The sequence below is a fragment of the Solenopsis invicta genome, chromosome 7 (assembly GCF_016802725.1).
Source record: "Solenopsis invicta isolate M01_SB chromosome 7, UNIL_Sinv_3.0, whole genome shotgun sequence".
Classification (NCBI taxonomy): Eukaryota; Metazoa; Arthropoda; class Insecta; order Hymenoptera; family Formicidae; genus Solenopsis; species Solenopsis invicta.
This window is the reverse complement of record NC_052670.1, coordinates 16,718,559-17,006,916: the sequence shown is the minus strand read 5'-3', so window position 1 is coordinate 17,006,916 and position 288,358 is coordinate 16,718,559. Positions and strand designations below refer to the sequence as shown.

At 31.7% G+C, this 288,358-nt stretch overlaps 7 protein-coding genes and 1 long non-coding RNA gene across 32 annotated transcripts in view; 3 read left to right on the top strand and 5 right to left on the bottom strand.

Moving 5' to 3' along the window:
* Nucleotides 1-82,590: 82,590 nt before the first annotated feature.
* Nucleotides 82,591-178,224, bottom strand: LOC105199686 (S phase cyclin A-associated protein in the endoplasmic reticulum). 3 transcript variants are annotated; one of them, XM_026138389.2, is made up of 15 exons: nt 178,069-178,224; nt 172,138-172,369; nt 170,470-171,782; nt 166,643-167,385; nt 161,806-162,286; nt 161,480-161,662; nt 161,144-161,395; nt 159,044-159,484; nt 157,695-157,804; nt 157,508-157,631; nt 142,040-142,203; nt 102,648-103,071; nt 99,581-99,772; nt 88,885-89,058; nt 82,591-86,573 (listed from the first exon to the last, which is right to left on the bottom strand). In XM_026138389.2, the coding sequence occupies exons 2-15, from the start codon at nt 172,346-172,348 to the stop codon at nt 86,499-86,501; spliced, it is 4,887 nt and encodes a 1,628-aa protein (XP_025994174.1). In that variant the 5' UTR covers nt 172,349-172,369; nt 178,069-178,224; the 3' UTR covers nt 82,591-86,498. The 3 variants fall into 3 exon arrangements, with proteins under 3 accessions (XP_025994174.1, XP_039307625.1, XP_039307626.1); XM_039451691.1 differs by lacking the exon at nt 178,069-178,224 and adding an exon at nt 175,469-176,374; XM_039451692.1 differs by lacking the exons at nt 82,591-86,573; nt 88,885-89,058; nt 99,581-99,772; nt 102,648-103,071; nt 178,069-178,224 and adding exons at nt 140,610-141,161; nt 175,469-176,362.
* On the bottom strand, nt 168,034-170,463 carry LOC120358224. The gene is made up of 2 exons (XR_005575191.1): nt 169,722-170,463; nt 168,034-169,175 (listed from the first exon to the last, which is right to left on the bottom strand). It is a non-coding gene; the product is annotated as an uncharacterized LOC120358224 (long non-coding RNA).
* Nucleotides 178,225-178,340: 116 nt separating the features above from the next.
* Nucleotides 178,341-185,346, top strand: LOC105199675. 3 transcript variants are annotated; one of them, XM_011166866.3, is made up of 8 exons: nt 178,341-178,612; nt 179,105-179,212; nt 179,308-179,373; nt 180,575-180,690; nt 180,857-181,132; nt 181,242-181,449; nt 183,962-184,182; nt 184,258-185,346. In XM_011166866.3, the coding sequence occupies exons 1-8, from the start codon at nt 178,571-178,573 to the stop codon at nt 185,237-185,239; spliced, it is 2,019 nt and encodes a 672-aa protein (XP_011165168.1). In that variant the 5' UTR covers nt 178,341-178,570; the 3' UTR covers nt 185,240-185,346. The 3 variants fall into 3 exon arrangements, with proteins under 3 accessions (XP_011165168.1, XP_039307627.1, XP_039307629.1); XM_039451693.1 differs by having other exon boundaries at nt 178,566-178,693; XM_039451695.1 differs by having other exon boundaries at nt 178,602-178,716.
* Nucleotides 185,347-188,992: 3,646 nt separating this feature from the next.
* Nucleotides 188,993-192,288, top strand: LOC113003229. Of its 7 annotated transcripts, XR_005575190.1 has the most exons (3): nt 188,993-191,914; nt 191,993-192,036; nt 192,119-192,288. XR_005575190.1 is itself a non-coding variant. In XM_026131815.2 (2 exons), the coding sequence occupies exons 1-2, from the start codon at nt 189,281-189,283 to the stop codon at nt 191,381-191,383; spliced, it is 1,794 nt and encodes a 597-aa protein (XP_025987600.1). In that variant the 5' UTR covers nt 188,993-189,280; the 3' UTR covers nt 191,384-192,288. The 7 variants fall into 7 exon arrangements, 3 of the variants coding, with proteins under 3 accessions (XP_025987600.1, XP_025987598.1, XP_039307623.1); XR_005575187.1 differs by having other exon boundaries at nt 188,993-191,659; nt 191,745-192,288; XR_005575189.1 differs by having other exon boundaries at nt 191,993-192,288.
* Nucleotides 192,289-201,584: 9,296 nt separating this feature from the next.
* Nucleotides 201,585-239,911, top strand: LOC105199687 (dynein heavy chain, cytoplasmic). Of its 8 annotated transcripts, none has more exons than XM_039451670.1 (22): nt 201,585-201,828; nt 207,488-209,100; nt 210,723-210,858; nt 210,927-211,300; nt 211,547-211,582; nt 212,860-212,931; nt 213,070-216,420; nt 216,771-217,165; nt 218,312-218,622; nt 218,706-218,794; nt 219,988-220,017; nt 220,124-221,270; nt 221,919-222,414; nt 223,912-224,527; nt 225,922-226,716; nt 228,109-228,310; nt 230,988-231,186; nt 233,112-233,229; nt 233,980-234,351; nt 235,083-237,845; nt 237,943-238,140; nt 238,909-239,911. In XM_039451670.1, the coding sequence occupies exons 1-22, from the start codon at nt 201,585-201,587 to the stop codon at nt 239,341-239,343; spliced, it is 13,992 nt and encodes a 4,663-aa protein (XP_039307604.1). In that variant the 3' UTR covers nt 239,344-239,911. The 8 variants fall into 8 exon arrangements, with proteins under 8 accessions (XP_039307604.1, XP_039307605.1, XP_039307606.1 ...); XM_039451671.1 differs by lacking the exon at nt 230,988-231,186 and adding an exon at nt 228,849-229,044; XM_039451672.1 differs by lacking the exon at nt 219,988-220,017.
* A 1,493-nt stretch (nt 239,912-241,404) lies between these two features.
* LOC105199679 (E3 ubiquitin-protein ligase XIAP) lies at nt 241,405-262,296 on the bottom strand. 4 transcript variants are annotated; one of them, XR_003269127.2, is made up of 6 exons: nt 261,793-262,296; nt 255,353-256,214; nt 254,665-255,036; nt 243,494-243,697; nt 242,846-243,049; nt 241,405-241,706 (listed from the first exon to the last, which is right to left on the bottom strand). XR_003269127.2 is itself a non-coding variant. In XM_026138397.2 (3 exons), the coding sequence occupies exons 2-3, from the start codon at nt 256,148-256,150 to the stop codon at nt 254,695-254,697; spliced, it is 1,140 nt and encodes a 379-aa protein (XP_025994182.1). In that variant the 5' UTR covers nt 256,151-256,214; nt 261,793-262,295; the 3' UTR covers nt 254,354-254,694. The 4 variants fall into 4 exon arrangements, 2 of the variants coding, with proteins under 2 accessions (XP_039307622.1, XP_025994182.1); XR_003269126.2 differs by having other exon boundaries at nt 254,679-255,036; XM_026138397.2 differs by lacking the exons at nt 241,405-241,706; nt 242,846-243,049; nt 243,494-243,697 and having other exon boundaries at nt 254,354-255,036; nt 261,793-262,295.
* A 13,545-nt stretch (nt 262,297-275,841) lies between these two features.
* Nucleotides 275,842-280,424, bottom strand: LOC105199678 (baculoviral IAP repeat-containing protein 1). The gene is made up of 2 exons (XM_011166874.3): nt 279,995-280,424; nt 275,842-278,142 (listed from the first exon to the last, which is right to left on the bottom strand). Exons 1-2 carry the CDS (start codon nt 280,011-280,013, stop codon nt 277,187-277,189), a joined length of 975 nt encoding a protein of 324 aa, XP_011165176.1. The 5' UTR covers nt 280,014-280,424; the 3' UTR covers nt 275,842-277,186.
* A 3,043-nt stretch (nt 280,425-283,467) lies between these two features.
* LOC105199677 (putative inhibitor of apoptosis) overlaps nt 283,468-288,358 on the bottom strand; it is a 19,447-nt gene continuing 14,556 nt past the window's right edge. For 2 of the 5 annotated variants that reach the window (XM_026138398.2, XM_011166872.3), the window contains exon 10: nt 286,076-286,958. Coding sequence is in view for 4 of the 5 variants with exons in the window: in XM_011166872.3 (XP_011165174.1) it covers nt 286,887-286,958 (72 nt within the window). In the remaining variant the exon portion in view is untranslated. Of the gene's footprint in view, nt 284,393-286,075; nt 286,959-288,358 lie in introns of those variants that run through there. The other 3 variants (XM_039451680.1, XM_039451679.1, XM_039451681.1) reach the window with 3 other exon arrangements.

The window sequence follows — 288,358 nt, the reverse complement described above, 5'->3', positions numbered from 1 at the left end:
TGCAGACTGCCCACGAGTACGAGACGATGCGCCGAACACGTTATGACATGTATTTTTCAACATTTACCGTGCCTTTGAAGTAAATCCTAAGATTTACCAAGTGAATGGTGGTAAAAGTTCGAAATGAACGATGATCACAGAACTGTTCGGACTTTTACCATTAAGAGTTGGTAAATCTTAGATTGTACTGGAAAATCTTAGGATTTACCGTAGTTCGGGCTTTTACAGTTACATACACACACACACACACACACACACACACACGTACGCACGCACGCACACGCACGCACGCACATACGCATATGCACGAAAGCATAAATTTTATAATTTTTTTATTTTATAATTATTTTTGATTGATCAACAAGTTCAACAATTTATTTATTTATTCTGCATAAAATATGCAAAGAAATTCGTGCAGTAATGTTTATCACACACATATAAACAAATACTTTTATGAAAACAATTTAATTATTTCTTATGCTTTTCATAAATACAATACCAAAATATGATCATATTAAAATACTTATTTACACGATGCGTAGAACTAACGGATATGGTTTCAGAATTTTTAATACATGACAATTCAATTCTTCCTAATGCGCAGCAAACGGTGCGGAAAAATGACGAGAGAATTTGCGCCTTCTGACTCGCCATCGTGAAACGGAAAACGTTTCTTGACGATATCGAGTGTCAAAAGATCGTTCGTCTTAGCGACCGGTAAAGCGCAGCGCGCTTCGAAATTACGAGATTTTACAATGGGTGACGCGGCGCGGGACGGATTGGAGGGACGTTTCGTGAAGTGGGAGCGTAAAGGAAGGCTTCTTAAGCGGCTCAGCGCGTAGGAGCGTATAGATGCGGGAAGCCGACAAAGCTATCAGCGCCGAATGCATCCTGGAGCAGATGCTTCTCTTTCTCTGTCTCCCTTCCCCCCTCGTCACCCCCTCCCATCTCACCCGTAACTTTCTCGCTCGAAGCTCTCGAAGGCATGCACAAGGCATGCCGATGGTCCGCAATAATTCACGCGAACTTCAAAATGCTTACGAGCCGCCGCCGCCGCGCCGCCACGGACGAGGATTCGTCGTTCTACTCCTCTTAGCCCTCTATTTCGGGGTGTTCGGTGCGACTTCCTGAAGCGAGATAGTAATTTGACACGAAACTCACACAACACTCGAGAATTTCTCCCCCCCCCCTCTCTCTTTCTCTCTCTCTCTCTCCTGTCCCCTCTCTGTCTTTCTTGTTTTCACTGTTCCTCTTTGAATCATCCTATTATTGTTATTAACAATCATGGAATTGTTACATAAAATAGAATTTATTTATTTATATGATATGAAAGAACTTGGTTTACAATATGAAACTTAATCACGCACATCCATTTATTTTTTTTTTAACTTAGTGCACAGAAAAAAAATTAATATCAACAATTTTCATTGTTTCATATATTTGCAAGAATATAAAATTTTGGAAGAATTTATAATCTTAAACAGACTTAATTTGTTCATGCGGTAAAGATTTTTCTTTTCATGTAAGCAAATTGTTTCTAGATTAAGATTATAAATTCTTCAAAGAAGATATTATATTCGTGCTTATATTTGAAACAACGAATTGTTGATTTGATAGTAAATTTTTTTCTGTGTGGCGTTTACTAAAATTTAGTGACTCTTATAACACTTATTACCGCTTATATAATTTCTTATTTTTAAGTTTACCTAACATAATCTATTAACGACTAGGTCAATAATTTATAAGTATACATATATTACCGGATTATTACATTATCAGAGTATTACAAAGTTCTTCCTATAACATTGTCTTTAAATATATATTTTTTTTTTCTTTCTCTTTTTTAATTCCCTTCTTTAATATATAACTTTTTTTTCAATATTTTTTTTATTACATTGCTTTTCACTGCGTTTAAATTCTCATCTTAAAGGCAATTCTAAATTTTCTCTTTATCTCTCCTTATTTCCCAAACCAATCTCTTATTCTAAGTTTCTTTGCATAATCATCTCATGGGATTGTTATTAAGTCGATAACAATTAATGAAATGGTTAATTTTTATAAGTTGAAAGAAAATAAAAAAGTTTTTGAAAAGTAAAAAAAATATCAAAAATTTAAAAAATAATTTTTTTTCGTGAAGCTTCTGATTTTATAGGTGTAATAAAAAATTCTATAAAAATGTGTGCGCTGTGACGAATATATTATGTCTTTCCATTTTCATGATAAATATATTATGTCTCTCCATCCTTGTGTGCTATAGATATAGAGATCGGTATAAATATAGATAAGTGTTGAAAGTTTTACTGAAATACCTTTTACACATAGTTCTACAAGTGAAGAATCAAGGTCGTACATTTTCCTCAGTATTCCATTTCGCCCGGAGAAGAGTCAATCATCAGTTTGAGATACACGGCTTAATCACAAAACCGTTCGACATTGCGACACTTAAATCTGCGTAGCAGGAGTAAAGAATTTAAGGGTGAAAAACAGTGGAAGAAAAGGAGGAGAACGACGTTGCGGAGAGGGCGCAAAACCTATGGACGGATTAAGGTTTTCTTTCGCACCGAAAGACGCCTCGGGATACCGATTGACCTCCATATTCACGACCACCCGTCGTATCGGGAGTCGTTCTGAGCCGCTTAAGTAGGTAGGATTTAGTTCCGTGAAGCGACAACGAAACGTGGCTGCCAATCCCCTGCGCGTTAAGGCGCCACTTCGCTATTCTTTTTCTTGATACCTTACAGACCAAGTCTGGAATCCCAGACGAGTCCTACAGAAGCGCGTTCCATACTGTCGAGATAAAATAGTAACTCTGACAACAGTTATCAATCCGGCGACCGTCCGTTGAAGCAGGAAGATACCAATGTTTTGAACAAACATAAGCAAGTGGCACAAAAATTAGCGAACAAATTAAAATTAATTCTCATCAAATTAAATATCTGCTTTGTATTCGCATAAAAGAAAATATTTAAATAGAAATATCCATTTTTTATGATTTTCATTCGAAACAACACCCAGAGAAAAATTGTGTTTAAATTGATGAAATCGTTTATTTAATTTGGTTTTTTAAATTGAAGTAAAAATATCTTGAAAAAAAAAAAAAAATTTATTTGATTTCAAGAAACGACATTATTAGCCTCTTTTAAAGTAAATAAATTATTTGTTCAAATCATTTATTTAATTTAAACAAATAATTTTTTAATTCAAAGAAAGCACTGACAGAAATGTAAGAAATAATTTAGTTATTCTGATTTTAAAAATATGCTTCTTTCATTTAAAAAAAGATTTGTGATGCACAACAAACTATTTCTTTAATTCTAATAAAAGGAACAACCAACGAATTTCTTCAATTCAAAGAAGCTTTTTTTTAATCGTGTAGCAAAATTTCTTCGATTCAAACAAATACTTTTTAAATTGAAGAAACTTTTCTCTAGGTGTAATGGCCCAGCATGCGTACAATATGCGTATGATTATCTTTTAAACGATTCCTTTTAATTATATTCCAAGTTGAGAATATTAATTCATAAAAGTAACGCGTTACCATTATTTTTTATAAAAAGTAACGTGTTACCATTCCCATTGCTCAGAAAGTAACGATTCGTCTTTTTTTTGTAACTTTTTTATGGTACTGAAAAATGGAATTTTAAATTTTAAAATTACATGATTTAATAATTAAATTAAATTTAACAAAATAAAACATACAACTCTTTAAAGTAGCCTCTATATAGCTCTTTTTTATATTAAACTTATTCCTCTATTTTTTAAATATAGTTTTATATTTTAGTATTCTTATTTTTATAAAAATTTAAATTTTTAGAAATATAAGTACACATGTATATCAAATTGTATATACAAAAACTTTTGTTGTTTTTAAATAGTAATAACGTTATTAAAAGTGCACTTCAATATCTATTTATTGCCAGCACTAAAAGCCTAGTTTATGTTACATATATTACAAATTTTTTAAGCTAATACTAATAATAACTGTCAGAATACAACTTAAAATATAAATATTTTTCAATATTCAAAATATATTGTAAAAAAGAAAAATAAATAAAACTTATTGCAATTGCATTTATTGCACTTAATCTTTATTACCATATGCGTTTGCGCACCGAAAAAATGCACGAATGGATATAAAAATAATAACGAACTGAAGTAATGATAACAGCGTTACAAATAAAACGTTACTTCTCAACCGTGATTATATTTATTGCGTATACAATAGCTTTGATCTTACATTCTCCTCAATTGTCTTAGATGAGTATTTTCTCTACATATAATAAAAATAAACGATTAAGGATTCTTTGAAATAAAAGATCGGGTAATACACAACCGTTTATAATAGATTTTGTAATGAGTACGCAGATTTTATGAGAACATGCAAAATGATGTATGTTGTGAAATTGATGAACTCCTTGTCGTAAAACAGTTTTATCCAGAGGACCAATTTTAATGACACAAAAGAGAAGTTATTCTTCTGAAAAAAAAGGGAATGGGTATTGGAAACTATCGACTGCATTGGCCGTTCTCTGACGACTTCGGTGTTTGAAATTTCGAAAACCAAATCTGCACAAACAAAAATCATACGTTTCCAACAAACATTGATAAAATCGTACTAATGAGGGTAACTCCTGAAATGTGTACGATGTCAGGTAATATCATAAATTCCGAGACACTTTCAATAACAGCTTCTCCGCAATATTTTATAGTCTGAACTTATCGTGTTTCAGAATTACAGTAAAATATATTAATATTGTGCGAAATTATGTACGCTTGTAAGAATGTTATTAAACAGCAATTATTAACATCCATTTTTCGTAAAAGTCTTACAAATTTTAGCCTTTAAGTTGATAGATGATCTAGTACCTTATATTGTAGTTAAGTTTACATTAGTTATATTCTTATGAGGTAGAAGAATGTAAAATTAATGATTCTTGTTTTTTGAAACATCCAACGCATTAATTCTAAAAGGAAAGAGGTAAAACGATTTCAGTTGCGTCCAATTTTATACATAAAAAAATAATAAAAATAAGAAAGACATAAATAGTGCTGTAATTGTCCTAAATAGTTCATTATTGGAAAATTATTGTGAATAGTAGCTAATAATATTTAAAGTAAGATTGTAAGAAGGATAAGACTTTCTTCGAGAAAAGGCTGATTCATAGACTGCTCCTGACGCTGCTGTACAATAGTAAACGTTAAGTGCGTCTCGTATCGTTGCTTCTGGCGCCAGACTTTATAACACGTTCCTCGTACACGCTTAACGACCAGGTAGTTCGGTGATCCTACTGTCACCCTCAGGGAAAAACATTTTCGAGCGTACATATTTCACGTTGTGAGTCATCCGCTAGAAATCCCCGTGTTGCTAAAAAAGGAACGAAAGGTTCTTGCCATCTTTTCATTATTCTTTAAAAACATATCGACAAGTAGATGAACCGAAAAACAATTTAGTAGTGAGAGAAAAAGAGAGAGAGAGAGACAGAAACGTATGTAGTCATTTATTAAACAAAATTCGTACACCTGTGAATCAATCAATCAATATGTGTATGTCGACGATGAACGATGAGCTTGGTTCTAGCGCGACTGAATTTTATTTAAGACGGTTTGAATTGTACGAACACCAGCCTGTGACATATACGTGTACATTAAAAGTTGCTTGTGTTTGAGTTTTGAAATATCCATAACATGAAATCGATCAAACACGAATTATCCTAAATCTGGATAATGGGTCTGATCGATTTTTAGTTATACAGAAATTTTTCAAACTCTCAAAGAATTTTCCATTCATTATCCACTTTCAAAAAATTCTTCTTCTGATAGAGTGAGGGAAACCTTTGTGCAGTAGGGCGACTAAAACCATCAATTTCCCTATAAGTACCAAGTTCATCTTTGTGTCAGGATTGTAAGCAAAGTTATTTTGTGAAAAGTGGAAATGTTGTAAAAATCATTGTCAGTGTTCAATTTTCAGTGTAAATTAATGTCTAAATGTCTGTTTGTATTTAAAAATTATTTAAAAAGAGAAAATTAAAAAGAATGATGTGAGAACAGAGGCGTTATGAGAATAGAAGCGAATCATATTATATTGAGCAAATAATTTTTATATTTTTTCTTTACTTTTGGCACGTATTGGAAGACATTTTTTGTAACAAAATATTTTAAAAATACTTATTTTTTACAATAATCGATTTTTTCTATTTGCTCCTTATTGAAAATCATTTTCATATGCCTAAATAATTATACAGAATTTGAAATTCTTGTATTTTTTCTCAAAACTTTATATCTGAAATACAAAATTCTAGTCATTGTTTTTATATACAATTCTTATAAAAAATTAGATTTCTTATGTAAAATCCAGTCGCGCTAGAACTACAGCTCATCGTTCATCATCAACATACGCAGATTGATTGATTCACAGATGTGCGAATTTTGTTTATTATAATAAATGATTACATACGTTTCTCTCTCTCTTTCTTTCTCTCTTTCTCTTACTACTGAATTGTTTTTCAGTTCATCTGCTTGTCGATTTTAAATCAAATAACTTTCATCTGCAATTTGATTAATCTTCGGTAATTAAATTATATTGCGTTCTTTCTTTTCTTTTTTTTAATTGAATTAAAGACATTTTTTTTAGAAACTTGAAAATCAGTTCATAAATTTTTAGAAATTTTTTGAATCCATTTAATTAAGTAAAAATTAGTCAAATTCGAGATATTCAGGTTGTAAGGGTAAAGAGCCGTTTTTCACATTCTGTTGTAAAGGTTAAATTTGTCACGTAGGTAAGCGTCCTGTCTCATCACGTCCATCATTGTCGGGAAAAACTATAATAGTCAGTCGGTCTTACTACCTCTTTTTTCGAAAATTCGAATGCACCATTGTCGTCGTCGATCGCGATCTCTCGATGGCGAGTGTATTATTTTCGCGTTACGAAATCAACCGCTCTTTAGCGAATGCACGTCGATTTCCGTGAGCGCGCGTATATATCGGCGCCGAAAATACGTGCTGCGCGTATCGCGCAGCCACGTGCACGCGTGTGCGTGCATACATGTCGGCGTGATACACGCACGCGTGCAGGCTCTGGTATAGAACGGATGCTATACTACCGGCGCGGTATGGCCGCACTCTGCACTTCGACGGGCCGTTATCTCGGCACCATCTAGCTTGGCTAAAAGCTTCTCCCCATCAACCTCCCTCCTTCTGTTCCCTTACTACGGGCCTTCTTCTAGCCGACGCCGCGACGCGGAGCGGCGCGCCGTGCGGTGTGTTGTACCCCCGCGTGTTCCAATTTTTCAACAAACTACTACGCTTGTGCCGTTTAACATCTGTGATAAACTGTATCTTGATTTTCTTTTGCATACGGTTAATAATAAGTGGAATAACACAACGCGGCGAGTTCAACTGTAAACGATACAATACGATCAAAATGTTATTTTCGTACTCTTTAAATCTTTTAAAGTAAAACGCCACTTTTAAATTTATGCAATCTAGTGGTTTGCCATTTTAATAAGAGTCAAAAAGCATTTTATAGAAGTCCTATTTACAAAAAAAACCTTTTTTAACGCACATATAAAAAAGTTATAAATTTTTTAGTACAACAAACTCGTACAAAAAAAAATGGAAAAAAAATGTTTCGTATCATATCATTTTTAAATCATATTTCTTGGATGTGTATTAAAATTTTTTAGTTTTTTAAAAGCCTAAAAACCCTTTGAAAAACAATCAGTCACCAATGACCCGGATGGATTAGGAAAAAAGACAAGAGCCACGGAAGATTAAGTTTCTCGGAATACTCAAATTTGTGACGTGATGGAGAAATTTGAAAATCAAATTCTTATTCGGCGTCCAAAAAACTATAAGAAATAACCCCGTGCCGATGTTATTTTCTTGTTAACAGCTGTATAATAGTATGCACGCTCACAAGGAATATACAGTGGCGTGCAAAAGTTTACGACCAGTGACATTTTGTACTCTAATTTATTGAAAAACAGCCTGATAAAATTTTCATAATTATCATTGTTTTACTATATTATTTCGTTACCTATAGCTTATACTTGTACCTGATAATTATAAAAATTTTATTAGGCTGTTTTTTAATAAATTAGAGTACAAAATGTCATTGGCCGGAAACTTTTGCACGCCACTGTATATTTAATTACTCATTATTCCGTTTCGAACACGAGTTTCTCATTCAAAAAAATGGTTTTAAAAGTTTTAACTTAATCGACTCTTGCACCATTGCTGCAAATGTTATCTAAATCGATGAAAAACAGAGCGTAACCTCGTCTTGTCAGTCATGCATGAGTGAATTTTGATTCTTATTGTAGAGCGAGACATCACTCAAATATAACAAATACGTTCAATTTTTATTGTACAAGATATAAAAAGTATCTTTTTTTATTATGCCTCTCATTAATTATAATTATATGAATAAACCCTAGAGGAAAATTAAGTTTTTTAATGCTGAATTGAATCGAATTTTGTTTGATTTTTTCAGTTATTTTAAAATTTTGCTCAAATTATATAAAATCAAATCATTAAAATATAACTTTAAATTAACAACATAATTATCAGAGTTGAGTAGCAATTAGTACAAAAATTAAAAATTAATTAATAAAATTAAAAAATTAATAACTTTTAATTTAGTTAATTTTTAAGGACTTTATTTTTAACTTTAACTATAGTTACATTTAAAATACATAAACTTAATTAACTTTATTTTAATTTGAAAAGTTATTTACGAAAAGAAAAAAATTTATAAAAAATACATTTATGCATAAACACCAATATTTTTTATTATTTCATATAAACTTAATTTACAAATAAAATATTAAATTGATTTAATAATCCATATTATAATTGTTTTGAATAACGCGAATATTAAACGAAGAGTCTTATAGGTCAAAGCTAGATCTTGATGCTAATATTTATTGTGTAATTTTATATACATTTTCAAGTTCACGAAACTGCGTGCCGAATAACTTTTCGGTCTTAAAACAGTTTTAAATTGAACGAGAAATAGTAATATCACGATATTAAATTGAAAATCAATTTATAATAATAATCTAAACAAGAAGGCCTTCTTCGGTCGTAGCTGGATCTTAGTGCTTTTATGTATTCGTGTGATTTTATATACTTTCTCAGACTCAACCAAACTGCGCGCCGTTACTTTCGGTCATATAACACAGTTATAATCGAATAAGAGTTAGTAATATCATTATTATTAAATTAAAATTAATAATAACTGATGAAAAAAAACATATAAATGTGAGAATTCTTTCACCTTTGAAAAACTGTAAAGAATTTATTGCATAAAGAATACCTTAGTCAGGATTCGAACATGGCATCTCTTGTTTTGAATAATCTAATTTTAAAAACTTGCGATTTCTAATTTATTATGAATAACATGCTTTTCAAAATTTACGTTTAATTTAATTTAATTTTAACGCAATTTTAACTAAATTCAATCTTAACGCAACTTTTAACAAGTTAGTTCATGTAACTTTTAACGTAACTAAATTAATTTTATAAGCCATTAACTTTAACTTAATTTAGTTAAAAGAAAGTATTAATTTACAGAACTCTGATAATTATTGTAATAATTATTGCATAGGATTTTAATATGAGTAATAAAAAAGATTTTTATGTAAGAAAAACAATATTGTTTATGTAATATAGTTATTTTAAATATGATTTTATAAAGTTGTTACAATATGTATTAACAATTGTAATTCTTATTCGAACATTTTAGATTCAAAAAATTAGTTCGATTTCGAATCATAAAGATTAAAATCCGAACCGAATACTTCGTACATCTAATAAATCCTTTAGAGACAAGTGTTTTATATTCGTAATGTTTACTTTCTTCATGTAAATATAAAAATGTATTAGTAAATTCAAATTTAGATGTAGTTTAGACTTATGTAATTTAAAAACTATGAAAATCAAAGTATATGCAGCATTGCTCATTGAAATATAATACTTCTTTTGTTATCGAAGTCACTCTCGCTCATATTATAGATAGCTACAATATCACAAATTATTCTATACAGAAATAATAAAATTCCTATAATATTTAACGTCTCGGATGTCACAAAACATCATAACTTTACTATATAACTCTCAAGTAATCTGATAGAAACTGTGCAAATACAGCGATTGAATTTTTAAATGAGATAATATAATTTAGGAAATAATTTCCTAAATTGCACCACTTATAGACTTATCGAAATTCCTTATTTTGAAAAATTATAATGTTGCAAAAAGTTGTGAAAAGTTACATAAGTAAGGGAAAATATTATAAAGAAAAAGTGATATCATCGGCCATGATACTATGAGCACGCGTTATCTCCGTTATTAGATGACAAATTGGTAATTATTTCTAAAATCATTTGTTTATTAACCAACTGTTATGTAGTTGCGCTAATATACCAATACACAATAGCTAACAATTATGCATTTTTACTTTTGAGCATTTTGAAACTTTTTCAAGGTACTTTTTCAAGGTTTAATTAATTAACATTTAATTAGACATACTTTCTCATTGTTTTCAAACTTGAGCATATCACATGGAAAAATAGGAGTCGGGTTGTCCCGTAAGAGGGTGATTCTCTATCTTGTGATAATATAATAGTTCCACGTATTTCGAAAGTGCCTTCGATTCGTTCGCAAAAGTTAAATAATAAAAAAATATTTGATGTATATATATATATATATATATATACTCAAATATATACTCAAATGTTTTCTTTATTATTTAACTTTTTATTCGATTATACATATTTAGTTAACATAGAGTTATACAAAGTTCAATAGCACAGCACTTTGCTAATGTAGGCACAAAAGCATGCTGGTAATATGGGCACTAGAGAGATTTTTATATTGAAATATTTCGATAAATTGTTTATCACTCTACAACGCTACATTCGGAAACATTAGAGATATCAGGTTATACTTGTTAAACAAGGATATTATAATGTTTGTAATATTTCTGAACGTAAAAAGATTCTAAATCATAGAAAATCAAATATATATAATTTTGTAACAAAATACTGAATTTTTTTTAATAAATCTAATTTTTTAATTTATTTTTGTGATGGTTCATATTATCGTCTCTATTCCTCTTTCCTATTATGCAATGTCGTCACATTTTGATAAATCACGTCCTAAGTAGTAAATATTTCATAAATCACTGCTTGAGTCTAAAATTTATTAAAGATTTTGGTGAATATAATCATTGAGTATCAATATAAAAGATTGATTAAAGTATTGATTAAAATATTGATTAAAGTTATTAAATAAAATGTAAATGGATATATCACCTCTTCTACTTATTATGACGTGAAGATTTCAAAAATGTTCTTCATAATTTCGGAGTTATAAATTTCTATGTGAAAAGTAGTGCGACTTCAGCAATTTTCCTTTACAGAGCGAAGAACAACCAAAGCATTTATTGCGTATAGAACTCGGATATCAGGACAAAATACATACGCAAATAACATACGCATACAAATAATAGTGAACGAATAAATATTACCCAAAGTAAGTTTATTGAAAGCCTAAAAGTCTCAATTATTGATTTTGCGCACGAATCGAAGGCACTTTCGAAATACGTGGAACTATTACATTATCACGAGATAGAGAATCACCCTCACGGGATAACCCAACTTCTATTTTTCCATGTACAGAGTGTCCCAATATACCTTTTGCAGTTTAACTATTTCAATCACACTGATCTCTCATATCATCTTGTAAAAAAATTCGGTTTCAAGAATTTATGCACTCGTAAAAATTTTATTTCAAGTAAGTATTCATGCGCTCTTCCTTAATAAATAAATGAATCTTAACGATTATTTCTTCATTCAAATTAAAACAACGTTAAATTGACATTAATAAAAAAAAGAAGCAAGACTACTGTGTTGACTTCTTGATTTAATTCATGGAAAATATCGAACGCTGATAACGAGTGTCGTTTTTAAAGCGTGACTCTAATTTCAGATTGAACGTCCTTATCTATAAGGACAAAGAGTGAATTAAACTATCGGCTTTGCTCCCCCTGCTCTCCTCACATCTTGGCATTAAATCGTCAACTAGATAGTTAATTTTTAACTATCTTCGTTGATCAAGCATCAGAACAAAAATTCCATCGGGGAGGTGATGGTGCTTCCGCTCGAGATTTAATCGCCGACCAATGGGGAGCTCCACCTCGCGTTGGCTTTCCTCGAAGTCATATTTTGAAAAGGCGAAGGAAGAGAAACCTTCGTTTTCGACCCCTCGTAGCTCGGGGATGATCGAGTGCCTCTCGCCCGTTTGCCAGAAATCGCCTCCATGTTGGCGCGGCGAAGGAAATACCCTCGATGATACTCCCGACGCAACAGTGACGCGGTGTAGCGAGAGCTGCGAGAGACTGGGATGTCCTGTATATATACGCGGATGAATGTGTCTGTGCGAGTGCGTGCGTGTCTCTATTGACGCAAAGAGGTGGGGGGCCGGCGCGAGGGAGAGGAAAGGGGCTCGGCCGCCGCGGTCGCCGTACGCGTCTACGCGTCTACGCGCATTTACGCGGACGGTAAAAGCGATGTTCCCGCGGACGCGCCTTGCGCGGGCGCGCCATATCGATCTGCCGTTTCCAGGGCCGCTTAAACCCACGACTCACGCCCGAGTATAATAATTCATGGGTTCAATGGCGAGCCTCGCGAAACGGAATTCCGATGGGAGCCACGTTATGGCCTCGCGTCTTCTGGCCGTTTAGATCGCCGCCGGTAACGATATTAATCATCGCGCGATAATAAAATCGCGCGACACAACGCGACACAGTAGCATCCGCGAGAGCTTTCCTCAATATGAGACTCCGATTTTTTTCTATCCAGGACAAGTTTACATTACGATACGATAATGTCTTTCGGCTTTAATTGAAACATGATGATGAATGTGTCGAAATTAACAGTAAAGATCGGACACTAACGTTTAATGCGAATATAGAATATAGAATATTTTTCTACTCAAGACCAAGTTACCAATCTGAGACTTCAGTCACAAATAGAACAGATCATATAGCATAAGACGAATAGCATTTTTAGTAATAAAATAATTATTTTGCATAAATAATGTTTTATTTATGCAAAATATAGATGTTATTAGACTTGCGATAAATTCGATTTATGACCGAAATCTTGGAATGTAACCGAGAACAGGACTAGTCATTTTCTTAACCAGTAGTTTTATAGATGCTGAATACGAATCCGGTTTCTGAATTGCTTCATCATAATTTTGAAAAATTTATAGTTATAATGTTGTAAAAAGGACTAGTTTTGCATATTTTGTCATATAATTACTATTTGTAACGTGCTTGAGAAATTTTATTGCAGTCCCAATTAAGTATGTTAAGACTTTCAGCTCTTAAAATTTTTTGTGTCATCAATGATTAAAAAGATATTTACGATTAAATATAAGGTGTGTCAAAAGTCTCTATATATGATTTTTTTGTTAAAATTCAAACATAATTTAATATCCATCGGCTATATTAATTCCATCATTTTAATTTCGTTAATTTTAGCATTAAATTAATAAGTATCATATAACATATTTAATTTTGATTGCAATAGAATTCCAATATGCCACATGTAGTTACTATGGCAATGTAACGTGAAAATAGCTTTTTTTGCAAATTTAATTGCAAATTTCTCAAAATATGACGTGATGGAATAATTTTGAAACCGGATTCATATTCAACATCCAAAAAATTGTAGGAAATAACTAGGGATGGGAAGTAACTCTCGTTACTTGTAACGAAGTTACAGTTAGATTTACTTTTTTTGTAACTGTAACTTAACTTCGTCACTTTCTTCCATCTGGAACTATAACTTTACTTAGTTACATTATTTGTGTAACTAGTAACTAATTTGATATAGTTACTTTTATAGTTACTTTACATATATTTCAAACTTACTTGTCAATTTAGGTTGCATTTGCAAATATCCGAGTGGCGTCATGTATCATTTTATCTTTATTTAACAATCGGTAAACAAGAAGGATAAAATGATATATATGAAAATACTCAGCTGATGTTTCCAAACGCAGCTTTAATGTGATTGGTTTGATCTAAAAGTAAGAACGATCATAATTATACTACTTAATCGCTTGTTGTTAGTGACCAAGTCAAGTATTTAAATTATCAATGCTTTAAAATATTACAAGAAAAAATAGAAAAGTAACTGGAAATTAACTTTTCGTTACTTTTTGACTAACTGTAACGTCTGTAATTATAACAAGTTATTTTTTGAAGTAAGTAACTTGTAATGGTAACTAATTATTTTTTGGAAGAAAGAAATTGTAATTAGTTATTTTTACAAAGTAACTTTTCCAACTCTGGAAATGACTAATCTCATTCTGGTGTTAAAAAAAATCATTTTTCATTAAACTGTGTTATTGATACATTATCAAAGTACACGTTATCGTATACATCACGAATATGATAGATGATTGCAACGAAATAAAAAAAACAAATTTACGCGTAATGATGGTTTTTATATAAATCTCATCATGTTGGTGTTTATATGTATAAATAATGTTGAATCCATATTGTTTATCACATTTATATTTCTATAGAATGATCGAATTACATATTGAAGATTGAGAACTGTGAATTAATGATTAAAATTCAACTAACCAGAGAAAGGATTAAATTAAAATTATCTGATTGTTTGAATTCTAATCTTTAAGGCACAATTTTCAATGTCCAATGCATATATTCTAAGAAATGAGAGTGTTTATATAATTCTCATCATGTTGATGTTTACATAAGGTATTAAATCTATATACAGAGTGTCCGGAAAATAAGCCGTTTTATAATCATAATTTATTTTACAGTTTTTTAATAGTTCATTTCAAATTATTTTGACGATAAATTACGATTTTTAAATCAAATAAATCACGTACCTATATTTATATAGCTTTTTCTTCTTGTTGGGTCCCGAATCACTTTCCAAAGTGATACGGTCAATTTTCCGGACACCCTGTATATATTATTTCATATCCATATTTTTTAAAGTGTAGTACGATACGAACTTAAGTTCCGTATTTTTTAAGGAAAAATTAAATATTGGTGAAATACTAACCCAATACTAACTTTTATTACCTACACTCTACTAAATGTCAATACTGGTGGAATACTAGGATGATAGCAATAAGTCAAACTTGAAATACAGTATTATTATTATTACAGTATAGGATTACAATGCATTGTAACTATACTAAAAATTGATAATCATTCTTTCTATTACAACGGTACAAATTATCAATACTAATTCTCAATGTTGTAACAGTAATAATATTATATTAAAAATTGATACCGATTCTCTATATTGCAGAAATAGTAAATAGTAATATTAATTCCTAATACTACAACCCCGGCAAACATTATAACGTATTAATGTTGTCAAAAGTATATATTCTTATGACCACTGACGTCAAGTAATTCAATATCTTTTTTACTTGATTATTATATCGTCTTAATTACGTTCGATTATTATATCTCAAATATACCACATGTAGTGATATATAATATAAATTATATCACTATATACTTGTTATGTATAATTAGGTATCAAAGAGATAAGAGAATCTAACTATATTTTATCAATATATATGTTTAATTATATCCAAACGAGTAACGAAAAAGCTATTCCGCATATGTGAAAGCTGTAACTACGTTATGTACACATTTATAAAATATATTTAAAAAATATATATTTTCGTCTTTTTGATAACTTTCTTAAATTCATCAATAAATATATCTATGAATATATATCATACTTCCATTACAAGTTCATGAATCGTCACGTCAGTTTTCGTATGATCTTAAAATGAAGTTGGTCGAACAATTTTGATGGTAATCTTGAGTTGATTGGATGACCATTAGATATGAGTATGGCATAAAAACAGATGACAACATAAATTCCTTTTTTTCGAATACTTCAATTTATTATTCATTTTCATTTTATACATAATTTGTCGTGTGTATTGTAGAATGTGATACTCATCAATAAAATTCATTTTACTTGTAACGTATATATTTGTTGGAAAATAACGTTTTCGGGAGAATTTAATCCTTTCGCGACATGGCAGTATTGGTCATCACTATGCTATCGAAATATTCGCTGCAAGTACACTAGTGCCGTACAAATCCACGCACTTTCTAGCATGTGACGATTTCGTTTGTGACACTACTGCAACAATAACTTAATGTCGTTACAGAATAACTTCTAATATAACTTTTCAATAATTAGATGCTGTTTCGCGTGCAATTTATAGTAGCCAATTCCATATATCGGTAAAACAGTGAGCGGTCTTTCGTATACAGTGTATAAGTTTGCAAAAGACCACTATGGCCTTTTGTAGTGAGAGAGTTAAATGACGTCATCAATTTGTGTATTTTGACGTTATTTTTACATTCTATTTGTATTATGTTTTGATCATTAATGACGTAACTAATGACGAGACATTTACAACGTCCATGTTTGCTGGAATATTAATAATATTGTACTAAAAATCAATATTAATTCTTAATATTGAAACGGTTTTCTCTCTCTCACTCTCTCTCTCTCTCTCTCTCTCTCTCTCTCTCTCTCTCTCTCTCTCTTTCTTCTAGGGGTAGAGATCCTAGAAATCGCTCTAACATAAGTGGGAAAGTATCGAGCCTTATGCGATTGAATTAATTATAATGCATTGCGTAGTATTCTTCTTAAAGGGAGAAAGTTTAGACACGCGTACCTCTGTCAGTAGTGTATTGATTCGTGCTGTGTGAAACAATTTCAGTATAGATATGAACGGTTTTTAGGACGCACTGATGTTACACTGTATTCCGCTATACAAGAGGTGTTTGTTGGAACATTATTGGAGCTCTAGATTTAATTTCAGATACACTAATGGCTAAACAATAATCTTCTTTTTCTATACAATTTATAATTAAATTACGTTTACATTATAAATGAACATAATTATGACACGTTATATATAAAATATTTTGGAAAGTTGACGATGATGACTGATTTTACACTCGTACTTAGTTTCTTTCGCAGTGTTAAACATTGATGTAACATTGTGTCACAGTTGGAATACTTTGTGTTAAACCCAGTGTTATACTGTGTCATTTTTGTATACCTTGTTAGAAAACAGTCATGGTATCGACAATCTAGGGTAGATCGAGACGAATCGGATCATTATAAGCTTTTGAAACAGTTATCATTACTTTTTATTTTATACGATCTGTTTTACCATGTTAGTTACTTTGCGTGCTCCCTCTGCTGGAGAAACAATAGACAACACTTCTGTATTGCGCATGATTTGGGACTGGTTTCACAACCTCTGGTTAACTTATAATCATTAACTTAATCATTTTTCTTTGCAATTAACCAATTGCATTTGTCGTTAAGTAAAATTAACCAGAAATAACCAATCACGGTTGACACTTAACCGGTCAATTAAGTTAACTGGAAGAAACTGGCCCTTAGTGTCAGTCATGACACAAACGCAGAGGTCGTAAGTATGCGAAGAAATTTTATCTTACATATAAAATCGCGATCCCAATTTTGTGAGTTTGTAGCGAAAATGCTTAACAAGTTCTTTGAAAGAGTTTATTCATATATTTTTATTTCTTTTAGATTTTATTTCTTTTAAACTGGAGATCCGCTTTGCCCTTAATGCTGGAGTAAAACGAACAATTTTCTTTTGATTTGTTCGTTGTGCAATAAGAAATACCATGTTTATGTATTATTTTATTATATAAAACTGAAGTCACAAATGTAAAGATTAAGGTCCGATTTTTCATTAATTAGTTAACTTATGGTTGAACTTAACTTGAAGTTTTAGCCAATAAACTTCACCTTTGGCATCATCATGGATAAAACCCATTGGGTAAAATATCAAATAAAATTTAACCATCCGTTAATCAAATAATAAAAAACTGAGCCTAAGAATTTATAGTAAAAATTACTAATAAAATTAGTTTTCAAAAGAAAATTAGTTTTTATTATTTTTTACTTATGAAGAAAAATCGATCCGATTCATCTCTATCTACCGGCAATATACTGGATCATGGCTTCTATACGTACTTGTCAATACTGATCCACATATTGGACTAGTAACATGACACAGCATGAACTAGTAGCATAACATTATTTTAATGTTGATCTAGTACAGGGCCAGTACTGGCATATTTTTTAGTATAAAACGATACCTTACTATCGATGCAATACCCATTTTTTAATCTAAAATCAATAAGCTTACCAAGATTCGATATACTGTATTTTAATATATTCTATTTCTACTTGGGTATGCATGCACCAAAATGTTTCAAATATTCTATTTATATTTTAATTCTATACATTCGTTAGTACGTTTCTAAGACTTTCTTTAAATAATGTTACTCTCTCGTGTGTGCACGCGGCGACGTGGTGTCGATCTTTGACCTACGTTACTTTATTCTCAAAAAGCCTGGATCCTGTCTGGCGAGAGTTATACCTGCATTCTGCAGAAATAAAAACCCGATGCGTTTGGTTCGATCGATCAATGCGTAGTTTCTATTATTCACAATAAACAGGATCGCGCGCATTTCCAATTTATCTGATCTATCTATCGGATCTATCGATATGTATTTGTGGGGTTTCTTGATTGACTGCAAAATCTTTATTCGGTAAAAAGATGTAGAAGTTTTACTACACATTAACTGTTGTTCGGAATTAGCGAGCTAAATGAGAATTACGCATGACAATAATAATGAACGGATAACCGGATTACCGATCCATGTACGGTTTTATAGTTGGATTTGCGTGGAGCCAACGTTGACTACCAAATCCCGATTGTCAGCTCAGTGCCGGCTGTAATGCGTCAGCATTAATAGCCAAACGATAAGATCGACCCAACATTGCCAGTGTTGAGTCGACATTGGTCACCGACATCGGTCCAATCTTGCATGCCAGTCGAATCGATACGACTAGTAAGAAAGATTGTATTCACATTTCCAACATATAAATTTAAAAAAATTTTTTTTCTAATTGAAGTTTCACAAAGTATTAATATATGATGATTTTACCTGGAAGTATAACTATTTAAATCACACAATAAATATCAGCACTGAAATCTAGCTACAACCGAGAAGATGTTTCGTTTATATTGTGTTTTCACATATTGATTGAAATTCTTTATTTAATATGATTTATAACCATTCAAATTTATTTGGAAAACACACCCTGGTGAGATTTAAACCTGGATCTTTAGATTATGAGTCTTTTATCTTACGTGTTACATTTTTTTAATTGACAGCAGTATCATATACTCATATATTATCTATATATATTATGACCAACGCGCGCAAATATATAATTTTTATGAATATTATTTAATAATATTGTTATAGTCGACGAAATGAGTACACAGTTCATTCATGCAAAGACACTCGTTTACACGACGCGAAAGAAAAAAACACTCAGTACACGATTAATATCGTGTTTTTACGTGTAGTTAAGACATTCGCAACCATGTAAGCTAAGATTGCAAATATTCGATACCGTTCTTTTATGATTTAATGTATATTAAAAAGTCGAGTATTTATTTATAAAAAATATCAATAAAGGTTTTTATAAAAATTAAACAATTGTATATAATGTAATGTACACTAAAATAACAATGCCCGAAAAATGGGCATAACAATATAAAAGTAAACAATTTGCATCATAAATCGTAAAATAATATCGTAAAATAATATCGGATAAGAGTCGGTTAATCTTGATTGGGCCATGATTGAAATAATAATCGATTGTCGACATATCCCAACATTGGTTCGTACGAGTCGTCATCGAGCAAAAGTCGACTAATGTTGTCTGGGCTGACGTCGCGCCATGATTAGAATAACAGTCGGTTTATTATTGCAATGTCGGTGAGAGTCAGCATCGGACAAGAGTTGTCTTTACCTAGGAAGAACGTTTTAACATATTCGCGACTAATGCTCCGAGAAAAAAGAATTAGATCTGACAAGATATGATCACATCAAATCTGGTCAGATCTGAACAAATATAATTATCGAGTGCATCCAGTTTATAATAAATTCTTATTCGAGTTGAGAATTATTTATGCAAATCTCTACATAACTTCAAAAAGTTTTTTTAGTATAACGTATTAAATAATAGTCAAATTAAAAAGTTTTTTACTTTTATTTAACATCTGTACGTCATCTGTAAGCTTGCAATATACGAAATAGCTTATTATATTTCTGTAATCATCATTTGTATTTTAGGAATAAGGAGACTGAATTAATAAATAAAAATACTTTCATACTAAATAATTCTTTTTATTTGTAAAAAGAAACTTCTTTTTTACAAATGGTACCTTTGTTATAATGTATTTTTATATTTAATTGAATATCTTTAACATTGTAATGTATAAATAAATTCATTTTTATACAAGGTGTTCAGTACTTCAGCTGACAATGCTCGTTCAGGTAATAACGTCACCTGGCAGAGCGGACTGAACTAAATGTAAGTCGAAAAAAAACATACCCGTTTGCAATTTTTTCAATAGTTAACGAGTTATTAATTACAAAATATCATCGAATTAACCTGGTTTACTGCCGAATGTAAACGCACAGCGAGATCGGAGAATCTAATCGCTGGACTCCAGCGGTTATCGTTGCTAAGCACGTGAGGAATCGTTTATAAGCGGCATTGGTTAAGAAACCTAGAGCACACCTCTAAACATCTTTCCGTATACTTAACAACGACAACCGCGATCATATTTCATGTATGCTCGACTCCATTCTATCTGCACATGGACGTCATTGTAAAGTTATGAATTTTTGCAACAATGCATTTTGTCGACTCTGCCTCAAATTCAGACACATATAAAGAAATGAAAAACGTTTTAAGACATAATTATAATCGTATTCCTAAATGTTAAAAGAATATACCAGATTTTTTCAGATTTTTTTGAAGATCAAAAACACAATCGTCCACAGTGATCCAATTGATTTCTCTAAGCAATAAAAAATATATTGTTGAAGGATTATATTAATTAGTTATTAACTTAAATTTTTACTTTATTACTTTTTTTTCACTACTTATTGATATAAAAATTCTAAAATTTCATATTTTTATAGTAATACTATATATTAAAATATTAAATTAATGATTTGTAATTCAGATTTTGTTTAACATTAATAAATTTTTTTAGTTCCTTATTTTCTTATTTCAATTTTATACACAAAATATATTAAAAAAGAAATTAATTTTTACTTTCAATTCTTAATTACATTGTTATTTTAGTGTACATTACATTATATACAATTGTTTAATTTTTATAAAAATCTTTATTGATTTTTTATAAATAAATACTCGGCTCTTTTCTTTTAATATACATTCAATCATAAAAGAACGGCATCAAATATTTGCAATCTTAGTTTACATAGTTGCCAATGTTTTAACTACACGTAAAAACACGATATTAATCGTGTATTGACTGTAAGGTTGCTCCAACCTTAGCAAGTATAGCTGTTTTATGGATGTTATAATTGTAATCTAACCGTAATATAACTGTATTACCAGGTAACAATTATCTAGTTTACATCGAACATTTTGATACGCGTACTAAGTACTATATCAGTACCAAATTGCTTAATATCCTGGTTTCTACCGGGCATATTGAGCGATATGGTGTAGGACTAAGTACTTGTATCAAAATGATTGGTGTAAATTAGGTAGAGAGAATGCTATCGAAAGTATAATAGAATCCGTTTTTATGTAGCACTTAGCAGTAAACATGTGACAGAAACAGAGCAACTCTACACGTTTTGCAGTACAATGTAAATTGGCAATAGAAATCGAACAGAATCTGTTGCCAAACTGCCATGAGATAAGCTTAGATTATATCAACGGACTCTGCCGGAAGAACACGAATTTAATGCAGACACGTTTGCTACTGATCTACTAAAATACTACAGACATTTTGCTGACTAGAATAAATAATATGTACAAGAAGGATCGTAATATAATACACTTTATTTCATATAAAAATTTTTTGAAAGTTGATTGTAATACTGCCACATTCTCTTCTATTGCTGCAATGCAACTGCAAACTCTCAGTGTTGTGTCATGCAATTATGTTCCAAAAATGTTTTAATCTTACTACTATTTGTTTTACAGATCACATTATCCAGAAAACATCATGTTATAGTTATATAAATGTTAGTTGTAATTTTCCCCACTCAATAGTGTAGTTTTATATAACAAGTGTGTTACGTAACAGTTATAATTTCCTACTTAACAATGTAACTATTATATAACACACTTGTTATATAACAATTACCTTATTGAGTGGAAAATTATAACTAATATTTATATAACTTAGTGTTTGCTGAGTAGAGAGAGATAGCAATAATCCTATGAAGTAACCATGTACCCTGGTAGAAATCTAATCGATCTGATTCAAAATTTAGTAATTAGCTATATCTAAATTAGATTTCCTAACTAGTCACCGATTAGTTACTACATATGTAATCAGTTTCTGTAATTGTCTAGTCACTATTTAGAAAAATGATAGTAGAGAAAGCGCTGTATTTTCAAAAATACATAATCTAGCTACTAAACCTCGATTTTTTTCTCGAGCTTCAGATTGAGATTATTTCATTTTGTAAAAAATCTGTTTAGTGACTGAAAAACTATAACATACATAATGCGAACTACAAATTTTTAGTACTAATAATGTATATCGAAATAATCTCTGCGTACTAAATAAATAACAAAATACAGTAAATGGATAATAAATTATAAATTATAAACAATTCAAATTAGATAGCTATTAGGAAAAGTGAGCGTTACACTATTAAACAGTAGCTATATGTAGGACACAATATTTCTATCTCTCATGGCTAGACAAACATGAGATTTACTTTCTATCAGGTATCAGATTATTCTAATTAAATGTTATTTAAAGACTAAATGTTGCGTAAGAACTACGGTTGTGAGAATTGTATAGATGACATATCTTCACAGCATATCTTGTATTTAATGTAACATCAATGTGACTTGAATTCACATACATTTCTTTTCCAAACATAGAAAATATTGTTGTAAAAACGGAAGCGTCTCGTTTGACCATGTTGCAATTAACTACAGTCACTTACAATAACTTTTCTCTTGGAACACAGTCAATCGAAATATTTGATAAATTAGCGACGTAGACAATCGGATGGCACACTTATAAAAATCCTAGCAACTTTTTTCGTGTGTGACATACATTGGCATTCTGATTGCCAACTGGAATATTTGTGCAAATAAAAACAAAAAACCGGAAGCTTTCATGAACGTAAACATTCTACAGTTACGTTTCGTAACATTCCAACACGGAAAGAACAATTTCATTTAATTTGTAGCATCTAAAAATTTAGCTAGATATAGATCAGAAAATAATTTTATATTGAACTATCAAAATAATTATGTAAGACGTTCAAGCATAATGTTTCTATAAAAATTTTGACATTCTAGGAACCAACTTAAACGTCCAATATAAATTTTTTTAATAATTCAACAGAATTATTTTAAGATCTGTATTTCAGCAAAATTGTTCTTTCCATGAAAGATTCTATTGATTAGATTTTTATTATTTTCTGGAGATAGACTCCGCTAAATTAGAATTCATAGCGCACTTAATGGCTGCACCGATGAGACAACCCGTTTGTATTTTTAAGATAAACGTATAGATGCGAATGTCAGTCGAAAGCTGCCACGGGACGTTCCGTTGGGAATTGACAATGAGTTACGAACAATAATACCGTCGACACACGCATCGATGTTTCATTTAACAAACTAACCTCGTCATTACGAACGAAACAAAAGGTAAGAACGAAGGCGCGAGAGGTGTGCGTATCGAAGGGCGTGATATAGCTATCCCGCGCGTTTGTTTCTCTTTTCGAAGTGAAACAAAACCGTAAGCAAAACGACAAAAGAAAGAGAGGCGAACCTAAACGTTTTACAACCTTGTCAGCCTTTTCATCGTGGTAGCGTTCGCACTATGCGCGCGCATGTCTTCCTAAGACAAAAAACGACAGATTCTTAGTGAAATTTGCTCACAACTAGGGATAGACTAGAAAGAGAAGAGAGCAAAACTTGAAAAATCTTCGCGGTAGTTGCGCTAGATAAAGTTCACCTCATAAAGGACTTTCCAAACCTTTAATTCATTAAAAGATCTGTACGCGCTTTTCTGTTCTAGATCCAGTAACTCAAATTAAAATGTTTTAAATACAATTGATGGAGGAAAATAGGGTAATATGACATCCATGTTTATTTTATTGAATAACTTTGTTAATACTCAATAAATTTATATTAAATCTTGAACGATTATATTCGTCACAGTGTTGTTTAACAGATGTTAGACTCAAAGTAATGAAATATTTATTACTAGGACGTGATTTATAAAAATGTCTTCGCATAATCAATGGAAGAGAAAAAGTGATGGTAATATGGTTAGCCCAAAAATAAATTTTAAAAATTGATTTAATTTAAAAAACAGTATTTTGATAGTACAATTATTTAAAATTTTTCTGCGTTTAAAAATTTTAAAGATATCATTAGAGATATCATTTTATCTTTAACATAAAATTTTTACATTAAATAACAAGGATAAAATGATATCTCTAATGTTTCTGAAGGCAGCCCTCTAGAGTGACAATTGATTTATCAAAGAAATATTTTGATATAAAAATTTCACTTATAAAGCTATATATTAACAAGATCTCATGTTATTGTTTAATTTTGCATAACTCAAAATGTGTACAGCGGAAAAAAGTTAAATAATAATAAAACTAGAGTGTATGTACCTCTCGTGTGATAATATACTCAAGTTTAAGAATAATGAAGAAGTATGTGTAATTAAAAAGGTTTAGAAGTGCTCAAAAGTAAAAATTCTTTATAACAATTGTGTATAGGCATGTTAGCGCCATTAAAAAACGGCGGACTACTGAACGAATATTTCTATAAGCAATTAGAATTCATCATCTAATAACAGAAATAATAAGGGTAGGTCTAATGTCCACCATAGCCGTAATATCTCTTCTCCTCTATGAAAGTACTATTAAATATAAAGATCTGTTTTGATCAAAAAATGGTACTTCTCTTTATTTCTTGTATTATTTACATATTGATCTAATATTCAAATTATTATTATGTATGAACAAAGATAAAAGATTTAAAAGATGTACCAAGATGTAATATTATACCCAGCAAACACAGAAAATAATAGTTATATAACTTGTGTGTGTTACGTTATATAACGAATTTTTACATTCTAGCAATAGTATAGTTATGTAAAATTGAATTCTTGATATTACAACATCATAACTTATAACAGTCATATAACTGCCATTTATTAGATTTGTATAACAAACATTTTATTTTAATAATATAACTGTTATAAAACTGAATTATTAATATGACTTCTGTATAACAAATATGATACAACTGTTATGTAACTGTTATTTTTCTTATGAGTGGGAAATTACAACTAATATGGACATTACATGTAACGCGCATGTTATATTGCGTGTTACTTCCGATTTTATTCTATTAACATTTCTGTTATGCAACTGTGTTTGCTGGGTAAAGACATTTTTTCACGGTTTCTTTTCTGAACCTTTTGAATACCTTTCAATCGTTTCATGGATTTCATGGATGTTGTTATAACAATGTTGTTTTATCATTTTATATTGACGGAACGCAAGAAATATGGAAACATTTCAACCATAGGAAGAGGGTTGAACTGATTATTTCTCCGTAACTGGTTGAAAAACAATAATTAGCCCCTCTAGGCATTAGGTGTATCCGTTACACGAGCCGAGATATATTAATCCCTTCTTGGCTATAAAACAACCGGAGGGCAATAACGCATAAACTCCTTTTGCGTTTCGAATTGCGCGACATTAATACATGGATAGAGATTCCATTATTTTAGTTGCATTAAAAAATATCTACAGACGTGATTCTCAAAAAGATAAGGGGCGTTACAGATAAGTATCCTTAAAGAGAGAAGGGGGAAATACTAAGTGCAGATCAAAAACTTGTGTACGCAACGTAACGTACGACGGATGTATAAATCGTACAAAACGATTTTAACTACTGGAAACAAAAATGTTCACATTTGGATGTGTACTCGTAACATTATCGATTGAAATTTGGATTGGAAAAAAGATCAGTGCAAAACGCGGGTCATACAACAGATTGATAAACACTCTTTTCGAATAAATATAAATTATTGGAGACTAATAATCGTCGAGAACGTCCAACGTTCGGAGATACACACGAATGTAATATTACTGAAAGACGACTACTTCCCATATTGAGAAGAGCACAAGGACTGGTGTACGTTATACGTGTGCACAGTTATAATCGATCGTTTTTGCGCTCGATATACTCCGGGCCCGAATGTGGAAAGAGGTGGGGCACCCGCTGTACAAAACGCCGCGGGGGTTAATATGTGTTTGGGCGCGTGATCCCGTATGTAATGGATCCGTGATGCGAGCCGGCGATTATTTTCTGCCGCCGCGTGCCATTATCGGTCGAACGGGCTGTTGCCCGGTGACAAATTTACCAGCGATTCGAAAGCTTTTAGTGGTAAAAGTTTGGCGCCGATCGCGCTTATATCGTTATACCTGCATTATGCAGAGGGTAATTTTTAGCGACCGCGAATCCCGCGCCGACATATGACGCGCAACGAATCGCAGCGGAATTAACGTGCCAAATCAAAGACGAAATATCGCCGTGTTGATGATAAATTATCTTTATGCGTTAATGTTAGAGCATCTGAAATCGTTCTAAAGAAAGCGTGTAAATTCAACTCAACCTGAGTAGGCTAAACAAAATTTCATTTATTGCCTCAAATATAAAATAATTTAAGAGTTTTCTATAAAAACCAAATACGTCTATTTAAAAAAAAATATTTGAGTTATAGCGCCAAATTATCTTCTATCAAAAGCAACAATTTTATCCCGGCAAAGATCAAACAAAAAATGGGAAATATGTGTGTGCGCGCGCACACGCGTGTGAACGTAGGTAATAAATGGAGTAAAGTCATCAATACCACGATATACTTTGTTTTTAGATTAGAATTCTTAAAAAAAAAACTAAAAATAAAACCTCGTAAACATAAATACAAACTAACACATATCTTTTACCAGATGACATAGTAGTTTTTTATATTTGAATTTTGCAATAATTAAGTTTATCGTAAGATAAACAAAAATGAGCATCTGACAAAATAATCTCCAAAATCTCAATACTAATTAGTGTACTATTCAATACTACTCAATACTAATAGTGAGAAGTCGCTATCTTTCTAGATTCTTACAGTTCATGATTAACGTAACGACCAATAAGCTCTAGTCGTTTCATTAAACTGCAAGTATGTAGAAAGTGGTGACTTCTCAGTTTAGAAAATTTCCCCATGAACAGAATCAAAGTCCTTGGGTGTACATCGAAATGTAATCTCTGCATATTGAATAAATCATAAGACACAATAAAAGGTAATAAATTATAAATTATAAATAATTCAGATAGCTACTAGGAGAAGTGAGCGTTACATTACTAGACAGTAGCTATATAAAACACAATTTTCTGTTTCATGACTAGGCAAACCTGAGATTCAATTTTTAGTAGGGATGTAGCGCAATCGTATACAAAGATTAAGTTAGGTCACTAATTTAATGTTGTACATAGATCTCATAACACTGTCTTTTATTCTATCTCATATAATTTTTACTATTTTATAATCCGTCTATATTATAATCTATTTGATTATATGTTTAAAACTGCATTACAAGAAAAATAAGAGAGAGAAAAATATAGAGGAGGAGGTAGTACTATGAGCACTCATTTACATTTTATTCGATAACTTTGTGAACTCTTATTCATGATTTTTGTTTCTCACTCCTCATCATGGGATCGTGTTTTATGCTTCTATTAAAAGATTACACCGTAATAACATAGTTTTCAACCGCAATTTTACTTACAATTAGTATCAACATTTTATTATACGATTAAAAAGCGAAATAGCAATAACAATTAGTGAAACTATGTAATTTTGGCAAATATATGAACTAGGTCACGGCAAATCTGGGATAATTTTCAAAAAATCGTAATTATCTTAAAAATGATCATAAATAACTCATTCAAAAAAGAAATTAGAATTAAAGGATCATATTTTTATAAAAAAAAGTTTCATTGATTTGGATACATAATTTATATGTATTAAAATATTAGCGCCACTAAAAAATGACAGATTACTAAACAAATAATTCCATAAGCAATTGTTAGAATTCGTTACTTAATAACGAAGATTATAAAGATAGCCGTAATGTCCACAGTAGTCATAATATCGTCTTCTCCTCCAAATTAATATAATGAACGATTTGAACAAGAGAAGTTTTTTGTTTCCTGAAAATTTAACTTTTTGGACTTGTTTCGTTTTTGTAGGTACTCTTCAATTTTATAAATATTGCACAGAGATGTTACTAAAATTAATAGAAGAAAATAGGATTGGTGAATTCGATGTATTATTTATATCAAAACAACTGAAAATAAAACAAGTAATAAGTAAAACATATAAAGACAGAAATAACTTATCTCGGCTAAGTATGAGTTTATTCTGGCTCGATATGTGCGAAAATTTCGAATTTTCTTTAATAATTTTCGTAATATTCATCATTGATCCAAACGAGAAGCAATTTATTCAGGGTATTGCGATTATTCGAAATCGTATCGCACAACAGCGACAGGATTAAGTATAATCTAACGATGATCATAACGAGGGAGGGCGGCATTGCGCGCGTTCCCAGGAAACAAAGAAAAACGCGCCAAGTTTCCTAAACGTGGCTTCCATCTTGAACAGACCGAAGACCAACAGGGACCCTTCTCACAATATTGACTTTTGACCGTAAGTATTTATCCTTTTTTTCTTCTTTCTTTTTTTTATAGTTACATATTTACATTTATCTGTGGCTGCCCTTTTGTCGGCCGGTCAGAGGAAGGTAGTCCCTTGAAGCCACAGAACTGGACGATATATAGACATAACTACTCTTCCTATATAGGTACGGTCTCCCTCAATCCAGCTGCATCCTGCATCCGTCGAGCGAACCAGAGCAACTGCCCAGTCAATATAATTTGTAACTGCTATATAATTTGAAAATAATACTATATAATACTTTAATAATACTGTATAATACAAATATTTTATACTGTTTTTAGCCAATTATTTGTATTACTCTGTACTATTTCCTTTCGTATAATATAAATGTGCAATACTATATATTATTTACATAACCTCGATAGGATATTTATAAATTATATGATATCTTGCATAAAAGTTACAATCCATAATTATGATGAAATATTTACGAAAATAAACGTAAAAGCATTGACCTTTTACAAAATATTGACTATTTATCCAAATTCGAAATAATATTTTGACTAAATTATAAGGACATAGTAAATGATTTTAGTGATATATTTACAAATTTAAATTTAGAAATAAAATGTTCAATAATTGAAAAAAATATTTTAGTTACATTATGTGTAAAACATTCAGAAACATAATTAATTTATATATGTACATGCTTACAAAAATGCATAATTATTTCTAAATTATAATGTAGAAATATTTTGCAATTTAAAATATTACATATTTATCATAATAATATTTAAAAATTTTAAGTTAAAACATCAAATAGTTTTTGAAATAATTGTAAAATATTCGCAATTTTTAATTTAAATTTATCTAATTTTTGACAAATGTTATTCAGAAATTTTATTTCAATAAAACTACAGCGCTACAGCATATCATCTTACCACAGTCATTGTGAAATTTTCATCAATTTATAATGCTATTATTATGCAAGTATGTGTGTTTATTAATTTCTAATGTTTCAATATATAGAATTTAATTATTGGAATTACATAAATGTTATACGAAGAAGTAATTAGTTATATATAAATACAACATATTAAGAGACGCGATCGCGCCAAAGTGCCGCGCAGCGACCAGCCTCTTTTACGCGAATCGGCGATTTTTTATTGCTACTTTTCAAAAAAGCCGAAATTGTAATATAACTGTAACATTGTAGAAACTTTCATACTATAATATATAAAGCGTGATACTGAAATTTATAGCTATTAATAATAAACATACAACTGTATTGACTGATTAGATTTTACCATGCATGGCGAAATAACGGAATCTCCATCTCGCAGCTTCAAACGCTGACTACTACGGCGATCATTCTGTCTAATATTTCGCCACAACTAAGCATTTTGATAGAAAAATTTATGAAATTCTATGATAAAACTTATATAAAGTTTATGATCTGCAATTATATGAGTATATTTGAAAAAAAAATAAATGTAGAAATATTAATTTTATAAAATATTAATAATGGTTTGTACAATTAATGTAGCCATGTTGTTCTAAAAATAAAAAAAAGCTACGTGCTTTAAGTAGATATTCATCTGAAAAAGTAAAAAAGTTTTACTAAAATGAGGAATTAGAATTATAGAAACACGAACAATCTTTTATAACGTTTTTCTAATTGACAGACAAGTACATATCTACGAACATTCCACTTTAGAATCTTATCACTTCTGTCAAATTATGTTATGTGTTTCATTGTATCTATATTTATAACTGTGTAAGCTGTGTGTTTCAGTTAAGGTACATAGCTCAGATTAGTTTTGAAAACGTGAAACCATTCGATAGATGAAACTTAATTGGTATGGTAATAGTTTATTTGATCCCCTTAGGGTTACAAATCTTTCTTATACATAATCCTTATTCTAAACTTTCATGCTACTCTTAACCTATATTAATCTATCTTACTCTATATCTTGTAACCTATCGTTCTCCCTACGCACACACACGGGGATCTTCGTTTTCGTCACAAGATTCCCTATTTCTCTTCAATTCCATGCTATTTATTTTTTATTCTATTTTCATTTACATTTTTGTTTTTATTTTCCCTTATTTCCCCCTCCTTAGGCAGTACTCTCACTCTCTCCCTTTCACTGCCCTCACTCATCCCACCCTTTTATTCTCTTCATCTCCCCCTCATTCTCTCCCTCTTTTTCTCTCCTTCGCTTTTTCTCTTTTTCATCTGTTCTTCCTCTTCCTCTCTCTCCATTCACTCCTCTTCGTTCTCCCCACTCTCCCCCCCCCTCCCGTTCTCTCCCTCCGCTATCCTCAACTCAGATGAATTTTAAATATCAATTTGATTGTATTGTCACATTTTTATTGCGATTCAAGAATTTGAATAAAGCTTGTTTTAAGATATAATTATATCCTAAATCCTCTTTTCCACGATAATTAAATTCTGAAAAATTTTACGTATTAATAATCCTCATTGTATCAGTATTAAGTTTTAAGTAACGAAAAACTGTACATTATTCAAGTGTGATCAATAGATAACGTGAGAAAAACGTGAGAAAAATATTTCTTGTAAAAAAATTTTTCAAATTAATTACAAACAATTATTAAGAGTATAATATACATATGTGCTACAATACATTACTTTTTTTAAAAAACGTAAAATTTTTTTTCTATCAAGTATATAAATAAGTTCGATGCCTTTACTTTTGACGACTTGTAACTTTGGTCTAAATTTAAATTTTTTTATATCCTATGTTTTAAGAAGTACTTACTATAATAACTGACGGCTCTGTCGACATATTGTTGAAAACCAATAAACACGATGTCATCCATAAAAGAACATTTGAGGTACTGGATTTTTCTCGCAATTTATGAAAAAATATTGAAGCCACAAAAATATTGTAATTTGTTTTACTGTAGATAAGGGTGATGCCGACTCATAAAACATGCGAAATACGTAAAACCGAGCAAACACAAAGTTACAGTTATATAAATGTTAGTTGTAATTTTTCATTCAACAATGTAACTGTTATACAAGTGTGTTATGTAACAGTTACATTATTGAGTAGGGAATTATACCTAATATTTATATAACTATAACTTTATGTTTACTGGGAAATATCACAGATTTTAAAGTAGAGATTTTATTTTGCAGCACGACAACATTTGACCACATGCCGCAAAGAAGATGAAAGATGTCATCTATCCTTTAGGTTAGGAAAAATTCTTCTTCATGCGGATTTTTCTTTGGACCTAGCATCGTTGAATTACCATCTATTCCGGTCGCCCCAACATCACCTGATTGATATATATTTTAAGAAGTGGAAGAGGTCCGAAGAAGTCTTAAATCTTTATCAATTCAAAACTGCAACAAGAGTATTTATTTTAACGAGAGTATTTGTCAGCTGCTCGATAAATGGAACAAAGTCAGAAAATAATAAACTTTATTTCAATCATTAATCCTCATCTTTTTGATTTTTTGTAAACAAGCTTTGACTTTTATGAAAAAAGCCATTAAATTAATTTCTACAGCTAATATGTTAACATTGATTTCTGCCATGTCACTGCCATATATCATTGATATTTCATTACTTTAATTCTGACAAAGTTAAGCGCATAATATTTCATGTTTTTTCAGATTTTAGATGAATAAATTCTTTGTATGAATATTGAAAAATTCAAGCATATCATCAATAGAGACCGAGAAAATAGGAAAATAATATATTTTTGCTATCTTTGCTAATTGAGATCAAAATAATTTTATATATATTGGGGTGCATACGTCATACCCAAAGGGTTCATACGTTAACACTTTTTTTGAGTTAGATTAATCCTAATTGTTATCGCGAATTATAATTAATATATAAAATTTCCAACTTACGATGTAAAAAAAGAGAGAAATAGAGAAAAGAAAAGAAAAAGAGGGAAGGAGGGAGAAGGGGAGAGATCGTTATTTATTGAGCGCTCTAAAATCACTCTCGCTCTAGAGAAAGAGAGAAATTGCGAGAAAGGAATATGTGTAGTGATGGAGACTAGTCCTTTGAGATCTGTCTGAGTGGTGTCGTGCCTGACTCGAGTATCCGGACCGCCTGCCACGTCATTGCCCCATCGTGGAATCATTTCTCTAGAAAGTGACCGATCTTCTGATTCGCTACAGAATCCCCGAGATCGACGTCTCGTTTAAAATCGGAAGACTGTGCTGGTTTCGGATATGACCATGGTCCGTATGATTATCTTCATAAATCTGTTTTTTGGTAATTCAGCAATGCTTGAGTTATGATATTCAGGATCGATTTTTTCGGTACTCTTTTCTTACAATTCCTTACTTTGATCGCGAGATCTCAGTTTTCCTCGTTCGATTCCTTCCAAATCATATACGTACGCAAACACGCACGCACGCACGCACGCACGCACGCACGCACGCACGCACACACACACACACGCACGCACACACACACACACACACACACACACACACACAACTTCGGATGAACTTCCAAATATTCTCTCACTTTTTTTAATTTTTTTTTTCCTACCACCACTATCTCGTCTCTTTGAAGATCATTATACATTAAAGGTAAAAACCGTTATACCTTTAATGATTTAATCACCAGGAAAAAATTTTTTTTTATATATATAATTAAGGGAAAGTGAGCTATAAATCAAACCGTATTACAAATAGCACCTTTTTAATTTAAACGAATACGATTAAACAGATTTGAGTGCCATTTATAATGTAAAGTCCTTATAAGACATCGAACATGTAACAGCAGTTTAACAGTTCTTATAACATTCATAGAATATGTATTTTTAGCCATCAAGCGAAAACTTAAAAGAAAAGAAAATCTGTATAAATCATGATTTAAAAAATACTAAAATTTTGAAAGATAATTGACTTAAAATAATTAACGAGTGTAGAATTCAAGAATATCAATCATTTTGTGATCACTTTCGCGGCTTATTGTAAAATTTGTTCTAAAATATTCAAAAGGACTCGTATCCGAATTGGACTTGTACATCGGAATTGCAACCTTATCATAAAACTGGTGATTGGCCGACTAAATCTAGTCCTAAAAATATTAAATTAGTAAAATATTATGAGTCATATCAAACTCGGAATAATTTTATTGATTTCAAGTGTAATTATATAATAACAATATTATAATATGACCGGAAAACGTCTAATTATATAAATTATCACTAATTTGTTCCTTTTTTTAAAAATTTTTATTTTTTTACTGTCAAATTGCTTGTTTTCACTCAATACTAAAAAAAAGTACATTAAAATCTTTTAAAATTCTATTTAAAAGTCGATAAAAATGGAAATGTCCAATTTGGACCAGGGGGTGGTCCAATTTGGAACTACTAAATCGGATTAGAAAAAACGTTTTTACATTTTATAGTTCAACACAGATAAGAGATACGTAAAAATCAAGATTTAAGCATTGGTTTCAAATAAAAAAATGGGAATTAAATTATCTTTCTAACGGCATCTTTGTTTTTACGATCGCACTTTATTTTACGCCTTATAGAAAGCAAAAACTGCAAATAGGTCCCACTCTTACCCCACTCTTCGTAAGATATAATTATATATATAATATTCGATGAAATATATATAATATATATTGTACATTACAAAAAAATATTATATAAAATAATATATAATTTATATATAATTATTTATAATTATAAATTGTATAGAATTATATAATTATATATAATTCTGTACAATTTTACATAATTATATGTAATCATACATAATTTTGTATAATAATTTGTATAATGTACATATGTACAACATATATTTTATATTTTATTGAAAATCATATATATATATATATTTTATATATATATATATATATATATATATATATATATATATATATATATATACACATATATATGTATGTATATGAAAAATTTTTTACAGAGCAACATTTTATATCTCTAAGCAGGTTTACGTAAGTAATCATTTCACTTTTTAGCTAACAATAAATACAGTTCTAATTACAATCTTTAATTAAAATATAACTATTAAACCGTCGTTACAAGATATAGAATTTTATTCTAAGTATTTAATGATATAAAATAAAATTCCATTAACTACAGATACATTTGAATTTACTTATTCCTCAATTTCACCTTCGTTTGGAAAGAGGCTTCTTGCTCGACGTTTGCCGTTTGCGTCATATCCCTCTCGTAAACGAACGCTTCCGTCGCACGTCGTGCGAGAGTCAATACGCGCGTGTTTCGCCTGAGGTAGATCGATTGACTTACCATCGTCGAACCGAGGAGAACAGAATCAGCGATTAAGGGAGCGTGTTAGGACAGAGCGGCGAGCTTAAGATGAGTGCGTAACACGCGATCGCATAATCGTCGCATGCCTATCGAACGAACCCTGAATACACATATGCATACGATTCATGGTGATTTTCCGTTAATTACGAGTGGCACGTGTCCGATGAATAAAAAAAATGATCCGACCGCGATAAGTCACCGGGACGAGCGATTATCACTTCATCATTAGTGCGACGGTAACGCGATGTGCGTAAATATTCCATTATTTTTTATCTTTTTTTATTCTCGGTTTATTGCAATCGAAGAACCGTGGTTGCCACGGATTTGAAAAAAAAAAGAGAAAGAGAGAGCTGTTACCATTACTCAATTAAATACTAAACAATAACGATAAACTGCGTTAAATTTATAAGAATAATTTTTTATTTGATGTGAGAAATTGTTTTTTTACGATCGACTGCTGCCAACCAAAGGTTAGTAAAAACGAAGGGAATATAGGCGTTTCACCGAGACGAATCGGTTATTATCAAAGATCTCCGCAACCACAATTCTTATCAACTTTTGGCTACAGACTTCCCATTAACTAAGCTTGGTTTAAAATTTATAATTATCATTTTTGTATAAATAAATAAAAATCTTTTTTGTCAATTTTTTTTGTTTTGCCGTTCATACATTAAAATTTGTACAGGGTGATTTTAGCTTGTACACTCTCGTAACGCAGCGCTATTATAAACGATCTGCTACACGAATCGGATGGACGTGAGGACGATTAACACAGTAACGATTGCAATACGAATCTAAACTTTGCAAACGATTAAATATTGCATTGCAGATAAAATTTAGAGCAACAGCTTTCAAGTCATCTGTTTGTAAAACCTCGCTACCGGGATCGGATTTGTTTGCTAACATAAAAGGGACCAAAGGATTATCTGTGCAAACAGAATACCCGTTACGTTTTATCTCTTTCCTCCTCTCCCTCCCTCCCTCCCTCCCTCCCTCCCTCCCTCCCTTCCTCTCTTCCTCCTCTCGCTTGCTCTCTTCTCTCTCTCTCTCTCTGTCTCTCTCGCTCGCCATTTATCTATCTATCATTTGTACGTGTAACTTTTGTCTCTTCTGTATTTTAGTTTGACATTTAATTTCTTTATTCTTTTTCGACTTTTTCAATTAAGTTTTTTTTATTTTTTTTTATCTTTATTTTTTTATTATTTTTTCGTTTAATTATTTTGAAATATAATAATTGCGTTACAAACTGTATGCATAATGTCTTAATGCTTGAGAGGATGTTTAGATAAGAACACTCAATAAATATGAATTTCTCTCTCTCTCTCTCTCTCTCTCTCTCTCTCTCTCTCTCGCTCTCGCTCTCTCTCACACACACACAGACACACAGGCGCATAAATAATCGTGCCATCTGCAAATCAAGTAGAAACAGTAAGCATGAGCTGGCTTTAGTAGAGATGATGAGCACGCGATCCGATCAACAGCTGCCCTTTCTGACCATATGGCATGCACCAACATACTATATACTCCTACCCTCAACACGAGTTTAGTCCACCCCCGCGCAATCGTGCATCCGATAAGAGATCATACTAATGATAAGCGCGGAACAAGCTATATCGTCTCTCTCGTTCACCATGTGGACACGTTGGTTAATAAATCTGCAGCACGCTTCTCGCTTTTTCCGTGCAACGTTACAAATAGATAGCTGGCTTCTGTTTTTCGCAAGGACAGCTCTTTCTTCTGTTTTCCTTTCTTTTCTCTTTTTTTTTATTTTATTATATAAGGGTGTAAAAAATTATAATTACAAAGTTATTTTTTAGGTAAGCACATCTATAATGCGCAGATTAGTCAGATAAAGGCATTTTCGCACATGTAATAGTAATTGATACTCATAAAGAAAATCAGGTCAATGTCAATATAAGTTTTCTAAAGACTTATTTACCTCAGAAATTACACATTGCAGTTTATTCATACTGAAAAAAATATGACTTGCTTATAGGTGAAACTATTGAAAAAATAATTAAAGAAATAAAAACCCATTTAAGAAATAAAAACTAATCTAGATATTTGTAGCTTTTCTTTCTAGATAAAATCTGATAGAAACAAATTCTTCAAAAGTGAGAAAAAAATTTGTATGATTTTAATTTGTAAATTGCATAGTTTAAACAATAATGAGTATACCATTGATAATATTAAATTGTTTTACATGTAGTATTTTAACTGTTTTATTGTATATGCTTCTAATATTCCGCATTTATTTATATTTTCTCTTTTTTATTTTTCTCATAATACAGTTTTAAACGTGAAATTGAGAAGCGTAAACTAGAACACCTATCATTAAGGCAAATAAGATAGAATAACAATAAGATAGAAAGTATACAGGATAATATAAAAAGTATAGCATTATGAAATCTATCTATTAAATTAGTAATCTAACTTAACCCTAGCTTCCCATACATAATTTTTGTTTACCTTCCCGCCTATGGATTTTAAGTTTATGAGGCCTTGTAATTTTGACATGCTACATCTCTGAACAGAAAACATAATTTTTAATATGAAATTGATATCTGAGAGTCTAATAAAAACAATAAATGAGATCCAAATCAAAAATATTTTATTTTTAATTATTTACAATTTTTTTTTAAATTGCATAAAATCGCGAAAAATGAGTACTTGCGTAGGGTCCGTCAGAGCTGATAGAGTTAATTTTTATATAACTATTATCGTGCTACATTGTGTTTTGCGGAACATGAAGTATTTATATAAATCGAAAAAATGTTTTACATTGAAGTGAAAGGCTTTTATCCAGTGTAAAATATAATGGAATCGACGTCAATTTGATGTTGAAATTATCAAATCGACATTATTTTGATGTTGATTTGATATTGATTCGATAAGTCATTTCTCGCTGACAATGAATAGGAATCCTCATATACATGCATTAACTTGTAAATATTATATATAAATGATTTATGTAAAAAAAAGGAAAAGAAAATGCATTAACGTTTACATCGATTCGGAGCTCATTTCATCAAACGCTTTCTTATTTCATGAAAAACTCAATTACTGCAAAGTTTGAAACGATATTATTGATATGTCCATACAATAATCTAATATTATTAATGATATTCACTCTTTTTTAAACTATGTAATTTGCATGAGAAAATCGTGCAAATTTATTTCCCGAAATTTGTTTTTAGTATTTTTTGTAAAGAAAACACTATTATGTGTGAACAGGTTTTTCTTTAATTATCTAACGCGAAGCAGATCGTTTTTATCAATATTAATATGGTGCAATGTTTAATTTTCAAGAAATAAGGGGAAGTCTTTTCAGGAAGACACTGTGCCAGTATTGGCGACTTTTCTCTATAAAAAGTGTTATCATTTGAAAATATCATAAAAGACACTTTTCAGTTTTTATGTTGTCAGACTTTTATTTTTAGTTTTTATTCAAGAAATATAATTCACGAACAAAGAGTGTTATGTCAGTATTGGCGATCTTCCTCAACTTCCTTGCAAAAGTAGCTCTCGCTAGTAATCGGTCCGGAAGGAAAGCTCGGAGAATTTGACGAAACGCAGTTTTACTACCCTTTGTGCATTGACCATGTCGCACGCGGACACGATAAATATTTTCCGAGAGAATGGAAACGTTAAACCCACGCATCCCTTCGGCTATAACTGTGGCTTTTGATCGGAACCACGAAAACCTCGAAAGAGAAGGAAAAGGAAGGAGTCGTCGGAATCGGAAGTCGAGAATGATCAGCCGTACGTCCGGCCACGCGCTAGCACAAGGCAATTAATTCATTACCGCCCTTCGCGATCCCTTTCTCCACTTACTCCACCGTTCTTTCCATTTTTGCTGATCCCTTTCTTTCTAAATTAATAATTATTAGTAACAACTAAACGAATAAAATGACGCACAACAAAAATTTATAAATTTTGCTTGAAATTTTTACGATATAAGTACAAAGAAGCACGGTATAAGGAGACATAACGATTAACACTTACACAATTTGTCTGCTCCTGATCCAAAATTATTACCACGATCTAGGCTTAAAATTTTCAATCGTTTTAAGTAGTTCCATAATTTTGCATCTTTTAAAAAGAACAATGTTTGCATTTATTAACTTAATTTAACACAAAATATTACTATTTTGTTCCACTACTGTTTGCCACCTTGAAGTTAATTTTTTATTTCTATTTTAACAAACATATCAAAATACATCTAATTCACTATAAAATAAGGTAGATTAACTCTAAATTCTGAATAATTATGGTAATATAAATTTTAATAATGCCTAGACAACACGCATGTCAAAAACAAGACACAAGACTTCTTAAAGATATCTTAAAGAAAAACAACGTCTTAAGATGTCTATTCCTATTTTTTATCCGTACTGTTTGAGCATTTTTTAAAATTTGGGCCAAAGTTATATCCTAATTAGGTCAAAGTTACTCCATCTTACAAAAAATAAATACAAATAAATGCAAAATAAATACGATTTTATTTTTATCATACAACTCTATATTATTCTTACATTTTATTATCATGTCATAAAAAATAAATTTCATTATAATCATTTATTAATGGCGTTTATATTATTAGTAAACGTCCAATGTGTGTTACGAACTGGCAACCAATCGAGCTATAGTTGGCTCCGTGAGATTTTTTATACCGCATTGTACACATCGATTTACTATCCACTTGCTCTTAAAAAAGATATTCATGTTTCAAATACCGACTCTAAAAGGGACTTTACACGATCAACAGTACTAATCAGTAGTACTGAATCTTTATTTAGTAATATTATCAATACGCATAAATATATTTATACAACCTATGATTATTTTTGCAATTATATCATTCACGATTGTGAAACTATACACTGACGGAAATACTAATACATTGTCCGCATATAATCGTTATTATTATCAATATTCCTACTATATAGCGATACTGATGCTCAAGAAACAAAAAATCACCTTGGACTTCAAATGTGGTCAATATACATCAATCCGTCAACATTAACTACACACGATCAATAATATTTACTACTGTCAGTATTTGGTGATACTGACAGTAATATTTACTATGTAAAGTCTCTAATTGATGTATGTTTCGCGATCTATTTAGTTTCATTAACTAACGTTTTAAATTAGGAAATTGGAATCCGTTTCAATTTTATTTCTCTTTTTACAGATTGTGTGAACGAACGGACGTTGTTTTCGGAGTCATGGAAAAGCCATTGCAAAGTAAATTAATTTTAGTAAAGATTGATTAAGTTTGCCATAGTAGTACAGTTAAACAATAAATTTATTTAATTAAAAAAGAAATCAAATAGATGATTAGGTTTTATTTGCCGTAGAAGGTATTTTATAAATGCACGTTAATATTTTAGGAGATAAAACTAAACACTAAAATAAGGAAAGACGTATAAACATATGTCTTACATATCTTAGTTTTCAAGTTAAGGATGATTAAAAATAATGTTCGAAATGCCCGTCTTGTGCGTCAACACACGTTACTGTACGGCTTAGTAAGTCTCAACCTTATCTAATGTTTACAAACAACATATTCATCGATACAAATCGTACAGAATTTTTGGACGATATGCCCCTAATTATCAGGGAAAACTTGTGATAGTGCTGCGCTTCATTTCCATTTTGAAGGCAGAGCATTCCTAAACATCTTCGCAAACCGACAGATAGAGCGAGGCGGACCCACCCCTAGGTCCACCACGTACTTCTGATCTCAGATTTTTATTTTTAAGGCCATTAAAAATCTATTGTGTATTCAATGCCAGTTAACAATGTGGATAATCTGCGAGAAAGGAAAGATACAAAATGGATTTAAGACTATCTAAAGAATATCTGGTATTTTTGAACAAGTGCGGAACTCATCAATGCTAAGGCGTGCAGTAGCACATGTTGATGCACGAGACAAATGCACTTCGAACATTATCTTTAATTATCCATAATTTGAAAACTAAGGTGTGTAGGACACATGTTCATGTGACATTTTTTTACTTATTTTAATGCATAGATTAACCTTCTAAAGTATTGACATGCATTTATGAAACACCGTCTATTTATATTTATCAACGAACATACAAAAATGAAAAATATTTAATCCACGTCTCAATATATAGCAACTTTAGATTAACATGTAGCTTTCAAAAAGAGCAACGCCGAAATGATTTTGATCTAAAACCCAGAGTGTAAAGTATCGCTCGGCGTATAAGAAGGATGGCGGAGGGAAAGGCGGGCCGCGTAATACGTCTGACTTTTGGCTATGCAGCACTCCTCGGAAACTCGCCGGGCGAGACACGTGACCCCAACATACGAATTCATTGCCGCCGACACGTGACTTCCAATCAGCCCGGCATTGTGCCAGACGGTTGCGGAGTCGGCTGGTAGTATTGGTGAAAGTTCTTACACACATCACCACCGTACGACACGTTGATGTACGACGGCGCCCGAATTAATGCTCACACTGTTTCGAACAGTTTAAAGCTTCATCGTAATCATTTAAAGATAAATCAGACTTTCTCTACCTGTTCGTAAAGAAGATATATCAAAAAATTAATCATCTAGCATTCTCCTATATTCTCAATAGCTTAACCCAAGAATGGTCACCTGGGGTGTTTTTTACACCCTAGTATTAGAAAAGTGAAACTCACGTCACAACAAATGCTTTTTACTGGACCAAAATTCATACCTACCTTTCATTCGAAGGTTTCAACCCGAATATACCTGTTCTTTTTAGTTGAACTTCTTGGAGTCGAATCGGAACAAAAATGTTCGAATTTTTTAACAACACAAGATCTATGATATTATACGAATATTTGTGCGATGTCGTGATATCGCACGTATATTCATGCGATATCGCGATATTCGTGCGATATCATGTGTTGTTAGGGAAGTACTTTACTACTAAATTTCTCGTAGAATTTATTTTTGACTTTTTAACAATTTTATTCTTAAGGTTCGAGTACTTGTAAAAAATTTTACAAAATTACTGATTAGGAATTACTCATAAGTGTATTTCAAATCCTCACAAATACTCATTCTAAAATTTGAAAATAATTATTCAGTATCGATTACTTCACAAATATAATGTATTAAATATTTTTTTCTTATGAATGAATATTACTTGAATCCTAAGAAATGAAATTAATTATTAGATTTGACTCTAATTTTTAAATCATTTTTATATTGAACTTGATTCCATCGTTAACTGTTCTCGGATTAAATGATTTATCAGATTTGTTTCATGATGGTTTCATGACTTACGTCCTGTAACATGATATAAATGATTGATCTAAAAACGGAACAGAACATGTATTGAGAACGTTTAAATCTTGTTTAATAACAAGTAAATTCCTATTCGTTTCACCATTCCTGACTCTCGATCCGTTCTAAGAGCGTGAACTTCAAACGATCTGATTAATTAAAGTTAAATGCTTAAAAACTCGAAAACTATGCTTACACTTTTGACATTTTAGTATTAGATATTTTTATCTTTAAAATAATCTCAAGAATTTTCTTCTTAACTATTATTACAGTTTTTATTAAACACCCTGTATATGATCGTGACGCATACTAGTATATTTACGTCTAAGTGTGTAGGCACAGACACATAAATATCTCGCTCGAACGGCCACGTATATACCGCAAAGTAAAATAGTGAATTGTACACTCTGTGAGCTATGCCAAACGGAGACGCGTTCTTACGTTAATTTACGTGCGATGTGCGATTCTGCCCCTCGACGACACGCACGCGATCTCGAAGCGGTCGGTCGTGCGGCACGCCGAGATCATTCTCGACGGAGGAAGTCGCCGCCGGTCCAAAATGGTCTCGGAACCGACCGCTCGTTTCCCAGGGACAGCGAGGAGAAGAGAAAGAGAAAGAGGACAGGGTCGCATAAGAAAAGGTGGAATGTTTCGACGTTGCGTAGATATGTGTGCGTGTGGTACGTTGCATTGGCGACGTCGTGCGTGCCGTCTCCTTCTCCCGGGGATGCGCTGACAAATGACGCGTGGCGCCGTTCAGCCACGCGACGCCTAATTGACACTACCGTGACGTCACGTGCTGAGCGTCCGTTGTATATATGTCGCTGGCCGACTTTTCGGTGCACGCAACGATGTGAGGGCGGTGCTCTCTAAATGTACGCGTCAGCGCGTGTAATCCACCACGGTTTTTAATGTCGCCTTGGCCTTCGAAAGGCGAGCATTCGAACAATCGGTACCACCTCTTCCTGCCATCAGTTTTATCTTGATTTTCATTCTTTCCCTCATCATTCGCGATTATTGCAAATAAAAACGCGTTGCATTTCTTGTTCGCATGTTTTCACAACAATCTTCTTTATTAATCCAAACTCTAACAGCACAAGATATCGTATAAATATTCTACATACGAATATCATACGAATATTCGTGCAATATCCACAATATTATTGTGCATATATTCGTATGATATTGACTGCGTTCGCGGAGTATACTATTAGCGTTATTGTGTCATTTTATTCTTAAGTTTAATGACCGATAAAGATAAAATGACGGAATAGTGCTGATAGCGCGCTCTCCGAGTGCCATTATGTGCTATTAGGGAATGTACATAGAAAAAAATTTCGTATCAAATCAACTTATTGTTTCATGTATAAGCAAGAATATAAAATCTTCTTGGAAAAATTTATAATCTTAAACACATAATTTGCTTACATAAAGAGAAAAATTTTCTGTTTAGAAGATTTTATATTCTTTTCTTGCTTGTACATGAAACAATGAATTGTTGATTTGATACTAAGTTTTCTGTCTCTTTGTTATAGATTATTACATTACCGTGACATTTCTTTTATCTGCCATTGTTTGCGGTATATAGTAATGAATTGGTGTAGTCCCCCTAAAAAAGATTGGCTTCGCTATTTAACTTATGTTTTAGTAGAAACAAGACATCGCATTTGTTTTTTTACAAAAAAAAAAAAAAACTAAAACAATTTCGTAGAAACTGAAAAAAAGACAACTCACAAATCCTTTTTTCTTGGATCAATTTGATATAAAAACAAGTAATTAAAAAATAATTTATAGGTACACAAGCGTTTACATGAACGCGAAAACTTGGTGACGAGGCGACGCGCGTTATCCGGCGAGTGATCTGTCGCGCTCGCAGGGGGGGCACGAAGGGCAGAATTAGGGACGTCATGTGCGTACATGCGTGCGTGCACGCGTGGACGTTCCTGAATATCCGGCGCGGTCGCGTGGTCGGTGAATAATTAGCCGATTGTCCCGTCCATGGGCCGGAACTGAACCATCAATATTTTTATTTCCACAACGACCCCTGCGGTTGGAACCCCCGCTTTTTCTTTTTTTTTTCTCTTGTTACCGTGGCCGAGGGTGCGCGGAGAAAGGGGGAAAGGGTCGATGGCGCTAAGTGATATCCCTCGCGTCCGCAATAAGAGACGACTCTTTCAACGGTTCTCTCGTTCTTTCTCGAGGATCCTCGCACTCACGCGCGCGGAATACATCCTGTCGGACGAGAGATGCACGCGGGGGTCGCTGCGCGGTTGGCAGATTGATGAAACCCACCGCGACAAGGGTAGATCCTTTATTCGCTAATGGACGAAATGTTTGAATTTTTTTATCGTAAAAGATTTCCGCAATCCTGGAGCGAGAATCTTTCATTTACGACAATGTCGCATGACAAACCTCTGCGAGGTGGAACACAATATCATTCTCGGCTTTTAAAAAAATAGATTTCTGGAACACACCTATATCATTGCTCGTCTCGTACGTCTCTAACGTCTTGTAGTAGAAATCATAATACGAAGCGATAATGTTCGCGATAAAATGATCTGAAAATTGAAAATAATTTTTACAGTCTGCAACAGTGAATTTGTTTGAAGAAAAATGGAGAAGAAGTAATAGTATCATTATTTAGTGGTCAGGTGAACGAAGATATCATAAATCTTAATGATCGACGATTCGCTACTGGCTGTGGCAGGATTAAGTGCTCGTTGAACAAAGCTTACACAATTTTTTACCTTGTCTCGAGTATCGTGTGTTTGTATCGCGCAGATTCCATTAATCTACTCTCCGCCACAAATATCTCATGAGTATCGCATTTATCTTTCAATACATATTTGAGGTGAAGAAAATTCGTACATGCGTTATTGGCTGAATTTAGATTCGCAGAAGCGAATCTCGAGAGATGATACATAGTACATTGTAATGCAAAGAAAGCTGCGTGTCATCTTCGAGAACCCGAATCCATCTGCAATCTCACGGTCCAGGTCGAACCATCGGTCTTAATGGGTGACAATGCGTGGAATATGATCCATGTTAGACGGTATAATGTCGCGTTATTACTGCACCCTTTGTTCGTACTCCCCCGCGTACTATATACCGATCAATCCAACTTAGTTTCCCACCGGAACACCCTACTTGAAATCGAAACCATCTAGGACGCGTGACACGGTCACCACATAATTTCGGCAGACCGCATCGTGAGTCTCGTGTATAAAAATGTGTAATACACATGGAAAAAACCGCATAAACATGTGTATGTGTATGTATAATACCTGTTCGGTACATTTTCACATATATTCTGATAAATTAAAACTTCATTATTATTAAATGGAACAGTAATGATACTAATGATTGACACTTTAATTGTGTAATTATGTATGTATGGGAAAAGAAACAGGCTGTAGTCAGTCAAGTTCGATGCAAATCAATCTCGTGCTCGAATTCACGATTATTATTCGGAACGAATGATTTCGGAGAGGAATCTTGATCGGACGATTCGGACTTCGATAGAGTATGCAAAGCGCTCAATGCACGAGTGACTCAACAGCTTCCGCCTGTTCACCGATTCCACGCCTCGCGTAATGGAGCGCCAGATGATACCGAGCACCGTATGGAAGACTACCGCGTGTTTGTTAAGAGATTCGCTACGGCGAGTTTCCCGTGGCGAAACGCTAAGTGCATCCCTCTATTATGCAAGCCCCGTCTTCAGCGAGCTCACGTCACGAGCTCGGCTGCGATCGCGCCCACTGTAATGAAAACGCGAAGTGCAGCAGGTAAGGAAACACGGTGAAATTGATTGATTTACGTTCTTCGCGACGAAGAGTGACCGAACGCAAACTATAAACGACGACGACGATTCACAGTTACGAGTAACGAATATTCGTTCTCTATATACTGTTCTTTAACTTTCCGAAAACTTCGTAAAAAAAGTTATCTTCGTTTACGCTAATATTCAAGTTTAGAAGTCGCAACTGCTCGCCAAAGTTTGTATCCGCTTGACGCTACACATCGAAGAAATTATGTCAGAGACCAAAAGAAATTACCCACGAAAGTCCTGCGCTCTTAAGTTAACCTACAATAAATAATGCAAAAGTAAACAAAATCGTTTCTTTTTCACATGATCTTTATTCGAGAAGTCGTTTTTTATCGTAACTCGTGTGTTCGAACTTTTATGATAAAGCATTTTTAGACTTTAAACAGAACTCCTCGTCACTACGTAATCTACCGAATGCTTCAAAGGATGAGAAGATAACGTGTTAAACACCACTTTACTTCGTTTCCTTTAAACGCGACCGAACGAAACGAATGAATTGTACAAATTTGTCCGAATCGTATTTTCATCAGAACGCGGCGTGGCTTAAGGTAACTATGGCACGCCTATAAGGTGCTACTCAAGACCCGTCCCCTTCGCCGTCAGATCTCGAAAGATCTCGCGCGCCCACGGTCTCCGTGACATCACCGACGTACAAAACGGACGGGCCTTTAGTCGGAGATTCCGAGAAGGCGATGGCAGAAGAGGGTAGTCCCCGTATCGAAGACTCGCATCTGCCACGTCACCCGACCAGCCGCTCTCTGCTCCTCTTTCCGCATTCGCTTCTTCCCTGCCCTCTATACCCTGTTCCTCCCCTCTCTCCTCTCCTTTTCATCGTTCCTCGGCGTTCCGTCGGTCTCTTAATCTACCTGGCCATCTACATCCATGTTATCTTGCATCGCGGTCACGACAGCGACTACTAATTCGAGGATTTACTGAAAGTAAGACCTTAAACGCGCATCGCAGCCCTGTCGAAGTTAGGTAACGATCGGATCAGCGCTGTCTAGCAAAGTGCAGGTCGAATGGCACGCCGATCCTCCTACTGATAGAATCGTTATAATTATACAAATTACTTCCACGTATTGAAAAGACAAAGAGAGAGAGAGAGAGAGAGAGAAAAAATTAAAAAAATTAATGTAGGAAAATAAAACTATAAAGACAATTAGAGTATTTATAAGCAACGGAAATAGTTAATATAACAGTGGAGCAATCGTGGTAGAGCATGCTAAGTGCTAGAAATGAGAATCAAGGACTCCGAGTTTAAATCTCATAGTCAGCTCCGTTAATTTTTTCTTATTTCTACAAATTTGGAGACTCGTCCGCGATAGTGTTTACAGATTTTCGAAATCAAGAAGAGGTAAAAAAACATTGACCGCTTGCGGGACCGTACGTTGTGCTTTGAAGAGAGTACCTGTCGGGACCGGGAGTAGCTAAATGCAAAGATCTCCGGATCCTTGCAATTCTAGGCGAAGTGTACGAAATGAGACAAGTATAACAAGTAAAGATGGTTTCCAATGAATACACTTTGGAGAAACTAGAGAATGCGATAGTGTATGTCGATCATTTGAGTTGCTTGAGATGGCTTCGGCATCTATGAACGTAGTATATTCGAATGTAAATGTAATGTCAAAAATGACCGAGTTGTAGGCAAATAGAAAGAATCATAAGGCCAAATAGAGTATTTGGAACACAACCAAAATTGTTACGAAAGCAGTGGAACAATTACGTAACATATTAAGTGTTAGGAGTGAGAACGAAGATTCCCAAGTTCAAATCTCACAGACAGCTTCATAATTTTTCCTTATTCCGTATTTCAATTTATTTAATATCTACCGGATACCGTTCGATAATTCTATCTCTTTGCAAAATAAAATAGTCATCTCCGATATGCTCGTCTTCTCGATATTGGGCTAAGTTTCCGCGGTTTCTTTCGCGAGACAGACGTGGAAACCGAACAATGCTAATGGAAGAAAAAATGAAAAAGAGATAGATAGTCAAGATACTCTTGTGCGACAGATATTTCCACGACAAGTTTACGAAAGACATTGCGCTGAAATTCTTATTGGCAGTGACCGCAGAGAACCTGCCGAGTAAAACACATTTTAATGGTTACGGCGTCATCGTAACGTACATACGGAGGCGTCCGTTCGCTTCCCTCGAAAGTAACTGGTCCGGTTTGATTATCGTCCGGTTAGATTCGATTAAGTCGCTGCAAACGTCGGCGCCGCCGACGCCGTGGCGTAGCGGCGGATAATAAATTCGATTTCGGCGTCTCTCAAAGGCGCAACGAGCCACGACGTAAAACCATCACGTCGCCGAATCACCGAGAGCGTAGTCGCCCGGCGCGACACTATGCGGGGAGGGATCGAATCAACGGGATAAGGGGAACGAAAATTCGGAACGACATTCTCTATCGGGGGTCGCTCGTAGGAATAATATTTTTGTTTCTCTTTCTCGCCTCGCGCGCGCGCGCGCAAGGTGCAGCGTTCAAAAGAGGTACAGGCAAGAAGGGGGATTGTGAACAATTTTTGTCATTTGTTTTTATTGCGAGAGGATGGCTTTTTTCATTCCTGTTGCTCGTAGTGAGACACATACTGATATGAAAATTATGTCGATGAAAAATAATTATACCTTGTTTTGCTTCAAGAATTTTCTTTCTTTTTATAACAAAGATTATGTCATATATTAAAATGAATATTGACATATGTATCAATAAAAAAAGTAAACGGAAAAAATTGAAATAATATTAGAATTATTTTAGAATAATGTTTGTTCCACGATATAAAACTATATTTAATTAAGACACTCAAACAGCTGACGGTACTATTTTATCGTTTTGACTCTGTTAATCATTTCAAATTAAAAAAAAATTATGTATTATAATAAATACATGTTCATCTCTTTCTTTTTCATCTTTCTTCTTTTGTCTTCATTCTTATAACGCAGTTAATCTTCTTCATATGAATATTCAAATCAGCAACAAATATATATATATTAGATATAATTACTCTGTAATTTATTGAAAAGAATTGGGAAATAGTTCTAAAAATTTAATTGTGATAATTGACAGGCTGGGGTTTCTCTGTCTCTCGACTGCTACTTTTCGAATATCTTCTCGCCAAATACCTCTATTATACTCTCGCTCGATCTCCCCGGTCATCATCTCCGCACTCGAGTCGCGCGACATCAAAAGTTTCTCCGCACGTGCACACAGTCGCGTTGCACAAAAGCGAAGGCGATCAAGAAGAGCGGCCTGCCGGCTGTCACCGCGATCGAGCGCAAAGTGCAACATGCTCCTCGTGTCAATTGAAATCGAAGCCCGCGCGAGGAGCGAGAGGGAAGCGAAGGGGAGAAACGGGAGTCCGAACTGGGAGAGAGCTCCCGGGAGGAGGGGTCCGGAAAGGGCGAATCGGGGTACCTGCTGGTGTAACAGCGCGCGCTCTTTGCACGGCGCGCCCGAAGGCTCGTGATTAAAGCTCCACCGTCCCGCGGGGGTCCGAGGTCTCGAGGTCGACATTTGGTGTCATTGTCGTGAGACGACTCGTGAGAGAGGGTGCAACGGGAAAGTCCGCGGCTACGCTCTAATGCTGATTTAATCAGAATCACGATGTTCTCTCTCTCTCTCTCTCTCTCTCTCTCTCTCTCTCTTATGTTTCTGTTTCCCCTTCTCCCGGCCAATCCTACTCTCAAACACTTCGAGCAATGTTACGCGAACACCCTTCATATATGTGTACAAGGGCAGAAAGTGCGGTCGAATGAATTCAATCTTGCTGGAATCAGATGAATGTGTTATGCCACTTATTAGAGATCACTCGTACTTACTAGAGTAGATACGGTAGAGAATAATTGTTGAATTTTTATACTGCGATAAAATAACGATATTAAAAAATAATGAAAATATGTAAAGTTGGGAACATTATCTCACAAAAATAATGCGTTACCATTACTGCTACTTTTTATAAAACGTTTCTTTACGTACGTAAAACGTAACACATTTCCGTCACTCGTTACTGATTTTAACAAGTAATATACGTTATCGTTACTATTACTTGAAAAATAACAGTTTGTTACATTTTTATAATATTATAGTAAATTATTAGATTTAAAATTATATTATTTAATAACCAACGTTAAATGTAGTAATAAATATTAAAACTTGACATTTGATAAAGAATTAGAAAAATTATTAGATAAGTTTAATAAAAAGGGAAAAACTTGCTCTATAATTAAAATAACATCAGAGAAACTTTATAGATCAAGTTTTTCTTTTTATTAAACTTATCTAATAATTGTTCTAATTCATTATTTTTTAGTGTAAGGTCACTGCACAAGTTGCTAAACAATCACCAATAAACTATTTCAAAAATATATTAAAATAATAAGACCTTAAAATAATAAATTGCGAAGTAATTGTATTTTTTATTATTTAATTTTCATAAAAATTTAAAATATTATTTTTTATTTAAAAATGTAATTATATTAAAATTTTGTTTGTAGGTTCATTGACTAGTTTAATTTTTTATTTGTTCGTTGACTGGTGCAGTGATCGACCATAACTCATATTTTATAAGAATTTGGATTAAACATTTTTTTAACATTAATGTTATTATTGAGAATGGATTCCAATAATCACTGCCAATACTGAAAATCTACAGTAAGTATGTAATGTAAATTATTCAATATCGACAACTACCGAAGCCCAAGATATATAAATATATAAATATATGTGTGTGTGTGTGTGTGTGTGTGTGTGTGTGTGTGTGTGTGTGTGTGTGTGTGTGTGTGTGTGTGTGTGTGTGTGTGTGTGTGTGTGCGCGCGTGCGTGCGTGCGTGCGTGCGTGCGTGCGTGCGTGCGTGCGTGTATATATATATATATATATATATATAGAGAGAGAGAGAGAGAGAGAGAGGGAGAGAGAGAGAGAGCGAAGAAAAGAGGAGGTTGTAGAATACCATTTTGTTTTTTGACAATAACTCAGTAAATATTAACGACACAATTCTAATTAACGCCAGTTTATTAGCCATAGAGTTCTATCAATCACTCTATAGGCAAAAGTTCATTGGGTATATAGAACAAACATAATTTATAATTTACAGAAGAAGGAAAAAAGGATGCGTTTGTGGAATAGCAGGGGAGTCATGGAATATTACTAACAATTAATGTTATGAAAAGTATTTTCATGTATAAAAAATATATAAATTTATGATCTTTCGCAGATTTTACACACGAATAACTGCCACAAAACAAGGTTTACGAACATTTCATAAAATATATTTTATTAAAAAAACTTTCTTTAAATAATTTTTTTGGCTTAAAAATATTTTAAATAAAAAACTTAACACTTTTCAAAATAATTCCTTTGCTTGTAATGAACATTATACAACATCTACAATGAGATTATTGTAATGTCGCGAAAGAGATGCACGTAGCAAAAGACTATATTTCACAACCATAACTCACATATAACATGACTTTATTTGCCGAATTCATGCGCACATAACGATATACATTAAATTCAATAATATTATTTGAAATTTACATTTAAGGCCTTCAAGATAGACTAAAATTAAAAAATTAATATTTGACAACATATTCTGAAAATTATATAGAGAGTATACACCAAGAAAAATTTCTGCTATCTGCAAAACTGAAATTCAGCTTTTGTAAAAATGCAGCGGACACTAATGCACAATCACCATTCTACAACGTCGAAATAGACTGTAGCGAAGTAATTTTAACAGTTGCTTTTAGAATTCAACGCGAATTATACAAAATATCATGATATTTCACCATCTCAGATATATTCCATAACCATCGTCCTTCCTCTATATATGTACTCGTATATATAATACATGATAAAACAGTATGATAATTTAAAACAATGAAGAGTATGATTATTATAAATTAAACCTCCATTTTAAATAAAACATATAAGCTTACCGGAAGTGCAGAATAGATCACGTGCCATTTAATTTATATTATTTCTTAAATTTATTATTTAAAACTTACTTTCTTCGTGATTGTATAATTAAGAAACATTAAAAAACGCATATAATAAAATAAATTTATTTTCAAAGTTGCATTAAAAAATTCTTCAATTGGGAAATATCGCAGTCTCATTACGGTAACACATCCGAAAGAGTAACGTCTCCCTAGGCCGGCTCGTACAGCATCAAACTTGGCATCAGTGTCCCCTCATCTTAGCTATAATTTTCGGACCTACATACGTAATGTAATAATCGGCATGTATACCTGCCATATGGGCTTGAATCGATGCGCCCTCGTGCATACAAGTATCGGTATTGAAAAGCTTGCGACAAAGATAGATTTCCCGCTGCACTCACATCCCCCTACTCGATGAATATGCGCACTTGCCTAAAAGCGGGGAATGACTACCGAAAGTATCTTAGATTACATTAAACATCCCTTTGCAGTCCTACCATCTCTACGAGTCCGATGTCGAAGTCATTTTCCGACCAACATTATTCTACTCATACATTTATCGTAACTTTGTTACTTAGCTACAATTACATGAATAACTTATCAATCTCCTTTATATAAAAAGAATTTACAACGTCTCGAAACACCCATTTGTTTTCTCAGCAACTTATTAAAGTTTTTTTTTCTATTATGAATTCTGTTACAAGTGACTGAAGGATTACGCGCTAACACGTCCCGTACTTAAAAGCAGGGCTCAGCACACGTTGCACATTTCGACCAATTTTCAGCTTGGCTCCACCTACCGCTATTCCTCTTACCTCGCTGCTCCACGCGCAGTTCAAATGACTATGTTTACACGGCCTGATTTATGCCAAAGTTATAACATGTTGTAAAACTGGCCAATCATAAGTATTCCTCTGAAGAATTGATTGTAAATGGCCAGTTTTATAACGTTATAACTTTGACGCAAATCGGACTATATAAACACATACAACATTGCAAAAACATTGCAAAAATATTGCTGCAATGTTTCTGCAATATTGCAGCAAAAATAAAGTATCCTCTTCAGAAATATTAATATGTAATGTTACAGCAATATTAATACAATGTTATATATACGTATTGTTGCAACGTTGCTGCAACATTATGTATAATATTTTACAATTTTTAACAGCACATGATATCGCACAAATATCGCAATATCACATGAATATACGTTCGACGTCGCACAAATATTCGTATAATATCATATGATATCGTGTGTTGTTAGAGATATTATTGAAACATTACAGTAATATTTTGCAATGTTTTTGCAATGCTGTGCTGTGCGAGCATTGTCGATCGACAGTCGAACTGTTTACAAGTTAGTGAGGTGAGGTGAGGAAAAGTGCTAGGCGGAATCAAACTGAAAAACTGGCCATAGATACATCCAGATTGAATTACAACGCGCATCTACGAGGAATGTATCTCATTCTTCGTTAGATCTACGATGATCGACGCTGCCAAATGCCGAATCCGCCAAGTGGCGCGCGTCCGGCGCGAGGAAAAGTGAGCGTCGGCTGACTCGAACTGAAAACCTTGAAGGGGAGACTTCGCGTCCCCCTTCCTCCCACCCATCCTCCGTTAACCCCGCGTGTATTCACGAAACGACACAGATATGCTTTTAGCGCGAGGCGGGGTGCGTTTCCGAGCACACGCACCGCCCGTGTTACCGATGCGCGTGCTCACGCGCACACGCCACGCGACAACGTTAAGACGACGTGCTGGGCGACGTCGCGGCGTCGTCACAGAGCGAACACGGGATGGAAGAACCAGAGAAAAGCCACCCATTCCCCAAATTCGCTGAGATGCTTCTTACAGAATATTCCATCAAAATGTCAATTTTTTTTATGTTGATCACAAAAGTATTTCAGTCTGATGTAGATATTTGTATTTTACAAATATTATATATATTATTATTTTTTTCTAAACATTTGTATATTCATATTTTTTATATACTCAACTTTTTCGGGAAAATGTCTGAACTTTGCATTTCGTCACCTCTTCTTTCTTGGAAACGAGGTACAAGCTTGATGAATAAAGCACATTTTACTTTTGCTTCCAAAATACCACGGGAAAAAATTTGAATTTATTTTAACACGCTTTTGAACAATGACTATCTGTTTATTTATTTATTTGTAACACAAGAAATACATGCCTAAAAAATCTTTTTATGAAACATACAGAGGAACAGAATAATGCGCGTATTAATTGACACTAATTCAATACATTGATTCCCGTACGTATAAAAAATTTCAGATCGATTTAAACACATTCTAAGAATTCAATGTAAAACTTTTACATTTTAGTATTAACAAGTTTAATGGGTTTATTAAAGTCCATGTTTTCCCAATCTCTTTGAAGAAAAATTCTGTATATAAGATATCCTATAAAGACTATAATGCATCCTATATTGTTCAAACAGGCGAAAAACTTAAAAACAAAATCTTGGAGCACAAAAATCATATCAACAGATCCATATTTATTGATTATTAGATGCAGCACAATCATGAATTCAATTGGGTGAAAATTTTAGACTGCAAATAGTTCCTCGAGAAAGGGTATCAAAGATGTAAATTAAGTAACAAATTAGCATCCGTTTGGGCAAAGTGGATATGGAATTCAAGATTACATTTTGATTATAAATAAACTGTACAAACAATGCTCTGACGTCTGATGACTCAAAGTGGAGCGAAATCGTACAATGTTTTTATATTTTTATTAGTAAAATATTGCGCATCGTCATGCGCGCTAAATTTAACCTTTCTTATTTGTCGTATTTTATATGTTTGTCTTAAATTTCAAGAGTCCTTATTTTCTTGTTTGTACTCATACTTTCATTTTATATTGGAATCAAGAAAAAGTATTGATTATCTTTTGTTCTGCCGGCAATTTTCAAGATAAATACCAGCAAAGATAATTGTAAATTATAATCTCTTCCTTTTTATGGAATATCAATTACTTTTGCCAATTGTACACTGTATTATGTATTATTTATCAACTTAATAATAACTTTATTAAAGTGAATAATAAGAGTTATTGTACGCAAGAACACATTTGTGATAATTCACGTGCAATCTGTTTGACAAGAGCGTATACGGCGAAATTCGAAAATTATTTGAGATAATGAATTTAAAAAAATACACATATACTATATGATATAGACTAGGATGCTTTATTATTAATAAGTTGTCCAGTCGCTTCCATTATTAATAATTGCCTGGCATCTCCGAGGCAATTTTCGATTAATTTTATAGCATAATCTTGTGGCAAATCTCCAAATAAATCAAATCTATCGAAATAACTGATTGATGGTCCAAATTTTTTTCGTTTGGAGCTTGATGGATCGAAGAATTTGCCCAAACAGAAGTTTCGTCCGTAAAAATTACCTGACTCCAATCGCAATCCAAATTGTCTTTGCCCAAGTGAGTCTTTTTTTGACGTGTTTTTTCGGACATTAGCGATTTTCAATACTTCGAAATTTCACTTCAGGGGCCAGTAAATGTCTTTTTATAGTGTCACATGACACATTTAGACCCTTTTTACGCAAAATCGCTTGCCCTCCACGCAATGATAGACTAGGATTCTTCTCTAATATCCATAAAATCACTTTGTCCTCCTTTTTCGACGTTACTTAAGCAGAATCATGATCTGGCAGGTTATCGACGTTTTTTATATCGGAATAGCGTTTCATCCATTTACTTACAAATGTCTTTGACTTCTTCATGTATTTTGCTGCCGGCCCGTATGACATTTTTGGTTCTTTCGGAAGTAAACTCAAAAATACGACTTCGTAACGTGATGTGTACGCGGCACTCATGGTAAAATATGTCCTTCTGTGACCAAGATCAAACGACAATTGAGGTTTTCTTTTCAAAGCATCTTGGGGGAGGCATCCCTTTATCTGATCGCGTTCGAATCATTCCTCTAACGGTTTCCAGGAAAAAGTTTTGCCGCACACGCTCTTATCAAACAGACTGTATATATTTAAATATGTGCCTTTACAAAATGAGAACAAACATAGGTACATACTAATATATAAATATACAGAGGTATATAGATTCTGTGACTGATAACGTCTTACAATTAGTCGTAAGCGATTTTTTATTTGCTACATAGGTACATGAATATGCACAACGAAAAATCGCGAAAAGTTTCTCACCGCGTTTCAGTTACGATAAAGAAACCCGGTTATTTTTCAATCTACATTCTTACAAAGAATATCTAATAAAATGTGTAACACATACACACACACGCGCGCGCGCGCGCGCACGCACGCACGCACGCCCACACGCACGCGCACACACACACACACACACACACACACACACACACACACACACACATACACACATTTACTTGTAGATAATATAGCTAAAGCAGATAAGAGTGAACAGAAAAGTCCTCTACTGCTTTGCGAATTTCTCAATAATTAATGAGGAATTAATTAATAAAAATCTGCGAATCAGTATCCATCTAGGTTGCGTTCAGAAACATCGCCCGGATTCACCTATTACAAATATCATTTTATCCTTGTTTAATATTTAGTAAATAACAAGGCTGAAATGATATCTCTGGTGTTTCTCAATGCCATACACGATTCAATAGCAAGTGTAAACGCACAGCGAGAAAGAAACAGTTCAACATTATGTACGGATTACGATTGTTACGATTTCACCAACCGTAAATGATGAGTAATGTTTGGCTGCTCTGGCTGCTGATTATGAATCACGTAAATGTATACTTGCGTACGTGAAAATTAATCTCTTATTAAATTATTACGCAAAATTATTACAAAAATTACAAAACGACAAACTTTTCTATTTAATTCTCAGGTCGAATACAAAATCATGATAAGATAAATGTTAATTTAAGATCAAATAAAAATTAATTTAAGAAAAATTATTATAAGCTTGCTCGATAGGTACATCTTTGACGATAATTTCGTGTTGAATTCTTGACAATAACTTTGAAGTGATTTTTTAACTTTTTATTATAATTCTATGTTCTACTTGAGTCTAACCCGTTCTATCTTATCAGATGTTCCTTATCAAACATTTTCTAAGGACAGAATTGAGTTATCCCCGGACAAAATTTGCTTCAGAATCTTTCTGATGGTTTTCTTTAAATGTCTATGAATTTATATTTTCATGTCTTTCTTGTTTTTCTTGAATTATTGGTATGAAAAGAGATATTATAATATGTCATTGTAACATCTTTAATGAATATGTAATGATATGAACTGATCTCACAGATTAAAATTAAAAACAGAAAATATTCAAGCTATATTAACCATAGCCAGTGTTGCGTTTAGATAACTTAAAATTATGTAGATAAAGATCAAATAAATTACAAATATCTTAGACAAGATAAAGATGATTTAATTTTAATTTATCTATACTGAGAGAAAAAATTATTAAACTTTAATAAACATTTATTTGAATACTTGCAATAAAAATATTATATTAAATGTAAATAAATATTTGTTTAGTACAAGAAACATTAAAGTAATTTAATTATTTTTTTATTGAATAAATATTTATAAACGGTAAATAAATATTTTATTGAAAATATTTAAAACATTTTTTCTCAGTGTAGATAAAAGATAAAATAAAATGTGGTTTTATATACATAAATTTAGATAATATTGTTATTAAGCAAAACAATTAAAAATATGAAAACGGTATGTTCATATTTTTATTTCTAAATTCTTATTTTTTACGACCATCACATGTAAAACAATTGTAGTCATAATCATAAAGTCATGAGCAAATCGATAATTATAATCAAAATGCGGTCATTTAAAATGTTTGTTTTAAAATGCTCTAATATGATTGGTCGATTTTATGATTAAGCTAAAACTTCGAAAACAAAAGTTCTTCAAATAATTTAATTTGCTAAAAAATGTTTTTCTTGGAATTTGAATTAATATGTAAACAAAAATTAAAATTAAAGATAAGATTGTACTTACATTATATAATGACTGACAAAATTTCTTCTAAAATTTTCGAATTTATAATTTGAGGTAATTTTTGTGTTACACTACTACTGCGCAATCTTAACTGCGCTCCGATATACTGCCAGTGTCAAAGATCTATAGTTTACGTTATATACACTATAGATTTTCAAGACTGGCCGTGAAAATTTAAATACGTAAATATTACCCTATTATTATCATTCTGAAAAATTATTCTATTATAATAAGTTGTAACTTGAAAGTTGAAGCTTGAAGCTAAGGGATAGCAATACTTTATTCTCGTTATAATTCACATTCAGATAATATGAAAAGAAATAACATTTATTTTATCTAACAATAAGATAAAGATGAAGATATATTAAGCATTTTAATATTATAATCTATAAATACCTAGACCTTATACGTGAATATTGTTATAATTTAAATAAAGATAAAATGAAACTATTTCTTTATCTAGATGATATATAGATATTTTTATAAATTAAAACGGCAAACACTAATTACAGAAAAACAAACTTTTCCATGACCTGCAATTCATTTGCAATCAAATTAGAGTTCAGACAAAATAAATTTAAAAAAGTTAACTTTAGATAAATATAATTAAGTCTCTAAAAAAAATAAGTGTTGCAATTTTTAGATATTATTAATAATAATTAAAAAGATCGCAAAACATTTTTAAAATAAAATTCTGGTTTATACATAGTACATTTTGTTAAGCATAATAAAACAATATACGTATAAAATAACACCAGTTTTACGTACATATAAATTATTATTTCTCGTGTGTCAACATATTTCACACACACACACACACACACACACACACACACACACACACAAATATATATAGTTCTCATGTCTCAATTATTCTCCCATGCACTCGATATTTTATTACACGACAGTTTTAGAGCATTGACACACAAAAAGAACTTAAGCGGCAAAGTAATCAAAAGTTTGGATTTGATATAGTTATGTTTTAAGCTCTTGACTACGATTGACTGATTCGTTTGCTGCCTAAGTTTTGCTGCTAAGTTTTTTATGTGCCATGGCCCTTAAACTGATGCAACACGCTTATTAAGAACATACACGCGCGCGCGTTGACCAACCGTACATATCAATCGGGATGCTACCAATCATAAATATTGACCGCGGTTCTCGTAACCGCGCGGGCACACAAATGCGATATGGTTGTATGCCCACGGCGTCGTGGATTCACCCTTGGATTTCGGTCATAAATATTGATCACGAATACGGTGCGCTCCTTATGCCAACGGGAGCGTGCTCGTCCGGTGGCTTCGGTCAACGATGTCCCGTGGGAGGCGAACCGTTGTATGTTTACCGTCAATGATTGCGGTTAATTACAACACCATCCGTCTGTTTGTATGTCAACCCCATATACATACACGTTAACGATCTCCCGTGGGAGTGCCGCCTTGACATCCTGGAGTCGGCAGGAAGACGCTCCCGCTCGCGTTATTCATTCTTGCGTCGCGTTTCCGCGATATCATCCTAATTTAATCACACTATAATTTATGCAGAACGTACATGTGTACACACGAAGACAATATTGGATTTGTTTCTCGTAATTTTTGAATATTCGAGAATCCAGGAAGTCTCGTGCGTGAACCTTAAGCTAAAACAGTATAAAAATTTACAACAACATTGCTACGATATTGTAACGTTGTATATTGCAGTACAATGTTGCAGAACTATTGTAAATATTTTTTTTTTAATATTACTTGAGTAATGTTGCAGCAATGTTTCAAAAATATAACAAATAATGTTCTATATTTCACTCGTCAATAATATGCGACGTTTATCAGCTAGGACTGCGACAAAAGTCTAATCCTAATAATTAAAAAATCACTAGAATAAAATCAAAATGAAATAAAAAGCGCAGCATTATGAAATTTTTCACTCATATTCTAATAAAATGATCCCTTAACACGTTTTTAAAAGTGATTTCAAAAATATAAATAAATAAAATGTACATATTTTGATAGTGAGGTAACTTTTATATTCAGGCTCTTCCAAAAGTGTGAAAACCCTTTAATATTTCGAGAACTAAACATTTCCAAAAAAAATATTTTCAACAAAAGTTGTAGAATTCAAAAAGATCTATCTACTGATCATATCAATTTGATTTTGAATGACGTCGCCAAAATCAGGTCAAAATCATATCGATTTTTTAAATGAGACGCCCTATTTTTTAATTTCAGAATCTAATAGCTGTTGTCAAGAGCTTGAAAGTTACAATGTACTCTAGTGTACTTTCAAGTCTCATAACTCGGAAAGTACTTAATAAAAAATAACTTTATTATAGTATTTTATTTTCAAAACACTATAATAAAACTCTTCACAGTGGCTATTAGATTCTAGAATAAAAAATAGGGCGTTCCATTAAAAAAAATCTATTCTTGATCTGACTTTGGCGACGCCGCCCAAGATCTAACTAATAGAATCAATACATAAATCTTTTTAAAACCTACGACTTTTGTCTAAAACATTTCTTTCGGAAATGCTTAGTTTTCGAATAGTATGAAAGAATTTTCATACTTTTGGTAGACTGTGTATATGCCGCACTTGCCTAAATTTTAATTTACCAAATATTATTTACTATGTTTAAAAAAATAAATTATACTAATAAAAATTTCATATTGTATATTACTATGAAAAAATTAGAAATACGAAATATTTATTTAGATGTTACATTTAATTTTGAGGGTTGACATTTAAATAGTGTTAATAATGAAGAACAGTAAATTTTTTTATAACATCTCTTATATATTAAAGTTTTAACATTTTTGCACATAATTTAATAAAGATGGAATTATTGTTATAAAAATAAACATTATTTATAACGCGTTAAAATGATACTAAACAACATTTTTGACACATTTCTTTTTTTCTTTGATCAAAAGAAAATAACTACTGAAGCTCAAAGAACTGTTATTGAAAGTTATTCTGCATTATCTATTAAAATATATGAATACTGATTTATATACGATTTAAAAGTGGTTTCAACAGTTCGACTTGAAAGACAAAGAGTGTTCAGGAAAGTCAAAAAAATTTGATAATAAAGAATTGCAAGCAATTTTGGATCAAAATTAGTATCTAAGTAAAATTTTTACACGACTCTTAATGATTTAAAAGTTACTTTATTTTATGTTCTTGAATTTTATGTAAAATCACGTTTTTTCATACTTATTTGCAAAAAATGTTATATAAAAATGTTTAAAATTTATCCCAAACAGAAACTTAAAAAATTAATTCCACGGTGTTTTTTGGTATTTATAAAAGAGAAAAATAATATTTATAATGCCGGGAAGTGCAACGAAAATTGCTGATAACAATAAAATGTCATACAAAATACATAATGCATAAGTGACATTTATTTGTCTTTATTTCTGTGATCAGCCTTGTATATATTTTAATATGTATTTACGCTCATTTACAGATGCATTTTACATACAGACTTATATACAACAGCCATTTTTAATAAAGGAGTATTAAATTTTTTTAAATTACTCTTTATTTATCTAATCCAGGATCAATGACAAGGACATGGTGATTACTGGTCCTGGATTATTTTTCGTGTTTTTTTTTTGTATTTTGTTTTTTATTACTTTTCTATGAATACCAGTGTAAGACATGTTTTGAGTATATTTTCTAAAAAAAGATTTTAAATATTATCGCAGAAATGTATTCGCGAAATAAAGTCAGTCGTAATAGATTTAAGGTTTCTTATTCTCTCAAATTGGCATGTGTGTACGGTTTCCGAGACGAATGTCTTCTCCCTCTCCCCCCTTCCCCCTCTCCTGGGATAGTACGAAGGCAATCACGCGAAAAGTCTTGACGGAAAATGCGATGGTCGTCCTCGAGGCAATCGAATCGACCGTCAGTGGGGCCGACCGAATCCGGGACAATCGCAGTAAACTTGTAAAACAATAAAAGCTTCCGGTGATCCGCCGCTACGGTGCACCGAACCGCTACATCGAGTTACTCAAGTCGAAGTTTTCACCGGATACCGCCGCAAACAGGGGGACACGCAGGACGACGTCGGACATCGCCGGTACCCGTGTCGACAAAAATTTCTCTTCGTTGTGGCACGACAAATGCAAGTTTGTGATATCAGGGGCTTGCATAATAATGAATTAGGAAATTTCCACAAATTTGATATTTACGCTAATTCTGGATACATTAAATATGGAAGAACGAGTCACTTCAACTTTCAAGAGCTAGTTATTTTTCATAGTTTTAGAAAGGTAATGACGAGCAAACACTCATCTGATTCACTTGTTTTCTATCTTATGGAGATATAAATATTAATACAATTCCGCATGTTTCTTATGAAAAAATGACCCCGGTCAAATTACTTCGTTTTAAGATATGTATAATAGTTTTTGGAATTCTGAACAAATGTCTTCATGATTACACTCACATAAAATCAATAGGTAAATGGATATAGAGCTCTAAGGACACAAGAAACCTTTATGAATATTAAACCATGTTAATTTAATAATAAATTGTTTACAATAATAATTGAAATTAAAAGCGGTAATGTGAACACAATTAAATAAAAATTACGATTTATCTTTCTCATAAAAAATGTAACTTAAATAATATTATATGTATAATATTGCGACATTTTAGTATTTTAAAATTAGTTGTATTGAATTAAAAGTTTCTTTTTTTTTAATTTGTAAATCGACAACAGTATTTGCATGATTTATGACGATAAAATTTATTATTTTTATAAAATTATGCACAACAGAATACAAAAATCTCGCAAATGTTGAACTTATTTTTATGCGAAAGTTATAAGCGAGATTACAATGTATGTCAACAAAGACAAAGAAAACGAGAAAGAGAGAAAGAGAGAGAGAGAGAGAGAGAGAGAGAGAGAGAAGAGAACCATCAACATTTACGCGCCCTCGTTTCTGCGAATCTCACCCCGTCCAGGAAGTATTTCTTCCGAGCTGGTGGGCCGCGACGGAAATGAAAATTTCACATCTGAATTTTTTCGTATTCGCGTCCCTCCCTTAGGTTACTGCACGGACTGCCTGGTGCTACTAAGCTAGAAATCCAGGACAATAGCAACGCCACCCTGTGTCACCCTGCATTAATTTCTGATGACGGAACGCTCATTTTCTTTGCTCGCCCTCTCTATCAGGAGTGTCATCCAGCTTTCTTCAAAAAGGGCGTTGTTCTTTCTTTTTTTCTTCTTGCTCCATGCAGCAAATTGCTTGATTTTAATCTGCGATTTTCAAGGAAAAGTAACTTTCACATATCAATTGTGTATATTTATATGACAAATGTCGATAACAATTACAAATTTTAGATAACAATCGAAGATGAGAAGATGAATGATATTCTTTATAATCTATTGTACAATTTTTCAAATATCTAATGTTACTATTTCCTAAAATATGATCACAAAGATTAAGCAAAGTATCATTTCCAATGGAGTGATTAATAATAACGTATTTATTGATAACTTAATCCAATATTATGTGAAATAAAATGACGCAAAATTTGTAAAGTCAATGTTTACCTATTTGATGCACTTTGTTTATTCCCAAAAATCCTTGAAATTTTATAAAATTATCCTACGTTTTCGCCCTCAAATACCCGCTTGACAACCAAAGTGTTCCCTTTTACCCCTCGTATAGCTCTTTCCTTCCGCGCATTCCTCAATTCTCCCTCCAGCTTTCATCCCCATTATAGTCCTTCGAGTACATATCCGGTGACCCGATTTAAAGCCAAAGGAGGGCGATTTCCTCCGTGTGATCGGAAACGTGGGGAGACACCAATTGAGTACTGGATGACCGAGGCAATCGTTTCGTCGTCGATTAAATGACATCTTCGTCCGCACCCTTCGCCCCCTTCATGCGCGTTAATTTCAGACAGATCGCTGTCGTCATCGCTTGTGCATGCCTTTATATTGCGTTGTGTTTTGCAATATAATTCTCATCTGAAACAATTTGCCTTCGTCGAAAAGATCTAGGTTATCAAGATCAATAGCTTCAATAGGTCTTTTTAGTAATCTTTCTTATGTCTCTTTACATAGAAAGCACCCGACCTATATTCTTTACATTATTCACTGCGCATTACATAATGTAACAAATAAAACGGTGGATCTTTAACTTTGCCATTTGTTAAATTTCCAGTGGGTCTGGTTTGCCTTTCCAGACGGTGACCGAGCGCCTCTGTCATCTGATTCACGATGATACCCCTAAATAGCGACCCCGTAGAGACAATCAATCAGCCGATCACTGGACCTTGACTGTGTCCACATTGCGCGTAGTGAATGCGTGTCTGTGTGCGTGTGTGACATGCTCACTCGTATGTCTCGTGTCCCTACTGGTTGTCTTTCCTCATCACCGTTGCAATAACGTACGCGAAGCTTTCGTTGCGCACTCCTCTCCCTGTCTCCGTTCCATTTACACTACGTGCTGATCTTGCCGTCCATTCGTGTTTAATACGCCACATCGACGGACCAGACACCATAAGGGGCGCGAGAGGCTATGAAATAAAGTAACACACAACACGTGAATGGGTCGGTGCATCTGCGTCATTGAGCATCGCGTATGATAGATTTAAGTCGCTCGTGTCAAGCAACGTTCGAATGTAGATTGACTTCGCGAATGATGAATTTGAGTATTTTTATCATGTACCGTTTTAAATTAGTATCAATTACATGGTTGACACAATAATGCTATTAACCACTAATACATCAAATTAGCTTCAATTCTGAGAAATCACACTGTCTGGAATCAAACTGTTATATAAATACGCTGATAATGAACAGCAAAATAATAATACGCTCATTTGAAAACACGAGAAACAGATGTACGATATCACATTTCAATATATGTGCATAAAAGCTACGTGTTGCTCTGTAAAAGACAGCAGGCAAAATATGTAAGATAAGGTTGCCGAAATTGCACCAATTTTGACATAAATGTTCATAATTAAGAAATTATAAGGAATATTTTTAATTTTCTTACGTCATAATAAAATACAACATTTCTCCTTTCACATTAATTTTTTTCACAATTTTATGTTTTGTCATAAATTTTTAAATGACGATTTTTAAGAAGCCTTCAAGTAGTACGATTTACGCAACTGATCTCCTAAATTGCACCACAGGTTAATATTACTCTTCCTGTGGTAAAACGACACTTTTTCTGCTAGATTCTTTCTTTTCGAGCAAAAATGCGTTAGACAAGCATAATTTTATTAATATTGGGGATAAATATAATTTATCTCCAATATTAATAAAATTATGCTTATCTACACTAAATATAATTTCCGTCAATGTCATCATTTCAATAACTTTTCAATAATATTGCAATAACTTTGCTACATTACGGCAATATTGTTACAATATATGCTCTGTATGATTATTATATTTGATTTTATATATATAACCACGATCAAAGCGATAGTGCGATTTAGGAGACTAAAGCATTTTATATAATTTTATTTATTTAATTTACAAAGAACACAAAGTTATTTGAACTTTTTGTTAATGTAATTTTAATAATATTGTAATAATTACAAATTATCAAAATTTATATTATTTATCTTACCTTTTTTGCAATCAAGCTGTGTTGAAAAATAGCAGCAAAGTTACGATTTTTCTATAAATATTAATAACAAAATTTGTATTGTTCGTAACATGTTGAGTTCAATGAAGGATGATAATAATGTTATGTAGTTCCCAAATAATTTCACAAACAGTGTAGAAGTACTGTGGTTGAATTTATACACGAGATGGTGTGATTTAGGAACCGGTGCGCTATCGGCAACCTTACCCTAAGCATACAGTCGTAAATTGTCATCCATGTTGCAATAAATTTTGTTACACACACACACACACACTTTCATAAGTTGTTTCCCAAAAGTATGTGTATTTTTCGGTCCTCTCGCCGCTTCCGAAACGGGAATGTAATATCGATATTAAACGTCATCGTACACGCGGGCAACAATGTCGACCCACGTACTCGTTCCGTTCACCTCCATTTAATTGGGACGGTGGGACGATGAGGGGTTTCGAGAAAAAAAAGGAGGACAGAAAAGCAAGGGCGTGTTTGGTGTTTCCGATTCTATGAACGCTTGACCTATTGTCTCCGGGGTTTAATTTTTACCCCTCTCCGTCATCTTGCACCCCGCGTCGGGAGCACCCTCCCATGCTTTCTCGTACATCTTTCTCCTCGCAGTTCCTCCCACGTCATTCGTAGCCGACCTGCCGACGTATTCAGACGTGGTACATGCGACAATACTGCACAGGTCCTCGTTGTGAGACAAGGCGCGGTGCACAATGCGACAGCAATCAGGAGCCGCGCCCCTGCCAGCGGGATCTCCACATCTCCTCGCAATTATTATTTCCTCTTTTATTCCTTTTCCTTGTCTTCCTTTCTTTTTGTTTCCTTCTTTCTCTCTCTCTCTCTCTTTACTCAGTACCCGCGATAGAACGCATTTCTCGATGGTACGCGGAGTGAGGGAAGGGAGGGGGGGGGAACCGACTTTTCCCGATTTCTTCAAGCCTCTTCCCTACGCGCCCAACCGTAGGGAACAACGATTATACAACTCGCGCGAGATACTCGGTAAATAAAACATTCGTTCATGCGAGACTCGCCGTTACATCGCGCAACGCTGTTACACTACGTTCTGCATGGCATAGTGCCTTCTTATGATTTCACATGGAATCTTCGCTCACGGAAACGAGAGAGAAGTCTCCGCTACACACTTGCTACGGATTTGCTCACAAACGCAACTCTGAGAAGATGTGGCGCGGTCTACGAGAACCAAATATCGGTTTTAGGATACTACCGCGGCAGCGGGGTGTGTTTGTTCGGAGCAATGGATGGATGGCTGGATGGCTGGGTGGATGGATAGATGGATGGATGGGTGCTTTGCTTACGCGAGGGGTTACGACGCACTGCGTAAACAACGATCGGGTTTCGTACCCGCTTTCTTCTTCCTGGTTCTCTCGCCTGTCTCCGACTCGCGTCGATCTTGGGAGCCGAAAGGATGCCCTTTGCAGTCGGGAAAACCGATCCGATTTTAGGGAGAGACAAAAGGCTGGGAACAAGCAGCAGTGACGTAAAGCAAATCGGGATATTGTTACGATAGGATTATTTTTAAATAGTTACTCGTAATATTTCGCATCTTGATCAACAGTTGTAAAGTAATAGTGTGCCAAATTATCAAAGGATTCGTTCCAAAATTATGTTGCTTTATTTCTAATTAAATGTGTTTTCTCTTATCTTATTTCATTCAAACAAATCTCTTGTCAAACCTTATGTTAATTCTTAACCTCTCTAGTGAAATAGACTTTCATTAAAGTTAAATAGTGGGGTATTATAATATAATACCCCATTAGAGTGGTTAAGGGTTAAAATGACGTTTGCACTTACCGTTCTTGAAACTATCTCACTATAGGAATTACAAAAAATAAAATCTTTCCGCAACTTTGCGTAGGAATAATTAGAACGTGTTATCGCTGCAATCATACTGGTTTTTATACCATTTACATTGATCTCGCGACGCTTGTACGGGACAACCGCAAGACAATTCGAAAATTATAATGCAAAAATAGTTATCGTTGGATTAAGTGAAGAGAGAGAGAGAGAGAGAGAGAGAGTTAGCTTCTAACCGCGAGAGCGTGTTCAACTATCGACGGACTGGCTGTTCCCGCCAGGAAGTGCCCGGACATTATCGAAGTTTCGACGTTCGGTCTAACCAAATTCGGGACGATGAGAACGAGGGCAATTTAGTTACCTGGCGCGTTGACTGGCGCAGCCGACTATTCCAGGTCGTGTGTCGATCGATGTTCATCCATGTAAAAGGGTGGGTGGCGGCGGGTCGAGGGAGCGGATGGTTAAAGGACGGCGGTAGCGGGCGGGCGGTCGGAGGTTGTAATAAGCGTAATGGACATAGCACCCCCGCCACACGCATGCCCTCGGTTCTCGCAGCGCGTTCGCGCGGCAAAGGGTTGCTTCCTGTAATCGTGAGAACGCTCGTCCGCGCTGGTCGCCGGAATCCTTCCTTTCCCTTTATTCTCGTCGAAATCACAGAAATTTTTATAAACGGCATTTAGAAGAATTTAAATTTATCGCAAATTTAAAATTTCAATTTGTGATATATTATTAATCATTGGATAAAACCCGGAATTATTACTTTTTTGTTATATCGATTTTTCTTGATCAGATTTCTTGGTTCTTGTGATTTTATTCGTATTATCTTGCTGATATATCACAATACCAATTTCATATATCAATTTTCGTTAGAAATTAATCCTAGAGTTAGCGCGATATTCAAACGATATGAGTTATACCAGCAGATGCAGAAGAATGCAATATCCAAGGCATGGTACAGACCATAAAAAAAGTAATTTAAAATTGCGATAGACAAGTATATAAACAACATTCTAGATAAATCAGCAATATATATATATATATATATATATATATATATATATATATATACACACACACACACACACACACACACACACACACACAATATACATAAAATATGTATATAAATTTTAATTATCTCTATGCAAAATGTATCGCGTGAGAACATTACTTATTGCAGAGTTACTTAGAAAAATATTCAAGATACAACTGCAACCATTATTTTATTATTTTTAAAAATTGATAAGTGATTTACTTAAGTGCAAAATAAAATAAAATATTAATCGAATAAAACGTAAAATGACAAAGAAACTTCGAAATAAGTTTATCAGTTTATCAGCCTTAAGGAGCTACATATCTTATGCCCATTTCTACCAATGTAGATTAACTTTGATCTCAATTTAACTTACTTTTTTCAATTCTCACAACTCTCTAGAAAAAGATAAAGAGTAAGTTAAACTGAGATCAAAGTTAATCTGCGTTGACAGAAATAGGCATAAAACGAATAAAAGAGTATTCGATCATTTCTTCTTCGATTCACGTTTGCATTAAGAAGATTCAAGAGAAGAGCATACCTCAGGTGAGTTCTGAAAAAAAGTAAGGAAGAAACAATAATGTCCAAAAATAGATATGAGCAAAACAAGAATAAAGTATTTTAGTCAAATAATCGAAAACAATGAACAACGTGCTAGTACGAGTATCGAGCGCACAATGCTAAAAGCCATACTAATATTTTTTTAGCCTTAAATATAGTTCTTTATCCCTTAATTGGTGATGATTGAGTTATTTAACTCGTGAATAGGTATGTGTGTTTAACTAATGTTAGTATGTGTGTCCTGATCATTTTGACCAAAACATACATTTGCATATATGTATTAATTAAATAATAACTAATAAGAAAAATTTCTAATAATTTAAAGGAACATAACAGAGCTAATAAAAAGAGTCTTTATTATGTCACTTTTTTTCTTTCTTTTTTCTCTTTCCATTTCTTTTTTTGCTGTTTTTAAATCCATTATTTTTATTAAATTTATTAAATTTATTAAAGATGTATTCTTAAATGTGTATGTATTAAAAATTTAATAAAATGTGTTAATATGTATATTCTTTATTTAATTTTATTCTACACTATTCGACAGCAAAATTAAAAGCATTACCTATTCTGCAATTTAAATAAGTAAATTTTAAGAAAGTGTAATTTCGCCAAAAATTATCGTAATAAAGTTTTCCAGAAAACTTTTTATAGCTTGAAAACTCTACCTTTTAGATCAGTACTTTAGAAAACGATTTTGTGATGGTTTACGAAGCTACACGGATAAACAGAGATGTGGCAAATCTCAGGCAAAATAGCACCCTCAGGGCAGTTAAAGGTTTTTCAAGAATCAAGAGTGAAGCAACAAAATCAAACTTACTGCAAATCACAAGTAGCAAAATCAGGGAGGCGTAATCAGTCGAGATATCTCATTCATTTACAGTTTTGGTGTTGTACTGATGTGAGGCGACTAACAATAAGAGTGATTTTTCAAGAGTCGAGGGTGAGACAATAAAATTAAAAATTGTGCAACAAATTGACAATATGGGAGCACTAAAGTTTTATATATGTTTCGTTGAATTATGCTGAAGTGGCTGTGTCAGCTTAATAGACGTTTACAATGCTCAAAATTTTAAAAATTTTATTTTTATTAAATTTGTAAATGTAACCAAATTTAAACTTTATTAGATCTTTGATTTTATGCTTAAAAATTTTAATACAATAATTCTATACTTAAAATTGTTCTTAAAATTTATAAAACCACAAATATGATATAGGATTAATGTGCATCATAATATAAATTCATTAAATATTGATACTTTTTAATGACTTTCAGTAAAAACTAATACACTATTATATTATCCTGTAGATGACCTCTTGAAGATGATAGTACAAAATTATAGACACTAAAAAGTCTTTCAACTGGTGCACTAATTAGTAAAACTTTTTGATGAGTGTCATCGCATTACGCGTGATGGATCTGAGAAATTTTATTCTTTTAGGAATTTCAATTTCCCCCTTTTAAGATAACATAAGTATTTGTTTTTAATAAATATTTTTTTTCAATATTGGGAAATCCTATAGTAATTCGATATCAAATCTCTTTGACTATAGAAATCGTTGCAGTTCTTCAAACGCCAAAGTTAATGTATAGGGGAGACCGGGGCAAATCGTTAGACCTTTTTTTCTTTTGTATCTCCTGAGTCCTATATTAATTAAAAAAAAAAAAAAACATGAGCCGGTTTGAAAGGTTAAACCTTCTCCTTCACAATGCCGATATAAATAGAATGCAAACACATGCAAATGTATTTGCTTTAAAGTACATATAAAAACGTCGACCAATGTCAAGAATTAAAAATAGTCCCAAGCCCGGGGTAATTCGTAACTCGTCCGGGAATATTCCGAAATTTGTATTTTAAGTTGAAAGTCTGTAAAAAAGCTGTTGTTAAGACTTTCTTTTATTTAAAAAAGGATGCAGGTATACAAAAAACAAATGCAAACATACATGTTTGCATGTTCTTTTATGCCATCGGTGTGACAGATTTCCTAACCTCACAAGTGTCAATCTTTAACGCTTTATAACTTTTTACAAGCGACGATTTTATATTCATATTCATGTTCTATGTACTAAAAGACACAATATTATCAAGTTTGAACTAAATCAATGAAGAACTTTATCTCAATGTTTAACTCTGCGTAGCGCAGACATTCGTAACACAGCCGAAGGGTTAGGGTTACCCAACTTAGGTTAGGCGCTGCAATCAGTATTAACGAATCGCCCCGGTGCTCGGTGTTACAAATAGCTCCAACATCAACTGTGCGCATTATTGCGTATGATCGACAAAAATAGACATCACACAGCAAAAAGTAAACACGAAATGTTTCAAATACGTTCAACTGTACACGATACATTCAAAGTTTTCAAAAAAACCTTATTATCTTATTTAAATTTCGAAGAAATGCCGACTATCAGAAATTACTTCGACTGTTGCAAAACACATTTTTCACTACTACGACTTCAATATGACGCCGTTACCAACAAATCTTTGTTAGCAACATCGTTACATTAGGACGTGTTTACAGTGTTTACAGTGTTTACGTGTTTACATATTAAATTTTTAATATGTAAAATAAAGATATTTCTAATTATCGAATTACCCCGTCTAACGATTTGCCCCGGTCTCCCCTATAATATCTTAAAACTACTCTTGAGACGATTTTATATAGAAGAAGGTCGGGTAGTATCGGACACCTAAGCTTTTTTATAAATAACTTTTTTTAAATAGCTAAATTTGAACATACTATATGCCATACAAAACTTCATTCTTATATTAAAACACCTCTTGAAATCCATTTCCCTAAAATAAAAATATTAATCGTTTTTTTTAATACTTTTTATAAGCATTACATTTTTATCATGCTTGTTTGTAGAGGGTTGTATCGGATATGATATAGTATGTGAAAAAAGAGTTATTTTTGGTGTAACAAACAATTTATTATTACTATTATTATATCATTAATATATATTATATGTTATAATATATGTATATTATTATTATTATTATTTTATATTATTATATAAATAACATAGGTCAATAAACGAAAGTGAACCTTCTTAACGTAACAACAAGTCATTAAAATAAACAGTCTTTGAAAATTTAATATTTTAACATTTTTTTAACACTTTTTTCTAATAGTCATTTTCTTAATTCTAACTTTTTCTATAACTTTCTTCATATTCTTTTCGTCCCATTTATGACATAATTTGCCCATATTGCCCTGTAACAGAAAAAAATGTGAGAATTTAAGTTTTATCACGTAAAGATTGTCCGATACAACCAGCAATTCATCTGTCCGATACAACCCGAACAGCACGCAACGAAAAATCGGCTGTCACTTGCGTATTAGTAGAAGCATATTAGTAAGCCTAACGAGATTTATAGCCTATAACTTAAAGGATAATATTATAAATGTTGTTTCTAACAAAAAACCTATTTATACTTACTTTCAGACAAGCTACAACAGTCAAAAATTATCTTCGTTCACTGTATACAATAAAAAATTTATTGTAACTTGTCAACACTACTGCCATTTGTTCTAATATGGCATCAGCCGTACCCAGCTTCGTCAGTCAACACGCCGAATGTTTCACAGGTGTTGTCTTCAGAGGCAAATGCTTAAAACAACTTTTTGTCGAGGGGATAACCATTTAATGTAATCGTCGTTCAGTGTCCTCAAAATTATTATGAAATCATTTTGCAATTAGATGTAATCATGAAGTCAGATGAAATCACCAGAAATCATTTTGGATTTCTGTGTAATCAGTATAATCATTGGAAATTATGAAATCAGTGTAAAACTCTTGGCTTTTGTAATCAATTTTTGATCAAAAATAATTATTAGAAGTAACACCACTTTGTTCCTTAAAAAAAAGGGTTATTAAAAATTTTGATAATGTATTTTTTAGAAAAATTTTTTATTAATCATAATCATTGTATAATCAAATGGAATTACCAGAGATCATTATGAAATCATATGAAATCACCAGAAATCATAATAAAGTCATTTACAATCAGATGAAATCATGTAATCTATGGGACATTTTAGCTAGTGGTTACCCCCTCGACTTTTGTCTAATACTACCCGCTGTCCGGTGCTACCCGACCTTCCCCTATAACAGCAGACTATGAATATTAGTTGAGAAATGAAAATTGAGAAACGAAAATTATGTTATAAATATAAAAAGTAACGATGAAAGTAACTTCGTTATCGTGACTTAAAAAGATGTAACTACGTTATCGTTACAGTTACAAGAAAAAAGTAACACCGTTAGTTTATTATAAAAAAAGCAACTGTAAGAGTAACGACATTATATTTAACGTTACTTCCATATTCTGTAATAACGCATTGTAATGTCTTAGTATGCAGTATAACGCGTTATTTTTACACGCACTATACTAAATCACACATGAATAAAATACTTTTTACATATTTGGATTTGGAATGATAAAGCATGGGTTCAGTCCTTCGAAGAATCTTCAAGCAAGATTGTGAACTAATGCGTTACTCGTAACGCCGTTACCGTTACTGTTATTTCTTTTTGGTAACAATCATTACTTTGTATTACCTATAATGATAACGGTAATATTAATTTGTACAATAATAGTAACAAATTTTTACTTTTCTCATTACTTCATAAGATGGACCAACAAAGTAAATTTTTCACATATGTGGAGCCAACGAGCAAGGAGAGCAGGAGGGGAGGGATCTGATTAGAGCTAAATTTAAATTTTGCATATGTACAATAAAAATTAAAAAATAAATGAAATATACATGCGGCTTCATTGTCTTGTTTTCGGCCTTTAAGTTGCCTTGTTTTATATTTATATTAACCCCTAACCGTTTTAGTGAAATAGAGTTAATGGGATATTACTAGTATATGGGTATAATATACTAGTATAATATACTAGTATAATATACTAGTATATTACTAGTATATTATAATTTATAATACCCCACTAGAGTGGTTAAGGGTTAAAAGTACACATAGTCATTTTATATACTTTTTTTACAAATTTTTATTCATCGCGAATGTAGCTTGTCGAATATTATTTTTATTCATGAATTATTACACGTCCCTGTTACACATCAAATGTGACCGTGGCCATATTCGATTGGTCACATAGATAAAAGGAGATTCCGCCAAGAACCAATCAGGGCACGTAATTGTTCACTAAGATATCGCCAATAAAAAATTTATAGTATACTTTTAAAGTGTGTATCCCATCTTGCCTACGGGGATACTCCATCTTACCCCACCTGTGGGGCAAGATGGGGAGAAATATCTTTTTATTTTTTTAATATTTTTTTATTATTTACAATTCTCTAAAAATTTTATTTAATGATAGTTATATTGAAAGATTGATATTTAAGAAAAATATTTAAGAAGCAAAGATGATTCGTTGATTATAAAAACTTAGCTTCTAATCATCATCAAACCTTAGCTACACCGTCTTGCCCAACCTTCCCCTAAACGTATAATATGTGCATATAGACCATATTGCAAATAATTAAAATATTATGAAAAAGTAACAAAAGAGTAATCACTTGTTACTTCATAACAGTAATGACGCATTACTTATAAAGTAATATTCCCAACCCTGTTTTCAAGAGTTAAGAACGCAGAGGTCATTCCACTGCTGATCGCAATCACGAACGAGGATATTCGCTTGCAGTGAAAAACGCGATGTGTAGCGTCGCGCTTAGTCTCCAATGCGTGCACGTGGCCGCGCATTGCACGTGAGCGTTGCATCGTGCCGCGTGCTGCACACCGTACGTAGTTCTGTGTGCTCGGTGTAAAAGCAATCCACACGCGTGATATATTATGCAGTCTCGCTAAGTGGAACCCGGAGATGCCGAGCGGAAGAGCAATGAAAAAGAGAGAGGAAAAGGTAGCGAGAGGGAACGAGCGTGAAGAACGAGCGGGACGACGTCGCACGTTGAGTGAATGCATACCAGGGTAAGAGAAAGAAAAAGAGAGAAATAGATGGGGAAGGGAGTGTGGACCGGAGAACGAGTGCAAAAGCGCAGAAAGGAGAGGGCGAGGTTACTCAAAACGAGCGGCTGTATTAAGTGCGCCTATAGATTACGACGCTGGGAAAAGTAGAGGCGCACCGCGCTGAAACGCTTCGGGAAAAAAAATTACCGTACGGGTTCCCGTACGTCATCCTCGTGGTCTCGCCTCGCTTGATCTCTCTCTCTCTCTCTCTCTCTCTCTCTCTCTCTCTCTCTCTCACGTGCATGCGAGAGCGTGTCGTTTCTGGCCGGGAGCACGGGATACGCGTTTTTCATGGTGAAGAACACTTGGACGGCGCCTTTTTCTTCAAACTGACGACAGGCACTGTCGCTCTTTCTCTCTTCCGCCTCGATCCGTCTCAATCACCGTGAAGAATACATCGGGGGATGGAAGTATAGTTCACGATTTATACAGGGTGGTCTAAAAGTCCGAAAACAGCCTATTATTTTCGAAATTATTGGTTCTATGAGAAAATGTTTCTACAAAAACATGTTGCACAGTGTTTTGAAAAAGTTTCGATGTTTAGTTATCGAAACCTGTAATAAAATATCCCTACAAGCTATAAGTCCCTACAAGTTATAAAATTATATAATATTAAATAAATATGGGATATAAATAATATTATTTACTTTAATATTTTAAATTATCAGAAATATAACTTTTTAATAAAATAATATATTTCTGTCATATTAAAAAATATTTCTAGACATTCTCGCAACATTATTTTAATATTATTTTCATTTTTTAATAATATTCGTATAATATTCTAGGAATAGTCTAGCGCTTATATCGAGGTACGAATTAAAGTTTTTTTTTTAGATTATCTTGAGAGGTTATTCCAAGGTCATTTAAAAGTTGTACAAATATTACTATGAAGTAGAATTTTCAGAACACTACATGTTTTGTCTAAAACATTTTTCCAATAATTTCGGAATTCTTGGAAATCACATGTTTCTGGACTTTTAAACCACTGTATACATTACGCACTATTCCATCACGTACCGTTTCTCTCTCTCTCTCTCTCTCTCTCTCTCTCTCTCTCTCTCTCTCTCTCTCTCTCTCTTTCTTTGAAAGCAATAGCGTTTTAATGATTTTTAAGTCAATTTTTTCCTAGATAAAATTCGAAATTTCTCTTTAAAAAAGAAATTTACACCAAAATATATAAAAAAGTATTGAATGTGACATTTTTTAAAATTAGAAACATTTTTTTAAATAAGTAGTTTAAATATACTAACAGTAATTTTCCAAACAATATCTATTAAAATTATTCAAAAACGAAAATTATGCAGATTATTAGAATTAGAAGTATTTGATTATATATTACACAATTACAATTATATATAGTAAATAGAAAAAAGAAAGAATTAAATACCTTTATTATTACACATTAATATTTAATTAATAAAATTTTATTTTATTCTTCTGTAATTATATTTCATACAAATTCTAATACAATCGTATAAAAAAAGGCTTAAAATAAAAATAAAAACAAAAATCTGATGTACTCGGTTTACAATTTAATATAAACCGTGTATATAAAATTTAAAACAAAAGTTTGTAATCTTTGAACGCTCTAATTTAACCCTCCTCCTAAGGAATAAATAGTAAATAATTAAACAACATTTTTAATATCTAATAAACTATTAAAACATGTTTAGGAAGCATAAGAACAAATAATTAAAAAATGAAACATTTCTTATATAAACATATTTCTTTTATATTTTGATAATAAGTCGCAAACTTCAAATCGAAGAATTTTAATTATGGAGATGTTAACGTTGAAAAAGATATTTGTTAAATTTTATTTCACACATACAGAAATATTTATAAAATTGTAATGTTTTCAAACGCAGCTGTCTTTGCGCTAGAGGCGGATTATACTAGAAGGACAGGAGGATAAAATAAATTCTCCACATTGTAATACATGTGTAGGTCGCAGAAAAGTGTTATCTTTATTACATGTAATACGGGCGATATATTACATATGCAATATATTAGCTTACGCTCGCGTTTGTGTATAAATGTGTTTCGCACGCGTACACCAAATGTATGCGCGTGGAAATGCACACGCATGAGACTCGTAACATATGTTCATAAGTATCAGAACTCTGACTTCTGCTCGCGATAAAATAGACGTGTGTTCTACGTACATTTCTACAAGTGCTTTAATTAACGCGGCTAACATCTTCCTAATACTTGCGCAAAGCGACCACTGCGACCAGATCAGTTAGGAATATAACAACGAGAAACGGACGTAATAATTTTCTAGAATAAAAGTAACCTGAATTCTGTGCTATTTGTTGGCCGTCTATTCTTTCGATTGACTGATGAAACGCATGCCGTCTCCATTTATCTCTAATTCTAATTAGAAAATTAATAATTTTGTGACTGTTAAATTTCCCCCGTACAAAATTTCATTGCATCGTCCGATTGTCGATTATATTCCCAGTTTTAAATCTAGCTGAGTTCATCAACGGAATTGCATGAACTATATACATGGGTAACTTTTTAGTACGCTATTCTATCGTTCGATCATGGATTCTCCGATGCGCATGAAAAGTTGTCGTGAAAGGTGAGGATACGCGAGAAGATACATAAGTACGGATCGTATTCGAGTTAATCGAATCATCTCGCAGAGATGTATTCCCGCGTTCGTTTATCATAAAAAGCCGTTTTAAATCTACAATTGCGTATGTACAATTTTATATATAATGCTACCGTAGAAAAATACCGTTTCTCTCTTTCGTTTTCTGGAACGCGAGCTGCGCCCGCGAGGTCAGTATCCGACGAAATCAACTAATACTAGCTGACTAATTACCGCGATTTACTTTTTACTTACTAGTTGTCAGTATTTAGTCGAGACATTCATCAATCTTTTGCGAAAAGTTTCGATAACATCGTTCACTTCTAATGCGAAACTGGCGAAAACTAATAAATATGTTATAATTTCAATTCATTGTATAAAGAAGGTCAATAATAGTTTAATATTTAAACTACGTAAGTATTATAAGTATAATTAAATCTCAAATTATAAAACTAAAAATATGAAAATAATATTAATCTTGCACGGGATTAATGTTAGAAATTTAATTATACTCGTACTTATAATCCTTACACCTAGTCCAAATGCTCCTTATTGGCCTTCTTCATATAGTAAAATGCGATTGCATATAGTGAGTTAATTAATCATGTTTATATAATCATTTTATACATATACACGTATACGCATGAACACACGCACGCATGTGCGTATATGTGTACAGGATGTTTTCTAAAAAAGTCGGAACAATGCTCATGAGAATAGATTCCTAAGATTAAAACCCTAATGCCAAAAGGTGAGGTTACAATAGTTTTTAAATGAGAAGAATTTAAATTAAGCAAACTGAACTATCCAAAATTCACGTGCTCAGATATGTCATTGCATAATAGTTTGTTCATAAATGTGATTCTTATTTTTCATGTTGATTTTGCATACACTTTCACTGTGTGATATGGCACATCTGAACGCGTAAATTTTAGACAGTTTAGTTTGCCAACTAAAACTAAACTTTCTTCTCAACAACTATTCTCATTTAAAAACTATTGCCTCGACATTTTGGTACTAAAACTTTTGAAATAAAATTTTCTCAAAGTAATTTAAGGAATCTACCTTAAAGTATTGTTACGGTCTTTATAACGCACCCTGCATATTTCGTTATGTATATATTTTTAAGTTCGAATGCGTGAAATATTTATAATTATCTTTTATTCGATCTTATGTTATTATTAATGTTAAATATTCACTGAATATTGTGTTTATACAAACATACATACATACATACATACATACATACATATATATATATATATATATATATATATATATATATATATATATATATATCATATCATATATTGTATATACAGGATGTTGAAAAAAAGCGTCACATATTTTGATAGCAGGTAGTATTGATCAAAACAAAAAGAAAAGATCTAATTAACATGGGTCCTAAGACTAATATCTTCAAAGATACAAGCTATTTCGTTATTTGAGCTCTTTGTCACTTTCTCATTTTCTTATTAGTCGTGTCATCTTTAGAATGTAATGAACAAAGGAGTAGGGAAGAATGGGGTACAAAGATGGGGATATCTTTTTTCTAGGTGTCTTAAAAAATAAAAAATAAACAAAAAGAGATAAAGAAACAATTTTTATTTTAATATAAAATGTAATCATTTATCTTCCATAAAAAAAACTAAAGTAAAAAAATTGAATGTATGATAACAAAATAAAAACTTTTTTTACAAAAAATGTTAATGCTGACTCAGCATTAGAGGAGGTGCTCTATATGATTGCTATTCACTATATGATTGCTATTCACGTATGTTTCAGTCCTACGTCTTAGAGAATCACGCACTCTTTCAAATCACGCATTCTAACTTCATTTCTCTCTCCTGATATTTACGTTTGATTCGCAATAGATACTACAAACTTATTTTGTTATCATACATTCAGTTTCTTTACTTCAGTTTTTTATGGAAGATAAACGATAAATGATTACATTTCATATTAAAATAAAAATTATTTCTTTATCTCTCTTTCTTTATTTTTTATTTTTTAAGGCACCTAGAAAAAAGATATCTCCATTATACCCCGCTCTCCCCTACTCCTTTGTTCATTACATTCTAAAGATGACACGACTAATAAGAAAATGTCAAAAAGCTCAAATAACAAAATAGCTTGTATCTTTGAAGATATTAGTCTTAGGACCCATGTTAATTAGACCATTTTTTCTTGTTTTGCTTAATATTACCTATTATCAAAATATGTGACCCTTTTTTCAACACCCTATACACACACACACACACACACACACACACACACACACACACACACACACACACACACACATACGCGCGTATACATGTAACTATACCTAAAAAATCAATAACAGTAAGGCAATAATTTCTATCAAATTACAACTTTCTTTTAAAATTTAAAAGTTTGTCTTGGATATAAAACATCTTGTTACAATCATATTTATTAATATCAGAAAAATAAACGACTAGATTTAAGTCTCTCATTTTAACCAAACAAAATTAAAGATATAAAGAAAAAAAAACTGACAGGTAAAACGTCTAAAAATTGAAAATTAGACGTATAAAATTTATAATTAAAACTTTCCAAAAAAAACGTTGAATAAAATTTAAATAAATGTTTGATGGAAAATATTGCCAAGCTATTGCATTTTTTGGGATACTTTATACATTAGTATAATAATTAAATTGCATTGATAGGACATTGCACGAATGCATCTGTTGTGGCCACGAAAACTCGAACTATCTGTACTAAATAAATAATATGATCAACTACATTTTTTACATATTGCTTGAGCAATAAATACCAAGGCAATAAGAAGATCAGGAAGGAGCATCTTATGACGAGAATCCTATTATTATACTTGAAACGGAAAAAAATTAATGATTTCAACAGTCTCTACATTATAAATTTAAATTATGATAAAAATTACGCTGTAATTACGACTGTGTCCTATTATTATTGTAATTATTATTTATAATCATCTGCAGCTAGAAATACTATATACTGAAAATCTAGAGTATACGTAACTACATGTGAACTATTATATATTCTCATGTTACCTTGCCCTTTAATCCCCATCAGATCCATCGACGAAATTATGTTCATTTCCTGCATTTTTATAACAAAAATCTGACAGAAAAAAAAGCCATCATTTCTGCCATCACATTTATTATAAATTTTGGAGTTAAAATCTTTGTAGGGCACTCTTTGAGTAGGACAACCTCCCTTTAAAGAGTAGCTCCCCAGAATGATCAAACACATATTTCGCGGTTTTTCATAATTTTGAACTGTTATTAAAATATTTTGATAAGACTATAATAAGAGATACTTATACGAGGCGACCCATTTTAACCGATCATCTCAAATATTTCCGTTCCCTTGTACTTTACAAAAAAATGTTCCAGACAAAAGTTGTATGGTTTCGAGGGAGACATAAGATGGTGTCATTAATTTGATCTTGAATAGTTGCTTGAAAGTCACGTGAAGGTCATCTTCATTTTTTTAAATGGAACTGCCTACTTTTTATTGCATATGCTTGTAGCTTATCTCGACACTTTTTCAAAACACTATAAATAAATGTTTTTTCGTTAAGTATTTTTCGAGTTACAAGACTCGAAAGTAACAGCTTTCTTGCGATAGACTATACTTATTAAAATAAAAACTTCTTAAAATCTTGGCTTAAGTGGCCAGATTTTTTCCGACCTTGCTTTGACTAGCTGAATCACCGATCAATCTTGACTTGACAGGATCACCGACTGATTTTACCTTGATGATTGGATCATCCTTCGATCTTTCTTCAAACATAAAAAAGGTGTAAATCCGACCAGGCAACCTCCACGTGGTACACTTTGAGTGATACTAATGCCGGCGGTACTATAAATTTCAAGTCTCGTAACACGAAAAGTACGTAACAAAAAAACATTTATTTATAGTGTTTTGGAAAGGTCTCGAGATAAGCTACAAGAATATGCAATAAAAAGTAGACAGTTCCATTAAAAAAATTGATGGTGACCTTCACGTGACCTTCAAGCAACTATTAAGATCAAATTAATGACACCATCTTATGTTCCACTCGAAACCAACTTTTGTCTCAAACATTTTCTTGTAAAATGCAAGGGAACAGAAATATTTTGGGTGATCAATTAAAATGGATCACTGTGTATATAAGATATTTTTACTGATCTTCACATTAAAATATCTTTCTCCGGCTCTCTTATTTACAAGTATTCAGAATAATGGAAAATGTACATTTTTTATTATAAATGACTTCTAAAACTAGCGGAAACATAATAGCGGTCTGTTACATCGCTGTTTATTAATGTGTAATTTTTTCAAACATTTCAGTTTAAAGGTGAAATATATTGCATAAAATAACGATTTTATTTATAATTAATCATGTAAATCAATGTATATGAATTAATTTAAATAAGTAACGCAATATATCGAACTTTATTAAAAATTATTTCATGCGCGTATTACTGCAGAGATTTGAAGTAATGACCTGGTAAAAAATGTTCCACATATAGAATCATATTTAATTGTACTATAATCATATAAAATTGTATTTTTTAACTCGCCCTTTGAAATTACGAAAGTAGTTACGCTACTTTATACTTGGCAAACCACAACGCAAGAACCAGATTTTTAGTTTGCCACCATTTGTGTCTCGTGACGTGTCTTTGTGTTGAGGTCTCAATCGTTCTTCTTCGTCATTGGCTGCGTTCAGTAGAAAAACTGTTGCGACTTGGTAACTGTTGTAAGATTCTTACATAATTGATTCTTGTCCATAGGATCTGAATGTATTGGGTTGTTACATAAGTTCGATAGGTTCTTTTACCTTTTCTTGAATAAAACATAAAAAAACTTTTATTAACAAATGTATTGTCCATTATTTTCTATCTCTCGAAGCGTAAAATGTGGATCTTCGTCCATTACAGTCATTATCGTGGTCGGTTATTACAGACCGTCCTAAACGTTCCCGATTTTGAATTTACCTTTCCGGGCATTTTCGTACGGCACGATCGGTAAATATAAATACTCCATAAACATTACATATTTTTTAGCTGATTAAATAGCATTTTCTCCTTTCCGGAAATAATACAATAATATGCCAGAAATGCTCGTTCTGTTTCTCTATTTTATTTTGCACAAAACTCATTAACTGAATCGCTAAATTGAAGAAACGGTACACTAAAATATAGAACCAATCATCTAACACAATGGAGTTATTACAGAGCAGCAGAATCATCCTGATAATAGCGAAAGTATTACTTCCGTAAATCAGAACATCATTCAAAAAAAAAAAAATTTCGAGCTGAATGACAAAACTCCAAAAAACAAGAAAGAGCTTGAAATACCAGTTTGGCCAATCAATGAAGCTTTTGGTTACAAGAGGGCTTAAAGGAGGTGAAAGAGGAATTAATTTTGAAGTATCCAAGGGATGGTAATTGCTTTCTGGAAGTTCAATACTCAACTAGGAACTTACTACATTAAATGTAAACATTGTATATATATATAAGGAAGGATAAGTTACATTTACGCAAAACTTAGCTGGCTCAGCTCTTTCAGCGTTGGCACCTGTTATAATGGAGCTGATACCTATAAAGACGAAAGAATCTTAAAAAATGCTAGCAAATCTCTGAGATGCAGCAAAATTAACTGCTGAAACTCATCATTCCCAAGCAGTAACTTATTATATCCACATTATGCCAAATGTTTCAAAGTAGATGACAGAACTAGGGCGTTGCAATATAATACGTAATATACGCTCTACAGCGAAAAATTTGGAGGAGAAAAATTATAATAGGTGCTAATTTATATACTTAATATAAAAACATGTAAAAATTGATTGCTCGCTCTGCGATAAACATCCCCGGTTAGATTCTTTCTTTTTAATTATCTTTTCTAACGATCTACTGTTTTTAAGTAATTAAGTATAAGTATTTATTTTTCAATTTATCAGCGGCTGATGATAACTATTGTAAGTACCGAATTATTTTGGCTGTATGTATAAATAAATCGTTGGTTTAATTCACATCTTAATCAAGCTTGTTTTTCAACTTTCTTAATTTGCAGACCTATCATTATTCAAGAAGATAATTTTGCAAAAAGGAATTTTATTGTCATTAAAAAAAGGATTTTATTTGATTGTATACTTATAAACAAATAAATCAGCTTCAAATAAAAATTAATTTTTGTTAAAAAAAAATTATTTTTACTCAAGGCCCCAAAGATCTGCCTTCGTAATCTTGAAGGGCGAGACAAGTAGTATAATTAGATCATCATATACAATATATAATTACGCATAAAAAAATATTTACCAGGAATGCCCAATAAATAGATAGCCATATTATAAAAGACCATTTCCATTTCACGGATTACTAGAAAAACTCCTTCCTGATTATTTTAATAAAACCTTTACTTTTTGATAAATACTATTTTTCTTAAATAATTTCTTGTCCAGCTACAAAGTTTAGCCTAAATTCGATTCTTTTATCGTGAAACGCTTAAAAATGTAATTCGCGTAACGAGCACACGACACGCGTGTGTAACATAAATTCGAATTCGCTAAAATCTACGGACTGTTATACCCCGGGTATATAGTTTACGTGGCTAACATACACACGAATATCTTTCTACTTCTATTGGGCCGTCCCACGCGACAATTACTATATCAAAAGGCCCATTTGAAGACACATTCTTTGCATCAGATTGGCACGCGTAGAAACGGACGGTAATAAAAAATACAATACGAGATACGCAGCGATGATTGCAAGTATAAAATTCTGCTAATATTAAAACCCATACAGCACATACCTCCTAAAGACATTCACGCACACAAACACACACACACACAGAGAGAGAAATGTCTAAGAATGTCTTAAGAAAGTTCTCAGAACACCCTTTGGACAATGTACGCTGTATGAGAAGGACTAGATTCACGGATAATCTGCGCGTTTTATTCGATCACTTCTCGCCGTCGCGTATCCTCTATTGTATGTCCTACGCTCTTGTTACATTCACAAAATTCAAGGTCTTACGAGCCAATCCTAGAACGATAGTGCTTTGCGCGCATCGCTTGCCTTCATATTGAGAAAAAAAATTATGAAAAGCCCGTCTGCATTTCTTAGTTTACCGAACGTATGAAAAAAAATATATATACTATTCGAGATGATAACTCACGAATGCATAACTTTCATCAAACACTTATTTACGCCTGTTTTTATAACATATAATAATTAAAAGAATAGACTAATTATAACTTGAAAATTAATTATTATACGCTCTCTCGCAAGTTTATGGCTAAATAAGCCTAAAGATTACGTGTACACTGAGAAAAATGATCTGATTATATTAACAAAACTTATATGAGTGAGTGTTTCTGGTGAAACCAAACAGAACTTATAATTATTATAACAAGACTCCGGTTATTGTAATCAGGACGTTTGATAGAATTTACTATAATCTGGTAATTTCTACAAGAGATTTCTGATTCGTTCGTTTTGGAACAGACAAACTGGTTGAATCTAACAGAATTCCTATTAATGCAACAAAACTCTTCTTTTCAGTTTATATACACGTATTACGTGTAATTTATTTAACCATAAACTTGTAAAAGAATGTGAAAATTAATTTTCAAGTTATAGTCAATCTAACTTTTTAGTTAACCGTATATTATGAAAATGGGCTTTACTTTAGCCTAAACTACCAGGGAACGATCGTCATGATCTTTACTGTCGTCATTCGTTCAGCGAGGCGACGGGTAATTTCAATCACAAGTCACTGTTAATGCACGGGAATAAATTATTCCGCGTACAGTTCAACAAAGTAACGATTTCCTCCACTGAATGATTATTTCGGAAATGTAAATCGTAACTTCGTTCTCTACTTCGAACTTGGCAAACGCGCGTGTATTCTCTTTTTTACTCTGACTTCTCGACAAGTGTCATTACCTGAATCAGCACTTTTCGAAAACACGTTTCAAACAATTCTATTATGTAAGCGTAACTTTGTAGGGAACTTTAACGATGGGCTTAAAACAATCCGATGAAAAATACACTTATAATTGAAAAAGCCCAACGATACTAAGATACTCCGTAGAAACGAAACGCTGCATACCGCAAGCCTGCAAAGCCAAATATGCATGCGTGTTCCATCAGTATGTTGTGGATGTAAATAGGCGACCGAAATGGTTCGGAAAGCACTGGTCTAAATTAAAGTACGTTATACCTTCTTCGTCTTGCTCGCGTTACTTCTGAGTAAATTTAACTCTCAAATTAACTTTCGTTCCCGGGAAGAGACGTGCACGTACATTCACTTTTAGAAAGGAACTACCGTTATCGCGATTCAATCTTTGATCGTTCGATAATCGGATACAGGCAACTATGCGAATTACGATCCGACGAAAACTCTCTTATCTATTTTCCTCTTATCTCGTCGGAGTAACGATTATTTGTTATAACAATCCATCGATGATACGCACAAATTGTAATGCCTAATAATGTCTAATTGGCTCTGAGAAACGAAATTAAACTAATCAAACCTTTAGTGAAACGTACGAAACGTGATCAACGACTAGACGTCATTCTTCAACAAACGCACCAAAGGGTTTAATTTACCTTCGTCCGAATTTCTGTACTGCTCCAGCAACTGTAAAGCGAATCAATAAATTTATTCATTAAAAGTTATTATATAGCAGCAACGTGTTAATTAATAACACTGTTTAATGCATAAAATGCGCAAGATTGAAGGTAAGTTTCCATAGTTTTTTTTAGAATATCCCTTTAAAATGACTTGTTTACCAAATTATTCTATCGCATCACAATTTTGAAAAATTTGTAATTGAAGTTGCAGTAAAGCGCTATTTTGATATTAATATTATACATGTTGGAGACATAATTTGTTATGTCAATTATGATTTTAAAAATATTTGTGAGTAATATAGATTAATATTTATGTGTAAATTTGTAATTTACATTAAAAATCTAACTAAATATTTTTTAATTGTTATTCGAATTGAGTTTTAATAAATACTAACCTAAGTTATACCTAAGATTATACCTAAGAATAATATTTAACCTAATGTCAAAGTTAATAAATTCAAAATAATAAATGTTGAAATTTAAAAATGTTCAAATTTTTGGATTAATTCAGATTAATTCAATTATATACTATATGTATATAGAGAGAGATCATACAATTTAAATTAAATTCATCAATTTTAATATAGGAATACTCCGCGATCTGAAAAACTTTTAAATTTAAATAATATATTTAACAATTATTTAGTCTTAATAATTTAATAAATTGCAACATTAATGCAAAAGATTCTATGTCAGTCATAGATGGGCACAATAACATTCTTTTAAAGGCTGAAAATCCTCCCGACATACTTAGTTTGACTGCAATAAAATTTCTTCAGCATGTCATATACCGTAGTTACAATATATCAATATAAATTAAAATAATCCTTTTTATAAATAGAAATTTAACCCTTTTACGAAACAATTCATCCTCGTGCTAAAAAGTTAATTTTGTTCAACATTGTAAGTTGAAAAAAGTTCATGTATTACAAATTAATTATTATTCTATAATTATTAATTAAGAAAAATCGTGAATCAAAGTAAATCGAGAGTGAATATCAAATCATATAGATTATGTAGGAAAGTTGCCAATGACATAAGTGACATTTCTCGGATACCAAACATTGCACTTTATTAATACTAGTAAAAACATGATCTCCGCTTAGTTAATTAAAGAAGTAAAAATCCATGATTCTTTTTCTACATAAAATCTGCTAAAAATTATTCCTTCGAAGCAAGAGTAAAATTTGCACGACCTTTTGCAAATTGCATAGTTTAAACTATAGCAAATATACTATAATAGATCACTTTACATGTAATATACAGCATACTAAAATTATTTTGTTTAACAGTAAGGACAGCTCGTTTATGTTAACATAAACAACAAATTAAGAGCATTAGTCCAAATTAATGAGTAATATCATATCATTAGCAGATCTTAAAATTTATTACTGATAAAAACAAATAATATTATTTAACCATGAGACATGTTTCGACCTGACTTGATCTTCTTCAACCGCTACTTACAAACTTTACGTACTCTTCCGAACGGTCATATAACTAATATAATGCCCAATAATTTAACCAATCGTCAAAATAATGTCAGAGAACAAATGATAATCAAGAAAAAGTCATCAAACTTTAATCTTAAATTAAGTGTACAAGCCAAATTAAATTATTGGAAATAATCATTAAATTGTTAAACATGAAACTAATGAGAAAATTTACGTGTTCGGAAGATAGAGTGGACGTTAGCAGAAGTAATGATAAAATTATGTAAAGAACAGAACAAATGAGATAGAGAGGGAAAATTATAAGTAGCATCCCCTCCACACAAAAACTCATCATTATCCCCAACCAAAGAATTCATGTGTTACAATAACTTAAAAAATCTGAATAAATAGATCGAATAATTTCGTATCGCTCTGCAAACTCGAGTCTAATTTTTTTTTATTTTTTTTATTTCATTAAAGTAATGTATTCATCGAATAAGAAAAATTCTTAAAACATTTCAAAGTTTATAACGTTTCGCAATACATGGCGAAAGATCGATTGCACGCGCGACGCAGAGTGAACTTTGTTATTACACGTTAAAATTATGAATATTTATGCATGCATATATTAACATGTTTATTAACACGTTAAATGTGATTATCGATAATTAGCGCTATGACGCTGATACTGTCTCACCGATGCACATGTGAAATGCAATCGACCACAGAGAAATGCGGACATTATTAATAAAAAAAAAATTCTTTATCTGACAAATGTCATATCGTCACAGATATTAATGATGCATTCGTTCAATGAAGTTTGTGTCAAATACGAAAATTAAAGCGTGTAGTAACAGACAATAATATCGATAATCATTTGCTTACCTCGTACGACATTTCGCAAGACAATATCGCCATTGCCTCAGAATTGTGGTGGATAGCAGCCAAAAGTGCCGGCAACGTATACGTTATCAATTTGGGATCTCCGTAAAACGGGAACGGCAACGTGCACAGCTGCTGGAGAACACTGGGGCCCGCGCCAGCCGATTGGAGAACCAACTGAAACAGATTTTCCAACGATAGACATTATTTCTCAATGTAATTTCGTTTGCTCTATCTTTTCGGATAATTCTGTAAAAATATCCGTAAAAAGAGAGAAGCCAGCAGTGTTGCGCTTAAATAACTTAAACTTATCTAAAGATAAAATAAATTACATGTAAATGTATCTTATCTAAGCTAATTTTATTTTTATTTATAGATAAAAGATAAAATTATATATATTTTATGTAGCTTATATTTTACGTAATATCCTTGTTTAATACAACGATTTAGAATAAAAACAATATGTTCATATTTTTATTTCTAAATTTAATATCTTCATTTCTTAAAAAAAACGTCTTTCAAATAATTTTATCTAATAAAAAAATCTTCTTTTTCGAATTTGAATCGAGACGTAAATAAAAATTAAAGTTAAAAAATAGAATATATAACTATATAATGATAAACAAAATTCTTTATAAAAATTTTCGAATTTATAGTATTGGAGCAATCTTTATTACATGCGCTATTATTGATCTGTGCAATCTGTACTGCATTCCGATATACTAGTTCACGTTACGCTACTATAGACTTTTAATACTAGCAGTGATTTTCTAAACGCAATCCTGTTGTTATCACTTTGAAAAATTTTCTTGTTAGAATAAATGACAACTTGGAAATTGAGGCCAAGAGCAACATTATCTCAGGTAATTTAAAAAAAAAACAACACTTCTTTTATTTGAGATAAAAAACTGAAGATACATACATAATAATCTAGATAAAGATAAGATATAGTTGTCATTATCTAGATGCTTGATTAGATAATTTTATATAGATAACGGCAAACTGGAAGCCAGCGAACATAGACAACAGCTATTTAACAGGAAGTTAAAAGGAAATTGTCGCCACGCTACTGAGTTTCCATATTGTGATTTTTTTTATCCCGTCGTCGATGCTGTCTCTAATCTTTGCTGCTATATGAGCTACATCAATCTGAATATATAAATTCTTAACACTTCGCCGACGGGGGTTAATACGTCGATATTTTAGCCAGCAACGGATAAATCCAGCCACGCGAGCACAAATGAAAACGCTTTTAAAAACTATTGTAATATTAAAGCATGTATTCATAAACTTTTAAAAAAGTCATCATAAAGGGGAGTTTTACGTATTAACAGATATAAATAGTAATTAATCTACGCGTACAATGTCGGTTAAAAGTTTGGATACAAGAAATAAATGCAAAAGTTAATATTATGGTTATATTGTTTAAAAAAAACGAAGCAATTTATTAAAACACAAAATAGATTGTGACATTTATATTAACAAAAAAATATTACGTAACTTTTTTTATAGTTTATTTTGGTCTGTACAGTCTATTTTTGTGTATGTAACTTCCACGAGCTTTCATCATAGCTGCGTCAATTTTAGATTTTTTATTGAGAAATTTCAAAAATATTTCATCCAAAATACCTCTTTGCAAATTGTTTTACAATTTTATAATTTATAGTTTATACACTTAAAATTTTTTTTTTTTTTTTTTTTTTAAGATTAACTTTTCTCACATGCATCGATCTAGTTCATCAATCGGTTAAACAAAGACAGCTTCAACTCTATAGACCAAAGTCACAAAAAATTATGTAATATTTTTTATTGATATAAATATCAAAATGTATTTATATTTCAATAAATTATTTTTGTTAAAAAACCAATGTAATAAATATCTTTTTCAATTAATCTCAACTTTTTGTATTTGTATTTAATTGTATTTAAACTTTTGATTGATACTGTATATAAAATGTATTATATTATAGTACTACGCGTTCTGGAAAATTATAAAATGTCGGATTATTTCTCTCGGAAGCTTTTTTCAAGAGTCACAGTCTTCGTGGACGGAATCTTTTAGTCAAGTAAACGGAGATCGATACATGTAAACCAGAGGAAGATTCTCTTCTTGCAATTGCAAATTACCCGCATTGCACGTTCGCCCAAAGTTTCTCAATTGCGACGCGGACAGTTAATTAAAGCGAGAATAATTTTCTTAAAGAGCGTGAGAACTTGAGTAACCCAGGTGTCACGGAAGCTTCTTTAGCAAGAAGATCGCACCGGACATCTGCGTCTTGTGACAAGTGCTCTGCGAACAGGACGTCGTATTCCTGTGCACCTGCACTAAACTCTTGCAGGAAATACCCACATTTTACGTATGTACCTGTTTCCTCGGCGCCAAGGCGACCCGTATTGCGCCCGTGTTTAAATATCGGTCCGTTCGTTACGATTGCCATAACTCCGTGCGCAACATAACGTAACATGACTCGAGTAATGATTAATTTGCAATAAAATCGGTCGTTTCAAGGGAATGTGGATTCTCTTTATCACAAAAATAAATTTTGTCGTGAGAACTCCCTCACGAAAACCTCATCAATCCTACAGAAAGTGACTCAGCGCGTTTCGAGTTATGACTTAAAACATGGTTCTCGTACAATCTCTTAAAGTTTCCAAGTTTTTCATACAATAGCAAAAATAAAAAAGAGAAAATAAGAAGACATAGAAACTGATATTACTTATAAATGAATATTTCTGGATGTAGCGCAAAACACTAAAGAAATTTTTTGTAAACTATTGACATTAAAAAAAAAAAAGAAGGAAGTTACGTAATAGGGTTTACGGAACGATATCTTCTCTAGTTTTTGCTGCATTATGGAAGCGATTGTCAAGCTAATTCCTCATCTACTTGAACGTCATAACATGGTGACTGGTTCTTAATACAATAACTAGCTGCGCTTGGACTTGGCACCGAGACGCGACCGTGCCTCTTGAGATTTGCTGAGTTGTAAAAACTACAATTCAATGTCATAAGTAACAGACAGTTTTACAGGTGTGTACTCCTTACGTAGGTTTGAGAAGTGTTAATTTGCAACTTTAGGCTACGATTAATCATACACTAAAAATGCTTCGAAGCATTTGATTGACTGATAAGAATAAAGAATTTTATAAATTGGCCAATCAAAAGATGCTTCAAAGCATTTGTAGCATCTTCTTGATCATACCCTGTAGTGTAGCTTGGAGACCTCAATGTCGAAAAATAGTAGCAAAGTTACTATTTTTCTATAAATATGAAAAACAAAATTCTATTGTTTTTAATATGTTAAGTTCAATGAAGGATGATGATAAAGTTATGTAGTTCCCAAATAATCCCACAAAGAGTGTAAAAGACCTGTGGTTGAGTTTACATGCAAGGTGGTGCGATTTAAGAACCAATGTGATATTGGCAACCTTACTCTATGGTTAACCAAAAAATTAGGTTAACTGTAATTTAAAAATTAACACATTTTTATAAGCTTATCTATAATTAAATAAGTTAAGGATTACGCCGTGAAAAAGAAGACTTCTGCGTAGAGTCCGAAATATATTATCAAACACATCAATTTTTAATTTCAGACACCTTGAGTTAATCAAAAATTCCTCATATTCACCTTGTTACGTAAGTATATTTTTTAATAGAAATGGCAGTGACATAATTTTTTTTTTTTTTTTTTTTTTTTTTTGAAAGTATGACTCTTTAGCTTTAAAACGCCGTATTGTAAAGTCTTTAAAAGTTTTTTGTTGCAAAAATATGATTTAAAAAAAAGTGAATTTTTAGACATCCAAAAATACCATATATTCTCCTTGTTATATAATTATACTTTTTAAAAAGAATGACAATAGCGTAATTTTTTTTTTTTTTTAAGTATGACTCTAGCTTTAAAACACCATATTTGAAAGTCCTTAAAAGTTTTTTTGTTGCGGAGATATAATTTAAAAAAAAAAATAGTGGATTTTTGAACAATTTCACATTTTTGCTTAATGGTTTTTCTTTTATAACTTAACAATAAATCACTTTTCGGCAATGTCAATTATACAGTCACATTTCTGAGATTCTAAACTTTCATGTGAAAAATAAAGATTGTTTAAAAATTGATTGAAACCAAAGTTATAATTTCTCAAAGTTGAAAAAGTCTCCCAGATCCGAAAATGTGTTTTCGTGTTTTACGGGATCGGTGTGTTAAACGGTTAAGTACTATATCAGTATCAAATCATTAATACATTCTGTATAAGAACAAGGATATTTGGTACTGATACAATACTTAATATGTGTATCAAAGTGCTCAGTGTAAATTAGGTAATAGATACACGACAGAACGGAGCGACACACATGTTTTCCGTATTACTCGTATCGCATGTAAAAGAGCATTCCGCTTGAAGTAAACATATAATCCTCTTAATACAAGAGGAAAACCGTAGAATAATATCTGATACATTTTTCGTGAACAATCAACCTTATTGGAAGAGGAATACTTCTTCTGTAAAAGTTTTCGCTTAGAACATGGAATTACAAGAAATTTTACTTTATAACTAAATTACTTGTTTTGGGTGATCCATTTGTGTTCCACAACTCCTACCTTTTTTCTTTCTTCAGTTTTTTTTGTAAATTCTGTTTACGCTATTTATTTGAAAAATGTTTATCTACAAATTGGGATATAATCATTCTATTTCTAATAAACCTTTATTACAATTATATACACACAAATATTTACTCACAATCAGTAGTTATTTCTATAAAAATAAAATGGTATTCCATAATTCTCTCCTTCCTTTTATCTAATTGCAATTGTACTCTGCGCAATAAAACAAGAGACTTTCTCAATACCGATTAGCAAAAAATAACGTGTTACGATTAACGATGTGTAACGGCACGCGCGTAACCCAATAGGGCTAGTTAAAGCCGGGCCCGGGTTTAAAATAAATAAGCGGAAAGCGGTAAAGTGCGCACCGCGGAGCTACCGCAAAAAAAATCCATTTCTCGAATTCAGTTACGAGCGTCGACAAAAAAGGGAGATGGACATGTTTATGATCACGAACGGAGGAGGTGATACCATCGTACCAGGCTGGCGATAACCTTGGCTGCTGCAGATGCTCGTAGAAGCTTAAAAGCGTCTTCCTTTCTCTTCTTTTCTCTCTTTTTCTTTCATACATGACACACACGCGCGCGCGCGCACGTGCACACGCATACATGCACGTATAGTTTCTTTCTCTTTCTCTCTGACTTTCTTTCTTCCTCTCGTCTTGCGGAAAACGATTTTTCCGAGGCAGCTACTCTCAGAGTCGGCTCTCGCTCTTGAGAACGGCGATCTTAAAAAGCGCTGAAAGACGAATGCGCGACATCGACAGTACACTCAGCGTTAACATTCCGATTCACGCGTCTGCGACGATGACGTTGCACGCAGCAATTTAACGAGAAAAGCAAATTACCGATATTTCTTTATTAGAAAATATCTATGAACTGGCTTTACAGAATTCCAAATTTCCTTCTTTCTTATAACAATTAACATACTTATACACAAAAATAAGGAGGCAAAAATTGATTTCATGCTAATATTAACGAAAAAAATTTTAATTTTAAAAAATTTTTAATAAAATATTTTTTAATCGCCCTATCACAGCTTCGTTCGAAAAATGTACTTGATGATTGGGATTAAAATTGTATATTAACTATTTCGTTTTAATAATTTAACTTTATAGGATAAGGGTGCCGAAATTGCACCACTTTTGACATAAAGGCTTATAACTAAGAAATTATAAGGAATATTTTGAATTTTCTTACGTCATAATAAAGTACATTTTTTTCTTTCATATTGATTTTTTTCAGAATTTTATGTATTGCCATAAATTTTTAAATGACAATTTTTTAGAAACCTTCAAAGTAGCAATTTAGGCACCTGGTCTCCTAAATAACACTACAGGTTAATATTACTCCTCCTGGGGGATAAAACGACACTTTTTCTGCTAGATTCTTTCTTCTCGAGCAAAAATGCGTTAGATAAACATAGTTTTATTAATATTGGAGATAAGTACCGTAAACTAAATATAATTTCAGTCAATGTCATAATTTCGATAATTTTTCAATAATATTGTAATAACATTGCTACATTACGGCAATATTGTTACAATATATGCTCTGTATGATTATATATTTAATTCGAGATTTAATTTTATATGTATATATAACCATGATCAAAGCAATAATGCGATATAGAAAACTAAGACATGATGCAATTTAAGAAACTAAAGCATTTTATAAAACTTTATTTGTTTAAAGTAATAGAGAGAGATATTTTGACCGTTGCTGTATCAACACATTGAACAAGAATGCTTACTACGGTCGTAGCTAGGTCTTCGTGCTTGTATTGTCTATGTGATTTTATATACTTTCCTCAAGTTCAGTGAACTGCGCGCTGAATTAATTTTCAGTCATAACACAATTCTAAATTGAACGAGATTAAGTAATATCACGTATTATTAAAAATTAACCCCTTTTCCTCCTGAAAAAACTGTAAAGAAATTATTGCGAAAAATATCACCTCAGCCAGGGTATGATATTAAAATTATTGTATTAGCAAGACGTATTAAAATTATTGTCTTTTGCAAGAAATATCGTAAATTTCTGAATTCAATGTGAAAAAATTAATTAAAGTTGACAAAAAATGAGATATTACAAGCATTTTTATATTTTATTCAATTTAATAAGTAAAAAAGTTTTTGTAATTTTTTATAATAAAGAATGTAATCGCAAAGGTCCTCCCCGCATACACTTTATGAGAAGTAGTCTCTCGGTGGAATTTAGTCATATTTTGCAATTCATGTGACGCCCACCAAAAAATTCAATAGCTAAAATTTTCTAGAAACTACAGCTTAGCTACCAAAAAGCGTTGAAAGTTGAAAATTTTTAAAATTATAATATAATAAGAAAAAGTTATCAAATTTAAAATTTTCTACGAGTTTTAACAAGTAAAGGCCACAGCACAGACTTTTGCATAGCTGCATAACCGTATGCATAAGGAAGTTGATTGGTCCGTTAGGTTAGGTTAGGTTAACACATGCATAAGGAAATGGACCAATCAATTTCTTTATGCATACGGTTTTGCAGCTATACGAAAGCCTGTGTCGCAGCCTTAAAACATCTCGGAAATCATCATAAAGGTGACTTCAATTCGAATTTCATCCGACCAATTATCCATAAAATTTGCACCAAATCTACTGTACTACGTAATTGCAACAATTATTAGAAAATATAATCTCCTAATCAGTAAAAATCATGGTTTCGGCTTCATAAAACCTTGGGTAAAATGTATTGACTATAAATATGTGATAGATATTTGCAAGTATCTGTTAAGTATCTGCACATATTACTGGATAATGCAGCTACTTTTAAATATAGACATTCGCATCGCTTGATCCAAATTAATTTTAAAATTGTTAACTTTTCGCAACTCTTTTGTTTTAATTATTCTTATTTTACCCCTTTAGATAATTAATTTTACTCTTGGACATTCGCTCGTTTTTCGTGTCGCAATTATAAATGTTATGAATTCTCACGCGGTTTTGCCAGCTGATGGACCAGCACTACGCGCGTGCACGCGCCCTAAAACATCGCGCGCACAGAACAGTACGCGTAAATATATCTTAACGGCGTTCGGTCGTATATTGATAGGAGGTTCGCTGAGTGTGTTGTGTCTAACAGCCTCTTCCTTCTTCTCGCCAGTAACATGCTATACGCTATTCAGCGCGTGCATTTCTTGCTAAAACATACCGGGTGACTCGAGACACTGCAGTCAATACCGATTCAACAGTCACAATTGATTTAAGAAATTTAAAACGGTGCACTATATACAAGGTTGTTCAGCTAAATGTCTTTTTTTATAGCTACATCTCGCTTATCTGTGGCCAAATATTGGGAACATTGTAAAAGTGATGCGTTACCATTGTCACTATTTTTATAAAAAGTAATTTGTTGCCGTTACTCGTTACTGTTTTTATTAAGTAAAACGTTACTGCCATCATTATTTAGAAAGTAAAGATTTATTACTTTTTTCGTTACTTACTCTCTAAATCGGAATCAATGTTATTATTCACTGAAAGACATTGATTTCAGTGGTATGCTTATAACTAGATCAATCAGTGATATATGCACTGCCTTTCAGTGATAATGCACTGATTCCCTTTAGTGAGAGTACCCTTCCCTCCCCCTCTTAAGCGGAATTACTGAAAGACGGTAAAAAATAACTGATTAATCAATTATAAATATAACACACTGTGATTCAGTAAGATTTCACTGATTCAAATTTAGGAAGTATATTTCACGAAATTTTGATGACTTTTAGAGTAGCTTTTAATTGTGTATGTTGCTTTTTGACGAGTTTAATAGTGATTTCACAGTAATTTTGGTTAATGGTGGCATAATCCATAAGCACGTAAATTCATGAAATTCCTAACACAGCATAAGCATAAGAATGCTAACATGAGAATTTTATTTAGAATTTTACTTTAGAAATGTATAAAGCCCATCGCACTTGAAACGGCATAAGCTGCATATGCGCAGCATATACTGGACCAAATGTATTGCACAATAGCATCTAGAATAAAGTTGCCATAATAATTTACAATAAGATGCTCATTGGTCCAAACAGTTTATGCTATGCATATGCAGCTTATGCCATTGTATGTGCAATCGACTTTATACATTTCTAAAGTAACGATAAATTTCGTTACCATTATTGCAAAAATAAAGACATTACCAAGAAGAAAGTAACGATAACAGGTTACAAGTAACGCGTTATTTCCCAATTCCGAATATCACTCATATTTGATAGAAAAAAAAAACTTGGGACTTGGTTAGGCGAAGCGCTGGCGTGCGCATGCGCGTGAGAGTAATAAAGCGATAAAAAAAACTTGGGCAATTTTTTCTGTTCTTGTGATTATTTTCTCGCTGCCTTAGTTTCAAATCATGATGCAGAAACGTCTACAAGAGACGACTGAATGTATTCCGATTGATTTTCAAATGACGATTATTCCCGAGGGGGTAACCACTTAATGTAATCGTGAGACAGTATCCTCGAAATTATTATGGAATTATTTTGCAATCAGATGAAATCATGTAATCTGTGGGACATTTTAACTAGTGGTTACTCCCTCGATTATTCCACAAGACCCTAAGAGTTCATACGACTAACGTAGTGCTTTTCTGGTACAACAGAAATGTTGAAAAATTTCGAGCTTCTAGTGTTTTGAAAATCAAGACATAATGATAATAATAAAATTAACGCTGTCAACATCCTAAACCATTAAGGAGTTACATACACCTATAATAGAAAAACCAAAAATAGCTCTATCTTCACTATAATCACTATTAAACTCGTCAAATAGCAACATACACAAGTGGAAGCTACTCTAAAAGTCATCAAAATTTCGTGAAATATACTTCCTAAATTTGAATTTTTCCCCGAACGTATTAGAGGTATGAAATCGGGATTTATACTAATCTTTTATATATAGTTTCGTTTATAAAATGTAATTTTTTTATTAAAAAATATTAAAAAATTAAAGAGATATTGCCGTTGGCATCAGATATGTTAGCTGCTGTAGCTGTTTGTGGTACCCATTGTAGAATCTATACTGTTCATCCGAAACACAAAAATGCAGTATATTCTTAAAATATATAATTGATTTTAGTTTTTGTCGAAGCTGATTTTTAAAATTCGTGTTTATTGCAAAATGGCGCTAATCTAAATTTAAGAATCCGAACTATCGCTTAAAATTAAATTGGTTTGACCGGAAAAAAAAGTACTAAAAGATCTTAAAAAAATCTTTACGACAAAAACTGCGTATTTTCATGCTAAATAAATAGAAAAAAATCCGAATCCAATCTATCCATACATTTTCAAAATATTTTGGGTATCGATTTGAAAAACATGGTTTCAAAAAAAACAATCTCTTTAATTTTTTAATATTTTTTAATAAAATAATTACGTTTTAACAACGAAACTATATATAAAACATTAGTACAAACCCCGATTTGATATCTCTAATAGATTCGGAGAAAAAAATTCATGAATATAGGATTATTTTTGGTGCCTCTTAAGTGTACGTAATCCCTTAAAATTTTTATATCGCTCAGATGATCTTTGATTTTCCAAAAAGTTGTCCAAATTTTTTAAAATCTTTTAATCAAGTGAGTGAAATTCACATCCCATATAGTAAAATACAATTTAAAAAAGACATTTAAAGACAGTTAAACAACTCTATAATACAATGAAAGCGAACAAATATCTTCAACAAAACACGCGCGTTCTCCTTGAATTTGACGTATAACATCCGCGGATAAAGATTTAAAATACACTTAAATATCTACAAAGTAAATAAAACTTTTAATGCTTTGTCGCGTATGAAGAGAATAATAAATATAAATTAACAATCTCTCAGAATTAATCTTCTTTTATTTAGTAGAAGACTAAAGATCATTTATAGGATCAAGGAGATGCTTTTACAACTTTTGAAATTATAAATAAATTAAAAAAAAAAATAAAAAATCTAATTTTAGCTCGATAGCCAAATCAGACTCTACGCCAATGAACTCCAATTCTCTTAACTTGTCTCGCTAGGAAGATCCTAAAAATTGAAATTATAAGATGTTCGATCACATAAACTGTCATACGGAAACGGGACATACCTGATTGTCCGGATTGTTGAGAGCAAAGTACCCAAGCACCACAAACAACTCTGAGAGGATGTGAATACCGCTTGTATTCGGCACAGATCCCACCTCCGATTTGTCTGACAAAGAGTCGCGAGACAGCCGGGTTATCAGGTGGCTCGCTATCAGCCGCCATTGCAAACTCGTGCCCTCGGCGCCCAAAAAGCTCTGTAACAAATGTGTACAAAAAAAAATTACATATATCAATTGATATTTTTATAAACTCCTTTTGACTGGACAGAGCTCCTATATCGGCTCACGCCGTAAATCCGCATGTAGAGCAACATGCTTAACGGCATTTAATGCTATCGATATGATTCCGTTCTCTCTTCTTTCGTACCGAATTACCGATAACCCCCACAAGACAGACGCCCAAAGCCCGCTGAAATCTAAGACGAGCATTAACGGCCAGCGAAACGGAGCGTCGGCTTTATTCACCGTAGAGAAACCGCGTCGCAAGAGGCGTAAAGAGAATAGATAATAACCGGTCGGTTTTTCGGCAAATGCACGCGGGGCTCATCTGGTAATCGACGGGCGCTCCCGTGGGACGAGGCACGGCCCTCCCGCGGGGCACACGATAGCCCTTATGGTTTTGCGGGAGGCGAAGGGCGCGAGCCGCCTCGATTCAATTCGCGGTCGGTTCACTGCGAGAGAACTTCATGGGAGGCCTTTACGTCTTGACAGGCCCAACCCCCGCGATACATGATATCTCCATCACACTCGGCGCCCTCCGACGATAAGCTGCATTGTTAGCGGCAACAAGCGGCATCGTTGTCATTTAGAGAGGCGACGTTGGGGGCCTGCGGTAATACCGAGTTGGAAAAATCATTACGAATTAAAAAGTAATGGAACTTATAGCGATCTAATGGACTACAGTGTGGCTCAATTGTCGCTCGAATATGCGAAATCATATTAAGATTCACAAAAGACGTCATGAAATAAGACTAACTACCGCTGTGCGTGTGTTAACTGACATATTTTTATTCGCATAATTGAATATTAAAATGCGACTGCCCGACGTCAAATTCATATTTATATGCTGGATACGATCTTCGTATTAGGTGAGTTAAACTACGAAATTAAATAGCTGTATTTAGTATGAAGCTATATTAGTGTACGCGAAGTCGTTTAGGAAAAGTACTGAAATTAGCAAGGAAATAATACGATTATGGACGAGCCGCACAACATCGCATTCGATGATGATGATGATGATGAAAATCAGAGAAATGATAATTCGGGACGGTCGAGTGCAATAATAGCGTGCATAGTTTAAAACTATAACAATCTATTTCAGATGATCACTATAAATTGCATCAAGACATTCGTTTATAATTAATTTTCTTACAGCGCACGCTTTTGTCTTCAAAACACTTTACATTCGGACTCATTTAATTTAAAACAGCATTTCTTTACTTGCATTTTTATTACATTCGGGTCAGTAGTTATTTACATCAATCTCATTTCATAAAATTACAGTAATACGAAAAAGGTTAAAAATATCGAGAATAATCCTTTGTCAACTAGCGATGCAGTTCAGAGGAAGAGGGGGGGGGGGCACGTCTTGTCAATTTATAAACTAATATATTTTTATGAAATTTGATCTATACCGTTGTTTCATAATACTTTAATCGAATCTAAGATCAAAATAAAAAATTCAAAATGATAGATCTAATACAAACAAAATTTAAAAAATAATAATTCGGTTATTTTAAAACACAGTTTTAAGGAATTTTTAACATTGATAACATAATTTTATTTTATTTGAAGCTCGTCCTACCCGAGAGGGACAAACGCCTATAAATGTACTTATCAAAACTATGACTATAAGCTCTAACACAAGTTTTTCCTTCATTGGAGGTTACTATCATTTTAAATTTCAACATTTTCAGATTATATTCAAATTCAGTCATTTTATGAACTCTCTAAAGCCGAAATATAATTATTTCAAATTGTTTTTTTTTTTTGAAATTTGAATCATCATGTTAAATTTTATAATTCTGAAACCAGAATCAAATTTAATGACTTCAAAAACCCTTAAAAACAGTCTTCCATAAATTACTTTGTTAGAAAACTCTGGTCTTCAAAGGATTAAAGAGTAATTAATAAATATAAAGTAGTTCCGGTATTTACGCCGCATAAGGATTTACGCCGTTAAAATCAGAAAAATTAGAAAGAATAAATTTACACGCAACCATCTCTGTTACGTATTTTTACATCATATTAGTATTGTGATTACAGTTTTTTACTATTTAACTTTTTATAATTTTAATATCAACGAAACCATAGTGAGTCGAATCGATTTGTTGACAAAGTAACGCAATTATAACCAACGTAAAATGATTATTGTAATAAAAGACTTAACCCATTACCGCATAAATTTGTTTGTCCAAAAAAATTGTTAGATAAAAATGCAATTACAACAAAAATTGAGCTAAAATATTAAATAAAAATTTTTTTTTTATTTGTGCCATATATGGCACATGACGCAAAAAAGGGTTAACGGTTATTTCATAATACATAAATGTAAAGAGATAGTAAAGGAATATAACAAAATAGAATTGCTTAGCTCTTGCATTCTCTGTTCAGCTTAATATCTTATACATCTCATCCATTTTGGATATACAGCACTTTTAAAGAGGTAGCAATTGCGCCTGCGCAGAGCATAAAGTGCATCTATCTACACTCCTAATAAATTTTATAAACAAATTTTACAAAATATCCCACAAATGAGTGGCCATACATCCAGCCTCTATGGGATATATGGCAAAATTGAAAATAAAATTTTTTTTCCAAATGTAAGAAAACAATATTTCGTGTTTATAATTTTTTTATAGTAAACAGTAAAGATTTATTAGTATAATTCATTTTTCTTAAACATGATAAATAATAGCCGATAAATTAAGTTTTAAGATAAATGCGGCATGTATATCGAAGTTACCCTATAAAAATTAATGGAAAGAAATGCACAGAGAAGCGTTTTATTTATTACAAATTTCATTGAGATGTGAAATCGTTTGTAAAATCGCAAGACAAAATTACGTACCTGTAGCGTCCGGAGATCGAGCTCCGCGATCGATTTAAGAAGTTTGAGACCGTAGGTGGCCAGAGTCCGTACAGCGATCGTGAACGTCTGGCTGGGGGTAGGCGAAGTACTCTTCTGATTCTGCGGCGTGTACGCGACCGCCGCGTAAAGAACGCTGATCGCGCTCGATGCCTCGGTCGTTGAAAGTGTCGACAACAAATGCGACTCGTTGCTCGTATGCTCGACGCTGCTACCGCTCTCGCCATGCACGCTAACAGCATCTTGATCGACAGACCTTCTCAGATGGCTGCAAATACGCGCGAGAAGATCATAAGACGCTACCAATAACGGCGACTCATGTTCCTGATCCAGAAAAAAATCCGTCTCGATTAAGGCCCAACTGTGGCGTGATACGCGATCCACTAAACCGCCGGCTACCAGATATCTGAAACACAAAATAATCGAGAAACATTAGAATATTTTTGCTGATGAAACGCTTTTTTTCTTGATACTTTTAAAGCATAACCAATGAGAATTCCCATGGTTGATATATCCAAAATTGAAATTTACAAATTCCCATATTCTTACGTGCCATTACAGTTATTATTATTTTAATACATTGATTACAATTAACAACAAAGTAAACGAGAAGCTATACGCTCACAATTAGTGATGACTGAATGATATTTTAGAAGCACAATTTTTGGTGTAAAAATATAATTAAATAAAAGTTAGACTCCAAAACACATTATTCAAAAATGTCTTGAAATTTTTATTTCAAGTAATTTAAATATTAATATATATACTTATCAAATATGAACTCGAATTACCGTCCGGACATATAATCGTTCAGACATCAGACTTTTCTGTATTTATGTTAATCTATCACATTCAAGAGAAATTAATAAAAAAACGAATCTCAAGTAATTTAACAATAATGCTTTCGTACTATCTCAAAAGTGGTAATTCATAATATTGCTGTGTCAAGAAAAAATAATTATTTTTTTCTCACATTTCGTCTCTGCACTATCAAGAAATGGTAATATCTCTTAACTGTATATAGTAAAATTAGAAGTAATGAAGTCTTAGCTGCGTATAATAATACTACCAGACATTTTTTCAATGGAATAAATACAAATCAAAATAATTGATTTTCTGTAAGTTAATTCGGCATTTAAATCCAAATAATTTTTTGTTTTAAAATTATTCGGTAGACGATAAACAGAAGGAATTGACTCCTCTGCTTAAAAAAAGTTGATAATGAGGACTTATCAGCCAAGTAGTATTTCGTACAATAACAAATGAAACAGACTAATATTCAAAATGGAAGAATACTACAAAGAAAATTATGATTCTTTTACACGAGCGATTGTAAGATTTATTTTAGGGTGAGTTGTCTGACAACGAAACTGATGGCGAAAAAGATTGAAGATGAACAAGATAACGAGGAAGATACTGACAAAGGTTTAACTCATATACAAGCACGTTTGTACATGGAAAGTTCACCTAAAACACTGAAATCAATCATGCGTGAAATTTTACTAATCTTAGGAAGGTGTAATAAGTTAGAATAAAGAAAACGCTGCATAGTGTTTAGAAATATAATAAAACTTTATATTGCTATGCTTCGTGCAAAAAAACAGTTTGCAATAAGGACGCAATTTTATAAAGAATATGGAGTATCACACATGTAATAATCCATTATATATATTTTTCTTCAAACTACTTTTAAATAAACATTTCTAAAATACTGATTCCTTTACCTTTGCTAACAAAAAAAGGGAAAGTTTTCCCCTTTTCTATTACCTTTTTTCAATTTTTATAAACCAAAACTACTGATTTTCAGCTTACCAAATAATTACATTTTTTTAAACAAATACCATTACGCTATTTTTTCTCGTAAGTAACCTGGGACTATTTAAAGCTAAAAGGATTTTTTATGCATATATAAAAAAAAGTTATAAATTTTTTATTACAATAATGCATTTTACCAATTCTGCCTTAAATTCGCACATGTACAAAAAAAAAATAAAAAACATTTTAAATCACATAATTATACAATTGTATTCCTGAATGTTAAAAGAGTGAACTAGAATTACTAGAATTTGTTAGATCTTTCAGAGTCTAAAAATCCCTTGAAAAACACATTTGTCCATTAGTAATACAGTTAGTCTAAACAGTGAAAGTAGGTAGAACTATGGAAAGTTAAAGACATTCTTAATTGATAATAGGTGAGATGTAGAATTAAAGATTAGATATATGTATAAGTAGTTTTGTTTTCTAAGAGAGAAATCACTATAGTAACATATAGATAATAGCCAAAAAAATAGAAAAACTCAAATTAATTCGACCACGCTAAATATAAAATTTATATTATATTTAATGTGTTTGTAATGACAAAATATTTCTCCTCTCTTACATTTTAGATATTTAATATATAAAGGTCAGCCCCAGCTGTTTCGATCCAGGACAGTGGAAGTACATACTGTAATGAGAGTCAAAGAATTTTCAAGTGCATTGTTGTAACGTTACAAAACAATACAAGCGTCTCGATACGCGAAAATATAGGACCACCTGTTCTAAACGGAGAAACGAACAATCCAATATTCAAACCGGGCCGTCGACCTCTCGGGCCGACGAAGGATCTCGCTTCGGTACTTTCAGCAATCGATGCTCATCGATCGATCATACGACAGCGAAGTGTGCATATGAACGCCGTAGAGGGGGGAGATGGAACCTGATAAAAAAAAACAATGTATTGCTTACAGGACAGCATGTGCGACGGCGTAACACGAGAGGATTATAACATCAGTGCGTAATTCCGAGAAAAAGAGAGAAGGGAAAGGGGGGTGAAGGAGCGGCCAGAATGCGAAAAGAGCGTAGTAGGGGGCTGGGGGGTTGCGATCGGCGGCGCACGCGATGCTCATTCTATCGGGTTGTTGTATGTATACGTTTTTCTTTCTCTCGTAGGCAGCATCCCCTTCCGCGGTCGTACAAGCCCGAGGGGTGCGTGCCTGTCAGCGCGTATTATCGCCACCCCCTTCGACCCTCCACGGCAAAAACGCATACAAACTCGAGGCCCGCGCGTCAATGAGTATTGGAATATATAATACACAGTGAAAGAGAAAGAAGGGGGGGGGGAGAGAAAGAAAAGAGGGTGCGCCATCCTTCGGTGGCTGTCCGAGGAAGGCCAACTGTCGCGTCTAATCATAACTAACTGCAAGCTAATCCCGCCGCACTGGCTTCACCGATTGTGCGCAAAAAGGGTTATCGATATCGCACCATATTTTAAGCGAAACATATTCGCTTCGATCGCTGCATTATGATATTCCCGTGCCGAAAGCGACGCGGGTTAAAACACGCGAAAGATAAACTCCCGGAAGATGAATTTTTAACAGCCCACTCGTCGACACGAGACGGAATACGGGTTTGCTGTGAGTCGCGTCGTCATCCGTTGAGACGATGATTTTATTTTTTTCTCCTTGCACTCGTTCCCCTCAATAAGTGCGACGGACGACGGCGATGCTCCGAGAGTCCCTTAAGCCTGTCAAAGCTGGAAATACGACGAGTGAAGTCATTGCGATGACGTGCGACGTGAAACAGCGCGTGCGACGTGTTGGGGCCGAGTAAATTCGCTAATAAAATGCAGCGAAATGATCACGCCGCGCGAATCAGAATTGTTCGACACGCTAGTCGCCAGCTCGCACGATTACACACCGAGAGAGCCCCTCCGCGCCTGCCTTTAATCTGCAACAACACAGGGCGACAGTTGGGGATGAGGGGGACCGCGTCTTCGAACGCAATAATTTTGCGACGAGCCAAGTGCCCACCTCTCCTTTCTCCCCCGTTCACCCGCTTCCGTTTCGCTTTACGATAGCGCAGGATTACATCTGTGAAAGTCACTGCACCAGACTGCTTAATCCTTTGATCCACAGTAGGAATAAAAATCTTTCCGATCCAAGCATTACTATTCGCGCATGATCCAAAACATTGAATCATACTTTCATAATAATGTAATGATGGGCTAGCTAGAATGTCCAGAAATCAGACCTACAAACTGGTTAATTTGATTATGGTTCTTTCTCGATGTAAATAATAAGGAGAATCGTCATTTAATACCGCTTTCCAAATTTTCATGTGAAATACTCCCGTAATTAAATCTCAAACTAAGATTTGTTACACACTTTCCTTGAAATTCATTATAGCAAAAAAAAAAGATTTTGTTATTCACTTGCAAATTTCGCTGCTTCGAACCGACTCTGACAAAGAATCAATCACAATTGTTCACAACCGATTCGAGACTTTAAAATATATATATGGTCTCAAAAATAATGCTATTTGATTTCAAGTAACGTTATCAATAACAGGATGAAATTATACATAAAAAAACATTTAAACAAAACTATTAAGGTTTTTTTTATAACAGTTTATTCAGGTTTCTTAAAAATCAAATATTTTTAAAAGTACTTCCATAGCTTTAAGAGTTTGCTTCATTCCTTAAAACTTAAATTAAGCCGACATAAAATAAATATATATCTCTGTCAAATGTTTGACAACAAAATTTTAAATCAATTCCAGATAATTATGAACAATTTTTCGTTAGCATTACAATAAGTATTATACTCACAATCAGAGAAAAATTCATAGCGATGACAATTAAGGTAAGGCTGCCAAAATGGCATCACTTTTGACGTAAAGGTTTATAACTAAGAAATTATGAGAAATATTTTTAATTTTAAAACAATTAGTAATTGGAAATTAGGCTAATGAGAATCAGCGCGGGTAAACGTGCGTAATCGTATTAATAATATACAAATTATTTATTCATCTTTAAATTACAAATGAATGAACGTTGTAACTCGCAATTTTTAATTTTCTTACGTCATAATAAAGTACAACATTTCTCCTTCCATATTTATTTTTTTCGTAATTTTATATATTGTAAATTTTTAAATGGCAATTTTTAAGAAGTCTCTAAATAGTGCGATTTAGGCAACCAGTTTCCTAAATCGCATCAGATTAATATTATTCTTCCTGTGCAAAACGACACTTTTTTTGCTAGATTCTTTCTTCTCGAGCAAAAATGCGTTAGATAAGCATAACTTTACTAATATTGGAGATAAGTACCGTAAACTAAATATAATTTCTGTCAATGTTATCATTTCGATAACTTTTCAATCATATTGAAATAACATTGCTACATTACGGCAACATTGTTACACTGTATGCTCTGTATGATTATTATATTGATTTTATACATATAACCATAATCAAAACAATGGTGCGATATAGGAAATTAAGATATTTTGTAAAACTTTATTTAATTTAAAAATAAAAGCACAAAGTTCAACTTTATTAATTTAATTTTAATAATATTGTGTATTATTACAAATTATCAAAATTTAGATTATTTATTTTACCTTTTTTATTTATAATCAAGCTACGAAATATGTTGAAAAATAGTGGCAAAGTTACGATTTTTCTATAAATATTAATAACAAAATTTCTATTGTTCTTAACACGTTGAGAATGAAAGATAATGATAATGATATGTAGTTCCCAAATAATCCCACACAGAGTGTACTGTGGTTGAATTTATGCGCAAGGTGGTGCGACTTAAGAGCCGGTGTGGTAATGACAACCTTATCCTATAAAAATGATAACTATACACGTTTTGTAGAATTAATATACGTAATTCACAAAAAATTATTTTATAATTATTGCAACTAAAGTTTTAATTACAATAACAATAAAATTTGCATCATTATGGTAACAATATGCAATTATTACTTAATAGTTAAATAGCATCTTAACTATAATTACCTAGTTATATAGACTTTACTACAAATAAGTTATGACAATTACATACACTTCCAGCATGAACGATTAAGTATACGACCAGAATAACTAATAATACTAATAGTACTAGAGCAGTAGTGCAGAACTTTATAAGTGCTACGAACGAGAACGAAGGAATTTCGAGTTCAAATCTCATTGTCAGTCGGTTCAATGTTTCCATCACTTATATTTGCATACTATTTTTCTACAGTTTATCCAACAATTTTATTACAAATGATTAATATTACTGTTTTTTTCTTAGTTCATATAACTTATTAGTGTTTTTATTATAACTTTGCAATACATAATTAAGGTGCTATTTGTTCACAAAATAGTTGCTATATGATTATTTTCTTTGAGTGTAGAAACAGATTTTTCCAATAATATTTCTGTCAACATGTGTGATAATACAGAATAACTGTCTTCTCAGGAACGGAGTGCGAGATTAAGTCTCGTTATTAGTTTTCAATTAACGATTCACTTAGACGAAAGGCAATTGAATCGCCTACAAAACATATATGTATATATTCCTCAATCTGTCATTCAGTCTACCGCACGCGTATCGGGGGTATCTAAGCGATTCGTGCCAACCAGGAAGATCCCGTGTCCCGATTTTCACGCACGTCCGCATCGGGGGATGTGTCGTTCCGCCGGCCCGAGATTGCGATCTATCATTGAATGTTTGCGGGAGGGCGGGGAAGTTTCGAGGCAAATATATCGAATTTATTTATTATCCCCTCGTTCCGCCCCGCAAAGAATAGATGGGTACAGGAGAAAGAGAGAGAGAGAGAGAGAGAGAGAGAGAGAGAGAGAGAGAGAGAGAGAGAGGAGGGGATTGAGAGGGTGGGTGGCGAGCGGCTGACAGTATATACTGCTACCCCGGAGGCCGCCATTAGCTAACCATATGATTATTTCATAGCGAGCTCGCGAGGGTGCATATCTTTGCGCTTCCAGCCCGCACCCCCGGCCCACGAAATGACGGTGGCTTACGCGATTTGCGCGCTGCACCGCGTGAGTGCACTTACGGGCAGGAAAAATGTTCTTCAGGGGTAAGCTTACCCCTTGAGGAGGAGGGTAATCGAACGGATGGCTCGTAATTTGTATGTCGTGCCCGGATTACCAGAGAGCGCGGAAATATGCGTCTATTCGGTGCGTTTACGGTGTCGCGCATAACTCGATCTTTGGAGAATGACCGCAGGCATCTCTTGTTATACACATGATGCGAAAACAAAACAGAGACAGTCTTGATCATGGCTCGCAATTTCGAAAGTACAACGTTATTATTAGTGTTTATGGATTCATCAAAGTACATATTTTCGAGCGATATGAAAGAATATTTGTTCTCCAAAGTGCTACATGTATTTAGAGTAATATTGGTGCGGGCGATGCGTATAGGTGATAAAAAATATATGACTTTGACAAACGTAGCGGAATAAAAATAAGCGGAAACAATTTTTCTGTTAATCCGAACGAGTAACGCGGTGGTATCTAGCTGAAAATCACCGCAACAAATTTTTCGTGAACGCGCGTGAATCAGCCGAGTAACACTCCGGAATTAATGCTGTAAATCAATCAAAAATATAATTTCCGACGTGCACACAGCTAAAAACGCTGACGCAAATATTCTGCAGCATATACTAGGAAAAGGATAAGCTATGACTGTACTATTCATTATATCACTGAATTTATAAAAACATTTTTTTAAATAAAGTGATATAATGAATAATCATAGCTTATCCTTGTAGAACATTAATGAATAAGATAAATTGATTATTAAATTATATATTTGTACAAAATTTGTTTCAAAAATACAGAATGTCAAAATTAAAGGAAAATATTCATTTTTTTCTGATATTTCGGGATCCACTTGAGTTATTAAAAGATCTTTTTTTTTAATTATCCCATTTATATATCTAAAACAATTTAAATTTGAAAAAAATAATGGCGTACTAGTTTTTCGCTAAAATAGTACTCATTCGTATCCATCTCTGATTGAATAAAAAAATAATGTATGACCTCAAAAGAATAGTTGAATAAAACTCGTATTTCTGTTTCAAGGACAAAAGTCCTTGAAAGGTACATAAAGCTTCATTAAAATTCATTAACCCGAATTTTTGTTATTTTTGGAAAGAGTGAGGTGTTCCCTGCAACTTTGACTGTATCTTTGAATCTAACAATAAATCGTTTCGGACACATAATCATATAGAGATTTTGTTTTGAAATAAATGTAAGAAATCACTACTTAAATTTTTTTTAAATACTTAATAACTTTGCACTGTGGAAAAATTACACATCAAATTATAAACGATTATAATGAGTATATATAATTTCAAGACCTAGTATTAAATATGAATTTATACACTTAACAGTAACAGTTACAAACAAAATTATTCTTTGTAGTAATTAAACATTTGCTCTTATAAAAAAAAAATACACCCAAGTACATGTTAACGGTCCAAAATGACACTCAAATTGAGTGTCATTTTGGGCCGCCAACGCATTTGGTGTATTTTTTTGAGAGTACATGCGTAAATTTGTAATCAAAATTAAATTTATAGAAATATTTCTGTAATAACTCACCAACAAATAATATACAATTTATCTTAAGCTGTATGTACGAACGTAAAAGTACAAATATAATATGTTTCTGATATAACCATTATGTTCTACAAGAGTTAGACATAAAAAAAATGTGTATAGTTACATAAAAACTATACAATATACTATTGCAATTATATTTTTTTATCTAATAAAGGTAAATTTACACATTTAGAGATACAAGTACTAATTTTTGTAAAAACATATACAATTTTGTATAGTTCCACTGTAAATTGTGTAATTTTTACATGCATATTATTTACGTATAATTTTAAATACTCTTTACGTTTATAATATATGTATTACATACGTATATAATTTCGAAATATTTAAAAGAATTGTTAATTTTAAATAATTGCTGTTCACTTTATTTCAATGTACTTAATGTGAACTTAAATTTAATGTAAACTGTGTTTGAAAATTATTCGTCGAAGGAATGGCGTTCTGGTAAGAATAACAGAATTCCAGGTCCAACGTGCTCGTGGAAATATTCCTCTTCGGCGCCGGACAAACGCGCCTGGCAGAAGTGCCATTTCTCTATTTCGACAATAGGGTATGTTTGCACAACGAAATGGCAGAAGTGTGTAAATGACAGTCGCGTATCATTGAGTCGGAAAAAAGGGGCGTTGCGGGGTGTGGTGGATGGCCACTCGGTCGCCAATCTTGCTCAGTATTTCGATTCTCCATTATCGATCGTACGCGGCAAAATAGATACATTTTTTTCTAAATCTAAAAGTTTAACTTTTAAAAGGATCAGAAAAAAGGATCGGACGATTAGGCAGCACGATTGAAAAATGAGTATATAACATTGTAAACAATATTTTCTACAGCAAAGTTAAGTGTAAAGAGATAAATTAAATAAGTCATATTGTTTTTAATCGTATAGAAAAAAATATTGGCGTCAACGTACTGTTCTTCAGTCACCTTAAAGTGCCAAAAAAATCAAGACATCAATGCCCGTGTGCACACTGAGAGAAAAAATTGTTGTGGTGCCAACTATAAAGAGACAGCAATACAAATTTTGTTAATAGAATTATAATATATAGTTAAGTAAACTATATTATAGTTATTGCAACTATTAAAAATAGTTGTAACATACTATATAATATAGTAATTACAACTATTTTTTAATAGTTCTTTTGACCATCAACTTAGTTGCAATAATTATAATATAGTTCATTTAACTATATGTTATAATTCCATTAACAAACTTAGTATGGTTGCCCCCTTATAGTTGCCACCACTACAATTTTTTTCTCAGTGCACGCTAAGCTACGACAAGTATTAAATGCCAATGAGGGACGCCGGCACGCGAAATAAAGCCTGAAACAAGGTCAAATGGGTGGTCTTCGTCGAATTGGTAATGTATTATAATCCCGAGCTCTGACATCCAGCAACTCAGGATATTGCTACTCCGAATTCGTTGATGCGTAATGCATTCGCGCTGGGATTTCGGTAGTGCGGGGGGGATGAAGCGCACTACGGTACTCGGTACATACAGTCTAGGGGTGAGCGTAGAGTGAAAAGTACTAACTCTATGCGACTTAGCCGAGCATAGCGACGATGTCGAGCGTACTGTAAATTCGCTCAAACAATGCGCGAATAAGTGCGAATAAAGGTAAATACGAGAATTCCAATAAAATTTCAGGAGTAAGACACCTTTCTCTACAGTTTGACAAAGATAAATCAATGATTACACAAGTTACTTGAAAAATAATTCCGAAATTATAGGAATTGAACGGAAGTAAAAATTTTAACGAAACACAAAAACTATAATAAAGATATAAAAGCACAATGAGGAAAACAGAATTGAGATAACAATTTATAATTACAAGCATCTTGTCTTTATATTGCGTAAAAGCGTCACTATACCGCACTGAGTTTCGAGAGTAATTTTTTCTCCCATTTTTTTTTGTTTTTTTGGTAACGATATAATGTTGACATTTCTATTTGATTCCTGAAAAAAACTTTATGACTGTTTAAAATTGCTAAAAATGTCGCGCCGACATCCATTATTAGCAGCAGTGTAAAATTCGCGCATCGGTTTCCTGTAAACCTGAATTTTTTAATAACCGATTGCAGCTCTGTTGACTGGAGACCATTTACTGATATTCAATATGTTATGAACATGCCAGTGAAATGTATTCGCACTGCGCTTCGGCGAAGTACCCCGTTTGCGCGTATTTATACGTGGAGTAGAATTTCTAAAAATAATTTATGTTTACCTACAGAAATTCAATATTCCCGAGGAGAAGATACGTACGCCACGGTACAAAATGGCAGCCCGCGGTCGCATCTAGTATATTTACATAAAAATACGCTTTTATACAAGGATGTATATCGGCTGTGCTCGGTAAGAGATGAGGTAAAGGCAAAATATCTTTCAAATAAACGCAGCATACTCAATCAATTTAATTATCGAGTCACTTGCACAAAAACTTTACGAATTACCTGAACACAAAAGCAACAGATAATTAAATAATTAGCGTGACTTATTAATATGTGTGTAATTTATCATACAATGAAAATAAAAAATTACAAGATTCTTTCAAACTAATGATATTTACAATTTTTAAATCTATTTCTATAATTTAACAAACATCAAGATAATATTCAACACGTAATAATAATAATGATTCAAAGGACAATTTTTTTTTTACAAATAGAATATCGCGTGTGCAACGTCGTATATATATATATATATATATATTTTTTTTTTTTACCTTTTTATCAACGTATATTATTTTTCTGGATATTTTACAGAGAGCGGAAGCTTCTAGGGAGATGTTATACTTTTGTATCTCGCCATGTCAGAGTCAACATCGGATTTCTTCTGGCGTCGTTTAAAGCTAGCCCTATGCCGGGTGAGTACGCAGAGGATAATAGACAACGCTGAAGCTCGCCACTTAGCAGAATGGGAACAAGAACAGCCGCTCTGCCTATTTCTACTTGCGCCCCTGTCCCGGCCTGATCAAATACTCGGCTCCAATCCCGCAGTTCCCATTACTATTACCACTCTTGTCAGTGCTGTCGTTGACAGCGCTATTATTATTGAAGATCCCTTTTCTCACCTCGCCGGAATTGGAAGGAATTGAAAGTTCGCAAGCTTAAAAATTAATAAAATCAGAAAACTGTCATCCTCCAACTAATATAAGAATTTTCTTTAAACATTATTTGTTTGCAAATCAACTTATAGAAAATGATTTACTCTGGTAAAATATAACAATCTTTCTAAACTAATCTATTAAATTATAAAATGACACTACGAGTTGCCGAATAATGGTTCCCAGATGACACTTCTACTTCAGCCAATTACAATACGCAGCGAGCTATGGTTGCTGGTTATATTTAATCCATCGTATATTTGACGCTTTCAATCGTCAATTGGAAACCATAATCGGTAGTCTGGATCCATGGTCTGATATGGACTTAAGGAATGCACGCTTCGGAAGCGAGTATACGTCACGAACGAAAGGCTTCCGAAATGAATCACTGACCAACAGCCGGCAATGCCAGCTGATACTTTAAGTACATCTGCTGTCTATTTGACGCTGAATCGCCAAATTAGTATTTACTTTAAATTTATGACGCGGCACGATCCGAAGTAGTTAGCTTCCAAACGTGGTAACAATCGTCTCGGCAGAATACAAAACGGATCAAATATCAAGTCTCCTAATGTTCGTATCATATTTGCAGCTCGTGATTGCGATTCTTGATGCAACTCTTCTTGAAAGCAGTGACTGGCAACTGCGACTCGCGACCGTCATTTGGCCGATCATCCATTTTCTCGAGTCACAGTCGTAATCGTAACTGATCGTAATCAAACATAGAGCGATGTCACGTAATGCTTGAAAGTAATAACAATAGATTAAGGTATAAGTAATAGATTAAGGCAAGTACGCATAAATATCATCAAAATATTTTTGCTAAAGAAATAGATTATCGCCTAGTTGACCTCGTGAAGTCAAATCATATTAGGGTAAAGTCTCCTATTATCAGTGTTTGCTGTTATCTGTATAAAATTATCTAGATAATTATCTAGATAAAGAAATGGCTTTATCTTTATCTAGATAATCAGAATATAAATTAATTATAATATCTTTATCTTATCTTAGATTTAAAAAAGTAATATCTTTATCAAATTAAGATGACGTGTAGTGGGATTACAAAAATCGCATTTACAAAAACGCTGTCGCAACAACTATTATAATCAAATAGCGTTTTCAATTGAAGGCGAACCCGGGTCAGATTCGACGCCAAAATATAATACATCATTGCCATCATCGGCAGCAGATATTTGTACCTCGTAGAAATCGATTATCGGACAAATTATTTGAAAAACTATTATTTTTAAGAAATAATGATTTATAATTTCTTTTTCATTTATTAATTATTTTAATCAATAAGTGTTCAATGTTTAACCAATAAATAGAAGTTTTATACAAATTTTTCTGTATTCTATGTCCTTCCTTAACAGTAAAATTATCTTTAAATTATCTAGATAAAACAATGTATAAATTTATCTTTTATCTAGATAAATTAAATTTAAATCATCTTTATCGTATCTAAGATAATTTTAAATGTAATTTATCTTATCTTTATCTAGATAATTTTAAGTTATCTAAGCGCAACACTGTCTATTATGGAATAGGTTCCTAATACGAGGTAGCGAGGTTTCTGCTACATTAATAAACGCATGTGATTGATACCATCATAAACTTATTACTCCTGGGGTGAAATCTATTTAGTAAAAAAGAGATTCATTATTAGATCACGCGTGCAGTCGTTGAAAAATAAATGTTTAATTGGACGTTGTCAAGATTTATTGAGATGAGTCTTTAAATCTCGTTTATTATAAAATAAACAAATATTTAATAATCAATTCTGCATGCAGTGATGGAGTGAAGTCGTATTAATAGAAAAATCCGGAATGTGATGATTTACTTAATTACAAATATTAGATTTGGTGATCGTGAAACAACAAAGCGTGAAACTCATGATATAAATAAGACATTTAAAAATTTCCACTTGTTAATGCATATTCCGACTTCGAGAGCTTTCCAAAATACTATAATAAAATTTTTCATTGAGAACTTTCGAATTATGAGGCTTGAATGTTATGGCCTCTTCAGCATTAGCACTGAGACTTGAAAATATCTCGAAGAGAATAGATTTTGTAGAAAAATGTTACGCACAAAAATTTTTTTGAGTATCAAAAGAACTATTTGATTGGTCAACTAAATTTTGTGTCTGGAAGCTATCGATAAGATACATCTTATATCCAAAAAAACCTTTGTGTCTCATATTAGGAACCCTTCTTTGAATCAGCAAAATCAGCAATTTTGATAAAAAAAATTTCATATAACAAAGTATAACTATTATCAATTGCTAACTTTTGGCAATAAAACTTAAATATATTTACTATAATTTGGATATAAAAATAGGACTTAAGTATAAATTAAATAAAGTATAACATGAGCCTTTAAAAAAAAAGGTATCTCATAATAGGCGACTTTATCCTATATCCAAACAGCTGCTCAGAAAAGACGTTGAATGTGAGCAGCAGCCGCAATCGTCAAGTATAAGTGTGAGTGAAACACCATCAATCGTAGTAGCAATCGCGGGCGCAGCCGCTAGTGTAATACAGGCATTACGTGATTTCAAGTTTGCAATGTAAATAGAAAGCGCCAAAATTATGAAATAAAACCGTTTGTTTTTGTAGTAAAAGTGGTAGACGCAATTTTGAAATACGGCAAGTAGTAATGGGATGTAGCTATAAACGGCACGACTATTCCGAAGCAAGATTTGAGACACTAAATTCGCACCGGTTTCAAAATACGCAGTTAAAATCTGATCCCATTAAAAGGGCGGGTACTACTAGGAAACACTATTCCCTTTGGAAACATTCGCAGAATTGTAAAAAAAAAGCGCGGACGTCAATTTTTATCGTCATTAAAATTGTATATCTGTGCGCGCGCTTTTAAAATAAAACAGGCGCGTGCATTATGCAATCGATCCGATAATTAATAATAATTGGAAAGTGAGAAGGACTTATCGTTTGCGCGCGTGTAACGTTTACAAGATAAAATACACTGTCATTATAATTAATTCGGCCGGCGCGCATTGTCGGTAATAATTCAAATCATTATTTATGCGCGCGAACGATACCACCTGCCATTCGCGAATTCGATGTAATATTTAGCTGGCTATTTGCATGTCTGAATTCCAACATGAAAAAAAGTTAATGAAATACAAACCAATTTGTTGTGCGTTAAACATGCACACTTTTATAGAAGATACGATTTTTTCATTATCTTGAAAATCATCGTTAAAGATTCATCGAACAAGTAATTTCTCGCTTTGGTAATGCAAAAAATATATAAGAATCACACCGAATCTGCGAAAAAATTCAATCCAACTGAATATCGTACATATATAGAAAAGCTTTTCCAACACACAATTTCTATGACCATATTTGAAAACGATTTTTCTTTATCGAAAATGAACGAGATTGAATTCTCCACTTTCTTTTTGCGCAAGCTCCAAACCAGAATTCTGCCCGAATATAAAATTTATCGAAGTTAACGAAGCATAAAGAGTCATATGTGTTCTATTTTTAGTGATTCGTAGTGCAAAAAAATCGTTCTCTCCTTCAATCACTTTAATTCGAAAAAAGACGTGTATTTTTGCGTCCACGTTTACAGGTAGTTCCAATCTTGCTTTCATTCTTGAATCTCTAATACGATTTCAAAGTTTGTACGTGTAATTTTTCAACACCCTGTGTACGAATACGCTAAACCGATTCGCGGTGTATCGACCAATCCTGCGAGCAACACGTAGAAAAAAGGAACGCAACGAAAATACGAAGAATAGCAAACGACTGGGCGTGTTGCGCGTAGGACGCCGATAGCTCGGCATAGAGAGAGAGAGAGAGAGGGGGGGGGAGAAGAAAGGGAAAGAGAGAGGGACGGAGGGATGAGTCGAGTCCGTACGAAAGAGGGTTGGGAGGATACGGAGGGAAAGGGGGTACATATCGGGCGAGGGTGAATTTGGACGAGGAGAAACAGAGAGGGAGCGAGAAAGAGGGAACGAGACGAAGGGGAGGAGAACAGTCCATTAGCAGATTACGTACCCAGCCCGCCTCGCTCATTCACCCCCGCGATGTTTTTTCTTCTTCTCCCCCTTTCTTCCGCGACCGCTGATGATCTTGCCGGTCTACTGCCGAACCCACCCTCGTGCTTTCAGGCTCGCCCAAAGCCGCCCTCGCCGACGACGAACGTGGCAGGTGCCCGCGCGACTCCGGCACCCGTCGCGCCGGCCGCCAGGACGTTATCGGGTTTTTGGTCGACGATGCGCCGATTTCGTCGATCGAGCTAAAGCTACCTTTTTCCACGACCCCGTCCCTCGACAAGAAGACTCGCGAATATACTCTCCGAATGCGAATCCAAGATTACGTTCCTCTCTCGCGATTTCACTCAACAGATCGGATGATGGAGCCAGTTAATGGTTGGGTACGCATTACAATTACGAGTAAAAATTTTGACTTTGATATTCTTAATATCGGATAGTTTGCATTTACTTAGATGATCTAGAGATTAGAGAAAATCTACTTTGACGACATTACACTTATTAACTCTATCTTTAAACCTCTATTTCTATAAATTTTATTTCAATGTTACCTTAAAGTTAAACGGAAAGAATGATTTTGCAAGAGTATCTAAAGATTTAGCTAAATGCAAATCTAAAAATAATTTTGTCGGACCCTCAAAATAATTATGTAAGAGGATCGAATTATTTGCTAGAATGTCAAAACTTTTTGCAACATCAGTATCATGCTTGAACGTTCTATTCATAATTGTTCTAGTGGTCCGGCCAAATTATTTGCAGATTTGTATCTAACTAAATTTTAGATACTTCAACAAATCCGTTCTTTCTGTGTACAACGCTCCTCCAATTTTGCTGCTATAGATCGATCCTGTTGTAAATCAATCTATTTTCATGCTAAAAAGGGAAATTTGATGTGTCTAAACCAGGAACAAACTATATTATTATAATTGAATCTATTTTGATAGCTTAATTCTTATTAAATTATAAAATTAACAAAGAGGGAAAATTTTAATTCGGGAAGTTGCTAGAGAGAAGAGGGAAGCGTAATATAACGTGATTCGTGCGTGTTATTGGAAGTGCTTAACAGGAATACCCTGCCTAATGCAGTACAGAAGTCCATTACACAGAATCCTGCCGGGCATCGACGTCTGTTACCGTTTTCTTCCCGCGCGATCGCGCGTTAGGGTCGCGCGCCGAATCTATTTGCATGAAATCGATAAGGTGATGAAAGAGAGAGAGAGAGAGAGAGGAGGTGAGAAAGAAGAAGTCCGAAAATGCAGGAAAATATCGGTGTGATGTGTGCTTATGCGAGATACGCTCACAAGAGCGCTAGGCCTTTGGCGTCGGCGGATACAAGAAAAAAAGAGAGAGAGAGAGAGAGAGAGAGAGAAAGGGGAGGATGCTCTTTAGGACGGCGAAACTAAATTATCAGATCAAACAGCAGCGCCGTTATATTAATAAAATAGATTTCGCCCGCCGCTCTTCAAAGGGGAAGAGACCGGCGCGCCGTCGTTTCGCGTCTAACCTCGTTTCGCGCAACTCCCGATTTAATCAGGTTGCACGACTAAAACGTAGCCTTTTCATTTTCGTAATAAACCCTACCCACCTACCTATCTACCTACCTCCCGCGCGAGCAAGGAGAAGCAAGCAGAAGAAGCCGCCATGAACCTTATTACGTTAAGTAAATGCGCGAGCCGCTGTTCGCCGAGGCGGCGCATTAATTAATGCGTCAGTTTGATGTTGCCCGTTGCCTGACGATTATGTCGTCGAAAATCATTTTTGCGATAGTTATGCGACGAATCATTTACCTGGTACAGACAATATTGCACGATAGAGGTAAAAAAGAGAGAGAAGGAAGACAGGGGAGAAAAAGAGCATGTGTTGCGTTGAAAATACATTCAGAAAAAAATTCATAGTGACAACTGTAAAAGTGACAACGGTACAAATTTTATATGTAGAATCATACATAGTTCAAAAATCTATTTTATAGTTACTGTAACTATAATATTTGTTAAGTTTTGTTTTGTAATAATTATAAAATAGTTTATATCACCACGACAATAATATTTATGCAACTATTAGCTTATAGTGAAATAGCACCTCAACTATAAATACATAGCTATAAATACATAACTGTAATACTATAAATAAATTAAAACAATTAGGTTGTCGAAATCGCACCACTTTTGAAGCCTTATAACTAAGAAATTATAAGAAATATTTTCAATTTTCCTACGTAATAGGAAAATTGAAAATTATAATAAAGTACAATATTTCTACTTTCATAATTTTTTTTTCAGAATTTTATATACTGGCAAAATTTAAAAATGGCGATTTCTAAGAAGCCTTCAAATAGTACGATTTAAGCAACCGGTCTCCTAAATCGCGCTACAGATTAAAATTACTCCTTTTGGAGTAAAACGACACTTTTTCTGCTAGATTCTTTCTTCTCGAGCAAAAATGCGTTAGATAAGTATAATTTTATTAATATTGGAGATAAATATAATTTCAAACTAAATATAATTTCCATCAATGTCATTTCGATAACTTTTCAATCATATTGTAATAACATTGCTACATTACGGCAATATTGTTACAATGTATGCTGTGTATGATATTTGATTTTATATATATAAACCCGATTAAAGCAATAGTGCGAGAAGAAGAAGACTAAGACATGGTGCGATTTAGAGACCAAAACATTTTGTAAAACTTTATTTATTTAATTTACAAATAAAAACACAAAGTTATTTAAACCTTGTTCATCTAATTTTAATAATATTGTGATCATTACAAATTTTCAAAATTTAGATTTTTTATTTTATCTTTTTTTCAATCAAACTATGTGTTGTTGAAAAATAGCAGCAAATTTACGATTTTTCTATAAATATTAATAACAAAATTTCTATTGTTCTTAATATGTTGAGTTCAATGAAGGATGATGATAATGTTACGTAATTTCCAAATAATCCCACAAAGAGTGCACAAGTACTGTGAAGTTATACGCGAGGTGATGCGATTTAAGAGCCGGTGCGATATCGGCAACCTTACCCTACATACCTCTAATTTACGTACAGTCAATTAAGTATACAGTAAAAAAAAATTGTAGTGGCAACTATAAAGGGACAATCATACAAATTTTGTTAGTAGAATTATGATATATAGTTAAGTAAACTGTATTATAATTTATAGTTATTGCAACTAAGTTAATGATTAAGAGAACTTATTAAAAAATAGTAATATACTATATATTATAATAATTATAGCTTATATTTTTTATAAGTTTTCTTAATCATTAACTTACAAAGAAGTGGTCACGAGTGTCCGGCGCCAATTTGATTCTCGTTGAAATATGTGATTAAACACAAAAATCTAAGAGACTCGTATTTTTTTTATATCAACGGAATCTCATGTTTAAAGAGTGAAACACTCCTTTGAAAAAAAAAAAACGGTATTTCTCTTTAGGGGCAAATATCGAAAGTAAAAAAAACAAAAAAAAATTTTTTAATATAAGTTGTACGGTTCAAAAAGTACTTTAAAGTTGTAAAAAAAATTGTTTTGTTTTGTTTAACAAAATACCCCTACCACCCATAGTTTACTTCAAATTTTTCAAATTTTTTTCAGCCGAATTAAAGTTTATTTTTTTCCAAATACAACCATGTATAATAAAGTTTAAAAATTTTGAAAAAAATTCGATGATAGGAGTATTTTGTTAAACAAATCAAAAAACATTTTTTTTTCTTTACAACTTTAAAGTACTCTTTAAATAGTACAACTTTTGTAAAAAATTTTTTTTCTGTCTCTTCTACTTTAGACGACATTCGCCCTAAAAGAGAAATACCATTTTTATCAAAGAAGTGTTTCACCTCCTAAACAAGAGATTCCGCCAATAAAAAAAAAAAAATAAAAACGGGTCTCTTAGATTTTCGTGTTTAACAACATATTTCTAAAGAGAATCAAATCGGCGCCGGATATCCGTGACCGTTCCCTCGTTAGTTGCAATAACTATAATATAGCTTACTTAATTATACATATATTATAATTCTATTAACAAAATTTGTATGTCTCTTTACAATTAAAGAGACAACGATACAAACTTTGTTAAACAATTCTTTCTCTCAGTGTAGCACCGAAATAATTATGATAATAGTAGAGCAGTAGTGCACAGACCCAAGTGCTAGCAATGAGAGTGATGGATCCCAAGTTCAAATCTCATTGTCAATTGGTTCACTTTTTTCCGTCATCTACATTTACATTATTGTTTTTCTGTAGTTTATTTAACAATTTTACTACAAATGGTTAATATTACTGTATTACCTTAATTCATATTATTATTTTTATTACAACTTTGTTCAATTTGCTATATGACTTTTTTCTCTGAGTGCATAACGGCGAACAGAATTTGTTGATTCGGATCGTAAATAATATTTCAAGTCCATGAAATTAATAATACTTAATATTAACAAAACATTAAGAATTTTTTGATATAAATATAAGAGAAATTGTTTCACATTGTTCTAATTTTGATTTCCAAATTTTCTCTATTTATACCTCGCCTTTACACTTCCAAATGTTATGCGATAATTTTCCTATCTACATTATCCTTCAACGATTACGTGACAGGCTTAAAAGCGCTAGTCTGACAGAAAGTGCGTCAGTTCTACACGCGATTAAGACGTAGTCCTTTAATTCTTTATATATACATGGGGGACACGAAAATCCGCGACAAGCTAAAGAAAATTTAGGCTTGTGGACGTCGACAAGCTGATCGAAAACCCATTTAATCCCCGTGCCGCGAAGAGAAACAAAAAGCGAGATCGCACCAAGTTCCTCTTACATCCGTTTCAATTAAGCAGTGCAAACTGCGATTTATCTCAGACGGGCGCAAGGAAGATAGACGGTTTAAGAAGCATAACGTTTTTCAAATCGACATTCTATTGTACTTCTACAATTCTTTCAGACTGTATCATTATACCTACTAGCACACGTTGTCAACCAAACTCAATACCAATATTATTACTAAGCTTGAAATGTTAAACTTTTTTAAATCGCGTCAGCAAAATTTCCGTGATACGGAAACTAATTATTGATAATACAACTGTAATATTTCTAACAAACTATGTATCTAACAGTTAACATTAAAAATTTAGTATCAAGATATGAAACGTTAAAAATTAACAATAGAATTGAAAATTTTTAGAGAAGTAAAAATATCACAGTTTATATAGGGAATTGTTTCAGCAAACGCTACATTTCTTAAATGTTTAATCACAATTGATAAAAAGAATGATCAAATATCTTTTAACTAGTAATTTTTTTAATTTCTTACTAATTCAAAAAAACCAAGAGGATATTGTTGTTTGGCATTTATCACTATTTTGTATAATTATTACTTACTCTCTAATTTTGTAGAATAAAAATTCATTCAAAAATTGCACATTGCAGGTTCAATTTTTACTTTTCTAGAGTGACGCTATATTCTACAAGATTTTAAGAGTATTTTCACATGTGTTATTATCAATAGATTTTTATATATTAGTATGTATATTAATATGCAAAAACATTTTCATATGAAAGCACATGTTCATACAGATAAATAATTATTATTATTGTTTTAGATCTAGACTTATAAGCAGCGTTACTATTGACCTTCATTTATAGATACAGCTCTCTACCACTTTATTGTCCCTGTTTGCAATAACTCTTATTTCCATTTCAATAAAGTTATTATTTTTATTTAACTATTAGCTTCTAATTGTAACTCAGAAAATACATGGTGTGTCGCAACTATAGATTAATTGCAACTATAAATTTATTTATCTTAGCTTTCATTCAGCATTTCATTGAAATCGTACGAAGAAAAGCAAAAGCGTCAAGATTTGACAAACTACTCGGACACCACAAATATAAGCGAATTACACGTTTTCTGTCCCGATTGAAAGGTAGACTTTAACGCACGATAGGTTCCTCCTTATAGAGACCCATCGAGATTATCGGTAAGAGTGTTTGCGGACTTGATTTTTCTGTGATGCTTCCTCTCCAGCAATTATGCCGGCGGTAGCAAGTTAAGTCCAGATTGTCGACAGCGAGTTTCGAGAGTCTTCGGGAAGAGGCCGAGTCACCATTGATTAGCTTTGTGGTCATATGTCTGACATTTCGTCTATAATAGCTTTTAATATGTTCCTCGAGTGCAAATATTTATGATTCAAATACATCTTTACATATATTTGATTTATGTGTGTGTGCGTGCGTGCGTGCGTGCGTGCGTGCGTGCGTGCGTGAGTGCGTGCGTGCGTGCGTGCGTGCGTGCGTGCGTGCGTGCGTGCGTGCGTGCGTGCGTGCGTGCGTGCGTGCGTGCGTGCATATTAAAATATAAATGTTTTATACGTATATGTAGAAAAACTATTAGTATCAAATTAAAACCAATATATTCTAGTTAACAATTATTTCATTCCTATTAGATATAATTTTTTGCTTATCTAATATAGGATTAATTGATATAATCTAAACTGTATGTAATTTAACCTTCCTTGAAAAATTGATAATGTAACATTTCAGTAAAATATATATTTTATGTCAATATTGTAAGTCATTTAATCAGAAAATGGGAAATATCTTTCTTTGAAATAATAAAAATAACACCGTTTAACATAAAAAAGTGAGTTTTTGACATGCGCTAAAAACCGTGCAAATTCTCAATTATGATAGTTTAATTTTGCGAGTTTAATTTTGAAGAAGGTCAAGTCAGAAACGTACCGCACTCGTAATCTTGTTAGATTTTAATAAATTAATTAAATTAACAACCGTCATCAACAACCTTGCTCATTTCTGGCCTTTAATTATTCTGTGATAAAAAAGTGAATAAAAAAGATAATTATTTTTCATAATTTTTCCGGCGCTAATTACAATATGATCTCGTTTACATTACTCCATCATATCACATAATTTTAAAAAATTTGCAACTACAAAATTGCAAAAAATTTGATAATTATTAAAATAATTTAAAAATATTCTGTAAACAGTAATTACACTGGGCAACGTGGTTTTGTTATTTGAATAAAATTTATCATATCCTATGTATTTTCATGCGCTAAACACGAATCTGGCAAATTGCTCCATCACATCAGGTTTTTGAGGAAAGTAAGGTTAAAGGTGTCAAAAACGACGTTTTTTTGACATACTCGTGATTTTGTTGCTAGTAAAGTAAATTTTTTCTTTTACTTCCGCTTACGCGCCATCTTAAAGTGTCAACTTTTACCTTTAAAATAGATTTTTTTAACGCTATATGTTTTTTTATCGACTTAATCTCTGTACGTGTAGTTGCGTCACGATCAACATTTCACTGGCCGACGTGATTTCCGTTGATTAAATAAAAGTTACCATTTTTCATGTATTTTTGCGCGTTGAACTCAAATCTGCTAAGTAAATTGTTCTATCACGTCAGATTTTTTAGAAAAATGAGGTTAAAATGGTAAGGTAAAAATGATCATTTTCGACACATTTAACCTCACTTTTCTTAGAAATCTGACGTGATAGAGCAATTTACTTACCAGATTTATGTTCAACGCGCAAAAACACATGAGAAATGGTAACTTTTATTCAAACAACGGAAATCACGTCGGCCAGTGAAATGTTGATCGTGACTCGTGACGCAACTACACGTACAGAAATTAAGATGATGTAAGCAAAAGTAGAAAAAAAATTTACTTTGCTAGTAAAAAAAATCACAAATACGTCAAAAAACGTCGTTTTGGACACCTTTAACCTCCCTTTTCTTAAAAACCTGATGTAATAAAGCAATTTGCTTGCCAAATTCGTGTTCAGCGCGCAAAAATACATAGAAAATGATAAATTTTATTCAAACAACAGAAAAGCAGTCTAAAAATGGCGCCCTGTGTAATTAATACAATAGTTTACGAAGGCTGTTTGATAAGTACCTGTATTTGACGACTGAGGGCGCCACTAACTAAAAGTCTGTATACCATCGTGTAACGTCATCTTTTGAACGACGCCAGTAAAAATTTCAGACAGTTTTACCGGTTAATTTAGTTTTTATAACAATTGAAAGTAGACGAGTTTGTGCTTATTTGCAATCATGGAAAAAGAGCAATATCAGTCTGTGATTCGATTTCTGTTTTTGGATGGGAAGACGTGTAAAGAAATTAAAAAAATATTGCACGCCGTATATAAGGACAACGCACCTTCAATGACTACCATAAGATATTGGTACAACAAATTTAAGCGTAACCAAACATCCATTTTTGATGAAGTGCGCCCAAGTCGTCCGATTGAGGTGACTACGGAGGATATGGTCAACAAAATCCATGATATCGTGTTAGCAGACCGCCGGGTGAAGATCAAAGAGATTGCTAACATTGTAAAGATCTCAACTGAACGCATACAAAATGTCCTACACGAAACATTAGGCATGAGAATGCTATCGGCGAGATAAGTGCCGCGTTTGCTCACAGTGAAACAAAAACGAAATCGCATGACAACTTCAAAGCACTGTTTGGACATGTTTAAGCGCAATCCGAAAGAGTTTCTGCGGTGTTTCGTAACTGTTGACAAAACATGGATCCACCATTACACACCAGAAACGAAAGAACAGTCTAAACAGGACTAAATCCGACGAATTTGCTCCAAAGAAGGCAAAAACGGTTCCATCGGCCGGAAAGATCATGACCACCGTTTTCTGGATTTCGCGAGGCATCATTTTCACCGACTATTTGAAGAAGAGAAGGACAATCACGGAATAGTGATAGAACTATGCTGATTTATTGGACCGATTCGACGCTGAATTAAAGAAAAAACGGCCTCATTTAGCGAAAAAAGTGCTCTTTCACCATGATAACGCACGAGCTCATTCGTCCGCAATCGCCATAGCAAAAGATGGTCAAATTACGCTACGAATTGTTGTCTCATCCACCCTATTATCCAGATTTGGCTCCCTGCGATTTTTATTTATTTCCAAACATGAAAAAATGACTTGGTGAAAAGCGCTTTGCATCAAATAAGGAAGTCATCACCGAAACAAAGACCCATTTTAAGGAGTTCGACCAATCATATTTTTTAAACAGTATAAAAATATTGGAATATCGCTGGGCTAAATGTATTAAGCTGAAAGGAGATTATGTAGAGAAATAAGTAAAAAAGAATTTCTCTTTAAAGTGTTTTCTTCCCTAACACGGGTATTTATCAAACAGCCCTCGTATATAAGTCACAACTTCGACGTAATTCAAGGAATTGAATACCAGTGAAATATTGAGATTCAATACCAGCTTTTAATATTGAATATCGATGCGCTTTTATATATTAATACTGGTGTAGTATTGGAGAAATACTGAGATAATAGCAATGAGCCAAGACTTGAAATATGGTAGTACTGTTATAATATGAGATTACAATGTCACAACAATACTAAAAATCGATACCAATGTTCTATTGTAACATAATGACAAATACTAAGAATGATTCTTAATAGAATTCTTATACAGTCAATAATGCTGTCAGTATCAATAAATGCTAGCAGTATTTTATTGATTATGTATTGCTAATATTAATATGGATTTGTGACAAAATACTAACAATGATCCAAATATTTTTCAAACTTCTGTATCATTGTATGATAGGAATATTGACGCTGATAATGATTGTGTGAAGAGGATGCGTCAATATTTCCGTCAGCATACAATCGTGGATAACAAAAATCGTAGAAATAATCTTAGGTTGTAAAAATATTGACGTATACCATATTACAGATTCCATATTATTAATTAGTATCATTGATCGTGTATTGAAGGTTCCTTTAATATTATAACAATAATAATACTGTATGAAAAATCGATATTGATTCTGAATATTGCAACATCTGTGTACAAACATTGTTAGTTTTTAATTCTTTCCTTGCTTTGCGTTAGGAAATAATTGCACAGTCATGATACCGAAAATCTATATCGGAAATGTATTGGTTCAGTACTGACGTTCGACATATTTCTTGTATCAATTTCAGTACGAACATACTAAAAATCTATTGTCAGTATACTGGACTAATATTAATATTCTATACCGATCCACATATTAGGCTAATATCATAATATTGTAATTTTGCTGATCCAGTATGGAATAAATATTAAAATATGAAACTCATTTTTCGAGAAAAAAAAATTGATTTATCTCACCAAGATTCAATACTAGTTTAATGCATTCTGTTTCACTTGAGAATAGACCTTACATTAATTATAAATGCTTTTTAACCTTAATCAACATAACAAAAATTCCTTTCAAATGTTAAAAATCTTAATAACATAATTTTGATTACGATAAAACTTCTCCAACACATCACATAACATGGCTGTATTCCAAAATTCATTGTCAGCGCTAAAAATCTATAATTTACGTTACATTTATGGATTTTCAGCAATCAACTTGGAACGCAGTCATAGTTATAATATGCTAAAGTACACTAAAATAACCGTAACATTAACCGCAGATTTCTCAAAATTGTTAATAATAAAAAAATGTCAAATATTAGACCAAAAAATTACGAGAAACAATTAACTTTCATTCTTGTGTTAGAAGAAAATTATTTTCTATTGAATAATGTAATTAAAAGTGTATTCAAAATTGTTTGCATTTGTATGTACGTTATACGTGTATATTTATGTGTATTCGCGCACTTTACGCGAGAAACAATAAATTTTTCTACGAATAAAATTTTCTACGATTCAGATACTTCACGACAAAAAGCTCATTTATCTTTGGCGTTAAAGAGAAAAAGAGGAAAACCAGGTAAATGATCCCCGATAAAGCCGCTACTATTGGCGCTTCTTTGCTCAGAGATCGCGGAGAGATATGTGGGCTAAAAGAGATAACGGATAAAAGTTGATAGACAAACACACGCGTTTTTATCTGCTTATCTTTGTATGACGCATCTGTTACTCTATGAAGCCGTTCGAACACCATCGAAAAATATAAGAGATATCTCACTCTCATACAGCATCGAGAAAATTTTATGATAATTATATTTTCTATGGGGTATTATGTTGCTGTGAGAGAACCACAGATTTCTTTAGTTTTTCGGTTTATTAATTGCGGAGAAAACCTATCATCCATCATAAATAAAAAAATTTAATCTTTGTATATTTAATGTATATTAGAAAAAAGCATTACATCTCAATTATCAAATACACAAATAAGAATAGAAAATCTTGCTCAAGGAATTTGATAATTTTAAATTTCAACAAAATATTGTATTTTTATTGCATTTTGATATAATAATAATCTAAAAAGCACAATATAAATATTTCAATAATAGTATTAAAAAGTTCTTATTCTTGGTTCAGAGATATTGCTGAAGATATTTTCCTATCCGAAATTTGTTTCTCATCTCATAAAAACTATTATTGAATAAAAACGAATATACTTTTCTTGATGAAACTATGCAAAATTTCTTCGTGTAAGAAGCTTTTATATTCTTGCTCATATGTATAATATAATACATATATAAGGCAATGATTGTTGATTTGATTCTATTTTTGTTTGGCTGATAATCTTACATTTAAAACCGTCTTAAATATGTTATCAATCACAGTCACAATCGTATTAGCATTTTAAGACATTGCTTAAGATAGTCTTGAAATAAGATTTTACTTGAATATCGACTCGTATCAATTAACACGTTGACTACATAGTTAAAAAAAACACGAGACTAGTTATTTATTGCAGTTTTTCAGATACTGAGTACGAATTCGGTTCTCAAATTCCTCTAATAATTTTGAGAAAGCAGTTAAAGTTGTGAAAAGGACTTTTCGCGTATTTCGCCATGTTATATGTGACGCGCTGGAGAATTTTTTTGCAATCAAAATTAAGTATATTGTTAAGACTTTCAATCCTCAAAATAAATTTGTTGTTGGCTGCAATTAATACATAAGATATTCATGGTTAAATATAGTATCTATTGCGGCAAAGCTGTAAATTATTACGATTTGACAATTTATTGAAAATAGCTCTCAATAACATTTATTTAAACTTAAGAGTTTTTCAGATTGCTGAATACGAGTTTGATATAAAAATTGACAAATTCAAAATGATGGATTTAATATGATAAAACTCAAAAATGGTCCGGATTATTGCAAAAATTGATGTATAAAGGTCTTTCCATGTTGAATATAAATCCACTATCAAAATTAATAAATTCAAAATAAGGAAATTAATATAGTGAATGAAAATTAAATCGCGTATGAATTTGAGCAAAAAAATCATGTATATTTTTCCACAAGAGACTATATGCGATTTAACAATAAATATCATATTAATCACATAGCACATTAAACACAATCATATTAAACACAAACAATTTCTTTCGCGAGTTGAAATTCCTAATAATGTACTTAATTATGATTGCAATAAAAAAACGTGTATGCATCCAGCACATCACATATTGCAGTTATAATGTGACAAAATAAGTGAAAATAACTCTTTTTGAATTTCTATTGTAAATTTCTCAAAATTGTGTCGTGATAGAACAATTTAGAAACCAATTACGTATTTAGCGTCCAAAAAAATATATAACTATAAAAAGTGACTAGTCTCATTCATGTCTGAAAAAATGTCATTTTCTAAACTGTGCTATTATTGTACAATTAAATAACTAGCCTCAACGCCCTGTATCAACATATTATTTAAATGCGTAACTTGATTACATTTATTCGTCATCAAAACTCAATAAAATGTTTGTGTCTTCCTTCAAAAAATTAAATAGCTGGCATCTATTTAGGAGTTAATTCATATTCGGTTACTAACATGTTAAAAGTTTAGATATAAAAAAGTATAATGCTCGTTAAGTTCAACTGGAAGAAAGTTATAAAAATCGCATCATTTTCGGCTGTTTACGTACAAACAGATGTGGCGTTCATGTATTGTGCAATTCATTACCACATTGTCATGACTTATTAACGCGCCAACATTTACAATGCCACCGAATCATTATTTGATGATATCATCCAGCATGAATGGACATCAACAGGCATTATCGAGCATGCCCCACGCGAGCGATCGTCGTTCATCATTTATTCCGCTGCAAAATTGCTTGTCTTTCTCTAAGTCGGGCAAGTGGCGGAGCAACGCGGTTACGCGGATCACCGTACATTACCGGGTCTGTAGAAAGAAAAATCGGTCTCCATGCGCGCAAAAAAGATCGCACATTATTTTTCAGGGAAGGAGTGACGGCGAGTGCACTTAACGACCGTCAAATAAGTATTACGACGTACAAAATGATCGATCGCCGTTACACATCTGCGCGCTTTAAAGACATGAGAGCGAAAAGCAACCTTGCCGCCGTGAGTAAAAATCATGACTAGGCCTTTCTTGCACATCGGCAGGAAATTAATCATAATAATCCCACTACCGGTGCGCGCGCTCGACAATAATTCTGATCGCGCCTTCGTCATTCATTATACAAGACCAGACAGTACATTCGGTGAACATGAAATTCGCAGATTCACCCAACTGTAAAGTACGGCGAAGGAAGGTAATGAATTTGGGATCTTTTTAGCGCGACATTGTCATATACCAGCGGGAATTGCCGCGTAATTTCAGACGCACGATCTTTCGATTATAAAAAGCATTCGTTTCCGCGTTAATAAAATGAAGATAATTCAAATTGTTGTCTATGTACTATCTACGTTGCAAAAGGCCAGATATATGACGCTTTTAATTAAAATCTCAAATATTGAATGCTTACGCGGAATAAAAGCTTTTGTGTACGTCTTTATGTATTCTGAAATACTTATATCCATTTTAATCAGTTAGATTAACTTTAATCTCGGTTTAACTTATTTTCTATTTTTTACAAAGAATTAAAAAAAAGATAAGGTTTTCCTAAGAATTAGAAAAAAAATAAAGAATAAATTAAATCAACATTAATCCATTCAATCCCAAATGACTTCTTTCCTGTCATGCGCTTTTCTCTTTTAAATTTTTGTAACTCGAATTTTAATCAAGATTTTGAGACTGCAATTAGTATTTAGGAATAAAAAGTTGACTTTTCTGAAAATCTTAATCGATGAAGGGGAGAAAACGATATAAAGATTGAAAGTAGTAAAAATAAATAACTTCTATTTTTTTTACAAAAATTTAAAAAGGCTTTCTCTTCTACTGCAATAATTTTTTTTAGATTTTTATAAACTTTTTTCTCTGGAAAAGTGGATAAATATTTTTCAAAGTTACTTTTGTTTTTTTATTTACTTTTGAAAAGATTTCCTACTTTTTCAGAAAAAATAAAAATAATAATTTATAATTTATACAAATAATTTTTATTATACGTACAGAGGAAAAGGTAGTATTATGACCACTGTAAGTATTATGGCATTATCTTCGTTATTTTTATCTCAAAAATTTTTTCAAAATATATTTTAACATTTATTTAATATATTTTTTTTGAACGCATTGTCACACACAAATATATGTACATACTTGAGTGCTTCTTGTGTTATTTAATATTTTTTTGGCTATACACATTTCGAGTTAAACAATAGTATAAAATTTTGCTAATTTAGCTCTTTAAAGGTAACACTTCCAAATAATAACATAATCGTCACATGGGGTCACTGGACCCTCCTCCACAAAATCAGTCGCCATTTGCCAGCTTTTTGATAATTCGTCGCAAAAGTTTTACATAACTTGAAGTTTGTCCTTTATCATCCAATAATTCTTTTTTAATTAGAATTTAACATAATAAAAAAATTCAAATAAAAAAAAATGCAAAATTTGACTTTTTTACAAAAATATTCATAAAATTTTTAATTTTTGAGATAATTCAACAAAAATTTCGGGATGTATTCTCAAGATAGTTTACTTTCAAATAAAAATTAGTTTCATAGAAAGTTATTCGATTTTGAATGGTCTGTGTACCCTTAAAGTTAGCGTGGAATCTTTTGGACCCCAGGTGACCTTTACGGGTTAAACATACTTAATAGAGTTAATACTCTTATTCGATTTTTTTCAAAGAAGTTATTTAATATAATTATTGTAGTTCTACTACTAATCAAGAGACACATTGCAGTAGCGCGAAACCGCCCCATGTATCTATCTATACAAGTCAGCGATTTGCGAGTATCTGAAATTATCAGATCTCAATAACAGTTGAATCATTAAGAGGATGCTAAAGTACCGCAAATTACCGACATTTACAGTGCATAAAATATCTTCGGATTGGCGTTACAGAATCACAAAAACTTTTTTTAGAATTGAAATACGCGTAAAAAATAGAGGTGTTCAAGTCAATTTTCAGAAAATCAAACAAAAATTTAATAAATCATTAAAAATTCACTTGTGTAGTCGTCACGTAAGGTTATCTTTACCTTAATACAGAAGTTGTGTAGTTCGTACAAAATGATAGTAGAGCGCCCTTCAAAAAACGTGCACAAATAACACTGACCATGTGAAATTACGACTAACACCTAACAAAAAAGATTAAATGAAGTGCTTTTACCACATGCATATTTGGCTCATTGTCAGCAAAGCTGAACTGTCATAAACAGAGCAGTATGGTACCCAACAGTAGTTGATAGGTCTTTTCGCAGATGACGAAATAATCGAAAAACAAAGACAGATCTGTGCGATAGATAAAGAGCGATAGCCTGGTCTCGCTCGAAAAATAATCTTCAGCAATCTTCAGTACCGACGTCAAGGAAGTTCTTCTGTTACTTTAGCATTCTCTTAAGTCTAAATAGTCTCAATTGATAGCATGGGTACAAATTATATAACAAATGTTTTATTATTTTTCTTCTACGCACATTATAAGCGGGGATATCGCACAAAGTCTAAAATTTTAAAATTTTATTTAAAAATCTCATCACCCTCAAAAAATGTTTTCTTATTCACATTTTCTATACGAGATGGCGCTCGCCTACCTACTAGTGTCGAGAGTAAGCAAGTGAAAAAATTAAAGAGCAAGCGAGCGAGTAAATTAAAAGAGTGAAAAAGCGAACGAAATAATGCAAATTGTAGTAAGGTGTTGAAAATATCTAAATATTCAACCTAATGTAACCTTGTTGAAAGATAAAGAATATATCTATCTTTTGTCGGAATAGCGTACTTTCATCATCACTGTGGCAACAGAGTCCATGTAATGGTAAGGTTTTGTGCATTTAAGAGGATGCTATAGTGACGAGAATTACCGACACATTACAGTGTTCATTAATTTTCGAATTGGCTCTACAGATCACAAAATCCTTTTACAGAATAAAAGTATGCACCAAAACAAAATGCGGGCTGGTAAATTTTACGAGAAAATTTAACAAAAAATTAAAAATTTATTTATTTTCGGCTCGTGGATCTGTCAACCGAGGTTAACTTTTGTCATTTACTAACGTTCTGTAGCTCGTATGTATGAAATGAGACCAGGCCGCACTTTAGAAAATTCTAACAAACAACACTGACTGTGTGTTATTCCAGTCAAAAGCCTAACAAAAAAGTTTAACATGTAAACAGCTGTACGTGTACAAATTTCGCTTAGCGCACGTAAACAATGGCAAGCAGAGTAGTGACTGTAGTTGATAGGTCTTTTTATAGATGGCGAAATAATCGAAAAACAAAGATAGATCTATGTGTTGAACAAAGAGCGATAGCTTGGTCTCCCTCGAAAAATAATCTACAATGCCGACGTCGAGGAAGTTCTTCGGTCACTATAGCATCCTCTTAAGAATTGTATAATATAATATAATATAATATAATATAATATAACATAATGTAATGTAATGTAATGTAATGTAATGTAATGTAATATAACCCTATCAAGAAACAATATTTTTAAAATGTATTTTTTAAATATTTAAAAAACATTGTTTGCTGATAGGGAATATACATATTATATGTTGTTGAGCAAATACAATATTGATGTTTGTATATGTTGGTAAAATCAGTAATTTTTAAATATAATAATACTTTCGTATTATTTAGAAAAAAAGAGCCATTCCATGAATAATTAAACAATTTTTAATTATATTCCGCATATTTCGTTAAATAACATTTTACTCAAACATTTCAAGGCTTGTTTCATTTTTTAATTGTTTTCTATGTAATATCAAAATATATTTCCATTTAACATATTATGAATAAATAAAGATGCTTAAAAATAGAGATTTTGAATTATTTTACTGTTTACTGCAGAACAAAGAACAGATAATATATACTATAAAAGACCTTTCGATTTAATACGTTTATGTTATAATGTATATTGATTTGAATAGCATTAATTGTTTACAATTATGCCAATTTGCAATCATGTCTTGTCATTTTTCATAGTTACTTATTGTAACAAGAAATTTTACTAACTAGGACAGACGTGTTTTATATTGTAACTTTTGTATATATTTAACAATTACTTTTATACGTTTTTTTTTCTCAATTCAAACTTTCTATTACTTTTCACAGTTTTCATTCAAACATTGGACTTTTGCAAAAAATTTGAAATTGTTCTCATTGTTTCGTCACATTCTATATTCAGACGGCGCAAATCTTTCTCGTTTATCAACAAAGAATTACCTTTGCACATCGTATTTTATTGTGTGACATATTTTTATGAATTAACTTACAATGAAAAAAATGGTATTTTCCTTCCATCTACTTTACACTTACATGAATACTAATTTTTCTCTTCTATTCATCATTGATAGTTGATTTGATTTCTTGCTTTGTTATCATTAACGTTTTTCTTTATTATATTGAGTTTATATTTAAAATTTTTCTAAATATAAATTAAAATTAAATTACTTTTTGTTTACTATATTATTATTGTTGAGGATAAATGTTCTGCGCCGTAGTTATCGGTTGTGGTGGCACTACTTTCTAGAGGCTTAGATCGATGGATCGATCTTCTTACGCTGCGCGTCTGTGCTCTTACGTTTCCCGCGTCTCCTTGCATCCACGTATACACACGCTGCTGCGTGCATTTTAAATCTCTTAGTAACATTACCAAATATATATACTTTGTACCAATAATTGTGTGTCTCACTCTGCACTACCGAGTTACTTATTCTAACAATTATAAGTAAAACTCATTTCTGTATAGCTGAGAATGACCAAATAAAGGTCGAAAAATTCTATTCGTTTTTTTTATCTACCATAAGTTAGATTAATAAAAATTAATTGTTCTTCATATTAGTGCTCAAATACTTGGCCGATTCTTACAAATCCGTTTTAAGAATTTATGGGTTTTAATTGTATTATATTTTTAAATTAAAAGAGACAGGAAATCAATTCTTCAAATAATAATAAATAAATAAAAAACGAAAATAATTTTGAAAGAGATTTATTTACTTAAAACAAAATTCCAAAAAATCTAAAAAATTCTAAAAAATCGCAAAAAAATAGAAAATTTCTTTAACTAATAAATGATTTCATCTTTTTTGAGTAGACTCAATCGATATAATTATAATTTGAAAAATGTATAATAGGATATAAAACAGAAAAATATGTTGGGCTATCTAGGTCCTAGGCCGGTATTCATAGTCGATTCTTATTTCAAGATCGTCTTAACTCTTAAACACGTAAGTGGGTCTGAGAGACCTCATATGAAGTTTCGAACGCTTGCTGTGTGAAGACGGAATGAGATAGGAAGTTCGGACCAAGACGTAAAAAAAAAGTTTGAAATCTCCTCTTTCGATTGATATGGTTGATCAATTTTTTGGTCAACTAGAATTCAAATGGCACGGCAACAAAGTTTTGTTAGGGTCAATACGATCCATATAGTGTGTAAGTGAAACTTTTTTTGTGAGTAGTTTACATAAAAAAGCTGGACAAAATACGTTCGAACAGGTCGGTTTGCGGATGTTACTCGCATATACTCTGTCTAAAGTTGGAAAACTATAGAATGCTCTAGAAAAGGGAGTTTTTCCGAAATATATCATGAAACACATCAATTTTCAATTTTAGATACGATTTAATCAAAAATACCTCATATTCGCCTTGTTATATAAGTACATTTTTTAATAAAAATGACAATGATATAATTTTTTTTGAGAAAGTATGAATTTTTAGTTTTAAAACGCTGTATTGTAAAGTCCTTAACAGATTTTTGTTGCAAAGATATGATTTTTTTTTAAGTGGATTTCTAGATGCCCAAAAATACCTCATATTCTCCATGTTACATAATTATACTTTTTAAAAAGAATGACTTTGCCAAATTTTATTTTGACAGTGTGACTCTTTAGCTTTAAAACACCGTATTTGAAAGTCCTTAAAAGTTTTTTGTTGCAAAGATATGATTTTTTGAAGAAAAAGTAAATTTTTAACCAATCTCTCATTTTTGCTTAATGGTTTTTCCTTTACAACTTCACAATAAATTATTTTTCGGCAATGCCGATTGTGAAGTCACACTCCTGAGATTCTGAACTTTCAGTAAAAAAAAATTGTTAAAAAATATTGATTGTAATCAAAGTTATAGCTTCTCAAAGTTGGAAAAGTCTCTCAGACCCAAAAATGTGTTTCCGTATTTTACAGGATCGGTGTGTTTAAAGGTTAAGTAACGTCTTAAAATGTTAATACTCTGATTGGTTGATGGCATCTTAAGATGATACTTAAAATGATGTTAAATATAAGAATCGACTATGAATACCGACCTTAGATTCGTTTTCATGTATGGTTAACCAAAATGTTTGGATAACTATAACTTAAAAATTAATACATACTTTCATAAGCTTATAATTAAATAAATAAAAAATTATGCGCAAACATATACATAATTCTTTAGTTTATTTAATCATAAGCTAGAAAACTGTGTATTATAATAATTAATATTACAGCCTTGACAAGGAAACGGTCGGAATGATTCCTCATCAATTTTAAGGAGCTTTAAATATGTTGTAAAACATTGAAAAATATTTGACTCATATCTTTTTATCTGCTTATCTTGAGATTTAGAAAAATACTAGAAATTTAAAAAAAAATTGATTTTTTCCAAAAAATAAATATATTGTTATCCAAAGTATTAAAAAAAATCTCTAAAACTTTTGCATAAAACGTTTTTTTCATATATCTCATAGTTTCAAAGATATTCGCTAAAAATGAAAAAATTCATTATTTTCAAGTTCTAAACCTCGAAATAAACAGATAAAAAAATATGAATCTAATAAGTCTAATATTTTTTAATGTTCTACAACATATCCAAAGCTCATCAAAATCGGTGAGAAACATTTTCAACGGTTTTCTTGTGAGAAAAAAAGATTCAAGTATTTATGTATTTAAGTTAAATAGGTAAATAATTAAAAAAATTTAATCAAGTTAAAAAAAGTTAAATTGACCACTGTTTTTATTGTTAATGTGTTTATTAATTTTCCAATTATAATTATATATAATAAATATATACATATATGTATATATGTATATATTATATTAAATATATACATAAAACCTAATCTTTTAATTACCACATATTATAAAACGGACCTAAAAAAGCTAAAGGCAATCTGCATTAATAAAAATAAGCGTTAAACGTTTTCACGTTATTATCTTGGTGACGTATAACGTTTGATGTACAACGTTTTAACGTTCGACGGAAGAGACGAGAGATATGAGAACACGCGACAGGATTTTGCTCCCCGGAAGACACGAGCGAGGAAAAAGGGGACGAGCGCGTGAGAGCGCGGCAGGGAAGCAGCAAAGGAGTTAAACTGGCGTTTTGGGGGGTCCTCGCGAAGGAAGTTGACCCAGGTGCGAAATGTCACTCAGACCAAAGATCGACCGATGCTACGAAAACACGGTTTGCGTCTCGTCACTTTGCGTGACTCGCGTATTAAGTTCGGAATCGGCGCGACACGGCGCGGTTATATTTTCAGACAGGGTGGTCCGGCGGTGGCCTCGGAAAGCACACACAACGAGTGTTCTTTCGTCTCCCATTCAAAGGGGCGCGCGTCATCTTGAATGGTGTGTATTTGCGCAATGAGTGACTCGACCAGATCAAAAGACACGGGTTTCGAACGAGAGTCGCGCACTCGCTCACGTGAATGCATATAAGATGCGTGAAAACTTATCAAACGTTAATAGCTTCAGTGAAAAGGATGAGGATCCACTGTCAACTGACGCAAGAAACATTGTAGAAAAATAACTAACAGTTACGAATAAATTGAAAACATTTTTGCACATTTCTTATAGAGAATCCTTTTGGTTCGAAGAAAAGCCAAATTTTTTTGAACCGTTTTGTTTCACTGAATTAAAAATTGGTTTGTATTAAGAGAAAAATATATTATCAGAAACAAGTAAAATGTTGCAATAATAAAATTTTTTTTCTTACATGGACTTGTTTCTTTCAACAAAGTTTTATACTAGCGATAACAAACGCATTTATTTCACTATATTACTAATAATTATACATGTATTTATTGTCACGACCGTTAGCAGTACGTAAATCATCCATAGAAGGATGCGCGGCTGAGCGTTCTCCCGTAAAAAGAATACTACGAAATATAATTAATACACTCACGTAGGGCTTGATACTTTGCAAAGACAGAGCCTTATCAATTGTCTTAGCCAGAGTCAACGGTTTTCTATCCCGAATTCGGAGTCTTTATATTTTAATCAACTTCAGTTGAATTTATTAATATATTAATGTATAACAAAAAATTTAACTCGAAAAATTAGTAATATTAACATAATTTAGTTTAGTGAATAAAATTTTGAATAAGACCAACAAAGTTTCACATAATTAACAAAATTTAGTGATATATATCGATCCGTAATGGTCACACTTCCAAATAATAACATAACGGTCACATGGAGTCCACTGGACCCTCTGACACAAAATCAGTCGCCATTTGCCAGCTTTTTGATATTTCATCGCAAAAATTTTACTGGACATATGTTGAGGTCTGTTCTTTATCATCCAATATTTTTTTTTTTATTAAAATTTAACATAATAAAAAAAATTCAAATAAAAAATTGCAAAATTTGACTTTTTTTACAAAAGTATTCATAAAATTTTTAATTTTTGAGATAATTTAACAAAAATTTAGGAATGTAATCTCAAAATAGTATACTTTCAGATAACAAATAATTTCATAGAAGGTTGTTCGATTTTGAATGGTCTGTGTATCCTTAAAGTTAGGTCCCCTTAAAGTAGGGTCCAAAAAACTCCGGTTGACCATTACAGGTTAACATAAAAAATTGCGTTAGGCCGGTGCTATTTATTTTCTGAGTCGAAAAATTCAAATTTTGCAACATACAAAAACCTTCCAGTAAACCTTCCAGTATGTAACATTCAAAGAATATATTTAAAAAAAATGTTTTGTTGTAAAAATAAATAGTTTCATTAAAAATGCACCGAACAAAAACTATTTAGTTAGTATAAGCAAATATTTTTATTATTTTTTATTATCAAATTAATTTACATTTAACAGAAATAAATTTTTTGTTACACAAAACAAATAAAAAAATTTAATGTCTTCAACAAAAGTTGTTTAGTGAAGAAATTTTTAACAAGAACCAAATAATTTGTTTTACATATAATACAAAATTTAGTTGCTTCTGCAAAATACATATAAATAAAAAACATTAAAATGTATGACGACATTGGCTTACGAAGTCGCACATGCGACGCGATCGAGTTCCAAACGATCAATCGATATCACATAATAAAGACAACGATAAATTTAACTTTCAATTAAAAAACCAATCTTTTTCAACCAAATAGATCTCTCAATGTTTGAGTAACATCAAATTTGTGACGCTTACATTGATGACGCGTTAGTGTCTTTTTTAATAAATTTTGTACGTTTTTACTGTCATGTTAACGTTTTTTTTTTGTCTTAATCAAAAATAAATACTATCTCAGCGGCTTTAGCCCTTTTATTGAGGAATTCTATAAAAAAGACGGGAAGACGCGTAAAGACACGTTACAGAAGTTACGATTTCATTGTAGATGATTGCCCGCCATTACGTAGAGCGTTCGTAACATCCAGAAAGAAGTGGAACACTGCTAATTATGCTTCGATTATCCTAATCAGTGAAATAATACTTTAGTCGCCTACCAAGATTAATTTTAATGGTCCGCGATTTTGCAACTAATAATCGAATACTCTACAATACTGCCGATATTTTTCGTTGATACGGAGTACCAATAATGTAATTTTTAAATCTCAAGAAATATAATTAGAAATAGTTTAATAAATTCTTAAATTACACATTAATCCTTCCAAATTTAAGACGTCGTAGAATTAATTTAAATAAAACAGATATTTGTCAATTAAATATTTAGTATTTGTTTAATATTCCAATGTGTTTTTATTATTTAAAATGTCTTATTAAACTATATACTATATTTTTAATTAAAAATAGATTTTAGTTTAGTACATCATTTTAAAAATTTTAATTAAAACCATAACATTTTATTAAAATGTAGTATAATGTTATATTCAGATATTCAGATAATACTCAAAAATTATCATTAAAATAATTTATAACTAATAAACATTTAATAAATATTTTTAACATCAACCTGTGCATTTTTTAAATTATTGAATTTTTTAATTCAATTTTGCACTAACTTAAGAAAATAAATCTTTTAAAAATGGATATAAAAATTACAAAAAAAATTCTTTTGTAAAAAAAAAGTTTGAAGTGATAGAAGTATTTTTGAGAAATTGGAATGAAAAAAAGATTATATACAAATACTAAAGATACAAATATGAAAACATTTGAATTCTACACAAAACAATTCCTTCGCAACGTTCGGCTGCACAACTTCCAATAATATACATTAATAAAAACGTTATTATCGTTTAAAAGGATTGGGTTCTTATGCGACGCCAATATTGAAGTTTCGAGATCACATAGCATAAGACTGTACTCATAAATTGAGCGTTTGAAGGACTTACCCGGCAATATCTTGAACGCGAGTCTGCAAGACCGTTTTCTCAAAGGGTTCTTCAGGGATCAGGCAGCACAGCAATTGCGTCGCGCTGGCAGTTACTGTACTATTTCCGGTTGAATTGGTGGATACATCCTGAGCCTGAGCGTGGTCGTCGAGGCTACTCAGAGTCTGTGAAAGAGAAATACAGTAGTTGCAACAAACGAATATAACACTTTTACGAAGCCATTCCATAAAGTCCAGGAAATGTCAATTTTTCAAAGGAGTTTCATTTTCCGTCCCGTATTTTTAGATACGACAATTTATTGAATTTATGCACTCGGCATTGATTAAAACGGATATTGAAACTCTTATCGATTTTAGCATCTCATTACAAGATCTCAGTTTGGAATAAATCTTAAATGCACAAAGGAATAGAGTTATAAACGTAATCGGAGAGTATTTCTGGTATTTCTCTCCTGTATCATTTCTATCATACACTTCCCAAAAAACTTCGGATACATAGGTTTTTTTTCAATATTTTTCCAATGCACACATGGATTTGTCACGTTTGACGTTATTTCTCTTATCTTAAAGTATGAAAAAAAATCTACAAGAAAATACATGAAATATCTCTCTACATTGCAGTTAAAGATTTCATAGTTATTTTAATAAACATTATTTATTCAATATTTTATTTTTAACAAACTTTAAAGCAAGTAATAAACACACATTGTTGTCAACCGGTATTCCATTCTTTGACAATAACTAAATAGAGAATCAACAATTTGTCAAAAATTGGAAAAGATAAAAGTTTCGATAAAAAATCATTTTTCATTAATTAGCAAAATTGTTACTAATAGAAAAAAAGTAACACGGATCTGATACGTCTGTGCGAGATTTTACATGCTCGCCATTCAGCGATATATTAGTCTTCTTTCGTAATCACTGCCTCGAGTCGCTTCTACTACCTACTTTTTTAAAGAGGACAGCCAGATAAACAGATATGCTTGTTTTACACTAGACGCTATTTCGTTGCGGAACTTCTAGATATACGTGAAGGGTTAATTTAGATTCTTCAAATCAAAAACAACGTAAACAAACAAACGCGTCGAGATTAATTTTTATTTAAAATCTGAGGAAAAGAATTTGCTAAGAATTGCTTTCCAAAGAAAGACGTATAACATATATGTACCTAACTCTTGTCTACTTAATAACGCGAAAGAATCGCGGTGAATGAAAAGGGGAAAAAATATCTAACATAAGACACAGAGAGAGAAATGTGAGAGCTAGGATCCATTAAACCTCAGTGTACAATTTCGCGTCGCAATTAAAGTGACAAAAAATGACGAAAGGTTTATTGAAATGTAAAAGAAACGGGAGAAACATTGCTCCAATCGCACACTGTCGTATCGAATATAATACGACCGCTATTAAATATAAAAGAAATGGACGAAGCCATCGATATCAAAGTCATTATTTCTATTTTTTTTTTACGAGAACATGCTCGTTGAATAATTGAAAAATCAATAAATTTCTCATACAGCCGTGATCGAAGGAGTTAAAGAAATTCAGCACATTTTTTTACTTGCTAGGAGACAATTACACCGGTTGGCTATGTAGTTAGCGTCCAATTCCAGTCGATCAACCAGACGCAGCGAATTCCTGATAGGTTGAGTCATTGTTACAGATCCGTTATACCGAGGCAGACTGGATGGCATGCACACACATACACGCGCATTTAGGACGCTAAATTAGTGGTATCGAGTCAAAGAGTTTCGATAAGAATTCTAGAGACAGAAATATGAGTCCTAAACGGTTTAGCTTCGATCCCGATAAGCCATTTCGAGGAATTCTGTAAAAAAGCCGTACACTATACTTGTTCTGCACTTTTATTTAACTTGTGGACCGCCGTGAATATCGTGCTTCGAGTCACGTCAAGAATTAGACTTCAATCAATCGAAAACAAAATCACGTTTTTTTCTTTGAATAACTTTTGATGATCGGTTTCTCAAATATTTACAAATCGATTTTCAATCGTCCGCTCTTCTTTCTTTATAAAAATCTCATTCAAATTAAGCGCGCAATCCTGCCTTTTATCTATAATAATACAAAGAGTGATCGTTATAAAATGTATACCTAACTGAAGAATAAATCTAAAAAATATAAATTTGAAGTTTTGCTCGCATTTGTGATTAAATAAAGCGTACACAGCGAATTTAAACACTTCAAGGTCATGTACGTACGTCATACATTGTTAAATTTGAAATGTCAAATTATAATTTGAGTCATTTTTAATTACTTCTACAGATCGCTATTGCTCCTACTCAGTATACTGTTAATTTAACTAATAGCGAATTTGATTGCATTACGGCGGTGTATTAGTGCTCATTAAAGCCGCTGTACACTAATCTAAAAACTCAAGTGTAAAAGTGACAAGTATCATTTATCTTTACGTAGATTTGTATACGATGGCTTTAATGTGCACCAGTGCGCACTAGTGCGTCTAATCGAATTCAATATAAGACAACGAAGTTAAACATTTTTGCACAAAAAAATATATTAAATTTGACACAAATTTAATTTATTAAGTGAACACATTAATATAGATTAGGTTTACTTTAAAACAACTTAAATGGATTGATTGAGGTTGTGTTGTTAACTACATGTTTTATGTTAAAATAAAAATTTTGACTCGCAGGGAACTGAAAAATAACAAAATGTTATTTAATCGAAGGAATTAACTTAATTTTTATCCTTTATTATTTAACAGTGCATATTTGTTATTGATTTTTGAAAGGTACACGACCGTAGGTAGAAAATATTGACGCGCATAATCTTTTAAGAACTATTGTTGTGCCAGGCAGGCCTCTCGGATGAAAAAGATAATGTTACGAACCGGCCGCTCATGAGAGGTAGCGAAATAATCTCCCACGAAACATTAAAAAGTGGTTTGACCACTGCCTTGACAAATTCAATCCCTATCCGTATTCAGAAAGGAAAAAGGGCTGCCACGACTCTCTGATACGGGGCGAAAACAAGACGCCAGCGAGACGTTGAAATTTCGAGGAACGCATATATCGGGGTATGTTCGGCCATAAACGAGAGATGCTTTTATGTTAATCCAGTTTTTTTCCAAACTAAGCGTCACGGAAAGAGCAAGTCGATGAGAAGATTTTAAAGAATTCTATGAGACAAAATATAATAGCATGAATTTTATGATTCTTTGATTAACCAATTGGTACTTTTGTTTTCGCATTTTATCTACGGTGCCGTTATTATCCTTTTCTTTTCTTTACCAGAAAATAATTGCAAAGAAAAGTCATCCATACTGATATACCAATACTTCGTTTTCGCCATTTCTTAAACAACAGCTAAGATTAAAACTTTATAAACATGAATACAAAATAGAAGAAAGTTTCTTTTATTCGATGGTAGCAGTTATAATACTGTTTCGTATTTTGTAACAAATAATGTTTTCACAACATAATCCAAAGAAAAGGCCTAAAAAATTGAGTCCCAAAATTAGCACGATAGGGAGTAATAACAGAATTCAGGCACAGCTCCTAGGAGAGAGTTAATTATAAAATAAATAAATAAACTAAATAATAAAATATATTTTTATGTATTAAATAACAAAATTTATAAAAAAAAACAACACAGTTTACAAAATTAAAATGCTAGAATTGAATCCTCCCATTATACATTTTTTTTTTATCAGTATATACATGGATCTGTCCCGTCCAACAAAATATTTTTCTTACCTTAAAGAAAATGTGAAAACATATATGAATCAATTGTCAATATTATAGTTAAAAATTTCGTCCTTATTGCGTTCTCATGGAGAGGTGTACTAGAAAAGTATACACTGCACGGTGATTTTATATTCCAAACCGCATTATGAGGAAAATATAAAAAAAAAATATATAAATAAAACAGTTTTAGGAAACTACAAACATATAATGATCTAATATCAATAATCTAATCGCTATTGTTTAAACTACGAAATTTTCAAAACAAAATCATGCAAATTTTATTTTAACTTTTCATTTGTTTTTTAAAAAAAATGTTATATAGACTAAAGCTATGAATGCATGAACTATGGGTTTTTATTCCTTTAATTACCTAAGTAGATCATGTTTTTATCAGTGCGGTAATACAGTTTAATGTTTAGTTTCCGAGAAATAAGGGAGTGCCGCTTTAGGAGCGCTGTGCCAGTATTGGCAACTTTCCTCTATCTGTAAAGAATCATGGTTAAAAAAAAAAAAAAATTACACTCCAAACTTTTGAGCGATAGTGTACATTTATATTGCCAGTGTAACAAGTATTATAAATCTAAATTTTGTTTCTCGATGAGACTGTCGAAATGTAACCGTTTTGAAAATATATGCGTTGAAAAATAAAAGAGGCCAACAGGATATATACTGTGCGGTTACCCGTGCATATTTTTCACATGTATAATTTATCTTTTGCATTTATGTGACGATCTGTTTTAAATCGTTACATCTCCTTTATATATCAATGTATGTATGTGGTCGTTTGGACCTCCCATTCATTTGACTCGGAAAACTTGTATTTTCCCCTCTTTTTATTTTACGGTCAACGAATACAGTTTGTAGTCGTCGAGAAATCGTTTTCCCGCGCCCATCAACTGGGATGCAGTCACGCATAAATAGAAATATGAAATTCTGGAGCGAGAAAGGGATATGGCTAAACCGATCGGACGGTTTCTAGAGATTTACTGTTGAACTGTAAATTTGTTTGGTCGATGGACTAGACTAGGAAACATTGGCGAAGGATAGGATAGGACGGGGAGCGAGGGAGGAAATTGGCGAACCCCTTAAGTGATTCGTCTCTTTGCGTAATGGTCCAGACCGGAAAGTTTGTCCCGACTCCGGCAGGGTGAATTAAAGCGATCCTTTATCTCGATTTTCTTAAACATTTCGGATCGATTAGAAACCGCCGTTTTCGTTCGTGAGACACGCTACGACTTATCAAGTGGCAAAGGAACAAACAACACAAAACAATACGCTTAGAAACAAGAAAGCTCGTATTCTCCGTAAAATTCGTGCGCTCTCAACTTTTTTTTCCTATTTCGCATACGCAGCTTGTCCGCGTCGAGTTCGACGCAGCGCGATTTCGCTTCGATTGCATCCCGACCGTACGAAAACGTAGGTATACATCGAAAAACACGGCAATACAAGCTGTTATAAAGATAACATGGGAAGATCCCGCGTCTATAATCCCCGCTTATCGCTGAATTTTTAATTTGGCGAGTTTTTATCGTCGTCGCGCGCTTTACGACGACGTCTTTTTCTGGTCCATTTAGTAACGAGGTAACTCTCTCGCTTCCATTTTCTCGAGAATCCCGTATCGTATACGGAGACGTGCTTGACCAATAATAATACCGTACGGTCTAACGATAAACACGAAGCTACACGATTGCCTATATACGAATGGATGAGCAATAAAGGCAAAATACCCGTATAAAACAGGTGAATTTCTTCCCAATATACGCTTAAGCTGAATGGAATTTCGCAGTCATTGTAAGATCATTATGGTCAAAATGAGCACGTGCCTCTCGACTATTAGATTACAAATGTTATCGTCACACTTTTGACATACAAGTGAATAAAGTAAAAATTAACAAATAATGAAAAAATAACAATTCACGTCGAATCAAGAGATGTGAATTACCAAACCTTCATCTTAATTAATTATATTGTTAAACAAAAAAAAGTTAAATTAAAGTTGCAATTTTTTATTAAGAATATTCCAAATCTTCTTTAATTGTTATTTAAGTTAATATTAAACATTTAAACATTTTTAAATTGCTAATTTAATATCAATATTGTCAAGCAAGGTTTTTCAATTGATGTCACGTCTTCAAGAGTGTCGTAAAAATTTTAGAGAAAAAAAAAGAAGTAAAAAAATTTAGAAATAGATAAAAATGCGAGTGAGACGCGAAATAAAAATTATTTGCAAAATACTAAAAACTATATTATTTTCACTATCATTTTAAACAAAATTATATTATCAATGCAGTAGTAAAAATATTTTGTTATAACAAATAATTTGATAATTAAAATGTATCAAACAACAATTATTTAGTTAATATAAACGTATATTTTTTATTGACATGTATTTGACAGAAGCAACTAAATTTTTGCTATTTAAAAATTATTATAAAATATTTAGTTGCTATTAAAAAATAACAATTTTTGCTGAAGGCTCAATTAAATATTTTTATTATTCTCTCAATTTAAATTTTTTGTTTGACATAACAAAAAATTTAGTTGCTCTGCAAAATGCATGTGAATAAAAAAAATATTTATTTATATTAAATATTTAGTGAAGCTTTATGGAATAACAGTCTTAGTTGTAGGTATAAGAACTATACTGTTCTAGATGGCCAAATGTATATGACTTCCGAGTTCTAAGATTCTTTTTTTTTTATTTATATAATTTTGTTTAACACATTTTAACCAAATTATTTGTTACTGCAACAACATTTTCCTAATATTTAATTAAAAAACACTTTTAAAAAAATAAAATAAAAGCTAAAAACTTTTGAAATTTATTTTTTATTTCTAAATGTTCTCTTGGCGATTCCAGATAAAAGACAATAATAAAAAATTGTTAAGAGACAGAAAAAGAGAAAGAGAAAAAAAATGATATGCCTCGATAAATTTGACTTGTTATTTAATATGTCGAGAATTAAAAAAGATTAAAATACGTTGCTAAAATACATTAATTATTTCAAAAATTCAAATATTTTTAAATTTTTACACCCACTATATTAATTTTTACATTTTGAAAATTATCAATACGTGATTTCTTTGACAGCAGATTAATATTCAGGGACGTAGAAAAACTTTTAATTTTGTGAATAATATTATTATAAAACATTTAGTAGACCGTTAATGACATATGTTTAAGTCGAAACTTTGACGCAATAAAATCTACATATAATAATTATTAATATTATTTTAATCATGATTGATATAACAAATTACCTTTAAGAATCGAAAGTTCTGATAACATACTTAAATTTTCGACTGCATACTTTTCTTTTGTACCTTCCTACATATGTGTATTCTATATGTCTATCATGTCCAATGCTATTTTCTTAACATCGTTTATTGAATATTTTATTTTTATTGAATTTTGAAGCAAATAACGAATTTCATCCATCGTCCGGTATTCTATTTTTTGATAACATCTAAATAGAGAAGCAACGATTTATCAAAATCTCTTAAAAAGACATTGTTTTTACCAAAAAAACGTCTTTTTAAGAGATCTCTTTTGTCAAAATTTTTTTTTATAAATATTTAGGAAAATTGTTACATATGGAAAAAAAATTACATGTACATTTGACACATTCGTGCGAGACTACATGCTCGGCATTCAGCGCTATCTTGGTCTTTTGTAGTGGCTCTGGGAGCCGGCTCCGAGTCTCTAACACCTACTTTTTTAGGATACTCAGACAGACACGTTTGCCGATTTTAGAATTACGAGCAGATGTTACTTTGTACGCCATATACAGTCAAAGGATTATAATTTTAATTCAATCAAATTGATTGCAATACATTTTTTCAATACACATAATTATAATGCCATATACTAAAAATAGTTATTTTTTGCAATTTTAATTTTAAATACTTATCTCAAAAGCGTAACATAACAAATTTAGTAAATAGAACCGTATTCAGTGCCCAAAAAAACTGAGAACAGATTACTTTCATGCTTTTTTTGTTAGACATTGTTACTTTCAGGCTTTAAAATCGATGAATCGTCAACGTACTGGACATTCAAAAAGAATATCCTGTTAATTCCAATTTACGTATATTAAAAGATTAATTAAATTTTATATGTCACAATAAAAGTAGAAGAGTACAATATGATCTCAAAAATATATCGCATTTTTTTAAACGTGTTTGAGTACGGAAAGTGTTTTATGACTTTTTCGCAGCTATTTTTGCGCTTCCATATCAAGCGGAGGATTCAGGTATCTGAACATTATCCATCATCGGATGATCTCGTAAAATCGTAAAATCCCGTCGATTGTCGACGGCAGAAAAATTGCAACGCACATTCTAAGATGTGCGAAGAGGTCGTTGAAAAAGCACCAATAGGAAAAGGAAGAAAAAGAAGAAGAGGAGGGGGAGGGGGAGGAGGAGGAGGAGGAGGCCGAGACAAAAGATTAGACCGGATCCTCGAAAGTGGGGCTTGATGGAAGTGGAAACAGAAGTACCCCACGCACATTCTCCCGCGGATGGACTTTCCTTTCACAACTCGCGTTCCATCCCACGTGCGTGTTGCGCATGTTGCACGTGTATGCGTCACGTGAGCGTGAGCAACGCGTGATGCATGCGTGCATGCGTGCATACGTACGTGCGTGCGTGCGTGCGTGCGTGCGTATCTGTATGTGGGTGACGTCACTAAAAGCTCTCTCGCCGCTAATGCATTTGCGGAGGGGGATCCTTGGAAGAGGGGACAGGAAGAAGGTGGCGCCAGTGCCGTATCTATGGAGCGTGAAGAATCGATGGCGAAATCACGCCAATGAATTCTTGTTGGTAGCTGTGAGATGATCGACCTGGAAATAAAAGGTACGCGGAGTCTGCCGTAACCATACGGCCCGTTGAAAGCATAAATCTTTGCACCGAGATGCCTGTGAGCGCATAAATAATAGAAAAAATCCGGGAAAGGAAGAGGAAAAGAGAAAAATCATCCCATCACAAATTCTAGATAAAAGCATAAAATGTGAATGTGTAAAGCCTTTTGATACTTCCCCCGATAAATTTCGTTTTCTCTTCGTTGTACGAAGATATCATATGTGTACCAAACGCTGAGCATTACGCGAAAAGGGGAAAAAAAAATAACGGTTGCAGTAATTATATCTGTCGTTTTGTAATTAACTGCACTCAATATTTCATCGACACATACACAAAATGACAAATGCCAATCGCGTTTACACGCAATTTACATCGAATTAAACCGAACCATATTGTTTTACTAACCGCGCACACCAAGCCGTGATCAAATATTTTTAATTAATTGAACCGCGAGTCCGATAAAAAAAAGACAAATGTATATATAAAATTGCAATTTGTATATTTGTTTATATTATATTTTCTCTTAATATAATAAAATCTTTAGAATCTTTAAAAAAACAACAATGTAGAAGCTCAAAGACAAAATCTACATCAGTTTCAATCAACGGTGTATAATTGTTTAGCTCGTGACTTTTATTATTTTATTATTTTCTGTTGATTTTTTCAATAATAAAAGCAGCATTACTGTCTATAAACATATCGACATTATCATAAATATATCGTCAGTATATTCACGATTAATAAACGCGAATTTAACGTATGGCTCAAAGATGATAATTATTATATAATAGTTATAGATACGATTTACACACTCAGACAAAAAAAGTTATGTCTAGATTACCGATCTTCGAATCGTTATAATTTCGTGGAAAAAAAAATTTTCTAGAGTCGTTTCAAAATACAAACTTCGCCCTTTAAAATAATCCCAAAAAGATTGTTTTGCGCGAAATTATAACAGTTCAAAGATCGACAGTCTGGACCTGTACGTGACTTCGTTTTATCAAAGAGCGTACTTTGTACAGCTTTTCCATTCTTCAAAGTCAAACCACGTCTCTTGGAATTATGTCGTACTTATTCCCTTTATTTATCGCAGCAGCGATACGTGCCTATACTGAGAAAAAAATATTTAAAACTTTATTGATGGTATATAAATTTATTTCATTAAAATAAATGTTTTAAGTGACAAATTAATTAAATTCTTATTCTCAGCAAATAAACAAAAATTAATAAGAAAAATGAGATATATTTCACATAAATGTATATTTCGTCATTACAATCGAATTTTTTGTAACCAAAATAAATATTAAGAAAAACACAAGTTTTCTGACACAAGTAACATTTGATTGCTAATATTTCAACTTTTTTTTTCTCAGTGCCGCAACACTCAAACGAGTCCGAAAGGTAAACGCGTGACGTAAAATTGTGGATCCCCAAGATTCTTAATCCTTATTTTGACAAGTCGGACAGAATAGACAGAATGACAGAGACACGTCGTCTTTACCGTCCTTTTACCAATCTCGAAAGGAAATAAAAGGAGAGAACGAATGAGAGAGAAAGAAATAAAACAAGCTCTAATCTATATGCCTATCTACTACATTAGCTCGCTTTAGAGAAAAGATATTCGTTATGCTCGTTTATGCTCGTTCGACGTGAATATCACTGCCGTGCAATAATTCGCGGGTCGTTAGTAATAGTATAGCCCTGACTTATTGGCCTGATTTATTCGCCAGGTCAATGAGATCATTAATGATAAACGCGCGCGCATTTAAGAAAAAATACACTAGCAGTAACATAAAATGATAAAAAAATATCTAATTCTTTCTTTGTTTATCTTTTATTCCTCTTCTATAATTTCTTCTTTAATTTAGAAATACATGAATTATATCTCCGTCATGTTATAGATTCATACCAATCTTTATATTTACCTCTATAAATGTAATAGAATTCGTAACATGTGCTTTAATTTATATATTTATATAAATAAATATAAACGATAATAACAAAACAAAAACATAAAAAAAAATAAATAAACGGGCCGTTCATTAAAATTAAAAACAATTGTTTGAAAATTATACTTCTTACTCTAAATAAAATTATACGTATTCCAGAGTATTTCTTCGTAAAAAAAAGGTGATTCTTTTCAGAGCTATCAAGTTTTTGACAAAGGCACACTGGAATACGCATACTTTTATTTAAATTTTATTTAATTTTAATTTAAACTTGTACACTTATGTTTGTTAATCTTAAACAATTGACAAAAAACGGACAGTATTGCACATCCTTTTTCTAAAGATTGTTTATTTTAAGAAATGATGACACGTCAAATATCAATTAGGTACACGTATTTGATTAACCTTTAAACACATTAGTGGGCCTGGAAAATCCTTTATGAAATTTCAATCGCTTACTGTGTGAAGACGGAATGAGGAAATTTGGACCAGGGGATAAAAAAAGTTTGAAATTTTCCCTTTCGGTTGATGTGACTGATCAACTTTTTTGATCAACTAGAGTTTGAACGGCATAGCAGCAAAGTTTTGTTGGGGTCAATGGGACCCGTATAGTGTGTAAGTGTAACTTTTTTGTGAGTAATCTCATATAAAAAAATCGGACAAAACACGTTAGAACAGGTCCGTTCGCGTACGTTACTCGCATATACTTTGTCTAAAGTTAGAATACTATATAGTACTGTGGAAAAGGAGGCTTTACGCAGGATCCAAAATATATCGTAAAACACATCAATTTGCAATTTTAGACACATTGAGTTAATCCTCAGTAAAAGTACCTCATATATTCTTGTTACATAATTATATTTTTTTAAAGAAATGACAGTGACATGATTTTTTTGAAAGTATTCTTTCAAAAATAGAATTTCTTTGAAATTCTTTTAGTTTTAAAACATCGTATTTTAAAATCCTTAAAAGTTTTTTGTTGCAAAGATATGACTTTAAAAAAAGTGGGTTTAACAATTTTTTATTTTCGCTTTTTTCCTTTATAACTTCACAATAAATCATTTTTCGGCAATACCGATTATGCAGTCACATTTCTGAGATTCTAAACTTTTATTTAAAAAAAAAATTTAATTGTTGAAAAATATTGACTGTAACCAGTCAATTATAGTTTTTTAAAATTAGATATGATCAACCAAAAATAGGAAGAAGAAACGTATTAATGTAATTCTTTGAATCAAATGTATTTAAAAGCTTCCAAAATCCTTTTGTCTCGAACGCAAAGACTTTATTCGACAAAAATGTATTCTATCATTTAAGGTAAAATCACTCTACTCTCGATTGTAGTACATATGTCAGCCTCAAAAACCAAAATTTTATAGAAAATGGGTTTGAATTTTCAACCATTACAATTAGGAATATTATTTTGCAAAATGCAGTTGTAGTATAAGAACTGATTATAAAATAAAAATCTAGTATAACATACATTAGCGCTTCATTCGATATATACTTAATTCTTTTTTTCAAAAACAAAAATAACAATTAAATAATCAAGATCATCGGAGATGATAACATTTCTCACTTTTTTATTAATAACTTTTTGTTAAACAACACGGTTATCGGCTAAAACTTTTGAAGATTACTCAAAATGATCTTGATAACATATATACATATATATGTATCAACATCAAGTTATGAGAAGTGTTCATCAATTTAAATGAGAGAATTAACATTTTTTTAATTTTATGTAAGTTTCAACTTCAAAAACTGTGTGACCGCGGATTAATTTGTAAGAAGATAGAAGTTTCCTCACTTCTGTATATCAAAGTCAAAATGATTGGAGTGGATTTCTAATGTAAAGATTTATCTAAAGAGTAATGATAACGCGTTACTTTTATAAAGTTTCCACCCCTAGAACTAATATCGTTATTAATAATCCTCAAGTAACATAACATTTCGATTATTACGCGCTTGGTAGCTTCACTAGAATTACCTTGAAACTAAATATAGAATAGAATTTCATTGTCTAATTGCCTCTGAAAATTAATTTACAAAAATTTCCAGATTACAATCGTAATTCGAAGTCCTATTGGAGTTTCGATATGATGATGAACAGAAAAACAGAACGGTTGCCGCTATGATCAGATTTGAATGGTTGCACGATGAGAGTAAAAAAGGCAAAAATATAATTCACATCTGAAAATCAGTTCTTTTTTTATCTTTTTTTTTTAATGATCACATTCCAAATAAAATATTTTAAGATAAATTTAAAAATTCCTATTCGGATTAATTGGCACTCTTCTTTGCAGAGGGCAGCATATGCCAGATAGAATTTCAATCCCAATTTTATGTATGAAACTATTTCAGAACGCATTTTGCATTCTTTTATATTTATTTTAATTTAACAGTATATAACTAATATTGATTGTAATCTTAAAAACTTGTCGCAGACACAAGATACATTTCTTGAATTTATTACTTTTGTATTATTTTGACAACATTATCATAACCGCTCAATAACTAGGATTCAAAAATACCTTTTTACTTGAAGTTAGGTACGTTCCATTTTCCACAAAAAAATACATTATATGCGCTATGGAAAATCCGCAACGCAGCTAACTTGAAGCGAAAAGGCATTATTGATCGCTAGTGTAAGCTGCAATGATTCGCGGAACCGTAGTAGCCCTGACTTATCAGCTTGATTTATGCGGGGTATACAATGTAGTCGTTACGATGAAAAAATCATATATTCCTTTCTCGCGGTTCATCACTGCGTCATAACATAACGACTGACTTGTAGACGCCGCATGACCCGCTGAGTCGATAAGATCATTAAAATGCACGCAAACTTCAAAAGAGACACATTAACAATAATATAGAATAATAAAAATAATAACTAATTCTTTCTTTATTCCATCTTTTTTTTTCTTATCAAATTTAAAAATACATAAATTATATCACCGTTATATTAGATTCGTACCTTTATATTCTATCTTTATATTTATAAATATACAATAATTCGTATAATATTTATGCTTTGAATTCTACATTTATACAAATAAAGGTAAATGTTTCCTTTTACACAACTAGCGTCAAATAACTTCCGACTGATCGTAATGCTCAAGAAAGTCAAAATCATTAATTTTCCTCGACGCTCGTTATTTATTGAAAAATTGTTAACAAAATAATTTTCATTAGTAAAATGTAATGTAATCATTCTCGCAAAGGAAGATTCACCTTTCCAACCCCTGCTACTTATGAAAATTGTTTTATTAACAACTTTTTAATAAATAACGAGCTAGGAGAAAGGTCAGTAACTTTGACCTCCTTGAGAATCAAGATCATCAGTAATCATTTGGGTTGGCTGTGTAAAGGAAATATTTCACTATTTAATACAGAATAATAAGAAAAAAAAAGATAAAAATGATATAGTGATTTTCCAATATTATTCATCTAAAAATGTGCTAAAGTAGATTATATTTAAAAAATAATTATAATTCAGCCTGACTGAGATAAAAAAACGTGTCTCAGTAAAATCGAACAAATCTATAATTACTTAAGATGCTAGCAACTTGCCGCATATTTGTTTTCAGCGATTTCAAATAAAAACATTCAGACAACAATATATTGCCAGCAGTTTAACGACAAGATAGCAATATCGAAGTTATGTCACGTCAAAATGACAGCATTGTATAATCTTATAATTATTATGGCAACATAACGATAACAGAATGAATTTTAATGATGACAATTTAAAAATTGTTAACAAATTTGTACTCAAAGATGTCGTATCATGAAAGCATTAATTTTTTATATATAAAATATAAATGTCATTAAATATAAACTCATTTGCAGCAATTTTGATAGCAATACTTATTATAATACAAGCAATATGCCAGCAACAATCCAGATATATTGGTACTATCTGGAGAATAATTGTTTTTTCTTGTCCGTTTATCTCAAATATCAAATGATCTTCATATACAGTCTGTTAAATAAAAGCATGGTCAGCCTTATTTACAACTGGTAAAAGTATCGCTCTCAATTTTTTGTGAGCCGATAGAGAAAACCTTTGTCTTCAATGCATTTTGAAAAAAGATTCGTTGTTGTTGATCTTTTGTAAGAAAAACACAAACGCCATGAGTACCAAATACGCGACGCGCTACGAGACTGTGTTTCTGTGCAGCCATCCGAAAAGTCTGAAAATATCTCGAGATATTATATGCTTGTTGAGATTGACCAAATTTGTTTGAAGCTACTATATGCTTGTATAGAACATTCGTCAATAAAAATTACGTCACTAAAATCTCGATTGATATTCTAGCTCGTGCGCCCAAGCGAGTCATTTTTTCACTCAACAAAAATTTTTTTATTGTACTGCGGCATTTCATGCCATGAGCACAGATATGAGTTTGAATAGTTACATACGATATATATAAACCTTTTTACTTTAATTTCGCTTATCCTTGACGCAGTATTAGGCGAGGATTCTGCGAAAACAAATTTGCGATCATTTTATCGTTTGCTTCAATTTTCTTATCGATCCACGTTCCGGTAAATCATTGACAATTTTTGTGACTTTATATCGCCGAACCCACCTCTGCACAAATTATTTCGACTTCCCCATATATTTAGCAATCGCTGATTGCAACATATTCGGATGGCTGCACAGAAACACAGCCTCGTAGCACGTCGTGTATTTGGCATTCAGGGCGTTTAATGTGTTTTTCTTACAAAAGACCAACAGCAACTGAATCTTTTTCAAAGTGCATCAAAAACATAGGTTTCCTCTATCGGCTCATAAAAAATTAAGAACAATACTTTTACCAGTTGTGGATAAGGCTGACCACGCTCTTATTTAACAGACTGTAAGAGCGATGATGTGCGTATAGTTAATATTCTATTAATCACTATTGAAGATAAATGTAACCTTACCTCTAAACGTTGTAGAAGTAGATCCAAAATAACGAGAATTTTGTTGCTCAATAAGATAGCTTCTATGCTCTCAATGTTTCCACTAATCCCTGCCTTGTAAACTCGGCACAGCGATGTGATTGCTCTAAAATTTCAAATATAATTTAAAAAATTTTATTTTACCAATTAAAAAGTTTATCATACTTACTTATTTGGTAAAATATGAGATACATTTTGCGTATTTAAACCTAAATTCAATAAGTTTGTTAAAGTATCAAATCCATTCAAGCATCTAAAAGCATCTTGATCAAGTGGACACTGAAACAGAATAAAAATTTACATTATAGATATAACTGAAAGATTTTCTATAAAAACCAAACAAGTTCATTTTTTTATTATGGTACCAAATCATTGTTTATTAATAACATTACATAAAAAATTTTATTCTGGCAATCAAATGGAAAACTGAAAATATAAATAATATAGACAGTAAATATAAAATTTCCATGAAAATCAAACAAGACAAGTTTTTCTATTTTTTTAAGGGGTCCTCAAAATATTCAACGCTTCATTAAAGCTTAAATCAAAACTTAAAACTTTGTTCTTATACCTATTATATGTCTAAAGAATATTTAACATATTTATACAAAAGAAATATAAAAAAATATTTTTCTTAAAAACAATTTGTAATAGAAAACCCTAAAATTAGTTTTTTGCCCATTTTTTAGCCTTGAAATTGAAATCAAATTATATGCCAAACGATGCTATATGAGACATATTAATTTCAGAAAAATTTTAAGTTGAGCAGTTAGTTTTCGTTAGTTAGAGAGTTAGTTTTCGAGATACGGAGAGTCAAGATAACTGAATTTTCAATATTGTCCAAGCATAACATACTAAAAAAAAGTTATATAAATTTTTTGATAAGAGTAAACTATTCAGAAAACTATTCTGCCTAATTTTAGTTAAAATTCCACTATTATTAACGTTGTAAATCTTTTTTCTATCTATTATGCTTGAACAATATTGAAAATTCGGCTATTATAACTCTCCATATCTCCAAAATTATGCTCAACTTAAAATTTTACTGAGATTAATATCCCATTATATAATATTTGGCATAAAATTCGATTTCAATTTTGAGGATAAAAAATTAGGCAAAAATCGAAGACACTATAAATAAAAAATAAACAAACTATTACTTTACACTTTAAATATTTATTTTTTCATCTATTATTATTAATATTACAAAAACTGATAAATATAACATATAGAATAAATAAATAATAAATATAAAATTTCTGCATAAACTAAACAAAAGTCTAGAGGTTATTTATTTATTTTACTTTTAAATGTATCCTCAAAATGGATCTTCAAAGTCTATAATTTGATTCTAATTTCTATTATATGTTCGAAGAAAAATTATGACATTTATACAACGAACGGTTTAAAGAAGCTTTTTTCCTGAAAATGTTTTACTTTCTGGATTTTGATTTTTGTAAGAAATTATTCAATTATGTTAAGTAATGCATATGAGAGATGTTTTTCTACAAAACTCACCGATTTAGAGAAAGCTCGAACAATTTCTCCCAAACAGCGTTCTAAGGTAGCAAGTGCTATGTTTGACCATGCCGATTTGGAATGATTATTATATAATCTGTCTAGCTCTTTCAAATTGCGTCGAAATTTAGCTTTATTGGCCGATTCGATACACAAATTTTGATTTGTCTCACTTTTGTGTTTGTCTTCCCATTCCTGCCCGCGCGAGCTCATGCGCTGCTTTATTTTCCTGCATCGACGTTTCAGTGCCTTTTGCTTCTCTTTTGCAACTTTGTTCGCGTTATTATTATTGGCTACGGTGACAGGGACATCCCGTATTTGTGCAATATTAAAACGTTGAAGTTCATCTCGCGATGGCTCACGATTATCATGCGCGTTTCGCACTGCCTCAAGATGTGTTTTCCCTTTTAAATGGCTTAAAAGATGCACCTCGTTAGAGATCTGTAAAATACAAAAGCGATAAGTCTCATTAAAAAGACACATACATTTAAATCTAATTGCAAATTTTTTTTAGAAAAAGGAACTAGAAAATCCCTGTTTATTCCATTGTAAAAATCATACTTTTCTTTATTTACATTTTATCTCACACACACACACACACACACACACACACACACACACACACACGCACACACACGCGCACACACACACACACACACACACACACAGGACGTTCGATAATGGTTGTCCCCACATTTTACCATAGGAGCACGCATTTGTAATTTCTAATATAATAATATGTTAGAAATATGTATCCGTCGGTAAATCATACTCCTATGGTAAATAGTGGGGACATTTATTAATAATCATCCTGTATAAAGGGTGACCAACAAAATCTGCCTATACCCTTATGGGTTGATAGAGCAAGTGAAACTGAGAAGAAAAGTCCTTTACCATTTTTTAAAATTTGCAATAATTTTTGATTAATAAAATATTAAAGTCAAACAAATAAGAGCACGCGAAGAGACAAGCGGTTACCTGCTTGAACCGTAGGATCGCCTACCGCGGTCCGACAGTAGGCGAGACGATGAGTAGCGCGCGGCTAGAGGAAAGATATCTTCGCACCGCCACGGCGCCGCTTCCTCATGTTCCCGCACCGCGCCGAGGTACGCGTCAAGGCTATACACTCGCGATCACGATTACTAAGAAGTTCGTCCTACTATCGGACCGCGTTCGTCTTACTATCGTAAGCGGTCCTACGGTTCAGACAGGCGACCGCTTGTCTCTCCCCGTGCTCTTATTCGTTCAAATATTTTATTACTCAAAAATTATTGCAAATTTTGAAAAATGGTAAAGGACTTTTCTTCTCAGTTTCACTTGCTCTATCAACCCATAAGAGTATAGGCAGATTTTCTGGGTCACCCTGTGTATGTATGTATACACACGCACGCACGCACGCACGCACGCACGCAGGATGTCCCAGACCAATGTATACAGATTATCACGATGAGATAGAAGGAATCGAGATAAATAAAAAAATCTAATACCACTTTGCAATATTTGCAATAATTTTCGAGTAACAAAATATTAAAGTCAGACGAATAAGAGCTCGCGGAGAGACAAGCGGTTGCTCGCCTGATCCGTAAGACCGCGAGCCTCGGCACGGTGCCAAGCTGTCCCTCCCTTTGCCGCGTCGCCTACAGTCGGGCCGCGGTGGTCCAATGGCTCAGGCGAACGACCGCTTGTCTCTCCGCGCACTCTTATTCGGCTGACTTTAATATTTTATTACTTGAAAATTATTGCAAATATCGCAAAATGGTATTAGATTTATCTCAATCTCTTCTACCTCATCGTGATAATCTGTATACATTGCTCTGAGACATCCTGTATATATAAAACGATGTCATTATTCAAACTTCTAAATATATTTTTAAACAGCATTTACGGTAATTACTACTGTTTCTAGAAGTCAAAAAATAAAATAGCACAAGCACATGTCAAATAAAGAATGTACGATCTTTAAAATGAAATAAACATTATTTCTCCATTACTTACCGTTTTTGTCACAAAAAAATTCACAAAATATCATTTTGATTTAAATATATAAGTTCAATTAAGAAAAAAACAAGATAACACTACATAATTGTGTGAGAAGCTTACAATTGTGCCGCACAGAGAACATTGTTTTTGAGCGGGATACGATTTGAGAATGGGTGGCACTTCTTCTGATCTTAAAATTGAAGACTCAACCGCACGTTGCCGAATGTGCTCAATGTTCTCTACATGCCGCCTAGCGGATTCTTGTTGCTTTTGCGCTATTTTTTTCTGCAGCTCTTCCTGATTAGCTAATTGAGCTGCGTGAAGTGCTGACAAACGTTCTTCACGATCTCGTGCTTTTTCTCTTGCTAGTTCCTATAAAGTTACAAATCGATGACTTAGAACTTCCATCTATAAAATAAAGACATCTCAATATATAAACAATAATAATTTATGTACTTGTCGTTCTTTTTCTCTCTCGAGCTGCATTTTGCCAACTCTTTCCTCTCGTTCTCGTCGTGCCTGTTTCATTTTTTGTATTCGTAACTGCCGCTCTGCTTCTAAAGCCCTTCGACGTTCTTCAGCTGCAGCTTCTTTGGCAGCTTTTTCCTCTTGTCGGCGTTGACGTTCTTCTTGAATACCCTATATAATAAGTCATTCTACGTTATATGATAATAATATATTTTATATATATTATCATCATATGTTTTAAACGAGTTTAAAACAAATCTTGAATTTTTTTAATTAAAAGTATGTTATTAAAAATGTTTTTGGAATATACATACTTGTAATCTTTCTTCTTGTTCTTGACATAACGCCATGAAATCGTGCCTCTTATTTTGCGCCTCCAGTTCATTGATAAAAGCAATTTCCTTCAACTTCGAATCTTCGTCATGTGCTTTTCTCACTATTTCTAATAAATGTTGTGTCCTATTTTCTTCCGCCCTTTTAAGTTTCATTTCCATTCTGATCCTTTTGTCCTCTATTAATTGACTCTTTGCACTTTTGACGTCTTCCACTTTGTTCAATAATTCTCGCAATCGTTGCGATTTCTCCTTAAGTAGCTTTTGACGTTTGTGTTGAGCACAAGCCTGTTTTGCTTGATATCTTCTTAATGTTTCAGGAAGTGATCTTTTTCGCGATGGAGATGACAGTTTCTGATGCAGTTCTAAAGCACGCCCTGGATGGCGAGCCACTAATGCACGTAATTGTGCAAGAGTATCGACTCTTTCCGCCCAAGACATGCCTTCCAACATATTTTCATACCTATAACATTCGTTTTGTTAACAAACTTTGGCAATTCTATCAAAACACCGAACAATATGTATAAATATATATAAAAAATAGTATCAAATGTTATTAAATTATAATTAGTACAAACATTGCATTGTATTAATATTGAAACCATGATCTGCTTAGGTAATTAAAAAAACAAAAACCATAGTTCATACATTCGTAGCTTTTTTTTATATAAAATTTACTAAAAACAAATTTTTGAAAAAGAAAATTATTTACATAATTTTTTCTTGCAAATTGCATAATTGAAACAATAGTGAGTATATTATTGATATTAGATTACATATGTGTGTGCGTGCGTGCGTGCGTGCGTATGTGTGTACAGGGTGTTGCAGATACATTTAGAACTGGTTGCATACGGCAGACTTCCAGGGGCAGTTGTCATTAATGAAATTTAATTTAATTTTTCGTTTGAGAATTGTTGGAGGAATAATTGTAGGAATTTTATGTTTAATTCAAGTAGATATAAAAAGATTAGTAACTTATTCGTCTGTAATTCATATGAATATAATATTATGTGCTTTAATAACTATGTATAAATTAAGTATTTTAGTAGATATATTATGATGATTTCTCATGGATTATGTTCTTCGGGATCATTTTATATAGTAAATTTATTTTATAGACGGAGTGGGAGACGTTTGTTAATTTTTAATAAGGGAATAATAAGAAAAATACCTTTTGTAATAATTTGATGATTTTTATTGTGTGTGGCTAATTTTTCTTTTCCTTTTTCATTAAATCTTTTTAGACAGTTAATAATTTTAATGACTATTTTACGTGACAAATTTCATTACACCTAATCAGTTGTGCGTCCTAAATGTATCTGCAACATTCTGTACAGGTGTCCGAGAAATGGGGAACCTACCGCTTGGAGAACATAGAGAAAAGGGACAAAAAAGTCATATTATTTTGCGATATTCGCTATAATTATCGAGTTATAAAATAAAACGTCTGAACCAGTGTGCGGTGACGCCGCGCCATCGCACTTAGCTCGTAAGCAACGGCGCGCTGCGGGAAAAGTAACGTGTCGTTGTCTGAAATGGCATAGCGCGACGATCAGAATTCGCCGCACCGCGAATCAAATGGGTTATTTTAGCTAAAGTTTCTTCTTACAAATTTGATAAATAACACATTTGGTTTTTGCAGTGTGTGTGGCGGTGCGGCGAATTCAGACCGTCGCGGTGCGCCGTGCAAATTCAAACAACGGGCGGATCCCGATAGCTCACCACCACTCACAGCGGCTGATGCCTAGAGTTTTTCCGGTGGTTGGATTAGATAAGTCAAGATAATTGGTTGGTGGGCTATTGCACTGTGCGCTATCGAACCGTCCCAAACAACGGCGCGTCACATTTCCCGCTGCGCACCGTTGCTTACGAGCTAGGTGCGATGGCGCGGCGTCATCGCATACTGGTTCAGACGTTTTATTTTATAATTCGATAATTATAACGAATATCGCAAAATAGTATAAAACTTTTTTGTCCTTTTTCAGCTTCTCTATGTTCTCAAAGCGGTAGGTTCCTCAATTCCTGGACACTCTGTATACATGGTGATTCAGAACGACCGATGTGTCCCTGTAAAGACGTGTTCTTGGATAAATTCTGAGACAATTTTTCCTGTACGAAAATTTTGTCCGACGCTTACTTTTTGAATAATAAGAGGATAAAGTTAGCGAATCACGGGCCGTATACACATGGTAGACAAAAGCGGCGCAACTCACCGTCCGACGCGGGCGCTTACCCGTGTCGAATAAAGTCACTAGATTTATAAAGTACCGCAATCTTTCCGCCATTTTGGCTCCAACATGCGGCACATTTAAAACGTGCATATGAGTATAAATGTATTTAAATAAGAAAGAAAATCATAAACTATATAAATTAATTTTATTTACAATGGTTCTTATTCACATATGACTTTAATGCAACGCTTTTACTACTATATGTGTTCAATATGCGTTAATATTATATATGCGTATTCTATATGTGTTAATATTAAGGTATCTTTTTTAAGGTAAAATGGATGCGTCCTATAATAAATGTTTTGATAAGTTTAACAACAATATTGTGGCATGATGGCACAAAGTCTGTACAACAATTATTTAAAAACACTTCAATAAAGTCTAAAGGTTTTAATTTATTTAAAATTAGGCATGTTTTTAAACGTTTAATTTCTCAGAGTACAACAATAACACAACAGATCTAACGCATCTCACGGTGAATAATTGCACTTAATGTGTAGATACGTACATTATGAAAGTGTGCACTCTTTACACTTTCCGACGCCATTTTGGCTCCAAATCCTTATACATTAAGTCTTATGAATTGCGGTACTTTATTAATCTAGTGACTTTACGTGTCGAACGGTGAGTTGCGCCACTTTTGTCTACCATGTGTATACGGCCCGTGATTCGCTAACTTTATCCTCTTATTATTCAAAAAGTAAGCGTCGGACAAAATTTTCGTACAGGAAAAATTGTCTCAGAATTTATCCAAGAACACGTCTTTACAGAGACACATGGGTCGTTCTGAATCACCCTGTATATACCGGGTGTCCCAATATAAGTGGCCACTCTCCTTTATTTCGTAAACTAGCCGAGATGGCCAATACATATAATATCAAATTAAATGGTTTGAACTAAACTTTATTGTGAGCACAGTAGTTACTTAAAGAAATTATCTATGTTAACGAAAAGACATGCACAACTTTTGCATAGTAAAGTGAATATTTTAAAAGTTATAGCGTTTTTTCTAATGAATACAATGATGTATGATTTATTAAAAATTTTACAAATTATAAAAGTTATGTCGTTTTAAAGTTTCGCGGGCGACTAATACCATTTCAATTTCGCCCCTGCGGTGTGGCTAACTTCCGACTACTGCTTTGGCGATTGACGTGTAACATGTTGATATCTGATTATAATATTTGGTGTAATAATTTTATCAACCTGTAGATTTTCGTATTCTTATTACTTACATTTTACGTACATCGAATTTGAAATGGTATTAGTCGCCCGTGAAACTTTAAACCAACATAACTTCTATAACTTGTAAAATAATTTTAATAAATCATACATCATTGTATTCATTAGAAAGAACGCTACAACTTTTATCATATAAAAATATTCACTTTACCATGCAAAAGTTGTGCATGTCTCTTCGTTCTTTAACATAGATAATTTCTTTAAGTAACCACTGTGCTCACAATAAAGTTTAGTTCAAACTATTTAATTTGATATTATATTTATTGGGTCTATCTCTATTAGTTTACAAGATAAAGGGGGGTGGCCACTTATACTGGGACCTGTATATGTTTGTAAGATTCCTAAAACTGCTTCATTTATATTTCTCGCTTTCATATTTTTCTCGTAATACGTTGAAACTTAAAATTCCTGTGCAATGTAAAGCGGACCACCTCTTTGTGAAAATAGATTATAACTGCAAAATCTTCAATTACAATATTGATAGATATTTCATGAATTTAACATTTTTTTTTAATATCTCAAAGTAGGAAAAATATCAACGGACGCAAAAGATCTACTAATAATAAAGTGCAAAGACAAGTATAAAATAGAAAAGTTCAATTCCTTTTAATTTTATAAAAATTTTTGTTTAATAAAAATATATCTTATTACTTAATTCATCAATTTATTTTACAGTTAACTCCTTCCTTATAAGATTTTATTTTAATTCTGCTATTACTATCTAGGGTGCCAGTTTAAGGAGTCTAATTGCTCAGCCACTTTTATTAAATTATAGTGCAAAAACATTAATTATCACAAAATACGAAATAGTATTATAAAAACGGCTATACCATTTGATAAAAGACACATTTTAATTTATGCTTACTGTTTCTAAAGTCTTATTTTTAGCTTTTGAGAGACTACACCTATATATTCCTATGTATTTTAACGCCTTGAAACCGAATATAACCTCAGAATAGCTCCATCAAGTCAGGATTTTTTTTACACTCAAAAAATTGCCAAATATTTCTTAAAATTACATACTATTCAACCCGGTAAAAAAAAATCTCGACCTGATGGAGCAATTCTAAAGTCATATTCGGTGTTCAGGGCCTCAAAATACATAGAGATACATAGATGTAGTCTCTCGGACATGACACTTTTTTTTATGTGCCTGTGTTATTATTGAATAATGAGAATGTATATTTTTTTAAATAAAATTATATATTTCTTATAAGAAAAATATGTATGTTTAATGCTATATTAATTTTTCTTATTTCAATACTTAATATTTTGAAATTAAAGACATTTTCAAAACGCTAAATATTATTAAATGTAAGAACGTTATTTTTTAAGCATTTACATACCTATCTTCTAAACTAATATCATCAGTGACAACACTGAGCGGTACTGCAGACTCATCTTCCATTTCAAGTACCATTTCACCATCTGTTTCATCTGTTTCAGTGTCAACGTCAATTTCGGTGGATTCCAATTCCAAAATCTGCCGTTTTAAAGATGCCTCTTCATCCGATAGCTGCTGAGATCTTTGAGAATCTGCTTCTTCCGTCTTCCTTTCTTCCTCTAAGATAATTCTTTCTCTTTCCGCCTGAGCGGTCATAAATTGTTGTATACGTTTCTCAAGTAATTCTGCGTCATTCTTAAAAATAGCTGCAATCACTGATGTCGAATTAGTATCACACAAATTTAACGTATTCTTTTTAAATGTGTCTTCGAGATTATTTTTAATCGTAGAAGTTATGAATTCTCCTTTAACTTTCTCTACTTCATTATTCATATTTTTGCCAGTTTTTCCTACAATACATTTTTTCTTTTGCTTGTTTCCATCAGGAGTGTAACTAGTCTTCTTTAGCTTTTCTGATGGACTTTCTATTGATAAAACTGGCAAAGATAGAGCAGTACTTGGTTTATGAAATCGTGTAGACATGTTCAAATTATGAGTGCTCCCTCTTCTACAGCGGTTCCTTACTGTTTGCCAACCATCATTTTCGTCTTTTAACTTTGGAGATGCTGTTTGTTTGATTAAAACTTCTACTGATCCATTTATGTCTCTATTTTGATCTTTTTTTAAGGTATTTTGTTCTGATAACTGAAAAAAATGCATTATTTGTACATAATATAATTATACACAAAATAATTGTACATATATTCGAATTAAACTGTTAATAAATTTAAATTAAAAATTTACACATAAAAACTGATACAATATTGATAATACCTACTATATATAAATGTGGGTAAGTATTAACTAGTTAAAACGTTAAATAATAAACAATATACTTATAACTATGACAATATATGTACAAGAGCATGTGTTTGATTATCGTGACTCTATAATGTCGATGCTAAATTTCGTAAAGTAAAGCATCACTTTTAAAAAGAGTGAAAATTGAGCTTGTGCAATTTTTCTAATAATTTCACTCTACAAGAATGATAAGAAATTCTTAAATAGAATTTAATTATATTATTTTGAAAATAACTCGATGTCAGCTACAAGAGTCTAATATCAAATGTAGAGCATCTCATTCAATAAATGAGTGAAAATTGAGCTTGTGCAATTTTTCTACTGATTTCACTCTACAAGAATAATAAAAAATTCTTAAATAGAATTTAATTATATTATTTTAAAAATGACTTGATGTTAGCTACAAGAGTCTAATATCAAATGTAGAGCATCTCATTCAATAAATTAATGTTGATCTTCATATAACTTTGAAAAATTGATTTTTTTTTTTAATTAACTTTATCATTATTTGATTCTCTTCGAGCTATAAAACTTTTATCTGGGGTATTTTTCGTTATGAAGCGTACTTTCAAAAATAACAGCTTATAACACTTTATCTTGTATACATATATACAAAATGTCTCAAAAATTTGTTACCAGCTCCTATATTTCGGAAATGATTCAAGATTATGAAAACCACGAAATATGTGTTCCAAGGGGCTACTCTTTAAGAAGGTTGTGGAGGTTGCTTCTCCCATCCAAGAAGTGCCTTGAGAAGATCCCAAAATTTCAAATCAAAACCTCTACACATACAGAGTATTCATTAATGGTTGTATACACCTTTCAGCATAAGAAGTAACTTGCAACTTCATTCTATATAAATTACATAGAGCGCAGTCGGTAAGTCATAGTTAAGACGCGCTCTTATGGTAAAAGGTGTATACAACCATTAATAAACACCCTGTATATACATTAGGGTGGTCCAAAAAACCGACTATGTTTTTTCTTCATGCGCTTCACCGGAAATCAAAAATATGTTGCAAAACTAAATTTGCTTTTTTGTTTAGATTTTTTTTAAATGTTTTAGAGGTCGCTGTAGTTTAAACACAAAAATCGACGTAACATGCTATTTTAATTGTTTTAATTATATTGAAGTATAGCCTGTTGAGTTGATCATTGGTTCCCACCGATACGCTCAATTCGATTCCACTTTGGTGTAGGTCAAGTTTAGTGTTCTGTTTCCACTGGAAGTGGAGTAGAAGTAAAAACAATTGATATTTCAATAGGGCCAACTTAACATTATAGAATGTATATATATATTAAAATAGAATAGAATTATTTTATATAATTTTGTCTGAAGCTATAGGTTTTTATTAAATTTTTATGATGAATTATATGCAATTTCTAACCTCTTTGGACTTTTTTACAGCACTCAGCACCCGCAAACATGGAATGAGATAAATACAGGTTGGCACTACTCAGTTTTAACTAGTTGCAACCGTTTCCACCGAGTTCAATTCGCTGCCACTCCACTAGAACTTGTGGATCGAAATGAGAACTGAGCTCAATCCGACATGTTTCCATCGACTTCAATTTACACCGGATTGGATGCAGATTAATGCCTTGGTGGAAACTAGACCATTGAGATATTGTTGCTAGAAATCAAATATATAAGCTTGAATTTATGTAGCCAAAAATACTGATAGTAAGTCATTTATTTAATTCTTCAAAACTCGAATTTTCACAAATATTGATAAATAGCGCTGCAGTTATAAAATGCTTAAAAAATGCGATTTTTCTTAAGTCTGCTTCTCAAACCAATACCAGCTTTAATTTTCGTGACAATTTTTTGTTAAAAAAAAATTTTTTTATATAAAATATATTTTTATAAAAAATATTTTTATATAACAAAAAATTGTCACAAAAATTAAAGCTGGTATGAGGACCAGGCTTAAGGAAAATCGCATTTTTTAAGCATTTTATGACTGCAGCGCTATCTATCAATAAATATTAAAGTTTCTGTATATCATAATATATTCTCCATTGAACAAGGAAACCGATACCACAAACGATTTTCGACTGCGACTGGTCAAAATAGGTTTTTTAAGCCTTTAAATGTCCATTTTTGTAAAATTTGAGTTTTAAAGGATTAAATAAATGACTTACTATCAGAACTTTTGGCTACAAAAATTCAAACTTACATATTTGATGCCTGGCAACAATATCTCAATAATCAACTCAACAGGATATGCCTCAATATGATTTAAAATATTAATACATGTTACGTCGATTTTCATGTTTAAACAACTACAGCGATCTCTAAAACATTTTTAAAAAATCTAAACAAAAAAGCAAATTTATTTTTGCAACATATATTTTCGATTTTCGGTGAAGCACATAAAGAAAAAAAATAATCGATTTTTTTTGGACCATCCTAATATACATATATAATTTAACCCCTTTATTATACATCATTTGAAAAAACACAGAAAATTTTTAGTTTGAGCAGAGATTGATTCAACCTCCATCCACCTTAGGATATTTAGATAATGCTAATGCCAGCCGTACTGTAACTTTCAAGCCTCATAACTCAAAAACTACTAATGAGAAAAAAATTTTATTAGAATGTTTTAAAAAACTCTCGAGACCAGCTATAAGAATATGCAATAAAAAATTGTAGTTTCCATTTAAAATTTCAAAATGATTTATGTGATCTTTACAATGATATCTAAAGTCACACTATTATTACTATGTATATGCACCACTTAAAACCTTATGATTCTTGTATAAAACATTTTTTTCAGAAATGCGTATTTTTTAAGATATTTAAAAAGTCCAGAACTTTTAGTATACCCTGTATAAAAGCTTTCCATATAAATCATCGAAATTAAAGTCTATTTTGTTATATATGCCCATAATCTTATATAATAAAATATTACATCATATTACCTTATTTTCAGAAGTTTGAAACCGTCCTCTCACAATAACAGACGTTCCAGGTTTTCTTTTATTTGAAGAAGGCAAATTTTTATCACTTAAACAAGTTTTACTTCTAGTGAACTTCGGAGTTTCGGATGAAGTTGACGACTGTACTTTAGAACTTTTTGTTTGCGACACAGTTGAGTAGGCGGGTCTATTTGCGTTAAGTACTACGGAGTTTTTATCTATATTATTAGATGATGTGTTCAAAATATCTTCAGTATTTGATTTATCACCAATTTCATGAGAATGTTTATTTATTTGACAATTAACTTGATTTATCTTTTCTGAAGTACTCTGAACAATGGTTGTCTTTGTACTTAACTTTTCAGTACTGATATTGCTTTCACATTTTCTATTACTATCTTTCTTAACTTTGGTATTAATTTCATTCTTTCCCAGCCCATTATTTTTATTATACAATTTGCTATCCATACCTTTCCCGTCTGTCTTACCATCTGCAATGTTCACGCCGTTAAATTCCTTTTGCATAAGTTCACAGTTAGTACATGAACTCAGCTGAACATTTTCATCACCTCTACATGTTTGTTCTCGTTTCTCCGCAGATAAATTAGAATCAACTAGTTTTACAATATTTCCATGTAAACAGTCCTTTGTTTGCTTAGAAATATTTCGAACATCGATTTTATTTTTCGAACCACATGTTACATTGTCGTTTAACGTCCTGCGATCAACAAAACTGTTCGTTTTTGATTGTACTGTTTGTTTCACGAGAACCTTGTTGGATACCTTCATCGATTTTTCCTTACTTGTCGTTTGATTTACTGTCTTATCTATTCCATTTTTACGTTTCTCTTTAATGTCAGAAGAACAATTCTTGCAAACATTGTTTTTGTTATCTTTCAACACTTTGTGGACAAATTCATCTTTAACATGATTAGCTTTATTGTCCGCTACAATTGGTTTACTTTCACATATGATCTGGTCGACCGGACTCTTGCAAACTGACTCTGTCGGACTCGCTCTCTGCAGGGGACTAGTGGATTTTGGAATTACGGTTGAATTCCACATTCGACAAGGAGACGTTTTCCTAACTTCCCAAGCCAACGGAGTTCGTCGTAACGGCGGAGATGAATTTTCGTAGGCCCATTTAACTTTAAACCATTCTATTAAATTATGAAAGTCTCGTGTGTAGTTCTCCAGCACTAAAATGACTTCTTTGCACTCGGAGATATTTTCATCCTCCTCGCACGTTTGATAAATACCGTCGACCGCTCTTTGTAAATTTCCAAACAAAAATGCCCAGTATCTTGCCTGTAATTCTAAATAGATTATACGCTCGATTAAAAATTGAATAAACAATATAATATGTAAAATAATATAAAAATATATTTAATAATTATTAATGTTTTAAAAGTGCACTCTTAATAAATTGTCTACATAATAAACCTTGATCAAAAATATTAAGCATCTCATATTTTTTAGAATATTTTTAACTAGAAAATTAAATGAAAATGAAAATGTAAATTAGATTTTTACATATAGGTACCGGACTATACCGTATATACATATCCACGGTTACATTTACTTTAGGTACCTAATACTTTTAGCTAAGCTTGTATTATGCAGAAAATTTTTATTTAAAAAAAAAAGAAAGATAACAGAACGCTATCTCACCAGATTTTTTATCACGACCCGTAGAAGCAGACCTTACTCTCGTTGTCGGTTTCATAGATTGCTTTGTCGAACCCAATTGCGTTTGTCTTGGCACACTGGGCGGTTTTTTCGTAATTTTGTCTATGTTATTTGTGCCGACAGGCACGTTAAAGGCTACTAAGTTCCTGGCCGCGCGACCCTCCTCTTGGATGAGCAGCCTGACGTCTGCCATTTTTACCTTGATGTCTGTTATCTGGAAAAATATAAAAAATATTAATGATACATAGCAAAGACAAATTTTTAAAACTAACAAACACATAGTTATCAAGAGACACAGTAGTGTCTCATGCTAAATGAATGCGCAGTGCAATGGAAAACTTCTCCGCAACGGCCAATGCAAAGTTTCTGTAGTCCAAGAGTATTTATCTTTCAAATATTGACTTTAAATTCCAAAATTCATGTTTTTGTGAAATTAAAAAGCTATATTGTTACATACGAGACGTCCTAATACATTAGGGAACGGATAAGTAACATTAAGATTAAAGAAAAGGAAAAGGCGCGTCGCGCAAGATCATCTAAGCCGGTGATCTTAAAGTATTTAAGATTATCAGATCTCAATTATAGCTAAACAGATCAAGTTTTAAGTAGACTCAATCAATAGTTTAGGTATGAACAACTATTATTTATATTTATAATTATATTATTTATTATACAATTGGTGAATTTAAAGACTTTATATACAAATTCTTAGTAAAAAATTCAAGGCAAAGTTTGACCAATAAGAGTCAGCATGAAGTGTTTATGTGCACGTAGCAATTTATTAATAATTAAACTACATTATTTATGTAATAAAAGTACTTTTTTCTCGTCTGTGTTTTATAAGCAAAGATATAATAACGCAAAGTCCTAATCTTGAAAATTTTTATTTAAGAAACCTCCATCTACAGAGTTTATATCCTCTTTCATATATGCTCGTTTAATTAATCCGAACATATATATTATTATAATACAGATATAGTAAAGTCACCTGCAATACTGACATACTACTTTGCTTTCGGGTAATATTTTTAAAATAAAGATTAAAAATAAAACTTTAAAAACATAAATATAAACCAGAAAATGCATTCTATCAAATGGTATAGTAGTTCTATAATATCTACTGTTTCATATTTAGGTCGGTATTCATAGTCGATTCTTATATTTAAGATCATCTTAAGTATCACTTTAAGATGCCATCAACCAATCAGAGCCGTATTAGCATCTTAAGACGTTACTTAAGACGATCTTAAAATAAGAATCAACTATGAATACTGGCCTTAATAGGATAACTCTGATTACATCGTGCAGGGATTTACGCCGCAGGAGTCAGAAAAAATAAAAAGAGTAAAAGTAATTATCTCGCATTCTGTTATGAGCCTTTATATTATATTAGTAATGTGTTAAACCAAAGTAAAGTTAGGAAAAAGGGTAGATTTAAAAAGGTAATCGTGCGAGGTATAGATAGATACGTGAGTTAAGGATAAATGTAAACCAAGTCACTTCTTGTATAATGCTGAAGTAATAAATATCTTATTTATTAGTAATGATTAGTTACGATTTCAGTTTTTTATTATTAATATTAACAAAACCTTTGTCAGTTGAATTGATTTTTTCATGTAATAAGTTAGTATAATCATATATTACGACCTGTTTAATAGTTATTTCGTAAATGCATATAAGTATAAAAGAATAATACAAAATAAAATATAGCAAAATATAAGTTCTTAGTTTTTGTACTCTTTGTTTAGCTTTGTTTGTCTTGTATATTCCACCAATTTGAAATATATAATATTTTGAGCGCATGGTATTTATACCGTAGTACAGACGTTTCGTAACTGGAAAACAGTACTTACGCTTGTGCAGAGAACACAAAATACATGTATTTGCATTCTATTACTATTTGTATTAAACCTACACTTGTTCATTATTGCATTATTATTACTTCGTATATAATTTATCATTCATATTCCCTAATAAACTTTAATTTATTTTTTTTTTAAACATAATAAATAATATTTAATAAATGAAATTTTTCTTAGGTGCAGCGTATATACCAGAGCATCCCAATTAATATTTTCGCAACATAACCCAAAAAAGAATCTAAGAAATTGAGTCTAGTAACAAAACTCAAACAGCTATGGGGAAAAGTTAATTATAAAATAAATTAATAAATAAAATAATAAAATATTTTTATGTAGTGAACAAAAAAATAAAATTAAAAAGCTAAAATTGAACATTTCCACGTTATACGTTTCTTTTAGCACTCCATTAGTTATAGACATATGTATAAGATATAGACTTAGCATTACAAAGTATACAAGATATGGACAAAAAGTTCGTGCACTGAATATTTTTACCGATAAAGCAACACTGTAAGAATGCCTAGTGTGATAGAATATATTTATTGGTTTAACGTCTAAAGCGAAGCTTTATGAGTCATAAGTGCAAGTTTTTTTTTATTTTTCTACCAGTAAACACATGTTTTCTGAGCGATTGATGGAGCAAGATGTTTTAACCAAGCAAAGAATCAACATCAAATTTCTCATAAAACTCGATAAAAAAATCTCAGAAATTGTTGAACAAAAAAACAGAGTGAAAAATAGAAGCAGATTGGTGACTCTCGTAGCAAAAAAGATCGCAAAAATCGTTTAAAAATAAAAATCATGGTCATTGCTTTTTTTATATTCGAGGAATGATCTATCATGAATTTAAGCATTTATCGCGTAGAATATTTATTTATTTAAAAAAAAAAGTTATTTTAAAAATTATTCTAAAATTAATGTTATCAAAAACCCTATAAATTTTATGTTCTGTTATATTTATAATAAATGATTATCTTATAGCACCAACAAAATATTATTAAAGACGGCCGGCCATGGGTAATTTTTGTAACCGCTAAGTGGGCCTAGTGGGTTCGGAGGTAATTAAAGAGCGATAACATTATCGACTATAGATAAAACTTTGCAATTATTAATACAAATACCTATTTGAGTATTATATTATTAAAATCTTGATTTTTTATTATACAAATACTAAATACTTCATAAACAAGTATGCATACTTATGCAGTAACATATACAAGGTGTACCAGTAGAATCCGGACAATTTTCAAATTAAAATTTTCACCATATAAAAACTTGTGAGCCGGCAACTAGATAGCATTCAAGTAAGCCTCATTCATTAGGAACAAAAACATAACTTTGTCATGGCCGAGCTGGTTAAGCAGTGTCCAGAATATAACCGGAGAGCCATGCTTGTTGAAAATCTTCGCGCGGGACGTAACATAACCAAAATAATAAAGTTCTTCAATTACCCGAAATCGACGATTTACGAAATTACTTATCGCCATGCGGCTCGAAGAATCCAAACAAGGTTCTTATACGGCCACTTAGTGCAGAATCAGCTCTTCAAAAACACGAACATGTGTCAGAGTAAGAAATTTTGGCCTGCTAACAGCCCGGACTTTATCCGTTAGATTATTTCGTGTGGTGCGTGATTGAGCGACACTCCAACAAGACTCGACGTCCTAACGTTGTCGCTGAAAACCATTATTGAGGCATCGTTCGCGAGTATGGTGGAATTTTTGACAAAGGCATGCGCACGCTTCCGGCTCAAAATTGAAGCGGTCATCGAAGTAGAGGGGGGCTATATAGAATAAAATTGTTTTTTAGGAATGCCCTAACCGAAATATAAAAATATTTTTCATACAATTGTTATTTTTTATTAAAGTAAATGATTCTGAAAACTCACAATGAATTTGTCCGGATTCTATTGGTACACCCTGTATATTGCTTCAAAATTTCAATTCTTTTTGATCAGTTATTATCTCTGTGGCTAATTAAATTTATTGTTAGATAATAATATTAAAACTACAGTTTTTAATAAAAATTGAGAATTTTTGGGATATAAATACATAAACATATCTACGAAACATCAGGATAACAACAATCATAAAATTAGTACTATTATATTATCAGTTGATCATTTAAAATTTAACAGTTACACAAACTCCCGTAAGGCTGGCTATCTTTAATAGTATTTCGTCGGTGCTTACAGCTTCAGAATATTTAATTACACCAGATAAAAAATACCAATTTCTTGAATTTCATTTCAGTTAAAACTCTTATCAATTTGAGATACAAAACTACTTCGCAAGTATAATTGCAGACTAAATTTAGTAGTTGAGGAATAATATTAAATAAATGTTAAAATAAATATTTATTTATATCAATACTTTAAATCAATAATTAATATAAAATATATCAAATTAAATATAGGATATTGACCCGTATGTGAAAATACAACATTAAACAAAATGCCTTATAGATCATAGCTAGATCTTAATGCTGATATTTATTGTGTGATTTTATATATTTGAAGTACACAAAACTAGGTGCCGAATAATTTTCAGTCTTAAAACACTGTTCTAAAAATTAGTAATATCACAATATTAAATCAAAAATCAATTTAATAATAACTGATACTACTAAGCATCTAAATGCGAGAATCCTTTCGCCCCTTAAAAAACTGTAAAGAATTTATTGTCAAACGTGACACAGCCAGGATTAGAACCTGGAACATTCCGACTTCCAGGATGGATATTATGTCATAGTCAATTCAACCACTAAAGCATGTGGTGATATTTTTTGCAACAAATTCTTTAAAATATCAGCATTTTGTTTAATATTGCAAAATATATATTAAATTATTTTTAAGTAAATGTTAAATATTTTTTTATTATTACAAGTAAATTATTACTATAATATAAATACTAAATAAACTTTAAATATTTTCTCTAAAAGATTTCAAATGAATAAAATAAATATATAATAAACATTTAAAATACATTGTCTGCTAATAACATTTTTAAAAACATTGCTTATGTATTTAAACATCAATGTTGTTCTCAAATATTTCTTACTCTTCCTATTTCTACTGTTTCATATGAGAGAAGTTCTAGCAAATTAAAATTAATTAAGAATTATTAAAGATTGACTATCAGACAAGAACAATCTAGTTTTTCCTTAAATTTTAATTGAATATAATATTGTTAAAGATATTAATTATAATATCATAATCAATGAATTTGCTGAAATAAAAGCCTGAAAAATCAACACAATTAAATTCTTTTCATTCATAAATGTGAATTATCCTGTATACTTACATACTCAATATTTATAAATAAAATTTTTTTTAAGTATTCTAGAAAATGTCCAAGTATAGTTATGACAAAGGCATTTAAGAGTCTCATCCTGTGAATGATTTTGCATGTGATTACCTTTTATTCCAATAAATGAAGTACTGGAATAAGTAAAAGATATCAATACGTAAAATCATTGGTGGAATAAGATTTTTAATTGCCTTTGTCACAACTATATTTTGCAATATTTAAATACAATTATTGTATAAAAATGTTTTATTTCTCCCTTAAGAAAATTAAGGTATACAAAAATATATAAAACATTATCCAAGACACAGCTAGTCACTATTAGATACAAGATATTTTTTCATAAATCCTTATAAGTTTAAAACATGAAAAATTCTTTAAAATATTGTAAAATACCATAATTTTTTTCTATCAAGAAAAACTTCGGATATATATGCATAAATCAAGGTTTTTCGATCATCACATTGACAGCATAATAAAATGCTCTGAGACAGTATCACACGAGGTTATATCTCATCGTAACACAACGTACACACGAAGCTCAGAAATGAACACAGAATCAGCGTCTAAAAAGACGTTAACGTGATGACGTCGAGAAACTGCGACCCGTGCAGTCGCGAATCGCACGAAATCGCTACATATTACTTGATACTATTTGCCATTGACTTGAAATAATTGAAATGCCATTCTGTCAAACGCCGTGAAGTTCGATCTGTGTTTAGTACCGCAAATCACGCGCGACTCACCTTTCGATCCGACGAAATCACGAGAGATCGCTGGACAACCGCCCGCACCTCGCGCGACTACTTTTCGCGAGTGACATTCACGAGACGACGCATAATAACATCTCACGCGGAATCATACGTCAAAACGAGTAAACACATGCCTCACGAGCACTCACGAGTTTTACGGCTCTTCGTTGGTCGCACTGACACCTGGCCTGTTCTTTGCAGCTGTACTGGCTGCACTAGTTCATACTTTATCTTTCTTCTTCCAAGCTAAAGGGAAAAAGAAAACTATAAACTAGGGTAGCAAGTTCGATAAAACATGCATTGAATATGTTGATTTTTCTTCTCACATTCTCACGACTGTGATTAGACAATTTTTTTTACGATTTAACGTTTACTACATTTATTGCAACTTATTGTAAACAGGACTCAGGAGCCTGAGGCCATTTAAATGGAAAGCAGACAAGCAAAATGTGTATCTGCATTGTATTTATAGTGAATTGAAATAATAACAAAAAAGATGCATGCCATCAACGAGGAAGACGAGGATGTTGTAATACAAGTACGATAAATCCATTCATTTTTAAATTTGCGATGTATGATTTTAAAGTGATCACATTGCTATCCTAAACAAAGAAACAAGGTTATATTTATATTCGTGCATACGTATGTTCCATTACAATTTCGACAAACACTAAGGGCCACTTGCACCAACGCCAATTAACTTAATCTGCTTATTTTTCTATCGGAATTAATCAATCGCATTTGTCGTTAAGTAGAATTGATCTGAAATAACCAATCACCTTTGACCCTTAACCGGCAGTTAAGTTAATCGGCGTTGGTGCAAGTGGCCCTAAAAATACTAAGAGATTTTTTTTAATGTAATTTCTTTAAGTGTTTAATAATAGATGTATATTATTGATTGTCAAACGAGTCACAGGAATAATCATTGTTTAAGAATAATGAATATAAGTTTAAAATAATAGGTTAAAAATAATAGAAAATTATTGTAATTGATTAAGGATAATGAAAAATAATATCATCTACGTTACAGGGCAGTGCTCTTCACGAGCATCTTTCAAAATTAGGTTACACCGATTTTGAAAGTATATCTGTGTCCAGAAAAACGTATGACAAACCACAAAAGCATTATTTCAATCTGGTAATGAATTTTTATATTATAAAATATACAAGAGATTGACAAATTTTTGATAAATTGTATGTTTGTGATATGTTGTATCTTTCTAATTGTTCCAGGATATTAGAAACATAATAAAAAATATTTATTCAAAATTATTTTCTCTTTATTCTTGGATAACGCAGGTAATCTTTGCTTTGAATGGACTTATGTAATCATGCAATCTACTAACAAGGAATAACTATTCTGAACTAATTTGATTCTTCTTAAAATATTGTTAAATACAAAAATCAAACATATTTATTTTTTTACATCAGCCCAATTTGAGATTTAAGAAATAAAACAACCCTTTCAAGGTAACATTTATATTTTATTTCAAGTAATTATCAGCAAAACAAAATATATGAAAAAATGTTTTAGACAAGAATGTGATTTTTTATGTACAGGTATCATTCTATTTACAATTACCTTGATCTTGAAATTTTTGGACTTATGATTGGCATATTATTGACTAATTACTGTATTATAACAAAGCTGATTAAACCTTTATTAAGTGATTCAAATTAACCTAGGTAGAGTATGTTTTCCCAATAAGATTTAAACGTATATAATTTCTTATATTTTGTTTTCTGGTTTTAAAGTATTAAAGATTTATTCCATTTTTATTTTGTTTTATTTGTATACATTAAGGGATAAGAATCATTATGACAATGGAATTACCATTATATTAAATTAGCATACACTTATGGTGAAGTATAACATCAATAATATGGAATATAAGATATCCACATAGTTTTACATTAATTTTTTCTACCTGATTTAGGTAGAGTGGAAAATTAAATATTAATTTTATAATAGCAAATCTATTAATTATAATCTTCAAAAAATTTTTTGTATTATTTTTTAAACAAAGATCAAAATTGTTTTTAGTAATAAACTAATTATGTTTAATGTTTTATTTATGTTAAATTTATATTTTACATAAATAAAACATTTCTATGAAATATAAATAAAACATTATTTATATAAAATAATTATTTTATTATTAAAATGATAATTTCTCTATTTACAAATAATTATTTTATCTCTATTTAAGAAATTAAAATGCTATTTGAATTACGATCAATCCGATTTACGATTGAAGTCTTAGAACATAACTCTATCTTAACTAGAAAAATACCTACTGTTTTTCTAATTTTCCAAAAATTTAATATTTTTCAAAATACTTCCATAGCTTTGAAAGGTTATTTCACCTTTTAACTCTCAAATTGAGCCGATATAAAAACATAAGTGTTTTGTGGCTTTTTGTGTTTAATAACATATTTTAAAAAGAATCGAATTGGTTCCTTGTGAGTATAATTGATTGTTATAATTTATTCTTTGTAGGAGAAGAGCTTTTCTGAAAAGCAGTTGAGTGCTATTTTAAATGCGGAAACTTTGTTCAGCGACCATTTTTCTATGATTAACAGCTTGATAACCAAGTGCAATTACAATTCTAAAAAGTAATTATGTAATTTTTTAAATTATTACAGAGGCTATCATAAAAAATTGTAGTTTTTACAATTTTTTGTGCTGATATTCATGTAACAATTCTTGTTTTTTTATAAAATTTATAAAATATACAATTGATAATTAAAGTTGATTTAACAATGAAATTTCCGTTTACAGACTAACATTGCAACAATTAATTATGACTGGGACTATATTAATTTCGTCAACATACATTTCATTATGTGAACACAAAATATTGCCAGCATTATTAACATCGTCTGCAATCTGTTGTATCGGTTACATAAAATACTTGCGTTTTTATGCAAATAGAAATTTAAAGAATGTTATATTGTTGCAAAATGAACTTTTTCTTGTGTGTAAAGACAGTTTTAATATTTTACGACGTGATTATACAATGAAATTGGGTTTTGAAATGTGTCTCCAACAATTTTCGTAAGTGTATAAAATCTGTATAAATTTAAAACATTTTATTCTGTATGTGTATGTACAAAGATTTAGGTATAGATACTATTGTTATTTTATTTCTGCTTGTTTGTACTAGTCATTTCTTAGGTGATAAGTTGCAGTATCTGGAATCTTTGAAGACTAGTTTAATACAATTTATGGAAAATATTTCTTGTATATACTATAAATGTTCATTGTCAATTGCAAAACTGCTGCCACCAGATGCATTTGACGAAGAGTTATTCACAAAATTCGAACGTAACTCGTTTGAACTGCCTGATGAAATCGACTATCAAGCATTAAAGGTAAATAAATAATTCTAAAAATACAAGGGATGGACAAAATAATATGAACATTTAAAAACTATTTATACTATTTTACTAATAAGAGATCAGTTTACTTATTGTTTTTAAGGCTCCTGACTCAATTCCCAAGTCTGCATAACAGTGATAACTTAATTCAAAATAATGAAATAAAGAACATTGTATATACATATACAATCAATGCATAAATGAAAAATTGCATGTTAAAGAATTAAATTGTTCTTACAACATACAATGTTATTGTTTATTTTAATGCTACGTTTTTATTATATATTTAAAATAATTATAGTGTTAAAATATACCATACATAAGACTTCCATTTTGTTACAATTTTATATGTAAAACCAAATAGATATTTATTTTTGAAATCCTTCAAACGCCTTGTTTTCATTTTTAATTAGACACATTTCAATTCAACAAATGTAGATTATTTATTGCATGTGTGATCACCTAACAAAAGAAAAGTTATCAATATATTTTATAAATTTACTCTATCAATTAAAAATGCTGTTTTATCAAAAAGCATTTTTATTGCACATTTTTTTATGTATATTACAAGAATTTTTATGTTGTATTTTCTCACTTTTGATATCTGCATTTATTTCTCTACAAGTCAATAAGTGAACAGAAGTCTTAATACAAATTTTATCCTTGGAATAAAATCAAGAGATACAAGCCAGTCCCGCTTCAAGTAAACGCGCAGCGCGAGATTGCCTCGTGTTTGTACATTTTGATAATCGTTAATGGAATGTTATATTGTACTATTCTTTGAACAGAACATTTTTCATTTTGTTTATAAGTGATATTGAAAGATGTTTAATCTACTTCCCAAAATTGCTTTCTATTCTCCAAAACTTCAACATTTCTTCTAACAATCATAACTACTTGATTTAAATATTATCGAATCGTCATGAATAATTTTGGACAAAATAAGAGAAGCAGATTTATTCTTCAATATCTCTTAAGGGAATGTGTATACCTAGGCGGGTCAAAAACAAGGGTCTAACTTTGTCAATTTCTTATGAAAAAAATAATAAGAGAGAAGTTATATTTATTCCATTGTAAAAATAATACATTTTTCTATATTTTAAATTTGATTAAAAACATTAAAGTTTTCCCAAATCATATTTTTAAATGTTTATGGTGACTCTTGTTACTCCTACAGAATTTATCAGAAAGCAAAATGACATAAATCAAGGAAATCAGTGAAGTATCTAATTCAAGCGGGAGGAGGGGGGGGGGAGATGGTTTCAATAACTTACAAATATTTTAACTTTCTTGTTAGATGTATTGTAGCGTGCAACGTGAGCATCCTAATCAAATACTGTTTTTTTGTTAAATCACTTAAGAGGTAACACCACTATAGAGCTTCCAAAAATGCCTCTTTTTGATCATTTTTTACGGGAAAACGAAAACGGTAACGCAAAATCCGTTTTAAGTACCTTATTCTACATTAAAGTATTAAACAAAATTTTTTTGGCATTTTTTTATTATAAAATGGCGGTGACAAAGCTTGGCAATGATGACTTTTGGAAGGTGCCTTACTGCCGCACCAAAATCTGCTACAATTTTTGCTCTAGAACAAAAAACCAATTTTTTTTTAATTTTGTGTGTCATTAGCTAGCGAAGTAACTACGGAAATTAAAAAATAATTGTTTTTGTAAAAATGACACAAGTTTGAAGAAAAATATTTATTTTTTTGTGAAAAATTTTGCAGAAAATTGTTTTTAAAAAAAAAGTTTACAACGAAACGTAAAATCCGTACGTACTTCGCTGACAAATGTATTTTAGAAGCTACAGTTAAAATTTCAAGTAAATCGGTCAAGATTCATGGAAGTTATGAGTGCAGCAAGCTTAAAAAAAGTGATTTCGAGAAAAACGCTTTTAAAGTTTCATGTAACAGAGATAAAAATTTTTGTTTACCATTAATCTGCGATGCTTGCACCATACAATTGACCTTCCTTATTGATGTTTGCTTTTTCCTGATTCGTTTTGACCAATTTTAAAGAAAATTCACTGTAGGTAACTAATCCTCTTATTATTCTCAGAAAGATCTCTTCGCAAACGCTTCAAATCTTACCGAAAAATACGATGCTTTAAACTTCCAAAAATGATACTTAAGGATCTTTCTTTGCTTTTAGTATCTTATTTCTAAGATCTTAAAGCATCATTTAAGCAAAAAAAAAAGAACTGATTTTTTAAAAATTCTACAGTGGTGTTACCTCTTAAAATTTGTCAAAAATTAAAATATTTCTTTAAGTACTCTAAATTCTCTTTCTGGACATGGAATTCCGCACCTATGGAAACTTTGGGTATGGAGAGCTTTATACTCTCTATAGGAAAGTTTCCGTCTATGACAAGTTTTATAAAGTTTAAACAGCACTAGTATTTGATGTAGTTATTTTTTGAAATATTGCATTTAAATAAAATGACAGCTGCATATTTTATAATAACTCTTTTACAGCATATTTGTTATATTTATTACTTTTTGTAGAAGTTGTATCTTACCTATCTTCTGGTACAATCAGAAATGTTATATTTATTAGCTATTGCATATGATAGCAATACTTGGATATGTTCTTGCCAGAAGATTCCTGAAACGAAATTAGCTCATATAATTAAAACCTTAGCTAAAGAATTGACAATATACAAAATTAAATTATCGGAAAATATTAAGGCGTATCGTACTTGCAAAACAGAACCAGTTCGACATAAGTGAGTAAAAGACATGTATTTATAATATATTTATGTTTATTATCAAAATTAATATTATAAGAGATTTCTTATTAGGATACAGGATAGAGCTAAATGGCATGATCCAAGTGTCCAATTAGATTTGGCATCATACAAACTACAAGTAGCATACAATCAAGTTTTTTCAATATTTAAAGACATTGATGACTGTATTAACCATGATATGGGTATCAATAATGAAACAGCCGATATACTAATGCAAAAGTTGAATAGAGCATTCAAGGAGATCGACACGGCGAAAACTTTAGCAGAATTTGTTGTTCTGTTAATGGCAAAATCGGGATTCAGTGGCGTGAAGAATAATCAGTCTGCAGTCGATACTACGATAAATCAGAATCCCGATTTGCCAGTAATAATCGATTCAGATCCACAGATTCTTGATGAAGTATTTGAAGAGTATATTAAAGAAGAATATTTAAAATCGTTCGATGAAGATAAGGATGAATACTTGTTAGAGCAACAAAAATTGGATAAATTTTTAGCGAAAAGTTTCATGAGCGAATTGAAAGAAGCCTTAGTTGATAAACAGAAATCTATGTCGGAACGAGAGTCAAGAGCACTACAACGTATATATAAAAATGCATTAAGAGATTCCATATCGAATACCGAGGACGACAATTGCCAGGTTATACCTACACCACCGCCAATGCCTTCTTACTGCATATGGTCAACACCAAACAGCATTAAATCAGATTACAAGAAAGCAATTTCTCCTATTTATAAAATTAAAAATGATTTGTCTATCCAGAGAAAATCCGATGAGTTGAATAAAGAAGATGATCTTGTAAGAACGTTAAAACAAAAAAACATTTTTGATATACCATCCACTGAAATTTGTAAGAATAAAGATGAAGAGTCGGTTACATCTTTACCACAAATTCTTCTCGAAACCCAAGTCACGAAGTTGCCATTACCTTTTCTCTATGAGGAAACATTCATAGGAAGTGGCGAAAATTCTGAAGATGAAATCATAGATAGTGCAAGTGATAATAAAGAAGATAATGAAAATTTTCAATAATAAAGGATATAGATATTCGAGACTGATTAATTTTCTTCAACTTCTTTTTTTCGAACTCGTTTTAAAATTCAAATAAAATATTGAATATTTTTTTAATGATTATAAAAGATTGCATATTTACTTACCTCTATTTCTTATTTTTATGAAAAGCAAAAATATTTTGAAAAAAATACAAAGAATTAGCAAAAAATCAAAATATTTTATTGTCATACGTAAAACAATTTTTTCTCTGAATGTAGAAAATACATTGAAATTTAATTGTTGAGAATTTCCGAAATTTACAAATAATATTTATCGTAAAAATTATATGTAATTTTAATTGTTTGTTCACGCTTAACGTGAGATAAATCCATTTTAAAATAAAGTTAATTATCGAGTTCTGTCTTAAGAAGATATTTCTAGTTTTTAAATGTCAAGAAATTGATTATTTTGATGTTTTTTAATAATTTAAATTTTGAAAAAGAAAACATTAAAAGTAAAATGATTGCCAAAATTTCTATTAACGTAAAATTGTTTGCAAAATTCTAAATATGTTTTTAACCATTTTTAAAATATTTTTGATTATTACCACGATATGTTAACTAAAGTAACTGTACCTAATACCTATTTGCTGTTTTTTTAATAATAAAACATGATGAAGTTGAACAAATAACATTAGTATACATCATACAAGTTGTTAACATGATTCGTTTGCAACAATTGACTATACTTTGTGTATTTTATTGACAGTGAATCAAAAGTAGAATTTTCATGATTGTGTTTCTTATGATTATAATATTTTGAGAAAGTTACTGCTATCTATAAATATCAAGCGATAATTATTAAACTTCGCAATTCATATTATTGTAGCTTTATATTTATACTTTACAACATTGTATTTAATTTATATTTTTGTAAGTATCATAAGTTTTCAATCATAAAGTTTTACTTATAACCAAAGAAAGATAACATTGTAAGATAGAATTTAATAATATAGGAAACTTGTATAGAAAACTGCTATTATTTGTCATCGTTTTGACATCAAATGACATATTTGATGTTATTTTGATATTTAAATGACAACAAATAATAGCAATTTATTATAGAGGATCTTGATCAATAATGATGAGTACAAATATCGAGTGTATATTTTAGTACTCCAGATCATAAATTTTAATCTATTAAACTGCGTTTCATAAGCCATAATTTTAAGTGGAACAAGTTGATGTAAGTTAATTATTTATTTAATGGATTCTTAATGAAAATAATTTCTTTGTGAACTCTTATATGTTAATATATCAATTAACATGTCAATTATATTAATTTGTAAACTTATAATTGTAACATTGGGTCACTTTATTATCCATTTTTCTAATTTTTTATGAAAAAAGAAAAAATATATAATTAGGCCGTATTAAGTACATATGTACAATATAACTTAAATTTAATTGACATCCCTAGTAGCATTTTCTACAGGACAGAATCTGCGTGCAGTTAATTGCAGTAGAATTGAGTCAGATGTGCAGAAGATTATTCCCAAAAGAGCTATGTTGGCAGATTGCTAGCAGACTGCTTCAATATTCGTGCACTGTACTTGTATATGAACTGCTTGCAAAAACTTGGTACAGATATTGAGCTATCTTGAAGCAGATTCTTCCCGCAACTGCAGTCTGTAAGCAGTCTAGCAAAGTTCTACAGCAGAATGACATAAGATTCTTTTAACAGAAGTAGCGCGCAGATCTTGTGCAAATATTGCACAAATATGATCTGCAGATTTCTGTAAGTTTCTTACAACACAAATAGTGCGCAGATCTTGTGCAAATATTATACGAATATGATCTGCAGATTTCTGCAAGTTTCTTACAACAGAAATGACGCGCAGATCTTGTACAGATATTGTACAGATTCTGCTTAATCAGCAGCAGAAAGATCTGCTGCAAGGTTTATAACAATTTTGGAATGAAATGGATTTAACGAGTGAGTGTTAGTGCCACCGCTAGATGGCCACGCCGCGGAAGATTTTCTCGTGAGTCGAGTGCGGCCACAGGCGTTATGGCCTAGTTTACACCGAGCACTTGATACGCGTACTAACTCGTAACTTTCTATTAAATTATCTTACTTTCGACGATGCGTGTATATATGATACATATATTTAATTATCTCGATTCATATTGTACCAGCTTAGTATACTATTCTTTAAATATATAGCCGAAATTAAGATAATTTAATAGAAAATTACTAGTTAGTACGTATATCAAGTACTCGGTGTAAACTAGGCCTATATCTAGGCCTCACCGCGGCCGACTTCTCAGCTCCAGAGAGATTTTTATGAGCTCCGTGTTGTAACCTCGAGACGAATACGCGCTCTCATATTTTTCAAACATGATGTGTGTGTGTGGCGCTGTTCCACATAAAATTTTATATTTTTACATGTAAATAACAATTTGTATTGTTATTTAACCTTGTACACCCAAGGACTTTGATTCTGTCCATGGGGAAATTTTCCAAACTGAGAAGTCGCTATCTTTCTACATATTTACAGTTTATGATTAACGTAACGGCCAATAAGCTCTAGTTGTTTCATTAATCATGAACTGCGAGTATGTAGAAAGTGATGACTTCTCAGTTTGAAAAATTTCCCCATGGACAGAATCAAAGTCCTTGGGTGTACATAAATGAAATGTTTAATTCAAATTTAATCTGTTTTTAATCCATTTTAAGACTATACTAAAATATTCTGATGAAAGAATTTTACAAATCTTATTGCAACAGATATATATACAAATTTCTTGCAAGAATTTGACTGCAGAATCTTTCAGAAGAATTGAACAGAATGAGGAAGCAGATTATAACATCCTGTTGGCAGAATCTTTCAAGAATCTGCTGCAAGATTTACAGCAGTCTTGCAGAAAATAAAGCCTGCCGCAGACGATACGTTTTTTCTTACGGGATTGCTTACGTGCTCCTATACTGGCAGTCTTACGTGCTCCCGTACTGGAAATGGGTAGCTTACGGGCTACGCTACTGGCTCGCGTACTGGATTTTCGTAATAGATCGGCTGCGTTCCGATATACACTGCAAGTACTGAAAATCTATAGTTCACGTTACGTATACTATAGATTTTCAGTACTAGCAGTGAATTTCGGAACGCAGCCATCATGTCCTATTTTTCTTACGTGATTCTGTACTGGTTTATTGTGAAAGCCAATCAGGATGCAGTCTGTATACGTTATACTGGGTTATACCAGGTTATACTGTCGAAGTGCTGTCAAAGTTCAAACGTGAATTCACTTCGCAAACATGACGTCGTGCAAAAATGAAAAGACTTCAAAATAGTCCAAAAAAAGTATTTTATGTTTAATAAAGGCCTACTAATAGGAACCATGTTTATATGCGATAAACACACCAAATTACCATAATAAGCACAGTAAAAGTAATGGCTCTGGCAGACCAGCGCGATTTGCGACACGCGACGCGCGATTATCCAATAGGCGTACGTCTTTTCAAAAAATTGTAAACGCCTATTGGATAATCGCGCGTCGCGTGTCGCAAATCGCGCTGGTCTGGCAGAGCCATAAGGCATTAAAGAATGTATTGACTGTCGACTCCATAAACGTCGGCGATATTTATTTTGTTGTCGCAATTTTTCAATAATTAAAAATAATGCAATAGCAACTTTACGACAATGTACAGTTTGTGCCAGGTATGCCTGGGGTCCGATTCTAGGGTCCACGTTTTGTTCTTAGTTGTTTTTACGTTTATGACTATTATAAGTGGATGCTGCGTTAGCGATCATGAATGTATCGTAGTGTTAGTAAATTATGTTTTGACAGCCGGCCGATGTAACCTCAGTTTTAATTAGTGAAATCTCGGAGTGCCGTTCGGAACGTGGTACTGAACAGACGTGTTGCGATAGCTCTCTCTATAACCTAGCTGTGTCAGTAAGGCGTAGTGAGGCGTAGTGGGGCGAAGGCGGCGAGTGGTGATAAACTGAGTTGCTAATTAAAGAAAAATTTAAAATAAAATAAAATAGTAAAATCTGCATAGAACAAAAAGTGCACCATGACAAGTGTTCCCCCGACCGGACGGGGGAGCAGATTCAATCCGTATCTTAAGGATGACCTCAAGGAAATTGGAAAAGGAAAGAGACTAAAAGGATCTGCAACCAAGGAGCCGGGTACGAGCGATATCGTGTTGGAGACGGCAGTGGATCTAACATCGGAAGAAGATGAGAGTAACAACATGGAGAAGGAAAGGAGTAACAAAGAGACAGATCTAGTTTTAGGAATAGATAAGACATCAGATAGAGAAATTAGTGATATAGGTATTCCGATAACGGCTATGGAAAGCTTCGTCCAATCGAGCGACAAAGAGCAGGTAGGGGAAGAAAGATACAAAGAGGTACACACACGTATGGAATGTGATGATACGGTAGGTTCACAACAAACAGAGGATAGGTCAAATAATAAAAACAGCGGTAAATCAGATAAACAGGATACAATTTCGTATAATATAGAGTCAGCTAGTACAACCGGTATTAATATAAATCAGGAAAAATATGTAGTAGTTGATGGGAATTTAAAACCTATGAATGATATCAATAAGACTGAATATGAAAAACTGATTAAAGCTTTGAGTAATAGAATTGATAAAACAATTAAAGGTGAATGTAAAATTAAATGCAAAATCGAAAAAGAATATTGTACCCCGAGCAGGGGAAAAAACTGTGTTAAAATATCTTTATGGTGCAACCAGAATCGGGTTTGTCCAACTAGTATAAATATGATTAAATACAATATTGCTATACTTACCTTTAAAACTGCGAGCGAGGCTAATGCTTGTTTAGACAGGATTGATAACCTCTCTAATAAATGGATCCTGGGATTTATTGACTTTTCAGATTTATTTTACAGGGGTGTAATTACTGATTGGCCTTATGAGATTTCGGAACTATGGGAGAATATTGTTGACAAACAAGAAATTTTCAAAATTGAGAAGATGAAGAAGAGGGTTTGGGACAGCGACAGCAAGAAACACTTGTGGAAATTCACTGATAATTTACTTGTCACAATGAAGTATAAAGGTAACACTGGCAGGATAAGGGATAGTATAACAATTTATGACAGACTGCACATAGGTCTAAAACTAAGACCCTACGTGGAACCAGTCAGGCAATGTTTCAATTGTTTCCAGTTTGGACACTTTAAGGCCTTTTGCAGAAACAAAACGAAATGTATTACATGCGGAGACAATAGGCACGGAGATTGCCATAAATCAACAGTTTGTAGCAACTGTGAAGGAGATCATAGACCGACTTACAAAAGTTGTCCTGTAGCTTTAAAAAACAAGGAAATAAAGATAATTATGGCCTACAATAACATTTCTTTTTCAGAAGCTGCAAGGATGATTACAGATAGCTGTACAGATAGTAAAACTATAACATACGATAGATATACGAATCCTGCCGCGTGGCCCAGCATGGTTGACAGTAGCATGAATAAAGGGACGGAAGTTAAGATTTACGATAGAGCATCATCATCAACCGAAAATACTTTCCCTGTTAAATGGTCCAATACTGTGCGCCAAAATATAGGAAATGTGAGAGAGATAAAGAAGGATGGACATTCACGGAAGGAATACAATAGGAACAACAGCACAACGCCAAGTTTTCAAGAAACACAAAGACAGATTAGAATAGATAAAGAAAAGATTGAAGGGCAAAAACGTAGACAAGAATATGTGAATTATTATAAACAATTCAAAAATAACACAGTAGAGATCAGTAAAGAAAAAAGAGGGATAGCCCTTGGTCGGATGAACGAAATCGAGACAAGAAAAGAGAATAATAGTGGTTATGATAATGAAGAAACTACGAGTGTCTGGTCTTCTAACTTTGACTGGTCTCTACAAATTGCCAGAGACAAATGTTTAGTATCTCATGAATTTCGTAAGGATTTCTTAGAACTTTTAAAAAAATATAGCACTAATTCACCACCGGAGGGAGATGACTACGAAGAAGATCAAACTTACTTAGTGAATAAAATGAGTAAGGACTTGGATAGATGCCATGAGGATTTAGAGAGAGCAAAAAGAATAAGCATGGACGCCAGAAGAGGATTTCGGATGCGACAGAGTGAGAGGGAGTCAAATTGGTCTGATCTGTGATGGCGACTATACTTTTATGGAATGCAGGGGGTATTAACAACAAAAAAGCAGAGTTGATGAAAAATGCGTTAAATTACGACATTGTTGTAATTACTGAAACGAAGCTTAGTCGTAATAAGCCTTTGTATATTTCAGGTTTTAAAACCTATAAAAACAATAACGAAAATAATAGTGGAGGAGTGGCAATACTTATAAAAAATGATATTGAGTTTAAAACAATTGAAGATTGGAATATTAGATCTGATAATATTGAGGAAATCGGTATTAAAACGCAAGGTACTACCAGGAACTATAACCTTATTGCGGTTTATAGAAAACCATATGGAGTGGAATCAATAACTGCTTGGAGCGACTTACTCAGGTTTAAGGGAGTAGATGAGGACTCCATCATAGTAGGTGATTTCAACGCACACAACAACGCATGGAATTGTATCAATACCGATAAGAACGGGGAAAGATTATATTCGACTATGTTTCAACGGGATTACATTAACATCAACGATGATACTAAAACCAGGATAAACTATTATGGTCAGGTTGCATCAAATCTAGATTTAATTTTTACAAACAGGAATTTAGCGGACAAAATTAACTACCAACAACTTCCAGATGCTTGGGGATCGGATCATTACCCGGTGGATATTTATATGGATGTAAGATGTCTTCCTTATAGGAAACCTTCTAATAGAATAACTAACAAAAATACTAACTGGATACTTTATCGTGATAAAATAGAGACAGAAATAACGAAATCTCAAGAAAATATTAATAACCTATTAGAAAACAAAAGCCTGCAAGAATTATATTCTTGGTTCATTAAACTCATGAAGAGATATGCACTGATTGCATCTGACAAGGATCCAGACAAAATTAATATGACCAGAGAGAGAAAGATAAATAGTAAACATCATAATAACAATAGGCAAGAAGTCAGCTGGTGGGACAAGGATTGTGATTTAGCCAGAAGAGATAGGATTGATAAATTAAAAAAATGGAAACGTACGGAGGAAGTTAAGGACTTTGTCGAATATAAAAAAAGCCGAGCCATTGCTAGGAAGATTATTAACAAAAAAAAAGAGAAAACTTTATATCTTTTTGTAATAGTATTAATAGATTCACTAGTCTCTCATATGTCTGGAACACAATGAGAACCTTTAAAAGTGTTCAAAACAAAATTAATTGGAATACTTGGCAGCACAAAGATAGAGAGACCGAGATTAGAAATGCTATTGCAAACCTGGCACCTCCGTGGGTCGAGGAAAAAAGAGATAAAGAAGTTACAATTGAAAAGCAGACGCGGAACGAGATGAACGTTGTATTCTCCATGGACGAACTTCTTCGTGCCTTGAACATGATCAGGAAGGACTCATCTCCTGGGATGGACAATGTGGACTACTCGATGCTGAGACACTTATCTTTGAAGGGCAAACAAGTTTTGTTGGGTATATACAATATTATTTGGACTGAAAATGTCGTTCCAACAGACTGGTATACATACCAGGTTATCTTTATAGACAAGATCGGTAAGGACAAAGTTAGACCGATTGCACTCTCTTCATGTGTTTGCAAGTTGATGGAAAGGATGGTCAATGAGAGACTTATATGGTGGTTGGAGAGAAATAATAAACTCGACCCGCTACAAAATGGATTCCGAAGAGGCAAGTCATGCATGGAGAACCTAGCGAAGATGGTTGCGGATATCAAAAGTGCCAATATTGATGGTAATTACACCCTTGTAGCTTTTTTAGACGTAACATCTGCTTACGACAACGTTAATTTTAATATCATGATTGAGAAACTGAGAAAGGAGGGATGTCCTCTGGGTATATGTAACTTTATTGACGAGTGGTTGCAACCTAGAACTACTACTTTTGTTGTCAATAACCGTACCGTTGAAAAAAGAATGGTTTACAGGGGACTTCCACAGGGAGCGGTTCTCAGTCCTGTCTTGTATGCGTTGTACACAAATAAGATTACTCTGGGTGTGGCTGACTCGAGTCAGGTTGTGCAATTCGCGGACGATGTCGCAATTTACACTCAAAGTGGAGACAGATTTGAGAACAAACACAATCTCGAATCTGCATTACATAGTAGCACAAAATCTTGCAAAGATAAACTGAGACTTAGCGCCTCAAAAAACAAAGTTGGTTGAGTTCTCGAAATCTGGCTTTTGTGATAAAAATTTGTTTATTAATGTTAAACTTTGCAGAGTGTACAATGACCCAGGGGCGAGATTCCTCGGAATATGGTTGGACAATAGGCTAAAATTTGAAAAACACGTATTAGACATTAGAGGCAGAGTTAATAAAGCCAATAATATTATGAAATATCTTAACGGTATATCTAGAGGCGTGGAAGTAAATACCGCCTTAATGCTGTATAAAAGTATGGTAAGGTCAGTGTTGGATTATGGTTTGTTTATATATAGTCCCAATATACATTCTCTGCAACTTAATCTCGAAAGAGCTCAATTTCTTGGAATTCGTACGGCCCTGGGTTATAGGAACAGCATTCCAAATAACGTGGTTATTGCTGAATCTAAGGTTGTTTTATTAAGAGACAGAGCATTGATCTTGGCTAAAAATTTTTGTAGCAAAGTTTACAAATATGGAGAAAATTCGATTAAGTATAGTTTAGACAAATTGATAAACAAAGAAATGATGGCTAAATATAGAAACCCAGCATTTAACAAAAGTGTTTTATGTGAAGCTTGGGAACGTGTTCGACAATGTCGTAATAAACTAGGTAGTGGAAGGAACACTTTTGAAATTTGGGACCTCGAATACAGCACGATTACTAATTTGATTGACGTGGATTGCGACATCGGAAGGAGGTTAGTGGGACCAAATCGTAAGAAAAATGACTGTGATATTAGTCTTATTAAGGGTTATGTACAAAAAGACTTAGAATTAATTAAGGCAGTTAAGGACAAATACAACTTAAAGGATAGGACTCTTATAATGTACACGGACGGTTCGAGGTCGCAGCAGTCTGTCTCAACAGGAGCAAGTGTGATTATAGAAGAGAATGAGGACGGTTATTATTTTAGTCTACCTAAGGAATGCTCCATTTTCACTGCCGAGGCTGCTGCTATCTCGACCGCACAAAGGATTGCATTTGAAAAGATCGAGTCTTTCGATGGTTTGGTGATTTTCTCAGATAGTCTATCGGTATTACAAGCGATAAATAATAATATGATAAATGTATATCGTAATAAATACGTATTAGAAATCATTAGACAACATACGCGATTTAAAGATATGTACAATAAGAAAGTTATTTATGTATGGATCCCGGCCCACGTCGGCTTTACTGGCAATGAGTTAGCTGATCATTTCGCAAAGAAGGGAGCTGAGGAACCCGCAGAAAATGATTTTGAAGTCCCCATCAAGGATTTTACAAGTATATTCAAGGAAGAAGCGTGGAATAATACTCAATCTAAAATAGTTAATGAGTCCAGATTTAAAGGAGTTTTTTATTTTAATAACTTTTACAATGGCACCAAAAAAAGTCCATGGTTTAGTGAATGGAACACGGAAAGATACTTCATAACATTAATCAATAGGCTGAGATCCAATCACTACAATTTAAACGAATCACTGGCAAGAAAAAATTATATCGAGAGTGAGAGGTGCGAATGTGGGTATGAGACGGAGGACATTGATCACGTGGTGTGGCGCTGCCGTAAGTACGACGAACAAAGAGCGAGGTTAGGTGAAATTTTATGGAAGAAACGTCTCGAGAAAGTGGAGAGCATTTGCGACATTTTAAAGAGGGAAGACTGGAAGAAATTCAGATTCATTTACGACTATATTAAAAAAGTGAAAAGAGTTATATAGAATTAGGACTCGTGAGTACGAGACTTAGACTGAATATAAGGCACTCAACACCGCCGCCTTTGCGTTGAATAACCATAACAACCGGTTCGGTTGGGTTGAATACGCGTGTCCTGGGGGATACAAAAAAAAAAAAAAAAATCTCAGAAATATTCCAAAGCTTAATTAAAAAGAAGCGGATCAAAGCCTTTGATAATTATCGTTACAAACACTGTTGACTATCCTTACATTTATTAAAGAATACGGTAATGTCTCACACCAAGTCTTATTATTACCTGTAATCGTCAGAAAAACAGCTCACAAAGTATATTTTCTTATTGTCAAATAATAACATTTTTTATTTTCAAAACTACAACTTATCTGATATATCAAAGGCTTCGATCCGTTTCTTTTCAATTAAGCTTTGGAATATTTTGGAGATTTCACCGATCAAAACTGAGGTTACATCGGCCGGTTGTCAAAACATAATTTACTAACACTACGATACATTCATGATCGTTGACGCAGCATCCGCTTATAATAGTCATGAACGTAAAAACAACTAAGAACAAAACATGGACCCTAGAATCGGACCCCAGGCATACCTGGCACGAACTGTACACCCAAGGACTTTGATTCTGTCCATGGGGAAATTTTCTAAACTGAAAAGTCACCACTTTCTACATACTCGCAGTTCATGATTAATGAAACAACTAGAGCTTATTGGTTGTTACGTTAATCATAAACTGTAAGTATGTAGAAAGATAGCGACTTTTCAGGTTGAAAAATTTCCCCATGGACAAAATCAAAGTCCTTGGGTGTTGCAATAATTTCATCCATCTCATCTATCTCATCCATATTTAAGCGTGCCGCTTCTATGAAACAAATTTCAGTTGCTCAGCCCGTACGAAAACTCACACCGTGTGAAGCCACGGCCAGTAACACTGCCAGTACCATTGCCCGTACGGTAGCAAGTAAGAAAATTCAGTTAGAAATCCAGTAAGAAAAAACGTATCGTCTGCGGCAGGCTTAATTGTTACTAGGGATAGAGAATAAACTTTTCTTGTGCGCACTGATAACAGCGCTGACTCTCATTAGCCTTCACAAAATTTTTCATTTAACTTAAATGTGGTATTTTTCAGAGAATGGAAAATTACTTTTTAAAAGTAACTCATTACCGTTACTTGTTACCAAATTAAAAAGTTATGTAACTGTAATACGTTACTCGTTACTGATTTTTAAAAGTAACTTAATTGTTATACATAGAAAGTAATGATTTGTTAATTTTTTGTTGCTTTTTTTAATTTTAAAATTAGATTATGTTTAAAAATTTTTATATAATTCTAAACTTACAGTTTTTGAAATAAATAAAACTATAAAAGTTATATGGTGGATTACGATTTCATGTAGAATTCATTAAATATAAATTCGATAAACTTTTATTAATGCCCGCACAGCACGTAATATTGCTGCAATATGTTGTAATATTGCGGTAATATTACAAGAATATATTACAGCATTATTGCTATAATATTGATGGTGAGATGTTCCTTTCTTACTCGCAGGAATTTGACGAAATCTGGCTGATGGTCAGTCTCTTATTATAGGATCTCTAGCCAATCGCGTACAGAGATGCGTTTGTGGAGAAAGTCCGCTTCTAACCTAACCTAATCTCCATTGGAGTGGGAAGCATCGGGTGACACTCTTTTGGACACAGCACGATTGGACACCAATCAATCATCTTGACTTATCTAACCAAACCAACGGAAAAACTCTAGGCATCGGCCGCTGTGAGTGGTGGTGTCCAATCGTGCTGTGTCCAATCGTGCGCACCCCGAAAGCATCCATTTGCGCACAGTACTATTGCACACAGCCAATCACAGCGGCTGGTGCCTAGTGATATTCTTCTGTTCAAGCGCTGTGAGTGACTTGTGTGCAATAGTACTGTGCGCAAATGGATGCTTCCTTATTGGGGTCTCCGTAAGAGCCCACTGACGTCGCTTACACAATGTTAGAGCGATATTACTGAGATGTTGCAGTAATATTCTTGTGACCATTTTTTGCGGACATAATATATTGCAGCAATATTAATATTTCAAAGCGGACATAATATATTGCAGCAATATTAATATTTCACCCATCCAAGTCGCGACCCCGGTGAATGTTGTTTAACCTCTGTGATCGTTGCGAATTAATCCCTTGAGGGATCACAGAGAACGAGATTTGATAGCGCACAGTGCAATAGCCCACCAACCAATCATCTTAACTTATCTAACCCAATCAACGAAAACACTTTAGGCATCGGCCGCTGTGAGTGGTGGTGTGCTATCGGGATTTGTCCGAAAAAATGCGTGTTCTAAAAATTATAAAAAAAAAAAACAGGACCGTCAAGTACAGTCGTGAGCTAAAAGGTTGCAACACATTTTCTTTGATGGTTAGATGGTTCGATGATTAATTGATTGGATCCACAGATAAGAACCAATGACGTTTGCCATTTGATGAGCAAGTCTACATTCTAAAAACCATCGAAGAAAATGTGTTGCAACCTTTTAGCTCACGACTATATGTACAGTCGTGAGCTAAAAGGTTGCAACACATTTTCTTCGATGGTTTTTGGAATGTAGACTTTCTTATCGATCGGCGAACGTAATTGGTTGGATCCACAGGTAAGAACCAATTACGTTGGCCGATCGATGAGCAAATCTACATTCCAAAAACCATCGAAGAAAATGTGTTGCAACCTTTTAGCTCACGACTGTACAGTCGCTTGCATTATAGTTGAGACACATTTTCTTCGATGATTTTTAGAATATAACCTTGACTGCGTTTAGTAGACTCAACATGTTGAGATATTCTTCTAGATCATCCAATCAGACTTTTAGATTTAGAAGAATATACCAATAACAGCAAGCGCTCACTAAACTGTTGAGTCTGCTGAACACAGCCTTTGTTCATCGAGCGGCGAACGTAATTGGTTGGATCCACAAGTAAGCGGGGATTCAGACCTTGGCGGAAAAGCAAAAAGCAGAAAGCAGAGAGCCAATTAAAACTTGCGCTGGTAGTATATAGTTTCAATATTCTGCTACAGACTGTACCTTCTTACTACCAGCGCGAGTTCTGATTGGCTTTCTGCTTTCTGCTTTCTGCTTTTCCGCCAAGGTGTGAATTCTCCCTAAGAACTAATCACGTTCTCAACTTTTGTTATAGTTGCGCGTTCAGAAACGCATCAAAAGATAAGTGTCGCATCTATGGCTGCGTTCAGATTCCCCACCCGAGTGCACCCAGGAACCTAAAGAGCGTTCAGATTCCTTTAGAGTGCCCCTACCGGACATTAGGTGGGTCGTTCACTTTATCACTCTGTCTATCCCGAGAGAGTGGAAAAACCACATGGGTCCTTGAGCCGGGTGAAACGGGTGGGTGACGTAAAGGTGCGTTCCAAAATGTATCGCTATAAAAATTTCTATATATTTGTGATAAAGCTCGTATATTTAAAACAAATTTAAAATAAAAAAATAAATTTAATTTAAAATATTATAGTAAATAAAAATTAAAATGTATAAATAGAATAAAGAAAAACGTTAATAACCAAGTAAAGTTTAAACGTTTTGTTTATTATTCTGTTTATGTAATTACAGATTAATAAATATTAATCTTTTATTCTATTAATGTAAGGTTTCTTGGTCTACAGTCTCACAAAACCGTTATATAAATATTTATATTTGAGATTATTATGTTAAAGATTTTTAGTATTATTAAATATTTTCTGATACTAATAAAATATACTGTTTGTTTTCTGTTCCTGAACTCCCTGAATTAGTGTGCACTTAAAGTGAAATAGATATATATTTGAAAGTTAGTGAAAACAAGAAGGAACGTTCCAATGCAGTCTAGTGCAGGAATAGAAAACAAGCCTATACATATAATAGATGATATGCGCAATATATATCTTCATCTAATTTGTTAAAATAAAAATTTATTTTCATTGTTTAAATTGATTCGTCCTATTCTACTAACATTTAATTTTCATCTACTTTAGCTATATTGATAAAAATATTCATAGTAAAATATTTATGTATTATCTTTATCGTTTATCTTAATTTATTATGTAATTTATTCCGAATCTGAGATATTTATGTTACTATTTCTCAGCGTTATTTGCTAAACACACCCAATGTTTGAGAGTGCGTTCAGATTCCATAAACCACTAGGGAGCTTTTCATTAGCTCCGCCCATTTACCCAGTCACCCAGAGATCACTCACCGGGTGGAGAATCTGAACGCAGCCTATAATGTAGAGTCCTATATAAAGAGAGAAGCGACATTGAACCCCCACCACAACCTTCAGTATCCAATTGAGTCCTCCACCGCCATTTTGGGACCGCTCTAACGTCATCAAACACCATTCGTATCATTCTACAAACAGCTGTGGTCACAATACGGCTACTCGCTTAGCCAATCAAGTATCAATCAGATTACCAATCAGAGCTTTGGACATCAATGTCGCTTCTCTCTTTATATAGGACTCTAGTGTGATTAGTGGCACACCAGTGTGTATTTCCGAACGCAGCTTATCTTATACTTCTACGGTTCCATCAGGTTCCACCATGCATCATGGTCGCATGGTCTCAGGCAGTGATTGAGTCACGGAACATATACTAGGACGAGTCTAGTATATGTTCTGTGGAGTGAGTGGTAGCGGTCGGTAGTCGGTAGCGTGGTGGGAATAGACATGGTGTGCCAGCGTTTCGGAAGTCACGCCCCTTTTGTCATCGAGGTGGTCGTTCGGCAAACAGGCTGGCAACTGCGAAAAACTAAATGTTTTATGATATGAGGTTACTACAACTGTTTTCATTGTATCTTTGTCACACCGTATGATATATGCGTTGTATCCTTGTCTCTCCTTCGTTTTCCACTTCCTAATTTGGAGTTTGGAGTACGCGAAAAATCGAGGAGCTCGTAATTCACAATTTTTTATGTGAAATTTAATAAAAATGCGGTGTATTGTAAAATCGTGTGCAAATAATACAACAGATAATCTCTGAAAAGTAAGTTTCTTCCATTTACCGAAGAATGAAATTATGCGTGAGGGCTGGCTTCGAAATATCAGGGAGGTTGATATATTAATAAATATATATAATAATAAATATTTATCATAAAAATTTTTTATAAATATTATAAAAATATTTTATACATATTTTATATATATGACGAAAAAAGATTATAAAAATCTTTATTAAAAATATTGTTAAAATATTTTCTAAAATATTGGTCGCGACTTGGATGTATGACCGCTTCGGAAAGCGGTCCTAAAAAAATTCCTAAGAATGGAATTTCTTTTGCAAAAATTGTTTTTTAAAATATAGAAATATTGTTTTACTCATTGGGATTATGTGATGTAATATAATATTTATGCGGATATTTCGAACATTTTCAAAATAATTATCATAAATCATAAATATTTTTGAAACATTTATGATAAATATTTATGATCAGTCCAATTTACGGCCATAAAAACATTTATTAAATGTTTTGATAAATGTTTATAAAATATTAAAATAAATATTATAAATATTTAGTAAATATTTTATAAATATTTTATGCTATCTGGGAAATCATTATTTGAGATTGACATATCATTTTGATAGAAATAATATGCGATGTGAATACTCAAACGTTTGTTTGAGTATAAGACTGTTATATTAAAATGTATTATTAAAATATATTGAATGTAGATATTATTAAAATGTATTATTAAAATGTATTAATAAAATGAATTAAAATGTATATAACATACAGATTTTGACATTTTCAGAAGTCTATTCTTTTACTGTATATAAAAGTTTTTTTTTTTCATATTAATAAAAGTCGTTTATTATTATTCTTTATTATATTGTTTTTCTTTTATTATTATGCATCCTTTATACATTTTATTTCATTATCTTAAATATTGCATTTGTTAAGTAAAATTGACCAGAAACAATCAATCATGGTCGGTACTAAATCAGGAGATTGTGAAACTAGCTCTTATAAATTGTAATAACATTACGATACTCTAATTAGGATAAAAAAAAGTTTATTTAAAGGTCTGTGTCCGCGATGCTACCGATGCTATCGATCCGAGTTCTCAGATCGAAAAGTGTGTAGCCAATCAACTTTTAGCTTTTACGGAAAAGCGGCAAGCTGATTGATTTATACAGTTCAGTTATAACAACTTTACGGAGTTAAACAAGGTTGGTTAACCTGTTTGCCGAACGAACAGAAAATAAGCGAGAGGGGAGAGAATTAGAGAAAGACGCTCGAAACGCTGGCACACCATGTCTATTCCCACCACGGTCGGTAGCAGTCAGTAGCGATTAGTGGCAAGCAGTGGCAAGTACATATACCGGCATGGGCGATTCCTTGGACGGTTCCGGGGAACCGTCCCCGGAGTCGCAAAACGTTGCAATTGTTGAGTTCCCGACATTCGCCAGTTATTTGCGCAAGGCTGTCACCGTGTTGCTACCGGACGAGGATGCAGTACCGCCCGCGTTCAATTTGGCGCTCGAGGATCGCTATAATCAGGACTGCATCCGCAAGTTCCTCGGCGACTCGCAAGTCAGCTCGCTCTACGTACAGAGGAGCTCGAGCAAAGGTGAGCGTGTGCGATCGATCGATCCCTATTCTTCCCCTCGATGTAGTTTTCTATGAGCTAAAGAGGATCGGAGCGCTGTCAGCGACCGGTGCGATACGTTAATTCGATCGTCGACGGCGGCGCGTGCAACGGTACATTGTGCAGCACGTATGTTGCGGGACGAAAAGAAGCAACGCGTCTCGCAAAATCAATCGCGAGTCCCACGCCCCGCTCTCCCGAATATGACTCACTCGAGCTGATGAGATCGATATGCGCGATGTATCAGCGATTGTCATAGGCGACGCATTTTTGCTCCACATTTCTTCATGATGATCTCGCGATTCCGTCGATTTTCTCACGCCTGTGCGAGCTTACATTACGCGTTGGCGAACACACCAGCGGTAACGGGTGGTTTGATAACAAGCCCGATTCTTAGATTCTGACGTGTTTGTACAAACAATAATCTACATACAAATCCGTCAGATTCATGATCCTGCTAGTAAACATTCCTCTAAATATATGTGTGTGTATGTGTGTGTGTGTGTGTGTGTGTGTGTGTGTGTGTGTGTGTGTGTGTGTGTGTGTGTGTGTATATATATATATATATATATATATGTATGCTAATAATGAACATTACAACTCCGGTAAAATCTCGCGAAAAACACGCGATTGGAAAAATCATGTTAATTAGTTCCTTTTAATTAATTAGTTCCTTTTTTTAACTTTTATAAAAGAAAACTTCATGCACAATCACAAAATTACAAAACTTTACAAGCAATAGATTATAAAGTTAATAGAAAAAGTTGTAACAGTCACTTTGACCACGACCACCATTCTAGTGTTAAATATGTATGAAATTTTATGTATTATATGTATAAATCAGTCATCTAAGAAACAACATAGGATCACTACATCACTTGTTGAACAATTACGAGTAAATAACGTTTAAGAAAAATATTAAAATAATAATTTTGAAGTATTAAATTGCAAATTAAATGATTGTTTTTATGAATTATATAATTTCTTTATATAATTTTTATATAAATTTAATTAAAATATTTTTTACTTGAAAATATAATTGTTTTTATTTGTTTATTTGACTGGTTCAATTTTTTATTTCTTCAATGATTGATGCAGTGATCTTAGGTTAATGTTTATCGAAAATGAGATATTCCCTGAGGATATTTAGAAGGAAGACACCATATGCTTTTCTTAATTATCAGGCTTACAAACTATTATTTACATGAAAACACAAGTGATTGTATTTACTTTGTACCGAGGGGGAATTCACAACCCAAAATTTTGTACACCAATGCCGATTTTTGGCATTGCTGTAAAACACTGCCGACATTTTTGTACACTGCCGACAATGCTTATTGTTAGTCAATGCCTACAATGCCGTCAATCCTATATTAAAATTAAGGCAATGCCATGCAATTATGAACACTACCGCGTGCCCATTATCATACGCCAATGCCTGCACAAGAATTCTAAAGCTTTCCCGAAGTATTCAAAAATTTTTGTGCTCAACCCCATGATCGAAAAACCGACTCTGAAATGAGCTCACCACTCCCCAACCACTGACGACAATGCCGTCAATATTATAGATCACTGCTTTTTTCGGCAGTCCACTGCCGAAATTTTGTACACCAATGCCGGCTGTGAATTTCCCCTCGCTTTGTACTCTATAAAAACACTCAATAATAAATTACTTCAACATACTAGAATTTAACCCTTAAACACATAAGTGGGTTTAAGAGATCCCATATGAAGTTTCAAATGCTTGCTGTGTGAAGATGGAATGAGATAGAAGGTTTGGACTAGGATGTAAAAAAAGTTTAAAAACTCCTCTTTTGATTGATATAGTTGATCAACTTCTTTGGTCAACTAGAATTTGAACGGCTTGGCAGCAAAGTTTTGTTAGTGTCAATGCAACTCATATAGTGTGTGAATGAAACTTTTTTGTGAGTAATCATGTGTTAAAAAACTGGACAAAACACGTTCAAACAGATCCATTTACGTATATTATTCTGTCTAAAGTTAAAATACTATAGTGCCGTGAAAGACAGGATTTTTGTATAGGGTCCGAAATATATTATGAAACACATCAATTTTCAATTTTAAACACCTTGAATTTATGAAAAATACTTTATATTTGCCTTGTTACATAAGTATATTTTTTAATAGAAATGGCAGTGACGTAATTTTTTTTTGAAAATATATTTTTAGTTTTAAAACGCCGTATTATAAAGTCTTTAAAAGTTTTTTTGTTGCAAAGATATAATTTTTTTTAAAAAGTGGATTTTTAGACAAAACCACATATTCTCCTTGTTATATAATTTTACTTTTTAAAAGAAATGACAATAACATATATTTTTTTAAAGTATGACTCTTTAGCTTTAAAACACCGTATTTGAAAGTCCTTAAAAGTTTTTTATTGTGGAGATATGATTTTTTAAAAGAAAAGTGGATTTTTGAACAATTTCTAATTTTTGTTTAATAGTTTTTCTTTTATAACATAACAATAAGTCATTTTTTGGCAATATTGATTATGCAGTCACATTTCTGAGATTCTGAACTGTTATATGAAAAAAAGATTGTTGAAAAATGTTGATTAAAACCAAAGTTATAAAAGTTGAAAAAGTCTCCCAGACCCAAAAATGTGTTTACATATTTTATGGGATCGGTGTGTTTAAGGGTTAATGTTGAGTTTTTTTTATGAATTGCATATTTTTTAACAATAAATTAAATATCTTTTTTAGATGCATTTTGTTATTTTATATATCTCTTATCTTTAGAAGAATATGTCACTATACTTAGAGGAAAGTTGTCAATACTAGATCTAAAGCAGCATCTTCTTTGCTGAAAACTAAACATTGCACTGGAACTCAGATAGAACGAATATTATATGAATGCTCTATAAATATTTATTAAGAATGTTCTATAAAATGTATGAAAAATACAGTCAAATGGTATGTTCATATTCAAATAGTACAATTATAAACATTCTATGTATATAAAACATTCTGTAGAATATTTTATACAACATTTCATAAAATATTTAACACATTTTTATATAGAACACTTTGCAAATAAAATATGGCTCTATAAAAATATGGCTCTTTCTAACATACATATATATGATTCTTGCCTTTAGTTCTTTACTGAATTTAAATGTATAATTAATGTAATACTTTGCTGTAATTAATTTGTTAATGTAATTGTTTTAAATGCATTTAAATTCAATGAACTAAAGCAAGTACTAACGAATTTTACATTAGTTGCAAATTTGTTTTTCTTCTGTTTTGAACACATTCATTATTGATATTAACAAATTTGAAATAATCTATCTATGATCCAAATATTTTCTGAATACAATATTATATGTATACTCATAGAGCATTCCATTTAATATTTCGAAATTAAGAACATTTGTCTCTTAAAAATATTTATAGAATATTCTGTGCTGTCTAAGAATAGCGATAAAAATATAATCTGTTTAGGTAATTAAAGAAATAAAAATTCATACATTCTGATTTTTTCTATATAAAATCTTGCTAAATATGAATTTTTAAAAAGGAAGAAAATAAAGTTTGCACAATTTTCTTTTGTAAATTGTATGTTTGTAAACAGTAATAAATATAATTGTTGATAATACTAGATTATTTTACATATTTGTAATTTTCTAAAACTGTTTTGTTTATTTTTTTTTTCATAGTTTTCTCGTAGTATGGTTGAAAATACAATCGCTGTGCAACATAAAATCGCTGTACTCTCCATGAGAATAGATAGTAACTATTAAATGTTTTTCTACAAAGTTGACAATTTCATGAATTTTGTTATATTTTTTTTAATATTTTATGGTTGAAAAAATAGCATCGGATAAGTTCGTGTATATAATAAGCTACCCCCCCCACCTCTCCCTGAAAGAAAACAAAGTGGGAGTTAAATTTTAACCTTTTAATTTCATAAACTTTGTTGTTTACATCAAAATATTTTTTATTATGGTTTTTAATTTATTTTATAATTCCTTCCCTATGGGACTGTGTCTGAATTCTGCCATTACTCTTTACTGTACCAATTTTGTAGCTCAATTTCTCAGATACTTTTTAGGTTATGTTGCAAAAACATTAATACAAAATACGAAACAGTATTATAAAAACTACTATACCATCTTATAGAAAACACCTTTTAGTTTATATTCATGTTTTTAAAGTTTTATTTTTGTTTATGAAATATTAAAAAACAAAGTAGTATTTTGATGATTTTCTTCTACACTTATCTTTCTTAAGATATAATCTGTTATATAACATCTTTAGAAGAATATAATTACACTTACAGAATTTTTTAATTTAAAAATCTTATTTTATGCATACGAAAATGTTCATTTCATGGAGGAACAATATAAATCAGTTTTTGTTGAAATTTAAATATCAGAAGATTCGGAATCAAAGGAGGTATATATTTCTTTCAGATATATTAGTATTCCTTTCTTAGATAACAGATTTATAAAACTGCCATTTATCAAAAACATCATAAGTCAGTGACTGTGTTTTCTTTATATTGTATTCTACAAAAATATACTTCATAATGGACTTTAACATACTAGATTAATGCTATGAATTTGTTTTTTTTTTTTTTTTTTTTTTTTATAAATTGCGTATTTTCAACAAAAGTTAAATATCTTCCGATACAATCCATTATTTTATGACATCCTTAAAATTTGTCATTACATTTACAGAATTTCCTAATGAAAAACTTTATTTTATACAAAAATAGACTGAGACTGGGTTAAGTTACTTTGTAGAAGTAATTAATTATAAGTACAGTTTTTCTCTCAAAAAATAATTATTGTTACAAAAATTACTAATTTTGAAATAGTAACACATTATAGTTACAGTTATTTAAAAGGTATCTTTTAGTTACTTTTTAGTTAATTTTTTTGTAATATTTTTTTTATACATAGCTATTTTATAAATACAAGAATCTTGTATTTCTAACATTATTAAATTATTTTATTTATTATAATAAACATTCGGTTATATAGTGCATAATTTTGCATATAATGAATTATATTGTTTTAAGAACTTAAGACTAAAGTATATTTAAAATATTAATAGAATTAGTAACTTATAATAAATTAATATCTATATATATGCTTATAATATATTATTAAAAGTATGGGTATAACGTTTTTCGGTTAAAAAGTTCACCAAATTTAAACTTGGTGATAAAATTATCATTAATAAAATTTGAGACTTGTTTGAAAAAATAAAGTCTCAACTTCAATGATAGCTGTTCTTGAAGATGATTTATTACTTCAATCTACTGTACTGTATACAATACATAGTCGACGAATAAGTTTTAAACAAAGTAACTACAAAAGTAACTAAATTAGGTATTATAGTTATCAAAGAAATACAATTAAGTTAAGTTACAGGTATATATAGAATGAAAAAAAACGAAGTTACCGTTATTAAAAAGAAGTAACTCTAACTTTGTTACAAGTTGTAATGAGTTATTTCCCAACTCTGCAAAAATGGACATTTTATAGAAAAATAACATAATTTTTAATATAATATAATTGTTTTTTTATTTTTCACCTTTTCTAAAATTAATTATTGTGATTTAATTAGTAAAAAATTGAATGTTAAATGTAGTTCTTTATGTTTACTTGCAGAAGAAGACAGTGGAGAAGGAGATGAAGACAAGGAGAATGCTACCTATTATATATCAAACGAGATACACTTTACAAACCCGAAAATGGTCTCTTTAGTTCTATCAAAACGTGGAATTGTTGTTGAGGCTGATAAATCCATTCACTCGCAAGTGCGTTTGATCACCTTTTCTGACGGACCACCGTATGAAACTCTGCATGCTATAAGCAAGACCATGGCACCTTATTTTAAGAGTTATGTCAAGGAGACAGGTCGCGCCCACAGGGACGGGGATAAAATGGTGCCGTTGGTAGAGAAGAAAATTGCGGAGCTCGAGATGGGACTGCTGCATTTACAGCAGAATATCGATATCCCTGAAATCTCGTTGCCTGTTCATCCAATTGTCGCGCAGGTCATTAAGCAATGTGAGGAGGAGGGTCGTAAGCCGAAAGTCGCCGATTTCGGCGATAAGGTCGAGGACTCGACGTTCCTGAATCAATTGCAGAACGGTGTCAACAGGTGGATAAAAGAAATCCAGAAGGTAACGAAGTTAAACCGCGATCCAGAATCGGGAACAGCTCTCCAGGAAATATCATTCTGGCTGAATCTCGAAAGAGCGTTACATCGTATTCAGGAGAAGCGGGAAAGCATTGAGATTTCCCTAACGCTCGATATACTCAAGCACGGCAAGCGATTCCACGCCACCGTCAGCTTCGACACCGACACTGGCTTGAAACAGGCACTTGCCACTGTCAACGATTACAATCCACTGATGAAAGATTTCCCTATCAACGACCTACTGTCGGCTACTGAATTGGAACGAATACGCAGCAGCGTGCAACAGATATTCATGCATCTAAGAAAAATTAGGAGCACGAAATATCCCATTCAGAGAGTGTTGAGATTGGTAGAAGCTATCTCGAGAGACTTGGGGCAACAGTTGCTCAAGGTACTAGGCACACGACGCTTAATGCACATCCCGTTCGATGATTTCGAGAAAGTCATGGCTCAATGTTTCGAAGTGTTCACCACTTGGGACGACGAGTATGACAAGCTCACGGGGTTATTGAGGGACGTCGTAAAGAAAAAACGTGATGAGCACATGAAGATGGTATGGCGAGTACTGCCGGCGCATAAGAAGCTACAGTCGAGAATGGAGCATATGCGCCGCTTCCGACGACAGCACGAACAGCTGAGGACAGTGATAGTCCGTGTGCTTAGACCTACTGTACGCCAAAACAGCAATAATTCCACTATGGAGAACGCTGATAACGACAACGTAAAGGTAGAATTCGCTCTGGATGCCGCCGACGCAAATGCCATCAGTGAAGTTAACTTGGCGTATGAGAATGTGAAGGAAGTGGATTGTCTGGACATTACCAAGGAAGGACAGGAATCTTGGGACGCCGCTGTGCATAGATATGAGGAGCGCATTGAGCGCGTGGAGGCGCGGATTACGGCTCACCTCCGTGATCAATTGGGCACGGCCAAGAACGCGAATGAAATGTTCAGAATATTTTCACGATTTAACGCACTCTTTGTACGACCGCATATTCGGGGCGCTATTAGAGAATATCAAACGCAACTTATACAGAGAGTCAAAGATGATATTGAGGCACTGCACGAAAAATTCAAGGTATTAAATATTAATAGTTTATTTAAATATTAATATTAAGGATTTGATTTTTTTTGTTGCGTTGATTTTTTAAGAAATTTTTAGGAATTTCTTTAGGAAAGTAGGTAAATATTTTAAAAAAATTTTTTCTTTGTACTTTGTTAATGTTTGAAAATCTTTATGCTTTTAAAACTTTATTTTTTTTTATTTTTTTAAATGAAAATATGAAACAATTTATTAAGAAGATTTGTTTGATCTTTGCACACTTGCATTGGTGATTGTGATTTTGAATCGCCTAGCTACATTAAAGTTAAAAACTCAAACTAAAATCAAAATTTATTTTAATTAAAACATTTATAGTTGTTGTTAAAACCAGAATTTTTTGTTTTGCCTAATAAATAAACTGTATGCAAAAAAGTTCAATTTTTACATTATTTTTTTATTCCTAAAAAGTATTAAAAATTAAGTGTAGAGTTAAAATGAGTATATTGTCAATAAATTATTATATTATCTTTTATTTAAAAAATAAGAAATTAATGTTTAAACAATAATAAATAAAGAACAAAAAATAAATTTTAAAAAATATTTATTTTCCTAAAAAAAGAATTCCTAAAAACTTATTATTAAAAAATTAATGAGAGAAGGCAGAAAGTAGAAAATACCCTTATATCTTACACTACCATTTAAAAGTTTCAGTACGCTTAAAATTTTTTTGCATTTCACTAATTGTAAAAATTAAGTATCTCAATAAAAAAATCACAGAAAATCTTTTAAAATTTTAAAGAGGGAAGGTAAAGCTTTGATTGTATTTTTTAGTTTCTATTTTTTTGTCTCTATGATGTTTTGTTTTTAAATTACATATAATAAAATAGAAAATTGTTTTATTATCAATCTTTTTTATTTTGCTATAGTTTGAGAAAATATAAAAAATTAACAAATTTTTAGGTAAACCTCCTAAACATTAAAATCCTTTTTTTTTAAAAATTAATATGATTTTTCGCAATGATATGAAACTTTAAAAAAATTTTTTTTTATTTAGTTTTGATTAGATGTTTTTTAATTTTAAAGTTAAAGAGTTTACGAAAAAAAAGAAAAAAGTAAAAAATATTATAATGTTATGTTAATTACATAAATATTGTCAAAATTTTTTAAAGGTTTTTTTTATATTTTTTGTGAAATGCGAGAAAATCTGAAACATGCTAAAACTTGAACAGTAACGCTTTGTAAAGATGTATTACACATTTTCAAAATAATAAAAAAATTGCAAATTGTTCTATATTTAAAATTAAAATTAATGCAAAAAATTTGTGGGACGATTTTCTACCTGAATCAAAAATCATTTCAATAAGAAATAAAATGTACTTTATTGGAGATATAATTAAAAAATAATAACAAAAATCTAATTTGTTATTCAAAATTTATTTTTAATATCAAATAAAATAAAGAAGAAAAATATGTTTTTAAATAAAAATATATTACCACAACTTTTATACGTATATAGTTTATTTCAAGTATAAATGTCAACACAATTCCACAATTTTAATTTACTTTGCAGGGATTGTACGTATACATCATTAACTATAATAGATGTATTTGCATAAGTAAATAAATGCATTTTAGTGATTGTGAAAAATTCTTCGTAGGTTCAATATGCGCAAAGTAAATGCTGTAGAATGAGCATGGTGAGAGATTTACCACCTGTAGCTGGATCGATAATATGGGTCAAACAAATCGATTATCAATTGACAATGTATTTGAAACGTGTTGAAGATGTCTTAGGTAATCTTTCATAGTCTTTGAATTATAGAAAATATTTTTTTAGCTTATTATTATATGCGTATGTTTAGGTAAAGGATGGGAAAGTCATATTGAAGGGCAAAAATTGAAAGCCGACGGAGATAGCTTTCGTATGAAACTATCTACGCAAGAGATCTTCGATGATTGGGCGCGCAAGGTGCAAGCGCGAAATCTTGGTGTAACCGGGCGTATCTTTACGATTGAGAGCGTGCGTTCAAGAACAGGGCGCGGCAATGTATTAAAACTGAAAGTAAATTTCCTCCCCGAGATTATTACGCTGTCTAAAGAAGTGAGGAATTTGAGGAATCTCGGATTTCGCGTGCCTCTGCCTATCGTGAATAAGGCTCATCAGGCTAATCAATTATATCCCTTTGCCATCAGTCTCATTGAAAGCATCAGAACTTATGAGAGAACATTAGAGAAGGTAAGACGATTGATAATAATAGTTTTAAGATCCGTTATCTGGAAGTTGACTAATTACTAGCAACTGATAGATTTCATTTTTTCTGGGTATTTTCGCACTTTATGAAATATTATAATGATATAGGCAACTTAAAGCTTTAAAGTCTAAACATATGATAGATTACGATAGGGTAATAGTGTCAGATGTTGAAGAGTAAATGTTAGAATAATCGATATCTCTAATTTCTTGGATCTCCAATATTTTTAGCTTACCAATCGGAGTCCCCATTGTCCCGCACTAAAGGTAGTCATATTTGACGCTTCCAGGAATTATGCATCTTGCCTATATTTATATATATATGCAAATGCATTATTGTGTGCCTGCTTAGCTATCGTAGATAAATCTGTAATGCAAGACAACATATCATATTTATTTTTCATTCATTTTTAATTCATACTGATTTATTTATTTAACGAATGTTACATCAATTATTTTCTAATATATGTAGGCTTGTACGGATGTGCGGGAGGTCGAAAGCCACGAAAATATAAATTATAAAATTTGTAAATTCTAAATTTTTAATTTTGTATATTCTAAAAGATAATAAGAAAAAATAAATATATAAATAAACATTTTTAAACTAATTCATGAAAGCGGATACTGAAAAAATACAATTATAAATTTACAATTGAAGGATTTCTCACAAAAACCAAACAAGTTTATTTTTAAAGCAATCTGTTATGGCGCTAAATCGTTTTCTATCATTATGATAAATTTTCTTTTAGCAAAAATCAAATAACAAACAGGAAATATGAATATAAATAGTAAAATTTCTGCAAAAATTAATCCAGGGTTTTTTAATATTAAAATATTAATCAAAGCTTAAAATTTTATTTTTATACCTATTGTATCCGAAAAAAATAATTATTTATATAAAAAATATACATATTTTTGTTAAAAAAATTTGTAAAATTTTGTAAATTAGAAAAAAATATTGTTTTATACTCAAAATAATATTTTCTTTTTTATTTTGAACATTATTAATGTTATAAAGAAGGTTAATGTAAAATATTATGGGATAAATAAATAATAAATAATAAAATTCCCATAAAAACCAAACAAGTCCAGAAGTTTATTTTTTTCTTTTAAATGGGTCCTCAAAATATTAATCGAGACCTACAATTTTATTCTTATACAATACCTATCATGTTTGGAGAAAAAATACCATATTTATACAATGAATAGTTTAAAGATAAGAAGTTTTTTGTTTTCTATTAATTTAATTTTATAAACTTGTTTGGTTTTTTTTTGTAGAAAATCCTTCAATTATAATTCTAATTAAAGATTTTAACAAATGAGGCTATCCGCATGTCCGGGAGTTGCTTGGGAGCGATATAATACATTGAGTCTATTTGATATCAACATCATAAATATATTATATGATAATCTTATCTATTAAATTTTTAAGTATGCATACTTCTAAGTTTGGTATTGAATGATAACTTGTAATTTACGTTGCATAATTGTGTTTATTACTTACATTGCAAATTAAAAAAAATTAATTAAAAATATTTTCTTAGATTGAGGACAAAGCTAGTATTATACCCTTGGTCGCTGGTATGCGTAAAGATGTCTTAACATTGATCTCTGAGGTAAGCCAACGTTTTATAAAGGATATAAAATTTTTAGTATATTCGTTATTCTATATTCGTATATCTATATTTGCTTTCTATATAAATACTATGCATTTCTAATCTTATAATATAACTGTATTGATTGTCTTTATATAGGGTATTGCACTAGTTTGGGAAAGCTACAAACTCGATCAATACGTACAGCGTTTATCGGATGCTGTTGTATCATTCCAAGAAAGAGTAGAAGATCTTTTGGTTGTGGAAGAACAATTGGACGTTGATGTTCGTTCTCTGGAAACATGTCCTTACTCTGCAAACACATTCGCCGATATATTATCCAAGATACAGAAATCAGTAGATGAATTATCTTTGAAGAATTATTCCAACTTACATATTTGGGTAGCGAGACTCGATGAAGAAGTAGAAAAAAATTTGGCTGCCAGATTGGAAGCTGGAATAAAAGCGTGGACCGATGCTCTGACCGGTCATAAGAAGGAAGTTGATCTGAGTATGGATACGGATGCTCCTGCACAACCGACGCATAAACCTGGCGGCGATCCTAAAATTCAAAATCAGATCCATGAAGTCCGAATCACCAATCAGACTATGTATTTGTATCCTAGTATTGAAGACGCGAGATTCCAGATAATGCAACAGTTGTTTGCATGGCAAGCAATTGTTACCTCGCAGGTTCGTCTACAAAGTTCGAGATATCAAGTTGGGCTAGATAAACCCGAATCAGGCACATACAGAAATTTACTTACAAAACTACCTACTGGAAAGCAACCATTGGAAGCGGCATATGAAGCAGTCGAATTCAAGATGAAGGATGTTGCGGATTACGTTGATCAGTGGCTACGCTATCAGGCTCTTTGGGATCTGCAGCCGGGTAATCTTTATGGCAAATTGGGCGAAAATATTAACTTATGGATGAAGTGCCTCAATGATATAAAGAAGACAAGAACCACGTTTGATACATCTGACACGCGACGTGAATTTGGACCTGTGATTATAGACTTTGCAAAGGTGCAGAGTAAAGTATCTTTAAAATACGATTCGTGGCATAAAGAAACTTTGGGCAAATTTGGAACGCTTTTGGGTAATGAGATGGCAAGCTTTCATTCTCAAGTATCGAAATCTAGAAGCGATCTAGAACAGCAGTCTATCGAGGCAGCTAGCACATCCGATGCAGTTGGTTTCATAACATATGTGCAATCCTTGAAACGCAAGATGAAAGCATGGGAGAAACAAGTAGACATATATCGCGAGGGTCAAAGAATACTTGAACGTCAGAGATTCCAATTTCCATCTTCGTGGTTGCATGTTGATAATATAGAGGGAGAATGGGGTGCATTTAATGAAATAATCAAACGCAAGGATACTAGCATTCAAACTCAAGTCGCATCCCTGCAAATGAAAATAGTCGCTGAAGATAAGGCTGTTGAAACGAGAACCACTGATTTTCTTAGTGACTGGGAAAGGGGCAAACCGGTGGAAGGCCATTTACGACCGGACGATGCTTTACAACAATTACAGTTATTCGAGAGTAAATTTGCTAGGCTCAAAGAAGAGAGGGATAATGTAGCCAAGGCCAAAGAGGCGTTGGAATTGCAAGAACCAGGCGGAATATCGACTAGCGAGGATAGAATGCAGGTAGTATTTGAGGAACTACAGGATTTGAGAGGAGTTTGGTCAGAACTATCAAGAATATGGGCGCAGATTGACGAAACGCGCGAGAAACCTTGGCTTTCTGTACAACCGCGAAAGTTGCGCCAGCAATTAGATACGATGATGGCGCAATTGAAAGAACTTCCAGCGAGATTAAGACAATATTCGTCGTATGAGTATGTAAAGAAGATGCTACAGAGTTATACAAAAGTGAATATGTTAATCGTAGAGCTGAAATCCGACGCGCTTAAAGAGAGGCATTGGAAACAATTAACAAAGCAGCTCAGAGTAAACTGGGTGTTAAGCGAGCTTACCCTTGGTCAAGTCTGGGACGTAAATCTTCAGAAGAATGAGAGTATAGTTAAAGATATTATCCTCGTAGCACAGGGTGAAATGGCGCTCGAGGAATTCTTGAAACAAGTACGCGAGTCGTGGCAAACATATGAATTGGATTTGATAAATTACCAAAACAAATGTAGACTGATACGCGGTTGGGATGATTTGTTCAATAAGGTGAAAGAACACATTAATTCAGTAGCAGCTATGAAGTTATCGCCATATTACAAAGTATTTGAGGAAGAAGCTTTGACATGGGAAGAGAAATTAAATAGGATTAATGCTCTATTCGACGTATGGATAGATGTACAGCGACGATGGGTTTATCTTGAGGGCATTTTTTCCGGTAGCGCAGATATCAAGACATTATTACCAGTGGAAACGTCCCGCTTCCAAAGTATTAGTTCTGAGTTTTTGGGACTGATGAAGAAAGTCTCCAAATCTCCTATGGTTACAGACGTTCTGAACATTCCTGGCGTTCAAAGAGCACTTGAACGTCTTGCCGATCTTCTTGGCAAGATACAAAAGGCACTGGGAGAATACTTGGAAAGAGAACGAACTTCTTTCCCGCGATTTTACTTTGTTGGAGATGAAGACTTGTTAGAGATTATTGGCAACAGCAAAAATGTTGCAAGATTGCAGAAGCATTTTAAGAAGATGTTTGCTGGCGTAGCCGCTATTCTATTAAATGAGGATAATACGATTATCACCGGTGTCGCTTCACGCGAGGGTGAAGAAGTTATATTCCAGAATCCAGTATCTACAGTCGATCACCCTAAGATCAATGAGTGGTTGTCACTTGTAGAGAAAGAAATGCGCGTAACGCTTGCTTCGAGCCTTGCAAAAGCGGTGCAAGATATTAAACAGTTTAAGGATGGAAATATAAATCCGCAAGCATTTATGTCGTGGTGTGATAATTATCAAGCCCAGATAATAGTTCTAGCTGCACAGATCTTATGGTCGGAAGACGTAGAAGCGGCTCTTCATGAAGCGCAAGCAGATCCGAGCAAAAACTCGTTGGAAAGAGTTCTGATCCAAGTGGAGAGTACATTGAACGTCTTGGCTGACTCTGTTCTTCAAGAACAACCACCTTTAAGAAGAAAGAAGTTAGAACATTTGATCAACGAATTTGTACACAAACGCACCGTTACCAGACGACTGATCGCTAACAGGGTTTCGAATCCAAAGGCTTTTGAATGGCTGTGCGAAATGAGATTCTACTTTGATCCTAGGCAAACGGAGGAACTTCAACAGCTCACGATACATATGGCGAACGCTAAGTTCTTTTATGGATTCGAGTATTTAGGAGTACAAGACCGACTGGTACAGACACCATTAACCGATAGATGCTACTTAACAATGACGCAAGCGTTAGAAGCTCGACTTGGTGGTTCGCCATTTGGACCAGCTGGTACAGGAAAGACTGAATCTGTGAAAGCATTAGGCCATCAGCTCGGAAGATTTGTACTAGTATTTAATTGCGACGAGACATTTGATTTTCAGGTAAATAATAAAATAGGCTTAATCTCCGGTGAAAATTTTTCTCAGAATTCTTCATATAATTTTTCAAAATTTTTGTATAAATTTTATAATTTTTTCAAAAAATTTTTCAGATTTTTTTTTACGAATTAAAATACTTTTCAGAAATGACAAAATAAAGATTTTCTTCTAATTTTTAACAATGTTAACTTTAGGATATTTTTTTTTAATATTCAAATAATAAATGTGCCACACGAGAAATATTTGCGTAATTGTGGGCGGTGGGGTACATTTGTATCTCGCCAATATAGTTAACAGTAAACAATAAAGTAAAGTGTATGTTTTATGTTTTATATTATTGTTATTTCTTATAGGCTATGGGTCGTATATTTGTTGGTCTCTGTCAAGTGGGTGCGTGGGGTTGCTTCGACGAATTTAATCGTTTGGAAGAACGGATGTTGTCTGCCGTTTCTCAACAAGTGCAAACGATTCAGGAAGCGCTCAAAAGTCAGATGGAAGGCAAAAAGGAAGGAACCCTGTGTGTCGAATTGGTTGGAAAACAAGTTAAAGTCTCTACCGACATGGCTATATTCATCACCATGAATCCTGGATACGCCGGACGTTCCAATCTACCTGATAATCTGAAGAAGCTTTTCAGGTCGCTTGCTATGACGACACCTGATCGGCAACTGATTGCCGAAGTGATGCTTTTCAGTCAAGGTTTTCGATCAGCGGAAAAATTGGCGTGTAAAATTGTGCCGTTCTTTAAGTACGTATTCAAATACATACAAGTATTTCGCAGAATTGAGAAAGTTATTTTATATTTGAAGAAATTCTTAGTTACAATAACTGAGATAAAACTGCGTGATGTATACAAAATAATTAAAATCGAGAAAAGACTAAGATTGGTTATATTATAGTTTTCAAATAATTTCTTATGTGATTTTATATACGTATTCTAGTTTTTCTAAACATTTTCTAATTTTTCTACACGTTATTACTTTCAATCTTGAAACGCAACTCTTAAATTGAACTAGAATAGTAGAATAGAATAAAATTTTTTTGTTTAACATAATCAAGAAGCAGACTTTATGATTTACATTGTAACTTACACACACACACACACACACGCACACGCACACACACAACACACAACACACACACACATCCATTCATATTTTAATTTGTTGGCTAATTAAATTTTATCTTTTTCTTATGCCTTGTGTTTATAATACTAGAAGTCGGTCTAAGAACTTGGACAGAAAAGAATTGGCTAATTGCATTAATCAGTTATTGAAGTCCGATTGCTCAGTCCTTTCTATCTGAAATCTCGGACCGATTTCTAACATCTTGAACACAAGGAATTATAACTATTAAAAAAGTCAATTTTTTTTTTAGTTTATTTGATTGCCCATCATTTGTACATATATGTACATTTCGAATTTTCGTTTGCACTTCTAATAAAATTTAGAATATATAAAGTAACTATAAAAATTAGTTGTTACAAAAAGAATTAATAGCGAATTTAATTGGACTCCACTAATGTGCACTGGTGCACATTAAAGCTGTTGTACACTGATCTAAACTAATTGTAAATGTAAAAATAAAATGCAAAAATCTCAAGTGATAAAAAGCACATTTTGTCAAACAGCACTAAAATATGTTGAGGATTTTGCGGTTTAATTTGTTTATATATTGGTATAAAGGACACATCTTTACGACGATTTGTCACAACAGCTTTACTGTGCACTAATGGGTCCAACCGAATTCGCTATTAGTTATAGAAAGAAAGGAAATGAATTGAATTTACAATTATTGAACAAATTTTGTTACAAGTAACGAGGTATTTCTCAATCCTGATACTTCTGACATTTTATGCAACAAAAACCATTTTTTATATTATAACTTCTCGTAGGCTTTGTGATGAACAGCTTTCTAATCAATCTCATTACGATTTTGGACTACGCGCACTTAAATCCGTGCTGATTTCTGCTGGAAACGTGAAACGCGATCGTATTCAAAAAATTAAAGAAGGCATGCAGAGCCGCGGTGAAGTTAACATCGACGAAGCCTCGATCGCTGAGAATCTGCCTGAGCAAGAAATACTTATTCAATCTGTTTGCGAAACGATGGTTCCCAAATTAGTTGCCGAAGATATTCCACTACTATTCAGTTTACTCAGCGATGTGTTTCCCAACGTGAATTACACCCGTGCGGAAATGAAAGGTAAATTATTATTGTAATAATGTGTGTCTTTAGAGGTAAATGATTACGTAAATTTTTATGTGAATGTATACATTTTATTCCAGGATTGAAAGATCAAATCAGGAAAGTTTGTACTGAGGAATACTTAGTATGCGGCGAAGGAGATGAACAAGGAGGTGCTTGGCAAGAAAAGGTGCATTTTTTCAATAAGAAAAGATACTTACTACTAATATTAGAGGATACTTAATTCTCATTATAATTCTAATTATCTTTTTGTGCACTATTAACAACACTAATCAAGATACTAACTATATTCAAAAAATAACTATTTTTTAACCCTTAAACACACCGGTTCTGTAAAATATGGAAACACATTTTTGGTTCTGGGAGACTTTCAACTTTGAGAAGCTATAATTTTGATTACAATCAATATTTTTCTACGATTTTTTTTTTAAACAAAAGTTCAAAATTTCAGGAGTGTGACTGCATAATCGGCATTGCCGACAAATAATTTATTGTGAAGTTATAAAAGCAAAACCATTAAGCAAAAATGAGAAATTGGTCAAAAATCCACTTTTCCTTCAAAAAATCATATCTTCGCAACAACAAACGTTTAAGGACTTTCAAATACGGCGTTTTAAAGCTAAAGAGTCACACTTTCAAAATAAAATTTGGCAAAGTCATTTCTTTTAAAAAGTATAGTTATGTAACATGGAGAATATGAGGTATTTTTGGGCATCTAAAAATCCACTTAAAAAAAAAATCATATCTTTGTAATAAAAAACTTTAAAGAACTTTACAGTACGGCGTTTTAAAGCTAAAGATTCATACTTTCAAAAAAAAATTATATTATTGTCATTTCTATTAAAAAATGTACTTATGTAACAAGGCGAATATGAAGAATTTTTTGTTAAATCGTGTCTAAAATTGAAAATTGATGTGTTTCATGATATATTTCGGAAAAACTCTTTTTTCTACAACATTTTATAGTATTCCAACTTTAGACAGAGTATATGCAAGTAACATCTGCAAATCGACCTGTTTGAACGTATTTTGTCCAGTTTTTTTTATGTAAAATACTCACAAAAAAAGTTTTACTTACACACTATATGGGTCGCATTGACCCTAACAAAACTTTGCTGCCATGCCGTTCGAATTCTAGTTGACCAAAAAAGTTGATCAACTATATCAATTGAAAAAGGAGATTTCAAACTTTTTTTACGTCTTGGTCCAGACCTCCTATCTCATTCTGTCTTCACGTAGCAAGCGTTCAAAATTTCATATGGGGTCTCTCAGACCCACTTAAGGATTAAATATATTTTTTATATGCATATACATATATTAATATGCTTAATTTTCATTGTTTTATTGTTTATGCATACTAAGGGTTTGGTTGGTGAAACGTGGGTAGAGAAGGTGAGATGAATTTAAATATAATCACGTTACACCGACATCTCATGAATTATTTCTCAATTTTTCGCATTCTTATAAACATAAGATAAAGATTGTATTATTGATTTAGGTACTTCAATTATACCAAATTTGTAACTTAAATCACGGATTAATGATGGTCGGCCCGAGTGGATCTGGGAAAACAACAGCCTGGAAAGTACTACTTAAAGCACTGGAGCGATTCGAAGGCGTGGAAGGCGTCGCTCATGTGATCGATCCCAAGGCGATCAGCAAGGAAACGTTGTATGGCGTATTAGATCCAAATACGCGCGAATGGACGGATGGTCTGTTCACGCATATATTGAGGAAAATAATTGATAATGTCAGAGGTGAAATTAACAAACGACAATGGATCATATTTGACGGAGATGTCGATCCGGAATGGGTTGAGAATCTGAACTCGGTACTGGACGACAACAAGCTTCTCACTCTGCCCAATGGCGAACGTCTGAGCTTACCACCGAACGTAAGAGTTATGTTTGAGGTACAAGATCTTAAGTACGCTACTTTGGCTACCGTGTCGCGATGCGGTATGGTTTGGTTTTCGGAGGATGTACTGTCGACAGAGATGATATTCGAAAATTACATGCTACGACTTCGAAATATTCCGTTGGAGGACGGCGAGGAGGATAATCTCGGCAAGAAAGTCGCAGAGAAGGAGGACACTATATCACCCGCGTTAACGGTGCAAAGAGAGGTTGCTAGCATTTTGCAGAGTTACTTCGCTCCTGATGGTTTAGTAGTGAGGTGCTTGGAGTATGCCATGAAACAGGAACACATAATGGACTTCACACGCTTACGAGCTCTCAGTTCTCTATTTTCCATGCTAAATCAAGCCGTGCGCAATGTGCTACAATACAATCACTCTCACGTAGACTTTCCTCTACCGAGCGAGCAATTGGAACGTTACATGCCCAAGTGCTTGGTTTATGCGCTCCTGTGGAGCTTTGCGGGAGACGCTAAATTAAAAGTTAGATCCGACTTGGGAGATTTTATTAGGTCTATTACAACTGTACCTTTACCTTCTCAAAATAATATACCTATTATAGACTTTGAGGTGAACATACATGGAGAATGGTTACCTTGGAGCAATAAAGTTCCTCAGATCGAAGTGGAGACTCATAAGGTAGCAAGTCCGGATATTGTCGTGCCGACTTTAGATACTGTTAGACACGAGAGTTTATTGTACACTTGGCTGGCTGAACATAAGCCTCTAGGTAAGCGATTACTTATAACAAAAATATACAATGTTTGAGTTTTTGACATTCTAATAAGAGACATAATTCATGTGAAAATTAATATAAAATTTAGTAAAATTTGTATCTGCAAAGTTTTGATTTAAAAAATGTATTTTATGTATTATTTTGAATAAAATACTCAATTATTATAAGATTTTATTATTATTAGTTGATATTATTTTTTTTCAACCGTAGCATAGTATTAATTATCAATTAAAGCAAAAATTTTTTTTGCATAAAGTTATTTTTATATATTTTAGTTACATATTAATAATTTTTATAGTTTTTATCAGTTTATTCTATCAGATAAAGTCTGAGACTGTAAAAACCATTTCCACTAACTGGAAAATTATTTTTTTAACCAATTTTGCTTATAAAAATTTTTATTCTTATTAGAATAAATCGCTCAAGCATTGTAAAAGTTGAATTTTTAGTCTCCGAAAGTGATGTTTTATTGTATGAGATGTAAAGAGTATGCATTATTGCTATGTTGGCTTTGTTCCGGTATTTACTGTCAGTGCTAAAACTCTATAGTGTGTGTAACGTATAAATTTTTAGTACTGACAATGAATTGGTATGCAGCAATTATTTATGCATTTAAAAATATAATTGTTTTTGTGTGTTAAGTGCTCTGTGGGCCACCTGGATCTGGTAAAACCATGACACTCTTTTCTGCTTTACGAGCGCTTCCAGACATGGAAGTTGTCGGACTTAACTTTTCTTCTGCGACAACACCCGAATTGTTACTCAAAACGTTTGATCATTACTGCGAGTATCGTAAAATGCCTAACGGCGTCATACTCTCTCCGGTGCAATTGGGCAAGTGGCTGGTTCTGTTCTGCGACGAAATCAATTTACCTGACATGGATAATTATGGGACGCAACGTGTAATCTCTTTCTTGAGACAATTGGTAGAACACAAAGGTTTTTACAGAACCAGTGATCAGGCATGGGTCACTTTGGAGAGAATTCAGTTTGTAGGTGCCTGTAATCCACCTACAGATCCAGGCAGAAAACCTCTCAGTCACAGATTCCTGCGACACGTACCCGTTATTTACGTAGATTACCCTGGAGAAACCTCCCTTAAGCAGATTTATGGCACATTTACACGTGCCATGCTCAGGTAAAAATTTTATTTATTGAAATATGATATGTGAACTGCTGAAGTAAATTACCATTTATATTTTTTTGTTTATAATCTTCCCAATCACAATCTCATGTAAAACATCAACCATATTGACGAATATAAATGTTGAGTTTTCAATTTAAAACATTAATTATTAACAAAGCTATTGTGTACAAAATGCAAGGTAATATCACCTTCTCTATAAAATCACACAAAAAGTATTATTGAACACTGAGATTCTGCTATGGGCATTGATTAGCCTTTTCTAGATTTTAATTCTGTAGATTGTTTTGCCTGTGATTAGTTTTGTCTTACCTTATTCGGTAAATAATTTTTTATAGTTATAGTATTTATAACAATATTTTTTAGTTAAAGTTTAAAGAATTTTTTAATATAAGTCCTAGTTGAACTGAATAACTTAAGGTTTATCAAAGATATAATTTTTTTTTTTAAACACTGAGACGTATATTATCCCATCAGACATCTCTCTGAAAGAGTTAAGGAAGTATTTGCTTCGAAGAATTGGAAAAACAGATTTTTAGGGATTTTTTTTATAAAAGAAACAAATTTGCAACTTCAGGAATTTTTGTTTGTTTTGTTATACTTTTATCATATTAATTGTAAATTTAAACATTTTAATTACCAATAAGCAAAAAGTTATAAAATTGATAAGATTCAACGTTGTGACCGCTATATTTTCGTTGTCCCTAGATTTCTGAAATAAAAATTAAGAATTTTTGTAATCAGGAGTACGTTCGAATTCCCTCCCGAGTATCCTCCAAGCGTCATTTTATCTTTATTGTATACTAAATGTCAGGCAAAGATAAAATGAAGGATACTCTGGAAGGAATCCAAATGCATCCCAGGAAACATGTCTCTTTACAATCTCTACCAGAATAAAATAAATTTTTTGATACTAGTTTTGATATAAATAAGAATGATGATAGTTAAATAAAAGTTTTGATTTTTTGACTACTTTTTTAAACTTTAGGTGATTGTAAAAAATAATGGAAATATTTAATTTAAATCGAGATAGTATACGGTCATAGTAAAATCTTACAATTAGTGCTGAAAATAATGTTTCTTGTGTAATTTTACATACGATTTCTAATTCTTTCGAATTATGTGCGAAAAATATTTAAGATAGCATAATTTTGGTATAAACTATGAAGACTTGTGTTAAGTAAAATTGAAAAATTGAAAACTAATCAGGTAATTAGTTTTTGAATTATCATGGAAACCAGTTTGAAAAATATATATATGAAAAAAAAATTTATGACTTTTATCGTATTAGTTATTAAGATATCCAAATTTACAATTAATGTGATAAAGTATAACAAAAACAAACAAAAATACCCAAAGTTAGAATTTTATTTCTCTTCTATGAATAAAATCTATGAATTTTTATCTTATTTTTTTTTTAGGTAATTTTTTTAGGCAAATACTTTCTTAAATATCAATTAATACAAGAGAATTTTTCTTACAAAATTACAGATTGACACCTAATCTGAGAGGCTACGCGGAATCCTTGACGAACGCAATGGTAGAGTTCTATCTTGCTTCTCAGGAGAGATTTACTCAGGATATGCAGCCACACTATGTGTACTCTCCGCGCGAAATGACACGTTGGGTGCGCGGCATTTGCGAGGCTATTAGACCGCTTGATAATCTCTCGGTAGAAGGCTTGGTGCGTTTATGGGCTCATGAGGCTCTTCGTCTGTTCCAAGACAGATTAGTGGAAGAATCCGAAAGAGCTTGGACGAACAAAAACATTGACGTAGTAGCTTTGAAACACTTTATGTCGGTTGACAGAGAAAAGGCGTTAGCCAGACCAATTCTGTATAGTAATTGGTTATCGAAAGACTATGTGCCGGTGAACAGAGAGGAACTAAGAGATTACGTTCGAGCGAGGTTGAAAGTATTCTATGAGGAAGAACTTGATGTGCCATTGGTGCTCTTTGATGAAGTTCTTGAACATGTACTACGGATTGATAGAATTTTTCGACAGCCTCAGGGACACTTGTTGCTTATCGGTGTTTCTGGTGCTGGAAAGACGACTCTGTCAAGATTTGTTGCATGGATGAATGGCTTATCCATTTTCCAAATTAAGGTAATTCCACACCTCTTTATATTATCTTGATAACTTATATTTAAGAGGATTAGTTTAAAGTGCAAAAAAGCTCTTTTTGTTAAAGAAAACTGATATATATATATATATATATATATATATATATGTATATATGTATATATATTCTTTTCTTTTACATATTTAATAAATATCTACATATTTTTGAATGGCTAAACATTTTTGTTAGTTTTAACATTAAGTAAATTTCAAAATTAAGTATAAGAAAAGATATCTATCTATGATGGATGCGGCCTTTCAGCTTAACCAAGACAAAAAATTCAAATTTTTAGCTATTATAAGTGTTGCTATAGTCTGAAATTAAATAAAAAAATATTGATAATTGTTAAATAGTGATTTTAAAATAATTGACTTTTTAACTAAATTTGTAAATTTAACACTTATGAAAGTCATCAATAACAGGAAAAAATTTTTTTGTACATTTGAAACAAGTTTTATCTAAATCTATAGACGTATTATAATCATTTTGATCTCAATTTGAAATATAATTTTATTCTCTTTGACTTTTGTACTTTTTGTTTAAAAAAACGCATACTTTCCCTAATATTTGTATAAAATAATTGTCATTTAGAGGTTTTTGGACGCTAACTTTTTAAGGAAATATTTTTCGATCTATGTTTATAGAAAATTTCGTTCATAATTAAACTTCATATGAAATGTTAAAGTCTGGCCAGAACATTCAGGCTCACCCTGTATATACAAAAGTTTGTGTGTACATGCGTGCGTGTAATAAAATATGCTATTTTTTACGCTAGATTAAACTATCTCTTTAAATGATTTCAAATAATAAATATATGCAAAGTTTTGAGTAGATTTAGCAGTTTTTGAAAAATCACGTTAGCCAACTTGAAAAATATAGTTTTGAGAAAAACGCGTTTGATTGACAGCAAGCATTAGAGAAGTATTACATCTATTTTTAAAATAATAAAAACATGATGAAAAAATTACATTACAGATTGTTTTATATTAGATTTGAAAATAATAAAAATAAGAGAAGAAAGAAAAAAGTAAATTAAAAATTTATTTGTTAATAAAAATAAAATGTTATAATTACAACTTTTGTATATAGTTTATATAAAGTATAAATATTAACACAAAAATAAGTGTTAATAATTGATGTAATATGAATATAAAAATAGGTGTAATGCATTCTTAAACGGTTTGGACTATAATTTAAAAATACTTATATTTTTATCATTTTCACGAATATCGATAAAGCTTAAGAATTTATTTTTGAGACATTTTAAATATTAAAAAGAGTCTTTTAAAAAATCATTTATTTTGATATTCTAGATTAGAATATTCCTTTAATATTTAAATTCAAGTTTGTTTTTCTAATTAATTAATACTTTCGATAGGTTCACAATAAATACACCGGTGAAGATTTCGACGAAGATTTACGACAAGTACTGAGACGATCCGGCTGCAAAGATGAAAAGATAGCCTTTATTCTCGACGAGTCTAATGTGCTGGATTCCGGTTTCCTCGAACGTATGAATACATTGCTCGCCAACGGTGAGGTACCTGGATTGTTTGAAGGTGACGAGTACACGACACTTATGACACAATGTAAAGAAGGCGCTCAGCGAGAAGGTCTAATGCTGGATTCCAACGAGGAATTGTACAAATGGTTTACCGGCCAAGTTATGAAGAATCTTCACGTCGTGTTCACAATGAATCCCAGTACAGACGGCCTGAAAGATCGCGCAGCGACATCGCCCGCGTTGTTCAACAGATGCGTGCTGAATTGGTTTGGTGACTGGTCGGACAACGCGTTGTTCCAGGTCGGCAAAGAATTCACCAATCGCGTCGACTTAGAAAGACCCATGTGGAAATGTCCAGATTTCTTCCCAAGTGTTTGTTCATTGATCCCGCCGCAACCAACACACAGGGACGCCGTGATAAATGCGTGCGTCTATGTTCATCAGACTTTACACAAAGCGAACACGCGACTGGCCAAAAGAGGCGCCAGAACAATGGCAATCACACCGCGCCATTATTTAGATTTTATCAATCACTTCGTCAAATTGTATCAAGAGAAGAGGAGCGACCTGGAGGAACAACAGTTGCATCTAAATGTTGGTTTGAGTAAAATTGCTGAAACGGTTGAGCAGGTGGAGGAAATGCAGAAGAGCTTGGCTGTTAAGTCTGAGGTGAGACATACGCTAATTTGAGAAACATTTTTTTTTGTTTTTTGTTTAGTGCTTCTTTTCTCCATCTATAAAAAAAAATCTTTATTTTTTTTTAAATGGAAAAAAGTGAAAGGGAGTTACGTGACTTTCCAGTCATACATATCTTTTAACGGAAAAGCTTTTAGCACTGCTATTTTTAAAATAGTAAATAATGAACAAAATTTAAGCAATAAAAATGGTAATTTGTTATTAAAAAGCATTTTTTTATATTATTGATAAATATTTTAAAAAATTAAAAGGAAAAGAGAATTGTTTATACTAATGATTTAAATACAATAATAAGCATATTTGTTACATTTTCACTAGTGTGACATATTTGCTACATTTTCACTAGTGTATTTAAACAAAATTTACGAATATTTGAGACTCTTGCATGAAAATAATATAATAAAATTTAATTTTTTGAATTTCACTAGAATTATGAGCGTGCCTTCTTTCTTCACAGCGATTCTTTTACAAATTTAATAAATATTTATATTAACCCGTAATGATCACACTTCCAAATAATAACATAATGATCACATGGGGTCCACTGAAACCCCCTGCACAAAATCAGTTACCATTTCACAGCTTTTTGATATTTCGTCGTAAAAATTTTACTGGACATACCTTGAGGTCTGCTTTTTATCATCCAATAATTCTTTTTTAATTAGAATTTAACATAATGAAAAAAATTCAAATAGAAAAAACTGCACTTTTTTACAAAAATATTCATAAAATTTTCAATTTTTGAAATAATTCAACAAAAATTTAGGGGTGTATTCTTAAGATAGTATACTTTCAGATCAATTTAACATAATGAACAAATTTAAATTAAAAAAATTGCAAAATTTGATTTTTTTTTACAAAAAAATTGATAAAATTTTCAATTTTTGAAATAATTCAACAAAAATTTAGGGGTGTATTCTTAAGATAGTATACTTTCAGATCAATTTAACATAATGAACAAATTTAAATTAAAAAAATTGCAAAATTTGATTTTTTTTTACAAAAAAATTGATAAAATTTTTAATTTTTGAAATAATTCAACAAAAATTTAGGAGTGCATTCTTAAGAGAGTATTCTTTCAGATAAAAATTAGTTTTGTAGAAGGTTGTTTGATTTTGAATGGTCTGTATACCATTAAAGTTAGAAGAACGATGCGTGGGGTCCTTTGGATCTCGGGTAACCATTACGGGTTAATTAAAAAATTTAACAATTATCAAATTAATAAATTTACAACTAACCAGAAACGCGGAAAATAGGTTTTAAATTAGAGACTCCAAATTAGATAACGTGCCAATTTTAAAATAAAAAAATGTTTTTTAAACATTTCTTTTATGGAACTTTTTATACATCTGTATTATCCAACAGGAACTGCAAGCTAAAAATGATGCTGCTAATGCAAAATTAAGACAAATGGTCAAGGATCAACAGGAGGCGGAGAAAAAGAAGGTGCAGAGTCAAGAGATTCAACAACAATTAGCTATTCAAACGGTGGCTATAAATCAGAAGAGGGACGATGTCATGGCGGATCTTGCCTTGGTAGAACCAGCCGTTATCGATGCTCAAAATGGTATGTATTTTTAACGATATTCTTTGTTGAATTATCATATAAACTTGTTGACGAGTATTTTTAAGACTGATCGAATAATTATAAGATCTTTCAAAATTTTATTTGAGAAACAAATTTGAATTTTTTTATATTTATGGTAATATCAATTAGAATCACTGTATTAGTCAATGAACAAATAAAAACAACTTGATTAAATTTTTACATAAAAAAATTATACCTTAATCAAATCTGTGAAAATTAGATTTGAAAAATATATTATTCATAATTTATTATGAAGTCCTATTATTGTAATTTTATTTTTCTTAAACAGTCATTTACTAATGATTATTCAACGACTAGTGCAGTAATCCTAGTTATTGTCGATATATCAAGTTTTATTCAATTTTACTGTGATAATAATACAAATCAACAAATACGAAAACAATACTATCTACGTATTTTTTGTTGTTTAATTTAATTTCCGAAATATTTTTGATTCAAAATTTCGTTATATTCATATTCCGAGATGTCCTTCGTTGAAAAACATTTGCATATGTAGCCGTAAAGGCAATTAAGCGGCAGCATCTCGTCGAGATCCGATCCATGGCGAATCCGCCCGCCGTCGTGAAACTGGCACTTGAATCTATATGTCTGTTGCTCGAGGAAAACGCCATAGACTGGAAGCAAATTCGTACTGTTATAATGAAGGACAGCTTTATTCCCACTATCGTCAATTTCAACACGGAGAACATCTCGTAAGAGAGAGATTATTGAACGGATCTATTGAATGTTAAACGTTCGCGCTACAGGGCGTTCTAACACGAAACACGACCTGCTGTTTGTAACAGCTTGATCTCCTTTTCATATCTGTCAGGTTTTAGCCAGGGTTGGCAAAAATTTACATATTTTTTTTATAAAGTCCAAACCAGTGGAAAAAATCGATATTTTCCGCATATAACTGATCTTTTTTTATTAATAATAAAGTAAATAGAAAACATTAAGATTCAATTGAAAGAGGCTTTTCCAATTTAAGCTCTATTTAAAATATATATATGTGTATATAACATCTCTAATATAATAGATTAAAAAATCGACGTAGCAAACAAATTAGTTTTTTGTTATGAAATGTTAGTAAATGCGAAACAGGTATCAACACATATAAAATAGAACCATTAGAAAAAACGTTTTTATGTTTTGCATTATAGTTCAACACAGGTGAGAGATACATAAAAATGGTTTGAAGCAAAAATGAAAGGAATTAAATTATCTTAAGCATCTTCGGTTTTACGATCGGCTTTACGCTTTATAGAGAGCAAAAAATGCAAATAGGTCCGACTTACCTTATTCACACCTGTAATATAAATATAATAACATTTATATCTTCAATATCTTCTTATTCAAAATTTTTATTTAAAAAAAAATGTTTTACAAATCAATTAGAATTAAAAAAGATTTTATTATTACAAAGTTTTATTATTATTAATTGACTACTATTAGTTTTATTTTTTATTAGTGGTTTCACTTTTCTTTAAATCATTACAGAGTAATTAGTATGATTTATTAATTAAAGTAAAAATATCTTTTTGTATAAAGTTCTGTAAAAGTATTTTATTATTACAGTTATTTTTATAACTCCAGTTTGTCCGATAGACTAAAATCTTAGAAAACTGAAATTTACTATGGTTTTTTCTACCCACTGGACTTTTCTGGCTAACTCTGACTTTTAACGCACTTGCTCTCGTTATACAACTGCAAGGAATAATTATTGCATGCAGCAATAATTATTTTAGTACAAGATGTTGCTAACAAAAAATTTTTAGATCGTTTATACATTTATAGAAGAAGTGTTTCATTTTTTAAAGATATTAAAATGTTTTATTTTTGTCTATTTTTTTAAATGCTTAAAAATGTTTTAGTTTAAACAGTGTTTGGATTTAAAACACTAATGTCCATTTCTACCAATGTAAATTAACTTTAATTTCTATTTAATTTATTAAAGTTTTTATGTTTTTCTAATTCTAATTAGAAGAAAACAAGAAATAAGTTAAACAAGAGTAAAGTCAATCTACTTTGACAGAAATGGATAAAGCATCTTTCATAACTTTAAAAATGTTAGTACTTTAAATCTTAACATCATTTATTACTAAAACTATCGATGCTGTTTTAGCTTCGCTCTATATACTTTTTTTTATGTTATACAATACAGAATATTTTGAAAAAATGTAAATGTAATACAAATAATTTTAATATGCTTTATAAAATATTTAAAAATTTTATGACTTTTAAAATCATTTTGAATTAATAAATTATATAATTTTAATTAAAAATTCGAAATTTTTGATCTCTTAAAAATCTTTAAGAAATCACTTTTGAACAATTTTATAATAATATTTATAAAGGAAAATAACAATTTATTCTATGACGTTTATAAATGTTGGGTCTCTTTAGTTCATAGTGTTAATACATACTCAACTTAATATTTAAAAATTAAACATTTCTTATGTAAGTGTATGCCTCAAATGTAAAAAAGAGACGTAACATGTATATAATGTATGTTACTTACTTACCTCTTCTAAGTCTAACGCTATATAGGTCACAGGAAGGCCAGCATTCTTTTTCGTGTAATTTTAATATCGTACCATAATTTTAATGTCTTCTTCCTTGTACTATATAACACCCTCTTTGATTGTTCGTACAGCGGTGAAATCTATAAAGAAACAGCATTTAGTCGAAGTTCGCTCCATGGCGAATCCGCCGGCGATCGTGAAGGTCGCATTGGAATCTATCTGCCTGTTGCTTGGCGAAAACGCCAGCGACTGGAAATCTATCCGTGCGGTTATCATGAGGGACAATTTTATCAATACCATTGTCTCTAATTTTAGTACTGAGGACATTACGTAAGCATGCTTTCGTCATTTGTCTTTTTGTAATGATATTGAGGAATCAATTGTCATATATTTAGATATATCACGCACTGTATATTAACATTGAGTTATAATATGATCATCAGAGTAATCAAAAATATGCTTTAAAAATCTAGTTCTAAGTGCTAAAAATATTCCATAAAGTTGAAAATTATTCTAAAAAAAGCAAAGTATGCTCACGAAAACAAATTACGTTTTATTTAAAAAATTTACAGATATTACATATAAATTACTTATAATGACAAAATTATAGATTAAACTTAATAAAAGATTGTTTTCATCGTATTATTTTTATATTTATTAATAGTGTCTATTGAAAAAATAAAAAGTTAAATACATACATACTTAATATTAAATAAAAAAATGTAATCGTTTTAATAATTTATATTTTGGTCACAATAAATGATAAATGTTTTACTTAATTTTTTTTTATAAAAAAGTTAGGCATTTCTCAATGTATACCAGTGTATTATAACGTTTGAAAATCGTTTATCAAATTATCATTTACTTCTAATATGATAACTTTTTTTATTTCGATTAATAAATTTAATTTATTTTAGATATCTTGTTTATTATTATGTTAAAAAAGATTATTCATAAATCTAAATTAGAAAATAATGTAAAATGGAAAATAAATAAAATGTGTAAATATTGTGCACATATCGATAAAAACATGTTATAACATATAGTTAATTTCTTTATTAAATAAAAAAAATGCCCTAGCATATTTTGATTGGCCTGTTGATTATATTTGATCGTATTGATGATTATACATAAAACGATTATATATATAAAAGTATTAGTTCACGAATTTTGAATGTGTTTGCTAGTCTCATTTTTTTCCGTTTTCGTTGAATTTAAAGTATACTGAAAATATGAAACTTTTAAAATGTTATAGTAAACCGATGTTTTTGTATATTGCTATTTAATCAATATAATGTAACGAACCATAATCATATTTCTTACAAATGTACTTTGCTTGATAAACAATTGAAACCGCTTTGAAACATGCAATATATACTTACATTACCTCTCAAAAATTTCGACATGCTTGCGATTTTCTCGCCTTTCACGAAAAATATAACAAGTTTTTAAACATTTTCAAAAAAATTTATGTAATTCTCAAACACATTACATTTTTTTTCCGTAAACTTTTTAATTTCAAAATTAAAACATATTTTACAAAAATTTTTATACAAGAAGTTTAATGTCATTGCAAGAAATTATTGCACCAATTTTTTTTAAAATTGTTATTCTATATTTTAAAACGATTATTTTAAAATATGGAAAACCTATTTTTTAAAAAATAATAATTTTTTTGTTAATTTTTTTCGATGTTTTATTAAATTATAGCGTTTAAAAAAATATTAAAAAATTATTTATTTTTAAATTCGTGTAATTTTGGAACAAAATACTGTAAAAACAAATTTCAAAGACAGATACAAAGCTCTATCTTACCTCTTTAAAATGCCGTTTTAAAATTTTTTTACTGTGACACTTAGTTGTCGTGAAATGTTAGAAAATTTGAAGCTGAAACTTTTGAGGAGTAGCGTATTAACAAGTAATAATAAAACGTGTTATGTGTATACTGTTACCCTTTTATTGCATGTTAACAATGCTCGATTAATTTGTCACTAATATTAACAACTTAAATCTTGTCTATTAAAAATAGATATACATATTAACAGAATTTTATAATATATATGAAATGTATATTTTTCATTAGTAATTATTATAAGATTGATTTTTAGTTTTATGTTGAATTAATTGTTTGTCATGGTCAAAAGAAGTAAATATATTATACAGAATATTTTTATATGAAATGTTATATTAAAATAGAGTCAAAGAGCTGTTTTATTCTAAAATCAACGAAAAGATTAATAAATAATTTTATTTAGCGATGAGGTGAGAGAAAAAATGAAGAGCCGCTATCTGAGCAATCCCGATTATAATTTCGAGAAAGTGAATCGCGCCAGCTTGGCTTGTGGTCCCATGGTAAAATGGGCCATAGCACAGGTAATTTTTATCGTTTAAAATTTGAAAAGGATACAAGGATGTTCGGCAACAGGTGGGAGAAAATTTAAAGAATGATAAAAGACACGAAGACGAAAATCAAAAATAACAAAATTGCGATTAAGATACTAATTTAGTTAGTTAGTTATAAACTTTATAATTTAACGTATAAAAAATCGTATAAAATTTAACAAGTAAATGAGTAAGGCCAAAGAACGAGCAAGAATTTTAGGTGTTCGTGTAAAGCAAAAAAATTATAATTTATTATATCTTTGAACACAAACATTTAAAAGTACACACCGAAGAAGACTCCGAAGAATCGAAACGTTTTAAAAATATGTTCAAAAATATAATAAATTATAATTTTTTGCTTTATACGAACACCTAAAATCCTTGCTCGCTCTTTGGCTTTATTCATTGCAATTAAGGTTGCGTTTTTTAATTATAAATGTTAAATATTCACATAAAAAGTACCTAAAGCATATAAATATTTAGACGTGATAATTAAAATCCTTTGAAAGTTGTAATATTTTTGATTTTGAATTGTAAATATTTAAATATTCACATAAAAAGTCGTCTGAAGCATTATGAGTATTTGAATATTTACCACTAAAGAAAACGAAGCCTTCATCTTATTTTATCGTCTAAAATTATACCTTAATTGTCTCTCATCTGTTACGGAACTGTATATTATATCTGTATATCATTTATAACTTCTAAGGAGCTATATCTTAGAAATAAATATATTTTCAGATTGAATATGCCGATATGTTAAAACGAGTTGAACCCTTACGCGATGAGCTTCATTCTTTGGAGCGACAAGCGGAAACTAACAAATTAAAGGGTGAGGAGGTGAAAAATTTGATCGCTCAACTAGAACAAAGTATAGCATCGTACAAGGAGGAGTATGCTCAGCTTATTTCACAAGCGCAAGCTATCAAAGCCGATCTAGAAAACGTTCAAGCTAAGGTGGACAGGTCGATCGCTTTAATAAAGTCCTTGGTCATCGAGAGGGAAAGATGGGAAGCAACAAGCGAAACGTTTAAAAGTCAAATGTCCACGATAATAGGCGACGTTCTATTATCTTCCGCTTTCTTGGCTTATGCTGGCTATTTTGATCAACATGTAAGTTTTATTTTTCTTAAGAAGGTATTCTCGCTTTTCAAAAAATCATTTTAAGTATTTTTAATAGTTTAAATTAAGAGAAAGAAAGAGAGAGAGAAATTTAAAAAGCGAAAACTTACAAAAATTTTTATCGAAGTTTTTAACGCAATTTCTTTTCAAAAATAACATTTTTCCAAATATTATCACAACTAGTCTAGATTTAATCTAATTGATTCAAAATTTTTAAGATATTTGCAATGTTTTTCTTTTTTATATGATTTAAAATTAAATAAAAATTCCAACTGTTTGATTTTCTGATAAGAAAAAATCTCAGAAAAAAATAAAATTAAAACAACTTGTTCTAATTTTATCGTTTTTATAGTATCAATTTTTTAACTAGTTATAAGTCGGACTACATTTGTATAAATTAAGAATATTTGTGAACTTTGCTTCAATAATTTCTGTTTTAAATTGTGTTAATAATCGGTATTTCTTTTACACGCCTGTACAGATTTACAAATAATTGTCAATATCTTTTCCAATGTTTGAAAAAATTTCTAAAGAATATTTAAATGTTAAAAAATAAATGTATCAAGCTACAAGTCTATATAGTTTTTATGTTTTCTATAAAAGAATTATTGAAGAAATTACTACAAAATGATATTAAAAGCGAAAATACACTTAGTATTTTTTCTCTTGTATTCGATTATATTGAATTGTGTTAATAAACAACGGTATATATTTTATTTTAGTATCGTCAAAATCTCTTTACTACATGGTGTCAACACTTGCATCACGCAAACTTGCAATTCAGACCCGATATTGCAAGAACGGAATATCTGTCCAATCCGGACGAGCGTTTGAGGTGGCAGGCGAACGCGTTACCAACCGACGATCTGTGCACCGAGAACGCGATCATGTTGAAACGCTTTAACAGATATCCACTGATCATTGATCCATCCGGTCAGGCGACGGAGTTCATTATGAACGAGTTTAAAGACCGGAAAATCACAAAGACCAGCTTCTTAGATGATTCATTTAGGAAAAATCTTGAAAGCGCTCTACGATTCGGTAATCCTCTTCTGGTCCAAGACGTGGAGAATTATGATCCTGTATTAAATCCTGTGTTGAACCGAGAATTAAGACGAACGGGCGGACGCGTGTTGATCACACTCGGCGATCAAGATATAGATCTTTCGCCTTCCTTTGTCATCTTCTTGTCCACGAGAGACCCGACAGTGGAATTTCCACCGGACATTTGTTCACGCGTAACGTTTGTTAACTTCACTGTTACCAGAAGTTCTCTGCAAAGCCAATGTTTGAATCAGGTTTTGAAGGCTGAACGCCCGGACATCGATGAGAAGAGATCTGATCTGTTAAAGCTTCAAGGAGAGTTCCACCTAAGGCTGCGACAACTCGAAAAATCTTTGTTGCAGGCGCTTAACGATGCCAAGGGCAAGATTCTCGATGATGATTCTGTGATTACCACTCTCGAAACATTAAAACAGGAGGCTGCCGATATCAGCAAGAAGGTGGAAGAGACAGACAAAGTCATAGCGGAAATCGAAACGGTTTCGCAACAATATATGCCTCTGTCTCAAGCGTGTTCAAACATGTATTTCACAATGGATAGCCTCAACCAAGTACATTTCTTGTATCAATACTCGCTGAAGATGTTCTTAGACATCTTCACGTCGGTTCTGTCGCAAAACCCGAAATTGTCAGGTATGTCGGATTACGGTCAACGACTTACGCAAATCACGCGGGACTTATTTACCGTCTGTTACGAACGAGTCGCCCGAGGAATGTTGCATACGGACAGATTGACGTTTGCTTTGCTGCTTTGTCGCATCCATCTGAAAGGCATACCTTCGGAGTCTACTTATGATAGCGAATTCACGTTTTTCTTGCGCGGTAAGGAAGGCGTGCTCAACATTCGAGCACCTCCGGTATCTAATCTCAGTTCAGAGCAGCAGGAAGCAATGATGCGTCTAAGCATAAGATTACCCGCCTTCAAGAAACTCGCGGAAAAGATCCAAGAAAGCTCGGAATTCGGCGCATGGCTACAGTCGCCCACACCCGAGACGTGCGTGCCGAAGCTCTGGGACGAGGAGAAGCCGCTGTCACCCACGGGCACGGCGATGCACCAGTTGCTAATAATACAAGCTTTCCGACCGGATCGCGTAATCGCAGCTGCGTCTCTGGTAGTAGCCTCCGCTTTCAACGAGTCCTTCATGCCGGCCGCGGAAGCGGAGCTCGATTTCGCATCCGTCGTAGAAGATCAATTGAAGGCGACTGTGCCAGCTTTATTGTGCTCGGTGCCGGGCTTCGATGCTTCGGGCAGAGTGGACGATCTGGCCGCGGAATTGGGCAAGCAAATAGCCAGCATTGCTATCGGATCGGCGGAAGGATTTAATCAGGCAGACCGGGCTATAAACATGGCTGTAAAAGCCGGCAGATGGGTACTGTTAAAGAACGTACACCTTGCTCCGCAGTGGTTGGTACAGTTAGAGAAAAAGCTGCATAGTCTTCAGCCACACACTAGCTTCCGACTGTTCCTAACGATGGAGATTAATCCTAAAGTGCCGGTGAATCTACTGAGAGCTGGTAGAATCTTCGTATTTGAGCCACCTCCTGGCATACGAGCAAATTTGTTACGTACGTTCAGCACTGTGCCCGCCTCGAGAATGATGCGAGCACCCAATGAGAGAGCTCGTCTGTATTTCCTGCTCGCGTGGTTCCACGCGATCGTGCAGGAACGTCTGCGTTATGCGCCTTTGGGCTGGGCCAAGCACTACGAATTCAACGAGAGTGACTTAAGAGTCGCTTGTGACACCTTGGACACGTGGATCGAAGCCACGGCTATGGGCAGGACAAATCTACCTCCAGAAAAGGTGCCTTGGGATGCTCTGGTGACTCTTCTCTCTCAGTGTATCTATGGTGGCAAGATTGATAACGATTTCGATCAACGTCTTCTGGCCTCTTTTCTGAGCAAGCTTTTCACCCCGCGCTCATTTGAAGCTGACTTTGCCCTGGTTGCCAATGTCGATGGCGCACAGGGCAATCAAAGACACATCACAATGCCGGACGGCACTAGGCGTGACCACTTTTTAAAATGGATCGAGTCTCTTTCAGATAGACAAACACCTTCCTGGCTCGGCTTGCCGAATAATGCAGAGAAGGTGCTTTTGACCACAAGAGGAACCGATTTAGTTTCTAAACTTCTCAAGATGCAGCAATTAGAGGATGAAGATGAATTGGCATACTCAAACGAAGAGTCTCTAGACACTCCAAGAGAAGCTGAAGCAGATGGCCGACCATCTTGGATGAGAACCTTGCATAATTCTGCTTCCACTTGGTTACAATTACTTCCGAAGAATTTACCGACCTTGAAGAGAACAGTCGAAAACATCAAAGATCCTTTATACAGATACTTTGAGCGGGAAGTCAATAGCGGGGCGAAATTACTTCAAGATGTTATACATGATTTAGAAGATGTCGTATTAATTTGTCAGGTAAGCGTTTTATTTATTTATTTATTTTTTTATTATTCTCGAAATATCAAACGGAGCTAATCCTTTGGAATAATATTGTTTTATATATTTTTAACAGGGCGAGAAGAAACAGACGAATTATCACAGAACAATGCTATCCGAATTGGTTAAAGGTATTCTGCCCGGTGGTTGGAGGAGATATACTGTGCCAAGAGGTTGCACAGTCATACAATGGATAACCGATTTTAGCCATAGAGTTTCACAACTGCAAGAAGTCTCACGTTTAGTCTCTCAAGGCGGAGCAAAAGAGATAAAGGTTCATAGCGATTTTTATTATTGCCACAGTCACTTCATTGTCGCAGATATTTTGTCATCAAATGATTTTAAGGAGATTTTTCAATTTGAAGATAAAAATAAATTACATAACTTTTCATTCGTATCTTTTAACACAAGAGCTTTTGGCATTGCTATCTTTAAAATAATAAATAGTAAACAAAATTTAAGTGATAAAAACTAATTCGTTATTTTAAAATATTTTTTTTATGATATTGAATAATATTGATGTGGAAAAAATGAGAAAAAATTGTTTATGATAATTCAAATATAGTAACAACTTTCTACTAATATGGCGTTATATATTTAAAAAAAAAGTGTAATTTATGAACATTACATGAAACTTACATATGCTTACACGGAACTTACATATGCTTACACGAAAATAGTACAGTGAAATATTTTTTTAATTCCACAATATTCTTTAAACTTTATTTCTTCTTGTATATGAAAAGTTTTTCAAAATTCTTATATTTTGTTTGCTATTAAAGTAATTTATTACTTGACTCTTTTCTTCTCTTAAAATTCAATATTATTTTAGAAAGTTATTTATAGAAAATTAATCAAAAAATTTGAAAAAATTTACAAATGCGTCTATTTACTCATAAACTTCTCAAAATTTGAACAAATTTTTACGTTATATGTAAAAAGGCTGAATAACCTCCTTAATTGTACTATATTTTAGGAAATTTGTCTGCTTTTTATTAAATTCACTCAAACTGATTGAAATTACAATTCGATTTGTTTTTAGAGTTTTCCAGTTTGGTTAGGAGGTTTATTAAATCCTGAGGCTTACATCACTGCAACCAGGCAATGCATTGCGCAAGCTAATAGTTGGTCACTCGAGGAACTGCAGTTGAACGTAACTATCGGCGACGGCGATAACATCGCTACGGACGATTGCTCCTTCGCCGTCACTGGTTTGAAATTACAAGGTGCACAATGTAAGGATAATCAATTGTATTTAACTTCGACTATCATGACCGATCTACCAGTCACCATGCTGAGATGGGCGCGATCATCTATGGAGGATATTAGAAAAGGCAAGCTATCCTTGCCAGTTTATTTAAACAGCACACGTACCGAACTACTATTTACTGTCGATTTGAATATCGCTCCTAGTCAAGAACCGCATAGTTTTTACGAGAGAGGAGTCGCCGTATTAACATCCACCGCTTTGAATTAATAATTGCTAAAATAATTAAAATCGATTAGAGCAAATTGTACTACTTATGAAGTAAAATATTATCATGATAAAATAAAAATAATTTATAACATCGCTGCATGTTACATCATTTGTAAAGAAAAGAGGGCATATAGTAACGTGCAACTTACTACAAACCTAAAGTATAAAAACATTAAAGAAATATATATTTTACACTGAATTGCTTTCGTATCTCCAAAGGATTGTACAATTAAGAAACAAATACTTTCAACGCATAAAACAATTAAATGTACATCATTCGTTTATAAGAAATAACATTTTCACGCAGAAGGTTGTAATATATATATATATATAGTTTATTTAATATTATATGTATACTTTTAGATTTTAAAAAAACATAATTTTCTGTAACAAAAAGATTATATTATGTTCGTCAAGATGTAAGTATCGAGATATTATAATGTTTATAACATCTTAATGGCATCTAATAAAGTCGTATTGTAATGAAATTTTCTCTTTGTTATTCGTATACATTTAATAACTGTATTATTACATCTTAAAATCAATAAAATCAATCTTCAACATCGAATAGCAAAATGTTCGCATTTCTTACGCTTGAAAACGTGAAAATTTACGCCCGTATAAAAGTAATTGAAAAGTATTAAAAAAAAAAGACTGCAAAGTTATTAAAATATTATCAAAAATTATTGAAATGACTGAAATCATTCTGAAATATTGTATAATAAAAATAATGCATAATATACGGGGTGAATCTTAATTCTTATGTTAATGTGTAATAAGAGATGACATACCGACTGCAACTATAAGATTTACTCTGGCTATGTTCTGAAATTCACTGAAAATATGTAGTATACATGATGTGAACTATAGATTTTCAATGCTAGCAGTGTATCAGAACGTAGCCTCTGTATGAATGTATGTACATGTATGTACATACATACATGCAGGGTAAATTTTATAATTACAGTCGATAAATCATCTCTTATGGTAAAACGACACAGTAATTATTGTTCACCCTGTATGTACTGTATCACAGGAAAGAACCCATTTGGTTGATTCTAGTTTCCGAGTATTCACTGTTTTGTCGGTCAAAATGATCGAAAAAGCTTTTTCATGATTTGCTAGAGCAATCCGAGATGCAACTCTTGGCGTTAATCTTTCGTACTAAATAATTTCCATTATGAAGATCACACAATTTACTGTTGAGCGAAAAGAATCCATTCCGTCGCTATGATGATTTTATCGAACGATCGAACGTTTGTATACTGTAAGTAAATTACTTTTACTAAAATTTTCTTTGATATTAATCACAAGTCAGTACATTAATAATCCAATCAATAAATTTCACATATAACATTTTGCATCCAGAATTGTTATATATAAAATGCAAAAAGTCGAAACCTAAAAATTTTCCGCAACAATTGATAATATATGAGTTACCTCAATTTATCAACCATTTTAATTACCTCAGTCCAATTTATTAAAATTCGATAAAAATGTTGCAATTATTTTAGATTTATTATGTATATCAAAAATATTCGTACTTAGAGATCTGTTCTGAATAACAAATACACACAATTTAGGTCTAATAAGTAATGTCTTATCGTTCTTAAAAAAAAAAAAGTTTTTGACAACACAGTCGTTGTATACAGGGTGACCCATTTTAACTTAGGCAGCCAAATAACTCGAAAAATAAGCACACTACGAAAAAATGTTTAGAATCAAAATTTCGTCATTTCGAGGGGGACGTACAATGACGTTAAAATCAGCCCTCCACCCCTCCCCTGGGCGGTGAGGGGGGGCAAGAAATCTTAAATGGGAACCCCTATTTTTTATTGCATATTCGGAATCTGTGGCTAAAAACACATACAATTTGTCTGAAACATTTTTCTCGATTCATGATAGACGGCGCTGTAATCGACGAAATTCAATTTCTTCGATTTCTCTTACTAAGAACCCATGCTTACGATTTTGCAATAAATTAACAATAAAAATACCACGTTTTCATTGTTAATACTCGAAATTAGGAGAACACGGATAAAGTATTTTCTAAGGCGCGTATGGTATTCCTTTTAATAATTCATTTTAATAAGTCTTGTGCACACTTTTTACAGCTTATAATATGTGATTATAGTATAAAAATAACTTCTCTTTTTCTAACTTAGCACAATACTAAATCAGGTGGTTTGCTACTAGATATTGTGACAGTTAATCCTTGTGCCCTTTATTGTCGCCCTAAAATGTTTCTGTAGTCTTCGCAATGATGCCTTGAGCCGATGAACTTTTTGAGCTTCAATAGACGTCTTATTAGCTTTTTTAGGTTGCTTGTGTAATGCACAATTTGTAGATAATTCCACGATTCTCTGAAAAATAAATAATTCAAAGTTAACACATTGCGCATAAGTGTGTTTCGTTTTTTTCTATAAAATACAAATGTATCTTGAAAATACATGAATTGTGACTTGAATAAGGTACTTGAACCGAATAAGACTCACAAGTGAATGATTTTATTTTTTCAAAACTCTATTATAGGAATATTGAAATAAACAAAGTAAAAATAAAATTTTTTAATTATTCATAAAAATAAAATATATCTTCCATATAGAATCGGGCCTCATTTATATCAACATATAATAAGGCTCGAAGCAAAAATAAATTTAAAATAACAAAAAAACATTAGCTTCTAAATCAATTTAAAAAATTTAAAAATTTTATCAATATCTCTTAGGGTTTACTGTACTCTTAAACATTACAATTATATCTTTAATTCAGCCTTTACAATAGAGAAAAGGTAATTGTATCCTACATGATCTGATTAAATTTTGCGATTTTTTTCTAATTTTTTGCTGACTCCAAAATAAAAAAACTGATGCCAGATTCAAAATAGGAAACATTTTTAAACATTCATTTAAAATATGGGACAATTTCAAATTTTTATGTGGATACATTGACAAGTTTCAAAAAAGGTACTATTTAATTGACCATATAATGTCATATATGTATCAGTATGTTCTAGTTATGTTTTCCTCTTTTTCATAAAAAATATTTAAAAAATAGATAATCCCAGTAAACGGAAATGGATTCAAAATATTTAAAATGGAAAAAAGTGGATTAAAAAAATCAAGAATTTGGATTCGACAATGACCACACGAATCTATTTCTATCCAATTAAAATTTAAAAATTCCTTGAATCCGTTTTAATCCATAAAATTAGCTTGTAATCATGGGATTTCTACTTTTTTTCAATCAAAAAAAAATTATACGGGCAATGTAATTCATTTTAATCCATGAAACGAAATTAAAATAAAGTGATTTTTATTTTCTTAATCTAAAAGAAGTTTTCGCAGGTCACTCAATCCATTTTAATCTATGATATAGGATTGAAATGACTTAATTGCTGTCTTTTAATCCAAAATGTATTCAAATGAATTAAAATGGATTACAAATTTTCAATTTATTTTCATTTACTAGGGTATTTTAAATTTTGTTGCCAAATATTTACCTCATTAAAAGTTTTTTTATTCTTTCAATAACTTCTGCCTCGTAATCGCTATTTTTGAAACTACTATGTTTCTCCCAAAAATCATCGTCTAACTTCCATTCTTTTAGTTGCAGTTTATATTGACAGCATTTTGTTACATCGTCCCTGTGTAAAATAAACCAGCTGCTGTTTGTTTCTCTTTAAAATATATGATAGCTGTTTGGGCTAAAAAATAAATAAATCATAAGTGACATATTTGAGTTGTTGATTCGGAATTAAACATAGCTGACAAGGAACGTTTGGCAATCCGCATATTCAAAAAGTTCTGAAACTTTATGTACATAATAAAAAAATTTTTTTTTAATTAATAATTAATAATGAAAAAAAAATTTTTTTAATTATTGTTATAAAGTATTCTTCGAGCCATTCAACTTTCATTCAAAATATTTTTTTTCTATCTTTTATAGTTTCGACAATATTCACTTGGAAAGAAAAAAACTGATTTTTTTCGAAAGGGTGTTTTACCTTCTAAAATTGAAAACAGGCACGAACAAAAAATATTTTTGTGTTACGGAAGAACTCTTCTATTTGTACACAAAGTTTTCGAATTTTTTGAATATGCGGGTTGCTAAACGTTCCTTGTCAGACATTGAACTGAATGGTCCATACACGTCTATTTTTCTAGGCGTAATCGGAATTATGGATTGTTCACTATTGTAACAATTGATTGCCTTTTATTGCTGTCCTCTGATATTCCTATATTCTCAATAACAATGCTTTGAGAGATTGTCGAATTTTGAAAGCTTCCAGCAATTTATTAGCTTCTTTAAATTGCTCGTGTGACGTATTACATGTAGATGGTTTCACGATTTCCTGAAAAATTCATAATTTAAAATTAACATTACACTCTTAAAAGTTTACTATTCTTTCTTTACAAAGTATAAACGTATTTTGAGAGTTTGTATAAATGTTGGGCATTAATCTGTTAATTTATGTTAACTAACATAATCAATTCAAAATATAATCGTGATTAACCAATTAATGAAATTAACCCAGTCACAAATGTCCCGAACATTTTTTACGCTAGATTTCAAAACTTTCTTGATTTAAAAAGGGCGTGCTATTTATTAGAAATTTAAGGCTTCGATTATCAATAGAAATTCTGCTAAAAATGTCCAATTAAAATTACTAGAAAGCTCTATACGTTCTAAGTCTTGTGCACAATAGAGGAATATTAGATATTAGGAACAGGAATAAAAATTTTAAAATCAGTTTTTAGTAATGAACATTAAACGTAACGCACAATAGATACGAATGAAACATAAAACATAAATGTCTTACAAAATAGAACATAATTTATTATTTATCTAGTGTTCATTAAAAAAACAGATTTTAAAATTTTAATTCTTATTCCTAATATCTAATATTCCTCTATTGTGCACAAGTTTGAAGTGTATTTTTGGACCTAATTTTTCGTTATAATCAATATAATTATTTTCAAATCGGTTCTATTGTATTGATTGTATTATGTTTTACTAGAAAATTCAGATTTATAATTCAATTAGAAAATTCAAAAATACAATTTAATTGAACTTTGTAGAGTTCAATCATTGTATTATACAACCGATTTAAAAGTTATGTTGCTATATTTTGCTAGAAAATGTAGGTTCAAAAACACAATTCAATGTTATTAGATCGAATAAAGCTTATTTCTAATAGTTTTAATCGGACATTTTTAACAAGGGACGTTTGGCTTTTGAATCGAACCATTAGTGCGTCTAGTTCGCATAAAGTTTAAACTTTATTATTTTTCTCGTGATATAAGTTGGATGGGTGACCGTTTTTGAAAAAAAAAAAAACCGGGATACATGTTAGTACCATTGAAAAATTTGTAGAAGAAACGCATTAAAACTACAAAAATTAAGAAAATTCTAGCATTTTTATTGTACATTTCTGTAGAATTTTTTAAAATTGATATAGAATTTCATAGATTTTGGTAACATTTTTTTGTAGTATTTCGTAATATATATTTCTTGTTTTAGAATTTTATAAAATTTCTTCCGTCAAGGTATTTATACAGGGTGTCCCAGTATAAGTGGCCATCCCTTTTTATCTCGTAAACTAAGAGAGATAGACCCAATAAATATACCATCAAATTAAATGGTTTGAACTAAACTTTATTGTGAGCACAGTGGTTACTTACAGAAATTATCTATGTTAAAGAACGAAGAGGCATGCACAACTTTTGCATGGTAAAGTGAATATTTTTATATGATAAGAGTTGTAGCGTTTTTTCTAATGAATACAATGATGTATGATTTATCAAAATTATTTTACAAATTATAGAAGTTATTTCGGTTTAAAGTTTCGCGGGCGACTAATACCATTTCAGTTTCGCCCCTGCGGTGTGGCTAACTTCCGACTGTCACTTTGGCGATTGACGTGTAACGTGTTGACATCTGATTATAATATTCAATGTACGTAAAATGTAAGTAATAAGAATACAAAAATCTACAGTTTATAAAATTATTACACCAAATATTATAATCAGATATCAACATGTTACACGTCAATCGCCAAAACAGGAGTCGGAAGTTAGCCACACTGCAGGGGCGAAACTGAAATGGTATTAGTCGCCCGCGAAACTTTAAACTGACATAACTTCTATAATTTGTAAAATAATTTTGATAAATCATACATTACTTATTCATTAAAAAAAAACGCTACAACTTTTATCATTTAAAAATATTCACTTTACCATGCAAAAGTTGTGCATGTCTTTTCGTTCTTTAACATACATAATTTCTTTAAGTAACCACTGTGCTCACAATAAGCTTTAGTTCAAACCATTTAATTTGATATTATATTTATTGGGTCTATCTCTGCTAGTTTACGAAATAAACAGAGGTGGCCACTTATATTGGACACCCTGTATATGTACATAAATATTTATATATCTATGTAAAGTATTCAATATCATATATTATGTACAATTACGCTTTATAATGATATATTTGCGATATCTCATGAAGTTCCTTAGTTCGTAGCATCTCACACATAGTGATGCATAAGTATCACTATGTGTGAAATCCAACTGATTGTGAGACTATTCAAGGATATCTCGTAGATATTGTGATATCCCTGCTTAAAAAGTCGAATAAGAAATGATAGAAACATAGAAATTTGATAGAAACCTATAGATTCAGAATAAAATTATATAAGATTTCTATTAAATTTCTGAACGTTTTTATTATTTCTTATACTTCAGGTTCTTATATTTTTAATGGATTTCAAAATGACATCCGTTGGATTTTCCTGGGATAAAGTGTGCTATGTGGATTGTAGATCGTTTCTTTAATCTTGTTTTAGAATAATCAAGTCTGAGATTTACTCAAAACAATAGGAAGGTTGTATGAAAGAACTTATAAATACTCAATTATAATAAAAAATACATTATCTTTTATGCATTATCGAATGTGCTATAAGTTTCTTGTTCCTTTAATGTTATGAACTTTCTAGAATAAGTTATTATATAGTAATAAATCAGAAGTTAGAAGCGAGTTATAAGTGAATCAGTAGTACGCCATGTCATAAAACAGTGATAAGTCAGTAATCACCGACTCAAGATGACCAAATTCCATTTCTTATGACTTAAAACCTAAATTACTTTATGATTGTCCAATCAAAATTTAGTAAAGCAAAATATTTTAACATTATCGTATTTTAAATGTACAATTAAGTACATTTTATATAATTAAAACAGAGTATAATTTTTAATTTTGTACATTTTTCAGTATGGCACATGCACAGCGCATACTCATTTTGCTGCATTTAGTCGATGACTGCATTTTCTAACTCGTATAATCAATTTCAACAATTAATATCGCGGTTCACGGGGGGGAGGGAGTAGAGCGACACTTTTTTTGCCAGATTCATTTGTTTCGTGCAAAAACGCGTCGAATGAGACCTAATAGTGCTTTCAAGTGCAGTTCGAGTTTTAATACAACCCGTATCAGGTTAATGATATCATATGATCTATTTTAAGTTTTGAATGGATGATTCCAGCATATGACAAAAGCTCTAAAATTTTATCAAAATTAAAGGTGGTGGAATTCTGTGGATACTTATCAAATATTTATTTAAATTAAGCAAATATAACTTTAGTAAATACTTACTAAAATTAAGTAAATGTTTTCTGTGTACCTAGAGTTAAATGATGTAATTAAAACTTATTTTTTTATGAAACTATTCTTGTCATACAACCGGCATGCAAAGATTACGTGTGATAACATACAGAATGTTGCAGAGAAGCAAAAACTGTTTTTCTCTTTTGAAATTTTATTGTATAATAGCAATTATTACACGTATGTATCACTATATTTTGTACAGTATTCATGTCAAAGTTATTTTGCCCAAGATACAGGTCCAATTATCACAAATGCATTTTACTGCAGATATCCGCCAACAATCCAGGCATTCAAAAGTTCGTATTAAATTAAAAAAAAATTTTCTTGCTGTAAATATGCATTCGTGATGTAAAAATAAAATAAACAATTATCATAAAAATAAACATACAAAAATATATATAGTTTGTGTGTATATGTATAGATACATATATAATCGTGTACCAATAGAACAGAACTTTGGACATAGAAGAACTTAATTACAACGAAAAAATTTCTATTACGAAAAAATTTACAACACTCAAAATTTTTGGTCTCATTTTACCCATACCCATTCTCATTTTGAACACAGAATATATTGTGATTCGACTTCATTAATGCAAAAAAATAGCATACATCAAAAGAGCGAGTGTTACACTTAGTAGGGCTCTATTTTCCCTAGACAATTATGTGTATATAATGCGCGTTTCCAGTAAATACCGACTAACAGTAACATAACATTGATGTTATAATTTCACATTTGACAATGTGTTATATTACATTTATATGATTAAGCTATAAATTGTAACATTGATGTTATATTATTGTTAGTTAATGTTTATTGGGATTTCTACAACTTATCACGTATTGATTTTTATACATTCGCAAAATAAAGCGAAATAAGATATTGTAATATTGTTTTATTCTAAAATTATTTCGAATTATCTTCGAAAAATAAGTATTACCTTACAAACATAGAATTACCTATCTTCGAAATATGAATGTATATCTACTATATGAGATATAATTTCGCTAAGCTCAGTTTTGTAAAGCTGCTACATTGCCGACGTTTGAGCGTATTATATTAATTCATATTTTATTTTTTGCTATAGATATAGAACATTTATAAATCGGTAGATAGATTTCCTTCCTCGATATATTCACCTTGAAACCCACAAAGGAAGAAAGGAGATCAAACTTCGGAAAGAAAAATGGGCTGGAGATGCGACTAAGTAAATATAAATGAGAGTAAAGTAAATATAAATGAAAAGTTTGATTTCGAGTTTGATCTCTTTTCTTATTCCCCGCTGAAGTCGAATGCACTTATGCCACTTTTTGAGGTACGTCATATTCATGTTTAGACAGCTTTTTTTAAGTTCATATATACTGCAAGGTGATGAAATCAATGCCATGTATGTAATCTGAAAAGATTGCATGTCATGCAAAAGAAGCGGCCAAGAAAAGCCCCTCCTCAAAATAATTAAAAAAAAAATAGTGTTCTCTTGCGAGGACACTATTTCGCGGATACTGATGATCTACAACAAGTCCAAATGTGAATACAACGCAATTTCAAGAGAACATGGAGAAAGTGACACAGACATTCGATTCCAGATGCAATATTGATAAAATAGACTTATTCTCCGATCTTTAAGTGCCCTAAGTATCTGTAGAAAAAAAAAGTAAATTAATATAGTACGTTCCTCGTATATACTATTCTATGTGAGTGCGCCAATTCATTTTAAACCCAAGACCTAATATATACAAAAAATGTTTGCAGATAAATTAAGTATATTATTATACATAATTTAAATATATAATCATATATAATTTATATTATATATAATTATATATTAGATATTAAAATGCAATTCCTATACTGCTCTGATAAAATTATGTTTAAAAAATTTAAGATATTTTGTGTAGAGGGATGTATGCATGTATGCGCGTATGTATGTATGTACGTATGTAATATAAAGCAATGAAAGTGTTTTCGTTTATCAAATATTTTTGCAAAAAAATATTTTAAATGAATGTTTGCTTTCAAAGATAAACTAGTGATCTTAGTTTGATATAATTCGATCTCTCTCCACTTTTCTTGCGTATTCTGTATGCAAAAGTATGGCATTTTTTGCGAGAAGATAACCATTTAGAAAATAGATATACACTAAACTGCAAGACTTCAAGATTTCACTGAACTTCACCAAACTATACAAACTTCATTGAAACTCATTACAGTTAATGATTTTTTTAAACAAAAGTTATCGAAAATTTTGGTTGTACTATTTTCTACAAGTAATTTTTAATGATTTGTTCTTTGCAAAATAGCACAATCAAAATTTTTGATCTCTTTTTGCAGACAACATCGTATGATCTCTGATAACTGATTTTAGACAAAAATTCGTTATAACAGCCAAAAACTTATAGCAAAATTCATCGGTTTTCATCAGACTATGCCTGATTTCATCAGACTTCCAGAAATTCAACTTCTAACGCGTTGTACACCAGAATTCAAGAATAGTTACCACCTCAGTCAATCGACATAAACTCATAATTGTAATTAAGAGAACATTTACACAATTTGTAAAATATACAATGTTACCATATTGAAAAAACTGTATTTTGTTTATATCAATCATTTTATCTTATTATTTTATACATAGACTATATTGAAATTATTGAAAAATATTTTACAAAATATTTTATATTTTATCAACAATATATTAGAATAAATAAAATATCTTGTTTATTATTAATGTTTAAATATTGTTTTTATTCTTTTGTACACAAAATATAAAGAAAACTCGATTTTAATGAAAAAATTATTTAAAAATATATATTTAATTTTGTGTTTAAAAAGATGTCATTTAAAGCCAAACTAAAATCAAATTTTTGTTTAAAATATTTTTTGCTAAAATACTTGATTTAAAACAAAATGTTTTTATCTTCTAACTGGTCCACCTTTGTGTGTGTGTGTGTGTGTGTGTGTTTGCGCGCGCACGCACGCAGCGTGCCGAATTCTTTCAAAATTTCTATTTTAATCGATATAATTAATAATTTAATAAATATAATTAATTGATTAATCAATTTGTGAATAGAAACTTACACTAAGAGAAAATATTACTTAATTCAAACAAATATGTTATTGATACTATTATTATTAATACTACTCAACTGTTACAATAATTGATATCAAACAAATAATACATGCTTGTTTTAATGTAAATTACTTGAATAATATAAAAACACAAACGAAGTGTCTTAACGGTCATAGCTAGACCTTAGTGCTGATATTTATTTGTGTGATTTTATATACTAGAGGAGAAGAGGGTATTATATGACTACTGTGGACATTATGGCTATCCCCATTATGTCCGTTATTAGGCGACGAATTCAAATAATAGTTTATAAAATTATGCAATTAGTAGCTCGCCGTTTTTTAATGGCGCTAATATGACAATACACAATAGCTAACAATTGTTATAAGGCATTTTTACTTTTGAAAACTTCTAAACATTTTCAAGGTACATTTTAACACTTAATTTCACATACTTCCTCATTGTTTTTAAACTTAAGCGTGTTATCACACAAATGTATTATATACACTCAAATGTTTTTTTTTGTTATTTATTTTGTAACTTTTTGTTCAGCTGTACACATTTTGAGTTATGCAGAGTTAAACAATAATATAGAATTTTGTTAATATGGTTTTTTAAACGAAATTTTTATATCGAAATATTTCTTCGATAAATCGATTATTATTCTAAAGGATATCATATTACCCTCTTCTCCTCTAATAATATAGTTATTTGATCAAGTAATTTTTTCTATCAGTGTAGAATCTCAACTTTTAGGAACTCGATTCAATTGTATAATTATGAGTCACTTGTATATGATTGTTTCTTTTTGCCATAGTTTAGAATAACTAAATCTGTGAGTTACTCAATGCAACAGTAATTTTATGCGAAAGAACTCATAAATATCTAGTTATTATAAAAGATATATTATTCTTTATGCATTATCAAATGTACTACACGTTTCTTGTTCCTTTATTGTTAATGTGAGCTTTCTACAATAAGTTGTAGTTAGTAATAGATAAGAAATCAGAAACGAGTTATAAGTGAGTCAGTAATGTGTCATAAGACAGTAATAAGTTAGTAATTACTGACTGGAGATAAATTCCATTTTTTATGACTTAAAATTTAGATTACTTTATGACTGACCAATCAAAAAGCAATATGTGTTTGCCATTTTTATCGAGAAAATTGATCAGAATAGGTTGACGTAATAATTCTAATATAATTTATTCAGAATTCAAGTTTTTTAAGATTTATGATTTATAATTTTGACTTATAGTTATCATATAGTTAGTGTAATATAAACAGTAACTAAACAACTTATTGTAAAAAGATCATTAAAGATTTGTTAACTCTCCAAGTGAATCAAGTTTCTAGCAAATAAGATAACATCAAATGATGTTTTAATGATGTCTTTCATGCCATTACGATATTATTGAAACATCACGTTGTTTGCTGGGCTTTTTCAATATTTTTCCAATAAAATGTTAGTCTATTGTGTTTCCCTATTTTCTGTATCAAAGTATTTTCAAAAATCTGAAAAAAAATCCATGAAACTTCTATCTATCGTGTAGTTGATTTTGTAGTTATTTTGATAAATATTTTTTATTGAACATTTTACCTTTAATGAACTTTAAATGCTGATTTTACAATTACGAGTTTTGTTTCGGACGTCACGTTCACTCGGAGAGTTCAATTAAATTTATTAATCATATTACTTATACGAAAAAATGTACGACACTTATATTTACATTAACAAATTCGCATATTGCATTTCTTTGAGAATACTAATTATATTAATTATATTAACAATGTCAGGTTACGTCGTGTCTCACGTTGTGATCTGTAGCAGCGATAAATTAAGAGTTTGAAACTAAATATTGTGTCGAATTCGTATTACCAATTACAATATTACGCTGGCTGATCGTACCCTGGAGTACTTAGACGTTCACTAAAGTTACATATTTTACATTTATGGACAACAATGTGTGTTTAATAATTTGCACATTAATGTGTATGAACTATAACAAAATATAGATATCTAATAGATTATGACAGAAATATTAGAAGAAAACTGGCAGATTAAATTGAATTTCTTAATTTATTTGTAGCAAAAGGCTAGTAAACCCAGTCCGCAAATATTCGACTTGAAAATATTTGTATTAACATGTACTGCTCGATTTGAAAGAAATCAGAGGCTCACTAAGGAAAATTTAATACAGATCGAAACATTTGTCTTAGAAGCAATGTAGAGACTGTCCTGAATTTAAATGTTTAAATTTCATTGATAAATTAAGAAAACAGTTTGTTTTTAGTGATTTGCTCGTTTTTATTTCATTTTGGAGAAAATCGAAAAAGCAAAAAAGTTTTCATTGTTTACTTATTCATTACTTTTTTACTATTTACTATTTAATGAGCATTGCATTAAACTATAACTGCTCTCATTGCAGTCAGACTACTGCTCGTACTATTTCAAGATTATATAAAAAAAAATTGAATTTTAATAATTTGAATTTTAATAATGTGATCAAATCATTTCACAAAAGACTATTTATTTTTATGAAAAATAACGTGGGCAGATGGAAGCTACATTTACAAGCAAAGGACTGTTAAACAAGAAATTATCATGTGACGGGCTCAGTAATCATATTGTTCGTCCGCCTCTTATCAGAAGCTTGATGACCTCTCAGTGTATTTCTGTGCGCTTTTTACAATTTACAGATATATGGAATCTACAGTTTAAACACAAATTTCAAACGATCTAATTAAAGGGGTTTTTATGGCGCAAGATACTTTCAATGATTTGCTATTACATTCCGAGAAATAGCAATCGAGTAAAATCAGATGTTTTTGATCATATTTGAGTCTGGATTTTGGACGCACAATTCTCTACGCCACGGTCACTACTAACAGATAATAGTAATTGCTAGGGATAATAAATAAGAGAAAAATATAAAACTTTCTTTTTTTACGATTTTTGCGCAAAAAAAAAATGAAACAAAAAAATCTTTAAAAAAAACTGTTTCCTTAATTTAGTTTTTAATGAATTCCCAATCGTTCTCAAAAGTTTGATATTTAAATTTAGAACACCTTAAATATATGTATTGACTGCGCTCAAAAGAGAAAGCAGTTTTGCACTTGCTGTTGTAAAATTCTTTGGTATGATTAATTTATGCGTTTTAATCTCGTACATATGTTACTAAGAACAAGAATCAATCATATAAAAAATTTTACAATTGCAAAGCTGCTTTTCTTGATGAACACAAGTACGATTCGGACTTCATCGTCCATCTTTTAGCTCAATATTTTACATCTTGTTTTTCTCTTCGTACATAAATATTCAATTAAACCCGATCTACAATAAGTGTAATAAATCTTAAGCAGTAAAAAATTGACAAATTACAGTTGAATGAGATAATGATCAACTGATCAATTTCTTACAGCTTAAGGCTTACCGATTGTACACCGGGACTTATACACGCAAAATCAAAAACCAAAAATATTCAAATAATTTCATAACTTATATTTGTATATACTCGTATGTATGTGTTGTTACTTATCATTACAACATAATTACTAATGACTAGACTTCATGCCGTGTTGCTATTTGTACTCGTACAATGGTGCCACTTAATCTTAATCTTACATCATCATTACTATCATAATTTTTTTCAGCAAATATTGCATTGGGAAATAGTATAAATACGAAAACGTTCAAATAGCAACGTTCCGTTGCAGGTACAATCTATCACTTCAGATTTTAATGACTTTTTCCTGTATTCACATTGTTCAATAGTTAAAATATGAAAATTTGTGATGTCATGTGTTTCGTACACTGACCAACAATTTTTACAATTCCAATTACATGGAGATAGAAATAGCAATAGTGAGACATTTATATATTTATAGATTTAAATGTAGGAACAATTATTACTTATACAACGATTACAAAGTACATTCAACATTTGTTAGTATTACAATAGAGTATCCATTGAAATTATGACGTTAAGGCTTTTTCTATTTTTTGCTCGAAAAGGCTTGTTTTCAGGAATTTTTAGAAAAAGTATTGAACATTTATATTAAAGTATTTAACATTTATATTGAACATATAAATTATGTTAAATTAAGACAAACTCTCTGATCTCTTATTTCAAGATCATATTTAATTTTACTTAATTTTTGAAAAGTCAAAATTTTGTCAATTTTTAATTTTTAATATTGATTGCAATTCAATCTATAAATTGAGAAAATTTTTGTTTTTGTAATTCAAATCAATCGTTTTCGCAGAAAAAATCTATAGTTCTCAATTTTATTTTTTACTGAATAACCTGTGATAATATAAAAAATACTAATCTACAAAAATCAATATTTCTATAAAAGTCACATCTTAAATGTTTCAATACTTTTCTCCAAAAAAATTCTTAAAAACAAGCCTTTTCTCTACCAAAATAGAATACCCCTTTAATATTTTATTAACAAGAGTTTTAACGTTGTATAGCTTGTACCTGCTAATCGGTATGTTACATGAGTCTTGTCATTTAGTTTGGCCTGAAAAAGTCAGTCTTCATAATAATGATAAGTAGAGAATTTTAGTAGAATTTACCGCAGATTATTTACCACAAGGATAAAAACACTATGGGATGTATACTTGTACCGTAAGCTCCACAGGCTTACGACACACTCCACATACTTTCATATTTTTCGCGCACTCTGCACACGCCAATAAATGTCCGCATGGCATAAATACAATACGTATTTCTCTGCTGTAGCAAATTTTACATAATCTTGCATCCTTGTCGCTTGGTGTTTGAATAGATTGTTCCTCGCTATTAACCTTAGACGAAGCAGCACTTGCTTCCGTATTAGTTTCTTGAGAGCTGACTGAGCTTTGAGAACTTCCACTAGCAATACTCTCGCTATCAGCTTTCTCAAATTTCTCATCCAATTTATTAATTGCTATGTTTGATAAGTTTTCCTAAAAAAAAAAAAAAAAAAAAAAAAAAAAAATAGATATTATTACATTCAATGATGATTTTTTAAGTAGATTAAAAGATTTATTAAAAAATTATACACTTCTACACAGAAAAAATTTTCTCTTAAAATTGACTCTACTATGGTAGTTGTAGGGTTTTGACAAATTTTACAATATAAACTTCAAAGAATTTTATTAAATTTCACTATAATTATAGTAAAATTCTTCAGTTTATATCTCACAGATACTATAATTTTAAGGGTAAATTTTAAGAGCAAATTCTTTAATAAATATATTTTATTAAATAACTTTAACTTACTGTTGCAATATACGTTTTCCCAGTAATGTTGCTTACAAACTCTGTCCCTTTAGCCAAGATTAGATAAGGACAATATTCGAACCACTTAGCATGCTCTATCCAGGGATCATCTGCTGGTTCCCAATCTCTTAATCCTCCACCGCAGTGATAACATAATGTCTGATCGCCACTTCCTGTGTAATAGAAACCAGCAGTCGCCAATTCTTCTTTAGTTTGTGACATTGCTTTTGGCCATCTGTCAAATGTCGCTAATCTAGCAGCATAACTAGCATATTCAGGATGCTTTGGTCTTGAGGCAAGGCCAAATCTTAATCTATGATTCACTCTTTCTTCAATCTCTTGATCTTCATGGTCTGGACCGGAATAAGGCATATATATCGAGCTGTAAGGTCCACATACGTCCATCCCTTTAGGCACCGGTGGCGGAATCGCGTTGGGATCCGTACCGATTGGCACATTGCCGCACGGAATATTGCGAATGAATCTACATCTGCCGGACCATCGTTGATGATCGACCATTGGATTGTCGTCCTCCTGCCACTCGCATATTTCTATTAAGCATTCAAAACATTTCACTTTGTCGCTCTCGCCTGTGTAATAAAATCCAGCTGCTGCGAGTTTTTCTGGCTCTACCCACGAGCATGGCCAGTTTTTGAAACTTTCCAAACGAGCGGATTCAAATCGAAAATCTAAACCGTCAACCTCATCTGGGCTTTTGATAAACTGTATATGGGACGTTATCGGTGAATCTAGCAGACGATTCGGAGGCAGCATATAGTGTTCTATGCATTCGGTCATTTTTGTACTGTGTTTATGAATATATAATAATATTCATAAAATAAGGATAAATGCCCCAATGAACCTGTAAAATAAAAATAAAAATTGATGCTTTTAAATTTTATAATAACGATTCATCAATAGTTTAGTTTTATGTAATAAATTAATAAGTATAGATATATATTTTCATTTAAAGATATTTAAGGTTTTCCATCTTTACACACTGGCATGAATCCATGATCAAATTTTCTAGCATTTGTTGCATCGAGTAAATCACTATTTAAGAAAAAATAATGTGTGCATATGAGGGAATGAGAAATACTATAAGGAATATCCTTGGTATATTAGATACGTATAATTTCACTATATACCTCTGAACTGTTGATTGCTCCCATCAGTTCTAGAACAATCTCAGTATTTCATAGATCATTACTACGATATGTACTTTAAAGTTTTAAATTGAAAACTATAGAAGTCATTCGAAAACTATCTCGTCTTCTAAAGGTTAATAATAATAACTTTTTTTAAATATAATCAATAATCATGAGATGCAAACATTTAGATTGAAAGTACGCACTTCGAATATGCCTCCAATATGCAAATTTATGCGTTAAAATATTTTGTAACTGTACATATATGCTCCTTTTTGGTAAATAAATCCACATTTATCTATCCATGAAGGCGCTATTATACATCGACAAGAAATTCAACTTCAATGCGTTCAGAAACAGCTGCCAGCTGCGACACCAGGTATACATCGAGTGCAACGTTGCCACATCGTCCTCTATTTCTGTTCGTCTTATTACATTACACGGGAATGCGACGCGTACCCGCAGAGTGAAATGTAACGGTTGGACCGTATAGTAATATACGAGGTGCCCTTCACTTTACTTCGAAACCCTGGTTTCTTTTGAACCGAGAGAGTAATTTCTTCAAAATCATTACAGTTTCGGCGAATTTCAAGGGATTTCAAAACAACAGAATAATTTCTCAAAAACAATAATATTTAGCATGCTTAAATCGGCGAGTTGAAATATTTGAGACATTCATTCATTAATAATGAATGTGAATTCTTAAGTCGGAAGTATCGAAATTAGAAGTAATCTGTAATTATTTATTTACACGAAATAAATTTATAGACTGTGACGAGATATCGCGAAAGTAACATCTCATCTGCGGAAGCCTGCCGGGTCTCGTAGAACATTCATACGGCACTATTCAATATCGCCATACTCGTGGTCAATTTCCCAGGGATGTCTAACGACGATGTATTGTAAAAAGGAAATGCCTCTGTCGTGACGGCAGCGATACCATGAAATTTCGAGTCATCTGCAGCATAGTTGACTGCGACAGCTCAACCTTCGTTCCTCGCCCACCACATAGATATCCCCCCCGCGTCCCGCTCCAGGAGAACGCGTCTTTTCTCTCCTTATTTGTTGACGTGGAGACGCCACGCACACTCGTATAGGGACGCCGCCCGAAAAATCGACACTGTCGCATATGGAATGCCATTACAAAATTTTCGGACAGTCAATTATCTTTTGGCTAAGATCCGAAGGCATCTTTGCAAATTCTTTTCTTGTAATAATTATTCTTGATACACTTGATAAAAAAGTCAATAATGCCTTTTCTCTGTAAGCGCCTATTATTTAATATTAAACAATATTCCATAAAATATTAATAAAAATAATTATATGTTATATTACTAACATTACATAAATATTATATAAATATTATTTAATATTTCAGTATTTCAATATTTTAAATTATCGGGAACATAACTTTTACATATAATAATTATAAAGTTTATGAATATTTTATAAATAATAATTCAAATTAATTTTTAACCACAATAGCATATTCGTAGAATATTGAATATACCAAGAAAATTATGTAACAACGGATTTATAACATTAATACAATATTCCCATAATATTAAAAAAATATTGAATAATATTCTCGGAATGTATATAATATTTTAATTTTTAATAACATTCGTATAATATTTTAAGAATATTGTGTACTTATAGGGTTCGCTCAAAATTAGCCGCGTTCTGAACAGTACATGTAATGTATCTAGGATTGACAGATCTAATACCAACATTTCCAGGATATTTCTAACAATAAGGCGATAAATGCAAAATGGATTAATGTATTTGAGTTAATATTGTATCAATTACTTGTATCAATTACATAAATCATGGTACACTGTGAACATTCTTTTATGATAACATTTTAAACTAAAATAACTTTATATATAGAATCAAAACAAAAGATGTATAGTTCTTTTCTAAAGTTTTTTTCTGATTTTATTTAGAAACATATTTTCAAAAGAACTATACAGCCTAGTTTTGCCTCGTCTTTTTATCTTAAAAATAAGTTATTTCAGTTTAAAATGTTACCATAAAAAATCATCACAACGTACACAATTTATCCAAATATATCACGTAAATCTTTAATGTAGGTGTCGACAGTTGAAATTGTGAGAAATGATTAAAAAATATCAGATGAATCCTGAGATTTCTTTAAAATTGTGCATTTCCAGGACAGAACTTTCAATTACTGGACACGGGACAAGCCAATGAATTCCGGAACTTTCCCGGAAATCCTGAAAATCTGGGAAACCCTAAATGTATAGTCGTGAGCTAAAAGGTTGCAACACATTTTCTTTGATGGTAGATGGTTCGATGCTTAATTGGTTGGATCCACAGGTAAGAACCAATGACGTTCGCCGTTTGATGAACAAGTCTACATTTCAAAAATAATCGAAGAAAATGTGTTGCAACCTTTTAGCTCACGACTATACAAGATTGCAGTTAACTTCAAGCGAAGACATTATTAAATTCCAATCAGTGTATCTCAAATAAATAACCGAGCGTTTCGAATCGGACATAAATAAGATTATTTGCCTATTCAGTTTTAAGATTATATTCACGAGAAGTTACTTGTTTTCTCCACAAACGATTTCTCTCATTTCTGTCGTATTATCTTGCTAATTGCGTCAGTTATAAATTAATTCACATATCAATCTGAGAAATAAATGCACAAAGCCCACGTCCAAATGTTTTGCAATGATAATTCTATATCGCAAACATGACGCATTGAGACGGTAGACGGTTGAAGAGCATTCTACACGCGCGTGCTCTACCTCGAATCGCTTATCGCTCAGGGAATTGCAAAATGACATCAGTGCCGAGCTCTTTTTCCTTTGAACTCTTGTCTTCTTTATTATTCTCGGCCGCGAGAGCTGGCAACAGAGCGCGACGGAAGTATGTACAATCGAGAGGCTCGATCACGGTATGAGAATATAAGGTATACCATTCTTTGCAGATGCGCAGTAATGCAGCCAATCAAAAATCAACCAAAACCAAATTGCAAAACGAATGACTTAATAAGAAACAATGAGACAAATGCACTGTCATACAGGATGCCTGGAAAGATCGGGACCAAAATTACATAATGTGTTAATAGGTGTAATGTAATTATATATTTTACATAAGTTTATATAAATTATTTCACATATTAACACATTATATAATTAATACATTATATAATTTTGAAATTATGATTTATTAAAAAGCTATAAACGTTTGAAAATTTTTATTAATTGTTATAATAATCTCTAAAGAATATTTAGAAGAGTTCGACAATTGTTAGTTCAATGCATAGAAGTCTGATTCCTGCATGAAGAATTTTTGAACATTTAATATATTTATTGCAGCAAAATGATAACAATATGAACGTTTCCGCGTGGAAAGTAACATATGAAAGTGAATGATCTATCACTAAATACTATCTTTTATTTAAAATTCCCTGAATCGATAACGACTTATCAAAAGCCATAGACAAACTGAGTGTACGTATGCTTTCAGTTTAACAATGTAAGTGTCATTCTATCTTTGTTATTCATTGATCATTGAGATAGAATGGCTTATGCATCACACGTGTCATTAAATAAAAACTATGAAATATGATAGCTAATCTTATCTCAGATATAGAATAAAATCGTAACTCAATTCAAAAGTATAAGAATAATTCTTCGAAAAGATAATTCTTTGATACGAGACTTTTTTAAAGATCAAATATAAAGCAGTATGCTAGGTATGTTCAAACTACAAGGTCAAAGAGATCAACAACCTTGACATAGAAACTTTAAAAATCGCTAAAACTATAAAAAAAAAGGTAGAGAATATAACAAAATCCTTCAGAAGCAAAACTTAGGTGACAGGCATGGAGGGAAAGAAAACAAAGGCAGTAGGAAGAAAAAGATGAAAAACAAACAGCATGTGATGCTTATCACTTATACATGTATTTCCAGTAATTATTCAAACCAATAGTTTGTCTTAGCTAAATTTTTTAGTTGTCTTTTTCTCTCTCTAATATATAATTATACATTTTCCCAGAATGGACGATACAAGCAGAAAAGGAATAATTTTACTTAAAAAAAAATTAAAATGTAGAATAAAACCTATAAAGCTTTTTTTCTAAAGTAATTTTGAATATTTGTTAGATATGCGTGTACTTAACGTGTATTTGTGATTATATTACAAATATAAAATATAAAATAAACAAATATAATATTTAAAAAAATACCTTGTAGATATATACTAAAAAGCAAGATTAATTTTTTTTTTAATTTTGTCTTAAAAAATCTGAAAAATATGTTTTTAGTGTAGGAGGAACATTTGACAAATATATAAAGTAGCTTTTTCTAGAATACAAAATCTCGTATAAAAGTTTTATTCTGAATTTTCAATTTATTTTCTTATGTAGAAAATAAGTTCCTTTTTCACTTGTGCCATCATTTCTGGAACACATCTGTAGGTCTCATTTGAAGTATGGAAAGTATAACAGTAGAGCAATTACAAAGAACAGATTCTATGTATAATTCAAATTTCAAGTTTTTTACTCTAAATTCTCCATGCCTTAAGTGTTTCTTAATTTGTTTCTTTTTTAAACATATTTTGGTTTAGTGTTCATAAAAGAAACATTAAAGGTCAATTTTGACAATTATAATCACCTTGTTAGGTGTGCAATTATTCATTCAATTGTCTTTTGTTGCTCATGTGAATTCAACCAGTCGAGAGTTTAAAGGTCTTGTTAAAATGATTTTCTTCACATTTAAAAAAATATGAAAGTATATAAAAAATCAAACATTTGTGGCTTTGTCTAGTGTTCTATTACTTTTTCTAAAGGCTTGCCTAGCACATCAATTACTAAATTCTTTCTTTTTTTATGTACGAAATATTTGTCCCCTGCTATACCCTGGTTAAACTTTCCACGAAAGCCGACCCGCCCAATAATGTTAGATAACAGACGCTGAGCAGTACTGCGTCAAAGGGTACCGATAAAAAAGTAGAGGGGAGAAGCTAGATGGCATAGAGAGAGAGAGAGGATGAAGTAAACAAATGAGGCGATCAACCTTCAGGCGTTTATCAGTTATTGCGGTCAACTATTATTGAAACCGAGCTATTTTAATAATTCACCATTATATTTCTCTTTTTTTGCTTCGAATGCATTCTATTTCTCACGTAAATGCCAAGCTTTGATAAACAGATGGTTAACACGACGAGAGAAAGTGGGGAGAACCTCCAAATTCCTTGGATTTATCGAAAAATATGCACGAGATGCAGCGTGGTATACAATGCGGAGAATAAACGTACCCGAATCAATTTGGATTGCCAGATCTCTCCATGAATCTGTTCGCGCAACTCGGCCAGTTTTGTCGCTTGGCTTGAGCGTTCTCCTCGATTTCGTCTCGTTTCGCGGAATATTGCGTTGTTTTGTATCGACCGGGTTCGATACCTGCCGTTCACTTGTCCGTCGTCGTTCGCGAGGATAAGAATCATACGACGCACTCGGTAAACGACGCGTACAACACACACGTATATTTACACGCTACGATACGCTTGCTGACGCTTACAACAGATCCATAGATCTCACGCAATGGCGACGACGTCGACCAACTGCGGCCCATATAAGAAAGAGAAGGGTATGTATGCTCTTGCGCATCGTAATGGCGACCCTATGTTCTGTGCAACCAGCCAATGAAAAGTTGTATCTTCAAATAGCGCAGGAGCGCAACTCTTCTGGGCACGTATTACGCATTTGTTCGGAATTGATTCCGATCGGAATTATTTCGTTTCTCACTAAATTTCTATTGTGTTTTCTAGGGAAAACGGAATAATTCCGATCGGAATTGATTTCGAACAAATGCATAATACGTGCTCAGATTTTATGTGAGCTAAAATAGAGTACGCATGCGCGAAATAAGTACGTTGCTCAGTATCGCCATCTAAACTTCTCTCTCACTTGCTCTTTCCTTTGTCGCTTTTACTCCTCAGCGACTTTTAGCGCCTTTTTAAATATCTAACCTCATTGGCTGCGTTCAGCAGACTCAACAATTGAGTGAGCGCTCGCTATTATTGGTATATTCTTTTAAATCTGAAAGTCTGATTATCTAGACTATCTCTGAGACTATCTAGAAGAATATCTCAACATATGGGAGTGTCCCAGGGTGTATTCCGAAAGTCCTATTGAAAATAATCTTTTTAATCATAAAGTTGGTAACATTGTAACTAACTACGCTGTGTTCCGCAATGTAAGTTGAATTTGTGATTATCGTTGGCTTGCAAAAATCAGCAGAGAGATTAGTTTAATTTCTTGTATTTTAATTATTTATAAAATAATTGTAATCATGTATTATTGATTAAAATATTATTTACTAACAATAAATTTGATTTTAAAATAGGAATTAAAAAGCATAAGAACTTCCAAAAACTGAAAATTAACTGCAAAGTTTGTTTGTAGGATAAATTTTTTGATATTGCCAATATTGATATTATTTTTAAAAAATCTTATTTGATTTTGTACGAAATAAGTATGAAATAAGTATGAAATTATATTATAATAATATTTAATAAAAGTCTAACATTTATAAGCATGCCAGCTAAGCTACTATAGCCTCTCCAACTACTTAAACAAAATCAATTTTATCATGCACTATTAGTGCACACAAACAGATATAATCTGATTTACTTACAATTAATAATTTAAAATTAATCAGAACTTGCGATTTTTAGCTTCACGGATTTTTCGGAAATCCATTTTTTGCTTAATTCATATTTTAAAATAAAAATTATTGTTAGTAAATATTATTTTAATAATATATGATTAGAATTATTTTAATAAATAATACATCATTAAAATTATTTTATAAATAATTAAATTACAAGAAATTAAACTAACTTCTCCGATGGTCTTTGCAAGCTAACGAAATCACAAACTCAACTTTTATTACAAAACACAGCGTAGTTAGTTACAGTGTTACCAACTTTATTATTAAAAGAGATATTTTTGGTAGAACTTTTGGAATACATCCCCAGTTGCGCACAGACCCGATTGGACACTACCAATCATAGCGGCCGATGGCTACAGTATTTCCGTTGGTTGGGTTAGATTAGATTACATGATTGGTGGTGTCTGATCAGATCTGTGCGCAACTGAGGGCCACTTGCACTAACGCCGATTAACTTAATCGCTGATTAGTCTATCGGAATTGACCAATCGTATTTGTCGTTAAGTAAAAACAACAAATGCGATTGGTCAATTCCGATAGACTAATCAGCGATTAAGTTAATCGGCGTTGGTGCAAGTGGCCCTGAGACTCTACAAATACGCAAATTAAAGGTAAAATTTCACGCTTTTAAATGCTGTAAACCGCATTTTTATGGAAATGTTATTTTGTGCCGTGGAGCTTTGCAAATTTCGTAAAAAAATCTGACAAATGTCAAAATCTTATAAAAATTTTGCCAAGTTGTACAACGTGAAATAAAAATCGCACACAAATGCAGTTTACAGTATTTGAAAGTGTGAAACTTTACCTTTAATTTGCGTATTTGTTGAGTGTTGTATGTACGATTTTTATTCACTAAATTATTCAACATTGAAGCAAAAAAGATCATTTTTGCTTCAGTGTTGCCTAAATCAGTAAAAAAAATTGTACAACGTTCAACAAATACGCAAATTAAAGCTAGAGATCCATGATTTTAAATGTTGTAAACCGTATTTGCGTGCAATTTTTATTTCGCATCGTAGAGCTTTGTAAAGTTTGTAAAAAATTTCGAGATTTGATGCATCCCTATTTGAACCCGCGTAACTTTGTAAACAATCTGTAAATCGTTTAATGATTTATGAATCTCAAAATTAGAGATTTTAAGCTTTAAAATGCTTTTTTTAAAATTTTTTTACGATTATTTTTGACAAAGTTACCACTTTCTTGAATTACACCTATTTTTCGAAGTCAGAATAGGTGATCCCTTAATTTTGCTATCAAGTGTATTATTAATATAATAATTTTTTTCTTAACGCTATTTTTATATCAACTTATGTTATTGTTATATATTATTGAATTATATTTACTTGTCAAAATTTAAAGATTAAAATTTTTTTTTTCAAAAATCAAATCGGCGAATAATTGATTCATCTATAAGTCTTTAGTTACGAGTTGATTCCTATTTATAATTAATGTTTTAATATTTAACATAATTGCTCGGAATATTGGATATAAGACAAAATCATGTTTCTTTAAATATTGTATACGTGAGTTTAACGGGGAGAGATAAAAGTCGAAAATGAATAAGCAAAATAGGCTTTCCGTTAAAAAAAATCAGAAATTAAATGAGCAAGAAGTACTTTTTTCGTACTTGCTCAGAATGCCAGGAAAAGTTAAACAGTCTCTAAAAGTTCAATATTATTGTATAGCCCTATTAATATATATTTAAGTATTGTACAATATTATTGAACATCTGGAGGCTGTATTGAGATTCATTTTACATTGTCTAGAGAAATGTTGTAAAACGCACAATACAGCGTCAGAGGCTATTTTACGACACTGGTGCCTCGTCAGGTCTGACATTCATACGTGCTAGTGCAAAATATCAATGGTAGTAGGAAAAGAAGGCCGCAAACGAAAGGTCGATCGTCGCTAGTTTCACTCAAGGTCCGTGGATTGGCGTTGGAGGGGAAGGAAGGTCGTTGCATCCACTTCAACGATGTGGAACGAAAATGGCGGCGGCCATACTTTTACTGCACACTCGCTCACTCACACAACTAATAGCTGTAGTACCTTACTATCTACGTACATACACTAATACTGACTCGCTGTCTCGAAAATGGCGGCTATGCAACGACCTTCCTTCCCCTCCAACGCCAATCCACGGACCTTGGTTTCACTCAGTTTCACTCGGTATTCCAATACGCGGTTTACATTAGCCAGTTTGCTACTCGCGGCCAAATTCCACGATAATGAGCGCAACTACCTCTTATTCGTGTGGCTATATTCGTAACATATGCTTGGAACGCAACAAATATTTAAGAAAAAGAGGAAAAGATAGAAGAGATATACGAACCTCTTCAGCCCTTGAGCAGTGTGACAAATTGAACGGTAGTTTTATTTAACGTCACGCTGCGTTTCCACTACGGTGGATCTATTCTCTTTACTTGCCGCGGAAATGTAAATATGTATCTAAACACAGGCAAATTTAAAGGAAAGAGAATTTAGAAAAGTCACCAATACTGGTATACTAATTTGTTTTCGGGTAATATTTCTAAAAATAAAACATTTTATTGCAAAGAAATAACAGATTCAAACTTGGATCTCCCAGCATTCCGTGTGGGCGTCCTATCAATTTGACTACCTAGACATGTTCTTCACAGTTTTTCCGAGGGAGAGAAGATTTTATAAATGCTTCCAAAGCATTAATATTATATTACGTATTCCGGTTTCATGATTGTGTTTTAAGTCGGACAAATATGCAGTACGTAGTTTGAATAAGTTGGAGATTGCAAAAATTAAAAAATTATTATTCAACATTGAAAACCGTTGTGTTTGAGATATATAGGCCTGCTGAAGAAAAAATAATTTTGCCCTTATACTGAATTTGGAAGATTTTTATTTTAGGGTTTCGTAGATCCTACGTGGCTGAACTTTTGACGTTTATCCACGTGTCTTGCGAAAGATTAAAAACAAATGTAAATGAAATACATAAAATATCTATCAATATTATAATTGAAGATTTCATAATCATTGTCTGTTCTCATGAAGAGATGTATCGATTTACACTGCATAGCAGTTTTATGTTCCAAATCGGATTACAAGGAAAATATGAAAGCGAAAAATCAAAACAAAACACTTTTCAGAAGCTACAAACATATGAAATAATTTTATCTTATCAATGACATATATACTTACTATTGATTAAATTATGCAATTAGCAATAAAAAATCGTGTACTTAAATTTATTCTCACTTTTCAAAAAATTTCATTTTTAGCAAATTTTACATAGAAAGAAGTTGTAAATATATGAACTATGGATTTTTATTTCTTTAATTATCTAAGTAGATTAGATTTTTACCAGCCGAGAAAAAATTTTTTATATGTAATTACATGTAATTATGTATAAAGTAAGTATAATTATATGTATTTTAATAATGGGCATATTTTATACAAATATAAAAATCAAGTATAATTTGTATATATTTTAATATACAGGACATATTTCATATATGATTCTATATAATTATAAAAAAGAGGGTAATATGGCACCTATTTTTATTTTACTAAATAAGTTTTTTTAAATTTATTTTATATTAAAACTTGAGCGATTATATTCGTCATAGTATTGTTTAACTAATTCTAGACTAAAAGTAATGAACTATTTATTACTTAGGACGTGACTTATAAAAATGTGACGCATTGTATAATTGATGGAAGAAAAAAAGTGGTGGTAATATGGCTAGCCCAAAAATAATTTTTTTTAAATCGGTTTGGTTTAAAAAAATCACAATATTTTGTTACAAAAGTATATACATTTTTAATTTTCCATCATTTAGAATTTTCCTGCGTTCAAAGACTTTAGAGATATCATTAAAAATATTATTTTATTCCTGTTTAACGTTAAACAACAAAATGATATCTTTAATGTTTCTGAACATCGCTCTTTAGACTAACAATCGATTTATCGAAGAAATGATTTGACATGGCAATGTTGCTTAAAAAAACCATATTAACAAAATCTTATGTTAATAAGTCGAATAAAAAGTTAAATAAGAAAAAAACTCAAGTGTACATACATACATATTGTGTGATAATACGTTCAAGTTTAAAAACTAGAAGAATTATGTATAATTAAGTGTGCTAAAATACACCTTAAACAAATTTAAAAGTGCTCAAAAGTAAAAATGTCATAACAAATATATTAGCTATTGTGTATTGGCATATTATTGCCATTAGAAAACGGTGGGCTATTAATTGAATAATTCCATAAACATTTGTTAGAAACAGAAATAAATGATGGTAGCCCTAATGTCGACAGTAGCCATAATAACCTCTTCTTCTTTATATAAAAAATTTGTTCCCTAATAAAGATAAAAACCAAGCCTTTATTCATTATCAAACTTGAACTATCCTGTCGTGCCCTATCCTCCCTTACTGCCTCGCGTCAAATAAACACGCAGCACGAGACAAAATCCTGACTTTTCACACAAACCTGCGACTTGTGAGCATCTGAGATTATCGGATCGTATCTACATCAAAAAATTTACAATCAAAACATACTTTAACATTAACAGAATGAAAAAGGTAGTCTATTATTTCTCTTTTTAAAAATCTTTGTATCTCGGCAGAAAATAATTCATAAATAACAATCGTATCTTTTCTCACGGGTAGATAGAACAATTTGCGAGAGTGATTTATATAAGAATCACTATCTTTATTGTGTACCTTATCATGTTTTTGCGCATTTTGACGGCAAGCAATCGCAAGTGATAACAAGTTCTCAAAAAGCGCTCTTTATATAATTATATATACTAAATACGATAGAATTTGCTTATAGAATCATTCGTTTAGTAGCACGCCGTTTTTTAATGGCACTAATATGTCAATACACAATAACTAACAATTATTATAAGGCATTTTTACTTTTGAATACTTTCAAACTTTTTCGAGAAACTTCCAAACATTTTTAGAATTTAATTACACATACTTCCTCATTGTTTTAAAACTTGAGTGTATTATCACACGAATGTATGTGCACTCGAGTAATTTTTTTGTTATTTAAATTTTTATTCGGTTGTATACACTTCGATTTATGGAAAGTTAAACAATAATATGGGATTTTGTTAATATGGTTTTTAATCGTAATTTTCATATCAAAATATTTTTTTGATAAATCGATTGTTTTACTTTAGAAGGCGACATTTAGAAATATTAGATCATTTTATGCTTGTTTAATGTTAAGCAAGAATGAAATGATATTTTTAATGATATCTTTAAAGTTTCTAAACGCAAGAAAATTCTAAATCAGGACAATTTTATAAACAATAAAAAATTAAACAATGGAAAAATATATAATTTTATAATAAAATACTGTGTTTTTTAAACTAAACCAATTTTTAAGAGTTATTTTTAGGGTATACCTACCACTTTTTTTCTTCAGTGCGTTACATTTTTTTAATTACGTCTTAAGTAATAAATATATATTTCATTACTTTGAGTCTAGAATCAGTTAAACAACACTTTGACAAATGTGTCGTTAAAGTTTCAATATAAAATATTAATTATAACAAAGTTATTCAATAAAATGAAAATAAGTGCCATATTATCCTCTTCTCTAATATGACTGATTTTTTTTTAAATCAGACAAATTTCGTGATTTTGCTAAAACCTCATATTTTTTAAAATAATTATTAAGTATTTTATTATAATAAATAAATACAAAAAAAGTTTGTACTTTGCTTAAGTTGCAAAACGTGAAATCTCTGATTCGATTTATTGTATAGCAAAGAAAAAAATTGTAAAGCTAAAAATATTCTCTTTAATCAAAATTTTTTTTTATTTATGAAAATAATTATTACAATTTTTATAAACAATCAAATTGTTTATTATTTTTACAACATCAAAGTTCATTTGAAAGATTTAACTTTTTTTAAGCATTGTATGCATATAATTATTATCTATATCATATATTCATAATTGAGTATATTCGATAAATAAGGATAATGAATTTCGTACATTTTTTATTATGCTCGTCAATATTAACAAAGAAACCTCACGAAGTGAGAAATTTAAGTTTTAATGAAACTTGGCATAAATGTGGAGGAGAAAAATACATGAATTTAGAAATTTTAGTTGTAACTAAAAAACGCTTTGAAGGAGTGCAATCGTCCTTCAAAGATAAAGAGACTTCTGCTTTTTATAAATATATTTCGTAAACTAAACGAAAAAATGTTTTATATCAAAGTTTCACAATACAAATATCTCACTCAATTCATTTTTCTAAAAATATTTTTTGAACTTATACATATGTATAATTTAGTATAATACAATGATATGATAAAGTTAAGGTAGTTTTATTTTATGTGTATCTATGTGTTCATAGTTCACTCCTTCGAACTCTGTTCTTTTAATTGAACCTGTCCGTAATTGAAAATTTCTAAATTCGTTTATTTATTCCCTCTACATATGCCAAGTTTCATTAAAATTGGAACTTTAATGGAATAAATAAAACGTATAACGGCTAAATTAAAAAAAAAAAAACAAATTTTTTTCAGAAAATGAATTAAATAGGTAAATAGATGTTTATATATACTGTAAAACTTTGATATAATAAAACATTTTTTTATTTGTTTTGTTTACAAGATATTGAAAAAGAGCAAAAGTCTCTTGTTTCATCCTTTTGAATCATTTTTTAGTCATAACTGAACATTTCTACATTCGTATATTTACCCCTCTATATTTATGCTAATTTTCATTAAAATTGGAATTTTAATGTAATAATTAATCTGTAAAAAGAGAGTGTAAAGGATGAATTTTTGAAAAAAATTTTTTTGGAAAATGAAAGCGTAATTAATTATAGATATTTTTGTTGTACTAACTTTGGTATAAAACATTTTTTGATAGTTTGATTAGTTTACAAGATCTTTTGAAAAAAGGCAAGAGTCCTTATTCCCTAGGGGAGACGTTTCACTCCTCTTCAAACTATCTTTTTTTTTTAGACGCAACAGAAAATTTCCAAATTCATGTATTTACTTTCTTTACATTTATTCCAAGTTTCATTAAAATCTGAATTTCTCACTTTCCGAGGTTTCCTTGTAATATATATCAAAATCGGTACTGACTATTCGCCAAAACTAAGTATTTGTCAAAAAAGTATAATCGATATAGTATTGCCACTACTAAAAGAATTGAGATTACAATACTTCTTATTTTCCGCAAGGGTGCAGACAAAATTGCAGAGAAAATGCAGACAAATTTGTAGATTAAAAGATATATTTCTATGTATTATTTCTGTAATATCCATTTACAAAAACTTAAAGAAAAACTAAAGACAAAACTATAGAGAAATACAGACAAATTTTCGGAGAATTTGTAGACAACATTGTTAAGAAATTTCTAGGTTTTTTTTCTGCAAAAGAACTATCATGGCTGCAATCACAAATTAAATGCAGAGAAAAAAAGAGGAACTGCAGAAATATTTGATAAGAAATTTTTTTGCATTTTCTTTGCAAAACCTATATATTTGCAGAGAAATGTAAGAAAAAACAGATTTATGAGGAGTAAGCGGGACTGTTGCTAGGATACACAAGACTCTGTCTCGTAAGTAAAAAATCAGAATAGAATCAAAGGCATTATGTGATTCTTAACTTTTAATTGTCTTGATAAGAGCTTTTTTGAAAGTGAGTCCTCAAAATTGAACTTTAGATTAAAAGAAAATAAAACGATTTTAATAGTTTTATTGAAATTTAATAGAATTAAAAATTTAAATTTTTATAAAAATTTTTATACTAAAATTGTATTGAAATTTCGTTGCAATTTTTCTACTAATTTCTCTGCAATTTTATCACATATTTTCACACAATTTTTGTGCAACGTAGCTCATTTTTGAGACAAACAGCGAAAAAATATGCAGAGAAATTTGCCGAGAAATAGCAGAAAAATATTTTCGCCTGAGTTATAAGGACTACCTTGTCTTTAGTTTCTCTGTTTTAGACTTTACATTACGCATAAAAGAATCAATCACTCAGAATCCTTTATTCCTTTTTCCAAGCTCGATATAAAATTCTTACGCATTATGTAAAAATTTATACTAAGTGCATGTCACCTACTTTTTGTACCCAATCTTATTTCTAAACTATTTTATAATTAAAAAATGGAGTTTCACCCAGAGATTTGCAAGAAAAATCGTTTTAGAATTTAATTAAGAATTAATCATTTCAAGGACAAAAAATTATGTTGAACAACCCTATAGAATAAAATATGTAATTAATTTTCAATTAATTAAATCTAATGAGTGTTACATACAAATTAAACTGAAGTTAAAGTAACTTATTGAGAATGGAATATTTTATTTCGGATTATTATGTAAGAAATGTTGCAATCTTTCGCGTCATTATCTTTGTCATTCTTCTGCGTATTAAATGCTTCTGTTTACAAAACTCAATGCAAAATTAATTGTGATGTATCATCGTTGCATTACATTGCGTTAACGTTAACAAATGCATCGTACACTGATAAGAATAAATTATCTCTATTATTTAAACCCAGGTTCGACCCACGATAATACTAAGACGTAATAGTTAAACGTTTAATTTATATCTGAACATATGTTTCCAAGATATCTTTTAGAAATCTAAAACATTTTATGTAACAAATATCTTGGCAAATATACTTTAAGATGTCTTTTCGACATGTTTTAGAAATATCTTGAAAATATCTTTTAGATACCTATATATGTTTACTGAAAATATCTTTTAGATACCTATATATGTCTGGAAAGAGCTTATTTCAATCCCGATCTCGCAAGAATCAAAAACCCATTTTCTTTCATCTTATAATTTTCTTACAAGAATGTTCTTTTTGAGCAAATCGCCAAGTGTACAAATAAATTATGATATAAATTAAGTCGACCATGTTTATTATTCGAAGTCCGAGCTATTGGGCGAGTTTTTTAATTCATCAATTGATCGATTGCATTATGCACAAATGCAGCTTTTACAGCTAGAACAAATTTTGCATTTGCACGTAATGCGATTGTTCAATCGATGAATAAAAAATTCACCTTTTCACATGATAAATACGGCGCTAAATTAAGTGTTAAAAATTTCTCTATTTCTAACATCAATTTTGTGCGCTTTGTTAAATTTTATCAGATTTAATTCTTTCTAAAACGAATCCTGGTAAAAAATTTTTCATATATAATTATATGTGGTTATGTGTGTGTGTGTGTGTGTGTGTGCGTGCGTGGGCGTGTGTGTGTGCGTGCGTGGGCGCGTGTGTGTGCGTGCGTGGGCGTGTGTGCGTGCGTGCGTGGGCGTGTGTGTGTGTGTGTGTGTGTGCGCGTGCGTGTGTATATCCCCGCACAGCACGTAACATTGCAACAATATTGCAATATGATATTGACAATATTATGATGTTGCAGTAATATTACAGCGATATTATAATATTGCTATGGATATTGCAGCAATATTGCAATATGATATATCATAATACAATATTGCTATGACATTGCAGCAATATTGCAATATGATATATCAATACTGCAGTGAGATTGCAATTAAAAACATATATTATATTAATACGCAAATTGTAATTAATAAGGAACGTTTCGGCTATACTGGAAAAAACAGATTACATCAACAATATGGAAAAACTTTTTCAAGACAAAGAAATCTTATTCTCAGAACCTTTAATAATTTTCATGAAAGACTACAATTTACCGTAGAACTAGAACATGACCGCAGCTTAAGCTTTTTAGACATCTCATTAAAAATTGTTGACAACACTATCGTCACCGATTGCTTCCATAAAAAAACTTTCTTGGGGCGATACTTGTCATTCTTTTCTCAACACCCTCTACGACATAAAATTGGTATAATTTCTAACTTAGTAGAGAGAGCGCTAATTGTTGTCACATCCTATCTTACATCAAAAAAACTTAGAACTAATTATAAATTTGATGCTGGAAAATGGATATCCGCTAAATTTTATATTTAGACACGTTACGATTAGAATTAATAAATTATTTTCCACTAAACTTTCACTCTTTTCGGTTGAGGATGTTTCTATTCAGAATCAGGTCGAAGAAAAAGTTTAAAACAAATTTTTTATCATTCCCTACATCCGGAATGTTTCTGAGATAACTTGCGTCCTTAATTAACAAAGATGCACTCACAGTAAATTTTAGATGTTTAGATAAATTGAATAACGTCATTAAAGTATACAAGGACAAAACGAATCATATCTGTAGTAACAATGTTGTCTACAAAATCGAATGCAATAATTGCGATGCCACATACGTCAGACCATGAGACAATTAAAGACCAGAGTGAGAGAACATAGGAACAACATTAAGCTCGATCCATCGAGACATTCTGTAATTACCGAACATCGAATTAACTTTGATCACAATTTTGACTGGAAAAAAATAAAAATTCTCGACTCAGAACCAAATTTTAGAAAAAAGTTAGTTTCAGAAATGATACATATTATCATCGGGTATTACATATGAATTTGTGTCCGTTTCATCATGTAATTATTTGACGATCTCGGATCTCGATGTCCTTCTTACATCGCCAATTAATGAAGTGACGGAACTGGTGAATTTTATACATTATGGAAAGCTTCATCTAGAGTTGTCACCGACCTTCCATCTAATAGCACTTGTGAGCTGCGACGTAACAAACATAGATCTGCGAAATGAGCGTCTATAACTTGTTTCCTTTGTTTGTTCTTTTGTCTTTTGTTGGAAAAATCTGTAACTTGTTTATTCAAATTATTTATTTCGGCTGATGAAGGCTAAAGTTCCTTATTAATTGCAATTTGCGTATTAATATATGTTTTTAATTGACATCAAAATCATTTAGCTCGTTTCTCTGACCTAATCTTTATATTTATGTTTTTTAACATCAATACGAGCGTTTTTATTATTTATCACTGCTTTTTCATAAATGTTATAAAAATATTTCATACATATTTTATGTACATGACAAAAATAATTATAAAAATTTTTATCCAAAATGTTATTAAAATATTTTCTGAAATATTTATGTTAAGTAAAAAATAAATATTTACTAAAATATTTTATAAAATATTTCAGAAAATATTTATGGTAAATAAAAAATAAACATTTAGAGTAATAATTTATTAATTTTTCTTATTTAATTGAATTATTGCATTATATTAATATATTTTCTAGTTGCATTTTTATTTAAACAAATAACGTGTATTAACCTGATCTATCAGTTATATACACATATCAGCACTAAGTGGTCATCACAGGTCATCACCAGGAAGGATTAGTCTGCAGCGATCTTAGGTTAAGCAACGTTGACCGGAGTCGCGACTTGGATGGGTGACCGTTTGGGAATATCAATATTACTGCATTATCTCAGTAATATCGCTGTAACATTGCTGCAATATATTATGTCCGCAAAAATTAGTCACAGGAATATTATTGCAATATCTCAGAAATATTACTGAAATATTGCAATAATATTACAAATTTTCGTGGACATAATATATTGCAGTAATGTTACAGCAATATTACTGAGATATTGCAGTAATATTCCCATGACCATTTTTTACGGACGTAATATATTACAGCAATATTACAGCAATATCTCTGTAATATTCTTTAATATTATACAATAACATTAAATATTGCTGCAATATCTCAGTAATATTACTGAAATATTGCAGTAATATTAGTGCAATAAATAAAAATTATAATCAGCAATTGTGTAGGTACATTTATAAAAATAGATGTAGAAGTATTAACCTTTCATAAAATATTGATAATTGGTAATTGCTTGTTCAATTAATTTGGAAATAGTATTTCGATAAAACTGTAAGAATTAATGAATTATCTTAGTGATATATTTACAAAATTAAATTAGGAAAGAAATTGTTCAGTAATTAAGAAAAATATTTTTAGTTCCGCTGTGTGAAACATTTAGAAATATAATTAATCCAAATAAAAGTTTAGAAAAACGCATAATTATTCCTAAATTATAATGTAAAAATATTGCTATATCAAATATTACACATTCAGCATTGTAACATTTTAAATAAAGAGTTAAACGATTTTTGAAATAATTTTAAAATGTTTATATCTTAAATTTAGATTTATCTAATTTTTGACAAATATTACTTAGAGATTTTATTTCTACAAAACTGCTTTGTTCTAACGTATCATCTTAGCGCAATTATTCAAAATTGTTGTCAATTTGTAATGCTATTATTGTACAATATTCTAAGAATGCCTGTCGGGGTATAAAACCATGTCAAGTATCAGAGAATAATAATAAAAAATTACCCCCTACAAATATTTTAAAACATTTTTAAATTGTCTTATTTATAAAAGATTAGTAAATAAAAACATTAAAACACGCAATAAAATTCCCTTTACATAAAAACGTTTTAGTATGTTAGTAAAACGGCTTTACGAATGACCATATAATTTTTAAACAATCAAGATGAAACTATTAACACCATCATACATCCTCCTTGAAACGTTAAGCATGAAACATTTTTCTCGGCGCTTTATTTTTGAGATACTCGACATCTCGAAATTTTTGAGACACACTGTATATAAATCCTTTATCAGTTTCTTAGAATAAAAACTTAGAAGTGTGTTGGTCAAGAATAAAGATAGTATACTGAAAGATCTCCGATATATTTATCAAATATCTCAATTTAATAATTGATAATCCATAAAACAATTATCTTGTTTATCGTAAAGCTTACAATGGTTATCATTCATGCACACAGAAATCTTATTTATATACAATAGATACGTATAACTGTTGTTTCTAGCGCAATTGTTACATATATACAATTTATAATTGCTATTTTTTATACAATTTTAATAAATGCGTGCTTTGGATGATTTTCTAAAAAGAATAAGCGTATGTATATTTTACAAATTCATTGAAATTCTTAGTAAATGACATCGGGGATAAAAATGTTTCTCTTATCTTGTTTCTATATTTATTTATTTATATCTCGGAATTTTCTTATCTTGATTTTAATTTTGAACTTATTTCTATATTGATTTTTCTCGAGAAAAAAATAAATAAGTCGCATTTTAAAAATAACACATGATAATTATAAATTATCTATGTATCATAAATACAAACGAATCTAATACAATCCGTCAACATAATTCTTTCGTTACGACTACTGTCGCTTTCCATAAAAATAAATTTATTAAGAAATTATAAACATCCTTTTTTAAGAAAAGTTCTTTTTCTTCCAAAAAGTATCGTCAAAGCAACTTTTGCAGAAGTAGTTAAGACGTAAATCTGACTGCTGATGATTCGCGCGCAATATACACTTTCAGCATGGCATCTCGTTCAGTGGAAGCATCTCAGTGGAGAGGACACTCGTAGCAAAAGAGTTAATAAACAAAAAGTAATAGTGAATAAAAAATCGAAATATAATAGATACTATACACATTTGCATTAAATTTACAAATATGTTAATACTGATGATATTCTGATATTCTCAATTGATAAAATTTATCGTTTGCGTCTTATGATGATCTAAAACTTAAATAAATGTAAATATTTATTACATTAAAATACTCACTTTTTATTATAAAAGTTTTGTCCATATTACAATGTACATTCCAATATGCCAATATCACATTGAAATATACATACATATATATTAAAACGCTAATGAGTCATGCCATTAAGCATTGTTTACTAAATTAAATTGTTATGAATCGTCCTTATGTAAAATATCAGATGATTCAACGTATCTAAATATATCTTTTTTTTTACAGTGAAAAATGATTAATAAAATAGAATGACTTTCGTATATATATATTGTCTAACACGTGGACTAGTGATGTTTCGCATGTGTAAAGTTACTGCCAGGACATACAGAATACAGGGTAGATATGTGCCATTTTCTACTATTGTAATACTGTCTTATTGTTGGACTTCAGTCGAGCTTAAAAAAGAATAAAAGAAGTTCATTTATCGTTCCAGATATTAACAAACACTGGTCGTAATAGTCTTATTTGTGATGCAAATCTCGTTGTCCACCCGTTTTGTAGATGATGTGCACAGATCGCCTTTTTCCTCCAATTTCTGTTTCTCTATTAGCCTTTGAATAAATCTACACTCGGGAAACCACTTAACGTGTTCTTTTATAGGCTCGTCTGTCGGTTGCCAAGCCTTCAAGCATCCCCCGCAATAGAAACACATCGTTTGATCGGAAGACGAAAAAAGGCCGCTATGATAGAAAAAACCGGCTGCTGCCATGTCTTCTTTGCTTTGACACATCCTTTCAGGCCACATTGCGAAAGAGCGTAATCTCCTTTCGTAGGAGGCGTATGTGGGCTCCTTCGAACCTAATACGTCGACAAGCTTGGCCGTAAAATTGGCATTCGTATGAGAGTCCCAGAAGACTGTAATTTCGACGTCGTTACTTATCTCCGGATGGACTAACCCAGGATTTACGGCTTCCTCCGTCTTCAGGTCATTGTCCGGGCCGGAACACGGCATATACTTAACGCCGTAAATTCCACAAGTATCCAACCGTTTGGGTTTGGGACTCATGGTAGGATCGGCACCGATCGGCACATTTCCGCAAGGGGCATTGCGGACGAATAAACATTTCCCGGACCAACGCTGGTGCTCTACCATAGGGTCATCGCCTTCCGACCATTGTGATAAGATGATAAGACACATGAAGCATCTCACCTCGTCGTCTCTTTTAGTATAGAAGAAACCAGCAGCCGCGAGTTTCTTAGGATCGATGAACGTTAGGGGCCAGTTGACGAAAGAATCCAGTCTTGCGCTTTCGAAGCGATAATCCGTATAATCCACATCGTCATTTTTAAGCGGCATTGTCGCTTCCGAAGTTGAGAAATCATACATCTTCTTCAAATCCTGTCCAACTTGTTCCAGTTTCATCATTTTCTTTGGATAAAACGTGCAAGAATCTGCGAAAAAAAAACATAACACAATATAAATTATTCTGTATCAACCTCTGTCTGCAAACTTATCTATATCAATTTTAAGTCAAACTAATCTACATTTTTCTTCATTGTCTGTGCATTTGGGGAGACGGGAGCTCTGGTATGCGAAACCTCCCGGAATAAAATGAGTACAGGCAAGTAAACCTTTCTTCCCTTAAAGAAAGAAAGAAAAAAAGATATTCCTTAGAAATCATGGAATTCGAAGGATTGTCACGTAGCTCTTAAAATCTATGAATTTGTTTGGACCCCTGAAGGGGCAGAGCTATTTATCTATGTGAGCGCACTCGTTTAAAGTAAATAATTTTGTCTTAACTTCCTCCTGTCAAACAATCCCAAACTCTCTTTCTCTCTCTTCCCTCTCTCCATGCGCGGTTCAATAGAAAAAGCGCATTCCACAGCACTGCACGCATGTACGCACACAAAGATGCCATTTCATGCAACAAAGCTTCGCTGGCGAAGACCCCTCCATTCCAAATGCAAAACAACGTTGAAAAGTTAACGCAATTAAAAAGTGTCATTTATTTTGAGCCTTTAATTAACGCAGAAAAATCATTTATCATTAAAATCAACTAATGGATTACAATATATGTTTATCTCGTTCGGATTTTCTGCTAAACTTGTTTTTTGTTTCATATTTTTATTAAAACTATAATTCTTAGATGTATTACAAATTATTAGAACTTTTACTTCACCTCGCGGTATTTTTCTAGCGCGAGCGCATGTCCTATAAACGCTGTGATATTATTTAATATTAAATATATCTAAAATATCATTTAATATTAATAAAAAGTGGTTATATGTTCACTCCTGAGAATATTATATGAATATTATACGAATATTAAGCCCTGATCCACACAATAGAGGAAAATTAGATATTAGGAATAGGAATTAAAATTGTAGAAGCAGTTTTCTTAATGAATATTAACGTAATGCAACAGATACGAATAAAATATGTAAGATATAAATGTATTGTATAAGATATAACTTAAAATTTATTTATAACGTTGATTGAGAAAACTGCAATTCTAAAATCTTAATTTCTATTCCTAATATCTAATTCCTAATTCTCTATTGTGCACAGGACCTTATATGAGAAGTAAATAATATTTACTTCAATACTTTAAATTATCGGGAATATTATAACTTTTAAATATAGTAATTATAAAGTTTATGAATATTTATGCATAATTTATAGCATTAATACAATATTCTTATAATATTAAAAAATATACTTATAATATAAATATATTTAATTTTTAACAATATTCATATAATATTCAAGGAATATCGTAGCGCCTATAGGGCGTTACTTGTTCGACGAATTTTTATGACGTATTCACCGATGTCTCGAAAATTTTCTTTCTAGAACCACCCGGAATAATGTAAAAATATATGTTGAATAACGAACGAAATAACATGAAAAGCACAATAATGAACGTATCCAGCAAACGGAAATAAATACAAATGAAAATTGAAATTTATTTTATCCGAATTTAGTCTCTGGATATTCTTTTTTATTCAAATGGACTCAAATGGATTGAAATATGAAATGTGCTATTCATCATTTTGAATTTAGATGGATTCATAGCCTATTATTATGTTTGGATTCAAATGAATTGAAATACGAAATGAGCTATTCATTATGTTGAATTTGGATGTAGTCATATTACTTTTGGATTCAAATAGTTTCGAAAAATCTGAAGCGCGAATTTGAAAATGTCAAAATAAATTCGTTGCTATACATTTCAATTCATTTTCGTTTGCTGTATATCCTTACGAAATTAATAGTTATCGTTCCTCAGCATTTATGCCTTACGTTTACATCCAAAAGCCATTGTTGGAACGTTCAATCGGTGAGATTATTTCACTCGTGGGCGTCCACCTTGTTACTGCACCGTCAAATAATTATAACGCGATAAAATATATATTTATCCCCTTATTTTGCGGATAAACTTCTTAATCGCAAAAATACAAGGAAAGATTATTAATACCGAATGTTCCAGAAAGATAAGGATTTCCGCAAACAAACGTATTCTGCCATTATGCAATATAAGCGGAACTGTTTGTAACGCACACTATTAATAGCGCTGATTCCTATGACGCGGCGAGGACTGATGTAATATTACATGGAGTTTTTTAAAAACATAAATTCGTTCATCCCTTCATTTTGACAATATCAACAACATGTGTATTCAATTTTTTAAATTAAATTCGTCAAAAATGTTTTTAGATATATAAGAAAGCTTCATAGATGAATAATAATTAATAATTTATTAATAATTGAACAATTTTTATAATTTAAAGGGAACCTAAAATGTAGATAATAAATAATTCCTTACAAATAAAAGATAATAAAACTGCACAATTGATAAAATTTTTGCTAACGAAAGCATTTACTATAAATAAAATTCTAGTTTTAATTAATAATGGCATAATAATTTTATAAATTAATCTTGAAGTACAAATTTGTTCTAAAAATAATTATCGTTATCTACAGAGGTGTGCCGTCAATCGATTATACATACATGATTATCAAAAAATAAATAAAACGTTTAACCATGCCAGTATGAGCTGGTAATAATATTGCTAGGAAATCATAGATAAAACAAAATGAGCGTTAAGTCTTGTGTCTACGACGTTAGAAATCAGTCCGAAATCTCGGACAGACAGAGAATTGACCAATCGCGTTTAAACAATTCAACTAAGTGATTAATGCAAGGTTTAACAATGCAATGCTTTTAACAATGTGATGCTATGTACTAAATCATCTTTGCTGGTGCTCCAGGAAAAAAACTGAAAAACATTGTTAAGATAAGATATGATATCAATAGGATTTTCTCATTACTGTTGCAATTATCGCGGCATCTTCGTGACAACACTTCAACAAAAAAGTGATTTTTTTTCGAGGACAAGAATGTGGGTAATTATTTCCTGTAATTTTTTCAGCTGAAAACGATCCTGTTTACCAAATAAATTCTATCACGTTATAATTTTGGGAAATTTATGGTTAAAGTTGTAAAAAAGCAATTCTAGTGTATTTTGTCATATAATAATTACGATATACGTAACGTGATGGAGAAGTTCTAATGCAGTCCAAATTATGTTGTTAGTATATACTCTCCGTCTTTAACCATTTATTGCATATGGTACCATGCGAGTTTATATTGATCTCTCCAGTTTTTCTAGTTTTACGTATTTCATATAAATTTTCCGATGAAAATTTTTCTCAGAATTTTTCATGTACATTTTTAGAATTTCTGCATAGTTTTACAACTTTCTCAGATTTTTTTATATAAATTGAAACACTTTTCAGAAATACTCAGAAAATTTACGTCTTTTCTCGAAATTTTTCATATATACATGTTAATTGTAAAATATTCTACTAAGATTTCTAAGATTTAGTCTGATGAATAAAATTTCTGATAAAATATTATAAAATCTAAAAATGTTACAACTATTTTTTAGAAATTATGAAATAAGAAATCTCAGAATATTTCAGAATTCATACGCAAGAAAAATTCTAAGTGAAGATGTAAACTTTCTAAATATTTCTGAAAAATGTTCCAATTCGTATAAAAATAAAAATAAAAATTATGAGAAAAATTTTCACTAGGGTTGGTTGGAAGTGTCCCAGTTGCGCACAGACCCGATTGGACACCACCAATCATAGCGGCCGATGTCTAGAGTATTTCCGTTGGATGGATTAGATTAGATTTCATGATTGATGGTGTCCAATCGGATCTATGCGCAACTGGGAGTCACTCCTTCTTTCTATATAATGTTAGCTAAAAACGAATTTTTGAACAACAAGAATAAAATTTGCACGATTTTTCTTTGTAAACAGTTAAACAATAGTAAGTATATTATTAATATCAAATCATTTTATATTTGTAGCTTCCTAAAGATATTAACTTTTGTTTATATTTTTCTCTTTCATATTTTCCTTGTAGTGGTTTAGAACATAAAATTGCTGTGCAACATAAATCGATACACTGTGAGACTAGACAACTAAGAAATTTTCAACAACAATGTTGACAGATGCTTCATGAAGTTTTTTACATTTTCTTTAATTTTTTATAAGGTAGAAAAAGTAGCTTCGAATGCGACCTCCTATATCCTAATAAGATGCCAAAAAAATGTATAAAATGAGAGGATTAAAATTCTAACCCTTTAGTTTTATAAACGTTGTTGTTTAATACCTAAAAATATATTTTATTACTTATTGTTAGTTTTTACCAATGTATTTTATAGTTAATCCTTTTCTACGGGACAGTGTTCGAATAATTTTGTCTATTGTGCGAGTTTTGAGATCCAATTTTTCAGACGCTTTTTTTGAATTATAGTGCAAAAATATTAATTATAATAAAATACAAGGAAGTATTATAAAAACTACTATACTATCTCACAGAAGGCACTTTCTAATTTTTATTTATTTCTATTTATAAAGTTTTAGCTTTTGTTTAAGAAATATTACCCGAAAACAAAGTAATAATATTGGTAACTTTTCTCTACATAAGTAATATGAATATAAAACAATTATTTTAATTTAATAAGTTACAAGCAAAAGATTAAACAAAATTTTCATTTTTTTTTACAAAAAATTTATGCTAGAATAAAAAGAATAATAAATATGTTTTGAAAATTTCTATATTGCTTTGTAGGTCGCTGATATCAAATATGCTCTCACATAATTGGAAAATTTTAAATAGCATCTCCATAACGACCAAATTGGTTATCAAAAGAAATTCAGAGCTAAAATCTAATTTTTTTTAATGAAACTACATTTATTAAATTTTACCTTCATATTTACAACTAGCGACCTTAAAAACTCTTATATACTAAAATTCAGCAAAATATGTTCAACAGAAAAATTTGTGCAAAAGAAGAATTTGTGATTTAGTAAAAAATTATGAGAAACGATTATCTTTGTTCTTATGTATTTTTTTTTTATTTAATAGTAGTGTAATTTTAAGGCAACATTTGACCGAAGTGCCTTATGTATAGAGAAAGCAAGGCTCTTTGATCTGCAGTGGAAGTTCCCTAATCCTTGGGCCCTTTGGATCGATCCGACCTTCGGACAACCAGCTGCTATCTTGAATAATGACGTCAGCAGACGGTTTCTTTCCGAAACCGTTTGCATCTGTTCTTCGTCGAATCACAGTAAGGATATAAGCTGAGACGCTTTTATCCTTCAGGATGATCTCACGATGAAAATCTAGACTTCAATGGAGTATACCAGAAGTCTGTGTGAAAATCTGCCAGCCAAAAAAAGAGAGAAACAATCGCAAAAAACAAAGAGAGAAAAAGGAAATAGAGGGAGAGAGGAAAAGACAGAGAAAGAGAGAGTATGAGTGAATGAATGAGGGGAGGGGATAAAGCAGACAACGACAAAGTGACAACGGAAAACGGATGGAATATTTCACGTACCAAGCTGTGCCTTTGTACGAAAGAGAAAGAGCGGAACACGGCGTGGCGCCACGTGTGACGTGACGCAGCCAGTGCATGCGTCCTGGCCAAATTATTCACGTCCTCTTTGCAACAATCACTCTCTATCCGCGAGCGGAAATGAGACAAAAAAAAGCAGCGTTAATCGCTCAGTACAACGGCAGGGAGAGGGAGAGAGGAGAACTGATCTTTTGCGGGAATTGACAAGTTTTTTCGTCGTGGCACAGCGAGAATGATAGTAGAAAAATTGAAGAATGGGCAGGGGGGAGCGGAAGCATGCAATCTTATCTACTTATCTCTGTACTTTTCTTCCACACCGTTTTCCTTCATTCAGCACGCTGACTTACCACTTAAGATGGTGTGAGTGTACGTTGCGTCAACACTTCCACGCTAGTTAATCGCCAATACTGGAAACGGAACTAACGGAAGGCGATTTCGCGCGAAACTCTTCCGGAAGATGCCGGCGCGTCACTGATTATGTTCCAAATATATCACCCAGCTATCCACCGAGATCCAGATTCCAGTGCCGCTCAGTTTCCACTTAGCCGGCGGGAGTGACGATGACGCGATTCCAGTCGACTGGATCGCAACGCACTACGAGATGACGATTGACCCAAACGTAGCTGTGCGGGAAATATTCCGGAGAGGAAGGCCAGACCGGCGAATCTTGCATTTGGCCTTTGGGATAAGTAGAATAAAGGAGGGAAGAAGGAAGAAAGAAAGAAAGAAGGGAGGAGAGAAGTCTTCCAATCCCGGCACGTGTTAAGGTCTGAAAACAGTCAGGACCGTCCTTATCGAGTGAACGTTTGGCGAAGTACAAAGCGGCCGCAGGCGCTGCCGGCTGGAATTTCATCGAGGGTAATAGTAGTAGGGAGGAAAAATTGTACTAAAGGGCACGTGGAATAGTGGCATCAGTGGAATAGTCGCTGACCTATTTGTAAGGATTATTGGAAGACGTTAAGAAATTAGGGATAGGCTTAATTTTAAATTTCTCTAGATTTCTAGAATTTTGAGAAGCTGTTCTACAATAACGTATACACTAAAAGAATTAAAATAAAAAAATGTACTTAATTAAAAAAGAAAAACAATTTATTTGTATACTTCTAAATATTTATTCGAAACAAATTAAAAGATTTTATAGAGTAAAAGAAATTTTTTTAATTGTAAAAAACATTTGATTGACAAAAGAAACTCATCATAATTACAACAAAAAGATTCATTGTAAAAATGTCAAATATAAAGAAATAGCTCATAAGCTTTCTTATTAAATTTAAAGGAATAAAGTCCATAATTAAATAAATTTACTATTTAAATTTAAAAAATATTATTTAAAAAATTTGAATATTTTTCAGATTTTTTTAGATCAACATAATATCTAAAATACTTAAAAAAAGACATTTAAATATATTATAAACTATTGGACATATAAGAATTTGTATTCTATTATTCACTCAGATCATTGAAAATTTATAGTATATGTAACGTATACTGTAGATTTTCACGTTATTACATTTAAATCATTATAAACAATTCTTTTTTACATTTTTCCATATCAATATTTATTAATATTATAATTAAAAAATGTTTTGAAATAATAAATTATCATTTTCATTATAATTTAATTATAACATTTATCATTTTGATGATGACAATTTCAAAAACTCCTTTGTAAAAGAATAAGTATAAATGAAAAGTCACGTGACTCCTGTCCACTTTTTTTATAATAAAAAAACTTAAAACTTGGAGCTCATTTAATACTAAAAACTGTTTTGTTAACGCTAATAGTAATTACATAGTATGAAAGATAAAAAGCACAAAATTTAAAAAAAAAAAAAACATTTTTGCTTCTGCTAAAAATTTGAAATTCTGAGTTTATTTAATATTAGGAGTAGATATTTTGTTAACACTAACTACAGGAATTGCATGGTATTGAGAAAACTGTAAAGCATAAATTGATTGTATTTAGGAAAAGTAATTTTGAAACTGTTGTAAGATTCTTTGATACAATTGGTTTTTGTTCTTAGCTCCTACTGAATCTAAATATATAAACTAATTATATTAAAGAATTTTACAACAGTTGCAAAATTACTTCTGCTGAACGCAGCCATTATTTTTACAAAGAGATCTGATTTTATCTTTGGGAAAAGTTTTGATACTAGAAAAGATGTTCTATTAACGCTAATTACCGGAATCGCGTAGTACTGAAATTAAAACCCATCAAATGGAAACTGCCAACTGTAATCAATACGATTATCTGAGTATTTGTTTTTGTATGTGTTTCAGTATCGCGAGTAATCAAGTCCGAGAATATGACTTAATAAAATTATATGGTCAATGACATCGTGTGATTTGAAAAAAGAATTACTCAAGAAAAAATAGGTGTGCGTGCGCGCGCGTGTGCGTGTGTATATGTAGAAATATTTTTATATTCAAAAAATGTACACAAATGATATCAACTTCGCGACAAATTTCTATTTATCTACAATCGTAAAACTGTACATAAAATATTTTTCTCGGTACATAACACAATTTCCCTATATACAGCTCATTATTATACGTTTCGCTTCATAAACACCACGAATATCACATTTATATCAATCTTCATTTCCCATTCAGTGAAACGAAACAAAATTGCACAAATATGAAGACATTTGATTCTTCATTCATTTCTTTGGAACAATCTTGAGGATCTACTCTGTAATTTTTAATGACAGTTTGGTATCGTTATGGTATTTTGTTGCAACTTTTTTACCACATATAATATCTGCGCAACGACACTGTAATGATACCGAATTGTTAAGAGTTACAGAATAAGCTTACTAGCCGAACTTGCTCTCTTAAGTTTACGTACTACGACTAGAAATATTTGTATATCATTTCGATCACTTTGTGATTGGTATTCATGGTCGATTCTTATTTCAAGTTTTAAGTAATGTCCTAAGGTGCTAATGCAGCTTTGTGATTGGTTTATGAGATCTTAAGACTTAATTAGTACTTAACATGATCTTAAATATAAGAACGGACTATGAATGTCGGTTGTACTCACCCTCGACAAATGTAATATCACTGATTTCTATATCTTTAGTTTCTCTTTTTCTCTTTTTGTGATATATATTATCTGTGAGACATCACATATATATTATCGACGCGATACGATACAATGTGGGGATGTATATCAGCATTAAATGAGATTATGTCGCCGTTATATGTATCCTGATAAGCATATTTTAAGCAATGCTATTTTTTTAATTCCGATAACCTTGTCAGATAGATTTCATGTCCACTCGTCTCAATATATTATAATTATGCTCATAAGAATGTATTATACATATAATCTGCAAAGTAAATTAAAAATGAAGATGTGTTAACATTTTTACTTTAAATAAATGGTATACGTATGAACATTGTGTGAATAACATTTATATTTTTATTTAACATATTTTTAGTTTGTTTACTATATTAAAAATTAAATTATTTTTAAAATGACAATAATCTCAATTTTTATAGTTTTAATGCGATTTTGCGCTCAGAAATTTTGAACAAATTTTGTTTATTTACAGAATAACTAATATCTATAATGCAATAAAATATAATATATTGCTTTACATAAAGCATCACTTGAATACATAAGTACTTGCATTAAAAAATTTAGATTTTTGTTATTATGTCTTAATGATATTTCCTTTAAAGCACATTTCTACTTTTTACTAAAATAATTTTTTATTTATTTATAGAAAATAGTCAATTTTTTGTATTACTTTTAAATGTAATATAGATCAATCTGTAATATTTCCATTATTTTCAAAATACGTATAATACATCCTTATATAGTATCATTAAATGGCACTTTTATTGATAAAATTATATTTTTCGATATATCTTTCAATATATTCGAAATATAATATGAATATTGCGAAGATATTAATGCAAATAAAATAGTAGTATATCTCCAAGTCAACAATCTGAATATAAGAGTAATATTCTGCAAAGTTAACAATGATAATGACGTCATTTATCTGTAAATTTATAAAAACTTGATATTATAGATAATAATTATTGTAGGTCCATAGTATCAAGTCTATATAATCAATTGCAATTGTTGATCTTTTCGAGTTTTTTAAATATTTTTTTTTTACTTTTAAAATTATAGATATATCTAATGAAATATCTTATCGCATAATATGCATTGTTATTGTCAAATTTTACAAAATAAAATTAATACAAGAAAAAAATATTTACAAGCATAATTTACATATGATAACATAAATATGTCAGATGAAATAACGAATTCAATTTCTTAATGTTTCTTGCCTGTTCTTCATCACATTTTTTTCAAAGAAACTTATCTTAAGTTACTGCTAGATTATACACGATTCATAATTCACGATTTTCATTCATTATTTGTAATTGATAGTAGATTTATGGAAATTTATCGTTCGTTAGTACACGAAAATTTCTCTTAGAATTTACATTCAAAAATCATGATCGTAAGACAAACTTCTGTAGCTTCCTCAGCGTAAAATTGGATCGCTTTGCTCGAATTAATAAATATTTTTATTAACGCTTTTATACATCTCAATGACTCTAGAGTCATTTTGTGATTTTTCAATATTAATTATATCGATTCATATATTTAACTAAAAGCAACTGTAGGCCTGTTATATTTAGCTGAACTGGTTACACTAGTTCACAGTTTATCTTTTTCCCTTCATGTTGGAAGAAGAAAGATAAATTC

Excerpts from the sequence above, each read along its gene's own strand:
- LOC105199686 (XM_039451691.1), bottom strand. The coding sequence starts at position 175,504 with ATGGCGATAAGTAATTTCGTAAATCGTCGATTTCGG. Across the intron at positions 172,370-175,468 it reads TCGTAAATCGTCGATTTCGG|ATAACAGACATCAAGGTAAA; the intron begins GTAATTGAAGAA and ends ATATTTTTCCAG. Across the intron at positions 99,773-102,647 it reads TCGATCTCCGGACGCTACAG|AGCTTTTTGGGCGCCGAGGG; the intron begins GTACGTAATTTT and ends CATTTGTTACAG.
- LOC105199675 (XM_011166866.3), top strand. The coding sequence starts at position 178,571 with ATGCATGCCATCAACGAGGAAGACGAGGATGTTGTAATACAA. Across the intron at positions 180,691-180,856 it reads TGCAATTACAATTCTAAAAA|ACTAACATTGCAACAATTAA; the intron begins GTAATTATGTAA and ends TTCCGTTTACAG. Across the intron at positions 181,450-183,961 it reads TCGACTATCAAGCATTAAAG|AAGTTGTATCTTACCTATCT; the intron begins GTAAATAAATAA and ends TACTTTTTGTAG.
- LOC113003229 (XM_039451689.1), top strand. The coding sequence starts at position 189,281 with ATGACAAGTGTTCCCCCGACCGGACGGGGGAGCAGATTCAATCCGTAT.
- LOC105199687 (XM_039451670.1), top strand. The coding sequence starts at position 201,585 with ATGGGCGATTCCTTGGACGGTTCCGGGGAACCGTCCCCGGAGTCGCAA. Across the intron at positions 209,101-210,722 it reads CACTGCACGAAAAATTCAAG|GTTCAATATGCGCAAAGTAA; the intron begins GTATTAAATATT and ends AATTCTTCGTAG. Across the intron at positions 217,166-218,311 it reads AAAATTGTGCCGTTCTTTAA|GCTTTGTGATGAACAGCTTT; the intron begins GTACGTATTCAA and ends AACTTCTCGTAG.
- LOC105199679 (XM_026138397.2), bottom strand. The coding sequence starts at position 256,150 with ATGACCGAATGCATAGAACACTATATGCTGCCTCCGAATCGTCTGCTA. Across the intron at positions 255,037-255,352 it reads GGAAAACGTATATTGCAACA|GAAAACTTATCAAACATAGC; the intron begins GTAAGTTAAAGT and ends TTTTTTTTTTAG.